Source organism: Corvus hawaiiensis, chromosome 4 (assembly GCF_020740725.1).
Source record: "Corvus hawaiiensis isolate bCorHaw1 chromosome 4, bCorHaw1.pri.cur, whole genome shotgun sequence".
Lineage (NCBI taxonomy): Eukaryota > Metazoa > Chordata > Aves > Passeriformes > Corvidae > Corvus > Corvus hawaiiensis.
The window spans coordinates 3667392-3955749 of record NC_063216.1 but is presented as its reverse complement, the minus strand read 5'-3'; the positions used below and the strand labels follow the sequence as shown (position 1 = coordinate 3955749).

Below are 288358 nucleotides of genomic sequence, written 5' to 3'. Positions count from 1 at the left end.
AGAACAGTGTGTGCATGCAGTTTGAAACAGGTGCACATGTGGAAGTCATGGAGAATGTACACGTTATTTTGACTATTAAAAGCTATTAAAAGCTGGGAAAAGATGAGAACAAATATCTACCATAACAGAACAAATCTATGGCAGCAGAGCTCCCTGTTCAGTCAAACATTGTGGCAGCTTTCTTTTTTTTTAAGGAAAACTACAGAGGGAAATTTTTGAAGAAATATTTGAGACTTTCCTGGGTTTTGCATTTTCCTTTTAAACAACCAGCTTTTTTCCCCAGATGAGGTGTTTTTACTTCTTGCTTCTCAAGTATTATTATTTTTCTTTTTAAAAAAAACCAGAATTGATGAAAATACTGCCTCCTGGCTTTTCTAGACAATGTAGAATTTCTTCTGACACTTTTGGAGCATTTGATGTTGGCAGAAGGTACATAATGAACATTGTACTTGAGAATACATGCCAGAAAACCATGTGGGGGTGGTGGGACTTTCAGGATGTAAACACCTATGTAGGTGAGGTATAGACAGATCTGTTCTTTAATGTAGACTGCCATCATCTGGTAGCATGCTTGAGTTCCACTTAAATCCCACTTCAGGGTTCCAGGAAGATTATTTGTGAAGCAATACCTAAGCCATCCTTTTTCTTTTCCTCCCCAAAGACTTCTCTCTAAAAGTGGTTTAATCCTTCCCTGGGGTCATAAATGAAAGGAAATTCTTGCCTCTAAGAGACAAACTAGTGCTGAGGACATACAGTTAATAACTGTACCTGGTGGCTTGTTGAGAGCTGGAAATGGTTTAACTTGTTTATTGTAGTGTTTATTGTAGGGTTTTTCTGCCTCCCATCCAGCTGAAGTTTCACCTACAGCTTCATTCCCCTTACTTTCAGGTGAATTGATTCAAAATTTTTATATTTGAGCTAGCACCGGGTCCTAGCTTTGAGTCCTGGCACTGCCAAGCCCACCACTAAACCATGTCCCCAGGTGCCACATCTACGTGTCCTCTAAATCCCTTCAGGGCAGGTGATGCAAACACTTTCCTGGGGAGCCTGTTTGCCTGCTTTTCATGAAGAAATTTTTCCTAATGTCCAACTAAATCTTCTCTGGCTGAACTTGAGGCCATTTTCTCTTACCCTGTCACCTGTTATCTCAGAGAAGAAACAGACTCCCACCTTGCTCCCCCAGTAAGTAAATGGAGCTACCCCAATTTGCAGTCACCTCATGTTAGAGTCTAACTCATGTTAGAGTATAAGCTTTTGTTATAGTTTGCCATAAGCTACATGCTTAGCTTGTGTATGACTTCCTAAAGAAATCACCACCTTTCTGCTTTTGGAGATGCTGGGCCTCTTTAAGGACTCTGAAACGTGGTGGGTTGTTTTGTTTTTTTTTTCTTTTTCCTTCCTCAAATTGTTCTGAAGCTTAACAGCAGTACCACATTTCTAATTAAATGGACAGGTAGGATGTCGATAACATCTGCTTTCTGTAATAAAAACTATTGATATTGTTGACCTGACAGATTATCTGCAATAGACAGAGCACAATGGCCAAATCTAAAAAGCAAGGGAGGAAGAGCAGCTTAGCACAAGAACACTTATATTATTATCTGTTCTTCTGCCTTTCGGAATTATTAAGAATGATTATAGAAATTATCAGTCATCTCTGCTTCTTGTTCTGGCATATGAAACAGAAACAGTGATTGAATGTCACGAAGAACTGACTTTGATCTTTTTTTTCCTTGACGAAATGACTTTGTAAGGTGAGCTTCTTATTTTTTTATGGTAGCATCTCTTACAGAAATACCCAAGATTTATAACAGCAGCTGCCATTTTTCAAAATTTTTCTCCATGTTTTATAGAGCAACACTTCAAACAGTAAAAAAATATCCTAATAGTAATTGACATCTACAAAGCCTTTTATTGAAAAACCTTAGCACTCCTGTCATAGCCCAAACCTGATTTCTACTTACAGTTACTGGTTCTTCTGGGGTTTGCAGTAAAAATCTGGTCCTCTGTAAATTAAGATCGTACAATTGCCTAGTAAATACCTACTCAACAGTATTACTACTTCACTTAAAATCCCAACATTCAAAAGTGCCACATACTTTTCTTAATTAAAGCATTTTCGTTATGGCATAAAACCCTTGTGTCTCAAGAAAAAAAGATAGTTAAAATATCAACTTGACCCTTCATGCAAGGACTTAAAAAAGCCTAGGAGCTAAATCCTTCCATGTGGCTTTAGATTTGCAAGGGGAGAGAAATGTCTGGACTCCACTGATTTTAGGGCAACTTGGCTCATTTACACCATGGAGGTGGCTTTAGTTCAACCTGTGCATTCCTCTCCAGGGCTGAAACACCAGTGATTTACCTTTTTCAAGAGGAAGCACCAGAAAACGCCTGTGCCACTCAGTTTTGCACATGTCTGGATGTTTCAAGGTCATGGTAAAGGCAACAGCCATCTATTTCTTCCTAGCTCCTGAATTTCCAGCGGTAAACAAACAAGCAAACAAAATGCTACTGTAGTAGATTTAATCTCCTCCTTTTGTTCCCAATGCCAAACAGCAGCACCTTATTTTCAGAAGCTGACCTACATCATTTGCCAAGTATTCAGTATTCAGGAGTTAGTTAAATACTTCAGCCTGACTGGTATCCAGGTTTTTTTATAAGAAAGGCTTAATGGAGGGTTTATCTGCATTTGCCAGTAATCACAGGAGTCAAGGAGCATGGGCTTTAAGAAAGAAACAAAACAACCAAATATCTTGATGGCTGGCTATGAACTCTTATCTTTGGATTACAGTTTGATTTTCTTTGTGCAGATTTTCTATGCAAAAAAAAAAAAAAAATACTGCAGTGGAGCAATCAAAATAAAAAATTAATCAAGCCTAGAAACTCACCACATATACTTAAATTACCGTGCCTTAAGAAAAAAACCCCAAACAACAGAGGGCAGAAATGTAATGAAAATATATTTAACTTTTACAAATTTTTCATTAACTCTTCCTGAAAAAATGTTCTCTTTTCACAATATGAACAAAACCCATTCATTTAAAATCAGATGGGAGTTTCCAACAGCCATTTCACCTTAATTGTCTGTAATCTCGCTCATATTCCATATTAAGTGCTCCTGCCACCTAATATGTGTTAATTTTAAATTAAGCAGGACACTGATAAGATAATATGCTTGGTCATGGTCTTCAGTGAGCAAGGTTTTTATCGCTGCTATTTTTAGTTTATATGACGCCACTTCTAAGTGTCATCCTAAAGAGAATTTTCAGGCAATTTTTGGGCTAGAAAGATGTCTACCCAGGCTCTTCTCATTTCAGCAAGCTAAAACTCCAGTAACCTACCTTATGATTTGCTCAGCTTCCAGAATTTTGCATCACTGTTTTCTGCCTCCATTCTGGCGGGCTGTTCCAAGGTGAAAGTTTGCTGCCCACTCACAGTAGTCTCCTGATAAACCACCATTTTTTTGTCTCTGGTGATGCAAAACTACTCATGTGCTTATAAAAATTTATTAAATTTTCCTTTTTTTATTGAAAAGTTCTCTGTTACTTAGGTGAAAGCATCTATCAATGGTGCAACTGCTTGATCTGTGTTATTATTAGACACTGTTCTTAGCTTATGCTCATGTCCACAAATATGAGGCCTCATATCCAACATCCCCTGTAATTCACACCTAAATTTGTAGGTTGATGCCCTTTTGATAGCTGAAATGTCAAATTTTATTCTCCTCCCTGTTATCAGCCATGTAAAACGGATTCTAAAGTGAAACTTGGGGCAATAGTTGAAAAAAGGCATTTGGTTAAAGAGAGGAGCTCAACAGACCACTTAAAGGTCAAATTGTGGAAGCAAAGAGCTCTGGGTAACTTCTGAGGGAAATGAGGGGACTTTTCTGATACTCTGCAGCAGCTGAGAAGACATCAGATTTTACAGTTCTAGCACTGTGAACACAGTGACTAATTATCATTTTTCAAAATATTGTTCTCTCATTAATACTGATTGCAAATTTCTTCCACATCATTGAAGCACTGAATTGAGACAATTTTGAATACTCAAATAAACTTATTTTTCGTGACATACCTATGTAAAAATACTGCAAAATCAACAAAATTATGCACAGCTATTTGATGAATTCCTGGAGTCTGATGACCTTGAATCACTCTTTATCAGTGAAAGACACAAAGCAGAGCAGAAACAAACAACCTGATTCTGAGGGGTGAGGTCACTCTCCAAATGAAGACATGGTAGAAAAAGTGTTTGGTTGATATATTGATGTATAGACTGAAATAGGAAGAAAAAGATCATAATTGTACACACCAAGTAATGTGTACATATAAATTATCTGTTTGTAGATAAGCTAAAGGAAATAGCTCCTCCCTCCTGTAAGGGGTAAGTTTAATCCTTCATTCTTTTAAATTTTAAATATATTATTGCAATTCTGAGCATTACCAACAAATTTCAAAATTGAAATTCTTTCTGTGTGGTTTAGTTTAGATATTAGGGAAAAAGTCTTTGCTGTGTGGGTTGTGAGGCGCTGGAACACTTTGCACAGAGAAGGTGTGGATACCCTATCCCTGGGATTGTTCAGAGTTAGGTTGGATGGGGCTCTGAGAAACCTGGGATAGTGGAAGCTGTCCCTGCCCATGGCAGGAGGTTGGAACTGGATGATCTTTAGGGTCCCTTCTAACTCAAACCATTCTCTGATAAAGAAAAAAAAAAAAAAAAAAAAAACCAAACCCAAACCAAAACCAAACAAAACCACAAATCCCTCCAAAAAAAACCACCCCAAAACAAACAGTAAAAATAACCAGCACACAGGTTGGTAATAAAAATATGGTACATACCACATTTTTATGTGTCCTTGCAGAATTATACTCAGCAACTACGATTTTATAGATGGACATATTGGTTTTGATAAGAAACATATATTATGTAAAATAGCCTTGAAAGAGTGCTTTTGTGACTTCTAAAGACATATAAACTGACTCTCAAAAGACATGAATCAATCTAATCGCAAAAACGTAATCATGATGAAATTTAATGAAAAAGAGATCCAAAGCAAATCTTCCTCACTTGGCGACATCCTCACTGTTTGTTACTTAGGAAAGCTATGGTAACAATGAGAAAAACAAACACCTCTGCAAAGACCATGCAAAAATTGTATGTTAGGATATTCAAGTATTGGTGTTCTGCCAGTTTTTAGCAAAAAAACCCAGCAGTGTGCTTCTCCAACGCATCAACAGACTGATCTTTTATGAGCACAGGAGCCATCCTACTGACTCCACTGTGGGTGAGGCACCAGCTCTCATTTGGCCTCTAAAAACCCTCTCCATCCCAGAGCTTCAGAGCAGCAGCCGACAGTCCTGCCACCAGCGTGGGTGCTCTGCTGCCACCTGCAACACGGTGTCTGCGGGTGATCCCAGCTCAGCTGGGAGAGGACAGACCCCTTGCTCTTTTATATCTGCTCGGCTCTCTGAAAACACTACTGCATTCCTCATTTTGTTTGCAATAATAAAGACACTTGTTTTAGCTGAGAAATTCTGTAGCTGCATTGTTTCACAGAGTGTATAGAATTCCTCTCTTCTTGACCAAATCTTGAAAATTTGGCCTTCCTATGAATAGTGGCAGTACAGGAATACAGTATTTCAGAGACTTTGCATGCCTAACACTGTCTGAACCTGACCTTTCTTAATTCCAGGGAAAAGCAGAAGTCTGTCAACCCTCTCTGTGGGACCAGGCAATTTTTTCTGAGGACTATTCACAGCTCTTAAATCTTATTTTTCTTAATACAGAGAATTTTATTAGCAGCACCTTCATCTCTGACAACATTCTTATTACAGCTTTTGCTTTCTACTCCAAAGCCCTGGAATACGCCTAATAACTAAACTCATGCTATACCTTTCCATCTAAATAGCAATGACTGCCATTAAAGGAGCTCTGACAAGCTTCAAAATCCTTCTAACTGAATTTTTAGCCACCTAATTTTTTTAAATTTGTTTATGCAACCAGCTTTTCCTATAAATAATGTTCTCCCTTATTTTTGTATGCTACAAAGTAAATTGGCACCACGTATACACCCCAATGCCCAAATGAATGTAAGGCTACCATGACAATAACAAATGCAGGGGAGGTTTAATAACACTTTGGATAAACCGAGATTAGTTTCCTGCTCTTGAATGCATACGCCATCAAACCTTGTTTTGGCTTTTAAGTGTATTTAAAAAAGGAAGATAATCCAATACTCTTAGTGACCTAGAAGAGAAAATAAAGGTAACAAATCTGAAGTGAAGCAGGAAGGCAAAGGTACTACTTTCTTCCCGCTGTATGTTCTGTCTTGGGTCAAGAAGCTGCCTCATGGGGGCTACAGTATGGATAAAGTCATGGAAGGAACTTGAAGATTATTATCTTCATAATTTAGAATATGAAAGGGTAGATTTAGGTGACGTATATAAGTTGCCTACAGAATAGCTGCAATTTTTGTGGTACCACTGAAAAAAAAAACAGGTGGAAATCTGCTCGGCATTGCATGGGGAGACATTCCTGAAATCTTTTGTAGGTAAAGGTGTCCTTTTTGAAAGGCACACTAGTTGAAAAACTGCCTTTTGAATCCTTAATCCTTTAATTTATTTGGGTTTTTTTTTAATTTCTCAGGCTTGAAAAACATTTTCCTGATACAAAAATGGTCCTTAGGAGTTCTACATGGATTTTTTTATGGGTTTAACTTTAAGACCCAGGACTACAACAGTTTTGCAGTTCTCTGGACCACATATGACTAATAGTCAGGGAATTGGAAGCTTTTCTGACACCCACATCATCTGCTCATTCTGCCATTACATCATCTGCAAAAAACCCTCAAAGGTGATTTCAACCAAAAGGCTCTCTGTGAAAGAGAACATTCTCACACTCTGTTCTGACTTTTGGTGCGTGGGGAATCCCAAATGGTTTGATAGAGTCACATTAAGTCTGCTCTTTCTGATCTAGTCAGACCAGAAGCAAAATTGAAAACAAGTCTTTCTATCTCTCACACGTATATGCACCCACTCACACAGTCATGTGAGGGTTTTTTAATGTGACAAAAAATGAAGCTAAAAGATATTTTAGCTGTGATATCACCTTGGATATTGTTTGTCAAAGTTTCGAGTACAGCAGGTTACCCACCATCCACAGCTCCAGCAGAAACTGTGGTTTGGCAGCCAGTGCTGTTCCACTGAGAAAGTTAACAAGTCAACTCTCTTGCTTCCAGCAGAATCTGAAAGAAATTCTGATGCTGCCACATCAGCAGCAACTTCAGCAGCACTGGTAGCCAAGAAGCCCAAATGGGCAGTGGCCAGTGTTTTGTGTGCTGTCTCACACCTCGCCCCAGGCTCCCTTCTCACTATTACTGTACACTTTGTGGACTTGATAGGACTCATGGGGCTCCAGTTAGTATTTTCCTCAGTTTTTCCTCTGGCAGAAGCACACACTGTAGCAGGGATAAGCTCTGTTTTGGCCCCCTTGGCTTTCAAAACTCAGCTCTCCACTGTCTGTGCCTGTGGCACTCTCAGCCACACAGGATTGCATTAGGAGACAAACCAAAGCTGGGTATGGATCATTGAAAGGTGGGTTTGCTGCAATCCCCAAAGAAAGCAGAAGATGTCAATACCATCCATCTTAATGGCTTATGTGTTTCTCACAGCGCAGTTGCCAACCAGAGCTAGCTTAGGGGAAGATAATTTTAATGGGACATAAAAGATCTCATGAAACAGACAGGCAGTGCAGTGCTCCCCAAGATCTTCTCAGCATGGGACAGAAAGGGCAGTCCTTGATGTGGCATAAGACTGGAGAAAACATTGAAGGTGAAAAGGAAAAACATTTATTTGTGTAAGGAGAGGTGAAAAATCTATTTTCCGGCAGCCAAAAGAAAGGGAAAAGAAGAAGAGGAGAAAAGAAAACCTGAAGGACAACTGAAAATTACTTCTCTATTTGGAAACCTGTTAATCATAAAAATAATGGAATTGTAAAATATATTACCTTATTATTGTCATTATGACTGTTAAATAAGGAAAAGAGCTGTTTGTTTGATCCCACAAATTAATTTTCATTAAGTGCAAACCAAGTCATTAAAATAACTGAACCCTCAGAAGCAGTTAAACAAACAGAACCCTGCAGCATTCAGATGAAGGATCATACCAGAAATCTGTGGGGGTACACAGAAAAGGAACGGATAACTTTGTGGACATAATGATGTTTACAAGTTACTGATATTAAGTGGAACAACTGCAACCCTGCAACACTACGTTTGATGAATTAAAATTGAAAAAGAAACCAGGAAGGAATGTAGTCAATCCATATTCATGGTGGTTGCACTTTGATAGTATAAGTAAGCTGTCATTAATATCAATGTGTAGATATCCAGGCCCAAATTAAGCCACAGTAAACTTGGGCCTACCCTTCCTGAAGAGCTGCAAATCTCAACATCACTATATAATATTTTTATATATCTATACCCACATACTCTGAGCATTTCTAGCCTGTGAAGAGGGCTTCCAAAACAGAAAATCACAGAGGTCTTAAAATTTGCCCACTTGAGTCAATGACACTAAGGATCAGTTTTTCATCTGATCTCCCCACCAATACCATGTGAACAGCAGAATCCAGTATGACAAGACTGGAACAATTCAGATGGCACAGCTTATCTGCAGGAGGTTTGGATCAGCTATCAGCAGCCCTTATTTACCATCACCACATGAATGCTTTGAAGAACAGGACTGTTCTCTTTCTCCCATTTCTGCACAGGAGAGAAGCACCATACTGCAGGAATAGAGACTGACAATATTTAGATGAGGCTTTTAGCACTTCTAGGGTGCAATCCATGATGCTGTTTTAGCCTGGAGTACCTTATTCCCATCTGTAATGTGTCACAGTTGAGGGCTCTTAACCCACTCTGCAGAGTGCTGCGCTCCTGAGAGGGACTCTCCTGCTTCTCAGCTGTGCAGAACTTTTTTACAGGCCTTAGAGCAGTACACTTTTACACCAAAAGCCTCAGATACCATGGCCCTTCAGGGAGCCACACACCTCAGAACCTGCACTGGCCAGCCAGCAAAGAGTGAATGAGGGAAAGAGGATGTTCAGGCTGATTCCAACATCTCCCCCCTGCTGAGAGCAGTGACACTATGATACCTGTGACAGTATTTTGTATGTGCATCAAAACCTCCCAGTTTCACTAAGCTAAATTTGAGGATCCTTTCTGCATCATATGTCTCTCACATTGTGGAACAGTCAGAAGCAAGATCCCATTTTATCCAGGAGGCTGAAGCTGGACATCTGGGCCATCAGCAGCACCTGGTGCACATGGATGCATGGCTGGACTGGAAAAAACAATGTGCAAAGCAAGGTATAGTGAGCTCTCTAAATCCATGTCTGTGTGGGAGAAAATTGCTTGGAAATGTTTCTGGAATCATTGGAACATTTACGGGTGTGACAAGTTGTCTTGGGGTGACTTTGTGATGTGTATCCCATATCGCTGCCCTATGCCCAGAAATTAATTCTTGTGCCTTTCTATGCCTCTAAACTGAGCCTGCGAGGGGGAAGGAAAAAACTGAGCAAAACTTTCTCAAAGCAGTTTGCAGCTTGTTCAAGGTCACACAGAGATAGGGAGTTTTTTTTCATCTGCGGCAGCGGAGGGAGGAGGCACCCGGCTTGCTGCTTCCCAGTCAGTTTTTGGCCAGTTGTTCAGCTTCTTTTTCTCCAGAGAGAGACTGAGAGTTGAATTTTTTTCCCTTCCCTGGAATTTTGAATTTTCTCCCTTTTCCACTGGACTGCTTCAATATCAGAGCACATCGGGAGGACTCTCCACCAGGCACAGAGGGCCTGGCCCTGGGCCAAGCCCCAGCTCCGAGGAGACCAAAGGGACTCTAGCACTTTCCCAGGTTTTTTTCCACAGAAAGAGATTTTCTTATTTAGCATTATTTTCCTTTCCCTGTGTGTTTGTTAAATAAATAGCTTTTATCTCTTTCACTTTCCTTTGAGGAAAACTTATTTTCCCTGAACGTGGTGGGGGAGGGGTGGTTGAGCCTTCTCTCAGAGGATATATTTCTAAATTTGGCCAAACCGGTACACAAGCACAGCACTGGTGGCAGAGACACACAGTACAAATTAGAAATGAGAGGAGATCATTCACATGGGTCTAATATCAGGTGAACCAGCTCTTTGCTCCACAGTGGAAGCTTTCCCTGATCTTTGAACATAAGGGCCTCAGGAAAGTGACCTCTTCTGTTTAGGCCTTTCTTAAGGTGTGGATTTTCACATCCTAAGTGAGAGTGTTACTGTTGCTAAGAGGAATGTTACAGGGAGCTTGAAACAGGGATTACTCTTTCACTCAGAGACCTGATTTTGTTCCAAGCTGTAACGAAAATTAAAAGGAATGAAAATGTTCATAAAACATTTTCAAAAATAGGCTGAAAAAGGAGGGGGTTCAGCCTGGAGGAGACCTCATAGTATCATTCCAGTATCTGAAGGAGGCCTACGGGGAAGCTGGAGAGGGGCTCTTCACCAGGAACTGTAGCAACAGGGAAAGGAGTAATGGGTACAAACTGAAAGAGGGGAAATCTAGGTTAGATACACGGAAGAAATTCTTTACTGTGAAGGTGGTAAAACACTGGAACAGTTGCCTAGAGGGGCTGTGGATGCTCCATCCCTGGAAGTGTTCAAGGCCAGGTTGGACAGGCCCTGGAGCAACCTGGTCCAGTGGAAGGTGTCCCTGTGATGAAAATTAGATGACTTTTAAGGTCCCTTCCAACCCAAGTCAGCACATGATTCTATGATTTATCTCAGTAACACTATTTCCCTCCAGCTGTGGTCATCCCACCTCAAATTACAATTTTTGAAGAAAATAAGGTTTGGAAATAGAAAGGAATCTCAAAACAAAGAAGACTGAGGTTTTGTTTAATTTAACTGAATATATCTGAATTTCCTAAACACTCTCCTATTCCCACAAAACATTTCAGTCTCACCAGAGGATGAGACAGCATTTTCCACCTAACTGTTTTGATGAAATTTTTCTAACCCCCTCTAATTATTAACTCCACAGTCTTTTTATCTTTGAGGAGTTTTCTTTTTTCTTATCCTTAATCCCATTTAACCCCAAATCTGAAGAATAACTTTCCATTCATAATCTGATTGATGTATATAAGATTTTCAGATCATGCTTCCCACCAAGCAAGGTAAAACAGACAATGCTTAAATATTGTAATAAAGAGATTTTGTACTGAATGACAGTTTTTCTCTTTATGATCTCAGCACTGGAGAAAAAGCACTGAACTGATTATATTTCTTGTTTTAAATATTCATGTGACAACGTTGAAGAGAGAAATGAATATCAGAATGAAAAAATGACAAGAAAAAACGGCTACAAGAAATCTCTAGACATTTATCACAGGCCTAGAGGATACAAACCAATCAACTTCTAAAATCTGCTCTTTGATCGAGATGCCCAGTTAAAGCCTACATTATTAATATATGATTCTGTTTAAAAAGTCTATTAATCAAGCAAGGATGAATGATTAAGTGGATAAAGCACTAGCCTTTGACCTAACAGGAAACTTTCACAAATCTCCTGTGAATTCAATTCATAAAAAAAGAAAAAGAATGCTTCAATAGCTGTATAAATTATCTGGAAACAATGGCTCTCATTGTTTTTCTCTGTGTCATTAAATGATTCTCATTTGCATGCAAGACCATCTCCATTATCTGATTGCTGGGCTGATAGCTCGCTACAGGATGGGGGGGGGTGATCAATAAAGACTGTGTCTGGTTGTGTTTTATCTAATAATATCAGTAACAACAGCAAAAAATTCTTCTTTCAGCACTCCACCCTTGTCTTACAAGTATTCTCCAGACCTTTGGAAAGATTAACGGGAAAAGCCTCGATCCTGAAGACAGCTCTGCACTCAGGAATTCTTGCTTTGGTGTTTCAGTGGGATCCTGGTTGAGGAAACACAGAATAGTCTGGACACATTCACGCTTTAAAGCCCGAGGATCCTAAAGAGTTCAAAACTAAACTCTGTCATGCACTGGCACTCTCCAGGAGCACTGGAAAGCCAAGGATTCCAGTGAAGTGTGTATTGAAGCAAGTATTAAAATAAGTAAGGAGCTGAATAGATGTCTTTTTTAATAACTGACAGATTCAGGGTATTTCACACTCTACTAATGCTGTTTTTTTAGGTTTTTTAAACATCAGATTTCCCAGTGATAATCACTGTTTCCAGTACCTTTTTGCAGTGGCAGTAGGGATAAATTTACTAATGCTGGTCAAGGGCAAGAAGGGGCCTGTCTCATTTAGCATCACAAGTGAAATCCTGTTGACTTTGGGCACCCAGGAGACTGCATTCTGTTCTTGTTCTTGTTGAGAAGAAAAAAGTGGGTTTTTTTAGGGCTTTGAACACTAAACTGCTCAGTAACACAAGCCCTATCTGCTGTCACTGAGCACTTGATTTGTCACCATGCAATATTCATTGAACCGTACTGTAAAATATTTCTCAAACTTTTTGTATTTCACTGCAGTGTTCCCCCCAAATGTGAGAAATATTGACTTTCTGTTGACACCCAGCAATTATGGGTTTGATGCAGGAATTCCTGATGGAGGCTTGGTACCTGTGCTGTGCTGGTGGTTAGGTTGGATCATACAATGACCCTCCTGTTTTGAAATGGGGCACGTTATAAATACTGTCTATAAAAAACATCACTGGAAATAGAGTTTGCCAAATCACAACTGAGGTCAGTGTAGAATAACTTTGTGTTTAGCATGTACACTTGTCCTTTAAAGAAGCAGTTTGTCTGGAGTACATAAAAGGTCCTACTTAATATATAAATTCTTAAATATTAGGGCTCACTATTCCTAAATATTAATAGCCACAACTAGCAACACAAATAGTAAAATTTCTGCTGACAAAATAATATTTTGTGTATCAATTTTTAAAATATAATACCATAACCAGACCAGTTTTCCAGGTGACAATTGATTGAAAATTAATAATCAATTTTCTGTTGACAAAGAGGAAAAAGAAACAATGCTACCTCATGCTCTCTCCCTAGGTAAATAGATTCTGATGGGAAAATAGCATTAAACATTTTTTAATGTCATTAAAATAAGCAAGAGTGTCCCCAGACACACAGAGGAAGAGCTGTGTTTTATGTTTGTGGTTTCTTTACAAAGCTGAAATATAGATCAGCTTTGTAGAGTGGGGTTTTTTGTTGCTTAGAATTGTATGGGCAACTTTCAGGCTTTTTTAAAAGAGTTGGAAAGAAAAGGGTCTTTTGGAAGTGATTCAATTTTGCTCACAATAGAACCAAATGGCTCTTTACTCACTTTAGGATCAGACTGTTATATTGTCCCAATCCACATAAAACCTCAGGTTGTTTTTTTTTCTCATCTGTGAGGTCTAAAATGGAAGCTATTGATTTCTGATCCTATTGGTGCAATTCTGATGTATTCCAGGACACATTCAAATATCCCAGAAACTCTAGTGGGGATGACTAGAAAATTTGCAGTGTTAGATTACAAATTCAAGTATAATTGCTTCACTGACCCTTCAAGGCACTTCACTGAAGTACTCTGAAGTGTCCCTTTCCCTAGAAATGGGGTGAGGTGGATGGCCAAACAGACACATGCTCCCAACTCTCTTCCTTTTGAGCAAAAAAAAGAAGGAAAAAGTCCATCTTACAGCAGAAACTGGGCTCAGACATTGGAAGAATTTAAAAATAATAGTAATTCCTGTTCTTAACAGCTTGAGCAGAGATGTGGTGCCTGCCTTTGTCACACAATTAAGCCACATTGTTAACGTGGGAAGTTTCACAAGTTACTCCTGCAGACGCTGCACAGACATCACGCCTTTCTTAGCAAATATCCCGCAGGACTGACTGACTGGAATTAGGTGGGCACAGAAAATGCCAGAATATTCAGGCTTTGATATGAAGCATCTGCCACAAGGTATCTGGCTCATGCTGCATCACTGCTGAATTCTGTAATGTCACGTACAATAACCCGCTTCAAAAAATATCTGGTACTGTGAGGTGCTATTGTTGGAAGGCTCAAAGTGAAAGCTGCACCTACCGTTCAGGTGGGGGATTTTAATGACACCAGAGGAAATATGAGGACAGCAGCCATCCCCAGAGGGTTGTTTCCTCCTTCCAAAGACCTCAGTTAAGGGGCTGGAATGGAGAAGACAACCTGGTGAGAAGGGTTACAGTCTTTGCATACACTGGGACTTGTGGAAAGGTTTTGGCCCAGATAGGTGGAAAAAGTGGAGTTCCCATAACCTTCACCTAACGAGGTTGGTCACAGAGAACCAGCTTCACATGAAGGGGAAGCAGAGCATGCACATTGGCCATGAAGATTCCAGATTAGCTGAGGCCAAACCGATTTTCCTTGCATTCTTCATAAGATGAGCTAGAACTGAATTGCTTTTTCAGGAGATAACATCGCTGAGCTGTCACAGGCTAGGTTTTCCAAAGATCTAAAAACTGGGGAGCAGAGGAGGTCCAGTGTTATCAGATGAGCAGATGCAGGAGAAAATGAAACAATTCTGACCTACTTTTGCTGAGACCCTTCACTGAAGTTCAGCACTGAACCCCAGTGCCCTGTGTGTTGTTTTGAGCAAGAGCTCACTGACCATGTTACACACATAGGGACAGATTTTTTAAAAAAAATTTTTAAAGATAAAAGTCCACAAGGAGGGGTTTTGGGAGGCAATTATGTCTGGAAGAAAAGGACTGAAACTTTAGCCAATTCTCAACATGATCAGTTATTGATCAGTTATTTTTCATTGTTCACAATATAATGCCTGTTGAAACAAGAGATTTTTGCCAGTCCCTAACTAGCTAAGGAGTTCTCTCTAATTTGTTGGGGAAGAAGTGGGCAGTACCTCCTCACTGGAAACAGACTATGCACCTATGCCAGATAAAATCCTTTCTTATTGTCCATCACAAAACCTGGACGTTTTATGCCCTTATAAACAGAAAACTTTCTGACTGGATGTTATCTCTGCTAAAATCCAACCTAAATTCTTGCTTATATATCCTACACGCTCCAGAAAATTTCATATTTGAATTAATTTTTGACCTTTATATGTTAAGCCTACACTTGATCTACATCCAGATGCATTTCTGCATCAAATTGTTTGACAATACCAACATTGTCACAATGATTAGGAACATTTGTAGTATCTGTGAAATCTATCTGTCATTGAGAGGTGTACTGACAGAGCTAGGAGAGGGCTGGTAACTCCCACTGGAGAGAGCACTCCAGTTAAAGACTGGGTGTATATTATGAACCATCCTTCAAATTTGTTATAGCCAGGGAAAAAAGTCCTCCTTTTCCCTTGGAGAACAAAAAATGACATTTAGAAACAAATATAAAAATACCTTTGATGACTTAGAAGGATGAACTAGGAGACTATTTTTTTTTTTGGAAAAACACTGGTCTTAAGGGACATAAGGCCTGGAATTCATTCATGCTATGGCTATTTACTGAGCATATGTAAAATTATACATGCTCCTTTACCAGGTTAAGAGTGGCCATCCACCTAGGTAGAGACTGTCCATTAATGCCTTTTGGCAGGGCAGAAGACACCCCATGACTCCAATCCCCTTGTTGTCCCTACATATTCTTAAGAATTTATTTGCTCCCTCTCTTGATTTATGGGAGACATTTCTAGTTAAATGTGTAAGTAGGTAAGCATTTTGTAAAAGAGTACATTCAATATTCAGAATTCACAAATGCCAGGAGATGCTAAAAGACAAAATCCTATATTCTTTAACCATCAAAAGTCCTGAGTATATTCCTAAGCCTCTATGTAATCTTGAAAGGTCAACAGACTCGGATTTTTTTCTGCCTGAAGGGAATATAAGTTCCAGGGAGTAGGTTTGTCTTCTTCTTGCCCGCTGCCTGCAGTTTGAAAATGCTGAAACTACAAACATGAATATCAAATTAGGAATATTATTCCTGTTAAGTAAGAGTTTAAGTTCTTTATATCCACAATGTGAGCGGTACTTACAAACTTTGGATGGTTACAGGAAAGACTCAAGCCAAAACACTTTGGCTTGGGATCCAAACTCTAAGTAACTCAAGAGAGAAAGTAATTCCAAAATGCTTTTTGAGGATAGTGTTTAACAAATTTACTAAGCTGTTTTATAGTCTTTGCACAGGACTTATAATTTCAGTGGCAAGTGTAATACTGAGGGTACTTTAGCACACACAGAAACAGTTCCCAACAACTTAGAACAGGACAGAAATTGTGATGTCAGATCTAACTTAGAGCAGAGTGGTGATTAAACAGAATTACATAGCATTGCTTTGGAAATGCTAAAATCCTTATTCTGAAAATATTAAGGAAAATTTGTAAAGCAGAAGCAAAAGGAGAGACATCAGGTTTTTGTTTAATATACTAAAAGGGAACACTTTGAGTTGTTTTTGTACCAGTTTGAGTTTTAAGTAAAAAAATCGTTTGACCAGCTTTTATACATTTGATGTTTCTATACTTTTTGCTGATCATTGCTTTTCTGTCATTCAGCAAACTTCAAACTGCATTTCTTATTTTAAACCTACTTAAATGTATGTGTATTGCTCTTAAATTCTGGTTCCACTTAGCTCTGTTAGCCTTTTATCTGTTCAGGATTGAATATCCCCCTTGTCTATGCAGTGTTTATGTATACCTGGTTGTTTCAGATACATTGCAGCAACGAATTATTCATGTTATAAAAAAAACCTTAAAATAGATACTACTATAAATATTATTGGGTGTTGTTTATAGTTACATGCCTGGTTTCTATCTAGTTCTGTTGAAAAGAAAGAGTAGAAATCATATTTAACACTTGCCCATGACATAAGCCTGAAGCCTACATGGTAAAAAATATCTGTCATTTGCAGAAGAGTGTTTGTCCTCAGTGTGAGCGCGGCTCTGATAAGGCAGGCTTAAATAATCACTTCCCCTTGCCTGGTTTTAGTTAAAGTGACAGTAAGCAAACACTGACTAGAAATTGATCAGAATCAATGGCCTTATGGCTAACTAATGGCAGATTAAAATCCAGGCTCGATCTAGATCAGCCCAAAGAGTGAGGCCTGGGTCCGCAAGGGAGCAATTTGGGTCCTGTAACACTCAAAAAAAGGGGAAAAGGCCCTGATTCAGCATGGCAATGAGCCAAACTGATAACAGAGAAAAAGGCAATTATAACACTCCACCCTCCTGTTTCTCTCTTAGAAGCCTTTCAAAAGAAGAACAAGTAACAAAATATTTTGCTATCAACTGTCCGATTTGCAGCTGTAGAGCCACTGGAGCAAGCTTGTAGGATTTGGGGTTTTCCAGTATGATCAGCTAAACAGAGCAGATATGTGGCAGCACATAGTCAATTGTTTTGCTGCCTGGTCATTTAACAAATATATATTTTTCTTGTATCTGTCTCCACAGTCATGCCCTACCTCTGCACTTATACATTCCTTTTCTCTAATGAGTCTTTGACAACCACCATGTAATTAATAAGAAATAACAGAACAGATGTTATGCCCCTCTCACATTTCTGTTAGACTGACAAAAGCCTGGCCTCAGAAATGTTGACGTGATTTTATCAGGGAGATCCAAAGTTCTGCCATTTGGATCTCTTTCTTTGCTTCAGCCCCAGGAATTTCCTCCCCCTACAGAACTACTTAAACATTTCTTCCCATCTCTTTCTCTGCGCAGGCAGGAGGCAGCCTACCTATTCCTGAGGTAGAATATCATGTTTTTCTTAAAGATAAATGAAGGTGTATTTAAAGTCTAATGATTGGATTTTACTCCTTATCAAGGTACTTTTATTTTTCCTAAAAAAAAAGTTGGATTTTAATTTTCTTTTTAATGCCTTAAATGTTAAGGAAATTACACTTCCAAGTAACTAGTTTGTAATTTGTGATCATGCATGATTCTGATACTGAAGGAATTTCATTACAGGTACGGTAAAAAGAGGAGAATGCATGTACATTTGCATGTCCATGTGCAGGTAAATAAATAGTAAACCACATTGATAACAGAGGCCATTATAATTTGAATAAGATTATATTCTCTCTAGGAGAGATAAAGGGTAATGAAAGACAATTCAAAGCTAGTTTGTTATTACTTCATCAAATACCTCAGCCTCAAGCTGATAAAATTCCCTTGTATAGCTCCCATGAGACATTAACTGCAATGATGCTGCCAACCATTTGTAGTGATCTCTAAAAACATTAATATTACTATTTAAATGAGTTTGTGATGTAGTATAACAGAGGGTAAAGCTAGAGGTGAAACTGCTACACAAGCTTTCATAAAACGACTACCAGTGGGCTACTGGGCATGACAAAATGAATTATTTTCACAACAGACAGGTGCTCCAAAGAGACTTGAAAAGACTTGTGCAGAAGACAAGTTGGAAAGTGCTCTGTGAAGTAACTTTCATTGTCCTCATCACCTTCAATGAAAGACAGAACTTTTGTTTTCCTTTCTTTTCGACCAAGTAAGGAATATCAGACCAAGCTTCTAGGGAGTTTAACTCAAACCTTTTTCTTTTCTTTCTCTAGCATTCTGCTTTTCTTCCCTCATCCTTAATTTTTTAAGGAATCTTTCCTTTCGTGGCCCAATTTTTGTGCAGGTTTGGGCAAATGGTTGCCATAACTCTGTACATGGTGCAAGATTAAGCACATGTTGGTCGATTGCCATGTGGCTTTCTATTCAAAGATGGAGAATTATTGCAAGGGTCTGGTGTCATTCAGAGAGGGAAAATCAGAAGTTGGCCATGGTTTTGCATTAAGGGCTTCAGAGGAAAGAGTTTAAACCCATTATATTACAGATCTGCACACTTTTACTGTGTTAATCCCTCCCTAGAACCAGAAACAGCCACTCTTCTGTAGAATTAGGCAGTTGCTAGGCCTGTTGTCGTGCAAAACAATTTGTAAATCTGAAAAGCAATTACTTTACATTTTCTGAACGAAGGAAGTGATGGGGAAAATGAGACAAGTAAGGCAGTTGTTTGTCTTATTTTAGATCAAAATGTTTGTACACTTAAAAAAATTCATGCTTGACTACAGACTTATGTTAAAATCTTCTCATTGTGAGCCTGTTAACTAAGACTTTCTCAGGGGGAGTATTTCATTAACACTTGGAAAGAAGAGGCACAGAAGCAAAAAGTACTGTTGTCACACTGTGTGTCACTTGACAGGCTGTGAGGGAATTTAACAGTCCTCGATAGCATTTCAGTCCCTTCCAGGAATGCTCTGGAAAACCAAGGTAATTTTGCTAAAAGGTAAAATAGGCTGGGCTGAGAGGTTGCCCAAGGCATGCGTTACGCATAATGTTTGGGTTGGTATTTTTCTTAAAAGACAAAACAAAAGAAAAAAAACAACCAAAAAACCCCACCCCAAACAGGGGTCAGAAAGTTCTTTTAGAAGCTGAGCCCATCAGTTACACACTTGTACAGCACAAGGACTACCCTGCTGCAGCATAAATAATCAGTTAATACATTAACCTCTTATCTACAAAGACTAATATTGTGGCTGCTGATCAGGATTTAGCCACTGGCCATGAACTTTGGCTGGGAAGCCACTGGATATCTAAGTAAAAACCAGAATATTTTGACTTGAAATTTTATGTAGTAGATCAGATTTGCTTAAAAATAATAACAATTAATAACAAAAACCCCATGGGAGAACAAAAAAGGAAAGAAGAGGAATTATTTAGGCCTTTGTTAATTTAAAAAGAAATGAAGAAATTATTTACAAATCTTATTGTGGAATTTAAAGATTAAGTTTTAAAGAACTTGTACTGTCTGGTTCAAATGTCTTTATTTCACTGTCTGAAATAAATTGCACACAATGCATGAGTGCTAGAAAACATTATTGAGTTTCATTCACACCCAGACACAAGGCAATTTTTTCTCTCTTTTTCTGCCTATCTGTGATACCTATGAAATGATAATATAAAATAGTTGATTGTGCTTAAATTGCTTTTCAAATAAAATTTTTTATTGTAATCAAGAGGCTTTTGCCAGAATAAGGGGAATAAGAATGTGAATTAATATGGATGTTAACCTGATTATTAATTGGTAGTATTCACACAATAGGTTATTTTCCCCACAAAAAAGGACACTAGAAATGTTCAAGATTATTTTGTGGATTTGATTTTCCGCGGCCATTTTAAAGATTCTCTTTTGGAACAACACACAATGTTGCATTTTCTTTTTTTTTTTTTTTTTTAATTTGAGATTTTTGTTTTCTTAGAGGAAAGAAAAGAGATTCTTATTTTTCACCTGTATAATATCTTTTATATCCAGAATGAATGCAGTCACTAAAGGTTCCTGGTAGTAGTGAAATGGGATTTTCTACTTCCAATCTGTTCTTTGTCCTCTGACAATTACCAAGTGATGGAGAATATCTCAAGATATCTAGCAAGTGTGTTATGATTTTGCATTCAAAACTGCCCCTTGTTCTGAGCTTACAAAATAATGAGGATAAGAGTGAAGCTGCAGGTAATGGCTTTCAGTAATAAAGAGGGTTTTTTTTCACAGTAGAGGTTTCTTGAAGATACATAATCTTCATGGTATTTTGTGGGGGTTTTTTTGGTGGATTTTGTTTGGTTGGGTTTTTTTATACCTTCTCCTCAGCTAAAAGCAATTTTAACATGCACCAATGAGCAGTGGGCCAGTGAAATATGTGCCCATCTCTTTGAGAACTGATATTTCAATCCCTGTCATACATCCAGGCAGACTTAAGAGCTTGTTTGTCAAGATTGTTGCTGTCAGCGGCTGAATCTCCCCCTTCTGTTGGAGACATCTTGCATCGGCACTCAGGACTGTTCTTTTTCAGCAGAGAAGTGACACTCACTCTGCTTTTGCTTTGCTTCCAGGCTGTTCAGATGAGGAGTGGCTGCTAAGTGACAGTGATTTTCAGTGCAATATGTTTAAAGATATGGGCCTGACCCACCTAAGGGACCTCTCTGCTGCACAAACCAAGAGGAGAAGTAGAAGCAAGAGCCCTGTGGAACACAACCCAAATTGCTGTGAAACCAAACCTAATTTCAACCTGCATGACTGCTTCAAGGTGTATTTATTATATAGACAAGAAGTATCTCTTCTACAGGTAGTTTATCATTTTACTAATATTCACACTAGACAGAATTGTGCCCAACAGGACATAAGAGGAAGCCAGATCCCCCCACAGGTCTGTCCTCACCGAGACCATCCGTAAAATATTTCCATCAACCTTAGTGAAAGCAGAACTGGGCACATAGCCAGTACCAAATTCCAGGAGGGAAGAATTGACAGAAATATTTACCACAGAATTGCCTTTGTAAAGATTAGACTGGAAACCACAGATTAAAAGATTGTAATTTCAGCCACAGAGACACAAATGGAAAATAATCAGGTTTGCGAGAGTTTCTAATGGTCTATGACTCAGTAAAAACATTTTTTAATGCATTTTCTTTGGATTATGCAGAAATACTCTCCTTTGGCATCAGAGACGATGTGCAGAGTAAATCACCTACCCATGACCAAAGTCTCACAGAGCTAGGGTGAAACATGTAAAGCCACACTTAGGTCATCAAGAGTTTGTCTCAGTTTTGCTCTTCAGAAAAATATGTTATGATGCTTATGGAGAAATAAGACTTTCATTTTTGAACAGAGGACCTTCTCCTAGCACCTTTGGGCTGGGCAAAAAGAAACCTGCTTTGGTGCCTCAGCGACAGGATTAAGGAGCAGGATTGAGATCAGCCTCAATTCCTGCCCAAACTGTAAAACTTCTGAGTGTCTGAGGACAGTCCCTATGCATCCCTCACCCTTTGCACATGCCTCCAAAAGAAAAGTTCCTCCAGAACCATTCCTTCTACTTGCCTACCTTTACTTCAGTCTCCTTGTCAGTGGCACAGCTCCAGAGAGAGGAGGAGAGGTGCCCAAGGCCGGTTAATCAGGGCACTTTGTGGGATAAGGGCAGTGGTCCCTGTGTCAGTGATGGGCACCTATGCCAGCTATACTTTAAAAGAATTAAAAATGAATGTGATATCCACACATGAAGAGGCTGTTTTCACATCTAATTTCAGAACTGGCTCTGAGAATCCCAGCCCCACAGCTGCTAACCGTGGGTTCTACAGAGGCATCCAAGTTTCAGGAGAATAAATTAGGATTTCAGTGTTTCCTTTCACCAGCCTTTCCCCTGGGGCAACTGAGCAGTCATGTCAATCCAGGTGCAACCAAAAACCTTCCACTACAAGATAAGAATCCACCTAAGAGAGGTCTGTGCATCCCATTCCTAAAGGTGGGACCCAACAAGCAGCTTCTGTTACACATATGGATCTTGACTGATGCTGCACCACAAGTCTGTCACAGATGGTTTTAACAGGACTATAAATGGAAACTTCAAGAAATGTTTATGAATCTTATCCCCAGCTGGTGGTGGTGGGGCTTTCACAATAGGAAATGGATCTGCAAAATCAGCACAGATCCACATTTTCATTAAACAATTCAGATGTTCTTCACGTTCAGCTTTTTCTTTCACATTAATCTGCAAAGCTTGATTGCAGACCCAACTCTCCAGACTTAATGGAGATTCAGCAGCAGCACCTTGCTTGCACCCTTGGTGTCTTCACAGGGGTGATATTATGTATTTTCCACAAGGTGGAAAAAATGATTAAAGTATGTTTTAATGCCCCAAATAAGTAGCATTGCATTATTCTTTTGAGGAGTTTGTTCCCTGGGGAGTATTTTGGGTGAAGATTTTCCAGCCATATCCCAGACCTTCTTAAAATCACAGCAGATATAATCAGTTTTTGAAATGCCCTTTATACCTGTCAAGCTAAATAAGATTACAGATTTGTCTGCTCACAAAAGTGTGATGTCATATAGTCCCATTTGCTGCAGTTCAAGTCATTATCTGTCTTGTCTGAAAGTGCAGCGTGCATGATCTGCAAGATCAATGTTGGTTTTTTTAGAGGGGGAAAACCAAAGGTGACGGCTGCCAAATTCTCAAATGGAAAAGCAGAAGTCGGGATGCCATAAAACAGGGCTGTCCCTGGATATGTCAAAGAGAGACAGGGAATTTTCAAATCAGCACGAGGCAACTACTTCAAGGCAAATATCAGGGAGCACAACAGGAGAGAGGAGCATTGGAGGAGCTTAGTGTGCTTCGTTTGCAGGCCAATAAGCAAGATCAAAGCTGCAAGTGTGAGAGATAAGAGTACACCATTTTTGCACAGATAATCACAGCAGCTCTTAACCCACCTCTCTCAACATCCCTGGGGGCACCAGGCTTCAGAGATCCATTTCCCTCTGTGCTACTGCCACACTGCATACACCTACCTGCAGGAGACAGCTGACTGCTCTATAGCATCCTTTCCAGCAGAAAGGCCAGAGCTTGGCCTGTGGAAGACAATTGGAAAGACTGGATTCAAAGGTTAAGAGATTGAGATGCTTTTATGCCAAAGTTCTAAGTAGCAAAGGAGTTTTTCTATGCACAGAAGAAATGAGGGGACCTGTATTGCTTTCAGATGAGCACTTCTCCATAGATGTGTCTGAACTGAAACTCTCAGCCTGAATTTCATGAAGCTGTGATGAAATTCATATGTGAACCTCTCTGCCAAATCTGTTCAGCGCACAAGGCCTGTTCATCCTCTAAAATTTACCATTTTCAATTGTTGCCAATTATGGGCTATCATATTCCCATACCAAAAGACCTCTTTTTCAGTATTTTTGTAGTTTTTTTCCCAGATATATCAACAATGCTTTACAAGCTGACCTGGTCTCAGGTGGCTATATCTAAGTGTCAACTATCAAAAATTATTTTGGAGAAATAAGTTGTAAACTCAAGATAGGCACAGATTTACAAGGGGAAAAGAGAAATGGTAAACCTTGGAGACACTAGTACAGACATATGCTCCCTGGATAAATTCCTAAACTGAAATCCCATGTTTCTTTCTCTCTTCTCTCTCTGTTCTGTCAAATATGGAAAGAAGAAAGCTCTTCTTTCCGTATTTGACACACGCATCTTCAAGAATTGCAATATTTTGTTAATTTATTGGCATATATGTAAAACTCATGAGCAAAGGCATGCAGTTTGGCTCAAAAACCCAGAAGAAAACACTGGAAAAATCCTGGGGTTTAATGTAGAGAGCACCGTATCTTCTTCAGGGCAGAATTCTGCCTGCGTGGTTGATTAGCAGAGCTGTAAGTGAAGATGCCCTGCTTTGAACTGGGATGCACTTCAGCTGTTTTCTTAGAGACCAGAGTGTTCCTAAACCAACTTGGCTCATCTGCTTCTACAAATAACACTTCATGAGTGCTCAGACACCTTTGACTAGGTAGAAGGGAATCTCTTCATTCCTGGTGTTCAGTATGGGCTCAGCTTTTTTACAGCGCATTAACCATACAAAATGTTTTATTTATTTTTTCTGTTAAAAAAAAAATGCCCTGCCAACTTTATTTCAACTTGACTTTAAACTTGCTTCACCCTTGCATGTGACTTTCTGACAGTATTAACCTCACAGGCTGTATGTACTGTAATACCCATATTTCTGGTTGTTCGACTCCTGAATGCAATTCCAATTTTCTTCCTATACACCTGTGATGATTTTCACTTTGGATGAACCATGAGCTATAAGCTTATCTTATATTGAAATCTTATACTGGGTCATATTGTTTACCTAAATCTCCATCTTTTGTTCCACTAAATAATTAAGTATTTGTATGTAGTTACTTCGTATCATAGAATATTATATATTTTATAAGTATATCCAGTCTTTAACTATCACTGACACTTAATTTAATGAAAGCCAAAGCTCATTTATATCTCCCTGCCTGTTTCACCTTTGGAGGCAGAACTGGAAGAGGGAAGGAGTGCTTTCACTGGTGAATTTCAGCATTTTTCTTTGTGCTACAATATTTAGCAGTTAGCTTCAGGGACTGATGATCTCAGTACTACAGTCCTGTAAGTGGGACAATATGAGGAATCTCAATGTAGAGTGAGACAATTTATCCAAACCTCCCATTTCTGGCTGAAATAACATGTGCAAAGTTTCTGAGCAAAGATGTCCCTGATGCAAACTTGATACTGAAGCTTTTAACAATTCCCTGCCAAAAAAAAGATGATGACAGCAGAAATTTCAAACATATAACAGGATCTTTTTTCCTTGTTTCAGTTGCCATTGTTAGCTTAAGGGTAAATTTTTTGAGAGTGCCCAAAGGGGAGGAAGGGAAACCTCAGTTTTTCCGTCACTTAACTGCACATGCTGATGCTTTGTTATATTTTCAGGGATGTTTAAGCAGGCAAAGGGACACAACATTGACTTTTGGTGACATTACGGGCCCTGTGATCAAGCTTCACTGGCAACAACGGGGCTGAAGTGTATGTAACAACCAAATTGATTTCAAAGCTATACTCCTGTTGAGATTAATGCATCACTTCTCCCTAAATCTGGAATCTACTGCTTTCTAGTGATTACCTCTCCCAACAGAGACAGAAGCACAAACCCCACAACTGCTCCTCTTCTGTGCAAAGTGATTTGCTTTAGCTACGATTCATCTTTCGCAGATGTTCTTACATGTCCTTGTGCACCTCACCTTCCTCGATGTATCAGAGGTGAGATGACCAACTCAACTGCACACCAGCCACAAACAGGGCAAGGAAACAAGGAGATGGAAGAGGCATAATGTTAAGAGGGATCATGATGTTATTGAAGGAACATCCTGCTTCTACATCTGTTTTTATCTTCATGCCAATACACACTGTGTTATTTCTAACTTTGAAAGACAAAACCCCAGGAATTTAGCCTGCAAGGTAAAAGCATCCTAATATTTTAAAAAAGAACAAATCCTTCCCTGGAATGACTCAAAAATGTACTCAGTGTTGGGGGTGCTGGCGAGCTGTTCATTAAGAATTTTGTCAGGTGCACGTATTTCAGAATAGGTGTGTTCTACTGATGTAAACACTTAAGTCAATGAAATTTCGTGTTCATGAAATAAAGCTATAATTAATGAAAGTTCATATTCAAATGTGCAATTGCAAGAGATAGCTTAAAAAAAAAAAAGTCTGGCAAAATGCAAGCCAGCCCTAACTGTATGATCAACAGGATTGCGTTAAGTCACTCAGTCATGCTAATTCATCCAGTTTTATTACTAGCTCTTCATTAACACTCACACTCTGTGTAATTATGCAAATATCTCTGAAGAAAAAATAAAAAGGTTCTTTTCAAATCTGTTTTTTAGTTCTGGGGGAAGTGTAACAGCATATGTTTTTCAGATGCTGAGAGGTGGTTCCACCACTAACAACATGTCATTAGCTTAAACTGAACAGCTTCCTCGCAGCAGCGCGGCCCCATCTTTTTTTGTACCTGAATATGACTTTGGCCTAATGCAGGAGCTCACTCTCTCCCAGGGTGGGGTTGAATTTGCTGAAATTCCTTCTATCCATGGTTGTTCTGTGATAGCTCATGGCTTAGGAGATACTCTGCTGTGTTTGAATCTTCAGTTTGGGGAGCAGTATTGGCTTTCTGCTTATAAATGTCTTTACATTGACATGTCTTTACGTGTCGTTACCTGTCTTTCTTCAGGTGCCAGGCATGTTAGAGATGTGAAGTCAAATAAAAAAGAGAAGCAGAGGTTCTTTTGGAGAAAGAGGAAGGTCTGATGTACCAGACTCCTCCTGCTCTGTGCACAGATGTGGTTCTGAGTCATGTGCAAGAGAAGAAAGCACTGGAGGGTTCTGGGCATGGCACACATGAGACCAAGAGGTATTGCATGATTTAAAGACAAATATTTTGTCTCCACACACTTGGTTTGAGAGCTAGTCAAGTCAGAAGCATTTCAGTTCCAACTCTGAAAACCTTGAATCTGCAAAGATTTTCTGTCTCTGCGTTGTGATGCTCAGGTCAGCAGTCACTACACAATGCAAGAGATGCAAGTGAGAGGGACAACATCAAGCCTTTGTGAGCCCAGGTTGGATCCATCCAAATTCTGGAGCTCAGAGGTCAGGGTCTATCTCGTTAGCGAGGAGAAGCAAAAGGAGGCCTTAAGATTCTTTACTTCCAACTTGTTTTCACTAAAGCAATCATACTAATTTGCCCTCTGGGAACCCCCCGTTCTGCAACCCCCTTAGATCCCACATCATATCACAAATCATAAGGGCCAGTGAACAAATCATGCACCTATGGTTCCATTTCAACACACCTTGGCATCCAAAGGTGTTCCTGGAGTTATGTTAAAGCATTGATCCTTAAAATAAAATTTCTGTTCTGTTTGTCACTTGAGACTGGCTGTGTTCATTGCTCAGCACATTCAAAATTGAACCTCAGGAGCAGCCCAAGCAATTCTGATTAGTGCAAATATGAAAAAAAGTCAACGTTACATTTCATTTCTGTGCTTTTCCTTTTCTATACAAAAAGGCAAGAGAACTTAATATAATTAACTATTCTGCTCACTGAAGAGCTATAGGATCAGGTTAAAGTTTGACTTAATTTTTAAGGGTGGCTTGGTTGTGGGGGATTTTCTTTTTCTCAGTAATAAAGAAGACAAGAACTGAAGTCTTGGCCACAGTGAAAGGGGAAAAAAATTAAAAAAAATATTTCTATCATGTTGTAAGTGTGTCAGGTGGGGGGAAACTTCAAGACAGGACACCTGAATAATAAGTGTTAAGCAGGCCATACCACTGAATCTAAGATCTAAGACACTACTTGGACAAAACCACCACTTTATGAATCTGAGGAATCTCCTCCCAGCTCTGCAGCCAGCCCTGTGTATATGCATACCTGAATGCCCAGCTGCCAAATATGACAAATGTGACAGAAATTTAAAGTTATTTTCCTCTTGAATTTGACTGATAACATTATTTAGTGAATATATTTTTCACCTTATAAGTCACTAAGCTGAAGAACTGGTTCTACTTTGGTCATGCTATTTCAGCTTCTTAGGACACCCTCATGCATAAAATACACACTGACTCCTCCCCTCCCCCAGAAGGGCCAGTGCACAGCAGTAAATTCCAAAATAAATGAACACATTACAATAAAGACAAGATTAACAAGCTATTCTATATCTCTGGGCACGTGCACACATATACTTCATTGCTCCACGATCTCACACCTCACAAAAAACAAACTGTTTAATTCTGATTTTTAAAGAGCAAAATCATTTGCTATATTGAAACAGCCCATTCATCACATAAAGCATTTGATTCTGTCACCTCAAGTACTTGTTAAATCACTTCCAGCTGCTACAATCAAGGGCTAGGTACTTCCAAGGTCTGACACTTTCTGAGCTCTATTACACCATTAAGTATGATTCTTCAATCCAATCCTAGCCTTCATAATAATCAAGTGCCCACTCCACTTAACTTCAAGGCAACTAGGGAACCTGGAATTCTCCATATATGCCTGTGTCTGATTTTCAATCAGATCTCTTCAACCCAAGACTGAAAGCTCCTGAATACCAGCTAAGTACTAAAATGGCATCATTTGCAACTTGCAGCAGTGTCATCAGTAGCACTTCCATTGTTAAGCTCCTGTTTTTCCCAGGTCCAAAGCAGTGTGTTTAGACTGAGGCTAAAATTAAATCTACAAGGCAGAATGTAGCTGCAAGCATGCACAGTGTTTGCCAGATAAACAAACTGTGTCTGCTCACACCATTTTGTTAGGTGGGTCTTAACTAAGCTGCTGCAGGTTGCTAAATTGTGCTTTGTGTGCTACAAATGGGGGTGTCACACACAGAAAACACTGGAATGAAGAGGTTGGTAAGAAAGTGTGACTCTGGCTGCTCGTAGGTTGTAATATCAACTCAACCTCAAAGTTGAAACATTAATCTGAGTCATTCCCAAGGAAGCATCATTATACTTAGGAATTTTTCCCACTTCTCTTTCCTTCTTTTTAGGAAGATCATCTATTGGTTTTCGCTTTTCTTCCTCTCAAAGCATCAGCTGCTGTCCATCTCGTGAGAGAGGCACTCAGAGATTATTTCACAGCAATTCCCAAGACCCTGAAACTGTTGCTGTGACGGGAGATACACACAGATTTCTGAATATCCCTGCACCCTGCATCCCTGATCAGCATCACCTGTATTTGCCTGCTTGTGCAAACCTGCAATTCAACAGCCCTCACTGTGCCTTCTTTTTTTTTCCCCAAGAAAAACAGGAGATTCCTGTTATGATACCTTGTAAGGGACACCAAGAAAAGTGGGACAGCATCACAGTTTTCCACAGACACAGACTAAGGAATCTTGCATCCCACAGAACTTCAATTTTCTCTTCTTCTGACAGAAAAGAGAAAAATCCCTCACTAGAGAACACATGACATTTGACCTTGCTTTCTCTAGCGCCAGCTAGCAAATTGCTGATATATATTCCCCAAATCCTAAAACACCCCTCACAAATGCAGCAGCACAAGGCAGACCTTGCATAGCTCCATCTTCTGTGGTTTTGTGTGCTATGTTTGGGTTTGCTCCTCCAGTAAGGCACAAAGAAGTTTTAGTCTTTCTCCTGTGGTTGGCTCATTCCTCCAACACTTTCAGGTATTAATTCTCTAGAGACTAATAAACCTCAAGTCCCCACTGTGGGCTTCTCATGGGAGGGACACTTGTGGGGCTCTGTCTACTTTCTTGAAATTTGTAGGATAAAAAGTGCTCATAAAACTGTTCCTTTGCAACATGGTTAAAATTAGGCAATGTATTCAATTGTTGTTAACAGGGTCAGACAGACAAATGGGAATTCAAAAGCTCAAGTTTTTCAGAAGGTCAACTTAAACAGGGTCAAGATATATCAACTTTCAGAAGCATCTGTATTTGGGTTTTTTGTTTAGTTTGCCTGTTATGCTGCTTAGAACACCTCAGAAAGTTTTCTGGAGTTTTCCCTGAAAGCATTTTTTTTAACTCTATTTTTCAAAATATATATTTATTTCCTCGTGGCAAGATCTTCCAATCTTTCCAATGCAATTATCTTAGGAATTTAGTGGCCTAAAAACTCTTGGACAAATTTAATTAAACATCAGAAGTGATTACATGAAATATTTTTAAGAAAGAGGACCTTTTCCTTTATTTAAAAAGAAGCATTCTATACTCTTAATGAGTGAATATTCTACATGAGAAGCTGAATATACAAGGTAAGTGCACACCAGCTAAAATACAAGGTGTGAAAGAACACTACCAATATTTTTTGAACTAAAAGCTCTCTGTGTTCTGTGAGAAATGCACCCAAAATACTCTTAAAAGGAAGTCACTTAAAATGAGTTGGGCATTTTTTTCCAGACAGTTCTCAGTTAGCACTCAGACCAATACTGCTGCTGCTGGAAGAGGCTGCTGACTTCGGGAGCAGCAGGGGTACACTCGGTGTCGCTTTAATCCTTTCAGGCTGGAGTCAGGAATTCCAGATGCAGCACTCCTCGCTGTTAATGGGCACTCAAAAGCTGTTCAGTGACAGCAAAGAGAAAGAGAAGCCAGGGATATGGACACCATGGAGCATAGATGAGAAGAGCTAAGGTTTGACACAGATGCATTGACTGCTGCCTTGAAAGGAAGGGGAAAAACAAAGCAATATAGCTTTGTCTAGTCTAGTGAATGAATAAATAGAAGGTGACAGAAAGTCTTTTGGATGCTTATGAATGTCAAATACTTTTAAGTGGCTGCCTTTCCTTGTCACTTAACATTAAAGAGCCATCTAAAAATACACTTATGCTCAGTCATTTGGTTAGGGACATAAGGCTTAGCTGACTTATAACTTCAATATCGATTAGATAGAAATGGTAAGGTTGGCTTTTCTTTTAAAACAGCCCCCCTTGATAGTTTATCTTTGTACAGTTTTCCCACCATCTGTGTGTATTACTTAAATAGTTTAAGAAATAGAATTGTAAATCAGTCCCACAAGAAACCCTTTCAAACCCAAGATCTGCTGCTTGCCTTTATTATTATTTTTTTTCCTTCCTCAAAAGAACTGCCTGCACTGGATATATTCAGAAATACATTTCTCCATAAGGTTTTGCAAACCAAACACTACAGCATTTTGCTGGTGCATGAAAACAAAACAACTTAGCAAGGAAAGAAAGAACTAATCCTTCCTAACTAGAGATGTGTATTTTGCTTTCTAAGCACAAGTAGTAACTGATCAGAAAAATTAAATCTTTATTGTTTCCCACTCGCCTATTAGAAATGTCCATCCTTTCATTTGTGCTAAAATGTAAGTTAACTCTCTTATGACTATTCAGAGTGAGTGAGCAGGAATAGGTGTTCCCAATGAAAACAGGAACCAGCAAAGGCCAGAAAGTCTGTGATTGTATCCAACAGCTGGGCCACATTTCTGTGAAAGTTGTTTCGTGGTTCAAATTCTAGCTCAGTGGGTAGGAAAACTCAGAAGGAACCCAAAGTGCACAGTTTGTTCCTCTAAGGAGTTAAAGTTTTCCTCCTTGTAACAGCGAACTGTGCTATTGCTAATCAGGGAAAGGAATTATTTTCAACTCCTTCCCCTGTGCCAAGAAGGCATAATTCAGGTGTGCCATTCAAATCTTTCTGTCACAGATTTTTTAATTTATTTTTCCCTCTTACAAATTGCTCATCTGCATGACCAGATTATTTTCCTTTTTCCACTCAGGCTCATCTCTGCACTGCATCAACAGCTTTATACTAAAATTAAGTCCCAATGAAGAGTTAGGTTTTCAGGCAGCTGAAGTAATTTTGAACTCCCTTCAAAAAAACCAAACTCCAAAAAGAAAACAACCAATGAACCCACTAGCCAACAACAAAAATAACCATCCACCCCCAAACACCACCACTCCAGGAAAACTCCTATTACTGAAAGTTTCAGACTAAGGATAGAGGTTCAAAAGGTCTTTAAGGGAATAGAGACAAAGCAAAAGCCCTGCTGTGGTTCTGCACAGGTATATTGTTTCAGAACATTCTAGTATGACAAAAGATTAATTGCACAGCACGATGGTGGAACGAGCTCCTCATGGCCAGGTTATTCTTCTCCCTTTTCAATCAGTTCCATTGAAACACAGCGGCATAAACTCATTTGTTTCAAATTTCTGTGATTCAGAGTTCAACTGAATTGTATTTTTAGGATTTTTCACCCTGTGCCACAGTTTCAGTTCAGCTGCAGACAGACAGGATGAGTAGGGGGCTCACCACAGACGATGCAGGTCTGGCTGTTTGCCATGTGCATGAGAGAATTGAATGTGGGGGTAAACTGGGATGGCAAAGAGTGTTCGGTACTGCCAGCAAGTCATGTTTTTGATGAATAAGGAGGTAGCAAAACCAAAATTAATTGTAAACATTTGTGGAAGAATTTCATAATAGTAACATATAAATATAATAAAATAAATTAAGTTCAGTGCACACAGTGAAAATAAGCCCTCCCCTCAGCTGACAGTGTGATTATATACTAGTTATTATCATTAAGGAACAGGATCTTGGAGCTATTTTAGCTAGTTCTGTAAATATGCCAAAGTGATCAAACAAGCAGACAATGTTAAGGAATGAGTAGTAGAGGAACAGTAAGCAAACCAGAAAATATTGTCATGATACTGTATAACAGAATTTAAAAAAAGTCAGGGCAGGAAGGCAATAAGGCATAGCTAAAGTTGCATAGCTTCAATTCAAGGGGATTCTTCATAAAGGAAGAGTGGCAGAGAGAAGGCAAAGACTTTGGGTTGTGGTTTGTTTGGCTCTTTTCCCCTCTTCACCTTACCTTGATTTATGTAACCTTTCTAATTTTTTTTTTTTTTTGGTCACTGTCACTTGGGGTCATTAAATGAAAGCTGCACAATCTCAGGCTCCCAAAGACTGAAATGAGCTGGGAGGGCAAAATGGGGGACACAACAGCAAGGGCCAGAGGGAGCCTCCATTTTTCACTAATAATGAGATTCCCAAACACTCATGTACAGTTCCTGGTGTCACATATGTGGATTGTAAGAAAACAGGCACAAGTTAGCAAGTTTGTGTCCAGCTCCCAGATGCTATGAAGTCATACTGCTTGTGGCTGGGGGGAAGTGGAAAGTGAGAAAGCATCTTCAAGAGCCAGGTTTGTTTAATAACAAAGAGACTCTTTAATGGACTCCCTCACTCCCAAACAGAGGGACATCAAGTTTTTCAGACCTTCCTCAGCACAAAGTTGTGGCAAATGCCATGTGAAAACCCCACAAAAGCCTCTCGTCCCATTTTTTGAAAGATGTACTTATTAGGTAATTAAAACAGTAGAAAGTGCAATACAATAAAGAGAATCAGACATTTGAGTTCAGAAATATTAATCAAAGACTAGAACAGTGCTACAAAGGCTGACCCTCTTTGAAGGAGGAAGAATCCAATATTAAGAAAATAAAAATGTGTTTGATTTTTGGATCACTGGGCAATGGACACTGTGCATTCATTACAGTAATTCTTTGCTGTGCTCAGTACATACTTTTGGTTCTTTAAGTTAAATCCTATGAACTCTATAGCCTATGAAGAGAACTAACCCCACCAAGAAACAATGGCTTTAGCAATACTCTGGGTAGAACAGGAGGGATGCAGACCTACCTGTGTCACTACAGAGATGCAGGACCATGCACAAGCAGCCCTTCTGGGATGTTGCTTTCTGCCTCAGATCCTGCTCTGCAAAATCCAGTTAATTATACTGCTCTCTCCTCTGTTTTCACAGAGCCCTTTGAACTGTACTGCTGAAAAGCCACTGACAAGCCAAGGTATTAGAGATCAAAACGAGACTGGAGCTGCAAACACAGACCCATCATCCATGAAAGTTTTGATTGGGACCTCAACTTCAAGTTTTGCTCCTTTCTATTTGTTGCATTGGTTGAGGGTATAAATAGCCCCACAACAAGGTTCAGATACTAACCTGAAGTTGACCTTTCTGGATTCTCTCCTTATTTTGACTTTAAAGTGCATCTCAGTGGCAGCCTCTTGTATATGGCACATTCTCTTTGAAGTGCTTATTTTTTGTGTAATACCAAGCACTTCAAAGCACACTCCCCTGTTTCTCTACTGCTCATTGGCTTCAGCAGTGAAGAGCAGCTAGGTTGGGAGTATTATATCTGACTTCTAATTCCATACAACATCAAAGGGACATATGTATATTTTAAAGAATTACAGCTGGAGCTGTGCAAAACTTGCCTTACAAGCCCCAAACCTTAGTAGTGTGTTTGTATCTTCACCTTTCTTTATATTATCCTTTTCATGCTCTGTGTTAGGATCACAGAAAATCTGTTGATAGAACAACTCCAATTATCCCAAATAAAACCAAGATACTTTAAAGGTTCAGATAATAAATGATGTCCTTGGTGTGTCACAGGCGCAGGGGAGACTAACTTCTTTCAGCTAAGAAGGAATGCCAAATAATTGCACAAATAATACATGCTTGAAGTTTGTCACATGCTTGGTCTCCTTCCTTTTTACTCTGTCTGATCTGTATTCCCCCAAGTTTTCTAATTCTCTCCAAATCATTTGCATGACTACTCTGCCTCCCTGAAATAATGACACAAAAGGACTCCCCACCCTAAAAGAAACAACATCATGCCAACCACTTGAGAAGTTTTTAAACGTGCACTTGACATTTTTGAGTTTAGCAATGCAACTGGATGTTTGTGCTGAAGTTGTTTACCCAAAGGCACTTTAGGTGCCCCCATTACTGGGTCACCATGTAGTAGCTACAGCTTTCTCAATCTTTCATGTACTCATCTTCCTAATACCCCACGGGAAGACAAGAAGTGCTATTATCTCTGGTTTATAATTAGGAAAATGAAGACAAGAGAAGCAAAAAGCATGGTTTCCAAAAGTACTTCAGATCCTAAGTCACTTAACCCTCATTACGAGCAATATTGTGCTGTGCTCCGGGAGGAGTGTGGCTAAGCCAGCAGCCTTTTCTGTGCTGCTCCCTGGAGCATGGCACAGTGCCCCTCTGGGAGCAGCCTACATGCTGCTTTTGGAGAAGGAATCATTAGACATGTTTACTTGTCACTACACCTAAACCAGAGAGACCTTTTTGAGAACAGCAGACTGTTTTCAGGACTCGATTTGAAATGTTTGCACAGTGTCACAGCTTTCCTGGTAGCTCATGATCCTTGCACCTCTCTGGCTTTCTGCTTCAGGTAAGCCCTGTTAAGTGATGCTCTTAGTTTGTAAATGTCATTTAGGCTCCAGCAATGGGAGTATTGCTGAAAATTTTACCTTTGTACAAGTTTTTTTGCAATGAAGGGTACCTGAATCTCCAGTAACCTGAAACCCTGTCCTAACTGAAGGACCATCCTCAGATAGACCATGTTCATACCTAAGTGTGCACATGTGGAGCTTTGCACAGGTATTTAATGTCACTGGCTACTTCTGCCCCTGCTCATAGCTCAAAAATTCAGAAGGAAGTTAGAGACAAAAAGGAATGGCTTGTTTGGTGCATTTTAAAGTACTGACCATTATTAAATACCAAAATTAAAATAATAAGCTTGCAGTGAGTTTTAGAATCATAGAATGGTTTGGGTTGGAAGGGACCTTAAAGCTCACCTTATTCCAGCTCTCTGCCATGGGTAGGGACGCCTTCCACTACACCAGATTGCTCAGAGCCTGGCCTTGAACACTGCCAGGGATGGGGCATCCGCAGCTTCTCTGGGCATCCTGTACCTCACTACCCTCCCTCCATCTACTTATTTACACCCATGAAATCCATGAAGTTGATTAAACCAGTGAGACTTGAAGCTTTTTTTTTCTTTCTTTGCAACAAACAGGAAGACACTATGATATAAAAAAAAAAAACAACCCTGAAGAAAAGCAATATAACATAAAACATTTCCCTCCTGCTGGTATTTTATAGATGACAAGGCATGAAATGATTGATCATACACTGTAATGACGGATAAGGACAATTGGCTGAAAGGTCAAAACTATTAAGTAAATAGTAAAAAAAAAAAAAAAGACAAGACAGTATATTTCTCTCTGAGGCATAGTAAGTTTAAATGGCAGGAAACCTTCATGTCATAGTCACACTGCTTCCATTTAAGCTTAAAGAGTATTGAACTGAAATATCAGCACTTAGTTAAGTATTTTTGCATGTTCTTTGACAAGGAAAATTTGAGCAGGGTTAAGCTTGTTTGGATTTCCTTGAATGCATATTTACATGGACAGATAGTGATAAGACAAGGAGGAACATTGTTAAACTGAAAGAGGAGAGATTTAGATTGGATGTTTCAATTAAATTATTTACTGAGGGTGATGAGGCACTTGCACAGGCTGCCCAGAGAAGCTGTGGCTGCCCCATCCCTGGAAGCGGTCAAAGCCAGGTTGCATGAGGCTCTGAGCAACCTGGGATAGTGGAAGGTGTCCCTGCCCATGACAGGGGGTTGGAATGGGATGACCTTTAAGGTCTCTTTCAACCCAAGCCTCTCTATGATAATATTCATGATCATAGTATGATAGTCTTATTAATTTCTTTCCCTTAATTCGTGTCTGCTTCTACGTAGAAAAGAACAAATTACCAAAAAAAAAAAAAAAAAAAAAAAAAAAAGAGTACAAACCAAATGTATTCTTATTTCAGGGTTGTGGACCCCTCTAGATTTTAATAGAGTTTTTTTTAGTCTGGCTTTAACTCGGCCCAGAGGAAAGTCCTGTGGTGATACTGGCTACCCTCAGCAACTGTGACCCAATTCTGCTGGGTGTGATGCTATAGATGAAAAGGTTCTGTAGGAATTCTCTGTACCCCTAACACAGCAAGACTGTGAAAGCAGTTTCTCACCCTACCAACTGTCAAACTGATTAATTTCAACTTTCTAAAAGCAAAAGCATTTTTCATTGTTTATATATAGTATTTTTGTTGTTTCTTTTTCTTTTCTTTCTTCTCTTCCTAAAGAAGCCTCTGCAAACATCTCTCTCTTACACCCACAAATCACTGAATCTACTTAGCATTTCCTGAAGAGGTGCAATTTTTAATTTTTTTCAAATGTGACTTTTTTTGTGTTAGTGCATTTGTCAACATTAGAGTAATTAGCTCAAGTTTCATCAACTAGCTGGTGCAATCTGTTCAGAAAGTAACTTGGAATGTTAAAAATCCTAATAAGCTTCTCCAGCTTCACAGTTAAAGCCTGAGGGATTTGATTTCAGTTGTTTCTAAAATCAGAGGAAGTCTTTTAGCAGATAAATCAATAGCACTAAAAAACACAAACAACAAAAAAAAAGAGACTAATTAAGAATGATGCTATTAGGCAGAATCATTTTTTATGATATATTAGTTTGCAGCATACTTTAAAAAATTAAGTAGTATTCTACACAGGAAAAACTGAATTAAAGCAGATCTAGAGATCCAAACCCACAAAAGCTTCCATCACATTTGTGAGTAACCCAGTTGAAATAAAAATATTTGAACCACAAATAAGAGGTTATCCAATACCTTCTCCTAATGAAATATAGATGCAGTAATAAATAGTTTCTGTACTGGTCTTGGTTCTTGCTTTTCTTGGGGCTGTCTGTGTCCCAACATGCATGCATTTGTATGTTTTAAGTGCAGATAGAATCACTCAAGGGAGAAACAAGGAAAAACATGCTTTCCAAAGCATAAAAAGCACTTATTGATAGGGGTTTGTCTCCACCAAAAGGCAGCACTAAAAATGGAGCCTCTGGAAAACATCTTTAACAGCTGCCTGATCAAAAACATCATTTCTAAAACACCAAAGAAATCTCTCTCCCTTAGAACCCTTTTACTTACACAATTCGGGATAAAAGAGGCTTGCAAAACTTTGAGGTAGAGAAGTCTCTCAGTGAGACCACATTAACAGCACTGGATTGTGCAGCATGAATTTTGTGGGGCTATAAATTAAGATACACAAGTGTATGACTTGTGTGGAGAGTGACTTCCCTGAGGCAGCTGTAGGGGAAAACCAGTATGGGAAGAAGACAAGTACCAACACCAACTTGGTCACCATTCAGCAAAGTCCTACAAACCATGTGGGAAAATTAATGGCTGGTACTGTGCAATAAAACTGGGAATATGCACTTCCACCGTGGCTCAGAGTTCCTTCTCTCCCTGGTGTAGCGTCCATTGCACTCTCTGATAGATAGCATGTGCTATTTTCACAGTGGTAGGACCAGCAGATGAAGAGCAGAGAACTTTTCCTGAAAGAGTACAGAAACTGGAAAGGTCTAAGGAAAAGGGAAGTAACAGATGTAAAATATGAGTATTGCTCTTCAGCAGCAAAAAGAAGAAAAAAACCCCAACCTGACAATGGCATCCTCCCTAACTGATCACTTCATAGAAATATCATCTTCCTAAAAAGTGCCTTCTCTGAGAGATCAAATTAGGCCGTAATACATTGACTAATTAGCAGTAATGTACTAGAAATTACAACTCACAGGGTTTTAGCTAGTACCGATTATTTCTCTAGCAAACAAAATTAAACATGCTTTTACAATCTGTTCCCTGACAATTTTCCTGCCTTTCCTTCTGTTTTGCCTCACACTAACAAAAATATGGGGCCATGTTTTGTTCTTTAGGCAATACACCTGTGCACCCATCTTATGAGCACCACTGGGCTCCAGAGCTGGGAAGGCAGGGAGGAGATGCTTCCTTGTTGTAACACTGGCTGAATTCAGGTGTAAATTCTGCAGCACACTTTGGTCCATGCCATGTTTGTGTGGAGTACAGATCCCATAAATCCAGTCCTCAGTGGTTACCTCATAAAGCCGAACCCGCGGCAGCCGCTTCCCAAGCCCGGCGCAGGGATGCCAGAACCATGCTGTTCTGCAGGCTGCACAGTGGTAGCATCTCACAGGCAGCCAAACTACTCTGGAGCAGCTTTAAGGCTGTTCTGGGCTAGACTGGGGACTTGGGGAACTGCCAGGGACTCTCAAACTCAGAGAGCAGGAGAAAAAACTTAAACTCTGTGTCTCCCTGTGCTGTAGGTAAGGAGTTGATCCAATGTTCCCAACATCGTCCTTATAAAGCCGTGCACAACAGATGTAGTTTTATCACTCCTTTGGCTGCTGTCACACCCACTAGCAGACCCCACGAATGGATGGGGACACAGCTGAAGTCCTGTTGCTACAGCAGGAGGAGGGATTACAGGGGACATCCAAGTCCCTTGAGGGAGTTCTCAGGTGCCTGGCTCGTAAGTACCATTCCTATATCACATTGCACTAATTGAAGACTGGAGAGGGAATTTTACTTCTCAGATCATAATAGTAGGTGCTGTAGAAAGGTTGTTCTGGTGTTTTTCATTGTTTATTATTATTATTACTATTAGGTTTTGTTTGCATTTTTTAGCCTGAGACAGAGCCTACTGTTATCCATTAAAATATTGATAATGACCTTGATCTTTCCTGCTTCGGTAACCAAATGGTGGCCTTCACCACAATTTTTTTTTTTTTTTTTAGTATTTTTGGCTGTTTTTCTGGCTAGTGCTTGCTTCTTGCTCATTCCTTTGGAAAGCATAAACCATCATCTATGTGTCTCTCTGCTCTCTCTCCTTTCCACATAGTTTATAGTGAGTTCAACAACTTCTTACCCATTTTGTGGAAACCAAGTGAGCTTTGACCACGAGTCCCAGGACTGACACTTGTTATCCAGTCTGCTGTGACACCAAGAAAAACAGTGGGAGCAAGCATATACAAGTTGAGAGGGAGCAACACTTGCTAAGGTCTGCTTGGGTTTTGTTGCTCTTTGTTTTTGCAGATCTCCCTCCATGAGTGTCTATAACGAGTTAAACATACATTCCTTATTACACACAGCGCATCAATAAATAAATGTCAATTTTCTAAACAATGTCTGTTGCATGAGCTTGTTTAACGTTCACTTTTCAATCTATTGTTGTGTTTTAATAAAAATTGTGGTGTATACATTACTACTTGTACTGCTCTGGCTATCTGTGTTTCCTTGCATATATGGCAGTTACACAAATAACCTATTTTTCCTCCAAGCTGGTAAGCACAAAATGTTATTACAACCTCTTCAGTGTAGAGCTCTGCAAGACTGAATGCATTAAATACTCTCAAGGCTCAATTTGAAATTTCCTTTTTTATTTCAGCCCTTCATTGTTGTATCCTGTCTATTACGGAGTACCTTGAGAGAAGTTTTACAGGATCGATAGTGAACAGCAGTTTAAAGATGGCCACAATCTGAGAAAAGAGCAATATCTAACAAAGAAAAGGAATTAAATATTAAGGTTGGTGTTCAACAAGGTGATCCAGTCTCAGGAGTTTGGTTATACCATCCCTTCTTGCCAGGCTGTGGCAAGCAGGCAATACTCAGTTGGTTCCATCTCAGGTTAGGATATTGATCAGACTTCAAGGTTGCTTCCAGGCCTATTTTCTCTGTTAGCAAAAAGCTACCTTAGATGGACCTTTAGAGCATCTCCTCATGCAGTGAAAGTGTAATGTGATGAAAAGACACTCTGGTATATCATCTTAGTGGTGGTACAGGACAGGCAGAAATGCCAAATGGGGTAGGGAAGGAAGGCCTGCATGGTCAGCACCCCCTGATTACAGGGACAGCGTGCAGACAGCAGCAGTCATCAGAAAAAGTTGCTCTGATTTTTGCTTTTTTCAACAACCAAACCAACTCCCTTGAAAAGAGGGCATAGACTGAGGGGACTTAAAATCGTTGTTCAGTTCAGCAGGTCTGAGGATCTTAGGTAAAGAGTTGCAGATACACATATTCTACAGCAACAAAAGAAAGTTGAATGACAGTCTTAATATTCCTTTCTAATGTGATATATTGTGACAGTAACAATCCATTTGTAGTCTTTTGAAGTGATACAGTGTGCTATATTTCAAACAAGATGAAGTTGTTGACAAAACAAATCTTCCAATAGTTAAAGTGCTATGGCTTTTAAGATACCATAAAGTATTGGGGAATTTTACCCTTGTAAGCAGAAATTTTCTTGCTTTTTGAATACCTCCTCATCTATCAGAAGATAGCCAAAAAGATTGGACATCCATCTACTGTTAATTTTTAATTACCACTGTAATAAGCTTGTTATTATAACAATAAAACTACTATACAGTAATTTAGCAGCGGTCACAAAGACCAATGGATTTTCAGCTGTTAGTGTAGGCAGAAGCTAAATCTGATATGCAGGTAAGCAGCATAACCAGACAAACAGCACACACATTTCTGAGCTTCTGTTTGATTTTAAAAAAATAATAATTAAAAAAAAATCAGAAACCCTTCGTAGACTCCTTCAAATTTGATTCTGCCAGCTAAGGCTACCCTTGATATACAAATGGATCTCACTGGGGTGAAAAGAACTAATTCAACAAAGAAGAAAGCGGTGTGTTGTCAGATATATCTAGTGATTTTCTAGTCAAAGTGACTCGTAAAACAGAGAACAGCTGGCTTTTACATGGGTTTTTTGTTTGCCTGCCCAGAAACAATAGCAAACAGAGTATTTTACTTGAAGTACTGTTTGGTATCCTCACTCCAAGATCAGAACTCTCCAAATTCCCCGAATGTTACCCCTTATCTATATTACTGCGCTGCGTGCTATCTATGGGCCTCCCAGATTCTAAGTGCTGCCAGGGTCTACCTTGCTCCCAGTGTAAATCAGAGCAGCCTCAGAGAGCAGTTGCTTTCCAGGCTGCTGTAAGAGGGGAAAGAAATCAATTCTTAGCTGTGCCATTGGCTCTGTGCCAGTGGTGGACACCCCATAGACATTTTCAATCAAAAAACTTGCATCCCCATAGCAGCACTAAATGTCTAGGGTAAAAAACAAATTGGGCCCTCTGGTTCCTCCCCTTTAGAGATACAGATATGAATCCAAGCCTGTTTATCAGCTCCAAATATACCGAAACTTTGAAGAAAGTTCAGATCTATAGCTGTATTTTATAACATGAGCCCATTCCTACTCCTGACATATCTCGCTGTGCCTGTGATTAGGAAAGGTTATGGCTGTGAATCATGGCTTGAGGAAATGTGTAGTACACCTGTGTACAAGAGTAAACTAAATTCAGTTTGCTATTTATCTACTGTATTTATCTCAGTTAAGTAAACTTCGAGTTTGTCAAGATTTCCTGCTGGAAATTCTCATGATAATACGAGTATAATTGCCTTTTTATTGCCACAGACATCTGCTACAGTTTTCAAACAAAGAAAATACTGTGGTGGTTTTTTTTTTTCCCCTCCCTGGGCTTTCTCTATAACAAGATCCTCTCTTATTTCGTGTGTGATAGATTACAAAGCCAGCTGAGGGGCAGTAGAAACCAACCAGCCAAGCCTTTCTCCTTCAGACCCTCTTACCCTCCACAATGAGGACAAGAAATAAAAAGCTGTAGTCCACTAAATGAGAAGTCTGCACTCTGGGATGCAGAAGAGATCAAATAGTTCCCTCCATTCTCCTAATTTTCCTTCTAAGGGTCCTAAACACTTTCAGAAAGCCTGTGTCAAAGGCAATGTGGCCAACAAGAATTTATGTTAAGCCTCTGGCCCTTCTTCATTCTGCCAAGGAGTCCCTAAGATTTCCTCCTGCCATTTGAGCAGATCAATGTGAAAGTACATGAACACTTCAGGCAAGGCTGAAGGGGACATATACCCCCTGTCACCTAGTCCCACAAGATAACTTGTGCTCTCCTCCTCATTGAGGGAGAATTTTGGGATCATGGCTTTGCACTTATTGGTTTTGGTAGATTTTGGTATGAGAACTAAAGAAATTGAAATAAATAAAGTAATTGAAATAAATCTGGTGCAGTACCAAGGAAGGCAAATACTGTCCTTCAGGTAAAAGGCACTCCAGAAATGTTTTGGGAAAATGTGCATGATGCCCATTAGAATCTGTCCTTACTTGATAGATTTCAGTACCTTGAAGGATGAAGAGGAAAGAGGTTCCTCAACTTACATTCACAGAGATATTTCAAGAGAGACCTGCAGTGAAGATATTCAGAACAGCCTGTCTCTTACTGCAGGCCACCATCTGCCTTAGCTCTTCATCCCAGGACCATAAGTCAACTTGTCAAACCCCCTGCCCTTGAACTGACTGAGAAATATCAGAGCAATCACCTTCCATCTGGGGATGGGCAGGAGCTGGGTGCTGGTGAAAGATACAGCCTGGAAAGAGAAAACCAGATAAGCAGTGAGAAGGCAAACTATAGAGTAGACCATGGCATAGAAACTGAACCAGAAACCAAAGAGATGCATAATTTAATCAGTTTTTGGTCCCAGTCTCACACGATCACCTGGACCTCTGAAGAAGTGCTGCCACTGAACGTTGGCCTCCCATGTGCAGATATCAGGTCACATAAATAGCTGCATGCACCCTGAAGCGTGGTATGGCCTGACAACTGCATGTTAATGGGAACTGCCTCACCCCATGGTTTGCTCAGTCACTTCAGGAAGCAACAATATCAAGGTACTGCTGCAGTTTGGCAGGAGTTCTATCCCCCCTGTTTCAACAGGGTAGGCTGCAAAGGGCTAACTCAGAAATTTTAGGTCCTCCAGCTGTAGTGGAGAATTTACAGCCATGCCCAGAGGGAGGAGGAACACATAGCAGCAGTTCCACACTGAGTGTAATTGTCTATAGGCTCAGCATAACAGGGGGACTTATTTTTTTAGCACGAAAAACCCCCAAACCAGAAATCAGATCTTCAAACTAGGAGACAAAAACTGGATTTTAAACTTCTGATGTCCACACGGATGCTGCCAAAGTTAATAGCCTCACCGTCAGCTGAAAGGAATTTAGAAAGACATTTCCTCACACATAGTGCATAAAAGCAAAGTGGTCAGCTTTCAATTACCTGAGGTCACACAGCAAGGAGGCCAGGAGCAAGGAGTGGGCCTTGTTTGTATCCAAAAGTTTTCAGAAGCTGACAAAGAATTGGAGACCAAGCTGCCCTGTCCTAGCCAGCTTGACATCTGCTGTTACAGCAATGGAAGGATCTGCATTCATAGCAAATGAGAAAGGAGAGTGGCACAAGACAAGTAAGGAGGTGTTTGGGTTGTTTCAGACATTATTCTCTCTCAAATTCCAGATTCACAGTGCTTGCCAGAAAGTTGGGTCTTCCAACAATGTACAGGCAACATTTTCATTTGTGAGCCAGGCTTGCTTCGTTGAATATTTGTTGAGTGATGAATACACCACAGGACAGAAAGGCTTGGATTGTGAGATGTCCAGTGTTCTCACACAGAACAGCTACATTGTCAACCATGGTTATCCTGATATCCACCCCATTTTTTGATGGATATTGAGGTAATCTTGAGTGACAACACACCTTGAGATACTCAGATGTATGCCTAAAATACACTCAAAGCCTTGCTCAGCTTCTTCAGGGACTGTGCTTGCTGATGCAGGGCTACAAAGACCATGGCACAAGAGGATCAGATTTGACATTTTCACAGCAATGTTGTGTGTGATGAGAGCAAGGAGATTGACATCCACCTGCTAGAAAAGGCCTGAGTTTCAGAACATGCCACTGAGATGCACATCTGTGGAAATGAAGTCAGCACAGGCCCTAGAAAATGATGGACTACACACTTGTAGTCCAGTGCAGCCCTTGCTTAACAGAAGGCCAATTGGTTATCCTTGTGAAGAATTTCAAACTACTGGATCACAAAAAAATGTCTAGAAATCTTTGTAAAACATCACATGGAGTTTTGCTCTAAGTATTTCAGTGTGTAGTTAGAAACATGTTATGGACAAGTATAATTCTACCTCTCCCCCAACCCCAGCATCTTCCACTTCAACTTCACAAGAAACTTCCCTGACAATGAGATCCAGCTGGACTGTGATGTGTGGGAAGGTAAAGGTCTGATCCTGTAGTCAGACAGAGAAAATTCAGACACATAAGTAAAAAAAAAGTAATAACTTGTATTCTTTTCCATTTTCATGTCTTACTATTTATTCTGTTCTTCATGTGGTGAAGTGTCAGTGATTAAAGAAACTTTTTATAGATGATTCAATTTATTTGCCTTAACATGTAGCATATTTAAAATGAGATTGTCAGAAAGACAGCAGAAGGACAAACTCTTCAGAGGCACTCAACTCTCAAAACCCTCAAACTCATCACTGTGTTCTAAAGGTAAAGCTCAGGATACAGATACATAGGCACAGAAGATGATCACCTTTTGCTGTGATAGAGATCATGGGTAAAGTCTGTTTAGGTGAATTACATCACTGTTACATTCATATTATATGTATTAATTATGTTAAAATATGTACAAAGACCAAAGTTCAGCACTTAACTTTCATAAGGTAAGATTTTTCCTCCAACTTTTCATTAAAAAGAACGTTTAAATAAACACATTGGAATATCTAGTGACTCAAAAAGGTGTAATGTTCAGATGAATAATCATTAAAAATCTGGAAGCACACTGCTTCTATTAACACTGCACAGAGGAAGAAAACTTAAGTGAAGTTTTCATATATTCTGGGTTTAAATCAAATATATTCCCAATGATAAGAATCATTCTTATAGTCACCTAGCAGGGACAGCAAGATAAGTTAGACAGCTAGCTGGTAGCATAATTATGCTCCAATATAAAAATATAACCATTCTCTTTGCTTTGTTAATAGCTCTGGAAATTTGAACCAACTCAGTAAAAAGCAAAAAATGTATTTGGCTGTCTGAAAGTCATCACACAGCACTCTTGTGTAATGCTTACTTTGAATAAAGGGTTGACACTGCGTTATAACATGACACACCAGTCACAGTTCTTCAAAGGACAGACGTGGTTTTTAAATCAGAAGTGAATGTGTGTTTAAATCACTTTTCAAGACATTCCTTACTGCTGTCCTTATGAGTGGCATGACTGTTTCAAAGTCACTGCAGCCTCATTAGAGGTGTGACCTTTGGGCAATTTCACCAAATTAAGAACTGAAATCCAGGGGCTGGCCAAGGGTCTCTGATACAGCTGCAAAATTTTCCATTCAAACAAATAAAAAAAATTAAAGATGCTTTAAAAAATAATGAATCACAACGGCTATGAGCAAACCCTGCTGTGCCTTTCCACTTGGATTTTTCCATTTGCTTGATGAAGAGAACCCATATCCCCACAACCATGAACACTTCAGAAACAGGGACCTTGGTTGTTCAGAGCCTGTGGGGATACAGTGCTAGGAAGGAAGTAAATCCATCAGCATGGAGAACCTAGATCTTGTATGTTGTGCTGTACTGCCATGGGTGTCTTCACCTTGAAGTGAAGAATTACTTCTTCTCTTCAGATTTAGGAAATTCTTTGTAAAATGGGGGAAAAGCTGCAAAACAAAACAAAACAAAAAGTATACCCCTCTCAAGTTTTCCTTTTCTTTGAGATTACAAGAAATGATTATTACCCCATTTCCCTGTGCACTTTTCCAGAAAAAAAGCTGTGGTGGTACACTGCTAAGTAAGCCTGAACACTTAAATCAGTACAAGTTTGACTTTACATGCTGGGGAAAAAAAATGTACAAATTGAAGGGTTTCATAAGAGATAGTCTCACTTCTGGACTGACCACAGCAAGCCCTATCTGCTCATTTCCCACCCACTCAGCTCTGTCAGTGCAAATCTCAAGAGCTACAATTTAACCTTCTCCATGGAAAAACAAAACCCCCCAAACCACATGTCCCTTGAATGTTGCTTTTACTTTAATAGCAAATGTAGCGAAGAGTACCTTCCTTTTCTTGCCTATCACTGCAGTCCTACTCAGAGCAAAAAGCAAAACCAAGACAGTCTCCTGACCCTTTCCCTCAAAACATAACAATAATAATAAAATCACACAGTAAGGTAGTTAAAAATCACAGATTTGAACACATACCTGGCTGCTTAGCTATCCTTTTTGACAGTGATCATTTTAATCAATCCCTTATAAACAACCTTAACAATCATTTTTTTCCCTCTGCTATCCCCCTGCTCCCCCAGTAGCAAAATTCAACATCATTTTCTTTATACAGACTCAAGCTCTTTTAAGTAACATGAATATTAGAGGACTGGATTGAGGGTGGTTGCATAATTTCTAGCACAGTGAAGTCCTGAACTAGGACTGGAATTACTAATATCACTGAAATTCTCCTATTCCTAATAATAATAAATTGAAAATGACTGCTTGGCTTATCTCTGTAAGTAATGGGATCACATTAAGACAAGTGCACTGAAGATAAATATTGGATATAAACTCCTGACAGGAAGACATCTTAGAATGAGAGATGGGAAGAAGTTCTTTTCCTTGAATTATATTGATTTAGAACAAGCGAAGAAAGAGCAGAAGTTGTAACACTAGAGAAAGCACTGGACTGGCCAAAAGCACAAGGGGAATGGTGAAGAGGGAAAGAGTACCATAACCTAGATAACTTACACTGTAAGCCTGCAGCAACTGAAAATAAGTATTGGCCTAAAATCTTGTGTGATCCTAACTAGAACAGTGTTACTGAAATTTGTGGCTGGAAAAAAAAATCAGGAAAGAAAAAGCATTAGGCCAAGTATTTGTTAGCAATTGATCCAGACTGCCTTAACGGTTGAATTTAGACCATCATGAACAGGATCTGCCTCTGATATAAACTTTAACTATTCTTGTAGGGTGCATTTATAGTTCCTGGTACAGGAGTTCTCTGAATTAAAGGAAAAAGAGCATAGGTTAGTTTATTTGTTTCAACACAGAGCCCAACATTGGCAAGACAAAGTCCCTTGCTTGCATGAAGACGGAGGTTAAATTTTTTTAACTTCCACCTTAGAGGTGGGGGATGAAGCACACAGTACTGTGATGAGCAGGTCAGGACTCCTCTGCATGCTGGCATTACCCCACAAGGTAAGGAATGTTAAAAATGACATTGTTTACTGATCAGCTGGCTACTGCCAGCCCCTCTGTAGTAAGCAAAGAGAGGAAAAAAAGGGAAGTCTTGTGGCAGGAGCTTAACTGCACCCTCCAAATTACCTCAGAAATCCCCTTCATCTTTTGCAGTGGTGACCTTGACCAGGACCTGCTCCTACAAACAAATACACGTTTTCCAACCCAAAGAGACACAGCAAATCTCTGCGCCCAATTAGATGCCACGTAGCAAAGCCAATATGGATATCTAGGAATTAATATGTGGGTATCTCCCTACCTCTGCCAGGGCTCTGCTGCAGGGGTGGCTTCCTGAAGCAGAAGAGCACCAAGACAAATTTGTTGAAGCTGCATGGCTGCAGCAGTGTGAGGGAATTTCACTGTTGGGCTGCCTTTCTCTGTTAATGACTAATGACAGCTCCCAGTGACTGTGGCCAGTCCACAGTGTCTCTCTTCCCCATCTTTTTAAAAAGGCAATTAATTGTCTTAATGTCTTACTGTGCTTTGCATAGCTACCTGCTCTTGATAAATAAAACTTTACAGGGACTTTGTGTTTTTCTAGTGCTTGAGCAGTCATCTGACAACGAGGGAGTGGGAGCCGGCTCCTGTTGGGGCCAGGATTCTCACAGCAGCACTGGGGGGGATTGGAAAATTCAAAAGCAGTAATGATCCAAGGTTCCTGCTCTCCAGGCTGAGCAGGGCTAAGCCTAGCCTTCCAAGTATATTTACATTGCATATAGGCACCTCACTGTGCTGACCCTGCAGGGCACAGCGATTTTCAGAACATCTCAGAGCAAAGGAGCTCTCAAATCTGGTTTTAACAAAGTCAATAGTCAAGCAAGTTCAGGCCTCAAACCCAGTAATGTCTCGGCTTCACCTTCAGTGTAAACATGCCCTCCCTTGGCCAGAGAGGAGTCTGGAGAACACAGCTGCCTAACCTTTGGGTGGGTGAGGCAAGCAACCCTTAAACCATGCCTGCTTTTTATCCTTGAACTTCTGCAGTGCTGAGCTCATTTTGGCTTCTCCTTGGGCCAGAAAGTCCCTCCGAGGATGCCCTTCCTGGAGGGCACTGTGGCTGCCCAGGTGTGAAAGGAAAGATATTGAGGGGATGTTTGTAGCTACCCGTTTTTCACACCCTTCAAATCATCTGCTCCCACACCCCAAGGACTTGTCCTGCTGGTACTCTGCCAGTGAAAACTTTCAGTGCGTGATACCTTTTATCAGAGACTATCAGGAGAGCAGTTGATAAAAGCCTGTTCTAATTATCCCTTTATTCCTTTTCCCTAGGAACAAATTCAGGATCACGGAGTATTAGTTTATTCCAGACTCACAAATAAATGCCTGCCACTCTTTAGCTACTACTGTGTTGCTATCACCAATCAGCTGGGTCACAGATAAATAGAGAGCATAAGTGTGTGTATATATTCCATTTCTGTCGTCCTGCATCGTAAATAAGATCATTGCCAATATTACCTGTGAGAGCAAACCTGTATCAAGGCTTATTCACACAGTAATCACTGTAAAACCATGGAACAAATCTAGATTTCTAACTTGAGCCTGGCCAGAACAGAATAATGCCACTGAAAGAATATCCAGACAATATGGCTCTGCCCATTACCTCTAGATAAAAAACCTCTTTGGCAGGGGAGATGTTTACAACTGCCCTAATCAGAAGCTTCTCACACATTTTTATTCCACCCTGCACCTTCTGTTGTAAATCAGGCTTTAAAAAGCAGATAGCACCACTGTGATCTTATGTCAAGAGTGAGAGATGTTTGTTTAATGGGCCTTTAAATTGTTTGTTTTAGAAAATACACATACCACTGCCAATGCAATAACTCCCCACCATATTTTTAACTTGCTCTGTCTTTATGCAATAAAAAAAAAGGAAAAAGGAGATAGAAAAAAAATCAGTATAAATAACTGTAACCTTTGCTTGTTTGCATTTTTCCAAACCACTCCTTTCTGGTTTCTTTGTAGACAACTCGTGGCTGAAATCAGATTTTGAAATACATCCTCTTAAACAATTCAAGAAAAATAAAAAACCTCTGATTGTATGACTCTGAGCTGAATGGTCACTCTCTTAGACAGAGGAGTGTTAGTGCATCTTTGAGGTGCAAATGAAAATCAGAGGCCAGGGAGCACATATATCTGTTAAAGCTGATTCTAGAACACAGCTAGGAGGCTTAGGCGCTTGGGGTTTGCATTTCACTTATTTCTGTGCTTCTTTGAGAAACTTAGCTGTTTTGGTTTTAATAATTACTTGACATATGCTGTTTAAAGCACAAAAAATTATCTTGCTCAACAAGTGTATCTCTTGAACCCCTTATAGACCTGATGAAATACAGTTTATTATGTACATGTATAATTTTTCAGAGGTCTTTTTTTCCATCTTATTGTGTAGACTGCTGCAAATATGAAAGAGTTCAACTAGCTTTTGTTTTCCTTATCAGGTGACAACTGAACTGAAAATAGGTTTTCAGCATTTCAACAAGTTTACATATTTTTCCCCTGTTAGGTCCACTTCGCAGGTCTCAAACACATGAAAGTTTTAAACATAATTTGTTCCTAATGGCAGAACAACTTGAGTTCTATTTTTATTTCCTGCGGATGTATCTATGCAAATTTGCTCCAGTAACAACAAATTATTTCAGGTCACAAAAACACTGAGCAGGGGGATAGAAAAAACAGTTGGTTCTGAGGGTCTGCTGCTCCTCCTAGTTTTCCTTAAAAGATACAAAATTATAGTGCTGATTAACTTAATAAGTTGGGCTAATTACAGAAAATTCCAGAAGACCTTGGATAGCCAGAAATTCCCTAAAACTAACAGCAGGTGATGCTATTTATACTTTGTTTTTATAAATTACAAAAAGATTTAGAAAATAAGTGTGTCTTGAGTGATAATAAACTGATTAAATATAAATTGAATGGAAGAAGCAAAAGCCCCTCCCTCCCTGATCCATAATTAAGATTTCTGGTTTCAAAAGATTGAGAAGGTTGAACTAGTAAACAAAATTTGGAGTGAAAAGGTAAGAAATTACAGAGAGCCCAAGGTTTCTGTTCTAGTAGCCCCAGAAGCACACAAATAGGGTAGAATTTGTATTTTGCACAAGGGAAGAATTACAGAGAAGGGCTCCAAGCACAACAGGATTAGTAGCAGTGTTTTAAGAGCACCAGAAAGAAGCAGAAAGCTTTCACAGAGAGGAAGAAGGTGTTTATTGGAAAGAAAGCTATGTTCATAGCTGACAATAGGGATTAAGTGAGAACTACCGGAGTCCAACAGACTGCAAAGTAATGAAAATAAATAGTAAATGATTCTTCACTCTCATGAAACCAAAAGGAAAAGCTGCTGCTATGTAAAGAAGGAGGAGCAGAAACTGAAAAAAATACCTGTAGTGACTTTGCATAAGGTAAACTTCGTTTTTCAATAAGAGGCATGTTGGCAAACCTGGTGTCAAAGGTGGGATAGCTAATAATGGAAAAAAGTGGTAAACTTATACAGAGCTGCAGCAGGAGAAAAACAAAGGAGCTAGATGCACTCATGTTAAAACACCAGCTAATGTCTGCCCAAGTGCTATATAAAAAAAACCAGGACAGGAAGTCACAAATTATTTCTTGATGCTTCAAAGGAAGCATGATACACCGTTTGCAACTCTAGAGTCATACCTGCATTTAAAGACTGGGGAAGAAGAGAGCAACTCTTTTCCCTCAGTGCATCACCTGACCTGACTAGTGCAGAAAGCTTCAGGAAAGAAATCCGCAATGGAAAGTGTTGACAAGAGAATTGCAAAATAAGGAAATAGTGACATAAGTAGAGAGTCAGATAAAATGCAACACAGGTTTGCTAAAGGTAGGAGTTGACAAACTTGACATCCTACTTTGATACAATTTTCTAGACAAGGGCAACACAGCAGATCTATTTGGTATTGAGAAAAGCACTGGATTTTGTGTTACATTACACATGGCATTTCTAGTTAAAAGGGAGGGCATGAGGATTAGAATTGCATAGTTAGTAGCTATACAGCTAGTCCTACACAGGTACAAGAGTTAGCAGGACTGGCAGGTCTAAGTGCCAAGCCAGAGGGATGTCTGAAAACACTTTCTCAATGGCTGACCCTGCAACAAACTTTATTTTCATTTAGTACCCTGACACATAGTAAAGAGGCCTGGTGAAATTTCCCAAGAATCACGTGTTTCAGAAAATATTGTCAATATACAGGAGGATCCAAACACTGCAGGGCTACATCTGCATTAGTGTTTTCATTTGGAGCAGTTACTCTCCCTGTAAGCAAACATTTGAAAGAGTCAGTCCTGGTTTTGGTGGGGTCTTTGCTACTCAGGACCAGGCTAGGGCTAGAATGAGTTCCTCTCTGCTTTCATTGTCCAAAAGCTTGGAATACAGGGGCCCTCAGCACAGTGAGACAGGAGCAGATTTGCTGGGTGGAACTGCTTGTGCTATTTGATGATGCAGGTATAGCACTGGTATCCTCGAGGACTTCAGTCACAGAAAAGATATGTAATGTACACAGTTCCAGGTCATACATCTAAGATTAAGAAAAAGCCCTTCATATTTGGAAATGCCAGAGGGGAAAAGAGGTTACTGCTTCATCAGAAGATGATTTTGAAACAGAAATGTAATACATTAAGTGTGTCTGTGAGGAGAGGGAACACTAGAGCAGACCAGCCCAGAGTAACTCACACCTGCACTTAGGCTTGCCTGAATTTATCTCCTATGTTTGGGCTGCCACATCCTCTGTTTCAGAGCCTCTCTGTCCCACTGCAAATCTGAGCTGCCTCTTCCAAGCAGGACGGAATGAAATGTGAATAGCAGCTCAGTTCCTGGCAGGATGCACCCAGCAGCCCTGGCCCAACAGGGACCAGTACTTGCCCTCTTAGAAGAGGGAGGAGAGGGGCACTGCCACTGCTCTGGTGCAGTGCTGGCTGCTCCAGCCTCCTGGGCCAGATGCCAGAGGTGCAGGAGGCTCAGCTTTTCCCATTGACTGCCCATGTGCAGAGCTTGGCAGCTCTACTTCACACACAGGGGAAATCACCCAGGGCTGCTCAGGAGCATGGCACGTGAGTGGGCTGCCCCTCACTTCACTCCACAGCTGGTCATCCTCCTGGTGTCTGCTTCAAGTGCTGCTGAGGAGGGCAAACACTCTGTTTTCAGATTATTTTCCTTAAGAAGAGGGGTCCAGGACTGCCTCTACCCCTCAGTAGGTAGATGCTTGCGAAATTTCCTGGTTTGGAGAGGCTGATGCCTGCTGCCTTCTACCTGAGACCCAGTCTGGGCATCTGGGAGTAGCCAACAGCCCACACTAAAGCTCAGGAATAGAGTCTGGGTTAAAACACACACTCATCCTCCCAACATAAAAAATGCAACATAGATGTAGTGACAAAGTGAAAAAATGCTGCTGTGGCCTTACCCCATCAAAGGCCTGAGCAGACAAGAAGTGGAAGGCAGCTAAATGTGGTGCAGAATTAAAAGGGGTCGGCATAGGCAGCCTCCCCAACCCCACTCCCCTGCCTTTGTCTCTGAGCTCCATTGGCAGGAGGAGCTTGTGTTTATCTGGGGTCCCTGGAGTCAGTCTGCAAAAGGAGATCCATCCAGAGCCAGTATTATGAATACTCAAATTTACCTGCTAAATTTTTTGGTTTTTCAGGTATGCTTGAAAGCTATTTAAGAAGGAAACATTTTGATTCTTCAGTGAAGAATTTGTCAGGGTGGAAACCTCCCTGAAATCCTCTCTGATTCATGGAATATTAACCTACTTAAGCTACATTATGCTCAAAAGCTATGGTGCTGGATGACACGGAAAATCCAGAGGGAGCTAGATCAATCAGAAATTAAGACTTCCAGATGCCATTTTATAAATTCATGATTTGTTTCCCATTTGTACAAGTGCTGATGTAAACAACAATTCTCAGAAACCTCCTAGTATAGAAAAAACCAAAGGGCCTGGCAGCATATTTTAGTGTTATAGTAGTTCAATAAGTGCATTTATTGTAGTTCCTTGGGGGGTTGTGCAATATGTAACATAAAAAAAAAAATATGTTTTATGGGCCAAATCCTGCTCTCAAACTTCATTAGAGGCTTTAAACTGGCATAATGGAAAATGAACATGCTTCCTCTGAGATCTCCAAATCTCTTTTGAAATAAGGGCAAAAATAGGAACTAAAAATATTTGCCATCTGGAAGGCACATATAGTCTACAAAAGAAAAAAAAAAACCATGCAAGGTAGTCACCTACTCATTAGAATTGATTACCTCTTCTAGATATAAAAAGCTATCCACTCAAGCTTTCTTCTTTTGGCACACTCTCCCACAAGTTAAAACTGTGTTTGACAATGATCAAATGAGTATTGACCCTTATATTTTTGCCAAAATCTCACCTAGCTGATTTATCTTTATTAAAATGAAAGAGCTGTTTGTTCTACTTGTACTTGAAATAAATAATTTGGTTGTTTGGGAGTTCATTGTAAGGAAAGGCACAGACACCACCCCATCTGAAATTTTGGTTGTCCAGTGCTGTCAGTCCTTACGTGCTCAGGTGTGTACATACAGGTATTTGAATTGGCCCTGCTATATTGCTGTGGAGGGATCGAGCCTTAAAAAAAGAAAAGCCCTTAAAAATAAAATAAAAATAAATCATTAAGAGAAAAAAAAAATCAGAAGGATAAAGGCGTTCCCAGCTCTTGTGTCAGCACGGCAGGATCAGCCCATTGAAGGGTCAAAATAAGTTCACTGATAAAGCATTGCGTTATGTCCGTGTGCGCTCAACATCTAAATAAAAAATTTGGACTGAAGTTCTACAAACAATCTCTTTCTCTTAAATTTCTTCCCACTTTAGTGCCACCTGAGAACTAAAGGCCTTTGTAGCAAGCTCCAGCTTCCAAAGGTAGAGCAAGGTACGCTAAAGAAGCTTTTTTTGCTTTTCTGATAAAATGCCTTTGTAACAATATTGTGGGAGCATTCAGTTACTCCCTATGCTTATAATAAGTCTAACCAACAGTTTAGAAATCACAGAGCTCTTAGAAAGAAATATGGTTGTTTCCGTTACTTATCACAATCATTCAAACAGCTTTAAAAATACATGCTTCATGTTGCTTAATATGTTTAAGACCACAGTGAAGGGGAAAAAAAATATATCCCAGTTTCCCAGGAAAAATAATTGCCAAAGCTGAAGGGTCAGTTTCCTCCCCTCCAGGCTTGCAACAAATCAAAGGCATTGCTTGAGAAATGGCTATGGATAACTAGGGAAATAACTAGGAAATGACTAAGAAGCTATTTTATTATGTCTGCAAGAATCCAGTAGTAAACCAATTACCAAAAGAAATAATCTGTCCCTGCACCCTAAAACTGAGCTGTCTGTTCTCTATTTTTGAAAAAATTAGGGCAATCCCAGAGTGAAGGAACAATGTGTTGCCATTTGTACAACAGGGGCTCGAACATGGCTGTAGTGAATTCTGGTAAAAGTGAGCCAATCCTCCTGTCTTGTCCAAGGGTAGAGATTTAGAGGAATGAAAACGCTGCTTTTTTTTCTTCACTGCTTGAGACAAAGTATCTGGGAGAAAGGGATTTTCGTGCTCTCTCTGAGGAATGAGAGGAAATGGGAGATTGTGTTTGGGAAGGTTAGAAACAGCACAAGTCTACAGAATTGCCATCTTATGTTTAGGATAACTATTCCCATTGCAGGTTAAACTACTGCTACTTGCAGGTCCTCTGAAGAGGAATGGTTGCTCCAGTAGGCTCACTTCCACAGACACTGCTTACAGAGCATTACACAGACACTGATATTAAATAAATCATAAGCAATCTGGAGGAAAGAAATTCAGTAAAACAGACACCATACTGACCAGAAGATCTGCAGGGCTTGTTATGGCCTGCACACATTTCTACTTGGGGGCACCAGTTGGAGTCAAGCAAGAATCAACAGCATGACATTTACTCAGTGAAAAAAATAAATGCAATAATCTCAGAAAGTGCATCCACACAAACACATGAGCACATCAATCCTGTATTGGCAAGCACTGGAACACCAGGCAGGGAGAGGGCTTCTGCAGAGATAGAGATGAAAAGAGGCAGAGCAGTAAATACTGCTGTCAGTTCCTAAGGCAGATCATGTGTGGAAAGAGTTTTGAGGAACCAAGCTATCAGCTAAGGGTAGACCCCAACTCCTAGTAATGTTCGACTGATAGACAGCTACGCCATGGTGTCCAGGTTCCAGTGGATAATTTCACAGATGAACCTGAAAAGAACAACAGGGTTGGGTCAGTAATGAGTTTCTTACTGTTGCTTGCTCAAATATGATAATGCAGCACCCCCACTTCCCAAGAAGGTGGGAACAACTAATCAAGAAGTTCAGAGATTCCACCTCTTTTGTGTCTTACTGAGTGGAAGGCAGTACTGGTTTATGGTCTGGGTATAGTCTGGAATCTACCCCTAAAAATGCTCCAAGGGTAGGTAACTTGTTTTGTTCCAATGGAATTTTGCTGGATTAGAAGACCATTTTTGTTTATTCTGTAGACAGACAGTCTTCAATTTATACCATCTTCTGAAAGCTAGTTTAACACTGTAAACTGTTTTCATATTATCCTTTGCATTAAAGAACTAAGAACATAATCCAAAGATGAAAGAAATCTCTTTTCCTGACCCACCGCTCTTCAAGAATTTATAATTTTAGTTTCATGTAAGCTTTGCTATGATAATTCCCAAGGTCAGACCTTCAGGACTCAGTGAGATTTAGACTGGAACACAGCTTTTTCCCCCCGCATCCAAATTCTCATGCTCACAAGATAGCCAAAGCACTTTGGCTAGAACTTTTCAGCTCCACATGAAGGCACCAAATGAATTACAGTACACACTGTATTCAATAACAGTGAATACTTCAAAGCTTCCTAATAACTAGGGCATGAATGTAAAATGTGTTGCTCTGCACATCTAAGAGTTTTCCCCTTTCTCATCATGTTCTTTGAAAAGGTGGCTTTATTCAGATTTTTGTGACTGTTCTTGTTCTACAAAAGCACTTTTAGGGTTTTATTGAGGTTTACATACACCAGTGTTCAAGACGAAAGGCTTTCATGTCAATTATTAATAACAAAATCTTTCATCTGTCTATTTAAAAAAATAAAAACATGATCCTTTTTTTCCTCATTTTGATGTTTAATTTAGAATGAAAATCAAACTCTTTAAAAAAGTTTTCCTCACTATCACAAGGGAAACTATGATGTTTTTAAGAATTCTCTCTATGAAGATAATGCCTACTAAAAATAAAATAGAAAATAATAAAATAAAGGGCTTAATCCTTTTTAAGGAAATGTTGAACATATTTAATGATTTCAACAGGAGTGGAAATAAAGTCAGGATCTCATGGAATCAGAACACAAAATGCTGTTTCTACTAATGTATTTGGGGATAATCAGTTCATTGGCTTAGAAAGCAACTCAACGGGGACTTCAAGAGCTGTAAAAAATGGAAATATCCCTGATTCAAAGAAAACCCTCTTTGGTTTGACATCTGTTCCTTCAAAACATCGCAGCAAGACCACAGACTATCCCTGTATTACCACAGAGCATGAGGGCTTGTCCTGTGATGACCTAGAGTCCTGGTGCCTTGCCATGTTGCAGTGTAATTGTTCATTGACAGACACCTAAGCCTGCAGTACAAGCAATTAAAGTCGCTGGTGCTCTGCAAGAGTCATTTCATAGCCCTTGGTGGAGCATTGCTGCCCAGGCCCTGTTCAGGACCTGTGTCTCTCACATTTCATGGCATTTTAAAACTAGAACTGGAAGTGGATTCTATTTAGCTCATTTTTATTTCTGGAGCACTAACTATCACATAAAAATCCTGCTTCCCTGAAACAGTCATCAGGTGTCACTTTATACGGAGCTCCCTTCAAAATTTTGGACGGATCTACTAAATTTCATAGTTAGGGTTTGAAATTATTTTGTTTGAGACAGCAGTGCTTGCAGTTCTTGAATTTAATTTTAAAAAGTTCTTGCCCTTCTAATTACATTTATATTTCAATTAAGATTCAATATTTCTAGCCTGATTTCATGTTTCTAACACATTTCATCCCTGAATTTTGAGCTATGGGTGGATGTACCTCTAAGTACTTTCCTACAGCCCCAATACAGTGCAAGTGCTACAAAAGTCAGGTGGTTATGCACCTTGTCTTGATGTGGTCTCTCCCATCAGCTCTCGGAATCACATTTATTAAGGTGTCCTGATTGCAATAAAAACAGAAAAGGATATCAGCAAGCATCTTGGAAGTCATATTTATAAAATGTCACTAGATTTATTCTTTTAAAGGAAACAGCAGATAGAATAACCCAAATATATTTTTCTGTAACTTTTTCTCCCTGTGCGCAATGCAGCTGCACTTCAGAGCAGTTGCACACTCCTCTCTCAGTATAAAATCGATAATACTTCCATTGTCTTCTCTAGCAGCTCCTATGACAATTAAAGCTGAATTTATTTCATGGCGTTCACAAAAAAAATAAACCCTAACAAACTCAAGCCTCTAAAAAGTTTGGAATCCATTCCAAAATACTCTTTAAAAACCCACAGGAGCAAGTTCATATTATGCATCTGACAATATAGAGAGAGCAAAGATAAAAGGAGCGTGAGTTGGTGCTTAGATCTAATGACAGGGATTCAAATATTTGAACTGCCATTTCAGCTTCAGTACTGATTAATCATATAATCTCTGACACATTATAGCCACACCATGCCTTAGTTTGACCCTCTATATATTGAGGACAACAATATTCACCCCCATTTCTGAAGAGGTTTAGAAGTTTCGTGCAAAGAACACCAGATAAGTATAAAAAGTTACAATCATCACTTTTGGTTATCAGAGAAGTTAAGGGGCTCCCTTCACACATGACTGATGGGTGCTTTGGGAGGAAAATGAAGTGTTTGGGCATAATTCTACCTTTTGTTACCTTTTCTGCCTTAAATTACTACTTTTCATCTTCTGATTAGGCTAGTGCTGATTTGGAAATCTTAGCCATACTCTTAAGTGAAATAAACCACTCAGCTTTTTATCTGACAGCATTGAAACTCTTTCATTGTACATGGAGGTGTGTTAATTACCTGTTCTTACTTCACTTCCTTCCCTCCTGCCACACAAATGAAGAGGCTAATCCTGTTTTACTCATCATGAATGATAGCAAAGGTGTGATTCATTTGCTCTAATTTAGTCACCATCTGCCCAGGGTTTGAGGCAGGTACCCTCAGTCCCCTTTATTATCAGTAGAGAGAAACAGGTATCTCCAGAGAGCAATTTATCTTATCCTGTGATGGGGGTGTCTAAAATAGGTCAGAAAATCACACTCTGGAGGTATCTATTATATTTCTGGGAGCATTAAGGGAGCCTGAGGTGAGTGGCTCAAACTTGGGTGCATAACTTTTAGACATGCCACGCAGAATATCCACAACAGCTGCTAAAATGATCCCATGCTGGTATAATAATTCTCACTGCAGGCTGATACAACCTAAATGGGACCGACATCTCAGAGAACAGATAAAGTCTGGTATGAACAGTCATACTTAGCAACTGTGAATTTGATGCCTGACATTAATCAGGAGATAATAGTGAGATTGTAGCTTTGAGAGCCATCAGATGAACTCGACCCAGTCATCATTAATCAAACACGCTTTGCTTTCACATCCCATACTTTGGGGCCTCCATGCATGAGGCAGAGATGTTAAAACGTGCAGCTGAGCATCTCTTTTTCTGGAACAGCAAGTTCCTTATTGCTAATAATAGTAAATTAGTTACTATTGATTCTCAAACACCGTGGTTATCCCAGTCTAATCATTAACCTTCCTGCAAGGTAGGAAGGTTCCCTATTAAAGGGAATCAATTTTAAATCTGGGGCCTTGCTAAAACAACAACTGTAGATGTTAAAAGGCTGGCAGAGAAAATTTTCTCTGCCAGCCTTTTAGCATCTACAAACAACAAAAAAATTTAAAAATAGGATACTTAAAGGTTTGTCATGAGTGTTCAGAGGTACTTTTGACAAAGTATTAAAGATGTAGGAAGATTTATTTTTCCACAAAAATCTAAACACAAGACCCAGATCTCCCAGGTATGTGGATAATCATCACTGCAGCCATCACTGCAATGCAATTGTCTCTCAGGGGACTGTGGTACATGTTATAGGGCACTCTGCAACAGCACATAACAGCTTAGGACAAGAATTAGCTAAACTTATTGAGCTGCTGACACTCCTTCCCAAAAAACTTTGGTTTCTATGCCATTAGCACAGAGGCCTCAAGTGAGAAGATAAATTAACAAAGAAACTGCCAACAAAATCAAAAAGGAAAGAAAAAAGTTGGTGCTTCTCTATGTAAAAGCCTATTGGTACCTCCAGAAAGCTGTTTGTATCTGTCCCTCCCTTGAGTTTTTCTCTCCTCCAATCCTGTGCCATCCTAACCACTTTTGAATATCACAGTGGCTTCCTTTACTGTTTTACTAAATCACAGCTCTTCAGACCTGAGGTGTTGGAGCTACTGAGCATAAATTATGTTCTACCCTGGGAAGGGACTCTACTCTCAGCAGCACAGATTTTCTTCCCTTAGAAACCTGGCTTGAGTTAATTCAATGTGACACCAACACCCTCCTCCCCAGCAAACAAACAACTGTCCTGTTTTGAACTCATGCCACTTTTTGCTCATTATTTCCTCATTATTAGTTTCAACTGACTCTCAGTCTTAGCAGCTGTCCCATGTAACCTCATCCATAATTTTTCATTCCAACATGAACATCACAAAAGGAAACTTTTTTCCTCTCCCAGAAATGCCTTTCAAGGGGCCTTGCACTTCAAAATCACTACAGTTCTTGAAAATTTGACTTCATATCTTTTCCCTTATGAGAGAAAATATTCCCCATTAGATATAAAAAAGCTGAAATAACAAGAAAATATGGAGAACTCACAAGAGTGAAAAGAGCACAGGAACCAACAGCCCATCTGCTAAGGAACTATTTAAGCTACAGTTGCCCCCCTGGTCCAAATTTAAGGCTTAGCCTGAAAGTGGGGTGGAGTTGAGGAAATATTCAGGCTTAAAAAACGCGTTTTTAAGAAGCTGTTACTTCTCTGCGTGAAATGACAGAAACTGTTGAGCTCTTCTATTGGCAGTGTTGCTCTTTGTTTTATATAATTTCCCAGTCAACATTTTGTGTTTTGTGGTAACTTGCACAACAGGGATCCTGTGTAGAAATACCCACATCCAAACCCTCTATATTTTCAAGAGAAACCAATATTGATGTTTTTCAAGCCAGCATTTTATTCAAAGGATCCCCAATATGCAGAAAACTTTACCCAAACAACAGCAACAGCCCACTATTCTTCTTGTTTACAAGAAACAAAATGACTTACAGTAAAATATGTATCTGTCAATTAGGCTCAGAATTCCCAAATTCAAATGGGCATCTGTGTATAGATATTTGGTAGGCAGTTGTACAAGTGCTTCACTTGCACACCCACATCTTAATTTACTGTTACTGTGTTTATTAGGTTTAGCTCCACAGGCACATCCTTGTCTTAGAGTCAGCAATAATCTTCAATTTACATTTTAAACTAGTAAAATTTGACTAGGAAGAGGGTACCAAGGAATAAAATAACTTCTACAGATTTCTTTCTTGGGCCAATGTTGGAACTGGGAATAACATCAAATTCTGATCCTTGGTATGGCATTATTAATACAGACCCAGCTTTATTTTAAATCAAAGTTGCTGGAAAACAGAGCAGCACCGAGTTGAAAATGTATGTGTCTCATCTGAATGCAAATCTGTAGTCAGATTTTTGGCTTTTTGTAGCCATCACATAGCACCATGCAGATTATTCTGTGTTTGTTGTATACAAATGATAATTTTGATAACTGGAAAATGCCAATCTCTTGCCTGAGTCTTAGGGAATCAAACTGAACTGACTACAGAAGCACAAAGGCTACAACCTGCATCAAAGGTATAATCATCCTGACTAGTGGAATAAAAACGATTTAGGTCACACCACAGAAGTACTCAAAAATCAACACTGCCCTGAATGCAAAATGAGACTGAAACCAACAGTTAGCCTGAACTTTGTTCACAAATTCAAATTGCCAACAGCAGCAATGCCAGCTCTCACTGTTTTCTTTGGGACTGTTGTGATATTTGTTGTTCTTCTTAAAGTCCTGGCACCTGTGGTCAAGGGATTAGGTGTTGATCTCTGCTTTCTTCTAAAATAAAAGTAACTTTTTCAAGTTTGAGGAAATGCTTCAAAATATTGCCTGTGCATGGCAGGCTATGGACTAGTTCTTCCTGTGCTCCAGAGCAGCCAGACCCAAAGCAGCTCTGAAGCAGAAAGCACACAGTGACAGTGCTGTTAGTAACTCCTGAGGAGCTGTATGGGCTCGAGCTGCCTACTATTAAGATTTTTGGAAAGCTGTTTGCTTGTGCTCTGCTGGTGTAAAGAATAGGCAGAGCAAATTCATGTTTGCCTCTTCAGACAAAAGGTAAACTGAATGAAAATGCCTCAACCCCATGTTCTCCCCAAGATTTGCTCCAATATCATGATTTTCTTGCCAGGTGAAATGTATGTGGGATTGCAGGATGTTTCTGTAGCCTAAGAGGTTGTGAAAACATACTTGCATGTGAGAAAGCTTCCCAGTGCTGTCCTGCTCTGAGAGGACTGGACAAACAGTGTACAGGATATGGTTCAGTTTTTGGTCTTGCAATTTCAATCCACTCACAAATCTAGTGGGACTGAAATAGTCACTTTTCTAAACCTAAGCAGTTGCTGGGAAGAGGAAGAAGAAGATTTTGGGCTGTCATTTGATAGGCACTCTGATCAGGTGCTCTTTATAAGCAATATGATTTATGAACAAGAAAAGAATATTCTTTGTGAGCAATCACATGTGCCAAACTTGCTATTATTGTTAATTTTGCAAGGATTGGCTAGTAAAAAAAAAACAAAAAAACCCCAGAAATCAAAGACTGGAGATGACCAGTGGGAAGAAGAATGAAAACACCTTCATATATTTTTTGTTTATATGGAGTTTTCCTGGAATGGCCCATCTGAATCAGAATAGTATTGACTGTTAAGCATCTAGAGTGAAGAAGTGTGAATTTTCCTATTCAGTTTGTAAGAACAGGGCTTCCCCTTACCCAGCCAACACTTCTTGTTTCTGTTGTTTGAATCCCTCTCTAAAACAAAAGGTTTAAAATATGAGAACAGAAGTCAAGGATACAAATTTTAAATATTTGTTTGATTTTGCTATTTGTGACCTTCACTTATTCTCACAAAATCATGACACCAGTGAAATTGTGCTGGGTTTCCATCTTTGTAAGTTCAGCACCAATTCCTGCACAAAAGAATAAAGTGTGTTAAACTCTGTAAAGCTTTTCTCCAAAATATTCCTGTTCAAGGGACTACTGTCAGTGCAGTCCTAGCTCCCAAAGTTCAAATTCCAAATTTTCCAGTGTTTGGAAGAACCATAATATTTACCAATACCTTTAAATTTCTAATTTTCATATACATCTACATCCTGGCACATAAGGAAATATTCCAAATACCTTATGCGTTTTATAGCTGTTTATTCCAAATGAAATAATGAAATAAACCAGGCAATGTACAGAGTAGATTACAGAGGAGATTTTACCTGCTGCTCTGAGGTTAGATGTGAATATAACCAACACTGGAAAGCACACTTCTAATTTTGCTGAACCACAAGACTAGAAATTAAATGAGAATTTCCATTCAGAGAGAGCAGCCTTCCTTTAAGTGCATGAAGGGAAGATGTATGAGGTAAGAAAAGTATATTTAGGTATTGTCTGCCTTGATTATACCATCTCTCTTAGTTTTTCAAAGGACTAGGAAAATATCTGGCTTGAATTCTCAGCAATTTGGGCTTAGAAATGTTACTGAAGTGTAATAGCTCCCCCTGCCAGGTTTAGATTACAAGCTACATTTCATATGTGTGTACATACCCTCACACACACTCCAGAAATAAATTAGCACCTATGTTAGTATTTGCTGTCGTTGCTTTAGTCTTCAATGATTATTAGATCAAAAGAAAAGAAATATAGGCACTTGATACCTAATGTGTATTAAAGTAATTTTGTAAAACTTTCAAAGAAGTAGATATTAATATTAATTTGAATTCAGTATGGGCAGGAGAAATGTAAAATTATTCCAAGTGGTAAGGTAGAAATAAACTTAATTACAAAATTTTAATTTCACTTTAATTTACTGTTAACTTTTCAGTCTTCTATCAAATTAACCGATTTTTTAATCTCAGACAATTTCATGAAAGGTAATTTTGGTCTAAAACTGTTGCCTGCTGGCAAGCTAGGACCAAACTCTTTTTGTTGCACAATGTTCAGTCCATTTTTGGCTTCAGTAAAGCTGATGACAAGAGTTCAGAGCTAACCACCTTAACCTTCAGAAACCTACACTTACAACTGACGCCAAGAAATCCTACAGGATGATTCTGAAAGTCAAGCTATTCAATTAAAATTATATCTGAACAGGTAGAACTCAAATCTTTCATGAAGGCCCCAGTTCTAAAAACACTTAACAACTCTATGGACACATGAAAATGTCTACATAGGTGTCTATATCTACAGAAGAGATATAATGGTAGTGACTAGGCTGAAGTCTTGAAAATCTCAGTGTGAAAGTATGTAGTAGTAGTAATAATAATAATAATAATAATAATAACAATAATAATAGGTAATTATTCAAGGAAAAAAAAAATTGCCATCCTCTGTTTCCTCTTCCATCTCATCCCCACCCTGGTTTATGCATTAATTTAGACCCAGCAAATTTTTTGATACTCTTGCAGTTAATTTACAATGAGTCAGTGAGGCATCCTTCACCTTTAATGCAAATTACCAGTGTATGTGATTAATGAATTTTTTATTGCTGGCTGTTTACTACAGTCAGTTCAAAATATTGAGGAACTATAAATTAGGTCCCATGGAAATCGTGGAATTGTTTAGGAAAACGTAGTCATAATGTAGTAAAAAATTGTTCTTCAGCTTTTCTTTTTCAGCTGCTGCTATTTGAGACCCCCCATTTTCAAAACTGGGACAAAAGTTTTCCAGTGAGGTCACCAAGTTCTTAAATTGAATGTCATGTTCTGGAAGGAGTTGGACCATGTGGTAAGAATGAAAGGAGAAGTGTGACATGGTAGCTGTGGGAATCAAAAAGGTGCTTGCTGAAAAAAATTCCTCCAGGAAACACCAGTTAGGACTTTGAGAGGGAAGGCCCTGGCAGAGCCAAGTAAGGCTGGTGGTGGAGTCTCTTTTCTCTCTCTGTAAAATATGTTAGAACAGTAAGTGTTTATATGGAACTAAAAGACCGCTTTGATCTCACCGTAGTGATGGAGTTGACAACAGCAGCAAACAGTTGCGGAGTCTATCTGTCATGATTTGAGATGCTGAGCTTTAGGGATACACAAGAGGAGATAAAGTTGAGATGAAGATAAATGTGCTTATTTCCTTATGGCTATTCCATTTCACTGTCATTAGCACGGGAATTCTCAGGCACAAAAAGCACCGTATTCAGAAAAAGTCGTTCAACAGACACCTATTTTTCAAGACTGTCCAGTGCTAAGCAAGTAAGACAAGGGTGTGCTTTAATTATTTTTTGCCAATTGTTTCGCCATTATTCCTCTCATCACTTTTAAGGAGAAAAATAAGGAACAAATTCCTATCATTTAATGCTTTGATATTAAACCATTGGACACTTCTGGGGCTGTGATCAACTCCAAGCTCATATCCTGTGCTGCTGACAGCTGTAATAGTATCAGTATGGATCCCAGGAAAAGCTGCAGTAAATTGGAGTGAGGAATTTTTGCAGCTTGAAGTCTTGTGTCCTTTATAAGTGAAATGGTTTTTTTTATGCCTGCTTGTATGAAATCAAAGGCAAGGCTCCTGTTCAACACTGATCTACAAATAGGGATATATTTTGCCCATTTGACCAAAAACTTGAGACGTGAATACTTGGTTTGAGAGACATCAAATAAATACAGGAACTTTGCAAAATAAAGTTTGACAGGTAATATTACAGACTCCCTAGATCATTAGTCACTTTTGAATATCTTATGTTTCCCTTCTAGGAGCTGGATTCAGGAATCTGTCTAGTAGGAGGCAAAGTCCATAAAAAGAAAATGAAACCACAAAATTAATCACACATCTATTACTTGTCTATTAGGTGTTTTGTCTTTTATAAAAGCATTACAAAGACATAAAATAAAACAATACATGTTGATTTTTGGGAGAGTATGAGTCAAGAATAGAGAAAACCGTCTAAGCTTTCATGGGAGGTGGAGAAAATGCATGATAATTTTCATATTGTAAGGGTCTGCCTTCACTATGAGAAGACTTTAAGTCTCTTTTGTATGATTAAGGTACACAGGTCTTAAAATAGAGAAAATTGAAGTGGTCAAGAGGTGACCAGGAAGAATAAGCACACAGGTAAAGCACAAAGCATTTCGGTCCATGTCTCAAAGATTGCAGTATGGTTTGACTTGAGTTTATATCTGTTACTGAGCACAGAAAATTTTGTAAATGCATAATTAGCATGTCCATTTGACAGCCTACATGATCCTCCAGTACATCTGAGGGAAAAGATCAAAGCTAAAGAATTCACAGACTTGTGTGTGCAACTGTGAAGTTATTGTATGACGTTTTTCAGTTTAACTACAAATTCTACTTGTATGTAAAAATGTCATTTACATTTTTGCAGAAGTTCTTCTAAATTAACTTTCATTATTTATTAATTTAACCTGATGATGTCTTATAATTAGAACTGCTGAGAGATTGACTACAGTATGGCATTTCCCTATAATTGGAACTGCATTGTTCATGATTGTAGAGGTTTTTAATATACTCACTCACACCTCTGGTTGCTTGAGGAATGAAGAGGGTGCAAAGAGCTAAAGACCCTGAAAATATGGGCACGTGTAAATACATATAACTATAATGTTACAAATCTAGGCTAAGAGTAGTTTATTTTAAGTGATTTAGATGGCAAATAGTTATTCTGATATGGAAAGAAGCAGTAGGAAAGTGAATGGTAGCCCAGAAGTTGTTAAATTATACATAGGGGTTCCTTGGAGGTCTGGTTATATAGCTATATATATGCATTTCAATATAGGAATTGAAATTCCTATATTGAATGGCAAATGATAGTTGCATACCATAATAATAATAATTACTTTTTATTTACAGTGGTAGGAATTACCTCAATTTTATACTGGAATAACAAAGACATAGATCTGGTCACTGTCTTTGTCTAACAGTTCTTTCAGCCAAAGGGTGACAGAACCAGAAATTACTCCATTCTCTTTTAAGAGGAAGAGAAATCATGGAGTAAGGACATCATCAAACTGTAGGTTTAATTGATTCCCTTTATTTCATATCAGAAATATTGCATTGTGCATCTGAGTCTTTAATGAGCCCAGCCAAGACAAAAGAAAGATGCTCTATTCTCACTGACCTCTCTGGCTGCGGCAAATCCCTGAGGTGCAAGGCAGGGAGAGCAACTGAAGTTTTTCAAGAGAGCTAAAACACTGGGATGGCAAAGCAGCAAAAGCTTCTGCATTCCAGATGGAACATTGTTAATATTCTGGTTTTGTGGCTGCGCTATTTCGAAACAAATAGAACAAAGTAATAAAAAACGAAGTTCATTTGCCATATGGCTGTTTATCTCTCTGTGCTACAGCTCAGAGATAAGTAATGTATGGTCTCTCAATATGGCACATCCACACGCTCCTCCCAGGTGCATACGATATAGCACACCTAGATTAGCACAAGCCAAACTCCTTTTGATTGCATTGAACATGTGGCATCGTGGCTTAAGGGATTTTCTCCTTCAGTTGAAGTATAAGATATGTTTGACAGCCAGGAGAGGAAAAGATGCATTTAGGACTGAAAGGAAGAGTAAAGGGGGAAGAAGCAGGTGGATGGAAAGGCACAAAAGATAACGTGGTTGGTTGTTCAACGTATTCTATGTGAAATTAGTGCTCAGGAATGATAGGATTCTGACAGCCCAAACAAACCAAGATTTGCCTCAAGAGAGAGTGAAACATGAGCAGCAGCATCCCTGGCTCACCACCATCAGGAGATTTGAGTGGATAGAAATTTGAGTGGATACAAATTTCTGGGACCCAGCAGAGAATGACCAGAAATGGCAAGACACCAGTACACCTCGGACACTCATAGGTGTGTTCAGGGAGGGAGTGTTGCCTGCATTACAGGCATTTAATGGCATTTGACAGCAAATAAAAATAGCAAATATAAACAGCAAATATAAACATATATATAACATCATGTTGTTATATATTATAACACATAATATAACATCATGTGTTAGTTAATTTTCCTGAATTTGTCAAAAGCAACCATATCAGAGGAATGCCAGCCCTGCCACAACCACAAGCACTTCACAAGTTTAGAGCATCTGGGTCTGTGTGCTGTAGGAGAGCGTGGGTGTGCATTCTTTACACTGCTGCAAGGAGGATAAAAGCATGGCTGACGATGCCAGTATAGGTAATACTATCCTTGCAATAGGACAGTTCAAATCTGGAGCAGGTAACTTAGAGAAGTTACTCCATTCCTTTTACCTTCTTTAGTCTTGATTTGATGTTTTGTCTCTTATTTCTAGGACGTGGCTGAAGTTTGGAGTAGAAACACTACACCACTGCATGTAGACACAGAATTTTACTGGGAGACAGTACCACTCCCAGTCTCACAGCTCAGTGATGACCATACAATGTTCATGAAAAAAAATAAAAAAAGTAATGAGAAGCTCACTCTCAAAGCAATTATTCCCACAGCTTCCCATGACTGCTCATTTAGGACAGTCATTTAAGAAAATCAGTGACAACATACAGTATCATTTACATGACTTTGCGACCAGTGACATTCCAACCAAAGGCCTAAAACAAGTTAATAAAGATGTGGTGTCCATAGAAAACCAAACATATCTTTTTGTTTGTTTGTTTTGCTTTGTTTTAATTGAGATGAGACCTCAGAGTTCCTGCAGGTTTTGATGTGCAAAAAAAGTTCTGAGTAGGCATCAAGAGTAACTTGAGGGGAAAAATTATTGTAGCTCATCCATTTTAATTCTGGATAACAAGGCAAAACTTATCTCCTGATAGCTCTCTAGCTATTCTGATGATAGGAACCTCAGTACAAAGCACTTACGCATGCACTTAATTTTAAACCCAGCAGTAATCCTGATTGAATCAAGACGTCTACCTTTGTGCTTAAAGTAAAGCATGTGCTTAAGTACCTTTTTGTATAGGGGCCTTAATTACATTATGTGTGTGAGAGGATATGATAATTTTAGTTGGCTTTCCCAAGAGGGCCTTTAGTTAATAAAATAACTAGGTTTAATACTCTACAGAGTCATATGGGAACAGAACTGTGCTCCTCCTCCTGAAGCTCAGCAAAGGGTAGACTGTAATTTAATTGTTGGAAGCACAGAAAGTGCTGAAATGCTGTATGTCTTAATATTGTACTCAAGAGCATGTTTGTTTCTACTATGGAATACCTTGGGAAACCACCACTGTGCAATGCTACCACCAGTTATTCATAACTATGTTTGGATTTCCTGATGTTCAGTTCCAGACTTTAGCTGTTTTACCAGATTAGATAAGGGGGAAAAAAGTCCGATTAACAGGAACTTTTTTAAAGAGAAGGAATGAAAACAAAAGCAAAAATAAAACTCATGTTCTTTTCCAACAGAACCACCTGCTCCAGTGAGGAAAATTCAGCACAATAAAGAGAAGACCGAAAGAAAAGGAGGATAGTTCTGTCTGCAAATAGATTATGCTTATGCATGCCTTATTATGATTCTTCTTTGATACTATTCTGTGTGAAAAGGAATGTGTAAGCTGAGCCTGTGAAGTGCATGGCTATGAGAGACAGTGGTGAGCAGAGGAAGGACTGGTACACTCACTGTAGATCCTCAGACATCATACTGAGGTGTTCCTTTCAACCTTTCATCCTCCACAACACTTCACCAAAATGTTTCCCGCAGAACCAGAGCCAAAGGTGGTTGCAGGTAACACCTCAGGGCAGTAGTTTGGGCTGGGCAACTGCAGGCAGGTGGAACCCAAGAGCCAGGTTTTCACCTGAGCCTTACACTGCACAACTTGCTCTGACAGCTACAGAGTCTGGGAGAGATTTTTTTTTCCCTATTTGTTGGGTATATTTCAGGTGGTTTTATGTATATAACATGAGTCTTTGTATAACATTACATTGAGCAGCGCAGACTTCTTAAAAGTAGCTTCCCATAGTTGTTACTGACAATGTGCTACTGACTTCCGAAGGTGAAAACTGCAGTAACTCTTTTGAAATAACTGAAGCAAAGCTGAGTCAGATCAAATCAGGATTCATCACCATATTTGTTTGCATCAGCAAAGTTGATTTTGCTTAAATGGCAAAGAGCAACAATTTCTACTAGTTGATTAATACATACTGTGCTTTTATATCATGGACAGGTTTCATGTTTTGTTGGTTTGACAGCATCACAGTGTGCTTGTGCTTAAAAAACAGTCCTCAGCTGGGAAAAGAACAAAAATATTTTGAATTATCATTAGAAAGACACTTAAATAAAAATTAAATAAAAAAAAATAAATAAGAAGGCAATATTATGGTTTTTTTACAGATTTTTATTTTAAATGGAGGAATGATCTTTTACCTTAACGTAGAGAATGAGATTTTAGCCCAGTGTTGGAATTTAGGATATGTAGTCATTTACCATTAAGTTTTACAAAGCTAAAGATTAAAAAATTATCCATTAGAAGTGTTAACTATAAGGGGCTTCCAAGAAATTTCTACTCAGTTCTATTTGGGATTGATTAGCAAAAGGGATTTATGGGGCTAACTACAACTTCATGCACCAAACTCACACAGTTCAGCTCCTCATGGTCCATGGTCGGACGCCACCTTTTGGCCATCAGCCTGTCTCTGGTTCTATAGGACCAGATATTCCACACATTTCCTAATGCTTGGAATGCAGAGATCCTTTTACACCACCTTCTCATTGATGGAGGATTGAATTAACAACAGTGGGGTTTTAGATCAACACCCTTTCTGTTGATTGAATTAACAACTGCGGGGTTTTTCACAGAAAACCCAGTCGCTGTGACAACCCGTGGGTGTGCAGTGCAAGTGAAGGTCTGCAGTCCCTCCCTGAACTGCAGAGTAATAGAGAAATTACTATTTTAATAGCTACATGTTCAGGAGTGTCCTCCCCAAATGTGGGCAAGCAAAGCTCGCTGCTTTTCCAATCCCGTGTTAATAGTTGTGCAGGTGTACAAGCCCTCACGCAGGATTTTAGGGGAGAGGTTGGATAAAACGAGGCTGGGTGTTAGGAAATTGCAGTTAAAAAAGTGATTTTCAATAATGTTACTATTTACAGGCTTAACCTTGTTTCCATCTGAGTCAGCAGCAGACATCCAATGATTTCGATACTGGAGGCTAAAGCACTCAATATCTTTCAAACTATAAGGTCAGAACACAAATTCTTGATGTATAGACCCCCAGCCAGCAAGGGAAAGAGGGGAAGAAACGAAGGTCTATAATGTATATGTTCAGGAATTTGAGCCCTGGGTTCATCAGCACCAAATTTCCATTTGAATTTGAATAAATTTCTAAGTAATAGAGGAACTAAGTTGGCAAAGTACACATATATTAGTCTAAATTCAGATTAATTTCAGATCTGTGGAACAAACAGCATCCAGCTTCAATCACTTGCATAGTTAAAGTATTTGAATGGCTTAAACTTAGCCATATGCTTAAATCTCTAATGAACAGAGACCAGACTGCCTTTTTTTTAAAAAAAAGCCTTACATTTAACATTTGCCTAAATACCGATTTAAGCTCCAGGACTTAAATCTATGGAATAATTTTAATTTAGAAAGACAGAGGTAGAAAGGCAGAGGAAATTCTTTCCTTCTTCTGAGATGGAAAATCAGACAGAAAGGGACTCTCCTATTTCATATAACACCCCACAGCAACCTCCCCCTTCTATTTTCACTGTAAATAGAAGTTCACTTACTGCCATTCACTTCACAGGAATCAACTAATTTGAAAACTGCTATTACATCTCCCCTCAGTTTTCTGATCTTCAGACTAAACAAGCCCAGTCCTCTCAAATTTGCTTGTAAGACATTTTTCTATAGGACTTTGATCATATTTGTCATTTTCCTGTGGACTGCTCCTGCTTTCTTCATATCTCTCTTAAAATGTAGTAACTTGAAGAGGAGATCAGAGCTGAGGGCTTTACCAGAAAATTGAAAATATTACTTGCTGTGATTTATATGTGACGCTTCTTTTTGCACAGGGTGGCACAAGTGGTTAAAATGATTAATTTATGTACAGATTATTTTCCTTTATAATCCCAAAATAATTTCTGGCAAATCTGCTGTGCCCTCCCTCATCTTATATTTGTGCAGAAGTCACGTGTTTGGTAAGAAAGAATACAGTTAGGCATAGCTGCTTGGCCTGTGCATCATTTAACCACCTCTTATTTTTCCAGACTATGATTCTGATTTGCTAAGACTGTTTTGAATTCTAATCTTCAGGGTGCTTGAGACTTGTCCCGATTGGATATAATCCACAAAAATTGATAAACATGCTCAATTCCACCCTTCATTACTAAAAATGGGGAATAATACCAAACCCAGGAGAGGTCAAAGTGTGACTCCTCCTTTTCTGCATTGCCCCAGTGTAACAGAAACCCATTTAGAACTAGTTTTTTCTTTTTCTTTTAGTTCTGTTTTCTAACTTGGTGTGCTTACATTTGCCCATTTTGCATTTTCTCGGTTTATTTATGGTAACATCTTCCAAATCATGTCAGAATCAGATGGTGACTCACAACCACTTCATTCCATGAATCCTGTTACCCTGCCATTGAAGGAAAAGTGATTGGTTTGACAGCTTAGTCTGATGTATCTGTCACTTATCACTTTTACATCCTTTGCTTACAGGTGAGTTGAGTATTGCTTCTTATCTATTTGGCCTAGAATTTCTTTATCTGCAATTCTCCCCTGTTTAAAAATCAGATACTACATTCCCCCATTTCCTGCATTCTAGATTTCCAATCATTCTCTCATTTTCCTATTCAGCCACTCTAGATTATTTCAGCACATCCAGAAATAACAGAAAAAGTCCATATTTTTCAAATTAATCTCTAATTTATTCTTTGCTTATATGAATCTCATTTCTTTGTGGTGGAGAACTGGACTGTTTTTTCTTTTTAGTGAAGAATAGAGAAAAAACACCTTGGGAATTCAACATCATCTTTATCATCGTTTATGTAATCCAGGAGCTAATAAGGGAACTAATAGGGGATTTTACTGGGCAGAATCAGATCCAAAACATATTCCAACAATGTAACCAAAGACATGAGGTTTAGTTTAATATTTTTCCTACAATGTATGGGCACACACCTATATAAATATATATATATATACATATTAAATTGCATAATGAGCAATTGAAAAATCAAATTAGCAGGAAGATGAAATAGCTTGAAAGCTATTTCAAAAACACCTTTCAACACCTGTAAAATTATTAAAATCTTGGGAAAAAACTACCTTAAACTTTTTCATTGAACTGAAAAAACAGTAATTATAGTTCTGTGCCATGTGGTTCCCAACCTATTACAATAAATATTTTACATTTGTTTTTTCACTTTCTCATTTATTGATCCCTATGCAAAAGTGAATTTAACCTGATACAGAAACATCAAATAGGCAAGGTTCCCCTCTCTATTTGGTGGGAGCAATTTATACACACTTCATTGATCATTTCTGTACACTCGTGTGTATATTGCAATTTTTAGTATAATTTATGAACAAAGGAAGAAGGCATGTAAAATTGTTGGGGTAAACCTGGTGACATGGTAGGGCTTTTGCTTTTTCAGCCTGATGAGCAGAGAAGAAGAGAGGTTAAGGAACAGGAGGGAAAGGATCCATAATAGTCATCTGACACCCGGAAAGTTTAAAATTGCCCAAGGAAAAAACCAAATAACCACAACTGTAACTTTGCATTATCACCCTAACTTTCCTGGCCCACTTAAGAGTGCACCCGGGAAACGAGGAGTTCATAAATGTTAAATTAGACAGACTTTGCTCTGTGATGCAAGCCATGGCTGTGACCTAAAGCAAGAATATAGAATGCCTTTCAGTTAGAGAGTCTGTCGCTCTCGTTCCCTTTGATGCTCTTCCTTCACTTTCAGGAAGAGAGCACAGGGAGTTAAGGTTTGTGGCCTGCTCCCCTGTTGTCCCTCATTTTGCAGGCACTAGAAATCCAGATGAAACCTCGAGCAGCACAAGAAGCACACACACAAAATCCCCTTCACTTTCATCAGTAACTTTTTCCCTTATGAAAGTTTCCATCAGAGAGCCAGCGAGCCTTATTATACAGTCACCCAGCTCTGGTTACCACACAGTCATTCAAAATGAAGCATTATATAAACTGCCATAAAAGGTTCCTTCATCTGAACGCTCTCTCGCCGAGGTCCTTTCTTCCTCCCACTTTGAGGTGAGGTAGAAGTGAATGAGTCTCTGCGGGTTCTCTGGCTCCTGCAGATCACAGGGGCTCTGTGGCCCCTTGTAACCTTCCTGGTTATCTTTACTCTGGCAACAGCATCCCTACACAGACAGGGAAGGCTGAGTCAGCAGCCCAGGCCTACCATCCCTTTGTTAGAAACTTGTCCATAAACATTAGCTGTAGGCCTATGTTCTAGCAAACTTCTCTCTGTGTCAAAATTACACAAATTTATCAAATGCCTGGAGCTTCTGAATGTGGGACAAAGTTTGCAGCCTCTCCTCTAACTAAAAATAGTTAAAGTCAAAACAGGAGACTGGACTTGGATCTGGTCAGAACTGCCTGAAACATGTGCAGCCCCAAGGAGAGAGAGAGAAGTGGTTCACACCCTTCTGCTCCTCACTGGGGGCTGGGCCATAACACAGCTGGGCCATAGTTAACATACCAAGGACATATCAAGGTTGATTTCTTCTCAAACAGCATAAGATTGTAGACTTGTTCTGTTTCGTGCTTGCATCTTGATTAGACTGCTAGGGTGTCTGTTCTTGGGAAAGGGTTCCAAGAGCGACAGCATTGTTTTTTGGGACTGATGGGAATCTCCTCAACAGGGTGAGAGCACATGGCAAAATATCTGCAGTTCAGTCTGTGCTAATGTCCCTGCTGCTGCTTCTGCTTCGAGGAAGCAACTGGAGACGAATTACTGGTCCTAACTTCCTAATTAAGGAAGAGCTGGAGGGAATACATCATGGGCAGTAGGAAAAAAAAACTGAAGAAAAGGAATTTTTTTCTGGTTTATGCTTCAAATGATTCATGACTTGCGATACATCATATGGAGTCCTGGCTCAACAAGAGTCTTAGGCAAGTGTATTGCTTTAACTTGTAACCTTTTCTGAAAACTATTGGAAAATTGAGTAGCGCTTCATTCCAAAAATGAAAGACTAAGTAAGGACAGAAGTTAGACCCGAGAGGAACTATGCTTGTTCTACTGTTTTCAACACTTGCTAGAGATACTATTTTCATGTTAGTCTTTTGTAGCTGATCCCTTTTAGTGGGACTAAAGATTGATGTGTTACCAGTTCAGAAACATGTCTTGTTTCACTATGATTTTAACAAGCCTGTGAGATCTAATAAAGTTTGTAGGGATGTGGAACTCACAAACAAAACTGAAGTAACCTACCCTTAGCTTTGGCCAACTCCATGTCCACCTGAATAAATGACATGATCTAAGGGTCCATCATACATAAGTAACATCCATATAGCGTTGTTCATAGAACAACACCCCTAAAACTAAAATAGATTAATGTTTTCCTTCTCTTCTGTTGTCATAATTTCTACAAAACAGATAGTTTCCTGAAGAAGGCTTCCATTCAGCACCCCTACCATCCTACTTCCTCCCTGAAAAAGTATCAAGAAATATTTATGACATGCAAAAAGGCTTCCATTTCTAAGAGTATGAAATATGTTCTTGTCAGAAATAGAGCATTACACTTGGGTTTTCATTTAAATATGATTTCTGAAAACTAATAAAAAAATTAGAAATGTTGGTGCACAGAAAAATGAAAAGTGAGAAAAAAATGCATAAAAAAATATCCACAGGATAGCATGGGGAACTAAGTGGGGGAAAATTACTTTTGCTTTGGAGAAAGCATTATGTAGGCAAGGCAATTTTATTAACACGGTTGGATAAAATATAAAGGGTTTTCCTAATCTCAGAGACTTCAAAAGAGACTTTTTTTGAGACAATATTAATATCAAAGCCAGTTGTCACTATTATTAAAATGTTCTTTGCTCTTCATTAGTCACAAATGATCCCCTCGACTCACAAAAAGGTACTCGGTAAATTAAAAGCTTTTATGTAACACTCCAACAAAAGTTGAATGACTCCGGAGTTAAAAGGCAACTCTTGTGTCTGTCAATATTCAAAGTGGTACCCAATTTTTTCCTTTTTTAAAGTAGCAATTTCCTTGGGGTATTTATTCATTTATAGATCTATTAAGAGCCTGATGAGGAATGGACGATTAATGAAAAGCTTTGTCGTTCTGACTTCTCACAAGCAATCATTAAAGGCCTGATTTTGCATTGTGGGCAGCCTGCTAGTGCCATGTAAAATCCCTCTGGAGGATAAACAGGTCTATCCATCTCCAGGGCTAAGCGAAGCCTGGATTTATGTCTTTGTGAGGGCAGAGTGGTAATTCCTCGTGCTGGGTACTTTTCCTAACGCACTATGTCTAAGCACTTCAAAAGAGTTTGTTTGCTGATCGCGTTAGCCAGAACACAGCTCATCCCTCCAGTGGGCTGCATTGTGTGACTCTTAATCGCTGTTTAATTGCAGTCTCACACTGCTGAACTTAATGGGAGCTCCTCACCCACTTGCATGGTGAAAGACTGGAGGATAGGATTATGGGATTTTCTTAATGTAGACTCAGAAATACCACACATGATGCGGGGGAGTCACTGGAATTTGCCCACCACTGGATTTGTGTGGTTGCTTAGAGTTGTCTTTCCACTGAGCCGTGTATGTCTCTCTGAGGCTGAGATGTGGGGACTGAGGATCCACTGTTGATTTTCACTTCACATAACCCTGTTGGTGGTACCATTTGTCTATTGTGTTCTTGCCTCGTGGGAAGGTTGGTGCTGGAATGGTGGAGGCAGAACTGAGAACCAGATTTCCAGGATTTTATGCCTGCCTTGACACTGATTTGCCTTAACTGAAGAGTTATATCACTTTTCCCCTTTGTGCCTCAATTTTTCTATTTATAAAATGGGAAAAGAAACCATGGGCTAAGGCTGAATTAATACCTTTAGACTGCAAAAGAAAGGTAATATAGTAGTACAAAGTATTAATTATTATATTATCTCTCTCTCTTTAATGGATTTATATTTAATTCAGTTACAGAGAGATGCTTTGTTCGCATAATAACATTTTCTACTGCCTTTGAGGCTCATAGGAGAAAGCTTGTGGGAAGGAAACTGGTAGGTGTTTGAATTTAGAAATGCTGCTGGTTTCAGTGTATTTAAAATGCTGTTGAAGTCGGGACGATTTAAATGTGTGAGATTTCAAATGTCTCATTGACACACATCGCAAATTCCTTCATTGCCTGAGGGAGCTACAGCAAAAGGAAAAGTTGGAGTCTTTTAGTTTCACAGTTAAGGCAGCTTTTTTTTAAAGTGAGTTAATGATGGAGCATTTGCCTGTGCAGTTGTAACAGAGCAATCTGTCACTGTGAGAAGACTCCTGGGGTGACTACCAAGACATGTTAACTAGCAATGGTACCTCCATTGTACATGACCCATTGCTCGCCCCGGTGTTGCAATATATTCCAGCCAGATTCCGGAGTGAGAAATGGGAATGGATTCATGTTTTGAACAGAGGCACAGGCCCAACTCAGCTTGTAAAAACTGAGGGTGAGGGAAGTCTGCTGAGGGAAGCAAGCTGAGGGTCTGACCAATGTTCTTTTTCTGTTCTTGCCCTCAGCATTCAGCGGCGCATCTGTTGTGTTTGTCACGGAGCTGGCTCCTCTCGCTGGCTCCCCTCCTTGCACACCCCGCCACGCGCTGCACGCGGGACATATTGTAAGCACACACTCATTGATCTTTACTCCCTCTGATGACAGATACAAATCTGCTGCCACTGCACCTTATGCTAATGTTCAAATGAAAATGAATAGTATGCACTGAGGCACACCAGGTTGCACTTTACCTGCCTGTATACATTTATTTGGGGATACGATGCTGAAACCAGCCTTCTGGGCCCATCTCCATATCTCAGCTCCAGAACAGCATGAGATTTTCAGGTGTGTGAATTCCCCCTACATTAGAACTTGTTTTCTTGGCAAAGGAGCCGAGGTCTCTGGGCTGGAAAAAGCAACTGAATGGTCTGACAAAATTCTTCCCCTGGGCATAGGACAGTCAGGACCATTGTTTACTCCTGTGATTTGTTTCAAGGTCACATTGTGTGTTAAGTGAGACTGAAGCAGTCTTTCACTTATGCTGGATAGAACACGACTGGCTTGGACTCTCCCATTCATGTCATCCATGATGATGGAGTATCAAACTGGATGCACTGGACATCTGTATCAGAAAAAAAAGTCAAAGTGAAACAAGAGAACTGTTTTCCTACCTCTCTCCACCTTCATTCTGTGTGTGATGCAACTGTTAATGGAATATGGCTGGAAGAAACGTCTCAAAAATATGCAGTGATATTCCGTGTGAAAGTTTCTATAACAGTCAACAACCAAATCCTCCATTTCATTCTCCAAAGCCATAATTTCAGCTGATGTCTATGTCCAAATAAAAAAGTGAAAATATGAGTAAACCAAATCCAATATATCTCATATACTCCTCCAGTTCCCAGAGGATAACATATTCCAAACATCTAATACTTTTTTTTCCTGTTTTCTGACCTGAAACGCTGGAATTACAGCTGCTGATCGTGAATGTTTGAAAAGAGTTGCGAATGCCTGGCAACTCTTTCAGTGAAGAAATTCTTCCTGATGTCCAACTGACCCTTTCCTGGCACAGCCTGAGGCCATTACTTGTCCTGTTGGAAATGTTAGGGTGTACTCTTGTCCCTGTAAACTGAAACCTCAGTCTCAGGAGATTCCTTGTGGGATCACTTGTACTTTTTTTCTGTCAAGATCCTCTTCAGGACTGTAAAGTGATTTTCTTTTCATGTCACAATGCTCTACACCCAAAGAAATTATTTGTTCCATTTTTTGCACAGAAATCAACAAAATCTCATATTATCTGGAATTTTGCCACATATCCTCTACAGATACCAACCTCAACATATTCTTTTTCTTTCTACCCCTCTTATGAGTCTGTCCTAAACTTATTTGCCTGTGTCATCCATCTTCCCCAGCTCTTCCCCATGAAATGATGATGTTTCCCCATCCTGCCCTCAGATAAGCTCTTCTTCACGCGTTTTACCACAAGTTTGCCATCCACTCTGTGCCCCCTACCTGAGTTTCTTTGTGGCTCATCAAGAGACAGCACATGCCATGGCTGATCTGGTACACTGGGCACCCTGACTGATTGATTTGCCAGCCAGCTGAGATGAAAGAGCTGGAATGACTGCTGTGTTCCCTGCTTTTCCCTCAAGGGAATAATTAAAAATCGTTCTCTTCTACCAGCAGTTGTGGAAGATACCAACTGCCAGAAGACCTGAAGGAACTAAAACCGCTGTTCAGTCTAAGATTTGATGGAAGTTGCCTCACAGGTGTGACTGACAGGCAGATAAAGCTATTTTTATTTTTAACTAGGTTCCTAAGAAAAAATATCAAGTTGTAGTATGTTTTAATCAAACAGACTCTGAAGAGATCAAGAACCTTTATGATTTTGCCTCAATTTTTTTAGACCATCCTTAATCTGACATATCTAATTACACTTCTATGTATTCTGATACAGAGCTGGTAGAGGGCATTTCTTTTTGTAAGGCTGGGTATTAATGGGCCCATTACACTACAAAACTGCTGGGACTTCCAGATGTCACTGTAGTAAAACTAAGTAAAGGTAACCTTATGAACAGTTTCTCTGAGCTGTAGCACATTCCCACACCTGCAGGGAATAAAGATACTAAAGGTACATTACAAAACTACCCTGAATGTAGAATTATAGAATCTCCTGAGCTGGAAGGGACTCACAAGGATCATCAAAGCCTAACTCCTGGCCTTGCATAGAACACCTCAAGAACCACACCATATTCTTGCACTCTGTCAGGCCTGGTGCTGTGACCGCTTCCCTGGGGAGCCTCTTCCAGCACCCAACCACCCTCTGGGTGAAGAATTTTTTCCTGATATCCAGCCTAAATCTCCCCTGACTCAGCTCCATGCTGTTTCCTCAAGTCCTGTCGCTGGTCACAAGTGAAGAGCTCAGTGCCTGCCCCTCTTTTCCCCTCACAAGAAAGCTGTAGACAGAAATGAGGTCTCCCCTCAGTCTCTTCTGGAAGGAAAGAAGAATCTGGAAGAAAGGGAAAACAATATTGCAGGGAAATCTGGGCTGCCTCGATCTTCAGTTTTCCCTGTTCTTTTACCACTCTGGTTCTGCACATTACCTGGGTGCTAGGCTTTGCTTAACTAGCGAAATCATCCCTGCTTTTGCCAGAGCAGAGACACTCAGTGCCTGTTCACACACTGCTTGGTTCAGGCTATCTTGTGTTCTAATGAACATATCACAGCAATAGCTCAGAGCTCCCCATATTTCCAAAAAGCATATGTTAAACAATGTAAGCAAAGAGAAACCGTTACAGGCTTCACTTGTCCTAACAGTCCATCTGTTTCCTACTCCCTGCTGAGCGCATCTCTTTTCCTGGTTCCCTTTCAGGTGCACTCTTACCTTATGTAACGTGCTTTTTATTGGAGATTCATGCTGTGACCCTGTCAGAATTGCTACAGCAGGGGTGACCTCGGTAATGACTGTCCACAGCCTGCCAAGGTAAGTTGGTCAGTGTTAGCTGATTAAACTTTTAACAACATCCCCTGTGCGATAAAGGGCAAAATGACAACTTTGCCCATCGTCAAGGTGTCTGTATAATAAACTAATTAGTAAACCACACAGTCTGTGGAGCTTTTAATGAGTGCTATCGTCTGGCCTCTGTAATAAAAACCCAGTCTGCCCCCTTTTGGGATTCAATTAAGGCACAGACTGTCATATGCTTGGCCTGGCTGATCAATGAATCCATTCCGACCTTTGTCGGAGCTGTTTGCAAGGTCACTGGCAGTAGTGAGGGAAGCCAGCCTAGTGGTGGGGAGACAAACCCAACAGCACCCGACAGGCACCAGTATCAGCTGCTAATGTCCTCCAGGTCCTTTGACATCAGCAGAAGTTTCTCTCACACAAAGGTTAGCTGAAAGAGAATGTGGCAATATGCATATCTATAAAATTTAAATATATGGATACCCGTTCTTCTGAACAGAAAGGTTTCCCTGTTATTTAAAAGTTCATTAATTCCTTCACATCTGCATGTACCTAGGCACCTGTGGGGTTTTTGAGCACCAAAATACGCTATCAAATGTTTGCTCTCTAAACTGAGTTTATTGCTATGATCCAGATACACAAACAAAACAAACACAACAGAGTAGCCTTAGATCATACAAAACAGCCCCCTTTTCAGGTCCTTGTGTACAAATAATACTTACCACCATATGATTCCAGAAGGGGTTTATAACCGTTGAAATAATTTTTATGGTGCTCCGTTGCAATCAGTAACAACATTTTAATTTTACAGACAGGAAAATTTCTGTAAAAAAAAAAGTAAATGGTCAGACAGGCAATGACCCAATGAGATACCCAGGCACTGCAGTGAAGGCATCTTTAAAAGTAAAGGTTTCAGGTTTCAGTCCTTTCACCTTCCATCCTCAGGAGAATAAACAGGAATCAGGGGACTGTAGAGTGAAGACAAGACCTTTAGCATCATTATCATCTGCCCTGACCAGTGGGTAAGCACCTGAGCTCCAGGCAAGCTCTGTCCACAGCCACACTGCCACCACAGTAGAGTCAATGATGCACTTGGGTTTATTACAGCTGTAGTAGCAGTGTGGAACCTCCAGACCTCCCAAACATCACTTCCTACAGCCAACAAGAAAGCACTGCATTAGGTGATATGGCAGGGCCATTAGAGACTGTGTCCCCCTGTGAAATGTGGATGCAATCAGAAGAGCAAAAACTGGATGGAGTTTATGAATTCATTCTGCTCAGGTGAGAACACTAACCTCCAAACAGTGGGCCTTCTCTTCTGTCCTCTTCTTTGTTCATTTGAATTAAATAATCTCTCCTCTGCCACCTCATAGTATTTTATAGCCTGGGGAATAAGGAGGTGTCTGAAAGGTGATTTTTAACTGCTGTGATTCAAAGAAAGGAAAAAAAAATCTGGTTGTAATTGTCCTGCTGATTCAGAAACTGAGCAATCTCTGTAGGCATAACCCACGTGAATTCATAGCAAGAAACCAAGTTCTGTTGGTCTTTAAATACCAAAAAAGCAGAGACACAAGGTAATTAGAGTGATACAATAGTGGTGCCTAGTATTTGCATTCCTGCTATTTGCATTCCATTAGAGGTGGAAAACAACAGAAATGCAGAACTTTGCCTTTTCCAATGCAGGCAAAATAGCACTTATCTGATCACCCTTGACTATTCAGTTACAGCAACCAGACAGTTTACTTAGTTATCAAACAAAAAGTCTATTAAGTTTATATATTTTTTAATTATTCATTATCACTACTCCAGTGACTCCATCCTATGCCTCTCTGAGTCTCTCCCTGTTTTTCTCTGGCACTTCTGCATGTAACCAGTCTTGCATTACTTACTGTGATTCCTACCTATACCTCAGTTAGCACTCTGTTCCTCTCTTACCAGAACTGTTACAAGTCACAAAGCCCTGCTGACATTTAAGACACAATTTTCTGTACACCAACACCTTTCAGCAGCAAGCTGCTAATCCCAGCTCTCTGCTAGGGCCCCCCACTTTGCTACAGCTCGGGAGTTCCCTGCATTATTCCTTCAGCTGTTGCCTCAAAACCACAAAGGAAAAGGTGCTCACAGCCCAGGATGGCTCATGAAGCAGACAGCAGGTGAAGCAATCACTAAAGGAACATAATTCTGCGTTTCTCAGGAAAGTTCAAACAGTTATTTTTGCTGGGGCCAGCCTTGCTCTTCCACACCAGCCTATAAGGCACCAGCAGGAGGTTTTTGTATCTGGTCACTCTGCTTTCCTCCTTCCAAATGCAGCTACAGCAATTAGTTTCAGAATTTAGCCTGTTAAGATGATTGAGAGGTGAGGAGTCGCTCGAAGGGGAGATTTATAAAAGAAAAGAAGAAAAAGCAAACATCAACTTACTAAAAATAAAACTGAGACTTTTTTTTTTTTAAATTTTGGAATTCAAGTAGGAAAAATGAACACTTAATTAAATGTTGTGATTTTTTTTGCCCCTCTCTGGGTAATTCAACATTTAAACCAGGAATATTGTATTAAGGTATAGTTTATTAAAACTAACAGAGTCAAATCTGAATTTAGATTTCAATGCCTCAGATTGAAGACGGACCAACCTATATATGTCTCTGTGAATTTTTCACAGAAAATGTGCATTTTGGTACTGTCTTCTGCTGTTTCTGAGATGGCTACAGGGCACTGGAATATGTTTCTTTCTGTTGTATAAATTTTTCAAGCAATAATCTGTGATGAAATGTAACATTTTGATACTTCTAATTATGTTGCTCTGTGCTGTTGAATTAATCCTCAGATCTTTAAGACAGGTTATAAATTGTGCCTATATGGTCTTGCCAACCTCAAGACTCTGTAGACACATATATAGGTGCAGTAGTATGTTATATGCTCACAGAGAAAAACTTCAAAATTTTGCAAAGAAAAAACTGTGGAAAAGATACACATAGATGTAAAACAAATTTAAGATTTAAAAATCTTTTCATTGAAAAATAGCTTAAAACACTGTGTGTTTTTTCCCTCTTTCATTCTGCACCAAGAATTTAAAACTTTGAGAAAGTAAACTATATGAAAGAATTAGTGTTTCATTGCATCATTTCTGAGTTTCCCAGCTGTTCCTTTACATCAGCTGCTCATTTACAGCCCCAAACTTAGAAACAACAAACATCATACACTTAGATGTTATCAACCTAATTCTTACCAAATGAACAAAGCTGTTCTGAAAATGTACTGGCCCAGGCCCCACATGCAAATCTCATAGCTTTACTAAGGATGTTACTGTGTGTAATCTAATTAGCTCTTGGCTATGGTGAAATTTACTTTTCCTTGGGTTTGCTGATGGCTGGAACAGTACTCGGATTAACATCCAAGAAGACAACATGGAGTTCAATGACTTGTGCCTCCCCTAAAAGTCACGCACAAACTTTGAGCAGTTTGACTTTTTGGCTGACAGAATTACCGGGAATACTCCTCTGCAGCCTGGCTGCGCCCACTGCTGTGATTGCAGGTTTCCACTGTATTCAATCATTATTCACTGTGGATCTTTCCTCCCCAGCCCCATGAAATCCAGCTCTTCCTCCCAGCTGTATTAAGTGGCAGATGACCAAATAACATAAAATTTCTAGCTACCCTTTTCACTCACGCTGCAGAATAATGGAAAATATTTTAGGAAAACTCTCTGAAGGTGCGTACTAAATATCAAGACAGTAAAAATAAATATCCCGTAAGATAAATCTTTCTTTTTTATGCTTTGCAGAGGCATTTTGCATCAGCCCTTAAGCAGCTGTGGCTGTGCAAGACGTGGTTTATCCACAAGGGTGCTCTCTGCACGGAATACAGCTGGGGCAGGCAAAGCAGGTCCAGTTACATTTGATCACTAGCACGGGAGATGTGATGTAGGAAGGAAGCATGGCAGAGCATCCTCACTCAAGAGCAGGCAAAACATCTTAGCTAAATATAGATTAGATGAAGCTGCTCCAACTTTTGAGAAGGTCTGGAAAGGCCTGGCTGGCGCCAAGACTGCTCAGAGACTGCCTGGTCCTGGTGTGCCATGCAGGTCCTGGGGACAAGCAGCACCTGACTGTCATTGCAGTGACTGGAAGCTCATCTGGTGATGCACAATGTACAAATCTTCCTTTTTCAGTGCTCTATTCTGGGACAGACATGCACTTTAAAGAGTTAACATTTGATAATGGTCTCTTTAGGTAGAAACCGATCCAGATATTCCTGTGAATATTCATAACTATTACTAATTTCACCTGAGTTTGTTAATTTGGCACCTGAGTGGCTCTCTAGTTCAGAAGCCCATGAATTTTATCTGTCAGATGGTCGGTGAATTGAATAAATTATGAGTGTGTCAACACAAAGATTTGGCTGCATTTCTTTTCCTTCAAATGAATACTGTGTAGTATTTGGTATGAAAGGCTCATTGGGAAACTGCAGCTAAGTAAAAGGCCAAAAAAAAAAAAAAAAGAGGCAGAAAAGTATAAAAGAATCAGAACTTTAACAAACTCTTCACTCCAGTATTTTAAAAAAGCTCTGAAAGAAGGCTGCTCACATGGATTTACTGATAAAATCAGGAAGTTGAACTTTTTCTCAAGTCAGCTACTGCTGCTTTACAAGAAAGCTTCAGATTTTGCTACTTGGGTTTCAATATGAAGGGAACGCTTATAGGAGATTAATTTCTTAATCAAGGTTTTATATACAATTCTGATTTAGCATTCTTGAAATTTCACCAATCATAGTTAAATTATGTTCATCAGTCTGCTTTTTAGCTCCTTCAAAATAACTCTAAGTACAAGAGGCTGTGAATTTCTAAGTCTTCAAGAATAAAGGACTGCTGCAAAAGATTTGAGCTCTGATTTTCAGTGGTTTTATCAGCTGGAGTACTAGCAGTTGCCTTTCTGTTGTAAAGGGAAATGCCTTATAAAAATTGACCATTTTAACTTCATACCACCTCAACAGATCATATCGCTGTCATCCTTTTAAAATGGAGATACTAAGACCAGATTTTTCATGCATTTGACAACATTTTTTTCTACTTCCGTGCTAAGGCGTTGGAGGCTTGATTTTAAAAAAGTACAGAACATCAGCTCCAGCACAAATCTGCAGCTCAAGAAGCTGCTCAGTGACCATGGAAAAATCATGACCTGCAGCTGCCCTTCAAACACGGCCTTAGTGACTTGCCCAAAGCCAGCTAGTGAGATATAATTACTGCTGAAACAAGAGTTTGTGACATTGAAGGGTTTTTTAATGCTATTATGTATTTGTATTGTGATAAAATTGAAAAACACTGTAAAGAGTAGGTCACCTCCTAAAGACATTTTCTTACTGTTGTCCTAGTTTTCCCTTACATTTTTCCTCCTGCATTTAGGGCATTATGGCACTCGTGGTGGTGTGAGATCCACAGCTCACAGGAAGATGTTTGCCCAGGAATCTAAGTTTTGCAGGAGGATTGATATCCCTTTTGAACCCTTTTCAGGTTCCAAAGTGATCCATCAGGGCACTGTGATCTAAGACAGCATTTTAGGACACATTTAACTTACAGGGAGCTTAAAATTGTATTTAAAATCAAATACATTGCACTCAAATACATTTTTAAGTGCTTACTCCAGAATTCAGGTCCTGGTATGTAAATGTTCTTAATGCATTATCTATAAACATCACAAATATACATCTATGTACCCTTCTAGATAAAGGAAGAAAGGCATTGCAGAATATCCATATCATAGAAAACAAGTGTGTTTCTAAGACAAAATCACATCGATTTTTTTTGTCATGAGCAGAAGGGTAAGAACATTTTCTTCAGTGAGCCTCAGCAATCCCACTTGCATCGCAGGGCAAAAGGTGCAGATCCAAGCTGCATCCCAGGAAAGCATGCAGAGTGTGCTGCATTCCATGAAACTCATTCCTGAAGGTTTTCCTGAGCTGGGGTCTCAAGGAGGACATTTCCTTTTCCTGCCTCTCAAATGACCGGCAGACTTTTCGAGGATTCTCTCCCATCTAGTGTTTAACCACTCTCACTTTCTTCTGAGCTTGCTCACAAAGCCTTTATCTTATTTGTCAATGTTTGATATTAAAATAAAAAAAGGTATTAATCTCTGCAGTGACCTTTCTGCTTTATTTCTCCTGGAAGGGGATGCTGCATCTTTTGTAAGTAACTTCAAGGCAAGATATTATGCGGCATTCAAACATATGGCTTTTATCCAGTTAATCATTGTGCATTACCTACTTTCATCAATGTTCAGAAACTTAATTCCAGGATTACTCATTCCCCCTAAAATCCAAATAAGAAAATCAGAAGAATAGACCCAAACAATAGAACTTTTATACCAGGATAATTAGAAAAGGAACCTATTACCCAGGATTATAATTACTGACTAACATATTAAATGACCTTTAACATTTACCTTAAGCCCCAGATTTCTAGAAAACCAGAAAGGTTATGAATGCCATATTAGTAATCTTTAATCTTTATTACTGCTGTGGACAGAATTTTAATGATTTTTAAATAGGCAGCGGTCACTAACATATCCCTATTAAAATAAAAAAATCTCATAAAAAATTAAATGGATTAAGACTTCAAATGTACCATCATCAAAAGTATTATCTAATTATGGAGTTCAGTGAACAGGCCAAGTGAAATGGTTGGTAATATTAGTTACTTACCACATGGGAACGCCCGGGATTTATGCACAAATAGATTCTGCTTCTGTTGCAACATAGTAATTAAGAATTTGTCAGGGAAATTTGACCCTCTAGGGTAGATATTACTTTGTAAAATAAGAATGGCAGAGCACTAGTCTCCTTGCTGCACATAATTTAACTTGATTATTTATACATCAAAGGGAGTCTGCAGTGACTGCAGTATAATATTTAAGTAGAGGGATATTAGAGAAAGAAGCATCTAGTGAAATCTTTTTCCCAAATCTCCGTGAGAAAATAGAGGAAATTTTCATAAAGCATTTCATTTTGCATATAAATTGGTGCCTAGATTGTGCCTGTGAATTTACTGCTGTCAAATTTAATTTTTCTTTAATTCTTCAGGCCCAGATGTGAAAAGCTCTGTGTGCAGGCTGCAATTTTCAATGCTTACAGGTAGCACCCGGATCGATAATGTGTCTTTATGAGAAATTACCATTAATGTTATTGAGTATGCATTTTGCTTTATAGGATAATAAGGTAATATGAAATGCCAATTCATTCATTAGGAGAAAGCTAAGTGCTTAAACGAAATGGGTGACAGGTCTGAAAAAAGATGTAGTTGTGGGAAGGAAGTCAAGAATGGATTTTTAATGACCTAATACCAAAAGGTTTTTACCACTTATTTGCATTTGCTTCCTATAAACAATATTAACTTTAGAATAAAAGTGCTCGAATATTTAAATTGCAGTAAGTGATTCCACTTGAAGAGGCTATTTGGAAATGCTGGGTTTCTGGGAAAATCTCTGCCTGGCCTTTTCAAAGACCACAACGTGAACTCATCTGGTGCAAAAATTAAAACAAAACTCATTTAAATTGACAGGCATAAAGCAAGCATATTTTGAGCATGGCCAAAAAGCCAGAGGTTAGTATGTGAAAAACAAACAAACAAAAAAGTGCTTTAGCTCTTTGTTCAAAGTACAGTGTTCTCCCAGCTCAGTGCAGTAAAAAGAGCAGGTATTGAAAAGAAGAGTTTGTCAAGGGAAAAAAATCCGAACTAAACCCAGATCCCATTGCTATTGTTCAAAAGAGTACTGCAGCTCCTCAGAATACAATACTAACAAAAAACCCCAAAAAAACCCCAAAAAAACCCCAAAAAGTGGTGTTGTTTGAAAGTCTGTTCATAAAGTAAGAAATTAATTAATTTCTAGATACATTCAGTGTCTGAAACTGTGACCACAAGAAAGAAAGTTAAGAGACCTTTTACAAAACCTCACTAGGTTCTTTTTTCCCCCAAGTCCTAACTCACTTTTCTGAGTGAGTTTCTGAGTTTCTTTTTTTACAGTTTTCAGTGAGTTGTTTGCCCTCTTTTTTTCTGCACTGGAACCCCCACACATGATCCCTGGAGCATGAGCTGTGCCAGGGGACGCTGCCATCCTGATCCTGCACAGGTTGGAGCCTGGGGGAGGTTTATCCCTCTCCATGGGGAGGGAGAGGATCAGACCCTGCAGGAGATAACTTGCATGCCTGGAAGCAGAGCTGGCTTTTCTTGGAGCAGTACTCTGTTAGAGACACGGTCCCATTCCCTGCTCCTGCCCCCCTCGAAAAGCCTCCACCAGCCAAAGCCCCCTTCAAACTTCTGACATAGAAATGCCAAGTTTTGCCTTACTAATGTAATTTATTAGGATGTAACACAAGGCATGGCAAGGAGGCAATTCACAAGCCTACCCAGGGAAAAACACATCCAGGTTCTTCAGTGTTCCTCACTCCCATTGCAAAGTGTTACTTCAGTTACAGGAATAACTTAATGTTATTAGCATTACAGGAGTAGCTCAGTGCTAAAGTTTCCAAAGCTGGTCTTTTTTCCACAGGAATACGGGGACCTGACTTCCATTTAAAATGATGGCATTCTCTTCAATTAGATCAGAATTCAGAATTCCTCAACAAAGATTTTCCTAAAGTTTTCATTTGGTCTTTTATGACCTTCACATTTTTGCTCTTCAGCAGCAAATAAGACATTTTATTTACTATCAACACCTTAATACAGCAGTTTCAAAGCAGACAGCTTAATCATTTTTCCTATTGAATAGCTAACATTGTAAAAACAAAGGACAGACACCAGAAAAAGCTTTAAAGTTTTATTTTTATTTTTTTTTCTACTTTAACTTGGCAATGGCTGCTTTGCCTAAAGTTTTTTTTTTGTTTGGTTTTTTTTTTTTTTACTTTTATGTGGGGCTCTTTTTATTTTTTTTTCCCTTGACCTTCAACATCTCAAACTACAAAGAGAGGACTTTCTCTAATGCTGTTTGAATATACTGCATTTTTCTTTTAAGGAGCCTTCCACTGATTTTTATCCTTCAGGGATCAATGGTTTCCTCAATTCCATAATCTGACAAGCTATAGTAAAAGCAAAAGGCCCCCACTTCTAGAGCCTTAAGTGTTAACGTGAGATGGCAACGGATGTACTTTCACACTGAACTCACAACAGCCTAAGGAGAGCTTTAAAGTATCTTAGCCTAAGTCTCTCTCTTTGGGAGGACTGAGATATGGGAGGAACTTTAGTATTATTGTTAATCTGTATTACAAAAGCACCTAACAGCCTCTGCTGAGTTCAGGGCCCCATTAAAAGCAAGGATGGATAAAGCTGGTTCAAATGTGTGTTCATTCCAGCATAACCTATGAATGCCTTTGCTTTCTGGTAGAGTCTGACTCTTTTCCACAAAACTCTTGTTAAGTTTGGAAAGTGGGAAAAAGAAGGAGAATGGAAATGCTGATTCACTACTAAATTAAGCACTGCTCATTTTGCTGCTACAGTAACTTGGAAGAAACAAAATTTATTGCTGTAATGCAGCATAGTAAGTTGATTTCTAAGGGACTTTTTGATCAAAATAATCTACATATCATCACATAGCTCTCGGAATGACTCCTTCTCCAATGTCTCCCTGTGGCTCTTTGCACAGAGCACCAATACTCCCTTCTGCTCAATCACATACTATACAGAGAGCTAACTTTTTAATTTTCTTCAGTACTTCAGCACTGTTTGCTTTGTCTCACTGGCATCCAAACACCTTGACATGCTGCCAAACATTCCTACAGATTGAGAAACCAGTCAGGTGGTGAACCTGGAGCAGCATCCCACACAGGGACCATGTAAAGGGAGGATGGATCGGTGAGCTGACATGTGGCGGAGGAGGAAGCTGTTCTCTAACACGGATCCTCCTACAAAAGAGGCTCAGAAACCTGGCTGGTGAGTCTCTGGGTGCTGTTCTCTGAGGGAGAGCAGCCATCAGCTGCCATAATTCACTTTATGCTGCCAAGTGTGCAAGTCAGGGAAGTGGAGATGGGCCCCTGTCACATCTTGCTCTGCCACTATTGTACTGCCCCTAGAATGTGCTGACTTTGAAAATCAGAGTGGCATCAGAGGGACATTGATAATTTAACAGTCCTTTGATATATGCCAATGTTCACACTGGGATGGTACAACTGAGGCAGTGCTGTCACCATCTCTGATTTGTTGGAATTGATGATGGAGTAAAACAAGTACTACCTAGGGTTTAATGTAAAACAGTTAATGGGATTCAGAGGGAAGATAATGGAATATATTCACAATGAGTCATATATTTATGTCCACATTATGTAGAATATGACAACATATTGCAACCAGATTGCAACAGGTTTAATTTACATATATGTTTGTAACTCCTGTCTTCAGTAGTCAAACTGCATGGGACTCTAGGCACTCAAATTTCTAGTTCTAGCATCAAAATATGTGCAAGCCCTTGGCTGGGAGTGGCAATCCTGGCAAAAATGAAAATCCATATGACCAGCAGACCCTCTGTATTTTCTTACTTTAAGAAAGAATTTCACTACCTCCCCACCTATCTCCTGTGGACATGCAGGCACTGCTCTTGATGTCTTTGACCTTGCTTACTCTGTTATCACTGTTTCAAGAGCATCATCCTCTGCTGCAGCCAGGGCTCTGACATTCCAGCTCACTTCAGGCTGTTGAGGAGACCTTGTGCATTCTCCTTCCCATGGTAATTTTGAATCAAACTATTCCTGAGCCATGGTTTATATGTCACATCCAAAGAGCACTGCTCTGAAAAACACAGTTATCTTCTAGCAATCAAGTAGTCCCACAGAAGTCCCAAGTAAGTTGAGTAGTCCCAAGGAAGTTGAGAGACTGAGTCAAAGCCTATAAAACTCCCTTGGTGTTTACTCCAAGGAGTTTTGGATCAGGCTTTGGACATGCTTCATCTTCTATACATTGTCTATAGCTCAAACATATTTACAGCCAATTACCAACAGCAACGATTGTAGAGGTTACTGATGATCTATAGAGTGCAGTGGGATAATGACTGAGACAAGACATTCCTCTCATCACAGACATCTGGGTAGTATTGCTACATTGCTACTGTTAAAGTGGTTGTGCAAGTGATTTCTCTTAATAATCTAGTAAGTGCTTTGGGATCTTTCTGAATGAATGGATTTCTAGAGCACATGCATTCCTCTTATTGTTACTTATCTGTCTGAGTACTGTCACACAGAAATAGGGATTCTCTGTGTTTATTTGGTTTTGAAATAATATATAGTCAGTACAGCTATAGATCTCAATCCTGTCACGGGAAGCAAAGCACTATCTGTTAAAATGTATTAGCCAAACATATGCAGACAAATGGACCCAACAGCACCTCACCACAGACAACAAATTCCTCTTGTCCTTTAAGAATGTAGGGGTTGTTTTTTTGATGTTGTTGTTGTTGCTTTTATAAATAAGCACCTAATCTCATCTACAATATGTCATGAAAGTTCTCTCTCTCATTTGCACAGGCAGTTACTCAGTTTTTTACATATTCACCTGTTTGGAAATTGGATGCAGTTTTACACATTCCTTCCCTAAAATGAGGCCTACATTAAACGTATTTTCCCTAAATTATTATTACCTCTTATGCATAGTTAACAGAAAGCAGTGCAGCTAGTTTAAGTATAATTATCCATAACTTGTCGTGCACTGATGGCATCCATCATTCTTCTGGCAGAAGCAAACTTGATTCCCACACCAAAAAGCTTATCAACAACATCAAGAAAATTTATAACTGATACTAAAATTATGAGCACTACATAACTCCCCAATAATATCTGCGGTGAGTTTTGACTGATATTTGGCCTAATTTCCTAATTTAGGGCAAACAAGCCTCATATGCTAGACAAATCCAAATTTAGATCCTGACTTTTGTTTATAATAGCATTTAAAATACATTAAGCCTGGGAGTTTCAGTGAGGGGGAAGAAGTCTGTCGAGATAACTACATGTTCAGTGTACGCTGAAAATTTTGAGATAGCAGTACTTTTTTTTCCTTGTTTGTAAAACCAGAGGCAAGGATTATACAAATATGCAGTCTCACTCTTTTCTGCACTTGTGTGTCTATATCTATACAGCCACTCAACATTTTATATTCATGTTGCAAGTCACATAGGGATTTTTTTCGGTGGGGTATTGTGTAGTTCTGGCCCCAGAGAAGTCCTCACCAATGACTTCCAAGCACTGTCACAATGCAAATAAAAACACAGCAAGAAAAGAAAGTTGCAAGGGTAAAAGGCAACATATAAAGTTAGGTAAAAGAAAAAGAGACTCTTCAAATTTAGTCTAAATTTTCAGTATATTCCAAGATTTCTCCTTTCTGGGTTGGTACTTTAGTGGCTTCAGGAATCTCAAAGGGTACAAAATGTTACTTAATGCCTGTATATAACAAGGAATATGATACATTATAAAAGACCCATAGATGTGACATTTAGGATCCTGGTTTGGTGGCGGTCTTGGCAGTGCTTGGTCAATGGTTGGACACGATGATCTTAGAGGTCTTTTCCAACCTGAATGATTCTATGATCCTATGCACAGCTGTGGGTTTCTCACACCCGGTTTTTGTGCGTGCATATTTGCTAGGTTAGTGCTTTTCTAATGATCCATCAACGGCAAAATGAATCTGTTTGCATAAGACCATAAAGACAAAGATTATCAGCACCTAACCTACCATAGAATAGAAAAGATCAAGAAATACAGAGTTAATCTAAAAACCCAGGAAGGTCTCTTCCACTTCAGGGAGGAAATAAACAGAAAGTTCTCATCACATTCATACCCTCTTAAGGACACTGAAATCTCTTTCACAAAAGAATAGCTCACTTTTGGTGTCTAAATATTTTCGCTTTTACTCTTGCACTTAAAAAGCTGAGATTTCATCCTTTCAAACAAGCACCTCATGGAATGAGACAATGGAAATTAACAGACAAGAAAGAGGTGAAGAGAAGGCAATGCTTCCACTAAGACAAAAAGTTCACATTGGCTCAACTATTTTTTAAACCAGCTTCTCATCTGCATGAACTAACAGAATTTATTAGTGTCAGTAAACAAGGGCCATTGCCTTAATAATTGGTGAACCAGCAAGTCTGTAAGGCATCCAAGTCCTCTCCCAGTCTCCATCTTAACAAAATCTTAGTTAGATTAATAATAATGCCTGTGGATTCTGAGCTAAGCTTCATTCAGTCTTACAAAATTTAAATTCAATATGCAATTCAGTGGGAAATAAGTTTTCAAGATGTCACACAGTTTTCAGTTCATGTTTCAAGAAACAAGGAGCAAAAGGTAGAAGGTGAAAAAATGCATAATATAGTGACTGTCTCTTTTGCACAACAAAAATGTGAGAATTGAGACAGCTGTTAGTAGTCTCAAACAATTTTGTGAGTAGGACTTGTGGGCTCTGACTCTTCAACAACCAAGAAAGCACACGGACCATTTTTAGTGTCATTTTCTCAGTTACTTTGGCTAGAAGGAATGGTTTCTTGATGCTGAGAGGTTTTCTATGTATTACTCTGGAGTATCTACTTTTGAAACTAGACAAGGTTCAGAAACATCAATAAAATGCGAAATAGATGTTTTTCTCTACCTCCTTAATTCTACATTCCCCAAAGCATCATTCAGGTTTTAGGTGAAGGGCTGAGTCGTGTCCCCTGCATCAACATTTTTGTAGATTTGTTTTCATGCTTCTGCAAACCGTTTCTCTTTCCATCGCACCAGAAATCAATCACAGCGTTGGGAGAGCTGAAAATATGCTGCTCCTCAAAAGAAAGAACTGTGTGGCTGGAAATTAATTATACTGAGAAAGCTGTTCCGGGTGGACAAAGCCAACCAGATCGCTTAAGAGTGTGACAAAATGCTAAATTGATCTGAGCTGTCTAGAGACAGTTCAGAATTTCTTCTTGGGATGTTCTGTTTCAAAACCTTATTACCGTAACTTCTCAGTGACTGTATGTCACGATCATGAGTTACTCCATTTCGATGTGTATTTATTTTCTGTTAATGTTATAACTTAGGAAATTCAAAAGGATGGAAAGGGTACTTGGTTCTATCCCTAAATGTCAACCATGTAAGTGCTTTGACTTTTATTTTCTATTTGCTTTGGTCAGTGTAAATTTCTATGGGTTTTGCTGGTTGGGGGAAGGGGATTTGGAGATGTGCAGTTCTTGGTTATTAATATTTGACTTTGTTAGTGCTATCTGTTTACCGTATGGCTTCTGGAAAAAGATAGGAAATATTAGCTGGTGAGTCCTTAAAATGCACGATGTGTGGGCACACGCCTTGTGCCTGCACATTCTTTGCACTGCTGCTGCATTTAGCCTGTGATTGACCATGGAGGGGGTTTGATATTGTTTTTTGATACTTCTTTGCTTTTACTTCACTCTTTTTACATTTAATACATTTGGATGATCAAGTTTGAGTGAATCCCATATGCTTCATACAGGCTGGTTTTTTTCCTTATTTCTGGAATAGAAAAGATGAAGGCTGTTTTTAGCCGCTGTTTACATTCACAAAGCTGGATCCTGCACATAAATGAGTTTTTATACAAATGCCTGGGATTTTATACAAATCCCATTCCTCTTTCGCTTAGAACGAGTAACAAGACAGCTGTCTCCAAAGCAGAAAAGCCTGTTGTTAAGAAAGCAATAATAGGCCAGGCTTAAGATCCTTAGCTGGGCTCTTTTATTTTGGGACTTTTACCAAAGGCTGAGGGGTACCCAAAGAAAATATCAAATATCCACTAATATTGAGGGCCTAGTACTCATAGTTGGCAGGGTATGAAATTTGTTTCTATAGGAAATCACCTTATTGTACAGAAAATTTAAACTGTGTGAAGGCTTTTTTCTTTTCTTTTCCCCAAACTGAACATGAAAACTTTTGGGGGTTGGAGGTGATGGCATATTGTACTGTGAAAAATTGGTTTATGCTCAAATGCCTTTTGCGGTCACAACACGATTCCTCACCTCTTCTTGCATGAAAAGGCAAGAGTCAGAGGGCGCTTCTCCTCTGGGGTTTTTCCTGAGATCATTTATGCTTTCCAAAGCCGGATCCAGGTCCCAACCGATAGAGCGGGACTGTCACAGCCCGGGTGCTGTCCTGCAGCGTATTTCCAAACAAGCCATTCCCCTTGTTTTCTTTATTTTTCCCTCTAAAAAGTGATTAAAAGGAGGAGGCCGTCGATGTCCGTGAGATTCACTGAAATTCCTTGAAATGCCGCCGTGACTTTCATTATTCCGCCGCTACCGAGGAGGCTGTGCAATTGTGCCGGGAAGCCACTGGGTGTCAGCAGGAATGTGAAAGCAAGGCAGGGACACCCAGCTTTCCCTCTCCATAAAACACAGCAATTCACACTACATCCGTGAGAATTCCGGAAAGGAGATGCCTGGCAGAACTTTTGCACCCAGGAACACGAGTGGGCAAGCAGCCCCGATGTCAGTCAGCTCAGCCTGAAGAGCAAGACTCGCTTAGTGCTTCTCCTTCATCCTCTAACAGAAAGCTGATTGTTAAGAGAATGTTTGAGGGCCAGTTTTTAAAAACCAGACAATGAGCTCAACCCAGTACCTCAGCCAGCTAGCAGGCTTGCTCAGGATCAGAGGAAAATCATCATTGACAACACACAAAATCCTTTTAGCACATCTGCTTGTCAGAGATTAATACAGAGTTTGTTTATACTTATCATTAAACCAAAGTTTTGCACAGATTTCACTGATTTTTTTATATGCATCTCAACAGCACCCACAGATCTTGCTCTGCTCTGTGTCAAAGCTGCTCTGTTCAACTAGCTGTTATACCACTGCAGAGTAATCCTCTGTTAATTTGGACCTCAACCCCCCTAAAAATCGAGGGTTTGGGATCCCAAAAAATAAAAGCAAAGTAGTTAAGGTCTAAAAGTGTTCTTGCCTGTTTGCTGTTATTGATAAAATGGTCCGCCTGGTCGTGAGAGACAAAAACTGAGACAGACAACACACTCCAAATAGTAAACTCAAAATAAACTCATCTGGTTTTGAAAGATGAACATTAATAACAATTTGTAGACACATTGTTATGGGTCCCAGTGTATGTCTTCTGTAAATCAGTAATGGAAACAGTAGGATGAAACAAAGAATTATCAGCCACAGACACTTTTGCTTCTTTTGAAGGAGAACATGTAAACATCAGGAAAATTTTGAATATTTTTCCCTATAGACTTCTAGACTCACTACTGCTAAGTAACACCCGTGGATCAGAACCCTGTGAATTGCAGAGTGTCTTGAAACTGTGCAATCTTCAGTGAGAATGGAGAGCGCCCCTCTTCTTGCACGATTAGGCGTTTACCCTCATAGATGTTCTCCGTGTATTTCTCTGTAAATAACACAGGGATGCTGCCAGAGTGGATAGCTGCTGAAAAAAGGCTCTTCCCCTTGAGAAGCAGGGCTTTCAAACTGGTGGAAATGAAGTATTAGCTCATGTGACATTCCGTGGAGTGGCCTGATTTAAATAACTATACTTTATTCATAATGAGCGGAATGCACCAATTTGCTCTCCCTTTTCCCTCTCCTCCCTTTTCATTGCCCTTTTAAGGTGCAGAAGGTTGTTTTAATTCCACTCAGAATTACTTCTCTAAAAATGTTGGTAATTCTGACAAAAGCATCACACTTTACTGTAAAGGCACTCGGTGAGCAACACTACGAAGGTTACAGGAGAGCACCAGCTATAGCTCTGTTGTTTTCATTTGCATACAAATTGTGAGCCAGAAGCAAGCATTTTCATACACTGAGTTATATAAAATCTGCTTTTTTGGACTGAATTTTAATTTTATTTTTATCCACAAGAATTTCTAAAGAAGTAACGGTTTTGTTTTAGGTTTTTTTAAAGATGGAGATCTAAACTCAGGGTAATTTTTCCAAATGATGCATATTTTGAGATCGTTTTATAAGTTCTTTATAATGTAGAATTTGAGGTCTGGCAATCAGATATTTAGACTCCGTTATGAATTAGGTGGTTTAGAAATGAAGACATGCTTGCGGTCACAATTACAAAAACATATTTATGATGAGAGAAGAACCAGACAGACACGAAGACAGCAGGTGGGAAAGTGAGGAAAAAGCATAAGAAGTGGGGTGTTTTTTTGCATAACAGACTCTTTATCACCCGTGCTGAAGCTGTCAAATGATAAAGTATCCAGTGGAGATTTTAGAAATACTGGAGGAGGCTAAGGTTTTGCCTGGGACCTTAACAGATCTGTGAAGCTGCTTCTGTCCCTTCCAGACTGCAGAGGAGAAACTACAAGCTGAGTTACTTCCAGTCCTACCTGTGAGCTTCACTTGCATATCCCTAGCAGTAAGAAGCAGACATCAATAGCAATTGAGATGAAATAGCAGAGGACACAGAACAAACTGAGTTAAAACTTACCCACTCCATCCCTCCCCAATGTGGTACTATACTTGTAAGAACTTCTCACAAAAGCTCTCTTGTGTTCCTGTGAGATAACAGGAAATGGGATGTGCCTGGTTCCTAAGCCACCTGACACCCATTGTGGTGATGGACTTCCAACTCACCTGGGGCAGCTGACACTTTTAGGGAATTGGTAACACCCGGTTACTGTGTAAAGTGGCAGACTGAGGCTCCTGCCAAAGCTGGAAACCAAGAGCTTGGACCTGGGGATGCTGGCATTAGACATAAGGGTCTTGTGGTAGGAGGCTGTTATAAGGTTGTATGTTGACTATGCATTTTTCAAGGTAATGGCATTTTGCTACTGCTATTTTTCCCCTATAGAAGTTAAAGGAACAAAACCCAAACTGTAGTATTATAAAAATTACTTTCCAAATATTTATTGGCATTTAGCCTGTGATAAATGGTCAGCAAAGTTTAAATGTTGTATTGCCTTCTTTTTGCTGGAATTCTAATAAAAATATCAGTGAAACACTAATTCAAGTGATTTTAAAAGCTTGCATCATTTTGACATTGTACATTTTCTTTGTTCTTGGACTGTGAAAGATTAGGCACATCTGCATTAAACAGATAAAAGTTTGCTTGGAGAGATTTTATTGTGGTTCTTTTTTCTATTTGTTCTTCCTGGGGATGACATTCTCATCTGGTATAAGTTGGCAGAGCTCTCTGCTTATGGAGCAGAGCTGTCCTGGTCTACAAAGATTCAAAATAAGGCCTAGAAATCTGATAGCTGCCAAAAACCTGGATCTGTTGGATCTTTCTCAGCAAGATATGTGTATATGCACGCTCATTTTCTCCTTTTCTCACTCTTTGAGGTTACCAGGTTATTTCAACTTGACTGTTGCTGCTATCCAACTCACCTAATTAACTGATTTCTTTTATGATGTTTGTAAAGTTTGTCCCACTTGCTCACAATGCTCCCAAAGACTTTCCTTTTAGCGTGGCATGCTGACTTCAGTGTCTATCTAAACAGGCCAGGATGACTTGATTTAAATAATAAACTTTTTAAATATTTGATGGGCTATGGAGCTCAGCTGTTGCAGGGAACTGTCTCAAATGAGTGTGTCTGTGGGCATGTAAAACCCAGGATCTTATTTACTGCAACACGTAACTTGAACATGCTCATGGGCTGACCATGACAGCATTTGGAAGCTGGGAGAAACCAGTCATTAAGATGGACTTGTTACAGATTGCTCTGAAAACCTTCTTTAACCCAAACATTGTCAGCTCTGAGCTAAGCCCCAGCAGAAATGCCGTTTTTAGGATCACATAATTGGCTGATCAAGTTTTTTAAAAGGGTACCACGTAGATTTCACTTTGTGGAAGATGCTTCCCTGCAGCTTTGAGTGGGATCCATTTAACCAGTAAATGTATCAGTTGCTGACATCTAGATCTGATATAACCACTTAGACGCCTTTTATATTCACTGGAGTGATTTGAGGATGCAAAGTTTGGAAATGTCTAAAATAGGTCAGATGAGTTATGAGCTAAATTTGCCTATTCCTCTTTATCCAGTAGAAAGGGCACTGAGGATGCCCAGCTGAGGTAAAAATTTATGCTGTGGCCATCTAAGTCTACATGAGGTGAATCTCACACTCACTGTCTTAAATAAACTCATCAAAATAACGTTGCAGGAGTGTCCTTAACACTGAGCATGAGCAAATGCGTGGCTCTGAACAGCATCTGTGTTTGCTCAACTTTTCATTTCAATTTGAGCACATCAGTACATCATCAGTTGAATAAAATAAAAGACTGGCTCTGCAAAGAAGTATATTTCATGGAAACATACTAGGATTCTTGAAAAACAGAAATCTCAACTGATGAAATGAAAAAATTCATTACATTTAGGTTACTATTCTTAAAGCATCTTATGAAAGGAAGAGGCCTTTTTTTGGCAGATACTAGAGGGACTGGAAGGAAACACATCCAGTGTATCCACATGATGTGACAATGAACTGTGTGGACTACCTTTTCAATCTCATTTTAAAAGCCTCGGAGAGACGTCCTGTGGAGCTATGAACAGGCTCATGAGTGAAGTACCAAATTGCAAGGAAAAAGTATCTCTGAGTGGCACGGTCCCCATTCCCTGCCCTGGCCACTTCTACATACGTGAACTGGAAATTGCTACAAAATCAGAAAGGCCACAGTTCTGCCAGTTGTTGTGCAAGGAATGATTGAAATTCCAATCTTTTGACTGGGACACAGCTCTCCAAGAGCACTCTTGGTACGTAAACACCAGCACGTGAAAGGCGTGACACAAATACCTATCTCACAGAGTAAAAAGGCATGTTATCTGACTCTGAAGTGAATTCCTAGCTATGGAGATGTGAAGGGAGAGGGGAGAAGAAGGTCACTATGTGGTAAAAGACAAACATATCTGATGCATGCAATCAAGCAGGGCCCGTAAATTAATTTTCAGCTCTAAAAATTGACTATCTCCTGGGGAAATTCTATTATCGAAAAACAAGATATATTCCAATTAGGAGAGAGGTCATATAGAGGGCAGGATAGAAAAGAGAAAAGGAAGAAGACAAAAAAAAACTTTACACATTAGAGCTCTAAAGGTATGACCGTCACTAAATGGGACAAAGGGGAGGAGGCTGTTAGGAACCTTAATTTGAAATGCCCTTGATTTCTGTCATTTTAAGTTAAAGCCTGCATATTTTAACACAGTGGTGCCTTACAGTACTCTGGCACATTGTGTGTACTGCTACCTGCTGTGGATCTGGACCTTGGATCACTGCTCTGTCTCTCAGCATGACATGAAACACTAAGGGGTACATTTTCAAAGCAATAAGTGGGGATTTCACTGCATGATTCCCACTGAAGCCAGTGTAAGATATGTAGCTGAAGCCCTGTGCAATGATTTGAATACTTCCCATATCACTTCTTAGAATTGCCGAAAAAATATTTCTGGCAGTAGAATTTTCCAGGGACTGCTATTTGACTTCAAACTTCTACTTCATAAATTTTGGGCTTTGATAGGTTTTTTGGAAGTAACTAAATGTTGTTACCGTCTGTTTTCTGTAGGTGTTGTCAGCTGATCAACTCATTATGAAATCTGCTAATTGTTAGTGGAGAGCATAGGTACCCACAGAACACTTCACTCCTTTGCTTAACAAAATCTATACAAACAGTGCACATTTTGCCTGTCAAGTTTGTTTTGCAAGACTTTATAGTATTTTGGGTCACAGAATAGTACTAAAAAATTCTAATTTAATTCTAATTCTAAAATGTGCTGATCTGAGACTTGCTAAACTTTTGCAAAGAGGAATTATTATCTATCATGCAGCCCCTACTTCCACCCCAGAATGCATATTTTTAGTTTTTCAGAACTGATTTTTTTCCCCGCAGAAAATCAGATATTCTGAAATAAATAAATTTTATATTTCAGCAAAAATAAATTAAAATTCAGTCTATCAACTAAGTGAGAAGCTGTCATCAGCTCTGAGTAATGGTAAAAATATTGAGCAGGCAAGGGCAAAGCAGGAGGCTGAAGGTTTGCACAGGCAGGAAAAATAATTTTTATGTATCTCACTGATGCAAAATTAAAGATGTTAATATGTTCAGATAAAGAGAACTACAGGATCACTGGAGCGGGCTCCACAGAGAGCTGGTACATGGAGTGAACATTAATGTAAACCTTAATTTTTACACAGAAAATAATAAAATTACTCTCTGTATTGGATACAGGTAACATGCTGAGTGAGCTGAGAAACTTCCTTCCCTTTAGACTGGAACACAAGAGCATCGTGGCTTTTAGACAGAAGTGGAAGCCTTTCCTACCAGTGCAGCGCTGTAGACAAGGTTGTGGCTGAAGGCAGGACTTCTGTGGCTTGCTCTGCTTGTTCTGCCTTAAGCTGGTTTAATTTCCTGCTTTCACTGCTGAACCCAGCTTAATAACAAGAGCAAAACACTGGAGAATGTTGATGATAATTTTGGGAGACATGAGCAGTATGGAACAACATTAGAACCACATCTAGAACAACAACAAAAAAAAGAGCAAGTGGAAGTACGAGGCTTTTAGAAGCCAAAAAAACCCCAGTTGTTCTGTATGCTCTGCACTGAACATGAAAAAGAGAAGGAAGAATGACTTTGAACCACAGATGTGAGGCAGCAACAAGACAGGGAAATACAGGCATTTGAGCTGGAAAGGTGATTAATGATACCGTGCAAGCATACAACACCTGGCGAGACCTGAAATGCTGTGTATAATTCAGGTCATCCTGGTACAAGAAATATGAATGCAAATTGGAACTGATATAACAAAGCACCAGTAGGTTGGTCAGGAGACGGGAGACCCTACCTCATAAGAGAAAATTTAAAATGCTCTAAGAAGCTGTGTGTCTGTGCTCCAAGCTGCTCTGCAGCACAGCAGCCACAACTTAGGACAGTGCTGGAAGCAAGCTAACATGTCCTAAGGGCATGAGGGTGGGTATGATAGGCTGAGCCTATTATAGTAGCTGGATACTTTTCAATTAGCTTGACATGTGAAAACAGAAGTTCCCCAAAATCTTGAACTTTGATTGTCTAACACTGTGGGTAAAGGATTTGAATATTTTTATAGATATAATGAAAGGATGAATATCAAAGAGCTGGAGGAGCTAAAGTTTTTAAGATTCAGAGTATTCTGGTGAGAGGTAAAAAAAAAAAAAAAAAGGTTACTAACTGCCCCTGGAAAACCTTCAGCTGAAAACTTACAAGAATATTTCTGAACACTTGTAGGAGTTGTTTAAACAGTTTCCAGTAAAAGTAGTGCAACTAACTTGACAAGCTTAAGAAATTGAGTATCTAATCCCAAATGACTTTGTGATGCATCTGAAAAAGATTCTATAAACACATACCTGGAGAACAGGGCTGTCATACGGCGTCCTACATAGGTGTGAAAAGCCAAAAATATTTTTCTCCAATTTAAATAAATTTTACTTTATATAAACCTTACATTTTGTTAAAATCCATCAAACAAACAAGCAACCTATGAAAAGTGGAAGTCCTTTTTAGTTTTATCTCTTAGGTGAAAGTGACTGATGGGCAGTTTGTTTTCAGCAAATCAGCATTTGAACAATAGAAGGCATTCCACCAGAGAGTGTTGACAAACTCTGGTTTCCTGGCAGTAGATGTAATGCTAATTCCTACAGCTATTTTGAAACAAATATGCTGAAGGGAGTAATGGGAAAAAGCAGCAGTGTGCAGCAGATGCTAGGTCTACCCTTACAGTCTCTGCAGCAAAGAAAAATCTTGTAAGGAGGGTCAATTCTTACACGTCGCAATTGCAAAACAGTCTGTTACCCTTATTCAGGGAAGGAAGGAATGATCCCTGATCAAAGCATGGAATAAGGGTCAGATTCAATAGCAGCAGAAGGCAGACACCTTAGTCACTCTTCTATGTATCTGGCTGGCAGGACCTGTCCCATTACTCATTTTCTGAGCACTCCTGCTAGATTGGCTCCATTCTTCTGTTAAATGGGTTCACTGATTAGAGCATTCATATGGGAAACGTGGGTTCAATTCTTTTCTCTCGCCGAGCATAAACAAGCCTGCATCTTCCAGGGCAAAACTCCAACCATTATGCTAACAGGTATTCCGGAATTATGATCTTGCTCAGTCCTTCTTGTTGAAGCTTTGTATGGAATAATAAACATACATTAGACCAAGGAGGAAAACGATCCGTGAGTAAGACTTTGTAGCCAATGGGGAGCAGACTTGCACCAGTCTGTGCGCGACTACACACGTGTGTAGGTCTGTAGTCACACTGTGATAAGTATTTCCTGGGGCAGGGAGTAGCCCCTGGATTTCTCCACTTCCCAACAGGACCCATTGCCAGTAGAGAACAGAGTGGTGCCAATGCTTGTGTTCTCCATCCCCCCCACCTTTCTGTTATCTTTAGTTCTTATTCATGACAGGCTGAGTGGGATGGATGGGCCAGTGGGAGATTCAGACAGGTTCATGGAGAGTCACAGGTTCACACACTTTTTTACAAAGCAGGAATGAAAACCCAGATCTTTCACTGCCCAGGCTAAGTCCTCTGGGCATGTGATGGAACGAAAGAGGCAGAAGTGACTTTTTGCTCCACCATATGTTGTGAGGTGGGATGGATGTGGGTATCAAAGTCAGCAAGACTCAGGGTTGGTCAAGGCATGGCAGAGGATCGGGGTTTGACACTTCCATATCCACTGCTGTTTGAAGAGGTTACTTTGGATGACTCAGCTTTCTTTATGCTTATATAGACTTTTCTGGACCTAAGTTTTAGGACCCAATTGCCCTCATCTTAAGCAGCCTGCAGTCCATTTGGGGTTGTACATTCCGGCAGAAGGCGTTGGAGGCTGAAGGTGCTGGAAACAGCGAGCCTTGTGATCTGTTGTGAATTTAGCTCTTAATGAGGGCTGTAGATCTAGTCCTAGGCACATATCCCATTTCGAAAATGTTCTAAGAGATTGAATAATAAGTCAGTAGTTATCAGTTAATTACCAAATTGTGAAAAATGACAGAGCAGATGAAGAAATACTCGCACAAAACCAATGTATTCATCTCAACAGCTACATTTGCCTGATAATACGGTTCAAAATTATTTATTTACGCTCATATTTGCACTGCAGAGCAATAATAAATGTTGTGAAGCATTTTTTTATAAAGAATCAATCTCATTACATTTTGCAAAAAGTCAAGAAGTTGCAATAATGTGAGACCTTCCAAAATACTGTAGCTGCTATTAAATATTTGCTGAGAAATGGTAAAGAAACCATTGTTTTTTATGTCAGTTTTATGGGATATGTGGATAGGTAAGAAGCAACTTAGTGAGCTTTTACTGTGTTGCTTACTGATTCCAGGCATATAATTCACAGGATCCAAGGATGGATTTGCATATGTTTGTCTTATTACATAAACTGAACAGAGACTTCTTGTAGATATCAAACAAAACCTGCTTGAAATATATTCCTACGGCTGCCAAAAGGGGGTTTGTAAAGTGCTGCTAGATTAAACTTGTCAGTGGTAAACAAAATTCAAGAAAACCCCAACAAATAAGCAGAAAAGAGATTTGAAGGTGCACTCTCTCAGTTACAATTACATTTTACCATTTTGTGGACTTGCTGATGGATATTTTCTTAGCAGCTGGTTCAGGGAGACATGCCCTGATGATCCTCTCTGTCTTGCAGTGTGACCAAACACTTTATCACATCAGGACAGATGGCCTGAGATGTGAACTTGTCAACAGGAAGAAAATGCAGGAGGACAGTGTATCTCTGCTGTGGCAATACTGCAGCAAGAATATTTGACAATGGGCAGAGAATCTTTTCCCACCTCAGCTTTGTAAGGCATAGCTGTAAGCCATCTCTCCATGACGTGTTATGTTCTGGCACAGAGACAACAACAGGTAAGGTTTCAAAGAGGTGCTGTGATTTCATTCACTGAATTTAAAGAAGCGAGGAGAGAAAGCCCTCAGATTGGAAAGAGGAAAAATGAGCAGGAGTTAGCTGTGATGTTAGGATTTTTTATGCAGTGAGGTAAGAGGCTGGAGTTACCCACAAATCACACCACCTTGAGAAACATGGGATTTGTCATCACTGATCAGACAAGTACTCTAACTCTGCCTCCGGCTGTGACCAATACCTGATGCTGGGATAAAAAAGTCCCACAATGCATTTAACTCAACTGAGTAGAGGGAAACAATTGAACCTGGCTCTTACAGCCCAGAGTGTGAAGCCAGAATCCCCTTATTCATCTACACTGCCAGAGTTACATTGGCTGAGTGCAATATGACATTTTTTCATATCCAACACTTCCAGTCGAGGTTGGTGGGAATGTTGAGTGCACATGAACTGCAATGATCATAAAATTAGTCAGACTTATTAAAAATCCACTCACAACATTTAAAACTCCATGACCATCTGTTGAAATACATTCCACACGCCAGCTAGGGAAAACTGAATTAAAAAACCCCAAACTAAAATCAAAACTAAAAATCCAGTCCTTAGTAATTCCAGCTGGAGAACTGAAATTTTAAGCTTAGCCACAGCTGAAGGAGGTATGGATGGAAAGTGGGGTGAAAGAGTAGAGAGCAGGAGACACAAGAAAATCTAATGCCTAAGTATAATTTCAAAGAACATTTCTTTCAGCAACAACTCAGCATAAATAGCCTCTGAACCATCCTTCACCCCACCATTACTACACACTGTCCCTCCTAAATGTGCATGCAACTTTTGGGTGTGGTTTTGGGTTGTTTATAGGCTGAAGAATCCTCTGACCCCATCCAGAAGTAGCCCCAGAAACATCGTGTAGAAGGGAAAACATGAGGGAGAGACTAAACAGCCTGAGGGTCTGTGAGGTTTTTGTGACCTTGATCTCTCTGATTTGTTTAAGAATTCAGACCCTCATCATGCTTAGGAACGGTCAAACTGTAGCTGAGAGTGTGCATTTATTTTTGGTTGCTTAGCAAACAACTGTGTGGACAAACAGGAGCCTCTGCTGTGCTCCCACACTGGTCATTACAAAGCTGTGCTGTGCTTCCTCTGTAGTGAAGGGTCAGCTTCAGTTTGGGGTGTCAGAGGCTGTTGCACCTCTTTCCTCAATGCAGGTGCCAATCAGCTTTTCTATTAGCTGTTTATATCTCTATATTACTAGTTTATGTTACTGTATTAGCTTTTTTTTCTCTTTGCTATGTGTAATTATTTGATTAAATCTCTTTAGCAAATAATTCTTTTTAATAAAATATGGAACAAAAAGAGCTTACCTATGTGGCTGTGAGAGGCCAGCTCTATGAATGTGCTACCAGGTGTGTTAGCATCTGGGATACTTTTGTTTCCCGAGGAGGTTCCTGCAAAAAGAAATGTGCTTATCTCCTGAAGGCTTCTAAATAAACCAATACAAGGAATCACATATACCAGCAAGGTGAATTGATTATCTTCATCCATAAGAGTAAATTTTTTGTTCTCCTTACCATAACCGCTAAGCTCCACAGACACAGAGTACAGGAATTTCCTTTAGGACAATCTACAGGTGTTGTTATACGTTAAAACATGGTAGATTGAACCTTAGATACTTGTGTGCTCCAAAGCTCTGTTCCCTGAGGTATGCCAAAATCTCTAATTAATATATTTATCCTTATAACACCTACAGAAGCCAGGAAAGGCACAGTTATGGGTGCATACAGTTGGGAAATTGAGATACGTAAGGCTAGCTCCAAGGAAAATGTTTGTTCTTCTGAGATAGAGAGTAAATGCAGGAGTTCACAAATCCTCTGTAGATCCCAGTTTGGTGTGTGAGAAACTCTACGAAGCTGTGGTTTGACTAATGTCTTTATTAACTGGACTAGTTTCTACTTAGACAACTGAGGTTTTGTTATTGACTAAAACAAAGCTGTCTCCTCTTTGCTGCATGGAATGTGTCAGTTCAGGGGAACATCCCCTTATCAAGGAATTCCACCAAGGATCACTGGTAAGAAGTCCCAAGGAGCACCTTCCAAACTGTATGTGCCAAAAATCCCTGACCCATGTGGAAAATATTGAGTGTACAAGACATGACCTGATCATCTATGACTAAAAAATCTGGTCAGAAATGTTGGGAGGGTTGTCACCATCACTTTTTTTTTAGTGTCTCAGCGACTGGATAAGGAGGTGTGAAAACTGGAGTTGTCTTCATGAGCTCAAGAAAATTCGAACCCACACACATCACCCACGTCCCATTACAAAACGTAATGTAAATATCTCATGTTCATGCCTGTGGAACGGGAGTTCTCTTACCTTGTGTTCCTGGGCTATTCCAAGGTGAGTCCATGGGAGGTCTCTGGTACTGCCAGGAACCCTGTTCCTGGGGAGGGTCATACCCTAGAGATAGGATGGGAGGTAAGTCAGGTTTGTTCTTCACTCCCAGCAAACTTCTCTCATTTGTTAAGTGACTGTTTTGTGCAAAATGCATAAACACTCACTGGATTGGATCAAGGGTTTCTCAGTCTGTTAAATAATATTGGAAAGAAACCCCTGTAAAAGTTAAATTGTCAATTTGTTAATGAAAAAAACCCTAAAGATACATGGTACTGCTTCATGCCACAGATACTTTCACTGTGAAATGAGATTCATGCCAGCATAAACTAGTGTCAACAATACACTTGTATTCAGCTAGGATGGTGAGAAGCTTACTTATCCATTTTTCAAAAAGATTTTTTTGTAATTGTTTGTACTTTTATGATAGTCTTAAATATTTGTGGAAACTTACCCTATTTGTAGAAAATTCTGTTCTAGGAACGTAAGTGTTACTGCGCCTATGGCTGAAAGGAGTAAATTTCAAAGACCAGAGTAGGATATAATGAAAAATCAAAGTTCTAGATGTTCTTGCCAGGAATAGAGAGTTAAAGCCCAGGATAGATATCTGCTGTGGAGTGGAACACCTCGTGACAGAATTAATATTTGTTGCACTTTAAAAGGAGGTTAAAGAATGTTCATAAGATTCTCACTGCAGTAATTTAAAATAAGGCTAATTCCACTTTTAAATGAATGAAATTTCCCAATTGTATATTTTTTTTCCCTGTGGGAAAGTTATGTTTTCAACCAGATGAATCTTTCAGCACTATTTTTTGCCAATATCAAAAATGCAGTTTTTCTTACCAAGTAAAAATACTGATCTTTACTATCACAGACCTTCAAGGGAACTATAGTCCATGTCATGTTTTCTGTCACCCCAAAGACTGGGGGTCTTTGTCTTTTCCCATCACATGTAACAATATGGAATTCTTATTAAGATGCATTACCTAAGAAGGGAATGTGGACATTACAGCAAATATTGCCTGAAAGGAAAGTTGAACTCCCAATTAATCTCCCAAGGAATTCTACTGTGAGGGACTGCAGTGGCATTTCTAAATAAAAATATTCTGACTTTAGTCAGTATGTTTTATTTTCATTAGTTAAAAGCAAAGCAAACCAACCCTTTTGGGGAAGTGTCAACAATCTGTATGTTTTTATTTTCATGAGTTAAAAACAAAGCAAACCACCAAAACCTTTTTTGGACAAGTGTTAAAAATCTGTATGCACATATTTATTTTTACTGAGATTTTCTATGAAGTTATAATTTGACCAAGTCTTCATACTTGAAACCCAATAGAAAAATCAGTGTTTGGGTTCCTTCTAGATATATACATACTAATAAATTCAATTCAAAGTTCCTCTGGCTGAAAAAGGTGATAAGAAATAGGTGAGTGAATATAGTAAAGTGGTGGAAACAGATACTTCATCTGAAGTAAAATTTAAGCATTGTGTGGGATTGTTATGTAACAAGATAGAAAGGACGAGGCACTTTTGCAACAGAAGAAAATGAGCTTTGCAGGTTTTCCAAGGTCAAATTAGCTGTTGGATGAAAGGTTCTTTATTGAAGTGGGAAGAAGCAGATTAACAGAACACCGATGTTTCTGCAAACGAGGCACTTTGATGCCACCACCACTGCGAGGGAACGTTGTGATGTCATCTAAGTCCTTACTTAACCCGACCAGCCCTCTTTTTGAAGACACCGTGCTGCAGCCAAAGTGCTGAAATACCACAGGGAGGGCTCCACAAGCTACATATCCAATACAAAATAAGAAGAGCTTCTTAGGGATGGTCCTACGGAACTTCAGCACACAGCTTAAAAAATGCTGAAAATAAGGCAACAGCTCCCACGAGGGAAATGGCAAAGAACACACATTCAAGAACTCTTCCACAGCTTTCATTTACATATTTTGCTTTCGTGGGTTGACAAAGAGAGATGCCCTGCACTCGACGGCTCTTTCTGGAATCCTCAAGAAGATACTCCTGTGTTCTCATGCAATTATTGACATTCACAGGGGGCGTGAGGAGAACTTTTATCAAAATGCAGCAGGGATGCAGCTCAGGGACTCTTTAAAGAGAGAGAGTAAGGCTACATAAGCAATTAAAGGTTTTTAGGAGGGCTGGACAGATTGCAGTCTGGTGGCACCACTGTTACTTTCTCAGTTACAAGCTGGCTCGATCTGGTTAACAACAAAGAAACTGGAATAGCACAAAACCAACACTGAAATATGTCTCAGAAATCATGGAGCTTTATGAGGTCTCTTTGTTTTTCCAGGGGCAAAAAAAAAAAAGGAAGAAAAAAGCTTTACAGAATTATGTGAAGCACAAAGTCATAGTTCACTCACCCCTGTAGGGTGCGGTAGCTGGGATCAGTAGCCTGGACTCTACTCCAAAGTAAGAAATATCACCAGAATGGGTTCCATTAAAGTAAGGTTTATCTACACAAAATGCTGCAAGATGTCATGGCATCAATGGTATATCCCATATAAGGAACCTTGAAGAACCACTGTCATGGGAGGCAGCCTAATGGGGCACATAGAACCTTTCTACTAACAGGGGATAGGTTGTGCAATGGCAAGAGAAGTTTTTGTGTCAGACTAGCAATTAAAATTAAAAAAAATAATTTATTTGTAGACCGAATTTTTTTTTTTACAGGGAATAACTAAAAAATATTAAGCCTGCTGTTGTTTTAATGGAATCCAATTTTAAGATAGAACACTTATTCCAAGTTCTATGCATTATGAAAGAAGTCAAATAAAAATACATGGCACTCCCAGTTATGTAAAACAAGAAAAATCACAAGACAATTTGCATATGCATCTTTGTCATCTGCAAAGTCAAGTCTGAACCTGCTCCCAGCACTAGAAACTGAAGTTCTGTCGTTAAATTCAATGAGCATGGATGTAACCCCTTTAGATCTCACAGTCAACATGTCTATTTTAATAGATATAAATTCACACCATCTACTGGTTAGAAATCACCTTTTCTCTGTATGGATTTACTGTCTGGTGCTGATCAACTTTATACAGATGAAAACCAATGACCTAGAAGCAGAAGAGCTTTACCAGTTTAATATTTCCTCGGGCTACTTGCAATAACTACTAAAGTAGAAAAAAAATAGATAACAAGAAATACAAGATCAAGAAACTGATTAAATAGGGCAATATGTTTGTGTTTAAGCAGGCTCAACAACCTCCTAGGAATAACTAAGCAGATTCTCCCTTTGGGAAAAGTGGAGAACACCACATCCAATTCGTGACAAGAGCCACAGGAGAGGAAGAGATTTGAAATATCAAACATAAGGGCATTAATCAAGTTTTAAAGGGCCATAGAAACATCAAGATATTAAGGTGCTAACAGCATTATTAGTAATCCCCAGGTTAAAATTTAATGGTTAAGATAATCATCAAAACAAAGTTCCGTGCAATGTATAGAAAGTGGCTTCAAAGCAAGTCTTCAGGTATATGAATGGAACATTTCTAAATAAGAGCGAGGTTTGGGCACAGTGATGATATTATCTTTAAAAAAGCCTTTACAAGCCTGTACTGGAAGGCCTTAAACCTGCAGCACAGAGCCTCTGCCTTATATACATATTTGCCTTTGAAAAAATACTGCATTTATCCACTGAGAGAAGATTGTTGCCTCTGATCTGCATAGAGCAGAACAGAATGTGAGGTAAGTCAGAATGAACAACATGCACAGACACTCACAGAGCAAGTCCAGATGGTGCTGCTGGCCATGCATTCCTCAAAAAAAGGAAAGAAAGGTCAGTGGAGATAATATCCTAATCAGTTTCCCAATCTTCAAATGAAATTCAGAGAAGAGAATTTCTTACCCAAAGAGATCGTAACAGTTAAAACAATAAAATAACTAAACAAGCCTTGACATAATGGAGGATTTTCTGTTGCTCTTTATTGCAACCCTGGTCAATCAAATACAGAGGGAAGTCAGATAGAAAACCACACAGAAAACAAGGAAAAATTCATTCTGAAATGGATCTCAAAAATGAAAAAGCAATTTTGAAGAAGATGCTGATCTTTGCATAAAGTTTAAGATGATTTTCAGGGGGTTTTAACTAGAATTTTAGATAAAATTCTTGCTTATCTTCTTTTTTTTTTTTTTTTGTGTAATTAAAACTTTATTTTCAGTATAAACCTCAGCATCTATTTCAATAAAAATGTTGACAAAAAATATCATGGCTGATTCCACAACAACGGTTTTGGAAAAGATGGGAATTCTGCATGCAAATATATTCAGTTTTGAAAAAGGTTCAGGCTGATTGTTTTGCAATAAGCACATGCAGTTTTTACTGCTTTTACTTTATTGGAAGAACTTCAGACTATTTCAAAATTTGGATCTATATTTGCATTTTTGAAATTCAAGACAGCTGTCAGTTTTCATATAAAAAGCCCACCCTCCTCTACTGAGAATTTAACAGACTTTAAAGTGAAATAATAAAAACATGAGAAATGTTTGCTTAGGCACACCGTACTTTCTCCTTGTATCTGCCATGATGTTATAAATTTAAATTTACCAAATTGTGATGATTTTGTGCTTGTTGGGTTCGGTTAAAACCTTAACATAGTTGAAACAGCCAAAAATTCTGGTGAAGTCAATGAAAACTTTGCTTCCATGACCTGAAGACACAAATTCTTACAATGTTACTGAAAGAAAAAAATAAACCCAAACCACTTCATCATGGAGATGAAAAGAAAAATTAACTTTTGATTCCTAAATCTCTGTAGTACTTAGGAAAACGCAAATCAATTGAAAACGATATAAAGTTTAAAATTTCAATTAATGAAATTAAAAAGGAATAACATCCTGCACAGATGGTTATTTAAGAAAGGAGTCATGTCTAACATGTATTCAAGCCTGTGTTAGAGTGGTTACTGGAGAAAATAATCCTTAGTAGTAGTGATGACTGTCTGTTTAATCTGTCACATTGCATAACCATTTCCAGACTGCCAAATTGCTATAACATACCCCAACTCAGGTTTGCTACAGTTGTACACCGATCAAACAAAAATATTAATGCTAAGTAATACAGCAATAAACCCACTTTTATCCCATACAGCTTTATTAATGACAAACTGAATTTCCAGCAAGCTTATGCAAGGTACATGGTGAGGAAAACCGAGCTGGGCTTTCATTCCTTTTTTAAAAAATGTTATTCTTTTTAATTTCCAAAAGCCTATACATAGTCTTGTGTTTCTTGTAAGAATTTTGTCCTTTTTAATTGTGGTTAAAAAAACCCCAACATTTTCCAAAATTTTCCAAACCCTCAACATGTTCTTCAAGTGAGAGGGATCCCCCTGACCAACTTTCACCTCCAACTGGGTGTGACAGGTCTCCACAGACAGTTCTCTGGTGCCCAGGCCAACCACAAAGAGAATTTATGGTGACTTGCCCTCTTTCTCTCTTCCAAGCGTTGCCCCTATCACCTGGCTTTGGTTGGTGTCACAGAGAAAGGGCAACACACGCTCAACATCTCACCACAGCGGGGACACGCCCTCCCTTCACAGCCGCCTCTGCCACCTTCCAGAATTGTGCATTATGGAATTGGGCAACAACTTCTGAAGGGCTTTCTCTGAAGATGATTTGCAGAGCAGTGAGGGCTCTCCAGTGAAGATCGAAGAGTCTTAAATAGTGGAGGCACGTTGTGTGCAGATAATTTGCCAAAGGGAAAATGGGGGGGGAGAGTGAGGCAAGAGGTAGATGAGCCATCCCAACTGATTTGCGAGCATGTAAGACCATCCTTTACACATAAATGTGATATTTAAGTTAACCTCACAAAATGAAGTCCCTGATCTGGTAGAGATTTAAGCACATATGTAGCTTGACACATGTGAGTAGTCCTTTAGGACACAAGCCTGTTAATGTTCAACAAACGAAGCTCTTGCAGAGCAATTCACCCACAATATCTTCAAGCCAAATTGAGAAATCTGAAAAAGAAAACAGCTGAGATATGAATATTTAAAACTTTGCTGCAGCAGTGGACATGTGTAATAACTTTTCAAAGAGATATTCAGAGGATTTTTTTTTTAATACTGTACACACAGCACTTGTCCTAAATACATATTTACATTATGGACTGGAGAATCTCTTTTAGAAACTGTTCTGGTCTTCTGGGTAAATAATATTCCTTTTAAAAAATTATGAATACATATTTAACTGATAAACTAGAATGGCTCTATTAGGCACATAATAAACAATTTTTTTAACTGTCTAGTGAATATGTTTACTGCAGCAAAGAAATGAATCCAGATTATTTAAGCTCTGTAATTTATTTTCCAACTGCAGCTCTTTTGCAATTTTAAGCCCTCTCCCCGAACAAAAATAAAAAATTCTCCCTCCCTTCCTCTCAGTACTGTCCAGTATGAAGCTTTGTAGAGGTAACTGTGAAGGAAAACAAGTATTTTTCTGTGAACAGTATCATTGAAGCACCGTGTTCCAAACCGTACATCAATCACTGTTGGCTCCTAGACATATGATTTTAAAAAACTTGTGATCCAAACTGTTCTGTCAAAGATATGGGTGCTCTGCAGAATTAGAAAAAGGGATTTGAATCGTTTTTCTTTCTTTTCCCAAACAGAAAATATAAAATCCTAACTGATCCCAAAGAACCTAGTTAAGAACTGAACTCGTCTGTAGGAAGCTCTAAAACTTACTGCCAGACAGTGTTGGTTAATCCATGAATATTCAACAGAATAGAGACAGTTTTGCTTTTTCCTACTGAGAAAATATCTAAATACACAGATTTATAAAAATTATGACTGTTCATAGGAAAAAAAAACCTTGAACCTACTCTTCAGCCTGATTTATTTACTCAGTTTTGCTCAATGTCTGCACTGTTTGTGAAGTGTAAAAACCCTTGCAAGCTTGTCCAGATATCCACCTTACCTGTAAGCATCTTTGGGTGCCATTCTTCCATGACTATTAATTCCTTTTAAAGTAATTTGTAATGCTTTACAAATTAACTGTTCAGGTAGATTTTAAAACTTCACTTTGCTTACTTAAAGTTACATGGAGGTTTATAGCCTAACATGCCCCTGATCTTATTACTGTGAAATAGAAGCTACTGAGAAGGACCAAAAGTTTCCCATCTACAGGACAGATTTCTTAAAGGTACTGGAGGCAGATATTCATTTGCTCAAGATTTTTAACAGCACCACATTTTTAACAGAGTCCCAGCTTCATTTAGACATGGCAGAAAAGGCTTCCAAACATTCCTTAACCAGAAGTTCCCATAATGATATTTTATAGCCATAGTTTCAAAAGCTCTCAACACTCAAAGTGCTTTTGGAAATCTGGCCCCAGCTGTGAGCAGTGACCTCTCCCGAAAATCTGTAGGGATCTGGCATGAAGGCATATGGAACATTGCATTTAGTTGCAGGAATTTTAATTACCAAAAACATATTGACAAATTAGAGAGAGTTCAGAGAAGAGAAACAAAAATGGTCAGGGGACCAGAGGAATTTACATATGAGGGAAGATAAAAAGAGCTATCTATGTGTGGCTCAGCTATGATATAATTGAGAGAGGATATATGTTAAGACTCTACAAGTGTTCCTAATCTTGTGTGGAGAATGGGGAGGAACAAATTAAATGGGATATGAGGTTATAACTACAGTTTCAAGTAAAGAAGGAAAAAGATAATCTTCTGGGTCTTCAAAAGAGCACCCTGACAGTGAGGTCAGGCTCTGAAATGTGGTCTGAAAGGAACAAGTTCAATGCTAGGGTTGTATGAAAATTTACCTGTGGGACGCAGCTCTGAATGCTCCAGAGAAGCCTGTTCAGATTCCGCTTTCAAACTAGATGCTGGTTTGGAGTGGTTAAGCTGAGCAGAGTTCTTCTTTGGAACAGCTCAAATAAACCCATTTGAGAAAAACAAAAACATTGACAATACCTTTTTTGAAGTAAAATATAGGTATTAAACTATCCCATTTTTTAAGATAATACCATTACTTAAAGAGTTATAATGTATAGTTGTTGTGGCCCTGATCTCTAAGGAAATAAACACCAGTCCTTGACCATAACTAGTATTTCAGAACTACAGGATTAGGAAGAACAGCAAACTGTGACCCATGAGGTCAGGTATGTCACGAGTACCCTGGCTCAGATGAAGTGGTTACTATGTGATTTGGATACCTGTGTGTAGACATACCCTTGTAGAGGCAGCAATTAATTAGTCAATATCTAAATTAATTAGTCAATATATCAGTTAGTCAATATATCTACGTTTATAATGTAGACAGTCACTACTAAGCTTGATTGAGGGCTGGAGGAAGTCGGGTGGGCAGGTGAAACAAAATGATCTGGGCTGCAGAGGGACCTGTGCTGGTTCTCTTGCCCCACTCCATCTCACACCTTCTTGTGCTTCCTGAGCACAGTGCACAATCACAGCACACCATCACAGTACCTCTGGATGTGCAGAAAGCCACAGGATCTGTCACCAAAAAATTGCAACCAGCTTTTTGAAAAGCCTGAAGGGTTTTGTACCCTTGAGACCCCAAAGACATCCTTGAGCCACAGAAATGAGGGAACCTTTCTCCCTGACAGTCTTTTTTCCCTCACTGCCTCAAACCTCACTGTACAAAGAGAAGGGCTAAAACTACACATCTAGAAAAGGGAAAGAATCTATTTTCTGCTTCTAATTCTTGAAACAGAAATGTTTCCAGAGGAGGCCTCCAAAAGGGCACCTCCCAAGGAGATCTGATTTTTTATCAGCCTCTCAGGCACTAATCCTGCCACAAGGAGCGACCCTCAGCAGAGGGGTGCCTGTGGGCGTTAGTGGGGTTCTGCAAGAAAGCTGGAGCTGTGTGCACAATGCTCACAGCAGTGTAGTGGCACCAGCTTTACTGGGATTCACTGAAAATTCCTGTCACAATCAGGTCAGATTAATATCTGCATTATGCCTGCTCCACATGGGAAAGGAGAACAGTCCATCTGAAATAATTCAAATTCAGGGTCATTCTTTTTAAAAAAGTGACTTTGGGCTGGATGATTCCAACTTCAGCCACTTTTACCTTCTTTGCATCTAGCTCCAAAAATGGGCTGTGCTGGCCAGAACTATGACACGAGAAACTGGAGAGGTCAGACAAAATAGACTGATAAGGAAAATCTGGGGCAATTTGACAATGAGTTTTTAGTTAGCTCTTCCTCTCCTACCTTGGCTAATTTTATAATCAATACAAATTAATTTTCCTCACCAAAACGTAGTCCAAACCCATGGAACCAACTGCTGCAGGAGGTCATCGAGTCAGATACTGCAGTTAGATTTTAAAAAGGACTGAATACATTTTATGGCCAAACAACATCTGTACAGTCATCCAAGCTAAGGTAATGGTGATGAAATTTCATGCTTGAGTGTGTAAAATGATTGCTACATCACTCAGAAAGGATTTTTTTTTCTTCCCAGGTAGAGGATTACACAATTGAGAAGATGCATTATAAAGAGCTTTCTGAGCTTGAGTTTTTTTAACCTTTCTCCAAAGAGTGAAAGATCAGCTCCTGAACCACACCGAATAATAACTTACCCTTCTACTTCTTCTCTTCTTAAACATAATGAAGCTCTTAAATGAGATGTTTCATTTCAGGACCTCCAAGTTTCTTTCATTTTTTTCCCCATTAACTGATCTCATGTGCAGGTAAAATAACTGAAGCAAATCTTAGCAGCTGCCAAGGTTATTAATTCACCCTCTTGACCCCAACAGGTGAGAGATGGGAGTTTGCACATGAGCACAGAGAGGCCTGAGCCTGATATTCGATGCAACAGCTGGCTGCATTTCTCATGCAACTTGCACTTACTGTACATCTGGCTTAGTTTAATTATAAAGCAAAACAAACAAAAAAATTGATCTTCCTTCATAGTCAGCAACTTAACGATAATTTTGACCATTTTTTCCTGTTTTCATCAGCTCAATTCTGTTTCCAGGACTTAATCATGGAATGAATTAAGCAAGGACAGAATATACATCTAGCTGAAGATTTTTGTGATAACTTGCAGCAAATTTAATTCACTGGGAGTACATAGGGGAGGAAACTGTGGGGTGGAATGACTGCTGAAACACTTAAAACCTCATTACCACATATCCCCACTTCACCCTGAGAGCTCCCAGCCTGTCCATTATTGTCCTGTCTCTACTTTCTGTGGGACTTTGAAAAGAAAAGGTTCAAAGAGCAAGACTTTCATGCTCCCCTTTCCATGTCAAACACTTTCAACTCCTGATTTCAAAGTGCCACTAGCTCGCTGTTCAAAGCCTGTGGACACACAGGGGGTGAGATAGGAGGAAAGGTTGCGCTACAAAGCCTGCTGCATTCAGAGCAATACGCAGCTCGGAGATACAAATGATAATATAAACCCAAGTACCTACCAATAAAACCGGCAATATACAAAAGGAGGGTTAGAAAAATTCTAAATAGCCTCTTTTTGCCCCCTCTCCCACACTGGCATTGTGTCATTATTGGTTTGGATAAAAGCCTAATTTATATTTTGAAGTGCAGCTTTTCCCTCTTTTGCAGCTATGACCAAGGGACTGCAGAATCAGGAGAGAAAACCAAACCCCAAATAAGTTAGCTAAGAATACCTAAAGAAGTTCCTACCAACATCTGAAAAACCTGCCTTGCTCTCTTTGAGTATTCATCTACCTCCCCTTCCCTATCTGTATCCTTTTCATCTGCCTGCCCACAAGATTTGGAACACCATTAATTGGTCCTCAGGGAGGCTGACAGGCCTGCGCTTTTATGACTCGGTTCTTTGTATTGTACACATGTGGGCATCTCTCAGGAGATAAACAAAGGGAAAACGTGCTGAAAAGGGGGGCAGAATTTGTATAAGACTAAATGCAGAACAAAACACCCTCCCAATTTGCTGCTAATATCTTAAATTGCATGAATAAATCCACCCCCCTCCCTGTCTTCCCTCTTCCCCACATCTGCTTCTCTTAATCTGCTTTTCCTGATCACTACAGGCTCATCTTCTGAGGAATTTCACCTCCCATTTGAAATCAAACAGTCTAGATCTTCTTTTACCCCCCTGCTCCCATTCTCCCTCCCCCTTGCCAACAAAAGAGTGAGGTGGTCTTATGGGAAGATAAAAAGAATAGTTGATCATAAGAACTAACCTGGAGCCAACACCTTGGTCTTTCGTCCCTTCAGCAGTTTCTAAACCCTAAGCACCTGCAGCTAATTCTCATGGCTTCCAGCCCTGGTCTTGGATTTGCTGAGAGTGAGAGACTTTCTGGCACAGCTTTCACTGCTCAGGAAAAATAAGCTTAAAAACTCAGAGAGTCACCAACACACAAGCACAAAATTTAGAGCCCGTGTGTGCTTGTGCATGTACATGCCTGAGGAGAAAGCAGTCTGTGTCACACAAAGGAGCCAATAATTTTCAAAAATGGGTACTAGCAACCTTGGCTGCTGACCAACAACATGCCAGAATTACTACAGAGATTTGGTATTTACCAACACAACAGGCATGTGATATGTTTTTCTCTGAGCTGGACATTTGCAAAGGAGTTCTGGATCGAGTCTTCCTGGCCTTACTTACAGCAGTTTTGATAGAAAGACAAGGATTTATCCTGCTTTCAGACCTGAAAACCACTGTGAATTTGTGAGCCAGATTCACATCTGGAAGGCAGGTGTGTGAGTGCTTTTATGTCCACCTCAGCACATCCTAAAAATCTGGTCGTTAGTGTCTGTGCCTAGAAGCTGAAACAACACAGGCAGAGCAGGACTTGGGTATCAAAATCCACCATTTTCATTCTATCTTTTTCCTCCCCTTTCTCTCTTAACCTGCCTATATTCCAGTGGTTAAGTAGGTCTACCAGACATAGATGTGTACTTGAAATCTTCAGTAGAGGAGGGGACACGGATCTATATATTCCATGGCTGGAATATGTACTCCTAAAAATCTGTGTAAAATGTGGCTCCTTCTTATCCACCATATTTTTCAAAGATAGAAGTGGTTGGTCTGGAGGAAAGGGCCTAGGTAACCAGAGTACTGAGTATTGTCAAGGAAGGTACCTGAGAGAAAAGTGGAATTTATCATGATCTTGTCCTGAACTTTTTAATTCTTCACAATAAGGAGCTCCTAGCTCAACATGTCAATTTTTTGTGAATAATGATTCGAGACAACTGACTTTTCCTTTCATGCAGGGACAATGCATATGGTGAATGTATTTGGGAGGTTAGACCCTTAACTTGAAGTTGATGGAGCCAGAGTCTGTCGGAATGATATAAATCAGTTTTTTGGTCTTCAGGGCCCAGAGCCTGTAGGACTATCGGAAGATTTTAGCTATATGAAGAGCTTAGCTATACCTCTGACTCAGTTTACACATCTGAAGAAAAATCTCATTTGCAGCTTGATTTCTTTTTTTTAGTCCACAAAATGTTGTTTTCATTCTTAACCTTTGAATATATACTCATCATTGGTGTATTGTTTATATTTTTTCAAGGAGAATCATGTACACATGGCACAGGCTAATTTTTTTAAATTTATTTCATTTTTTTTCCCAGAGGCTAGCCTGTGAAGGCAAATTTCCTCAGGGAAACTAAAGGAAAGGCCACAGTGAACACTTTACATATGTCAGTTCTTGTTCTTCCAAACTTTTACTGAGGCATGGCAATTTCCACCTGGTTTTCATACCATACTCAACAGCAGGAATTTCAGTGTGGGTTGTAAAACCTGCTTAAGAGCCTGTGTAATTTACCTCATGTTGATTACTCTGTGTGGAACAGCTAATGGTACATGAGTTAATTAATCTATAGCTGCCTTGCCTGTCTGTGCTAAATAGTTGCAATGGCTATATCTTTGAAAATCTTGAGATACCATTTTTTTAATTGTTACAAGTGACTTTGTGCACCTGGCAGAAATAGGCATTTAAATTACAGACTAGGTCTGATTTGAGCCCAGGGTCTAAAGACATCTATAAAGGGAAAATGTCCCTGGAGAGAAATATATTCCTGCAAGAGAAACACTGCTCTCAGCTTGGGAAGAGACAGCAGCCAGGCAGAGCAGCTTTTGGTAAAGGTGAAGGGGATCTAAGAAAGGCATCAAGCTGCAAGCTTTTGGTCTTGTGTTGTTCCCACTATGCTGGCCTGAAAACTAAAGGGCAGTGTGAAAGGCCCATGTGTTAATACAGTCATATGAAACACTGTCACTATTAATTTCCTCTAGCTTCCCTGAAAATGAGCTGAGCAAGGTTTCTATAAAACAAAAGACACAATTTAAATCTACTTAGCCCAGAGAACATCCCTGCTTTGTATAACAATGCACACACACACACGGTGTGACCATGAACAGCCACTGAGGGGCAAAGCACTGCCATTCCTGCAAACTGCTGGGATTATTTGCCTGCCCAGATCTCCAGGTATTACCCATCAGAGCCGTGCACTGAAGTGGCAGTGGGAAGGAGAGGGGAGAATAACTCAGCCCAACTCTGCGCGATACGTGAGACCTTCCTCATTTTCTTCGTGATGCTAGAACGGGGCTGGGAATGCAGATTCATTTTTCAGGACACAGTAGGATTGGTGGCCCTTCATTTCTCTGCAGTTCAAGACTCCATTTTTTTCTGTTTCGAAGACTGCAGTTCAAGGCAGAGCAAAAGTGGCAGCGTTTAGGTTTGCACGCTCACTGCACTGCTCGGCTGTGTGTCTGTGGGCACCAGAAAGCCACAGTAATGCACCTTTAAACATGACAAAGAGATCATTTAAATATAGTTGTTTGTCACTGGCTTATAGCCTATCTGGCAGCCAGTCCTAAAATCAGTGTCTGGAGCCTGACTTTCGGAGATTTTGTGCCATTTTACATGAATAAAGGACTTTTCCTTTTAATGCTTAGGAATACATTGTTGCACTAAAATAGTCACTTTTCAACCCCAGCTGAAAATGCCCCTTTGGGGATTCTCAGCATATGGATAGTTACATTGAAAATCAATTCTTCTGACATTCAGAGCTTTCTTTTGGAGAGGTTTATTTGCTCTACTAACCATTTTAAGCCTCTGTGGCACCTTCTTACTCACCATAACTGCTGTGCTTAGTATCTGGCTCATAAGCATTATTTGATTTCAGTACCCTGTACATTGTGTCACTTTTTAAATTAATATAAAAATTGCTTCAGCAGTCTCCTCGTCTGTGTTGGTGTTAAACCTCTCTTGTAGAAATGTGAGGGGTGATAGGGAGTGTAGGGCATTAGGGATTTGGGGTGCACAATCCCCATCTCCCCTGGCGTTCTCCCTTGCTCCCACAGTGCAGCTGTTCTCCCCAAGCCACCAGGTACACACCAAAGGCACTTTCTTAGCACTGGTGACAGAAGAGGTCCATGGCTCAGCTCACAGGTCCAATTCTGCTGCAGTGTGCAGGAAACCTTACCTGAAGAGAAAATAAAGAAGTCGAGTGCTAATATTGAGAACATTGAATAAGAGCAGTTGTGGAGTGTCACACACAAGACAAATGACAGGCCATGGGTTTGTTTGAAACATGCAATTTTATACTAACAAGCCATAGAAAATATAATGGATTACTTTCATTGTAGGTCTTCTAGAAATGGCATCTTTTGGGGGCAAGTTTCTCCATTGCTCCAATTCTGCTAGAGGCCAAAGAAGTCTGTTCTTTTAGTTTTCAGTTAAATATTTTCTACCAAATTTATTTTCTATTTACTATTTTTATTGGTGGTGGTTTTCTTTTAAGGAGAAGGTCATCTGAAAAACAAAGAAGTTTGGTTGGGGGTTTTTTAATATATGCTGAGTCTTGAAAATTCTCTTGGAATAAATGATATTTCAATTTACTTCTCTGCAGAAGAAGCTGTTATTCCGTGGAACTACATCCCCATTTCAAACTCTAATGTTCACTTCATCTGTAGATTTTCAGGGCTTCTTGCCTGTTAGAGTAAAAATATGGTTAGTTTTTCTGGAGCTAGTGCTAAATTGCTACAATGCTCTGAGATTAGTCAGTCTAAGATGCTAAGAAATAATGCCTCATACAGCATACCCTGGACAGACTATTTTTGTTTTCATTTGGATGGATCACCACCAGCAAGAGAAAAATTCAAGCACCTCTTTTGGAACATATGTTTTATACATCAACTGTTATAACTTTTTTTTTTCTTGCCAAACCAGTCTAATAATTACAAAGAGCAGTATCCATAGAACAACAAACTATTTTTCTAGTTCATGTTTAAATGTCTTACTGTGACCTTCTTCCCTATTGCCATCACTACCCTACTTTTGGCTGAAGTCTCTTTAAGATGGGGAAGTTACATCAGCAATTTCACCTACTCTGAAATCACCTCATTCTGCCCTGATTTATACCCCATGAAATCCTACTGCCCTCAGGGGGGTTCTCCAGAGTGTAAGGCTGGGCAGAGTTTGATCCAGAATGTTAAATACTGGAGCATCAAAGTTATAGGTTTATTGCAATTATTATTGGTCCCCATTGGTTATTTACTTATGCTATATCTCAGCTACAGTTAAATTCTATGCTACAAGGTATGTGGGGAGAAATAAAAGCACAAATAGCAAGTGAGTGCATTGATTTGGAATGGGCTTGAACCTGTTTTTATGCCTCAGGACACTGCAGAAGTGGAGGGATTTTCAAGGCTCCCCACAAAGTGACCTGAGAGCTGGGATTCTGGGTTGTCTGAAAAAGCTGTGCTGTAAAGTGAGGCAGCTCTGGCACTGATACACCAGAAGCTCAACTTTCTCAATCTCAGAGGCTGGGGTGGGTTTTGGGACCCCCATCTCCCTCCCTGCCATGCCTCTCTCACTGATGAGCCTCTTCAGAGGCCTCAGTCCCTTGAAAATCTTCACCAAAGCAATACCAACACTTCTGATTCCTTCAGCACCCCAGGCAATGTTTTCCTGAAGATTAAGGGGCAAATCTTGGTCACTTCTCTGTGAATTGTGTCTGGAGAAGGACACCATCCTAAATTACCAAGCTTTTGACTCAAGATTTTCCACAGTCTAACCATAATTTTAATAATCTGGTATTGTATATATACATCAGGCCTTTTACTACAGATTCCTTCAATCATGCTCCAGAGGTTAAGGCAGAATTGAGAAACTAAAATCATACCTAATTATGTACTATTTCCACCCTCAGAAATGTTGTTCTCATTTACGTATCCAAGATCACAATATCACTGCAACTACTACAGGAATTCTCCATCAAATGACTCAAAAATGTTCATAATGGACACATACATCACTTCTGAACTCAGGTGCCTCAGTGAACACTTAAAATCAAATATTTACATGTCAAAGGGATATTTTGCAAAGATGAGCTAAAATAAAGTCAATCCAAGCCCCTCAGGCAACAGGATAAATACCAAGTCCAGAGGATTTTACATTTCAGATCTTTTCCTCAGCAGTTTTTGGGCTGACTGAGATGGTCTAACCTTTGCATGAGCACCACAGACACAGAGTGTACTTGGGAGAGATCAAGAAAATAGGATAACACAGATCCCACTTTCCACTAAACTACCTTAGAACTTATCACCATTATAGGAAATCTATCGACATGCCATGAAATTTAAAATTTAAACCATACTGATAGAGGGACCAGAACAATAGACACCAGAAAGAATGACTCTTTTAAATTTACGTGCTTACCTTCCTCATACTATACATGAAAAAGCAGTGCAGAATCCTCTGTAGGTAACCATACATCAAGTGACTACCTAATGTTTTCCCTTCTAGAATTTCTGCTCTGGCCTTCAACACAACAAAAAATGTGTATCCCATGTATTTTCCTTCATATAAAATCTTCAGTTTTTTAAATCAAATAGCTGGAGTTAAGAAATACTCCAAATTAAATCTCATTCTTTCACTGTGAAAAGTCAGTAGTTGAAAAAAGAAATGCATTTTACAATCAGGTCCATAGCAGTGAATTTTAGGTGGAAGAAATTTCTAATTGAGTGTGAGAAGTTCCCTGATATATTGTTTTATGCCTGTCTTCTCTGTTTGGCCCACACTATCTTGAATTCATACTTACCAAAAAAATGAACTTTCAAATTTAGCAGTCAGATTTGCTTGTCATAATAAATAGCAAACAGAATAACATGGGAAATGTTTGTCCTAACAGTTATTACCAACCAGCTTCTCAAGACTTTTACTGGTTGAGAAAACATTTTTCCTTCCTTTTTCTGTTGCACTCACTAATCAGGATCCAGTGTGCCTCACAACAGTCAGCTGCCATTGTAACAAGTTACAGGAAAATTATAATGCTTCCTAAGCATTTCCACAGAAACAAATTTCATGTGTGTGGGTGGACAGTAGGAGGAGAATAACCTTGGGAAAAACACAATTATAAACAGCTGCAGCATGCATTAAATGTAATTATGATTGATTCCTATAAATAATTCTTTGTGTAAATTTCCACTTAAGCTGGATTTGCTGTTCGGGTGCAGTGGACATTTCTGCATTAAGTGATTATGCTTTTTTATTATTATTAAAAACACAGATTTTTTTTTTTTTCCCCACTTGGGAGAGAAGATGGAGAAAGAAGACTTACTGTACCAGCATGAACTGCTGAAAATCTGGACTATCACAATTAATAGTTAAACAGCCTGGACATGATGAAATTGTTTGTGCCTGAACAACAAAGAAGGATTAAAATGAAAAAGAGTGCATCATCCAAAGTTATTGTCAGCAAAACCTCATAGCACTATTTCAACAAGATAATAAATGTATAATGATAGATAGCACCTGATCAACCACTATGGAACAGCTGACTATATTAATAGGACTTGACGTTTGTTCTGTTTAATGGAGAAGGTGCTGAGCACCTAGGTTTCTGCTATGCTAATTGCTTGGTCATTTAAGAAAGAAATCAATACAATACAGCCCTCACAGGAGAAAATCTTGACTGATTCTTTACAGTTCCTACAGCGAAAATACACTAAATCATGGTCATTAATTCATTTGACTAATTCAACACTTAAAATTTCATTCATTCTCATATAAGATTTTACAACTGTCTATTACATGAACATTCAGCAGTGGTAATGGCAGGAAAGATCATATAAAATGACTGGGAGAAGGAAGGATGGTTCTTCTGGAAGCTTTATGTAGCACAAGCCTGATCCCACCGATATTAATTACAGCTGACCCTTTACTTCAGTGAGTGAAGACAAGGGCTGTGCAAGGGCCTTGGCACATCTGTGTGCTCAGTTCTCATTGCATGTGGGGGAAGTACCAAGAGCTGCTCAGTGCTTTGAAAAAAACCCCAAAAACCATCTTACTACCTCTGCAACACTGACGTGCTCCAGCTGACCCTCCTCAGAAGGCTCCAGCCCCATATTCAGTAGTATATTCACAGAAAAAGGTTGGAAGGGCCCTCTGGAGATCATCCCGTCCAACCCCCGTGCCAAGGCAGGGTTACCCAGAGTAGGTGACACAGGAACACCTCCAGGTGGGTTTGGAATGTCTCCAGAGAGGGGGACTCCACACCTTCCCTGGGCAGCTGCTCCAGTGCTCTGCCTCAATGTGACAAAGTTATTCCTCATCTTGAGGTGGAACTCCTGTCTTTTAGTTTATGGCTATTGCTCCTTGTCCTGTCACTGGGCACCACTGAAAAGAGCCTGGCATCGTCATCTTGGCACCACTTTTAAGACACTTGTATGCATTAATGAGATCCTCTCTCAATCTTCTCAGGCCCAGCTCCTGGAGTCTCACCTCACCGGTGAGATGTTCCAGACCCCTCACCATCTTTGTGGCCTCTTCTGGACCCTCTGCAGTAGGTCCTTGTCTTTCTTGAACTGTGGAAACCAGAATAGAACCCAGCACTCCAGATGTGGCCTAAATAAAGCTGGGTAGAGAGGTGAGGATCACTTTCCTTGACCTGCTGGCCACACTCTTCCCAAAGCACCCCAGGACAGTCAAGCTCTTAATGACATTTCTAACCACCTCTCTTCCACAGGAGCCAATGACACATGCTCAAAGTTAAGCTGCTTGACCAATATGATGATCCCAGGGTATCTTTCTACTCTGTGTACCTACTCAACAATTTAGGTTTTAATTTAGAGGTTCTTTCCAGCTGGGATATATCCTTAATTTTGGGTATAGAACGTATGGACATTGCAAAGTATATCAACATTTGTAAGACAAAATCAGAAATATAGGGTGTAGATACAAAAATGCTGCTAGCAAGGATTTTCTTGCTATTTTCTAAGTCCATGAGAGACTTTTCTCTCTCACAGAAGAGGTAGCAGAGTTATGTAAACAACCAAACACCAGCAGCCTTGAAAAGTCTTGTTTATGGTATAGTAGAAAAATATTTTGACAATGGATGTTTTAGGATTTTAGCCAATCACCCCAAGGGGTGGCTGATCCTTTGTCCAATTAGACTATGAAGAAAAAAGTCTATAAAGAGTTTGTAAAATAATTAAATAAATCAATCTTGCTGCACAGTTCCTGCCTGCTGGATCTTCTCTCCTCCTCCTCCCTATGGCTGCAGGACACAGTGATATACCCTAGGGCCCAGGCCTGCGGTAATAATAGGGACCTGTTTTTCTCATTGATATCTCTAAAGGTGTTCATGTTTTAGTCTTTTTCCCACCCTTGACATCTTTCATCATGTCTTTTTTTATTTTCTGTACATCTGCTGAGAACTTTATTAGCTAACCAAGCTCTCTGCATGCAGTAGGGATGGGGTAACCATGCTAGGGGTTGATATCTTCCAGCTTAAAAATGTCACCTGAGGGGTTTGTCCAAATTAACATAGTGTCAAAGGCAAAACTGGATTCAAAGCTGAGCTCTGCCAGTGCCTCAACATGGAGCAAGGTTTCCTTAAAAAATGGCTGCCTAGAGAGCCTTCAAATCAGAGATAAAATACTGTGCAGCTTCTTTGCTATTAGATCCATGGATTTTTTTTTTTTTTACCATTTCTTCTTCCTCTGCATGGCTGTGTGATTAGCTTGATTTAAAATAAAACCTTGCTTTCTTTATAATAATGATTTGGTGGCACTACGAATGAGACAGCTTTCACCTGACATGAGTTAGGTTATTTTTACTGACTTTTGTTGGAATTGCTGGTAGTTCAGGAGATTTAATCTCTGCATGGAAGAAAAAAGCATTATTTGCTCCAAAGTTACAGTAAATTAATATGAACAACCCTGCTGATGTTCAGGTTTCATTTAGTATGTAACATATAGAAATGCTGTTAAGACTCCACAGAATACTGAAGATTTGTCTGCATGCTTTTCAAACAACAACAAAAAAATAAAGCTAGTACATGCTTAACACCCTCAGGCTAATTTTTTAAGGCATGCCTCTAAAACTGCATCAAAATATTTTGTGAATACAGTTTTTCACACTTGACCTCTGTTTAGGTATAGGAACCAGATGCAATACAACACAGAGAGACTCAGAAGCTATATTTATCCTTTTGACCATAAAGACATTCCTTTATTTTTATTTTTCCTTATGACTGGATTTAAAGAGCTTTTTTTTAAAGACACCATTACCCTTTTTAAAATAACCCAGCAAAACAAAAAAAAACAAACCAAAAAAAACCCCCACAAAAGCACAGAAAAAACCTAAACCCCTGAACCAACAAGGGCTGTACATATTTTGTAAAAAGCATTCTTACATCAATCAAGCAAATATACATTAGCAAGAAGGAAACACATTAAGACTCATTTTCCTTTTTCCTGTGCCAGATTGTTTCTTTTGTACTATATATCAGAATGAAAGTAATTCACCTCTCAAAACAAAATTTTAAAGAACAAAATATGACTGTGATGCACTTCTGCCGAATACAGTCAAATTTCCATAAAATGTCTGCAGGGTTTTGCACATTAAAATTTCTCTTACTAAAAATGTTTATGGAAATAGGTCATTATGCACATTACTAATAGAGTGCAATTTGTTGCTTTTAAAGGAGCTTTTATACTAATAGTTGTGAATAAACACATTTATCAGACATCCTAAATAAAAACAACATATACACTGGCAAGCACAGTGATCCTCACACACACAGCAGGCATGGATTAAAGGAGTTGCTCATTTGGGGCCCAGTTCCACTGCCATGGAGCTCGGGGGAATTTCTGACAGTTTTTGTTGGGTAGATAGGAGATGGATGGTGTCTCAGCTGTGGAAATGGGATAACAGAAGGTACCACAGGATCCAATAATTCGAGTCCTACCTGCTTCCACACAACTTGGCCAGACCCATTAAGGCTCTTCCTGTGTTTATTTGAAAAGGGGAGCAAGGGCTGGGATGTCCAAGCAAAACCTATCCTTTGCAGCCAGAGCTGCAGAGCCCAGGCCAACAAGCCCAGGCCCACAAAAGCATCATGAACCTATGGAAAACGAAGTAGATTTTCACATCAATAGTAGCAACTGTGCTCATATGACATCAGAATTCTCTTTGATATGATACATATCCCATTAGCAGCACTCGGAAACAATAAAAGAATGATAACAGCTATTGTAATTTTTCTTGACTTCTGAGGAACAAAGAAGATACAGCCAGGCAATTACACTGTGCAGCTTATCAGAGCATGAGAAGCAACAGGATACCAGTTTAAAACTGCAGGACTCACTGAGGAACATCTTACAATATATTTACACAGTAGCCAGCATCCATTCTCTTAAAAATCCCACTTAAACCGCAGATTAGATCACGTAGAAAGTGCAAATGAAATGAGCTGGTTTAGGAAGATATGTTGATTCCTGTGGTCCCTTGCTTGGTTGTCAGTAAAAGTGAAGAAAATGTAAAACATCTATCCAATTATTTCAGTTAATATACAAGCATTAGGCATTCAAATTCCTAATTAAGAGACAACATGCCCTGTCAGGCATCTGCATGGGCTATTGAACATTGCCTAGATTGTTCCATAATTATCCTGGCTTAATAGCTCTACAAATGTAAGCAATATGCATCCATTGAGGAAATGCACTGCTTATCACATGAGGAGGAACAGCACACAGAACATGCTCTGCCACGGTGTATTTGTGCTGCAGGTTTTCAGTGGAACATGGTTTAATTAACAGCAGGCAGCCTCGGCTTAGGAGCTGGCTGCTGTTGGCAAGGAGGAAATGTAACTCACACATCAAAATGTATTTCCATGACCAGATTTAAACATGCAATCTCAACTGTTGGAAGTGCTCCGTTTCAGATTCCAGTCTCAGGCACCAAAAAGAAGAGATACCATGTGCAAAAAGATATATTTGTAGCGATTTCAGCGCGACCCTTTTCAAGCCTCATTTGTTAAAATCTTCCGTCTCTCAGACCCATTCGCCAAAAAAACCAGAAAAAAACCAAACAAACAAACCAAAAAATCCAGCATCCTCTGGGGCAGTCATGTTGTCAAGGAAACAGATTTTCATCTTCTATGATTTGCATAGTCGGTAATTTGCTACAATTTCCTTCTTTTTAAGCCTGATGCCTATGTTCAAGACTTGACCAAAGTTGCCTTAAATGGTGCAGCCATAGCATCAAGATGTCTATTCTTTCATACTTTCTGGAAAAACTGGGCAAATCATGGATATATCCTCCCATGGAAAGTCTGCAAGGAGCACAAAAATGAAATATTGCTCTTTGGTATGGATTTCTTCTGCCTTTTAACTGATAGGCTTTGTTTTTGGAAAATAATATGTTTTAGGGACTTTCTGTACCTTTCTCTTTCTCTATTCCTTTTGCTTTGAATAAGATAGAAAGAGAAAAAGGAAAAACAAAGAAAAGGCCATTTTCAAAAAGGTAGTGGAAATGTGAAGAAATTTTAGAACAGCTGAAAACATGCAAACAAAACCTATTTTTTCAGCACTGTTTTTGTTTTAGTTAAACTCTAAGTTAAGAACTCATCAGCCTCTGGTCAAGTTTACTGTTAAAACCCCTGTACATGGATATTGCATGGGATGCAGCTTCTTCAAATCCACCAGCTGCAAAACTAAAATGCATGAACTTGGCAGCCTCAGGATGTTTCATGCAACAAAGTGAAGGAGATACCCCTCAGCATTTCTCTTGAGACTTCCAGGAAGAACTGAAGCAATCCTCAGGTTCCCTGTAGACTGCCATCCCATAAATAAATAACATGAATAAATATATCTTCTTACCTGGGACAGATCCAGCAGGGTTGAGTTGACTAGAGCTCGTCTTATGTGGATTTTCTTCTCCTTTTTTATATCATTGTAGGCATTATTGCCATAGCATCTGATGGTGAACTTCCATCTCATTAAAATAAAGGTTTTTGCCATAGCATCTCACACCTATTTTGCCAGTTCTGGTGTGAGAAAACTTTACTTTGTTCTTCTAAACAGGGATTACTGATTTTGAAAAAAATTATGTATTTACCTCTTCTTTCCTGTCCCTGCCCCTAAATAACTAGAATTCTACATATCAGAATACTGTAGGCCTCTGTTGTGTATTTTTTAGTCTGGAATCTGACACCACAATGGGTATTAAAGAGGCATGCTTTTTTCTTCACTGGATATGTAAACCTTTCATTAATTAGATAGGAAATTAATCATCTATCAGCAGGAATTAGAGGAATGTCAATCCAAATGATAGAATTGTTAACATATATTTTGGCTGAACTGTTCTTGTCAAAAAGATAATTACAATTTTAAAAAATATCTATATATAATACTATCTAATGTTTTAATGAAATTTAATGATGAACTTTAGACAAATTGAAACTATATATTTAAAGACTATTTTTAGGTCTCAAATAATTTTTCTTTCCGTTCTTCTTCTGGTACAAAATTTTAAACTACAATTCTTTTTTTGGTCTCAAATAAAAAAACTTCTTCAACAGAAGAAAATTTATTGCTCCCTATGAGATCATGGGATAATTAAGGCACTTAACAGTACAGGTCACTTAACAGTATAGGTCACTTACCAATATTAGATTATTTCTTCTGCGGACAGAGGTCTCCTTGCAGACTAAACTCCATGGTTGAAAAGGACATTGTAATAAATTTATGGTTTTGTTTTTATTTTTTTTTTTTTTAGTTATTATTTTTCTACTCTGCAAGGTGGCAATAATGTGAACAGTTCACTTTGGATCCCTCTAACTTCTGCACCATAAGGACACAGGAGGTCTTCTGCAGAGGGATGAGGCAGCATTCTTCCTGACACAACATTCCTGGGACACAGACCTGACTTTGCCTCAGGGGTGTCTCAGAACCTTCGCCTTTTGAGCTCAAGACAAGTGGACTGCACTCTAATTGCTCATAAATTTTGAGGACAGTGTTAAGTATTCCCATGGTAAAAATTTCAGGGTACTTTGAAGCTTTCCCTTTGCCATTTTTTTTCTTTTCAGACTCGAGATGGAGAGAACCCACGGAACCACTAGAGCAATCCAGAGATACCTGGTTGGAAGTTTTGCACAGTTTTCCTCCACAGGCTTATATGAGGGAGGAGGGGAGGTAAGACTCAATATTTGGATGTATAACTTTGGCTGCAGAAATGAATAAATCTAAACTCAAAGGCCAAGGGCAGCCAAGATGCTCTTTGCTGTTGTGTGGAAGATGGCTCTACACACTTAGTCCCTGTTCTAAACACAACACATTGGGTTGCTTTTTGCAAGCTACTGCATTATTTGCCTTCTCAGGCTGCAGCCTCTGAAAAACCCCTTTCATCTGGATTGCTAAGGCACAGATTCTCATAATCACTCAGAGGAGACAGCTCCCAACAGACAGCTCCAAACAGCTTCCTCCTGCAGCTGGAAAGTTTTTCAGAGCCAGTCTAGACCTTCATGTAGTAAAGCTCTAATGTTCATGAATAGTCAGTTGATTTCCACAGGAAAGTTTGGGTGCCTCACTGCCTTGGGTCCTACAGTAAATATTGCAATAACAGTGTCCTTTTGTAGGTAGGAGATATTACAGCCTTGTGTCATTCCAAGGCTTATACATGCCAGAAATACAACTCACGTGCGGTTCACAGTGTCAAGGTTGTTGGCTGTCCCTGTAATATGAGATTCATCAAATTTGGGTAAGCAATTTGGGGTGTGTTTTGTTTTGTTGGGTGTTTTTTTCTCTAGGGTAGACAATTTGAAACTAAATAGGCAAAAAATACATATGGTGTATGGGTAACTTTGAAATGACAGTGAAGAACACTATTTAAAATGAGAGTCCACTCAGAGCAGCTAAATTTTTCTTTAAAATGAAGAATTATGGGGACTATGGTAAGTACTAGGTTTCACCCCATTTTTTCCTTCAGAAAAAAATATGCACTGCCAGGCACAAACAAAGTTCTTGGGGTTTTGCTTGTTTGCTTATTTTGGTTTGGTTTATTAATTCATTTTTCTTTGTTTGTTTGTTTATTTTGATTAGATCATTCAAAGTCTTATTTGCTCTGTAAACTTCAGCTACGTATAGATCCCTTTGGAAGCTCAAAACTTTTCCAAAATCAAGAAAAAGGGAACAGCAAAACAGTTATTAACAGGCAAGAGAACTCATTATATTTCGTATCAAAGAAATTTGTTAACTAGGTATCTTTTAAAAGAGTGTTTATCATGACTCCTCTTTGGAAGTGCAGAGTCTGCCTTGTTAAGTATTCACATTTACTGACTCATTGTTTATAAAATCAGGTGTTCCAAAGACAGGAGGTATTTTTTACAATAAGCAATTGTATAATGAAACAGAGGAATATAAATCAATTTATTAGATATCATCTGCATATGGAGCTATGAAAAAGACCTCAGGGAAAAAAAGCACAAGATTGCTGTAATTTGTACTTTGGAGAAGCATATATAAATATCTTCAGGCACCATAAATTTAGATGGTTTACCAGAAAACATTAATAACTTCTCCAGCACAAAGGGTGAAACGCCCCACCCACTGTCTCCATTCTTCTCAAAACACCTCTACTTCCAGTAAGCATAAATTCTATGTTTAGATTTGTTAAAAATAATGAAAAAGTGTAGGAAGCAGTCTACTTTTTTAAGGGATGCAGGTGGGGGCCAATAAGATGTCAGGGGCACTTTCATATCTTCTTCACATCTTCATACTTTCACCTTTCCCTACACTAAAAAAAAAAAGCAAATTGCTTAAATTTTTTGCTAAGCCCTACTCACCTCTTGGGTGTTTCAATGAATTTAGTTGATATGGCTCCTTCACAATCAAATGTATTTTCATACGCCTATAGTTTGTTGATTACAACCCATTTCTCACACTCGACTCCCCTGAAAAAAACAGTTCTGTGTCAGTGTGCCTCTCACAAATCAGGCAACAGTACAATTGAGCTGCTTTCCTGATGAGCCCTATCAAGCCCATTTTTGGAAATGACGTAAAATAATACATTTGTCTCTTTTTTCAGGCAAAGATATTTTGTATCCTGCCTTGTATTATGTTGCATATAGTCTTTTCAGAGTGTCCCATTCTCCTTTTCCAAAGTATGCTGTAGTAGATGAGTGCATCCGGACTCTGAATCTCATTTGGGGAAGAATCAGCAGTTTAGTGGTGGCCATCTTTGTATTCATGACGGTATCATGGGAGTGAGGCACCAAAACTGTGTTATTGTGCTATTGTTTTCTTGGTAATGGTATTTCTAGCTAGTTTGAAATAACCCAGTGTTTCTAGACACAGGGAAACCTTTTGAACGAAACAGATTCATTGGCTGGTACTGGAACTATTTAGTAGAGGAGAACCTGGTACAGCTATTCCCTTCTCTGATGCTCCTCACATACTTCTCCCTTGCTGATGAACAAAGTCATATTGACCAGGTATGTCCTGCCCTCAGATATAAAAGATCAAGACCAAAAGAAGAGATGGGGACGTATAAAAAAAACCTGATGGTTTCTCTCTCCCCTCCAGCTCTGGCCTCAGGTCCATGATGGCCTCTAACAGTGAGAATTGCACCACAAAGTAATTCATCTCTTCTGTAATGTTGCAATGGTTTTGCTTCACAGCTCAGATAATAAATTATTGTGTTTCCATTGTATTCTCCTTCATTTGTCTTACCACATACTGGAGAGAAGTGCTGAAGCACTCTCCAAGTTCTGTGGCCTCACCATACCTCCATGTGCTCATGCCAAGTGACCCAAGCCAACTTCATTGTAGCTCTGAAGCCTGTTAGCAATTTTTCCCTATTGAATTTCCAAATTCAACAAACTTTAAATTAGGGACTTTCTGTGTAAAAAATTAAGTGAAGTGGCTACAAAATTTTAAACAACCCTTTCACTCATTTCTGTCTGGCATCTGGTGTTTTTGTTCGTTGTACACAACTGATAGCCAGCACATCATACTTATCCTAAATAAAAGTGTTTAAAGTGTATTGCTGTTCTGCCTTGTGTGTGAAGAAGGGTGATGGAAAGCAGGGTGAGAATCAGAAAAAAAAGTATAATTCCCTGTACACTGGAATACTTCCTTGTACAAGTCTTTCTTCCTTTGTACCTTACCTGAAAAACATGGTTGGCAGTATTATTTTCTCCCTTCTGCATTCAGTCTATCTAATATAAATACTAAATTCTACTGTCAGGAATATTAATTCTTACACATTAGAACAAGGGGCCTGGGCCAAAGCTGGTTTTTCTCTGCTACAGAAAAAAAAAAAAAATTAGTGGATAGTTATTTCAATATGGTCGGTCTCATGCTAATCTCCTCAGGTACAGGATAAATCTAACTCAGCTGGATATTTATTATATCTTTAAGATACGACCTGCCTTCCCCAAACAGACAGTTTAATATCTTCCTCGGATACTCATTATCCCTTGTTTGGATTGCTGTGTTTTTGTTGCCTTAGCAAAGCTGTTCATATCCACGCAGAGCGCTGCAAAGAGCACTCTGGCAGTCTCCTGCTCTGGCCACAAGGTGCACATCTGCATCTCCACTGCCAGGTGTTTCACAGCCAACCTCCTCTTACCTGGAGCCCTTTGCTAAACGCACAAACACAAACTCCCCGGTCTTTACTGTTCAACAAGCAGGTTTTACAAAGGATCCTCTGACTTTCCGCTCAAAGGTGCTCCTTGTCCTCAGGAGAAGTAACCTGAAAACTTTTGCAGTCATCTCAGTGCTTTCTTTCAGATATCTCAATAAAACTCCAAATTGCCAGAATCCCCATGAAAAACTCCATAATACACTGCTGATATCCTGAGGATGGCACCCAGTCACAGCCAGTACAGTGGCCTGCTGTAATCCAATTTTTCCTGTTAAGCAATTCATTTCTGTTATTTCCCATATTCTACAACTTAGAGACGAAGATATTTTTGTATTTAATATGGCAGTGGGCTGGTCATGATTACAGTACACAGTGTTGTTATAGCAGTAATAATAGTAATTGAAAGAAGTCCCCAAACCCCGAATTTAAAATAAATCTGTAGGTATATGTAATATAACAATAGAATAATATATTTTTATAAAACATCATATATTTATATATATTTATATTTTTTTTTATATATTTATATATTTATATGTGTGAATTTAAATACAGGTGTACATATGTTTTATATTAAAATATACAGAAATTCAATAATTATAAACATTGAAATGCTGCAAAAACAGCCCAAGTCACCAGTTCCTATCAAACTCATCTCAAATCTAATAAACTTAAAAACAAGGGCATGCCATTAACAGACCTCTAACTATGCAAATAACATGTCAGATCCTGGACAAGAAACAATGAGATTTTATCTCCATAAATCTTTTTTTACTGTACTACCATCTTATGCAGCTTATTTTATTCAACTGATAAATAGAGTTGGTATATCACTGATTATTTTCTGTAATTATTTGAAGACACAGAGGTCAGACTTGTGTGTTTAAGCATGCATGTATCTGTTCACTTAACTTTTGTAATATTGTTGAAATTTTCTTAGCTGAACAGGCTGAGACCTAGAATTTTTTTTTCCTCTGTCTAAAAAAGAACACAAACGAATCATACTCTTAGTGTCAGTAATTTGTAAACATCAGAAAAAAAAATGTATATGGGGAGCACCTGTGTTGGTGTAAGTCACTCTAGTGACAGAGAAACTTCTGTTAAACTTCTCTGTCTAATTTGAGATCATACATAAAGACAGGTGGACAAAAGTACCAGAGTGCCAGTGCCTGCCCAATAAAGCTTAATCTCTGATTGAAACATATCTGGCAGCAGAACATAACTATTTATAAAATTTTCCTTTTTTGACAAATGACACATCTCAAGGCACCTTGATTTTTTTTTTTTTTCTTTTTTGCAAAAAAAGCAGAAGACTTTAGGCTCCTCAAGTACCCTCTGAGACCCTGGATGCAACTTGGCCTCATCCTTCTCCAGAGTCATAATTCACTTTACACCCTGGGCAAAGATTGGTCTGAGAGAAGTTCACATTGCATTATGGAAAATCCTCTAACCTGGCCTTTGGGGAAAAGTGGAAGGCCAGCTGAACCCCTATTCCCATGAGTATTCACAGAAAAGTGCTGCTTAATCATTTAGTGAACAATTTAAAATAAACCCATTTATCTTCTTTCAGCGAAACAAAAGCACTCTTGCCCTTGTTATGCCAGATGTACACAGTCTAGTAGATTTTTCCTGGGTGGAGATATTGAGGGACTGAGATGTAACCCCCCACAAGTAAGACTGATAGATATAGGACTGTCTGGGCCTCTGATACAGCCTCCATACTCTGTATTTATCCATGGTCTGGACCTGTCCTTAATGACAGCACCTATGAATGAGGCAGAGGAAAGATGTGCTTATCTCAAGTTCCTCTCGATGAAAGGCACCTGTAGATAATACTTAGAGTGAAGAAGTAGGACGGGTCCGGAATGGTGTTTTTCCTTCCAGATTAGCAAAAAATGCAGTGCAACTGTAGTTCAAAGCCAGAGAATGTTCTTCTGACTCTGTAATAGTTTCAGTTGAACTTTCCTTTCATCAGTTTCCCAGAATTTATTTTGAAGCCATTTATTTTTCTGAATGCTTCAATGTCATGGGGCAAAAAATAATCAAAGTATGGCTATAATTTGCGTGGAAAATTACTTTCTTCAGTGTTATATCTCTTTTGTTGGTCCACTGGAAACAAAGATCTTTTATGCCACGTAGGTGTGAAAAGCCTCTTTTGCAAAGCATGAATAGAGGAGGGAAAAATGCTTGCTGGATTTCTAATGGAAAAGTGAGATCCGTGGGATCCCCATAACACATTTGCCTAAAAAAGTTCTTTTCTGTTCTTAAGAAAGGCTCCAGATGGAGACTTATGTTTGCATAAGCAAACAGAAGCATTCAAAGCAGTCAGTTATGGGAATGACAGAGAAAGACACTTTCCAGCACTCTAACAAAGGAAGGTGCCATCATGCAGCCTGGGAGGCAAGTTTGCAAAAAAATGCTTCAGCTCTCAGCCTTTAAAACATCCGTAGCATGTCTGCAGAAATGTCAGTAGCACAAATGACAAGCATTCTGTGTCTTCTAACAAAGAGCAGAATACCAAAGCCTGTAATTTTTGAAGGAAACATCCCTTAAATGGTGCCCTTTCATAGCTGGCTGCGTGCTTGCATGGGACAGGTGGAGGGCAGACCACACAATGGAGACAACATGTGGAAGGTGTGTGAGGTAAATCCAGGATGCCTGTGGGTTTTAGGAAAACACCTGTGTCTTACTGAGCATCCTGGTCTAGCACAAGGTGTCCCTGCTTGTGGCAGGGGGTTGGAATGAGATGATTTTTAGAAGTCCCCTCCAACCCAAACCATTCTGTGATTCTGTGATTCGTGGGACTTCTGAAACCGTAACAGTGGTGTGCAGCCTGCAAGTTGCCCTGGCTCTGGAAACTCCATAATGCAGAGGATGATCACTGCCTCTCCCCCACCCTGCTGTTGACCCCAGCAGTCCTGCAGGGATCTGCCAGCCCAGCCGTGTTCACCAGAGCTGGAGGCAGGCTCCCAGCTCTGCACGGCTGCTGTGGCCTGTCAGTGCCCAGACGTGGCACTGGGCCAGCCCCAAATAAAACATGAACCTGGGGTGGGTGAAAAGCCCTCCTAATTCCAAATCTGAGATGCTCCAGGGGAGTTTGAAATTAAGCAAAACACATCTGCCCGTTCCTCATTATTGTTGTTGTTGTTATAACCTTTCCTTACACTAACCCACATTTCTGTTCCACATTGTTAGTATGCGAGAGGTTGGGAATAGTCATTAAAATGAGATAATGCTTAAAATTCTAGCACATTAACACTGACATTTTGCCTTCTAAACAATCTCAGGTAATGAAGGTCAATACAAGCAAACAGTCTGCCTATGGCCCTTCGTTAGAGGCTTTCTGTGCTTGGACTTCACAGCAGGGGACCGTCAGGCAGTGTTTTCCTCTGTGCAGCTTCTCTCCAAGTGCTTGCTGCAGCTGGCTTCAGCATATGGTAGAATATGAAGATATTTTCTGGGGTCCACTGCCTCAATCACTGTTTAATGATTAATTACTGCAGGCTGGTGTCAGGGTGAGACATTCAAGGCTTCAGGCAAAAGTCTTAACTATAGAAAATGACAGCAGGCGGGATTTTGCCAAAACGAGCAACTTTGTACTGCTAGTTCTAATGATTTGCACTGCCTTTTGATCCATTTGTAAACAGCAAGATGGTAAAAGACTGAAACTATCAGGCAATAAATGCCAACAATAACAAGAAATTGTTCCCAGAGAGAGTCTTAGGATGTTTGGTCTTGTTGAGAAAATGTTATAAGTAGATCTCTTGAAACAAAGTGCGGACTTCTGCTCTCTCTTCACTCACACCATCTCCAAGCTGGAATGTACTCAGCATCCAAGCACCAGGACAAAGAAGATAAGTAAGAGGCAGAGAACTGAAGCCCACAGTAGCTGTGAGGGTGAGGAACTGAACTTGGAAGTCCCAGCTCCACCATGGCTGATAGTATGGAAGCCACGGTGTTTTCTGCACCAGATCTGGAGCTAGGACTGACCCTGTGGACAGCACACAGCCCCTCACCAGGCACCAGAGTGCTGCATCCCCACCAGCACTGCCTTCTGGGGCATTGCTGGGGAAACTGGGATGTATTCCCATGGTCTACAAGGTTATTAGGGGAGATGGAAAGCTGTCTTCACCTCACCCAGTGGTTCCACACCTTGCACAGCGCCATTGAAGGACAGACCCCTTGAGCCTTAACCTCGTGATCAGCAACCCTCCCCTCCAGTTACTTGAGCCTCCAACTGATGTAATGAGGACATAAGAGATCAAAGCTGTTTAAAGGCTTTTGTTCAGTTCATTTAGAAATTAATCTTAAACCCCATTAGTTTGCTTGCACGGCTCTGTGTGTGTATCAAAACTACCCATAAAGATACAATTATCTCCCACCTACAAAGATAAGAATTGCATGTGTGCTTTAATAAAGCCCAGGTTAATTTTCTTCAGATTGCCCTTCATCAGAAATGCAAAATGAGTGCAAAACATATGATTCACATTTAGTATCATGTTGCAACTGCTTTGTGCTTGCGCCAGTGAGTCTACGGAGCAACAGAGAATAAGATCTTTCATCTCAATTGACTTTATCTTTGAAAAATATATGAAAAACCCTTACTTTGAAGAAGGAGTGTTTCACAGTGGATAGCTTGTGATTCCTTGTGCAGTGCCACTACAGAAGCCAAAATCGCACCATCTTCTTCCCAGTGAAGGTAGAATTGATTGGCACTGGAAATGCTTTTGGTGATTCGATGAAAATATTTTTCATTTCCAGGGAAAAAAACATAATCCAATATTGTTGGCTGTTGAAAGCCGAAAAAAGTTTATGCTTTTGGAAAAGAGAAGCAAAATAAATCACTTTCCTTCTTCTTTTATATCAAATAATTTCTACTGAACTAAAAAAGAAAATCCTGTAGAGTGTATTTGTTGCAGGAAAGGTTGTTTTTTGAGAAAACAAAATTGACTCACTTTAAATGAATTTACTGCCTTATAAAGGTATGTTACTTTCATGAATTAAATAAATTTTTCATAGACCATAATCAAAATGCTTTTCTATTCCTGCAGGTTACAAAGTATGAAGAAGACTCAGTTGTCTACTAATAAAAAACTAATTTTACCTGCATCCAATCTTTAGTCATTTTATTATTATGGGAAGAGAATGATGGTAAGTGAGAAGCAGGGGAAAATTAATGGGCAGGTTACCTAGCTTGTACAAGTCACAATGAAATGCAACATTATTTGTCAGTTTTTAATGTGATATTACCTGGTGATGGGTGAAACACAAAAGGTTGAGAGACTGTTTGAATGATCACCAGAACCGTAGATACTTATTTAAAATTTATCTGAATGTCTAAATACTGTAGAGTTGGGATTAACTCAGTGCAGGTCTCAAGGTAAAAAAAGGTGATGACATAAAAGGCCACTCTTCAGAAATGAGACTCTTGGTACTCCCATGAGGACTGGAAATACTGTGAAAACAGCACTTCTTTCTTGTTTCTTCTAATAGAAAGCACTACAGAAGACACATGAATAAAGATACTCAGCTTCTTAAAATCTCTAGAAAAGCCATGAACTTTTAGCTGATATTAAAATATTAATCTGCGTTAGTCTGCATATGTCTAATTTTAAAAGTAATATGAATTCTTGATAAATTAATGAAGCTTATTGAAAGCAGATGCTTTTCTTTCTAAGCAGCACGAAAAGAAAACTTGCTATGGAGATAGAAAATTTTAATCCAAAAAATATTTTTTGTGATCTTAAAAACAATTTTAGAGAACAAAACCTAGATGGAACTTCAAGGCCCATCAGACACAAAGGCACAACCTGTATAAATGTAGACAAATTCCAAGATGACTCTCTCATTGTTAATGCAGACAGTTCCAAAGGCAAAAGCCAACAGTATTTGGCAGCAGGAACTTTAAATTAGAATGTCATTAAGGAATTCAATTTACAGACCACAAAGTGATGCACAGCAGACCCAGCTGACATCCCTGCATCTCATACCTTTAGCTTCCATTAAACATAAAGAAGATATTTTGGGTGAACTAAGTGTGTGTCCCCAAGTGAGGAGCCCTTCTTGCACAAAATCACAGATTTGCCAGAAGGTTGCTATCAGCTTCTGGCAAATTGTCCCCATGGGTGAATGATTTCTTGGATACCTTCTCTACTCATCTTTTGTGAAACTGCAGAAAAATACAGAGAGGACCCATATGGAGTCAACATCCACCATCAAGAGGATGGGAGGAGTTTGACTACAAAGTACAGCCCAGATGGGGTTTTGGTGCAGGACTGAAAGGCATTCAGGCTTAGAGAGCCTGTTTTCACATTGCAAAGAATATAGGTTATCAGTCTAGCCAGGAGCAAAATCTGTGTCCTTGCTGTCTAACATTTGTAACTCCGCCTGCTACCACCTGGAAGCTCCTGATATATCAGAGGAAGGACGCAAATCAAAACAGAGATGAACAATGAGCACACAAACGGATCCTAAACTCAAGTTGCTGTTATTTTGGGTTGGCAGAGCTCATGATTAGCATCATCAGACACTATTCAGGTTTATGTCAGGTCAGCCTTAAATCTTCAAGTAAAAATTAAAGGGAATCTCAAACATTAATCATCTTCCTTTAAAAAGAAAAGAAAAGTGATTAATGTGCTGCTGCAATTGTATTATTGTCATTACCTCGTACTTTAGCTCTTCCACTCCAGAAATCATCTAATATCATTTTAGATTACCTAGGAATGCTTCCTGTTACTTATCTGCTGTTTCGTAAGTGCACAGGACTCTCAGAGGTCATGTCACATCTACCAGCACTGAGGTGATGCCCAAAATATGCCAGGTTGTCTCTTAAGTGACCGGATATGTTGAGAAACAAAAAGGCAAGAGTGTGATTTTTCTGAGATTGAGACTCCCCAGCAGCCCAAAAAGGGTAGAAATTCTTAAAAGATTTAGGTGAACGGTAGATTTTTGGATGCCACCCTATGAAAGAATATATGCAAGATCTCTGATCTCGTTTAGTTGAGCTGGCATATTTATATCCCAAATTTTATGAGGCTTGAGCTTTCAGACTAAGGGTGTTATGATGAGTTAACACCACTGCTTAGATTGTTCACCAGCCAAATAGCAAAATTTCTTAATGTCATTTTATGGGACTTATAAGACATTAAACTAAATATGATTGCTGCTCCATAAAACAGAACAGTTCTCCATATACTGTATGTATGCAAATACAACATCCTATCTCAGCCTCCAGTGCCCATTGTAAGTTATCCTTAGAGTTTAGACTGAATAGCTATTATTGGTTTACATGCTCCTATATCTTTGCATTTCATATAACTAATAAAGGGAGAAGCTTTTGAAAAAATAAGAGCCATGCCTTATGTGCCTGAACATGCAGCTGAGAAGCTTTTCTCTTTCAGCAAAAGAGGTACATTTGTCCAATTGAAACATGTTTTCAAAATGCAGAAGAGGTGAATTTTCATACCCAGGCAGGTGGGATATTTAATGAATGGCAAAAGTTTCTTTTAAAATCCATTGTCATCTGAGGCCAAACATTCACATGGATCCATGGAAAAGGTAAGCAAGATATCTAGAACCAATAGATCATGCTAATAAAAAGAATACCAGGTGAAAGTTTAAACATGGTTTAAAAAACATTCTGTCTACCAAGAATGAGAAAAATGGCTTTAATCATAATTACCTACTCTACCAATTTAACTTCAAATTATATTGTACACTCTTGCAAAGAAAATTCTTGTCAATGTGGACCCCAGTTCTGTTTCTGAAAATAACTTCATCCTGGGAAGAGCAACCTTAACAGAGGGCCATTACTATACTCCTATATTTGATGTTCGATACTGAACATAAAATAATTGTTATTGTTTTCCAATAAATTCTGATTTGGGACCCATTGAATCTGGAATATTCACCAAATAAGGCCTGAGCTGAATGTTATGATTCTGAGGGCAGAAAAATGCATGAAGTTTTTAAAAGCTGGGATTCTGAATGAAAGAGGAAATGAATCATCAATTTAGGAAATCACCAGCATATGAAAGTCACCAATTAAAGAATGCATAAGTTAGAGAAAATCTGGAAAAACTCATGTGTGGTAGTCAAAGTAATAATTCATACAGCTACTGATCTTGGCAGCATTACAGAGGTAACATTTTTACAAGGTTAAGCTGTCTTTGAACTTTTCTATAATATATTAGATGCAAACAGACATTTTTTCTGTATAGAGCATATGTGTCTTTTTGTTCCTTTACTTAAAAATTATCTCAAATTTTGACAACTGTAAGAGAAAAAAGTCCTTTTCATTGCAGTTTACTGCTCCACATCATATAACAATATAGATATTAAGCCAACTAAGTATGGTTCCACATTCCCAGCCTTTGAAATGATTGGCAAGGCAACTTTGTGGATAACCCCCTGAGAAAGAAGCCTATTTGCTATATATGTGTCATCTCTTTTATATTCCTTCACTGCAACTATTTAGCTGTTCTTTCAGAGAAACTCCAATTTGGGGGCTTTTTTTCATTAGCCTGAGAACAGACTCACACATGCTGGAGAGCTGTGCATGGAAAACTGTAGAGATGCATAAGTAAAACTGCCATTAAACTTAGAGAAAGACTGTCCCTATATATAAAATTTAGGAAAATCTGAGCACAGGGGTCATAAAATTCATTCCATACCTTCTTTATGCATTAGTATAAAAGTTCAAGACTTTGATTCAGTTCTTTTCAGCATTAGTGGCAGCTATTGCTGCAAGGAAATTAATAGGGCTATCTCGCTGACTTCAGTAGGAACGTGCTCAGTCCCTAAACTCAGTCCCTAAAGCTCTGCCGAAACATAAATGTCACTGTTTTGAGGGAATACTCAATATATTTTGTTCTCTGAGGTACATCAGTCTCTGAAGCTGCTTCAATGAAAGCTGATGGAAACTCAGGAAAAGTTAGCTGATACTTCCTGAATATCTTCAATGAGAAAAAAAACCCCAAAAGGCAATTTACCTTCCCCCACTTCTGTCATGTTTTCTTTTGGCTGGTTTCTGTGAAATAATCTGTCTGAAATCAATGGTTTAACTGAGTGTAAGAGATCTGGATCATGAGCTTCTCAAGCAACTGTCCCTGGATGCGAGGTTCCAGTGCGCTGGGTTGATAATTTGGGGTCCACGCAGTTCCTTTCAGCAAGATTCCCAAAGGACTGCAGCATCGCAGCTCAGATTTTAGCAGATACAAGAACCCAGATTTCCATTATTTCTTAATCTTACCAAAATAATTAGGCTTACTTACTTCAGAAGTCCTAAAAAACAGGCAAAACTAAGGATTTTTCAGTGTTAATCACATAAGAGATGTCGAGCCCTCAAAGAAGTGTTCTACTATATCTTTTCTCTATATTTGATACACGACCAAATGATAAGCAATCTATGTTAAGGACAATATACGTGAATATTAATTTTTTGCTTCAAATATGTGGTTTCAGATAAACTGGATTCAAGAGTCTTGTGTTCTGAGAGCCTGACTGATCTGCTTTACAAAACCTTTTCATTTTTCTCCCTTTTTAATAAACTATTTGTTATGCCCCTTTGTTCTAAAATGAGAGTAAATGTTTTGCTTTATAATCTTACTTTTTTAACTAAATAAAAGTTGCTGCATAAAGTTTTAATATAATTCTAAAATATGTCCTTGTAGAAGTTGCCATAAATGTCGACATTTTCAGCAGCATGAATTTATGATGACACTGAATTTTTACAGCACTATAAAAGTCCATAGTCATGATGACATCTACAGCTGCCTTTTCACTAAAATATAAGAAACTATATTAAGACACATAGTTCAACATTTCCACAGACTTTAAGGAAGAAATTGTATACACCAACGAGTGCTCACAGCAGTCTCAAGACAGAATAGACGTAACACCCTATGATTATTTAGCTGCCAAATGTTTTTATATCAAAACGGAAATCAGCAGACGGTTCCTTTGTTCCTCTTTAGTTTTTATTTTCTTCTATTGATCAAAGCAAAAACTGTACTTAAAGAGCTCAAAATAAGCTTGACTTGAAGTAGTATTCTGCCAGGTAAAGGTTACCTGATCAGCTGAAATGCCTCAATGCACACAGGATGGGGAATAAGCTGGAGGAGTGAGACAGGAGTGCACTTGCCTGCAGGGCTGTGATCTCATTGGCATAGCAGAGGCGTGGTGGGATGGCTCCTGTGACCGGAGCGTTGGAAAGCAAAGATACAGGGTTCTCTGGAAAGAAAAGGTCAGGAAGATGAGGAGGGGTTGTCAGCCTCTAAGCCAATGACCCTCTGGAGTGCAGGACATTCCACCTGGGGAGGGATGAGGGGCCAGCCAAGAGGTTCTGGGTCAGGATTAAAAGGAGAATATGCTCTCATGAGACTCCATCCAGAGTACTGCTCTGGAGCTCCCAACATAAGGACATGGACCTGTTGGAATGAGTCCAGAGGATGATCAGAGGGGAGGAGCACCTCTCCTATGAAGACAGGTTTCTATTAAAGAGTTGAGGTTCCAGCTGGAGAAGAGAAGGCTCTGGGGAGACTTTACAGCACCTTTCAGGACCTAAAGGGGGCTTACAAGAGAGCTGGAGAGGCAATTTTTACAAGGGCATATAGTGACAGGGTAAGAGGGAATGGCTTTAAACTGAAAAAGGGTGGATTTATAGACTGAGAAAAGACTCTTTACCATGAGGGTGATGGGGGTGGTGAGGCACTGGCACAGGTTGTCCAGAGAAGCTATGGATTCCCCATCCATGGAAGTGTTCAAGGACAGGCTGGATGGGACTCTGAGCAACCTGGTCGAGAGGAAAATTGTCCATGGCAGTGAGGTTGGAACAAGATGACCTTTAAGATCCCTTTCAACACAAACCATTCCATGATTCTATGATTGTTATGTTGTGAATTCACCCTTACGTAGCCAGAGCACCTGGTTTTCATTTTGCAAACCAATAAAAAGTACCTCAAAGACACCAGAAACCTTCACATTTTCTGTAACTAAAAGGAAGCACTTCTACATGGGATTCCAGTAAATACACACTTAAATATGAAATTAAATCAATGAAATATTAGGAGCCATAAAGTCCTATACCTTGGGCAAATGAATAAGACTCATATTGCATGCCAGAAACAAAAACTGCAAAAAAAGAATTACTGTACTGGAGGTGGTGCTCTTAAATATGGTCAAGGCCTAAACTATGGAAAGTTTGGATTAAGGGAAGTCTTAAGTCTTCTCTCATTGATACGAATACTTAATTTAAAAGAAATATTTCAAAGACTTGAATATTTCCATATTCAGGCTCTGGGTAAATTAAATATACTACTGGATAAGATATTTCCTGATTATCACAATAGGACAAGTATGGACCCAACTCTTCCACCAACACACACTCAACGATTCCATTGAATTAAATATGAGTTACATGTACAGAGGGACTGAGGCAGCCTGGTTTAATTAGTGTGAAAATGTCAAGTCCTTGTGTACAGTGCAAACCTAAAAACACCCAGACAGTTAACCCTTTCATTGCTATTGAACAATGCATACAAGTCAAGTTAGAAAACCTCAGAGGAATCAAATGAGTGTAAAATGACCCAACATTTCTACAGGAAATTACTAGGAAAATAGGTGTCCAAAAAATCCTAATAAACGCTCGAGCAAACAAAGCAATGCCTTTTAAAACTGCTCTGAATTTAGCCCATCAAGTCCATTGTTAAGCAAGTGGTCAGATATTCAATATCAGTGAGAACTTGTTAGTTTTCATTGATCTGGAAAAAACAAACCACTTAGAGCTGTCCATTTCCATGGGAAGTTGCAATAAAATAAAAGAAACTCTTAGGTTTGTCCAAGAATGCCATTGGCTTCAATGTCCAAATATTTGATTGAAAACTGAAGCTGTGTATCATAAAGAAATATTTTGCTGAATCTAAGAGCGGGGTTTTTTGCTCAGATACTTAAAAAATAAAATTTAAGGTCTCAGTTTTTGAAAAATGAAGATGTATGGAGAATTGTCTCCATTTTATAGTGTAACTGCTCTACAGTGTTTTTAGATGCCTGGTCTAAAAACACTTGTTATGTTTTTTTCCTAGAGGATCAAACTCATACTTTGCCAACACTGTGGCTACAGCAATAGGAAACCCTATGGAAGTTGTCTGCTGGGTGGGTCTCCTTTTTCTGGAGACACTCACTGTCCTAAAGCTGCACCTTTCCACAGCTGTCAGTAGTCTTAGCACAAGTTCCTTTTGACTGAAGCTTCTCAGCTTAAGATACGTTTGAAAGTGTCAAGGAAAACTCAGAGTAGGGCTCCAGTCCAGCTACAAAAGGAGCTTATGCTCAATTTTGATATAATTCTTCAGCATCAGGAGATTTTAGGCCGGGTTTCATACTACTGATGCCAACATGCAACCAGATATAGTGTGGAAGGAAAATTATTTAATATCCCTTGGCTTAATTTGAGGTTTTCAGAATTAGTTCCAAAGTATGTGAGCACAGACAGGTGTTTTCAAAAAACTTCTCTAGGATGCAGGAACACTCTCCCCTGGTAATTAAAGCTTAGCACATCACCTGGGCCAAAGCAGCAATGACAGGACATGAGCTGCAAGAATGATACAGAAAATGGGCAGGATACAGCAATATCTGGAACACAATCACAGCACTAACAACCCAGCCTTCCCCCCTGCCTGTTAATCTTTACATGAATCCCCTGCCTACATGCAGAGAAATTCTAGAAGAACAGCTCCAATGTATTTAGGGCCTTGTGCCACTCAGCAACCAGAAGAAATGATCATTAGTAAAAGAATAATTGGGGCACTGCATGGTCTCTGAGGAATTACGTATCTTACATAGCACTAGTGGTAAATCTGTACATCTGGAGCTAGCATTTATATATAAACAATTTTAAATTAAGACACTCCATTGGCAAAAATAAGAGTGCATGATGCAGAATTCCTCCACACTGTTGCTTTTGGTTTGAATCAAACAATTGGAGTCAGATAGCATAATTACTATTACAAACCTTTTAATCACAGCACAAGTTAGTAAGATATGGACAGACATAATTACATAGCAAAAATTGTCTAGGCTCTGCTGACTCCAGTATTAAGATATTTCCTGGGAAATGGCAAAAAACAATGTCACATTATTCCTCCAATTCATTAATAAGCATGTTTTTTGCACACTGTTCTTCATGGTGTATTAACTTATGACAGGGGTCAGGCCTACATTAAATTATAGGATAAATTATTATAGTTAACAGTGCTATTTGACAGCTTCTTAGGTATCTGCTACTCTTAAGCTTGTTCTGCATAGAATTATGTTTTTAACAGCACAATAAGGAAAACCTTGAATAAAAATGCATTTTACCTTGATTCCCAAGTTTTTCTTACTCTTTGCCACAGAGCTAGCAAAAGCCAGAGAGATCTCTAAGAAAAGAATCAGTGATAATAGATCAGATCAAATTTAACATTTATAGACTCAGAAGGTTTGTAATACAAAGCACTAGTTTGTCCTTCCTTCCTCTGCTTTCAGGTAGCATCTGTCCTCAGTTTCTCTAAATTCAGTTTGAACAGAGTAAAAATTTGGTCCATGGTCTTGAACTTCAAAGTCTTATATGAAAACTTAAAAATAGACCAAATATTTTCTTGCAAGAGAATCTGCCACAATATTCAAGGAAAGACGAGATCCACAAGCAGGTAGCAGGTATGTTTGTGTGTTCTTAAGAACATTTTCCTGTTCCATATTTGTGTTTCCATCATTATCTATAGCTTTACACACATAATGTCCTTTTTTTCATCCCTGTCCCTGTGAGCTGTACTCCCTCTCCTCCTTTTCTTCATTGCATTTTGTTTATTGCAGTCACAGAGGTGCTTGCACAGAGATGGACAGAGAGTCCTTTGTCACACACTTCACATGTAACCACCTCTCTGAAATTCTTTCCTTCCCTTCTTACCCGTGCTCTTTGAGTCGTAGTGTTGCTGGTTCCCATGATATCTCTGTCTCTAGGATTCCATTTGACTGCTGAAACTGATTTCTGTGCCCCCTTTCATGCCTCTGTGTTTGGATGCTCTCTGAATAAACTCTCTACCAACTCATGTCCCTCAATTAGCCAAACCCCGGTGTTATTGTAGCCATTATGGCTATATTAAGGGCCCATCTATGGTCTCTTTCTTTTTTATTTTTTTAATGTTTTATTTGTTGCTGATTGCCACAACTCATGGTTTTCTTTTTTTACTCCTTTCTTTCTTTCTTTATGGTAGCTGAACTTGTATGTCTCCAATGTGCACAGGTAACCATCAGTCTCAAAAGTGGTGCCTTTGGTAGCTGCTGCTGTTCACAACTTAAGAATTATTAAAAGTCATAAAAAAGACAAGCATAACTGTGGAATCTGTGAGTGTCTGTAAAAAACAAAGTTTGACACAGTTAGGGAAGAGTTACGCCACAACTTTCTAGGTAAAAATAAACTTTGGAAAAATGGCTTCTCAAAAAGAGATGAACCTATTCCAAAAGACCCTGAAGTCAAGAAGAAGAAAATTAAAATCCTCAGACTTATCATGAGACTTGCTTAGGTGCAGTACAGCAGCCACAGAAGACAAAAATGCCTGTAGACAATAACAAAAAATAAACAAAAGTGTGAACAAGAGAGTACAGTTAACTAATGAAGCTCAAGAGGTCACTGAAGCCATGTAGGCACTCTTCAGGCAGTGGAAACTGAGCCAATGACTCCTCCAGTAAGTTTACCTTTCTTTCCTAAGTCCTTTTCTTACATTTCAGTAATCTTAAGACTTCAGCAGAGTTTTTTTCACTGTTAAAATACAGTTCAGTGTTAGAAATACGTTTGAAAAAACACAGGTGTGACAGGAATAAATATTTTGCAAATATTCTATTCCATTGCACAAATGTGCCTCAAACTAAATTAGACAATGAAGCAGTTTAACCTCAATGACCCATCCCACTTGACCTTTCTATGATCCCTCTAACATTCACATGACCAAGATGAGATTAAATATAGAGAATTACAAACTTTAGCTCTTAGGAAAGAGAAAGCAAATGCACAGCTACAAAACGAGGGATGACTCCTAAAACATTGATATAGAAATGCATTACAAATAGAACATGTCAATTACTTGCAGCTACAGAAGGGTAAATCTCATCCTAAACAGTGTTAGTAGGAATGCTTTACCTAGAAGACAAGAACCCACTGTCCTGCTCTTTCCAAAGTACTGTTGCCAGCTGGCTTCCAGACTTTGGCAAAGATATAGCTTAGTTGGAGATAGTGCCAAGCAGAATAATACAAACAACAAAAAGTGGAAAGGTTTAAGAAAATACTTTTTGTATGTGTGTAGGTAAAAAAAAGGTTAAGGTAGGACATTACAGTGACTATGCAGATGAAGGTTTTCCATTGTCTAGCTTCCTGCTTGTGGGAGACACAGAAAGAAATGGGTGCTGGCCAAGCTCAGCTACTTATTTAGATGATAGCAGATAGATGACAACTCTTCCATGGAAAATACAGCTGGTTGATTCAGCAATGCCAAAGTCACTTTGCCAGACCTACAATTAGCGAAGGTCTCCTGGTTTATAAGTGAACTGAACTTCAGGAATCCAGGGCATCATATTCCCTGCAGAACAATCAAAGGGAAGAAGTGACCACTGAAACAAAGCAACTGCAAAGGGCAATCTCTGAATGTGAAGTAGAGCAGCCCTCCAGCCCCATCCAACACCAGCTATGATTACAGTCCCATGAGCAGTTTTGTCTCTGGAAACGTAGTTTTGTAGTTTTCTGTTCCTGGGAGATCAGGGAGTTGGGTATGGGAGTGATCTCTACGTGCCAATCTGTAATGCAGATTCCCTCAAACTGTACTTTGCATCAAGCAAGAGTTCAGCAAACAACGCACATTCTGAGATAGAGGTTTCTGCATAATCTCGGATTTTGATTGCCAATTCCAGACAGCATCCTGAAGGTCACAGCCTGTTTTCCAAATCATTATTCCAGGTTACTTTGCAAGGCCACTGGTGTCTAGACCCTCTTTGCTGGACCAATAGATTTGGGGAAAAATTGGTAATTGTGTATTGAAGTGCACACAGAAATTCAACAATTAGCAGTACAATGAAAACTGACTGCTTTACATTAGCAAGACAGAATTAGTTATGAAGCCAGCAAATGTCCTATTGTGCTTCAACACGAAATTAATCTCCAGTATGCAAGTGGTGCTTGCCTGTTTCAAAATCAATGCCTGTGTGGTGTGAAGGAAGTTGTCCTGGAGATACTTTTGCTTTAAGGCAGCAGAGAGCTGAAAAGCTAAAATCTGTGTGCAGATTTTGAAGTTTTTAAGTTCAGAAATCAGATTTTGTTTCACACTAATCTTTCATCTTAATGGAAACAATACTGATGAATGGAAAAAACAGAAAATTGTTGGAGTGAGAAGAGGTATATTTGCTCTGTGTGGGGAGATTTATACACTTGCAAAGTTACTGTAAACTGTTTCAAGTATCAATGCAGAAACCTTGTAATACCTTCAATTGGACCTAAAGCCCTTTCAGGACATGACAGAGCCCATTATTTCTGCAAGCCAAATATTTCTCTCTGTGGTGTTAGGCCTGGCCTACACAAAGTTACATCACTTCAATTAAAAGTGCATTTTTAAATCAATTTAGCAAGCCCATGCAAACCTTATGTGGGCACTTTTTATTTCAGACTTGCATTAATTTATCTTAAGTGAATTCCTTCCTGACTTAAGCTAAATCAATATAAGCCAGGACAAAATCAATTTAGGAGTGTCCAAACAAGTGTTCACATCGGTTTAACAAAATCGATTTATAAAGCAATTCAAATTACTTTAGTGTGACTTTTGTGTGAAGACAAGCTTGGCTTAGCTAATTTCCTCAAAATAGACATTTTACAAAACCAACTGTCTCGGTTTTGGAGACAAAACTTTAGGAGGAAACACTCCAGAGTGAGTGTCTCCTCTGAAGGGACAAGGGCCTCCCCTTTTCCTTCACCAATAAGACAAGTGGGTCACAGCAAGTGAAAGTGGAAAAAAACCAAACTGTTTATTAACACCAAACAAAACAGGGTAGAACAGAGAAAAAAATAAAAACCTCAAAATACAACAAGCTCCCAGAGAGGGAACAGACACACGGGCTCAGACCAGCCAAAGCCACCCCACAGGCCCGCCGGGGCCACCCGCAGGCTCCCTGGACCGGCGAGGAGGGAAGGGAGGCAGTGAGGCAAGGGAAGGGAAGAAGAACAAGAAAAGAAACCAACAGAACCTTTTCTCAGCTAGCTGAAACACAAAAGAAACCCCAAAAAAGCAGCACAGCGCTCCCGGCGCACTCCCTCCCGAGCCCTGTTGAGCCCCAGAGCCCTGAGCTGTTGGGCTCAGCTGTTAAACTGCCCCGCATTCAGTCCCGTGGCCCCGGGTCCATCTTGAAGGCACAGCATCCTTGGGCATGGAGTGGATGGTTAAGGAATAAAGCAGCTTCCTAACATCACCCCAGGACACCAACTAAAATGAAAAACATGGAATTTCTTTTGGATCCACAGTTATTCGCATTGACGAATTCATCATCTTCAAAAAGTTTATGGCATTTGAGTAAAAATTCTGAAATGAGTTAGAAGAACAATTGCCAGTTTGGTTATCAGAAATCTGTCTTAATCATTTATTCCTGCACATTGATCTTGATGGAAGGCAAACAGAACTAGGAAAATACCCAGGAAATAAGATGCCTTCTGGATACTCCTCGCTAAATTTACTGTTTCATGGGTTAGACTGTAGAGCAAAAATTTTCCCTTGAACTCTCTGACATTTTTGAGGTGCAGTGGGAGAGATTTGGTCTATATGCCTTTGGAAATACTAGCCTAGACTCTGAATAAAAAAAAAAGGCAAAAAACCCAGCAATCCACAAAAAGCAGAGTTCTAACAAAGGCATTTTGCAGAAGGAATTCTCAAAGTGCTAGAGGAGTGCAACCAGATCAGTATTTGAAACATTTCCAAAGAGTGAAAACCTTTCTCTCCTTATTCAAAATAGTTGATCAAACTAACATGAAACTTTCTCAGTTGTGTCAGGATGCATATTAAACACTTGCAAATGACAAGATTTTACATTCATCAGCTAGATATAAATTTTAAATATACAGTTTAGGAGGAGTTCACTATCTCATTTCACTTTCTGAAAACTGCACATTTCTCTTAGTTAGTTGTGCATTCTACTAGCTAATCCTAAAGTTTTTAATGTTCACAGACCTACAATTAACTCCTAAAACCTGAGTTCATATCTAACACATTCAAAATTTTACAATCAATCTTTCAGTATTTCTTTTTGAAAAGTTGAGTCTGATTTGAAGCTTTTACAAGAGGAAATGGAAGGCTATCAGGAAATGGGAACAGTTTTTCAAGATCCCAGTACTCCAAACAGTGGTACAAATGAGCTGTCCTCACAATGCTCTCATTTGATTTAAGAACAGGCAGGAATGTTTTCAAAAAGACAAAAGAGAAGATTGTTAATAGAATCAGTGGCAGAAGAGTCAAGTTGTAGCATCTAATTGTAAGTGTAAGAGATGTTAATTGTGGGCTCAGCATTACAGCTGCACACAAAGCCATCACAGTCCTTGTTCAGTGTCAGTGAGACAGAGCTGAGAGACGTTTCTGATGCATACTACAGTCATCTTTGCAAAAGCTCAAGACAGTGGGATAATCTCACCAAAAAATCCATTCAAAATTAAAAAAAAAAAAAAAATCTGTCTTTACATCCATAATATTAGGAATATTTTTAACAGCATGAGTTTTATATTAACAATACTACTTTATTTCAAAGTGGGGTCAGTAAAATAAATTTGAACATAGGGTATTGTACACTGCAGATCCATAAATCTCCTCTGGGATGGATGTGCTATGAATTGTCATCACGTATAGCCTACAGCCATATTTCTACTTGTTCACACACTAATCCTGTGGCCTATGGGAAATGGCCTTATCTAAGATACAAATACTTTCCTGAAGTTTTGGGCTGCGCTTTGCTCTCTGCTGAAGTAATTGCAGGTTGTCAGTAGAAATTCAATTGGTGCTATTACTTCAAACACAGACAAAACACTGTGAAATACATTGCTCTGGTGTTTTTAACCCGCTGTATAAATGGGAGGGAGAGAGAACCTCTGCTATTTCACAGTTAGAGGGTGCTCAGGCCAGGCACCATTTTAGGTCAAGTCTGTGCTCTGACTGTGTGTCTTCTCCCTGCTTTCCCTGGGTTTCCCAAGCTACCTCTGTCTCCACTGATAATGCCAGAGGGCAGGAAGGTGCGCCTCAGGACTACCAAGGAATACAGAAAATGACATCATAGCTTATACTTCCACCTTGCACGTGTCAAGGATGGCTGAGCCTGTCCCCGTGTCCCTGTTCACTGCTTTGCAGAAGGGACACAACAATGCCCTGCTACCCTGTCATGCCTCAGGGTCAAAAGTCTCTGCAAAGATCAGGCAGCACCTGAATTTGTGCCTTAAATGACAAGCAAGAACCATGTTTTCTTGAGAATGGACCCACCATCTCAACTTGCCTCCCCAGAGAAGATGTCAAGATTAACTGACCCAGGGAGAGAGGGTTTCCCAAGGGAAAGGGTTATAACCTACAAAGATGTGAGACTAGGGAAGTAGAAAAAAAACAAACAAACAAACAAACAAACAAAAAAAAAAAAAAAACCCCCCCCCCCCCCAAAAAAAAAAAAAAAAAAGAGAAAGAAAAGCATGACACTAAAATTAGGCTGTTGTATTTGAGTAACTATATTGTATGAGAAACAGCGCATCAGGAGAGGTTAAGAAGCTCTGGCTGTGCACAAACTGGAAATATTTCTGTAGAATATAAATATTTTTAAGTCTCCTGGTGAAAAGAAATGGTAACTTTGGAGGAAGTAGTTTTGTGAAATCTGTGTTATTTTAACCTGGAAGTAGTCTTTCTGAATGAACTCCACACCACCTTTCTCCTGGCCACAGGTTTCTATAAGACCTATCCCTGCAGCAACTGGAGCAACACTGAACTTCTATATTTCTGTGAGAGCTACTCTTTTGCTTATAGAAAAAAAAAACGTTTTTATTTTTTACTGCAAAGTGTGTAATCTCTCATGTCAGAAATCAAGGCTCTGCTGTTAGAGTGAGATACTGAATCCTGGTATGTCTTGTGTGCTGGATGTAGCAGTGCATTTGTTCTTTGTTACCTTTTTCACACTGCTAAGCACCCTTTCTTCTTTCAAAGGTACAGTAATTTTGTCTTCAGTGCTGTCTGCTTGCTACCAGAGGATACAGGCAAACTGTGTTTTTTCAAAGATGTTATCCTTTGTTCATTCTGCTTTTACATAAATTAAGTCAATTTGAGTAAAGGTATACAAGTGGCAAATTGCTTTTCTTTTTTTTACTTCTTCGCTGAGTTTCTTTCTTGCCTTCTTGCTATTTTAATCATATTGTGTACTTATTATTTTTAGAATCTAATTTTGTCTCATTTATATTTCTCAGTTTTATCACTGAAATTTCTTGAACCTTGCTTGTTAATCAGGTATAAAAAGCACTTGTATAACATCTATTCACAGCATCTGCCAAAGAGATACAGAGAAAAATAATTTTCTGCCCCAAAAGATTTTCAGACATTATAGAATATTGGCAAAATATGAAGACAAAAAAAAAAAAAAAAACCAAACGAAAAAACACTGAAAGACAGAAAAATCCTGATGAGTAACCAACACAGCAGAGGTGGTTGGTCATAAAAAATGAAAACCCTGGAGATTAAAACTAGCTTCTGCCAACTCTTCATCTTGCACAGTAATTGAGAGTAAATTTGGTGGAATACACAAGAACCTTACACAAACCCCTGGTGGCTGGTCGGAGCTTTAGGTCTGGGCCAAACAAAAAGCAGCAGAGAAAAGCCGTGGGAAAGCCACCTTTGCAACGTCGTGTTGTGCAGGGCACGTTTCCTCTCTTACCTTTTAACCTGCCTCCGGAAGGGGCTGGCCCTGGAGTACCCTTTTCCCGAGTTTTGCAGCTTACATGGATCAAAACTGTGTAACAAGACCTGAGTTGGATAGGGCCCTCAGACTTACCTATGTCAATACAGTCATTTGGATGATTATTTACATTTTCCTTTCTCTCTGTGAAAGCACAGTTGTGGCACACAGGAATCAACAATAATCTTCCTTCCATAATTCTGTAAGCTATTTTGATCAGTCTGCTTGCCAAAATACTCACTCATGAATATGCAATGAGGTGGAAGAAATATTTCTTTAAGTTTTAAGCCCCTTGGGCCTTTAATCTTGAAGCCTTTTAAATCCAGGATATGATTTTTTGTGCGTATGCATGTATATGTGCTGAAGTGTGTGTATTGGTGTCACTTCTCTTAACTTGTGTGCATACTTGATTGCTGGAGGGCTTTCATTCTCATTTAGATATATCATGTACTCATGCACATGTATTACAAGGACAGGTTTTGCCTATTTTTGATAGTATGGAAGAGACTGATTATCCAAAGTGTTTCCTACTGCAGATATGGGAAATAAATATTGATGCATTTTGTAGTAGGGAAAAAAAGGGAAATGAAACTTTTCAAGGGCACCTGCCATACAATGACCACAACATTATCTGAGGTGTCAAGCCTGACAGTAAGTTTTGGTATAGGAACATGTGACAACTTAGGCAGTGATCAACTGGAAAGCACATGTCAACAAAAACATTCTCAGGACAAGCAGGACACATTTTTAACTGTTTTTTACATCCATCCTTTGGAGTGCTGCTTGACTCGTTGGGCTCTGGGCTGATGAAGAGGAAAAAACTTCTGCATTTGCTGTGTGCAGTACGGTGAAAGGAAGAATGCAGTGTCTGCAACACCACAGCTGGCGGAGAGCGGGACCTGGGCTCCACTCCCTGAGCTTCTTGAAGAGGAGCAATGATGCTAAAGTGAGCTCCTGTCCTGGGATACTCTATCCTTCCCATTGCATTTGGATGCTAAACTGAAGTTTTGGGCCTGACAGCCCTAACCTCCATGGAGCCATTCCTTGTCGAGCCTACCTGGTGGAGTTTCCTGCCTAAGAGCTAGTGCACTCATCCAAGGGTTGGGTTATCCAAAACCTGCAAGAGTGAGTCCCTCAATCCACATGGATCTCCTGTATCAAGCTACATTATTCATTCCACCAAGGTTTCAAGTATATCTTCATCTTCCAGTTTTAAGTAGCATCAAAATGGAACTCAAAGCAGTTTGGGAGTGTCAAAATTCCCAGTTTTGTGCTTACTGAAAATAGACATGAAAACATTGAAGGAGAAGGGAAGCCAGTGGTTGAGCTCTTTGACTCAGACTTCCAAGTAAGTTATGGTGCTACAAAATCACAGTTTTTGAGCAAATAAACAACCCTACAAAACTAAGTTATTACTTCTTACCAAGAATTACTCACCAGTCATATAAACACTTTGCCAAGAGACAGTTCTTGCCCAAAAGACTTAACAACCTAATGCCCCATGGAGTTCTGCTCTGTCTGGAGAATATACCATAAAAAATAATTATGAACTGGTAGGACAAGTTCTATACACTGAAAGTGGTCCACATATTTATTGCAGCAATTAAAACTTCAGCTTTTGTGCTGCTTTCTTCCACTTCCTTCCTTAAATTTCTGGCTCTCCAGATTCTGTTTGCTGACTTGCATGAAAAGTAAGGTGTGCACTAAAGCCTTGTGAATTCCTCACAAAAAGGAATTTCAGATATGTGCAATTAAGCATACACTGGTTTTAGGGGAACATGGAGATGAGAGACAGAGAGTTGGACGGCTAATTTTAAAAAAAGACATGATATTTGTCCACATTTGGGGAAAAATGTAATTTTTCCACCAGAGGAAGGGCTGATAAAGTTTCTGGGTAGATTAAGAATACATCTAGTGTGCCCCACAGGAATCTGAACTGGGGAAAGAAGAAAACAAATTTTCCGTAATCATGAATTAGCTCTGTCAGTTCTTGCTCAAAATCATGCATTTTACAAATTGGGTAGAGCAAGGAAGGCTGTTTCTCCCATTTGTTTTTTCATTTATGGGTGTATGAGTGCTCCTAAAAACTGAAAAAAAAAAAAGGGTAGGGGAGAAAAATCTAGAAACAAAGAAAGGAAAAGAAAGAGATGTACCTGTCTGATGCTGTTAGATTAAATTAGACTATAATGATTACTGTGTGCCTTCACAAAAGACATTTTGTAACATTTAAGATTTCTGCTAATTGAACGAGGTACATTACCATGCAAAAGAATGTTAGTGAAGGTTGAAAAGGACAAACCAACTATTCTCGTACATCACCATAATTATGCAGCCCCATGTTCGAACAATTACATTTATGTAGACCCACTGTTAAAATCAATGTTACTTGTACAGCTAGTCCTTAATCAATGGAATCAGTCAATTTACCATGGTCACATCCTTCTTCTTAATTAAGACAGTGATATCTCTGGAGCGCAGGGTCTCAAAGAGATAAATAAGTACAGAGGTTGGGAAATGTCAAAGAGGTGACTCCCCGATTTTACTCTCAACGAACTTGGGAGGAAATAAGACAGTTCCCTCAGTTCAGGGAAGCAGCACAATCTTCTAAAGAGATGGCTTAGCATTCATTAAGAAAAGAGCAGGTAGCAGTGTCTGACAGAAATAGCACTAATGAGCAAAGAGTGCTTTCAACATGCATATCCTTCATAGCCATAGTCTGAATTATGAAGGTTGTGCCACCTAAGCCAATTTTAATTAGAGTGAGCATGGACCTCTTTGGACAGTTAGCCTTTCTTTCCAAAATCCATTTCAATATGGTGTCATTTTGTTGTCATAATCAAAATGGCAAAGTGATGGAATAACCTACTTAAAATGTCTGCAGTGTTAAAGCAGATATGGCAAACGTCCTCTAATGACACATGTAATAAGGGTATTACCTAGAGGACTTTGTGACAGTGTGTTCCGTGTTGTCAGCGTAGCTGGAATAATGATAGAGGTCTCCTCTGGAATAGGACATAGGTCTTTAAAGACCAGGTCTAAACTTCCTGTTCTACAGGTAAGCTATTAAACTCCCATGTGCTGAAAGAAAATAGGAAAATACAGATCTACTGAGCTGCCAAGCGCTGACGTGGTCATAACTCTGGAGGTTTTTTCCCTCTGCAAAATATACTCGTACTGTCAAACTAAGATTATTCAGCCCTGCTATAGAAAAACACACATAAAAGACTACTCCATAAAGGGAAACTAAGCTTGAAGTAATTTGCACTTCTCTGTTTATAAAAGAACAACCTTTACAATTATTTCTGATAGCACATTAATTTGGTATTTACAGTACAGTAATAATAACAATAATAAAAAGAATATAATTCTGTTCACAGGGACCTGCAATGACCATGTAGTCCAGCTGCCTGATCACTTCAGGCATGACCAAGAGCTAAGGCATGCTAATAAAGGCATTGTCCAAATGCCTCTTAACCACTGAGAAGCATTAAACAGCGAAAGGACTTCTCCTCCTGAAGTACTTTAGGTGTTCTTGATCCAAAAGTGAAGGTATTAAAGGTATTTAGTGGCAAAAAAAGCCACTTAACTGGAGCTTCTTCCTCTTCAACATCAGTTACAAACCATGACAGATTTCTTTAAACATACATGAAGTCAATCAGTCTCAGCGAGTTCCTATCTGTTTTACCAGGTATTTTGGGGAAAGTTGAAAAACCTGGCCACAAACATTTAAACAACTTTTAAAAAAATGTGATCCAGGAGTCTATATCCATGTCCAAGTGCTGGACAAAGCACGTGTAGCATGCTCAAATCAATGAGAGCACTTCTGGCATAAAAAAGGTTGAGTTTGGAGCAAAATTTTTAGTTTTGCTCCTTTTCAAAAGGCAGTAAAACAAAATAATATTAAAACCCAACTCAGTCGAGAACATCCCCATCTAAACTTGAAAACAAAAGCAGAAGTTTGGCATTTCTCTCATCAATTTGGTTGAAGGACTCAAAAACCCCCAATTGTAGAGGAAAATCCTGAAAAACTTATTGTTCTTTAAAATGTCATCTGAAAGAAATTCATTTATTGAAAACCTGAAAAGAAAATCAATTTCTGAAACATGACCTTTTTCCCAGAAAAAACATTAGAATTTTTGTTTGACTTACACTTCCCACAGCTAATAAGAATCAAAATAAAAGTGAGAATATTAGAAGAAAAATAGGGCACTTTCGTAGAGATAGACAATTTAGTTGTAAATATTTCCTATAAAAACTGAACTATATTAAAGTTTTAATGGATTAAGACTATCATGGACAGGAGCCACTCCCCTATATTCAATCTCTATTTTGTCCTACACTCCCTGTATTCTATTGTATGAGCATTGTAGCAATCACTGTATTTCATGGCTGAAAATTGGAATATTTTCTCTCCCTTTAGGTGTATTGTTAAATTTACTAGGTTAATGTCTTAAATGTGCTTTGAGAAATTCAAGGCAGAGTAGAGAATGTTAGTGTTGTTAAAAACTATTATCCTAAGACTGAGGCAAGAAAAATTCCCTTATTTGGACTATGTGAAAAATCATGCATATGTTTGAAGTTTGCTGCAGCAAAAGCAGTAAGGAAAAAAAAATCATACCACTATACAAGAATAAATAATTTTACTTAACTACAGAACAATTCTTCTTCTCCGCCACTCTCTCTCCATTTTATGACTTGAAACTCTGTTTAGCTCCTCTAGAATTATTTACTTCTGCATTTGGGGTATTCTGGTGAAAGCCAAAACTATAAACTTGAAATGAAAGAGATTTAATATTTGGGGAAAATTACAATAAAAACCAGAATGATTTTCACAGTGTTTTCTGTAAAGGAACAGCATTAGGAGGAAAAAGCCAAGAAAGCTGCAGGGATTAAAGAAGATATTTTATAAATTTGAAAGCAGCTGTTCAGCCATATGTGCTTACCTTTTCATTTTTTCTCAGCTAGCACTCTTTACCCTGGATCTCTACCAACCTGGCTTGTTTTTAATCCAGCACTATCACTGCCTGAGTAACCAACACCCTCCTGATCTTCACCGTAGAATCAGCAGTAAGGAGGCTTTGCTCTGGTATGATAAAACACACAGATTCTTCTTTTCCTTTAATTTATTTTAAATCCTGCAGATTCCAGTATGTTGCAGTATTTCAAGACCATGAATTCCTTGAGTAACTTGGCCATGAACTTCACAGCCTATGGCCATATAACAATGCAGCCATACATCTGTTTGAGAACCCAGATTACTTTGCCCCCCATTCAGTAAAGAATATAAACACGTGATTAACTTTTATCATATGTTTATAACTTTGCCTAAGAGAGGCAATATAAAGTAAATGTTTATCTACTTTTTTCATCTGAGACTGGCAACAGAACCTGTTCGGGTTTAAATATGATGTCCCTATAAATATAGGCACATGCCTCATCACAGGCAGAACTATGAATAAAATAACCTGAAATGAGAGCCAGATATTCCCAAATGCTCATGAAATTTCCATTCAGCTCTCAATATCACCTTTTGGAAAAGCTTTCCATGTGCTATCATTTTGCAGCTACCATCTCAGAAGCTGCTAATTTACGTGGTTTGCTGTCAGGTGTGTGTTCTCCTATGTCAAGAAGATATTTCTTAGATATTAATTTATTTCATACTGAACTTCGGAAAGCCTGCTCATGCTTTTGTCCTTCTGGGTACTTATTAATAGAAAAATGTGACAAATGGTAGAACTACAGCCAAGATAGCATATTTAGAAAAGGAAAATGAATCACTGCACACTTGACAATGGATCATATCAAAACTGTTCCTAGCCTTGCATACTTTACATTCAATGGTCAATCTTAGAACAAACTACTGCCTGAGCTATAGGCTCCCCAACTCATTCATCACAGCATAGCTCTACCTTCTGCTTTTCAAGAAAATTACAGAAAATGGAAGTGCAATAAACCCAAAAAACTGGAAACACAGATGACACCCATGACAACATTAAAAACAGAATACTGAAGGTGTGCAGCCATCCATTCAACTTACAATTAATGTACCTCAAGATAGATGTCTGCTTTTTTCTAATGCTAAATCCATCAGATAATCCATAAGAAGAGCACAAGGCTTGTAAGAGTCATAGGACACAAATAATAGAGACCAGGGATGGAAGAACTAGACAGAGAAAAATCAGAAATATATTAAATATTTGTATATGAAGCCAAATGTGGAGCCACATTATAGTGCAACTCTTGATTCAAATACAGTCACGGCACATAACACAAAGTCCAAAATCATGTGCATGGCTCTTGTCCCCATAATGAAGCAACAAAAACTTGTGTTTCAGACACTGAAGTGACTGGAACCCCATCATGTTCTGACTTTGCAACTTAATGTCACCTGTAGTCAACTCCACACAAATTAAGCTTCTTGAAAAAGTTACTTTTCTTCTAATTTTTTTAAACTTTCCTGCATTCTACATAGCCCTGCCAAAAACACTACTGCCAAAATATTATGCCAGATCTTGAGAGCTTTCCAGCCAAGCTGCATCCTCAGGATGATTATGTTATTTACTGAAGTTCACTTAATTATCCATATTTTGAAATGCTGAAGCAGCCCTCTAGTTGAATTTAGTCCCTCTTAATTTTATTTTATCCGTGTATATAAAAAAACTGCTCGGAAATCAACTTACATGCAAAAATTTTATCTCCTTTATGGTCATATATTCTTTTATGGAGTATGAGACATCTCTTGCTCTTCTGGTCTTGTATGCAACAGAGGGATGTTAATCAGAAAGGCTTGTAGAACATCTGTCCCATGTCTACAATCCAACACCCACAAAACACCTTTAAAGAGCCTGTAACACGTTTAAGACTCATAGAAAATGAACATAATTACAGTTTAATATGCCCCAAAAAGGTGATTGGAGAAATCAAGAGGACTGAGAGAATAGTGCAACTGCTTCCAGGCCTCAGCAGTATTCGGGAAGAGTAAAAGGAGCTGCTCAGTATCACCAATGAAAAGTTCTGGTAGTACAGTAAATACGACATGCATGACACCAAAATTTAAAATATGGCTTTTAGCTCTAGAAGCCAGAAACTGCTGTTTTGATAGCAGTCCTGTAAGACTTGTTACTTATAAGGAGTTCTTTGCCATGTTTAATTACAGAGTTATAACTCTACTGAAACAATTTTGAGAGTGAATGTCAAACATCCAAAAATGTAGTGAAGAAAGAAAGGCTAGTGTAATACAGTTAAGAATGGTGTTTTTCCTCTTCCCCCTTCCATTGTCTTCCCATCACCCAGAACACTGAATATGGATCGGCACAGCTTGGGCACCCTACAGAATAAAACAGAATTTATAGAGATATATGGCCTTTCATATTCAAGGTATCTCAAAGCACTTTATGGAGCAATGACTTAGATAATGGAGTGACTGTGTTGGCAAACTTGACTCTCATTATACCCTCAGCAATAGATCACACATAGTCAAAATATCAGTATAGTGAGAAGTAGTAGAAATGTTGGCCAAAATATGGGGCATACAATAAAAAAAGAAAAACAGAACCACAAAGGAGTCAAAAAAGATACCTACCTCTCACCAAAAAGGAGGGCAACATACAGCATCATTTCATTGCTCAAAGTGATCTAATTGCTTCTATAATGGAGACCTCCCATGCTGTTTAAAAACAACATTCCAGAGAATGTTGTTTAGTGTCATATACCATTCTTTTTCAAAAAAGTTTTCATGGTTTAGAAATCTGTTTGCATGATCACGACTAATCAGATATCAGGCAATTGTTTTCAAACATCATATAAAATGCAACTGCACCGTTGGAGACCTTTTAATCAGCAAAGCAGCACCGGAAGAGGCACATAAAGCAACGCTGATAGGGCAGCACTATGGGAACTTTTCTGTGAAGTCAGCAGGACTGGCAGCATCTCTAAGGTAACTGTAAATAACACATGAGTCTCAGGATGCAAACAGCAGGAATTAGAGATCTGCATGCACATGTAGAGCCGTGGTCCCATCGGGAGCACAGAAATGTCTGGGATGATGAGTCATTTGGAGCTATGAGATGGTGGAGTTCAGGCTCATGAGAGAAGAGGGACAAGGCCAAAGAGGAACCCTGCAATTCAGAAGGGCAAATTGCCCTGTTCAGGGACCTGATTGGAAGAATCCCTTGTGATACGGTCATGGAGCAGCATTCCAGGAGAACTGGTGAATTATGGAGGATCGTCTTCTGCAAGTTCAGGAACAGTGCATCCTAGTGCACAGGAAAACAAACAGATGCATAAAAATACTGAAAGGAGACTCAGTCCTTTCTTTAGTACCTAGTGACTGGCCAAGAGCCAATGTGTACAAGGTGAACTACAGTAACATCTACTTGAAAATAAGAAAAAAAAGTGGGGGTGACTGGGAAGAGGTAGTCAAAAGAGGCTGGACATCCTTTATCTCTGGAGGTGTTCAAAACTCAACTGAAAACAGTCCAGAGCAAACTACTCCAGCTGACTGTATTTTGATCAGGGGAGTTGAATGAGATCCCCAGAGCTCTGCCATTTTGTGGCACTGTAGCTCATTGAAAGCCAGAATCTCACATTTATGAGATGATACCTATGAACACCTGAGTGACAATGAGACACATTGAGTCACTGAGACACACACAGAGTGGTTTAACAGGTATGTCCACACACACATTATGTCCAGAATAAAAATAAAGCCCAAAGCTGTACATTAAAATACTGGCCAAGGGCTCTGTCAGTCTGTTGCTCTTAAACCCATGGAAGGTGACTAAGAAGAGAATGTCTTGGTTCCTCTCTTGGTCATGAGCAGATAATTGTTTTGTTTCTTCCTGAAAATGTAGGATCTACATTACAGTTTCACAAATTTCATGTGTTTTACAGCTCTGTTTACCTCCTGTCTAATCCTGTATACCTGGGGAATGACAGTGCATTGATGATTCACAGAAGAGGACCCCAGCTCAAGTCAGAGATCTACCTTTAAAGATTCTCCCTGGGGTCTGTGATGAATTTCTATAGGATGAGAGGGGGCTTAATGTATATCTGACTTATTGCTCGCTTTGCTGCCCTAAGCTTTTAAGTCCCCACTCCAATGAGGTTGTGTCAAACAAAGTGCACCCTCCAAAGTCTCAGGTAGAGAAGCACCCAATCCCTATTTCTAGTTTTCCACAGAGAAAACACTGAAAACCTATGTGGACCCTCCACACACAGATCTGTGGGGCACTGCTACCCTGCCCACAAATGAGAAAAGATCAAATGAAGAGTAATTCATATTTATAAGGAATCAATTCTAGCAAGAAATTGAACCAAGAAGCTTTGGGCTCAAAGTAGTGTGGCTTCCTGCGGAGATAAGAAGAAATGACTTTGTCTCTAACCAACTAACTAGGTGTCACGGGTGATGTTCTTGCTTTAATGCCTGCCTTACACAGGGTGCCTGATAACTGCGGGGTTAAGGGGATAGAAATGCATGTCACAAAACACTACCAGCATGTGAGTGGGATATGCATAAATGAATGGATGTGAATGACTCTTTTCTAAGCCAACGGGCTATCTGTCGTTTCTTCATTATGTCTGAGAGTAATCTTCAAACATGCAAGTCTTCCCTTGAAGAATACATTAGCAAAAGAACGGTGTAAAAGGTTCTGTGTCATTAAGAGGACTTTAAGAGCAGCTTATGCTGCTTGTGAAAGAGTAAATAAATAAATAAAAGTGCTGATTTTAAAGTTAGTGTTCTACTATACAGACCAGAGGTGGATAGTGCAAAATGCAAGGACTTGTGCAGCGGTAAGAACATCAGTTTGTCTACAGGATAGTAAAATGGAAAAACATTATTAACTTAATGTCCATTTTGTATGTAACTCCCTCAGTAAAAGCCTAAACTTCAGGGAAGGCTGATTTTTGGAAGAGCTGGGACATCTTTGATCACAGAGCATCAACCTGGATCTGGTTTGATCTGGTTTTAATTGGTTGGATCCACTTTAAGGTGGTTGGATCCAATTTGAGATCTAAAACAAGCAGGCTGACAAACCTTTGAGTTTCTCTCGGTCGCTGTGATGGACAAATGACCAGTGCACAATCAGTGCTGAAATGTGCTGAGCATCTGTCAAATCCACCTGAACTGAGAAAACTGCGACTCAGCTGAGACAATATCAGATTCCTCACCCCAATTTTTTTTCCTCTTAAGAATTTCCACACGTTTTCAGCAAAAAATTCAATATTTGGCTTCCAAAGAATGCTGTAATTTGGATTTTTCTTTCTTTCCATAATTCTGTACGTTCACTTTCATATATTTGTAGATAATTGTGGGTTGCTAAAGCCATCCTATTCAGGATGCGAGGAAAAACCCCACCTCTCCTATCAGAATATTTATAGCTGCCATATTACTTATGGTTATCACTGTGCTATGCCAGTTATTACAATATTAACATATTTATATGCCATTTAATACTCAAATGCTAATAAAACAAAAACAGAAAATTAAAGAATGGTAAAATATCACATTTTAATTTTTTAAATCTTTGATATAGATTTTTTTTTAAATACAGCAAATGCTTCTAATTATATTTTAACAAGCAGTTAGGAAGAGGTATGCCTCCTATTGGATCCTAAGTGACTAAAAATGACCTACTTTAATTTTATTCATTATCTCTAACTGTTATTAGAACCTGTATTTGACATATGTGAATATTATTTGATCTTTTCAAACCACATTCATTCTCATTAAGAAAGCCCCAAGACATTTTCTTTCAGAATATTTTTCAAATATTCTGAGATTTTGCTTGTTATGTGAAATGTGACAGCACTTTCAAGTTCTTTATTATAGTTTTTTTTTCTACTGCAAGAACCAATTATCCCTTCATAGTACTAGTGTCTAGTTTTGAACTCAATATTTAAGCAATTAGTATCTGTATCTGTAAATTAATACATCTATATTGCTAATGTAGTTTTAATCATACAAAATGAGTAAGAACAGCCTTTTCCAATGTTGCTAAATGTAAAGAAATGTTTATTTAAGTTAGAATGAAATTAAACTAGGAGAGGACAAGCAATGGATATAATTTTTATGGCACTTCAGCTTTTCTTTTTCTGAAGAAGACTACTTAAAGGAACACTACCTTTTTTCCAAGAGAGTTGCTTGTTTTGCAGAAATCAAACTTATTTTCATACTTTTACATACAGTAATTGCTGACTATATAGACAACTTCATGACAGACTCAAATCCATTAAAGAATTTGAACTTTTAATACAAAAAACTGCATTTTAAGTTAGGAATATGCTGAGTGCTATGCTGAAAATGTTTCAAGTCAGAAATTATATTTAGCTGTAATTAAGTATCAGGGCTATGAGTTATTATGAATACACAGTGATTGATATAGATTTTACTGTTTGTTATAAAGCTCCCTTTTTGGGAAGTATCTGTGATATTTCACTAGATCAGAGAAATGAATCTTGATATGTACAGATGCATCAGATTTCAAAATACATTTCATCAGTAATCTACACAAAATAGCTCTTCTGGCAAATGAAAACTAATTTGTTCATTTTGTTTTCTTATCTTGCCTGCAGAAAATGAGTAGTAACAAAACTGCACTACACAGATTTGAGTTCATTATTACCTTCTTATGTTAATCACCAATTAACGTTTTCTTTCTCTCATGAATAAGAGTTCTATAAATATTTTAGGTCCACTTGCTGATATGCTGATGGATGGGTTTATCTGACCTGCAGATGGCTGTTGTTACATCCTATTCATATTGATAGTCTTGGAATGTCTATCCAGAAATGCTAGAGAGGAAAATAGAAAAGTTGAGAATGAAGAGAAAAACTACTAAAATTGCATTGAGTCTGCTATTCAGTTCAAATTTTGTGTAATACCCACGTCATTATATTTCTTTTCCTGATGTGCAGAGATTATTCTAATGCTACACTTACAGCCAAGTGAACAAGCTGACGAGAAAAAAATCGAGAGTTGGCTTAATATTTGACTATTGCAGCTAGAATTGCTTTAACTCATCTTTGTTAGATTGCTGGGAAAAGATAAATGCAAAAATTAGTTCAGGTACAGAGTTTCCTAGGAGTTTTGAATACCTAAGCATGGGAACATTGAGAAAGGACAGTAGGTCTGAATGCTTGGCAGACTGAATTCAGACTGAATGAAGCAAGGCATGGAGAGAACGGAGCAACATCTGTGCTTTGAATTTCTAACTTTTCTTGTTGACTCAGAGATCTCACTGCCCAGCTCCTGCTGTCATTAAAACACAGACATTAGCAAGGTTTTATCTTAAACCCGTTCAAATAATGGTTTTTAACATGAGAAAACAAGGTTTATTTTTCTTAATCTTGTTCTTAGAAACAGTTGAACTCTTTTATCCTATTCAGCCTGAGGCAGATATTCAACCCAGAAAATTTCAGCCAAACGTTTCTGGAGTCTGAAAAAGTTACAAACAGCAGAACAGGTGTCTTATACTACAAAGCAATTGTTAAGCAATTAGCATAGATGCTCCATCTAAGATGTTCCACTTAGGTCATTCATGCATGGACAAAAATATAAACATTTTGTAGCCTTCACTGCAAAGGGAGCTGTATAAAACTGAATGAACCAGGTCAAGCCAAAATTAGTCTTGGATACCAGCACTTAACACAATGAAGAAACAGAGAAAATATGCTTAGATTCAAGCTATCATACAGCTTTTAGGTGCACATGAACCATGAATCAAGGCATGTAAAGATTAACTTCCAATTTAAATTATCCCCTGTGACAATTTAGAACTCAGTTCAGGCCACAGAGAAAAGGGATAAATCCTTCAGTTGGTCTATAACAAGTTCCATTCTATCGTGAATTACATATCAGCTATAACTGATACAAGATGTGAAAATACTGCAGCATCGTCACCTCCTGAACTTGTTCTAATGCTAAATACTCTTATTTGATCTTAGTTTTTTCCACTCAAAGGATATTTTCACAATCCTTGTTGATGACAAAGTAGGTTTGCTTGCACTGATAAGTGTAAGAATTTTAATATTTCTATATTCTGTTACTTACCCCATCTCAGAGAGTGTAAAGATGTTTTCCAGGGTGTAGTGTGAAATCTGTTACTTCTACTTACATGATTAAAATGCAAAACTGTGCTGAGGAAGCAGATGCAAGAGTGAACAAAGAAAAAGAACATTTTAAACTTATTGTATACAAAAGTTACTACACTTAAAAAAAAGGTATTATGTGCAAAAGTTTTACAAAAGTTCTTGGACTGGATTTTTTTTTTTTTTTTTTTTTTTTTTTTTTTTGTAAATTGGAAGCATTTCACTCTTCCTTTAAATGTAGATTTTGGCTATGGGGATTCTGGTTTTTTCATCCCTTATGTACAAATCTAATAACTTTAGCTACCCTAAGAAAGCACCTTCAAAGGCAGAAAGCCTATGGTTTATTTAAGGAGCTTACTCTTCGCTGAAAATTCTTTTCTCAGCCTGATGCTTTTTACCCAGATCATATTTGTTTCACGTGGGCTTCGTAACCTTTACTGCTCTTTCAGAAAATGCATCTATGATCAATAGAAAGATGATTCTTCAGGTAGTTCTCCGTTTGCTCCACGGGTTAGTGATGCCACTGGATAGGTGAGCTGACGTATTTCACACAGAATTAATGAGGCTGGAAAAGACCTCTGAGATCACTGAGTCCGGCCTATGAGCCAACACCACCATGTCAACCAGACCATATCCTGGAGCCTTAACGTTGCTTCTGTTTTAAATCACATACATAGTTATCACAGTATAATTTGGCAGTAAGGAAGACATTGATCACTTTGACAAATCCAGGAAGAGGGAAAGCTTGCTTATGTTTTTTATTGCTACCATTACTGACAGGATATGATTCTGTGATATAGGTACAAATTAACTAAATGAGGTTGTGAGGCTACCTGCTGTTTCCACATCTCAGGTACCTGCTCATCCTTTGTCTTGGGGTGACCTTATGATGTGTATCCCATATCGCTGCCTATGCCCAGAAATTAATTTTTGTGCCTTTCCATACCTCTAAACTGAGCCTGAAAGGGGGAAGGAAAAAACTGAGCAAAACTTTCTCAAAGCAGTTTGCAGCTCGTTCAAGGTTACAAAAAGATAGCAGGTTTTTTTTTTCCCTAGCTGGGGCAGGGGAGGGAGGAAGCACCCGGCTTGTTTTTTTCCCAGTCAGTTTTTGGCCAGTTTTTCTTCTTCTTGTTCTCCGGAGAGAGACTGAGAGTTGGACTTTGGATTTCCTTCTCTGGAATTCCGGATTTTTTCCCCTTTTCTACTGGACTGCTTGATTGCTGTAACATCAGAGCACATCGGGAGGACTTTCCACTGGGCACAGAGGGCCTGGCCCCGGCCCAAGCCCCAGCTCCGAGGAGACCAAAGGGAGGACTCGAACACTTTCCCAGGTTTTTTCCTCTACCGCGAAAGATTTTACCATCTAACATTATTTTCCTTCCCATGTGTTTGTTAAATAAATAGTTTTATCTTCTTCACTTTCCTTCGAGGAAAATTTATTTTTTCCCGAACCTGGTGGGGGAGGGGTGGTTGTGCCTTCTCTCAGAGGATATATATATTTCTAAATTTGCCCAAACTGGAACACATTTACTTCTCTTCAGATCAGAACATGAACTCTTCCGCCAGAATCTCATACCTTGGTGGTTACTCTTCCAGAAGATAAGCTTTGTTTCTATAAATTGCTAAGAAATAGCTGACTGTCCACTGAGACTCAAGACGTCATTCAACAGCTTGAGAAAAGCATGACCTAGCCTCCCAGAACTGCAGAGTAGTGGAAGCAAAGGAAGCAGAGGGGCAAAGAAGAAGATGCTGTGGTTGAGACTGTGACTAATGCTCCGGGAAGGCTGGGAAAAATGGCCACTGGAGCCATCTCATGGTTCTACAGGACTCGGTCTCTGCACTGAAGTTGGCTACAAAAGTTCAGGAGTCTCCTTTAGCAGGTCTCCTTTTAGCAGAAAGGTGAGGCACCATTTTCTTAATGACTCTCTCTAGCTTCTAATGAGGAACTGCCTGCATATGTGCAGAAGAGCCTGGAGAGCTAATCTGTGTTGAAAGGTCTGGGGCTGATATGAGTGAGCATGAGAGTAAAATATATGTTTCTTAAGGAATGCAGCCACTCTGAATAACATTGAGAGTTCTTTATCTCCTATTCAAATCATGATGATCATATTTTTTAAAATTACATCAACTTTTAAGCATCATTCATCTCTACCTTATGTTAATTAAAATGTTCTCTGCCTAGTCCATATACATGCAAAACTGCAGTTTGCAGTTTGACAAGATATTATTGAACAGTATGTGAATTGGTTTAAAAGTAACCAGATTTGAAGCATCCATCAGTCAGTAACAGTGCACTCATAGGTCACTGAAGCTGTCAATTTCAATCAACTCTGTAATTAAATACATCACCAATATAGATTTTGTGTAAGAATGTCACTTGTTCTTCAGATGTCTGCTACTAGGACAAATCGCACTTCAGTGTCTTTGAATGTGCCTTCTAAATACAGTTTTTTAAAACAGCATAACATATCCATCCATCTCAATCCAATTTGCGGAATAGAAATTTGTTTAACTAATACATAGTCTAAACACTGAATTAAAAAACAATATGTGTGTTTCCTTTTCTGGTTAAATGAATGCTGTAATGCTACAGTAGATATTTTATTGCTTCTCTGAAAACTCTTCTGCTGGTATTTGTTACGTAGAATAAAAAGAAAGAGCAGTATGTCACAAAAAGAGAAAAATTGTTCACATCATCTGTAATTAAAATTGCTTAGCTTCATGTTCAAAAATAAAAGAACAGAATCCTCAGACGTGAGGAAATAAATCATTAATTCTAATTTTTCTAGGGACAGAAATACCAGACATTTTCAAATTTAAAAAAAATAAAAAAGAAAAGAAAAAAAAGAAAAACCCATTTAGTGCTTCTGAGTGTCAGATTCTTCTATGATACTTGCCACTAGATTGGAAAAGTCTGAAACAAAGCTGAATTACCAAATATATATTGCCTGCCATTTGATTTAATCTTCAAATAAGCTCCAGGAAGCAGGTCCCTGGACAGTTAATCTTTAGTTTTGTAGCCCATGCACATTTTCAATAAGGTTACCAGGGAATTAGGCCCGGTAGGGAGGGGAAAGGCATATTGTCTTATTCTAAAGACAACTGTTGAGATCCTGCTAGCAAATTATAACTCCCTTAATATAAAAACTTTATTAGCTAAGTCCCTGCTGCAGTGAAAGAGTAGGCACTCCTGAGGGGAAAGTTCTTCATGTTTTCTCCCTGGAACCAGATACTTGTCCAGTTTAAATTATATAAACTGTAAATATTATAGGTATAACACACTTTAAGGTGCAGTTCTGCAGCCTAGACAATGCTAAGGAGGCTAAAATTGAGGATTCCAAGGGGAATGCTGATGGATTGGGAGGGGTCAGAGATTTACCACATGCAATAGTGAGGTTACAGAGGGCTGGTTTACTTCCCTCTTTAAGGAGCAGTACACAGGTTTGTGGGAAACTAGCTCCCTTAACGACTGCACCTTGAGCCAAGATGAAGCCCTAGAAAAACTGGAATACATAAATAAACCCAGGGCTTTATTTCCTGTGTTGTGCCATCCCCGGGGTATGAATGAAAACCTGCAACAATGGAAACCCTTTAGAACTCTTTAGAATGTTTAGGTCTACATTCCCAACTCAAAAGCATATGATACAGGCAAATTTTAAAATAAAGGCATTTTACAAAGACATGCAACACAAGACATCACAGTAAAAACCCAGCTAACATATTCCAATGTATGTATCCTATGAGGGAAATGTATATGTCTAACAGAATAGTGGAAAAATAGTAATAAACAAAGGATGAGGAAATGGAATAAATATGCTTTGAACAATGGTGGTTTCAGGGAAATCTAGAGAAAGACTGATAAGACAATTTTTTAATAAGGCTCGGAGGAGTATAGAAAATACTAGACAGCAATTGCATCAGAGTGGAATCTTGCTGATTTGCAAGAGTAATTTTGGCATTGGTTCTTCAAACAACTGAAAAAACTTTACTATCAAATTAAGGTTCAGGTAAACATGTGTCTCATTTAAATGCCACAGTAGCTTATAGTCTATTTGCATTTTCTAAATTGGCAAGGTAAACAAACAAATAACAAAAAAATACACAGACCTACACTAAGAAATATAAGTACTTTGAATTCAGAGAAAATTCAGGGAAATACAGTAAATAGAAGTTAATAGGTGAAAGAAAACTTCATCTAACTCATAAATCAACAAAAACCATTGTGTTTCACTAAATATTCTCACTGTTGCACCATTGGCAATGCTAAGGCTGTGGTTTCTGTCTGCAGTCTCCTTTTATCTGTGAACTTGATGATTACACTTTTTACAATCCCATCAAAAATACCATCATGCTTCTTACAGAGCAATGAAATTATTTGTCGCAGTTTCAAATGACTTTTCTCTTACAAGAGGACAGCTAGGGCAATGTCTCCTTCTCATCCTCACTGCCCTCTTACCTGCCTTTGAAGCCCTGTATCGCACTGCTTCTGAAACTATTCTCTTTTGGCCTCAGTGACCCTCTTCTTTTGCACTTTTCTTCCTACTTTTCTAATAATTCCTACAGTATACTCCTTGGCAAACCCTCCTTATCCTCTTCCAGCATCCTACTGGGGGGCCTTTTACTTCTGCCCACTTTTCATCTCTGGGTAATCTCATATGCAAACAGAAGCTCAGTGAAATGTAACACTGACCCCTAATCAATACCTGAGACAAGTCTCCATCTTCTTATGGACTGAAAACTGCACCTCTCCCTCTTTCTTCTCTGCTCAGGCTATAAAGGGTACACAAGAGAGGAGGAAGATGTGCATTTCAAAATGTAGAAAGGACGAAGATGGGCCTCAAAGGAGTACCTTATTATCATCTGTAAAGCCACCTCTTTATTTATCTTCCTGGTCTTAAAACTCACTTGTGTGATGCCCATGGAACCTGATAAATGCAAGGTCTCAGCTGCCCTGAAACTGCTAGTATCTCTCTTTGTCTCCTGTTCCTGAATTCAACCATTATCTAATTTTTTTTTTTTTTAAATTTTTAATGCTTTTATTGTAAAATCCTTACAGCAGGAACCATTTTTGTGTTTGTACAGAGATAAGCAAAGTGAAATACCAGATTTTGACTCCATCATACAGGGACTATGGTGCCAGAAAATGTTGACAATGCACACAACTCCAGCATCTGTACCACAAAGAATTTGTGCTTCCTGTGAAAAGATGTGTGGAACTGGAAGAAAAAGCAGCCTTGACTTTGGGAATGTGCCAGTGCCTCTGAAATGCACTTTTCCTTAAAAAAGACGTATGTGCCTTCAAGATCTGACACTTGGTAGAAAGGGCCATTGCAAGAATGAAGGCAATATTACAATATTAAGAACTGAGTTCCTCCTCCAAGCAGTAGATTAGCATGGTCCATGTGGACACATTACCCAAGCCTACCTTCACATGGCCCCAAAGACTTAATTTTCTTCTATCCTCAGACGTGTTAAAGGATATTATTCTGCCTCAGTGCCCCAGAGCAAAATGTGCAGGATTCAGACCATAGTAAATAGATTACTGGAGAGAGGAATTTAAAAATCCGTGTGACCAAATCATGAGAACCTAATCACTCTACAACCCAACCAGAGAAATTTGAATAGTGTTTCAGGCACATTAACCTCAAATAGCTGATCTGAGCAATTTTTTTTTTTTTTTTTTTGGCCATAAGTAAAAGGTGATAACTCAATTGCAATTTCTTGTGAATTACATTACACAGTTCAACATATTTGAAGGAATCCTTCCGTCAAAATTATAACTCAACATCTAAATATGGGGTAAAAAATCATAGCAGAGGACAAGACATTCAAATTTTTCCTGGTACTTTGTTTACTTGTATGAACTGGATAGATTTTACAGGGATTGATTAAGGGTCACTGGTAGATAAGAGACATAGTACAGCGGGCCTGCTACATGTGAGGTTATGTTTAACAACCAGCATAGGATCTATATGGGAAATGATGGGAAACATGCAAGAAACCCTGCTATTATAGAAGTACTGTACAGAAAACCTGCCACTGCTGTCAGTGAAAGAAGCCCTGCTGCACTTTTAATTTTAATTCTACACATAATTCTTATTCCCATGATGCCATACAAGTAACATAACAATGGTACCCTGGGAGCACCTCCACGGACACAGGCAATTCTTCATGATTATAAAGACACAAATACAAATTTTACCATGATACGTACCAAAGAGTGGGATATTCCTTGGATGGCTGGCTGAATACAAGAAAAGAAATTTGGAGAAAAGCAGAATCAGGAGATTCTTTAAAGTTTGTTCTAAAGCTTGGAATTTCCGTTTTGGAGCATATATCATATTTTCTTAGATCAGTTTTGATTCTGAATCGATAACAACATACTGGTGAGTCAGATACTGATGAATCTCATACAGTCACCAACTTTTTGCAAGGGTGTCGAGGTACTTTTGTCTCAGGAAGCACCAAGAATGAGATTTCTAAAGGCAAAATTTCAACATCTTCTGGATGAGACCCTGTATGTTCCAACTCTAGTTCACATTCCTCTTCGTATTATGTCTTCTATGCAGTCAGAACAAGAGGTCTCATTTATTTAATCCCACTTAAGTAAAAATTTATGAGGGAAATTAATTTTGTGTTAGGGTTATGTTCTGCTTCTATAAAACTAAAATCCTTTAGTCTAATCTTGACTTTTTAAATCATAGATGATGGTTAACAGTCCAAAGTCTAATACATCTTGACACAAAACATTGCTTCAAATTCAAAAGTTCCAGTGGTCCAGTCTGAAACTAAAATGCTTTTTTCCCCACAATATCTCTACAGATTTTCTATATTCCCACAGAACATTTCAATGTTGACAACATAACATTTTTGATCAGACCTACTCCATGTTACAGGATTATTTTATATTCCCCCACTAAGAAAGTGGTAGTTTACACCTTGGAGAGACAATGACTTGCCCTGAACATGTACAACTTCTGAGTATTGCAAAAAGCCTTCTTAATGAAATGTTCTAGACAATTTATCCCTTGTAAGGTAACAAGTTTTCCCGGAGAATGTCATCTTGAGCATTATAGCGCTTAGCCATTCTCTTCCAATATTACACTGTGATAAATAAGACGTGCAATGAAACTTCCTATGACTCTCAAAGGTGAAATTCAGCCTCAGATTGGCAACCATAATAAATATCCATGATCCTTAGATCTGGTTAACTGACCAGCCACACAAGAAAGTGCAGGGGTGTCAAGCCTCCATAGTGAGGGTGACTAGAGCAGATGTAGTGCTGGAAGACCATACACTACAGATTATTAATGCATGATTCCAGCACAATAAGCACTATTCACTTTGCAATAAGATGGATGTGGCTTTAAATAAAATCTTCATGGAAAAAAAAAATCAGGGATTCCATCTAAAAAAAATTCTCACCTGACTGTGATGGCAGATGGCTTATAGTATATACCACAGCAGCAATATTTAACTCTCTCTCTCTCTACCAGACATTTCAAGAGCCAAGGATGCCAAATGACACAAAGAATACTTTGTGTTCTTTGTGATCCAAGGAGTGATGTCTCCTCTGTGAACATTTCATTTCAGGAAAGTTTGACTTCCCTGACACATTCCATGATTCTGTGATTCTGAAAGGGAAATATTTTATTTCAGTAATACCCAAATGCAAATGACTCAGGCCAAATTTGAACTTTGTGGAAAGAAAAAAATACTTGTCTTGCAAATTGCCTTGCCTCCGTGAAAGATGGAGAGAGACTATTTACAAGGGCATGTGGTAATGGGACAAGGGGGAATGGCTTCAAAATGAAAGAGGGCAGGTTTAGATCAGATATTAGAAAAAAATTCCTCATTGTGAGGGTCGTGAGGCTGGAAAAAGTTGCCCAGAGAAGTTGTGGATGCCCTATTCCTGGAAGTGTTCAAGGCCAGGTTGGATAGAGCTCTGAGCAACCCAAGCTAGCGAAAGGCGGGTTGGAACTGGATGATCTTTAAGGTCTCTTCCAACCCACCCATTCTATAATTCTATGATTCTATGAAATGTACTTGGAAGCAACTTAACAAATCAGAATTGATCTGCTGAAGACAAGTGCTACTACCCTTCTGTTCATCCATTCAGAGTGGCCACAAAAGGAAGGCATCGAGCTGCACAGTTTATCATATGTTTCACCAAAACACAGACAGGAAGAGAAGCAGAAAACAGGGTGGTGAACAGGGAAGGTTTAGAAAGAGTATGTGAACAGTTCCTCCTACCTCAGGTGTTCCTCACAAAGTCGTGCTTGGGAGGTGCTCAGCCTCCTGGAGATTCTCTGCCAAAATGCAGCGCTGGGAGACAGGACATGCTATGAATAGAGCTGGCATGGATCTGGTTCCTAGCAGCTCTCCTGAGGGCTTGCAGTTTTACTGCTATTTGACTTTCCCAAAGGAAAACCTGCCTCCCTTAAGTAATAGGACAGAAGGAAAATGAGGTAAAGTCCAAGAACTTAAAGAAAATGAGTTCAACCCTCAAATCTTTTATGGAAAAAGAAAAGACAAAAAACAATACAGAAGAACCATTTAGCAAGGAATCTGCTGTAAAGTTCCATTTTTTTAATATTCATTGGCCATATTAAGAAAAAAAATTAAGAATTTAAAAAAAAAAATCAAAGTATGACATACTTTGACATTGTCAAAAGACCCAATTTGATTTAGGCATTAAAATCCCATTTTTTAATAGAAACTCAGAAATGGCCTCAGCTAGACCCTTTCAAAGAAATCTTTGCTTCATTTTTTAAAAGCATGAGGATAAATGAGAAGCTTATGAGAAGCAAGACTAATGTGAAATAAACAGATTTTTTTAGTCATGGCAGGAATCAGAGGACTGAAAAATTCAAAAAACGATTTCTTTTCTCAAAATGGATATATATTTTTTTGTGCCATGGGGGTCTCATTTTGACTTCTCAACCAAGGCTGCTCGTAAAAATACTGAATGTATCATTAATAAAACTACAAAAAACCCCAACAAGGTGATAGGTTTCTTTAAGTGCTCAGGACTTGCTATGGACATAGATACTGTCATGTTCAAGCAGCCAAGTACCATTTGTGTGGTTGTGTCCTGGATTGTCACATGATCTGGAACAGAGGCCTTTATTTACCTTCTGAACACAGAGTCCCACCAGAATCAAAAAGCAGGAACTTCATCCACGAACAGAACTTAAACAAGGAACCAGTTGAGGTAAGGGATGGTTTTCATTTGGTGCAGAGTCATAATAGACGGAGAGAATTTACACAAAATATAACTCAGGGTATCACCACATGCTTACTTCTGCTCTGAGCAGGAGTGAGCTTGTTTTGTACATGGCTCAAGCTGACTTGAAGCCATTTACTGGCTGTATTCACTCTCTCAGCAACGCTTATTAGTTTGACTCCATGCTATACTCATATGTCTACACACCTCTTGGCTTGTGTTCAGCCTCCTCAGAGCACAGGGATCCAAAACTCACACCTGACTGAAAAGTGTTAGGAACACGTATATCATATTAGGTATAACAGAAATATAATAACAGAGGCATAAACAACATTACACCGAGAACAGCATCTTCTGTTTTTGTCACCCCTTTGGTACAGGACAAGAAATACACTAAAAAACCCATTAAAGATGATTTTGCTTATAATTTGAAGCATATACAGTTCACAGATTATTAGATTAATGACAATTTGACCTTGAAAACACCTCTATCTGCTGAAAGAGCAACACTCCATCACCTGTTTTGATTCATTAATGTTTCATTTAACTTGGTATGACACATGTTCAGCAGTTATAATTACATTATGGCCTCCCTATTACATCAGCTCTGCTCCAAGTTTCTGTCACCACAAGTCCAATTTTCAACACAGAGCAATCCAGTGCACTCTTTCCTTATTAGTGTCATCTTTAATGTAGCACAGAGTCTGAACCATTACTTGGCACTGAGAGTTTAACAGCAATTAACCCCTGCTCTATCCCCAGGGAGAAGTACATCAGCAACTTGCCAAAACACTGTAAACAAGCTGGCCAAGATCAATGCAAAACCATGCTGGCTGCAGAGCACCTACTGTATTAATTTAGGATTGATATAGAAAAAGAGAAAATAGTCTGCATGAGATTGACCTAAAAGGATGGCCCACACAGGTTACACGATTTTCTGTAAGCTGAAAAGGGAAAATTCTAAATCCCTTGTCAGCTACCTCATAAACACACACTGTTTTCTAGCTTGGCTTTTATACTAAGCTCATCACCATAGGACTGGCAATGACTGCAGAGAATAAACATTTATTACCAGATAATATGTTAACAAGAGAAAACAAATTTTTTTTTTTTTTTGGTGGTGAATTAAATTCATTTCAAACTTTATCAGTAAAGAAAGCAAAAAGGGTGAAAATGCCAAAATGCCAATTTCTCTCTGTTTCTGGTTATCAAACAGGGCAATACACACCAAAGCCTAAATCAAAGGTGAAGCTTCTTCCCCCACAGGATCAAAACAGAGCAAACCAAGGACTGTGGAATTCCCTGGAGGTCCTCACACCAACTTCCCCTGGGATGGGATTGCACCCTCAGCCATGCTCTAGCAGGGCCATGCAAAGCAACTGGGACTGTGAGTGCAGAACAGGGATGTTGCTGGGTAAGATGGGACCTCTGAGGACTCCAACCTCTCATGGATTTCTGTGCCCCTGTGTCTGCTCTCTGCTGTTCACAAATGGGTAGGCAGAGGCAAAAGCAACTTTGTACTATGTGACTAAGCAAACTAAAAGGCAAATCCTTGAGTTAGGACAGACAGGGGAATAAAACCCCACTGAGATATAGCTTATAGTGGTTTAGCTGACCCATGATGAAATATTCTGTCTTTGTTCCAAGCGATGTTTTCTGGTTTTGTGACATCACAATTTTCCCCTGTAAAGTTTTGATTTATCCTCAAGCCAACATCATCAAGTTAGAAAAACCAAAAAAACCAACCGAACAACAACCCCAACCATGTTTCCAAGTAGAAATTCACCCACAAAATCTTCCTCTTTACAAAAAGGGAGACACATGAGAAAAACTCATTTAAATGAAGGTTTCCAAAGTCAGATGCATTAAATAAAGACAATAAAAATAAGAAGAAAAATTCTTCCTTCATTAATCTCAGTTCAGAGTGCCAACTCTAAATAGAATCAAAGAGTCTGTTTCTGAGGATGTGGATTGCACTGCAGGACACTTCTGCTTGTCATCAGTTGAGGGTGGGTCTTAAAGGCTTTTTATATTTGGCTGGTTGAAAATTTTCCTGGAGAGAGAAGATGAAGAGAGGAGGAGAAGCATGGTAATCCCAAGTGAGATAATTTCTATACCTCTGTCTTTAAATCAAAAAGAATCTGTGGTTGCAGTTATTTGTAACATAAGACTCAAGAAACAGCCTTGTTCCATCAGTAAAAGGCAAAAACTAAACAGGAGGAAATACAGACCTGAAAACTTTCTTCAGTATTTTTGACTTACTGATCTGCTGTACTAGAAGTAACAAAAAACCTGAAGTTTAAGCATGAACATTTTAAAGTCAGTTTTGTCAAAAAGACAAATTTTACACTTAGGAAAAAAAAAAGCACTTGTAGTGCATAAGACCTAGAATATAAATTATTTGAAAAAAAGGGAAGGAACTCTTATCTCTGAATTTTTCCAATCACTGGCTATTTGTCCATTTCCCTAAACTCTTAAGTGGCAGGTTTTAAAATGGGTACTCCTGACCTAATTATAGAGACACCTGTGGAGGATTTACATGTAAAATACCTAATATTGATCTATTAAGTCTTATGAACACCAAAGAGTGCCAGTTTAATACTGCTTTGGCATTGGACTGTTAAATGCTCATCGATGGCATAGGATCTTTCTTTTTAGTCTTTGCAGATTTGGACTGAAAATTTAAAATATATAAACCTAAAATATGTTCTTAAATCTACTACAATAATTACTTAAATCTACTTGAATCTACTGGGAGCCGTCATTGCTTTCACTTTAGAAAAATCAGGCTGCAATTTAACCCTTCAGTTCTGAACTTCCTGAACAGTGACTCTTAAGACAGTTGCTTAACAATTTTAGCATATGATAATTTTAAAACTCATATACACTATTACCTCCCGAGTATCCATTTTCCTTGGTGCTCTGCTATGTTAATATTCCAAGCAGAAGTGTAGCTACCACTTTTATTTAATTATGATCCAAAAAAAAAGTTAAAAAGAGGAAAAAATTATGGTACTACTTGGTAAGAGGCAGGAATTTGAATGCAAAAGCTGGAATGGACTTCATCTTCCACGTGCTGATCCAGATATAAAAATTCAAAATTGTCAGGCCTAAAGCATGGGGCTTTTTTCAGTTCATTTTCCAAAAGGAGAACATCTGAAATTCAGAATCTAAAACCAAATTCAGTTTGTGTCTGAGTATGACTGCTAACCATGGTAGCTCCAGCTCAGTGCAAAAAATTCTCAGCCGTTATAAAGTAATTACAGTATTTGCTTTTTGAGTTAAGTTGGAAAATTGTGATAATAGGAAGAAAATTGAATAGAAAAGAGTGAGTGGAAATAAAATAAAAATTATGAAAAACAAACAAAAAACTAGAGGCAGTTTATAATGCAGAAAAGTTCTTCCATGTTAAAAGGCTTGGACACAGTTTCTTGTCTTAATTACTGAAAATAAAATCAAGACCTGAAAGACCACGAAGAAGAAAAGAAGATGAGGAAAGTAAGTTAAATACCAATACAACATTACACTAGGAATGGCAAATTAGGTGCAGATGCAGTTGAATACAGTGACTCAGTCTGCCTGCCGTTCTTCACATGTAGACCATGGGGTTACTTTATGCCCTTTATTGCTCACCTTACCTCTTCCTTGGCAACAAAAGTGTTTTCATCCCAGTATCACTATTCTGTAAAAACATGCTTGGTTGGTAGCTTTTATCCCCGGGGTACTTTGTTTTACTCTGATGTAAACACAGGTGAATTTCCTGCTGAACCGGCTCTAGGAGGGTAAAGAAGAGCACAGCTGTTCTGCAGCAAATATTCCTAGAACCTTACATCCACTTCAAACTTCACAGCAAGAGCTTTACCAGCACCAGTCTAAAAATGAAACAAAATATCTTTATACCAGCAAAGGCATTTTTTTTCTGGAAGTACGAGGATATTCTATTTTGGCCTCTTTGAAAGATGTACAAAACATGCTATATCCCTCATGTTGTTTTCATACCCAGAATAAGTTTAATATAATGAGGGGATAAATCAAACTGTTAAGTCCTAGTTTAAAAAAAACAAAAAGTCAGTAATTTATTGGTAATATATGAAAGCTCTGTCTAGCTCCTTTAGTCAACTATCTCCAAGTCAAGAGTCACAGATGTTAAGAGCTGTTACAATGCCAAGTTAATTTCCTGAAAATGAGTGCCTGAGGTTGAATGAAGAAGAATCTTACCAGTGTTCAACAAGACTGATAAAAAAGAAAAACAGAGCTTAGAGGAGATAAGGGTAAAGGTGATAATCATGGAAAGAAGGAAAATTGGGTATTTTTCTTTTCCTCAATAATAGCTCAGCTGATCATAAACACCATAATGCAGATATTCCTGAGAAATGATTCCTTGGCATGCTCGTTCTTTTTTCCTGTGCTCTCTACAGGGATGACGCTTCCACAAGACATCACAGAACTCCCACACTGCGCCATAGTTCTTGCTTCCAGAGGAAATCTGGCTGTTTTATATACAAATAATCCATCAGCCCCACAAGTTGGAATGGGAATTAATTAGAATAACAGAGAATCCCTAAGGATACTACCACAACAAAGCAAACAATAATACTGAACCGGTTCATTACTGTTTCTGGCCAGTTGAACATTTTTTCAGATACAAAATGCCCAAAAATAAATAATTTGGGCTTGGATTTCCTGATATACACTCAGAAAACTATCTGCAGAATAAGGAGGTTTTTTTCTACAAAAAACTTTTCTTTGAAGAGAGATCTTTTTATGAAAGAAACTTTCTGACCACTTCCATCACTGGTGGTCTTCAAACTTCCTTCAGGTATTTCCAGATATAAGGAGTACTCCAAAACCTCACATCAAGGCTGGAGGCAGGACAAAGCCAGGGTTGTCAAGCAGCCAATACCAAGACCCAAAACCACCAGAGAACCACCTGGTGTGACCTCTTGTACTAATTGACCCAGACACCCTTAAAGTGGGACTAATTTCTGCTTGGCTGAAAGTTATAATGAACAACCACATGCAGACTTGACTCCAACTCTCTAGTCCATTCTTTTCCTTGCTATTCTAATTCCCAAGATGTAGGGGTTGTTTATATTTCTAATATGAATACATGTGGATTTATCTTCCTGCTCCTGGTGTTGTAGTGCTTGTTGTTTTTATTTAAGGTACCACTTATATCAGTATCTCTTCAAGATCGAGTTTACACACTGTAATCAAATAATCTTTAATATGTTTAAAGAGCTAGTATTTTATTTTTGCCATGCTGCTGCCAGGCAGTATTCCCAGTCCTTGCATAGTTACAGCAGCTCTTCTCCATACTCTGGGACTTGTTTAGTCATTCACAACTCTGAAAAAGGGCTATAAAAGAGAATCAGTAATGTGTTAAGCCAGACAGACAGCAGAGTGAGTGCCAAGAGCTGAAGAGCTGGGCATATCACTCCAGAGATCAGCAAAAAAGTTTCAGTTTGCCTCCTTTCTTCTCCAAAGACACAGGATGTTCAGGTCACATTTCCGACCCATAGTTTTGCCATCATGCACCTTGAAGTTTAGTACTTTTGCTTTGACTTTCATCAAATGTTAGAGTCAGCAGGTATGTCTTCTCACAAAGTCGAATTACGTTTTTGAAGAAATTCCTGGGAATTGAAACCATGCAGTTCTGCACAGCTTTATCCTTAACTGTGACTGTGTAAATCTTTCCTTCTTGCAATTCTTCTTTCCTCATTACATTTGAGTCTTGAGTCACTGAGCAATTGTTTCAGACTCAGAATCTCAAGTATTTCTCATCTTTTCTTCACTCTGATTGGTGTCATCTGTAATAAAATAAAGTATATTTCCAAGAACTAAAATATGAAGTGAAACACAATGAGCTAAAAACAAAAGTTAAAGAGCGTGTACACTTTTTCTGTTCTTCCTCAGTCATTCTCAGGCTGAACCAAGGGAAAACAATTGGCACAACTTAAAAAGGACTCTAATAATGGCCGGTAGCAGTATGTATCTGGAACCTTTCACCTTCAGAATGGATTTGGTCCAGATTGAGAGCAATTTAAAAGAAATATTGACTTCTGGATGCTTAGTGACCTGTGTAAAAATGAATTAATAATCCCAGCTGTTTCCTACAGGACATCACTAAAAGTGTCAGTGCTGTTGCCAGACCAAACAGCCCCTTCATTGAAAGGTGTAAAAGATTTTTCACTTCATTTATCAATACAGCACGCATAAATAGGTCACAGACTAGCCAAAGAAATTGAAATCTTTCCAAGTCCCTGGCAGATTTTGCTATATCCTGCAATCCATCACTTAGTCTACACATGTAGGGACAAGCAGCCTGTGTGTTCATGTGTGGGATATTGAGTTGGATGGCAAGTGACCAACATCCTCAGGCTACTGAGAGTGAAAGATTATTGGACAGTCCCAAACTGAGAGCGCTGGACCTCTCTGGAATGAATGGACAGGTACAGCACAAAGAAAAAAGTGAGGAGTAGACAAAATATTGACTTTCTTTCCTGCAACACAGCTGGACAATGCAGCGGAACTCATAATTTGTTGTTGGCAAAGGCCAGTAACCAATTGCTATTCAGTAGAACACAGGCTATAAATGGAGGGAAGTGATATATTTCCTGAAGGTAGCTCTTGGAGGTGTCAGGGATAGGTCAGAGAAAGAAGAAACATCAGCATTTACACAGGTGTATGTGAAAATTCTGGTTTTACTGAAAGAGCTGTTCAGTTATAAAAAGAATGTTTTGGCAGTACAGTACAGTTTTCTTAAGCTATTTGCAGACGGTTAAAAATACATTATGATCTAAGACTTTAAAAGTCCAGTGAAAAACGAGTAATAGTTCAAATCAACATCTGCATTTTTTAATTAGCTAAATGATTTTAAAAAGCTTTCACGAAGAAATGGGTTTTACATGTCTTTTTCTCCCTTTTAAATTTTTTTAACAATTAACTTAAGCTCTTGAGGAGTTTGTCCTCTTCAACTGAGGTTAAAATGAGAAGCTGGAATGGGGTGGCAGAAGAGCTTATATACCACTTGCTTTCCTATGCTCTAAACTTCAGAATAGCACAAGAAATAGCATTTGTCAGCAACACCTAAAAGAGTCATAAAAGCAGGAATAGAAATGAGAATTTCCAGGTTTCCAATTAGCTTTTAGCACATTTCCAATGTGACTGTGGGGACATCACTTTTTTCCATGTGCAAAATGAAGAGGGCAGCTACTCAAAAATACCATGCAAAAAGAAATTAATTTTTATTGGTGAAACTATTTCACACCCTTTGCAAGCCACAAATGAAGGGCACTACTGACTACATACATATTTTACCAAGAGGATGTGCATTGTATTGCCATCATTATCAATATCTAGTAACTAACAGAGTATTTCAAAGGATCTTCAATTTATGTATGATATTAAGCTGCATGAGAAGAGGAAACCCAGCACTTTATATCATGGTTCAAATGATATGATAGCACTGAACCTCCACTGGAACCCTGAAAAAAATCCTTTTCTCACTCTGGGTAGGGTCTTAACCATGAATAAAGACAATATGGGTCAGAACACCTCTTGTAACTTCAGGCATCTTCAGACAGTAGATAGAAAACCTCTGTCTGACTGCTGTTAAAAGCTCCTGTAACCATGTGAGGAAGACCAAAAGACTCTTCCAGGCTTCATTCTTCTTAACCCAAAATAACTGTCTCAATTAGGCAGATTAGTCATCAAGCCTAGATGAAGGTAACTGAAGTTTGGTGAAATAAATCCTGCAATAAAAAGCTGGGAAACTGGGAAAAAGGCTGTTTTCAGGAAGATGATTCTTGTGTTGTTTTGACACTGAGCTGAGTACCTCTAAAAGCCTATGAATATCAACCCCTCACAATACTAATTCTAGCCTGAGACTTTGACATCTAAGGAAGTGAATCAAAATAATGAGGCCCCCACTTGCTACATGCATATGATGAGTAAGTAAATGAAACCATGATAATTAGAAACCCAAATGCAGGCAAAAAGTTGCACATAGGCTGTGCATCTCTCTTTTTATTTTTTCCCCTCAGGCACTAGCTTATCTTGGCCAAACCTTCCTCTCTACAAGTTCAGAGATATTTTAATTTTGAACTTCAAATGGAGTGCAAATAAAACACCAAACAAACTTAGGATGTTGCACAATTGTCAGTGGGGCCCATTTTAATATTTAATGACCTGGACACCTGTGACTATTGCTAAAAATAAAAAGAATTAATTTAAAAGGAATTATTGACATAATATAACACATGATAGTCTGTTAATAAAAATGCATACTTCTAATTGAATGCTGGCACCTAGCCACCAACTAAGCATAACTTCAAAAGCAACAGCTGGGAAAGCATCTTTTAGATTTTAATTACAGTAGCTCGTAAGCCACTTATCTTTTCAACTTTTTTCTTCAGAAAGCATTTCTGTTTCATAAGAGTGAGTTCAAAGGTATTTACAACATGTAGGGTAAGAGAACTAACTCTGACATAGTCAAACTTCACTTGTAAATTTGAATTCTGGACTAAGAAAACTATTCTCAGCTTTGAAGTGTGAGTCTCATTTGAGCCCAAAAGAACACAGGATTTGGGCTCGCTGCTCAGGATTTTTTGTTCCTTTTTTATCTGTAGATGCAGGATAAGAATTTTCATCATATTTGTTCTATTATTTGTATTTTAGCATTATGTCAGGGCTGCCACTAAAACTGAGGCTGAATTATGCAAGTATTTTACTATTCAGATACATAGTGAGCACACATAATCTCAGATGATTCAGTCATGAAAGAGAGAAGGAACTATTGAAGAGTTTGGGAAATGGGCATGAAGACAGACCTGAGTCCTGAAAAGTGATAAATTCTGTAGCTGCATCCAGAAAACTGTTTTGCTTGTGTTTAGGAAAATTATGGAGGACTATATATTATTAAAACTCTAAGTTAAAATTATTTGCTAGACTGGCTACATGCCTTGGCATTTTTGCAGAACAGGCCCAGAGGAAGTTATGACTCATTTGATCTAATATCTGAAGTCTTATAGTCTATGATGCTACTCTAGATTTCCTCCACCACCAAAGAGACACAGAGAAAGTGAGACAGAAAGAAACAGCCACTGAATGGCTCTTCCGAAACTAAAAGAGGTTTCTGCAGCCCACCTCTGTCCACTGACTCAAGAAATCCAGATAATTTCTTTAGATTAAGCACCAGCATTTTAACCAGCTAAAATTAAACTAACTCAATCCTGCCTCCAATGTCTTTGGGTCTGTGGAAAAACGCTCTGCCAAAACCTGGGAAATTAATTGTCCATCTGTGATTTGAAACAAGAAGTTCACCCCCAAGACTCTCATCCCTCTCTTCCCCTGATATGCAAAGACATTTATGCAAGCTGAAGTGTTTTTGTTGTTAGAAATGATACAAACCAAAATAATGTTTATTTTTTCACTTACACAGTTAATAGAAAGAAGCTGTGACTATAGAGGCCTTATAAAAAGCAAAGTCATCTCCTTTAAAAACACACACAGAGACATCCATGAATTGTAACATATTAGCAGATAACCACCAGGAAAAGATTATTGGAGCCAGTTAATAACTACATCTGCCTTAATCAGGAGGACCTTTGAAGAAGAGTTCCTACAATGTTGCAGACCCAGTGAGGACATGTAGCACAAGCAACAGGCCAAAATAAGTCTATTTCCTTAAAGAGAGATTAATTCATGAAATGGAATAGATGAATTGGCAAGTGTTGTGGAAGGGGACTAAACTCTACATTTACACCAAAGGATACAAAAAAGAAAAGTTAATAAAGAACTTGTGATCCAGTGTAAACAGGATGACTGGAGTTTATTAATCATAAATGAAGGTGATGAGCAGTTCAGGAGGCATATAAATGAACAGCAATGTTGTTGAAAGGTCGGAACCTTTCAATAGTGAGCTGTCTCTGCTCCTTTCAAAATACCTTTCTAAGTTTAGGGTCAGAAAACATCACAAATGCAACTACTAAATCTGAAGGATGCTTTACAACATTTTAGTTTTGTCCTGTCCCTCTTGTTTAATAGCTTTGGGTTTAGAAGCTCAAATAACTTGGTAGTTAGGTTTTCAGGGGATTCAACAGAAGCGTTTTAACACAGGTAACAGCTGCAAAAGCAATAAGATTCCCTTTCCAAGAGTTTGACCTTCTGCTTCATTGTAACTACAGTCACTAGGCTAATCCTGTGGTAAAGGATTGGAATCATAAAATTTATTCTTTGTGTTATGGATGCCGGTATCCTCCACCCTGTGCTGAGGTTACTGTAGAATAGGGATCCAGTTTTAAAGGCTCCTATTTCCACTCTGAGATAAATTTTTTCTCAATTTACTAACATCTCCATCTTTGGAATGTGGGCTCAGTCCTTCTAAAGGCAACCTTTACTGTACTATGCAAATTGTGCTTTTAAAATTAAAATAAACAATTACATTTGTATACATGTCTTCCTTTGCACAAATATTGAGGGAAGGGGGAGAGATTTCTAATGGCAAACATCCATTTAGATGTCAAAGAGAGTTTTGTATGTCCACTAAATTAAAACATCATTTGCTGTCAAGCCTTAAAGATTTCGGCATTTCTTCTGATTTCTATTTATGATAGCTCCCAGGGGACATGCTGTGAAGTACTTTTGCCCGCTTTAGGCCCAATTGCATGTGACAAATGCATTAGCTTTTAATACCAGAAGTGGACATATAATTTGATGAAGTACGTCTTTAAGCCATCAGCTGTTGTCTGCCACCAGCTTTTTACAAAGGCACTTTAAACAAGACCACCCCCAGCTGCCTTGACAATCAAATCTCTTTTCCCCCTGTAACCAGACCAAAGCCAGCTCGAAATCAGCAGAAAGGCTTCAAATGGGGTTTGGATCAAGACTGTAAAGCGAAAAATTCCTAGAACTCATTCTGTTATCTCCTTTTCATGGGAAAGCGGATTGTTCCCTGGTGCACAAGGGCTGTGTTCATGGCTCTGGTTCTGCACAGGTAAGGACCTGCACAACATTTCCAGGCTGATATAGGCAGCCACATCACTCCCATGGAAACAAGTTCCCTGCTGGGCTGTCCAGTGCCAAATTCCCCTGCAGTGTGTCTCTGCACATCACTGAGCACCCTCCCTAACCCATCATACCCCTGCAGCTGCTGCCATGAGCTCTTCGTGATTCCTCTGAGTTCACTTGTGTTTTTCCAAAGGTCATGGTACAGCTTGCACCACGTGTGAGGAACCAGCATCAATGTATATTCATGGATTTGACCACCTCAGTAAAAGTACAGCTACTTCAGAGATCTGCCAATTTTTTCATTACAGCACACGACAACAGCATATAGTCTTTGTTTTTAGCCCCACTAAATATATAAACACATCTTAAAGTATATGTTAATTATTAAGGTATCTGTTTGACTCACTGAACAGCTGAAAACCACCTCATTAAATCTTTCTTTTCTTGTCTTTTGATTTTTCATTTTTCAGTAGCCAGCTGTACATCTTCCGAATTACCACGGTGACATGCTAAACAACAAACTTTCTTTACTGTTCCAATTAAACAATTAATTAATGCCTATGGTACAAAAATAAATAAGAAACTAAGGAGAAACAGAACATCAGCAATGAGCAGTGGGTTTGATTTATTTTATTTCCACTCTGGTTTATGAAACCTTTTTTGGGAAGCTGCTATAGTCTTATCACTGTATTTTCATAGCTTCCATTCTGCTGATATGTTTTTATCTAAGCCAGTCAAATACCAAAAGTATCCAATACTGCAGATTACATTACTTGATGACTGTTTCGGTTATTTGCTAAATAATTTATCTAACAAAGCTGCAGAATCTAGTCAAATGTAGCAAAACACTGCTCATCACATAAATTGTTTGATAAAAAAATGAAATAATTATTGAAGGGCATATTGTGACATACAGAATTTGGATTATGTTGTTGCATACCTGAAATATATGACAGTTTAAAGACTAAAAAAGCTTTTGGATTATTTGGGTCTAAAAGCAGATCCCACTTGCAGAGATTAGTGCAGACAAATTAAGAACTGGAGCTTCAGTTTGGAAAAATCACCCCTCGTTGCCATTTGCAGATGCCTGAATAACAACAGTTGAGTTCTGTTTGATGGTACTGAAATTCAATTCCTGCTATTAACATATGTATCTTTCTTAGTATTCCAGTGGAAACAGCAGCAATAGTTTTTCTTCACTGAAAAATTAAAGGACATACCTAACTACAGCAGCTATGTCATCAATACTCCACATGAACAGTTTTAAAATTTTAGGAGAGTCTAAAATATGATTTTATCTACTGACTTACTGCAGCAGCAGGGGAAATCAAATCACCCCTGAATGTCTTATTAGAGCAATCTCTCTTTGACACTTTTCTACATCTTACTTTTACATCTTCAGTGCATTTTTTAAAATTAAAAGAGGGATTTACAACTAAAAATATTTTAAGAAATAATCACATTAGTGCTTTCTGTAAAAAGAAATTAGATGTGAAGTACGGAAAAAAAAGAGAACTCTGGGACTGCAAGGCGAACTACATCTCTATTTTGCTTAAAACCTAGAGAGTTGTTTCCTCTGTAGATTGCAGGCAAGTAGGTCTTTAGTCACAATTTCTTCTCTTTCAATTCCTTTTTCAGACTGGTTATTTTTAAGAAGTTCCATCTTGTGCCTTATTTCCCTTCACAGCACAAAATGCTTGGTGTATGTTCTTTTTCCCCCAAACAACATATTCTAAATCAGGTCAAGTGCCTACCTTGGTTTTTCCCCTATCCCATTGGGGCGAGGCGGCTTCCTGGAGAAGCTCCGTGCTGCTGCAATGCTTTAGCACGTTATTTAGGTACATCTTCCAATGATGTGTGATGCCAGAGCCCTTCCCTTACAGACTCTATGAATTGGCACCTCTAGTTACTGCCATTGCTTGTGTTATTCCCTTCTCCCCTCCACTCCCACTGCCAGGGCAACCGGGCAGTCCTTTCTTCTAAGCTGCAAGGTTTTATTCACGTGGATGGGTGTCCATGCTCTGCATCCTTAAGGAATACAGTGACTGAGCATTCCTGTTGACCAAGATTGCTACATGGAGGTCCAGCCCAAGGCAGAGCTTTGTGCAAGATCTCTGAGAGGAAACAACAGTGGAATGCAGGGGATTTGTGAGGTCCTTGGATTCACTAAATCCCCAGAAGCTCATAATGGCCTTCTGAAAGAAATTTTACAGGCTAAATTATCTCCTAAAGTCATTTGTAATAACAGTTTAATACCTGATTAATAGGACTAACTTGAATTGTCAGGAGCATGGACTTGGTCATGTAATATGTCATATCTATCTACTATGATCCCCAAATTCTCTTTCATTTTTTCCTTAAAAAGGAATTGAAAGCTTTCTCACAGGGAAGAAGAGACCAACCTGATAAAGGGGACACCACTCTTGTTCTTTTTATGAGATGATCGCAGAATGGCTGAGAAATTTTGAAGGAATACTGCAAAATATTACAAGTTCTTTTAGTCTCACTTTTAAAGTGATAAATTAAAGGCTGCTGGAAAATCATGATGCATTTTCACCTAGCCCTAAGTGGAGTACCAGTGATGAATCAGTTTGCAGAACATAACCTCATACCTGTACCATATTGACTGCTAAAACTGAGGTGTATAGCTTATTTACATACCAGCAAATTATATTTATTTATTTTATTTTTAATAGAAATGGAAACACATATTAAAAAAAAAATAAATAAAATCTTGCGAAGCAAAAGCAAGACTATGCAGGAATGATTCCAGAAGCTGACTGCTCCCTGTGATTTGACAGAATCACATGCCAAAGTCACTTACTGATTAGGAGCAGAGATTTACAACATTTATAGGATCAGGGATTACTTTTATTATGGGAAGAATTCAATTTAGTTTTACAGTTCATTGGGGTACATTTTTAATGATGATGTTATTATAACAACATATTTCTTTGGAACATATCAATTCAATTTAAAAATTATGTAGGATTTTACTGAGATATTTTGTTACAAATACATAATTTTATCACTGGCTAACATGGTGAAGAAGTGAAAAATTAATGTTTTGAGAAAGCTAGAATACATGTTTAGGCAAAAAAAAATTTAAATGCAAATTTTTCATCTTGATATCAGATCAAATCAAACTGATTTGAAATCAAATCAAAGCAAAGAATTTTCTTAGGGAATGGAAATTCATTCACTTCTAATTAGACTGGTACATCAAAAGGAATAAAGGTCTACTTGACAAAGATTTTGTTGTTTTTCCTTGTGATTGTGATTACCTTAGGATCAAAGCTCTACACAGAAATCACTTTAAAGCATGCTTTTAGGTTAAGTATAAAACAGCATGTTGATGAAGAAGCAATGCTCTTTCCTTTTAATACTATTGCTGTTTTAATCTTTTCTCTAAGAAAAAACCCACAACCAAACAAACTGAAAAATTGTAAATCTTGCTGCATTTTTCTCTGGATCCATACATTCCTTTCTTACTCTTACAGGCATGTGATAGTCTATACATCCCAGAACTTTCAAAAATCTCTTTGTATAGCAAATTCTCAGTATTTTGAAAAGTCTAACTCACCATTTCTTAGAGAGCAGTTCCAAACTTTTAGCTATCACATGGAGATTTGTACTCATTTGATACAGAAAACCAAACAACCACATTAATCACAAAAGTGTATTTCCCTTTAGCCTTTTGCTTGAGGCAAGTCACTTCTCACTGATCAACCGCACCTCTATGCTTAGGAATGCATCCTCTATACTTCATTTAAATCCACTGATGCTAAAAGTTTTTTCAAAGGCACAAAGAATACGATTTCCCCCATATCATCTCCTCATAAGAAGCAAAGCACGGGTCTTGCGTAGAATTTCCAGTCTCGTTTTCCTGATTGCTTTTCTCCTCTCAACATTGTCTTCAGAACTGCATGGCAACAAGGGCAGCCACAGACTGCAGCAGGCTGTCAGAGAGGTGCTCAAGATCCAACCTCAGCAACATGATCTGCCAACACATGCTCTGAGCAGTGACACAGACTAGAGCCACCAGAGCTCTCTTCAAACTAAAATAGGCCATGAATTTAGCTAAATATTAGTTTCTAAGGACTGTTTTCCTGACCAACCTCACTGCTCAGGAAGAAGAAGCTTAGGTTTTTTGTTTATTTGTCTGTTTGGGGCCTTTGTTTGTGGTTTTGTCTTTGCTTTGATTTGTAGCTTCATTTTTTGTTTTTCTCTCAGGTTTTGCTCTCCTTCTGCTATTTCCTGTACTTTTCGAGCCTCCCAATACCTTGACATATTTATCTCAGAGGAATTCTTCACCATTGGTGCAGGGTTAATTTTTAAAGGAGAAAAAGGAGTGCTTTTAAGTTTTTATTGATATTCTGCCTCCTGGATAGCTGATGATCATTAGCATTGGCCTAAAGGTTCTTCTGTCTTTCATCTGGCTTAGGGCTCATTGACTATCTCTTGCTAGTTATGCTCCAGCTGTCATATCTACTGCTCTGCCACAGTTCTGGAGCTGGCAAAACAAAAGCTTTGCCTCTGCCTAAGCTACAGCAACTCAGAGTATTAGATTATTCCACAGATGAAGGTGGATTCACACTTACGTTTCAGATGGTGAAGTGGAGGGTCTGAGTTGCAAGTAAATATCACCTATTTCTGCTGCTCCTGCCACAGAGGCAAGAATTGTCAGTAATAGAGCTGTGACAAACAGCTGGGTGGTACTTTAAAGCACTGCAAATGTTTATTCAAAGACAGCAGATCAGAACCCTACAGTGTAGTTAGCTGCACATTTCTTCTTCTGCTGACTTAACTAAGATAATGTGAATTATAACGCTATTTCCAGCCATGGTCATAAATATGTTAGAGATATTATTATAAAATAATAATGAAAAAAGGAGCCATCTTCAAAGCTCTCTTGTTGACTTCCCCTCAAACCTGATATTTATGGATTTTGCTAAAATTTCACAAAACCCAATTGCACGACATAATCCACTTATTACTCTTCAAATGCATCCATTTTGTTCTACAAATTGCAGAAGCCTCATTTAGAGACTAAGGAAAGCTCTTTCCTGATTAATTTCTGGCAAAATTTTCAGTGCTTTTTTCTAGCCCTCTGCTATTCTGAGCCCCTAGATTAGAAACATATTATTCTGATAGCTTCAGTGTGATTCAACTGTTGTGAATAGGCCTGCATTTTTACATCTGAAGCAAAAGCAATCTTTGCTCAACTAACACTTTATGAAACTCAACTAATACAGAAGAAAAGCTGATTTTTATACTTGGGGAATTTGAGGAACCCCAAGCATTGTCCCCATGCCTACTCCCAAACAAGGGTCTTTTAGCCTTTTTAACATAAAAAATAGCTTCATGCTTGGCTCATTACAGAGAAACCACCGCAGATTAAACCTCTCTATCAATTACAAGCAGCTGAACATCCTTTAGCATCAAACAGAATGACAAAAAGCTACACTATAATGAGTAATGGCTAAGGCCAATTGCGATTTAATTATGTAGATGACATAACATCCTTTCATTGATGTTATCTGTGTGTTTCAGAATGAAAGCTATCATGCACTGCTCTGCTTCAGCTCTTACAGTAGATGATAGCAGAAGCAAAAAGGAAGCCTTTCCAGAGAGAAATAGCAAAAACTAGAAAAATATACTGGCCCAGCAATACAAGTCACACTTCACCATGCACCCATAACAGACAGGAGCTTCAACATTTTGTGGAAAAAGAAATTCAAGCATGACAGTTTACAGCGGGGAGGGAGCTTGAAAGAGAGAGTGACAACTGCAGCAGCAAGAGCCTATGGCATGAGCAGTTCCCATGAAGATGCCTGGTCCCTGCATTTTGTAAGTGGGAGATAAGAAGGACAGTGAAGTTAGTCATAACATGAGAGATATTTTAGATGGGAAGGACCTGGTAGGTCATCTGTCCATCCCCCTGCCTAGGCAGGATTATACTTTGCAGTATCTTCTCAAAAAGATTGTACAGAACAATTTCACATGAGCAGAGGAATGGAGTAAAGGACATAATAGATCTCTTCCATCTCTAACTTCTACAAGTCAAGAGGTCCAGTCTGTAGCTGGTGTGAGGTGGCCGTGGGCACAAATACTGCAAGTGTTGTAAGAGAGGAAATTTGGAGGAAAATTCTACCCTCGGATCAAATAATGCAAGTGTATGCAAAACGTGGTGTTTGATGTTAGTGAGCACACAAATTACCCCATAAAGGACATTTTCAATTCAGTCATAAAGAGTGACCCCAGTTCTAGGGGCACGGTGCAGCATTTTTGTCAACTTGTATACGTGCCTCACATCTTTTAGACTGATAGATCTATAGTATTCAAAAGGATATATATGAGTTAAATTATTTCCATTAATATTATTGATGAAATCCTGCACTCACAATCATTTAACCTTCCAGTTTGAGACTGTAAAAACAAATATTACTCTAGGATGATGTTTACTTGTATTTTTACAGTAGGGCAATAACAAAGTTTGTTTAGCAACTATTATTTTTCCTGAATTTAATGAAAACAGCAGCACCTAAGAGTGTATCAGGTCAATATCAGAGGAGGGAGTGTAAGACATGCTTTTTTACACAAATCCTAGGTGAAATATTTCAGAATATGAAGAAAGCAGTAAATTATGTTTCCTTACAATTCTTATGAGAAGCATAAAGGAGGAGGTAAAACTTTGGAAAATGCAATTAAAAGAATATTTAAAATCCTTCCTCCAGGAAATCCTTACATGTGTCCAAAGCTAAGAATGAAGGGAGTCCTGCTGATTACACCTAACTCTAAATATAGTCATTTGCTGAATTTGAACACACAACCAATTAGAGAACAGAAAAAAAAAAATAAAACAGACAAGCTGTTGGCTGGACAGAAAATAAATTGGTTTGTCAAGACAGGGCTTTGCAGAACTGAGAAATTTAAATCTGCCTCCATTTTGCATTCTCCCTCAACATTAGGTAATTTTTGGGGTCACTATAAAGTAATATATATATTGGTGTTTCAAAATAGCATGAAGGCACACACATATTTTCTGCACAGAGAGCAGTATTAGCAAAAGGCTAAATCTGAAATGAGAAATGAAAATAGAAACCATCAGAACATCAGTGTTTTGTATTTAGCTGCCAATAGCATGAAGGAAAATAGCTGCCAAATTACGACCATCCAGTTGTAATCTGTGGATAAAATGTTACGATTGAGAATGGCATTCAAATGCGTAGATTACTGGTAGATTAAATTCACAAAATTAGAAATTGTAACTTACCAAAATGGCTTACATATCCAACATATGGGCTTACAGAAACATCTATATGGTCTAAATATGGGTACATGCCCTTGATGGAGCTCTGAAAGTTTCCCTGATTTCTCTCTTTGTTGTCATTTAAGTCTTTGTTAAATTTATATGTTGTAGATTAGAGTACTTTACAGTTGCTAGATTCAGCAGGTTTTCTTTTTCAATAACACTTTTTGATTTTGCACCTAATCCTACGGTAGCCTTTGAGTCTTGATTACAAATGCACAATCGATGTCATTGCAGTAGCTCAGCACTGATCTGTCGGAGGGAGCAGAGTCCTTTCTTAATTAGCACTTACCAAAGAGCAGCCAAGATTCTCTCTTCTACTTTGATGGTGGGGAACTGATCGTGTTGAAACAAAGCTTCACTTCTCATGGAGATAAATCCTCTAAAGAGAACGTTTCTGATATGTCCTCCAGAAACTTCATAGCTCCCTACCTTCATAGTGCAGAGCACACATGAGAAATGTGTGCTTTTCCAAGCAATATATAGCAAAAAAAAAATGGACACTTAACCAGATTCCAAAACATTATCAGATTATGTGTGTGATGAAATACCAGTCAAGTAGGTTGATTCACCCTATCAGTTCGCATAGATTAACAGGTACAGAAATCACTTTCCAAAACAGTAGTTCCTAGAGAAACACCCTTGTTATTTCTGTCCTCATGTAGATATTTCTGTTATTAATGGCTAAAGAGATGCTTGCTTTGATGACCACTGCAGTTACCTGGAGTCTCAAAGTCAGCTCAGCCTTTTAGAAAGATGGCTGAGCACACATATCCACTACTAATTTTTGAGTCAAACCTGAATATCCACATATGCTTCAAGAGTCAGTTAACATTTACACAAGTACCACTGGGGTAGGCAATGTAATTCAATGACATGGGATCTGTTTTCAGCCACTGATTTTGTTTGTGACACTAGGCAGGATATTTTACACCTCCATGTCTATCTGTCTATCTCCTCTTTCCCACCTGGTCAGCTTTGTTTATTTAAATTCTATGCCCTTCCAAGTCAGGACTATTTCTCACCAGGTATTTGTATCACACTCACACTTTTCACTTGGGCTTTCATTCACAGATATTGCTGTATTATCAATAGAATTTGCTTTTTTATTTACATTGGTGTCATAGAAAGAGAAGTGCAGATTCTACTAGGACAAGCATTGTGCCTACACAGAAGAAAAAGAAAGTCTGTTCTTATTAACTTTACTCTTCAAATAAATGTGATATCAAATAAATTATTTTCATACTACATGTTTTGGGGATTGGTTTTTGTGTGGCATCAAATACTCTTTAGAAAAGCCTGTGAATGTGAACACAAACATGTTTAATAGTTCAATATAAAAACACAGTTTCTTTCTATTATCACAAAGTCATGCAAAATTTTCTGTTCTTTCAGATACTCTTCTTTGTAAACAGCAGCAGCAACAAAATGAGAGAGAAGAGATTTAAGGGAGTATAGGCATTCACAGAGATTTAGCTCAGGTAATTTCCCAGAGCATTTTACAAAAGTCAGTCACACAAACTTCAGGAGCAAGGTCTAAGGTCTGTGAAGCAGAAGGTAGAAGTGGAATAGAGCAGGAATACTTTTTACATTCTTCTGATAGGGTATTCATAATTTCATCAAGTATGTAGTGAGAAAGGAAAGGCATGTAAATAGTTCCTAATAAATATACCAAACAATTTAGATTTCTTACCTTTCTGGAAAAAACATCTGGATTTTCAGACCAAATGCTTTGGTGACCTTACATCCTTTAGTCCACCCTGAGTCTATAACTGGGACCCCTAATTTTTCTCTTATGGAAATTTTCTCAGCAATTCTCTATCAGCACCAGCAAATCTTCTACATTCAAATATCACTGTGGTAACACTGAGGCATCCATACAGCAAAAAGATCTCTTCCAAAAACGGTAAGTCACATGTTTTCTTTTTTTTATATACGTTGTTGAATCTAAAGCAGAGCCACCAGTATCCCTGCATGAAATCTAAAGAAAGCAGTGATATATTTCTCAGTGGAATCCTGCATATGCATAGTTTCATTTTAAAATCAGATATTTTGGTAGAAAAAGAATAGAAAGTCCTGATAGCGTCACCACATTGTTTGTTCTTATGTATCACCTTTGCCCTCAAAACCAGAGGGCAGCAGAAGATTGGAGGGCTCCACACCATTCAGCCTAATGTGCTTAATAAAGTGCTTCTGATCCAACAAGCAGAAAAAAAGAGAAAGGAGGAAGGTGAAGATGCTGAAAAACAGGAGTCATTTGTACACTTTGGGATAGGTGATGTCAGAGCACTGTGTCTCATTGTGCAGTTCAAAAATGCGCTGGCAGATTAAGCCAGGCTTGGTTTGTCAGGATAAGTCAGGTAAGGATTTCTGTGTTCCTCTCTCGTCCCACTCCCCACACAGTTAAGTGAAGCCCTGATCCACTAGAGGCAATGTCCTGCCTATGCAAACTGCTGCAATATATCATTTTCAGTTCATTCTTTTTAATTACTTTTTTTCCTGCAGAAGATTTCTACAACTACAGACAATCTTAATCCTAATAAAGTGAACATTTAATAAATATTACTCGTGCAATTCTTAGAGGAGCCGTTGAGTTCTAAGATATAATTGCTTTATTTTAAGCTTTGGGATGTAGATGATAAAGTGAGCAGAGGTGATTCAGAGTAAGGGCAACACATTGCCACCTTTCTTGCTATGGAAAGACACTCTTCTGCAGTGCTTAAAATGTAGAGGAAAGTCTAGTGATTGATTAGGTAGTTAAGTGATAAGGAGGTATATCAGGCAGGGATGCAGAAAAGTACAGATGATAAGGACAATCAAGTATCCTCGATCTGAAAAAAATTACAGTGCTTTCTAATCATTTAAATTATATTTTTAAGTGAGAAAAATTTACTGCACTGAGTCTCTAATTCTCTACATACTGACTTTTTTCCTTTTTTTTTTTTTTTAAATAAAGACAAAAGCTATGGGAATTGTGTCCATTTTTTTCCAGTGGTGCAATGTTTCCTTGAAAAGAAAATTAGTGCATCATCAGACTTTCATTTGTCCATATAACATTCATATTCTTTGATCTCTTACTGGCATATTTTAATACTGATAATTATCTTCTTCTCCTGTTTTTTATAATACCATGTGGCATTCTATTATGTTATACATTATTAACAATATTATACATATAATACAATTCTGCCAAATCAGGTTGTGGAAGCTGTACAGTATCAGGTAGGCTATTAGGCTTCAAATTAATGATCTCTATAGGTCACAGGCACACTAAGGATACTCATAAAATATTTTCATTGTGATTTTCAGGACCTTGTACAATTATATTAATATTTCAGATATTTTATGCATTTTATGTTCAAAGGGGAGGGATCTTCATGATTAGATGACAACTCTCCATTTTCTCATTATTCAGCCTCCATTACCATAAAACCCTGTGCTGTGGCAATTCAGCTTTTACTTAAAGAGTATTTGCAACAAATTTCATTACTGCGTCAGAAGCTCTACTACTGATCTGGTTAGAGAGGTTGCTGCCAACCCATGAGCTTCTATTACTGGGATGTCTTCAGATGAAGTTTCAAAACCTTTTTCTTGCTTCACTTTTGTTATGTTAAGACCCAAAAGACTCACCAATCCTTTTTAGCGTTTCTTTTTTTTGCCAGTTGTATAAGAAGTATTTCTTTCCTCACCCGTGAATACATGTTTAGCCTTTTGCTAATGGGCACTGTCATGAGGAGCCTTTTTGTACATGTTGGAACAGCTTCTACTGTTTTGTCTGGTAGGCAGCAGTGATTTTCTGGAGGACTATTTTGAAAGAGTGTAGCTATCCTTATTTATATATTATCTCTATCAAGAATAATTTTCTGGTTTTTACAGGAAATTTTACTTTTCGTAACAAAACTGTGTTAACTTTGCACCTTCACCACTTTCTTCTATTTGTCTTTTTATTTTTCTCTGTAAGGAGAAACTACTAATTTCTAGTGATTTTCCTTTTTAGAAAATTTGGGCTGCTATTGGAAGCCTTCTCAGGTGTTTTATATGACCTATGTGGTTTCCAGAAGATGATCCATCACCAAAGAGTGAACTATATCTGAGCACAAAGTCGTGGTCTAATATAATCTAATCACCAACTGTGGTTACCAACCATGGTTATCCTATCAAAACAGACACATCTCTTAGGTTATATTTTTCCCAGGGCTATCAATATTTTAATATAATTCCCAGATAACAGTGAAAGTGATAGGAAGTTAGGAACAGAAATAAAAGGGTGTTTTGAAATTTTCTTGGAAATGAAAATAAATAGTAGTAATTCCTTTTTATTTGCTCATGTAGTTGTGAACCAGGGCAGGAGTCACACACACTGTTCCACAGCACAACTATTTTCTCTGCAAGTCTTAGATCTGCTACAGCCTCCACCAGTTTTACTCATCACTCCAGCCAGTGCTCTTGGTATCCAGATCTAACCAGATGCCTCCAACTGAGACATAACTGCTGCTGCCCAGACCAGACGTGGGACATCATCTTTGCTTTTGCTGGCCTGCTGGATGCTAAGGCCAATCCTGCTTTGCTTTACTGCTCAAGGAGCAAACCCAGCCAGGTTTTGCTGTGAAGTCTCCCCTCAAGCAATAGATTAGCTCCACCCAGAGACCAAACGCTTATCAAATGCAAAGTCAGAGGAAATTAATGCTCCTTTTAGCAAAATTTCCAGTCATCCAAAAGGAGTTGTCATCCTCTTCTGCCAACCTTTAACTTTGGCCGGACACTGAAACCAACTCTTTAGGAACAAAGACAAGTTTTCAAGCTAACTGTACTTCTGTAGACTTTTATGAGTACAGAAATATATCAGTATCATCCAAAAAGAATCAAAACTCAGTTAATGCAACAAAATAAATATAGCAAAACAACCATGGGTAATCAGTATTAAGCAGTGTGGGTTTTTTCATTCTGAGTTGTTTTTTCCCTCTCCTTCCCCTTGGCAGGCACAAAGAATTCCAGTCTAGCAGCGGGTCCAGATATGCAGATACCTGCCTCACCAAACGCTTGCTTCAGAGGATTGAAATACTTTTTATATAGGAAAAAGGAGTGGCATTCAGTTGGATTTAAGAGAGTACCAAAGGTTGAAAGAGGAAGCAAGGAACTAGTGAGATCAGAAATTTGTACCTTGCTTCACCTTCAGCATCATTTTCCCCACTGCCTGATTCAGCACAGAACTGAGCTCTGTGGGATTTAAACAAGTTAGGCAAATATTTATGTGCCTTGCTGAAAAAGGACAGTTTGCTGAATGATGTTTTATTGAATCAATGTTTTGCTGCCTCCAATGAAAATCTAACCACAGTCAACTACAACTGACAATCCCATGCTTTATTTATTTATTTATTTATTTCCAAAGGTCATGCATTTGTATCCTGAACATCTCTTGTCTCCCATTTATTATACTATTTCAGGGTTGGTTAATCTTTACAATATTGAATTATGTAAGTTTCTAAAGCACAATTTCCCTGTTTCATTTTTTTTAGTAGAAAATTACTACATGTTTAAAAGGTTATGGAAATTAATTATACCAATATTTACTCACATCTGTGGCATTAGAAACTGTTCAGAGAAAAAAGGGATATCCAGATGTCTTCTATTTGTGTTGAAGGAATTTAACAACCAGTTTTAGGGATTTAGAATCTGACTTTTTTTTCCCCTGTAGTTAAAAAAAATACATATAGATCCATACATGTAGACATACGTTCACTCCACACACTCTCTTGCATTACTACATGGACTGAAGGCAGCACAGCCAAATCTGAATTATTGTTTTCCTGCATTTTGTGCAATCCCTTGTGATCAATCAGGATGAAAAACTTTATGTAACTGTATTTAATTCCTTCCAATAGTAAAGGTTGGTTACTAGTCATGACTTGAGTCAAATTCGAGAAGAGAAAGAAGTATTTGTAATCTCAAAATTTGTGAAAACAACTCTGAATGCATACAGAAGACTAACTGCTACATTTTCCTGTGAAATAAGCAACCAATTTTCACTATAACAGTACTAACCTTCAAAAGACACTTTCTTTTTTTAATCTAGGAATCGATTTCCTTAAAGTTTTTTATTTCATTCTTACTGGAATAAATTAAAATTTAATACCAAATAGTATTAAGTACCATATAGCATTAAACCTCTTTTTTTTCCCCTCCTGAATTTTAGGTCTTTTCTATAATCAGACAATCCTTTTGTTCTTATGGACCATAGATATGCTTTATTTTTGTAAGGTATTTTATAATCTTTTGTCACTGAGCAATAAAGTGTTTTACTTTATTTATCCTTAACAACAAACATGATTTTTCGGGTTTGTCTTCATATTCACATCGAGATTGATACAGGCTTTGCTAATTTATTGTGCATAGCATTATGGAACATAAAATTTGCAATTTAATATAAGTATTTGGTATAGGTGCCATTACATTAGAAGAGAGTTGTAAATGTCTCCAGCATTTGTTAAGTTTTATGACTAATCCTCATTCTAAGTGGTCCCATTGGACAGAGGTGGTGGTTTTCTTCCGTACTTATCCTCTTTTTAGGCCTAAACGCTCCCTTTCTGATAAAAGCCATTAAAGAATAATAAAATTTGCAGGAGCGGTTCATTGCCTTGGGCAATGCTTACTTTGCAGTGACTGCAATCTGCTGTAGGCAAACCCAAACCAGCCCTGTAAGCAACTGGTTCGTGCCCTGGTAGCTGCACAGCCCAAGGGCCATGGCTTCAGTGCCAGGCTGTGTCTCCTGTCACCCTACGGTGCCCAAGCCATGCAAGTCCCAAGACTCGTGCTGAAGGAGTCAGCTCAAGCACATAACCTCTACAAAACCCATGCCCTAAGCTTGTGTGTCAGTCTTATCCTAGGACAGGGATATTCCAAGTTTCACATTCAGATGGGCAATGTGTGAGCAGCTTGAGACATATGCCTAGGTATTCACACTCCCCTTATGACCTCACTAAAATGCAGGAACTCCAAAATTCTTGCTTAGTATTTGTCTAGTCCCATAACCATATATTTAGAGAAAGGTCTGTCATCTCAGTGCAGGGATGGTTGGACTGTCCAGTGTCACACCTTCATTCCAGCCATTGCTCTTTTTGGCTGAAATGAAGCTAAGCCCGACAAGGGCACGAAAGCAGGACTTTGGAGAACAGGTGTAGAACCTGCCCTGGTGACAAGTTCACAGCTACTGTCACCTCACGTGCTACCACTTGGCTTCCAAGGGAAAAGCTGCATGTGCCACAGCTACTCGTGCACTGCTTTTCACCACCTTGATCCACGAAATACCGGCTTTGTCACTTGTTTGACAAAGCCACTTGGGCTTAAGTGCTCTCATGTTCCAGGCATACCAAGGAACTATGGTCTCTGTTTCCATACTTTGAAAATACCACCTTCCAAAACGAAAATTTCTATGACTCCTGTTAAAAAATTAGCAGACCTGGACAGTCTTTCTACCTGTTGGAAAAAGGCTTTGGATTATACTCTGTTGATTATATTCCTTGTTTAGGGCAGCATACAATTTTAGATAGATAGACACCATCACTGATTGCTGTCTTTAGATGGAGGCACCATCATTGCTGTCACTCTCATCAGATTTTGAGGCAGGTCTCCAGTATCACAATTTCCAGGTAAACTGGCACCAGCAATTTGTGGTTCATCATACAGAAAATTCTACTGTTGCACTCAAGAAAGGAAAAGAAATAGATTAACGAGAAAGAAATCAGGGAACCCTGAATCGACACTATATTCAGATTTGTTTCACTCATGTTGTTCTCATGCCTTAGTGCTACCTATCTTTAACACTCACCAATTTTAATGGAAAGAACAAGAGAGTGACCTCCACTTATGAACACGAGTCTGACCAAATTGTATTTCTTTCCTTAGTATTACTCAAAACCTGCCTAGACACACTCTGGGGCAACCTCCTGTAGGCTGAGCAAGAGGGTTGGACAGGAGGATCTCCAGAGTCCTTTCCAACCTCGATGATTCTGTGATTCTCAGAAGTTCAGGGCTAATGCTGGATTTCATGAGGAGTATCTAAAATACAGCCTGAGAAGACCTTATATATTTATCCTGTCATTTATGTGACCGATAATGTTCACAGGAATATATTTTTCCTTATTAGAGTTTAGAAAAATTGACAATACATGTCACTGTTTCACTACAGAATTCATATTCTTGTTTTCATCCCAACAACTTTACTTAGTCTTGGGAAATTTTCTTCTTGGCAGAAGAGAAACAAGGATGTGTAAGCATTTCCTGTTGAAGTGTGTGTTCTGTAGGATAACCACAGAGGGAATTTAATCTCTTGAAGTTTAACTTTCTAAAGCCTATTGTGACTACAACATGGATAAGAGACTTGTCATTTTATTAATGAAGAGTGACCAGTTGTCACCCCCACATGGGAAAAAAAAAGATTGTGACACATTAGCAATGAAGGACCATGAGACAAACCAAATGTAAATACCGATGGTTTAAAGAGATAATTAAAGCTCTTGAGACAGCAATTATGACAAGGCAGCATGACAAGGCACATGTATGTCGACAGAATATATTTATATTGACAGAATCTGTCCGAGAAATCCTTTTTGTACAATATATGTGTCTGTCACATCTTTGGACTGCACATGCATTTATTGACTTTGTGTTAGCGTAGATCTTGAAATTTGTCCCTTTGCCTTATTACTCAATGACACTTGGTTAAATATATTGTGTTTTCAAACACCAGGCTTCCTGAAGCTATTTTTGTGGAAGCTGGAATTCAGTGTGTACATTACTAAGTGATATTTCCATTCCATTCCCTGTATTAAACGCATTATATTACTGTCACTCAAAAATCCCTAGTTTATATCCGTGGATATGTGTGCACAGTATGGGTATTTTGACACTGTGTGTCCTAAGAATTTAGGGGGCTATCAAAGTCAGACCTGATCTTTAGACATGTGATTAATTTTCTAAGGAACTTAAAAAACCTCAAAATTTAAGTAATTCTAGCTCAGAAACTTTTGTTTGAGGACATCTGTTAGAGACAGACAGACCTGAAAAACAAAACCACTTTCATCAAGTTCTTCTCTTTTGCTTTTGGTAGCCAAATAGATTCTGACTGTATTTTGTTATGGGGGAAAAAAAGAAAAAACATGCCAATGCATACTGACACATAAAAAGAACTACATAAAAATAATCTGTACATACATAAAATGAAAGGTGATATTCAGCATTTGGATACAGAGAGTTATTCATTTACATTTTGCATATTGAAGAAATAAGGACAACGCACTGCCAAAGTGCAATGCTCAAGAAATAAATGCTTCAAGCTGGTCAATAATATTCTTTAGGTAATAAACATAGAAATAGATTACAAATAGTTTCAACAGTATCTTTATCTGGAATACTCCTTTTTGATTAATTAAAGTTAATTTTTATTAACTTTACTACTTTTAACGTTTGATTCTATTATACCAGCAAGAAACACACACCCTGTTTTGTTCACCAAAACAAAATAAGAAATAACTTACCTTCCATTAGCTGTAGCTTTCTAATCTTTTTAAAAAAATCTAGTTAGATCTGCAATTGATTTCACACTGAGTTTGACTCAACTTTGTAACTCAGTTGCCAGGAAGAACAAAGAATGTCTCCTTAAAAATATATTTCAGTATTTCTTTCTACACAACTCATAAACTCCAGAAATCAGATGACGAATTAAGAAGAAAATCATCTTCCATTAGTGAGTAATGTATTTTGAACACTTGGGGTTTGAAAAAGGGGAGCTACAAATGTGACTTACTGTTTCAGAAAAAAACTAGCAGACAGAAGGTCCAAACAAGATCCATTTTCTTCCTTTTATGGGAAACTTCCTTGTTTCAGGCGGCCTGGTTTATTGATTTTGAAAGGTCAGTGGTAGAATCAGAGAGATTTAATGATAAATGTGAAGGTCTGCTACAAATGACTAATTTCCTACCATTCATGATTGTATTAGCTCCTGGTTTACTGACATTTGGGTGGACATTCTGGGAAGAATCTTCTACTGCTTCTCATTGAATTACAGTGTAGAAACCCTCTGCTTATCATCACTGTTGACTGCTCTCACAAAATTCTGAGAAAGGGTTAATGCAGGGATTTTTTTCTTTTTTTAATTTTTCTAGAAGTTGTAGATTTAATCCTGCTCGTAACTCTGCAACGAATCAGCCCTTCTGAGTGTGAAATGTACTTGGAGGAGAGGACAGCCTCTCTCGGCTGTTGAAAATTCATGGCCAAACAAACTCACAGTTCCTAAAAAAAATTTTCTTAAAGAATAATCACAGAGTAGGAAGAGGATAACATGAGAAGAACAAGACAGAGAAACCTGGCAAATGGGTCAGTGCAAGGAAACAATGGGAAATTGTGCTGGATGTAGACAGAGAAATGGAAGGGAGGTCCAATCAACAACTTGAACCTGAAGGCCAGAAGGTAAAAGGAAAACTAAGGCACAGTACTCAGCTGCTTGCACTGCTCTGGCAAAGCGAATCATCTGTAAACCCAGCCTAAGAGGGCAATTCATTCTGGCTCCCTCACAGTGCTCCAGACTGGCACAAGGCTTCTAAGGTGCATGTTCAAATAAGTCCATAAATACATAAATGGTTAAGATGAAGAAAACCCAATTTTGATGTTTCTTTTTCAACTCACTGTGAGACAGCACAGAGCAAAATTTTCTTAAAGTTTCCTGTGGAGACATCATCAATCAGAAAAGAAAAAAATAAAGCAAAAAATCTGAACTCTCTGCTGCAGTTATACAAATAGAGAACAACCAGTATTTTAAAGAAATCATTGGATTGTGATGACAAGCATATACTCTGAAGCCCAGAAGTGCAGGTGAAGGGCTGGGTTAGGGGTTTCCTAGGACACAGCACTAGAGAGAAGAAAAAAACAACAAAAAAAACCTCTCACTTTAATCCCCATTTCTTCTACCATCCACTCCAGAAACTTCTCCTGATGTCTGAGAGGCATGGTTCTTACTAAATTCTGAAGCTTTGCTTAAAGTCTAAACACTGTTGAAAACAATGGCCTCCTTCCTTATTAAAACACAAATAGCAATTTCCTCATTGAAAAGTGCTCCGAGGTACCCACTACTAAAATTTAATACTTCTGGAGACACTACATAATCACAGAATCATAGAATGTTAAGGGGTTGGACTGAACCTTGAAGATCATCTAGTCCCCAACTCCCCTGCCATGGGCAGGCACACCTCCCACTAGACAAGGCTGCTCAGAGTCCCATCCAGCCTGTCCCTAAACACTTCCAGAGATGCAGCATCCACAGCTTCTCTGGGCAACATGTTCCAGTATCTCACTACCCCCACAGTAAAAAATTTCTTCCTAAAATGTACTAAATTGATTTGTATCAAAGAAGCCTTTCTGGAGTCACTTTTCCAAGGAAAGCTGCACAGTTTTAAATCTTTCTGTTCTGATACCATTTGCTACAGCAGTGTCCTGCTGTCAGACTGGGCAGGTCTAAGTCACAAGTGAAAGCCTTTAATAACAAACTGCAGTGGACTTGAATGGCCCCCATAGACAAACTGCACAACTGTTGGCCACATTGATTTGCCTTACCCTTCTTCCCCAAGCCAGTGCTCCATGAGTCCACAGATCTTCTCCTTCATGGAACCAACAGGAAAATCGCAGTTTAGGGGGAAAAGTAGGAAATGAAACCAAAAGATTAAAAATTATATATGTCTACATAACGTGTTTAAGTTTCCATCTTTAGGCATGGAAGTCAGCAGCAAGCATTCCTGATAGCAAGGCATGATGCCCATTATCTCAGCTCCAAGAAACAGAAATTCCTGCACCTTTCCAGAGACAGCTCTCCATCCACAGCAGAGCTATCAACAGCACAGAGACTCTCTCGTTAAAATAATTGTAATCACTAACTCAGCTTGGTAACATGTTAAACATCTCACCAGCAATCAAATACAGGATGTTGAAGCCTTCCAAGTGAACTATTAAAATGCTTTTCAAGATTCATTGCTTCCTCTTCATTCAGGAGCATGGGCCTAAACCCAGATAACTTGAACATTAAAACACAGGCTTCAGCTATCAGGTTGTACCTTTAACTCTTGGAATGGGGACATGACTATAATTTCTTTTGTGAATTCTTTTTAATATTCTTTGGATTACCATAGGCTCCAAATGGAATATTATCTGATATTATTAATGGGAAAAAAACTTGAAGCTTTTTAGAGTATTGTAATGTAGGCAACCAGGTAGAGGCCATTTGAGAATGAACTTTAAAAAACCTCTCCTGTATTAATGGTTTCACCTCCAATATAGACATAATTTTCCTTAAAAAAATTTATGACCACAATTTGCATTTCTTTGGGAGATCTGACACAATCTTGTGACAGACAACACATTTGAGAAGTCTGTTCTGCAATTCTCTTTAAAATATTTTTCTAATCATCAATATTTTTATTTTAAAATTACACTTTTTTAAAGAAGTATTACATTTAGAAATATTTTACTTCTTGACAAAAGAAAGAATTCTGAAACCTTTTTATAGATGAAGAAGGCTTCAAAAACCTTTGTTTATTTTTAATGCCATTTCTTATAAAGGTAAATCCACATGGATAGTTCTCAAGTCTTCCTGCAATCTCAAAAATTAAAGTGATCAGTTGGAATGAATGATACCCACCTGAGATGATAAATGATATGAATGAAAGCCACCTAATCAGATCTGAAATTCCAGTCTAAGTCAGAAGCCGCCTTTTACTTCCAATCTGGTTAAAGTCTAAAAATGGGTAAATAAACCTTAAAAGTTTGCATTTGGTATTCTACAGTGGCATGTTTCTTCCTTCTCCCTCACTTCTATTGCAACTATTTAAAAATCTTAAAAGTCACCAACGTTTTTGCAAACTCAGACAGCAATAAAAATATCTAGGACTATTTTTTCTGCTGTATGCCTCTGCACCCTGGTTGTAGTATTATCTTATAATTGTTTATTTGTAAAGAAGGAGATTTCTGAAGCATGGGTCAGTACATTATGTAAATATAATATGAACCAAAACAAATATATGTGATAAACTCTGTTCGGAAAAGTATCACTGGAAATGATTGGAAGTAGCATCAGATGTTTTCGGAGCTCTCTCATAACATCTGTCCCTGGAAACATTTACACTACAGCCTGGAAAGTACAAACCACAGATTGGGTCAACAGCAGACAATCTGGATGAACAACATGTTTGTTTTTATTGTTTGACTGGCCTTGTGCAAAGGTGCTTTTGTGATATGTTCGTGCCTTCAAATAAACTGGAAATACAGCAAAACTGTACATAGCCAGATCACTAGATCCAGCTCCAAGGAAAGCATTTAGAAGGTTCAACAAGCCGTGTAAGACAGGAACAAATTTCAGTATTTACCAGTTGCCTCTACCCAGTGTGAAGAAGGGCTTCTCAGAGGTGCTAATGTTTTAACTATAAATATGCTCTAAACCAAAACAATGCTTTCTTATGTGTGAAGTTACTCTCAGTCCTCGCATGCAGGAGCTAGATTTGAGGGGAATCTGAATCCTGAATGTCATGGATTTTCTGCTGTTCTTTTAAGAGAATCGTATTATCTTTACAGCCAATAAGGTATAAGGAGGGTTGATATGCCACAACATATTGTGGCCAAGATGAAAATTAGCATTTCAAATGGCTAGAGCTATTGTACTCTTAAGTAGGCCTGTTTAACCCATCATTCAAGCAAGGGAAATAAAACAGATGAAGGGCTTTGGCAATTTTTTCATCGAAGTCGATTCCAAAGATGGTGTCTGCTGTGACTAAGAACTGGATGTCCCTTTAGCCAGTGTAGCAACCGTGCTTTGGGAAGCCACAATGCCATCCTCGGCTGTGGCTCTGAGATAAGGATGCTGCCTAATAAGAACAGTCCTAGGACAAGCACAAATGAGATTACTTGAAGAAGACCTTAGGTGTGCCAAAACCTAGGTTGACTTTTTTGTCTTAGGCTGTCACAGCTGGGAAGGCTTAAGCATGTGTATCACATAGTTTAAAAAGGAGGTTGCAGAACAAGGTTTTCAAGGACAGTGTCAGTGAAATGACACAAGGGTTGGACTTGCAGAAAGAGCCCAAAGAACTAAACCTATTAAAAAACTGGCACATTACATATTTGCACTCTGTTCAGCAATTTGGCAGAATCCATTTATGACAGATTTCATGTTGGGGATTGAGTCCAAAAACGACTCCTCCCCTAATTATGAACTGAATCCCCCTCCCATTTCTCTGTTTCTTTTCTTCTTTTTTTTTTTTTTAATAATAAAACAAAACAAAACAAAGTGAAATAAAATAAAACCACTTTGTTTTGACTTGCAACGAAACGTGAAGGATAACAAAGGGCAAGGAGGTGAGCCTCCCCATCAGGTTATGTTACCAACTGGAAAATTTGGAGAGGAGCAGGAACATGGGATTTGAGGCACCAAGCTGGTGGAATCTGAGTATGTCATAAAGGTTAAGCACAGTCTCCGAAGGGGAGCCAGGCATCCCATGCAAGAGTAGCCCCGCTGGTTGGTGGCCAGCTCACGTTGGCATTGGTGCTGTGGCAGATGCTCATTTAAACTTCCACCCTAAAACTTGCTGGAAGAAAACTTACAGCAGTAGGTAGGGGAAGATGGGAGGAATAAAATGGGAAAAAATAGTACACGGACTGGAGACTGAAACAAACTGGCTACGGTACAAATGCATTTGAATTGTCAATGTGTAGCTAATGGTTCTTGGTCCCAACTGTCCCTTTGGCTGCCGTCATTTTTATCTTTGGGTCATTATAACATAATGCATCTGACAGTTACCAACTTTCCCTTTGTTCTTTCATAGCAAATTGATTTTTGGTTTTGCATCTATGGCAGTACTTTAACCAAATTGTTTTTCGATTACATATGAAAGCAGAAAAAATTAATATTTGACAGTGTGAACTCCCCACCACTTCATCTTGGAAATAGTTTACTTAGAAAAGTTCTTTCCAAAGTCTAGTCTAATACTGGCTTTGTATTTCAGGAGATTTTTCATTGCTATGACAAAAGTGAATTTGATTTACATATACCTGTGTCATTATAGTTTGATGAGAGACTTGAAACTAAGAGCACTGACTTTGGAGGGTTCCTTAATATAGATAAATTGTAGAACCAGCTTAGAGTCAACAGCAAAAATATAACCCAAAGTATCAGCACGATTTTCAAGAGAGTCTATGAAAAGTGGAACTCTAGTCCAGGATTTTTCATGTATTTTCCATTGAAATTTCCTGCCTGAAGTTTCCCACATGAAATTATATTTTAATTTACATGGTACTTTTTCCTCCAAAATTATTTTCTTTATATTTATTTCACTTTGTCATTTAATTTCATTCAGAATGCGAGATACAGAGCCTAAAATCTTGCAAGAGGAGTGAATATGAGGCATTTTAACTATGAATCTGTGGGGTACCAACATAGCAATTACATACTGAAAGATAAATTGGAATATATGCAATTATGCAGAATATTGAACCATACTGCTATAATATAGTGATATTTGTTCATGGACATTAGTTGCAAAACATTACAGATAAATAATTGGGTGTATTGGTAAGTATATATAACCAAAATAAAAACGTACCCCAAAAGAATCTTTCTGCACTTACATGTTCAAATGGGACTCCAATGGCTGCATTTTCAAAAGGTATAATTTGTGGTGGCCTTTTCCAAGATATAATGTACAACATGGCGAAGTATTTTTTATATTGAACTGCTAACTAATGCTACATATGGTAGTTTACTGCTAACCTCTCCAAATTTTTTGCTGGTTTTGACACAGGAGTGGCTTACAGAGTTCCTATCTTCCCGTTCATTTTCATGGGATAGCAAGAGAAATACCAGAGGCATGAATTACAGGTTTGAACAACTGCATGTACAAATTTTCTGTTTATCCAGAGTGTTTCAGTAATCCTGGGAGCTATTGCAAATATTTGTCCCGGGAAAACTAAGAGGGAAGTGAAAATCTAAGAGGAGATGTGGGAGAGCTGTAGGAAGAAGATCTGCTCTTGTCAGCAGTGGTTAATGCTGAGGAAAAACCAGATGGAGATTGTCTTGGTTTCAGCTGGGAGAAAAACACTGATAGGTCTCAGCTGCTTTAGGAAGGGTGCAATTGCTCCTTGGTGAGTTAATCAAAATTACCTCCAGCCCTGTCAGGGCAATGCCAGTTCCCTGGCATTGTGATGCCAATTAACAATGGACGTTGTCCCCTATTGATCATTTTGGTATGAAAATCCCAGCTACTTGGGAGCTCACAGGGCTGTGTTTAGGTAAGGTATTCACCATCATTCCCACTGCCCCATGTGATCTTGGATTAACTAATCTAGTTAGTTTACAGGGTCAAACATCTTAATGCAATGAAACCTTTGTGGTAGTTTCATAATGCAAATGAAAAAGCTGTTGATTTCTGAAGCCAAGAGCTAACAAGTGCTGCTGGTGACTGAGTCAGGTTTGCTGTAATCTTTACTTTGAAGATATGCTGGAGTTCTTCAAGGTTAATGAACCACCTTTGGGAGAGCTTTTCTTCAGACTTTAGCTCTGTTTTATTCTTGATAGAACCATTAACTTCTACGCTAACCTTTCTACTAGTTACTATTACACACATTCTGCCCACTAAAGCTTTATATTGATTTTTGCCAGGGAGCGCTTATAAACTGTACGTTTAAATAGATGGGGTTTTTGGTTCTGTTAGCATTGGGTGGGATACAGACAGACAATGATTAATTTGTAGATTTTAATTTATTTAAGATATATGTTAGTCACTTTGACAGCACCATTGTCATTAGGTTTTGTTTCTTGAAACTCTTGCTCTAATTATTGCAGATATCTTTTTAATTGCTATAGTTTCCAGTTAAGAAAGTGAAATTTACAAGATATGATGAATAGTGTTAGCAAAATACATTGAGATACTGGAAATTCTTCTGATCCTTCCAAGTTTAGGACCTCATCTATGAAAAATGGTGCCAATGGGGCAGAGAACCAACAGCTCTTGCCCTCTGGAATCTAGCCATGCATTAGAAAATCCTGTATTCTCCTTTTAACATTTTAATTTCCTACCTCTTTTGTTTATGAAGTTTTCATATTAAGATTCCAAAGAAACATATTTTTTCCCCTTTGTTAATAAAGCTATGGTAAATGAATTACAAAAAAATAACTTTAGGATGAATCCTAAATTTTAGGGGTTCAAAAATTATTATTCTAGTTTACTTCCACCTTTTTATTTTCAAGTTTTTTATATATCATTGTGTTGATTTTGCATGGCCTGTTTTTTGCTAGTGGGGGGGCCACAGAGCTGACTTCTGTGAGAAGCTGCTGGAAGCTTCCACCATGTCTGGCAGAGCCAATCCCTGATGGCTCTGAAGATGGACATGCTGCTGGCCAGAGATGGGCCAGTTAGAGATGGTGGTAACGCCTCTGTGATAAGATATTTAAGAAGAAAATCAAAACAAAGGGGCACGTTTCTTTCCTAGCTAGAGAGGAGGAGGAGGTGAGAACATGTGAGGGAAACAATGTGGAGACACCAAAGTCGGTGCAGAAGGAGGGGCAGGAGGTGCTCCAGGCACCAGAGCTGAGGTTCCTCTTCAGGCTGTGGTGATGACCATGGTGAAGCAGCTGTGCCCCTGCAGCCCATGGGGATCCACGGGGGATGCAGAGATCCACTTGCAGCCCTTGGGGGAGGTGCCCATGCCAGAGCTGGTGGATGCCTGGAGGAGGCTGTGATGCAGTGGGAGACCCGGTGGAGAGAGGGGGCCCTGCTCCCAGGCTGGAGCAGCCTGTCCTTGGAGGACAGCACCCCATGGAAGAGTGACCCACGCTGCAGTAGTTTTGGGAGGACTGTGTGCCTGTGGGAGGGACTCACATTGCAGCAGTTTTGGAGGACTGCTGCTCGTCCTGGATTGGAACCACTCTGGAGAAGTTCACAGAGAACTGTCTCCCATGGAAGGGACCCCGTGGTCTCACACAGGAAGGACTCCTCTCCCCGAGCAGCAGCAGAAGATCTCAGGTGATGAACTGACCAAAACGCCCATGCCCTGTCTCCCTGCCCTGCTGGTGAGAAAGAGGGAGGGGTTGGGGAAAAAGGTGTTAAGGTCTTACTTTACTTCTCATTATCCTCCTCTGACTTTGTTAGTAATAAACTCACTTTGTACTTCTAAGCTGAGCCTGTTTTGCCCTTGGAGTGTTTTCTCCCAGTCCTTATCTCAACTTATGAACCCTTCATTTAACTTTTTTTTTCCCTCCTCTGCCCAGCTGTGGCAGGAGAGAGTGAGTGAGCGGCTGTCGTGGGTGCCTGGCATTTGGCCAGTGCCACGACCTATATAGTTGCTTATCCTTCTTGATTTCCTTCAGTCAATGGCTTATTTCTATTTCATCTCTACTCGAAACACTGAAGCACTACAGCTATAAATATTTGGTGAGTGAAATGTTGGTTTTATCTGACATTTTGAGTCAAAGATGACTTTTCTGGTTTTGCTGTTTTTCTGGTTGTATTTTCCAAACAGAAAATAATGCTCTAATCAGTGTCAATTTGTTGTTGGCAAACACAAAAATAAATCAGGGAATAGAGTTTTTCTGGGATTTTTTGATGACTGTTTTTTTAACCTCAGTGTAGGCAGTCAGTGAAAGCAGACTGCGGGTAAAGTATATTAGGCTGGTTGGAACACTTGTGCTTTGCAAAATTACTTGTAGTTTTCCTCCATGGAGATTTTACATCAAGGCAGTTATTTCAACACCATTGTTTTTACAATGGATGGTAATAAAAGCTTGGATATTTCCCTCTTTGATTAGGAAAGAAACACATATACCCAGTCCTGGGACCTGAGCATGTTACTACAATGAAGACGCTTGGAAATTACTTTCCATTTTAGGAATTACTAATAAAAGAATTCTTTGCATTATGGGTCAAATTTCTATCTGTGTATTCAGGCTTGACTCCCTTGATTTGATTGCTCTATACATTTCAGAAATCACTGCAGCTTTGAACAAGATTTGCTTTCAATAAGATATTATTCACGTCTGCCCAAGAATTAGGCTTTGAGAGATTTGTACTAATATTTTCTATTATGTTGGTCAACAGGGTGGCATTCTCTAAGTTTCACTTTGATATTCAGATTCAAATATTCACAACAAAAATATGAATGTCTCATGATTGCAGCTGTGCAAATAGCGAGGGATTACACCAACTTTGAAGTTGGATTCTGTTCTCATTCTTTTTATTATTCATTTCCCTGTGAACAGTAATGGCAGAAATGTGGGGAACTTGCTAAAATTGCAGACAATAATGCATATTCACATCTGAAGTATTTACCATGGCAAATAGCTACTATGCAACAGGGTATGTACAAAATCAGCCCTGCCCTAGAGTCTCAGGACAACTGCCTGCCACTAATATGCATTTAATAAATTGAAATGGAGAAATGGGTACCACTACAGCAATGCTCTTTTGACTGCTTAAAGCAGCCAGAGCTCCATTCAACACAGAAACAGTACCTGTACTGGGATCTCACTGAATCCTTTCGAAGCAGTATTCCATGCATTATTCTGTGGTATCAATGTAATGGAAGAAAATTAAATGTAAACATTTGCTGTAAGCAGCAAAAAAAAGTTTAGCATTCAGCAGTTTAGGTCATGATCCCTCAGTCAGAAGGAAATAAGTTTTTTGTTTTTTTTTTTTAAATCTGGTGTTTGTGAGCATTGCCAGACTATAAGAGTGGTTGGATAATTGAGGGGGAAAGAAAGGTTAATGTATCCTAATTAAATTACCTGAGGATCTACTTATCTTTTTCTGAGAAGAAAAAAAAAAAAAAGTCTGAGTATTTTCTTCATTCAGTCAGAAAATAGTAAATGCATCAAGAATAGGATTAAATATATGGGAAGAAAATGACCCCATCAGCTTGAAAAATACATTCAGAAATAATACTTTAGGTGTGTAATGGCAGTCCACAGGCAAGAATTTGTCAATATATAATATTTACTGGGCAATTTGGAGTAGGAAACACAGTCTTAAAATCTATGTCATTTACAAGCAAGCTATGAACAAAGAAGTAAATCCATTCAATTAATATATTAATAACAAAAATATTTCTGCTTTCCTCAAACCAGCCAGAATTAGATCAAAAACAAGACCACATTTACTTAAAGGATTATGAACCACAGAGTAACTTTTCAGCAAACTGGAACAGAAGCAAGAATAAAAAACCATGAGACCTTAATATAGTGTAATACTTCACAGTGAACATTTCAGCAGCTGTATAAATAAAGCCACCATCATAGAGAAGAGAGTGATGGAGGATTCAGTGAAGGATGTTTCCAAGAATGAAGAAAATTCCATATTGCTAAAATGGAAACCAATTTAGCATGAACTAGTGAGGAAGGAAGTTTGCTTAATAGAACCCTACCCCGCAAACTTCTTCGTAAACACTGAAACAATATGAAATATAATGTCACAAGTAAAAGTCTCAAAGCACAGACCTCAACTCTCTTCAGGAACAGACAAGGCCAAAATATGATTCCAAGCTAGGCAATTTTCTCTATGCAGAAAGCCATATTTTTTAATAATTTATGCTAAATAATTGGGTTTAAATTAGAAAATATAAGCACTGCATATATATATATATACACATACATACATAAGCATCCATAAAGTTATATTTTAATATGATGCAACTCGTTATTCATTATACACTGGACAACATTTGAGCCTCTCTCCAAGCTGTTCTCTGTATATATTTTACCTCCATAGCTCTTCATTGTTAATACTCCTCTTCCCAAGAAGATGCATCATAACACACCATATAAAATGTAGTCCTGTGAACACGAATAGCAGAAGGGAATGCTTAAAAATTGGGGTATAATGAATCAGAGCTACAATTCTTCTAGAGACTGTGTGGAACTAATTACTCTTTTTTGGCGGAAATTGCCAAATTTTGCCCCGAAATAAACAGGGAATTTTTGATTCTAGATAAATTTGTCAGGTGTTTTTAGATCTCTTTTTATATGTAGCTATTTAAACACAGGATCATTACAAAGTCAGAGGTGAAAGCAAGTTTGACTACTGCTACTCCAGATCCTTATTAGCAATTTTATACGGGCTGTGAAGTTGTATGAAAAATGCCTTTTTGCAGGAATACTGAGTAAAGGCCATACTTGCTTTCAGAAATGCATGGTGTAAATTGTGAATATAAATAGAGGTAACAAATTGTTCAGGAGGAATGGTAATGTGGATAAAAATGTTTCCTTTGAGCCTCTTTTGAACTACATTGGAGAATTTTTAATACAGTTCATTCTTCTTGAGTCCTGCAAACCCAAACACAACCATGAGGTTCTAATACATAATAATGTCTAAAAGGAGAAAAACCAAAATGTGAAACCACCGTATAACAAAAGATGAACAATTTGGAAAACCTTAATAGAATGAGAGTTGAAATGGATAGGCAAATTATTTCTGTGTTATTACCCTAAACAAAACACTACAGCAAAAACATTATTTTAAATGTATCAGTTAAAGCAATTTGTAACTCATCTACAATTTACATAGTCTAACCTAGAATTTCAGTGTCACTTAAGATGTTACATACCTCATCATTTTTAGGCTTTTCATTTAGATTCCTAAATGACTAAAAAAAGAATGTAAGTGTGTAGTTTCCAATGCATTCAGTCCAATAGAATGCCAGGCTCAACACACAGTCCCAAACACATCAGTCAGAAAAATTTATATCTGCCACTCACGTGCCAGGCTCCATGCTACACAGGGCTGCTCTTGCTACATGAGCTTTAACATCACTGTTTCTTTAACTTGCCTTTTGCCAAAAGATTTCATTTTCATGCAAAAAGCCTGAACTGCCCGTCTCAAGCATGCACACCACCCGCACTGCAGCAGCATGAACTTTCACTAATCTGAATGGTAAGACAGTCCCCTTGTGCAGGGATTAGAAAGACTCTGCCCTGTGGTGGATTGGATAAAACGGGCACGAGGGCCGCAGCGCAATCCCCGAAAGACAAGTGTTGATATCATAAAAATCGCCACGCTCAGTAACTGGCACCAGTGCTGACAGACTTGGCAGAGAGGCCAAAGATTCAATTGACCTAAAGACTAAACAATGTTTTTTTTTTCCAGTGGAAATGCTCCCTTTAGATCAGGGGTGAGATACATTTAGCGTGGCAACGGTTCTCCACAACTCAAAGCTGTTCCATATAAAAATAGCCTTAAAAAAAGGAAGAGCAGCAAAAGCTGGCTTAAGAGATGAATGTGACTAAGCCAGATTCTTTATTCATCTCATTCATTATTCACGGACACACGCACACAGACATACATGTACATGTTTACATACAAACTGGCTGAAAACTAACATAGCTAATTTTGGCCCAAATTATAACTGCATATCTGATTTCTGTCTAAACACAAACAAAGCACCTGAGCATACTGACAGCATGCTGGTGTATGCAAGAACAATTCTGTTCTCAGCCATGCCACCTTAACTCTGCAGAAACCCCACAGATTTCTGCAATGAAATTGTATTGGATTTGCAATGGAGTGAGAACAGAATATTGCCCAGCATATCTTTTTTTTTTTTTTTTCTGTATATTTTATTTTAAGCAAAACATTCAGAAGAAATCTTCCTTTGCTCTCCTGGTATCAATCAATGACCATTGCTCTGTTAATGTATTACAATAAAATATCTCAACGGTGCATTGAGCTGGTTGACTGTAATATATCAGCAGATCAATGGCTTGCAAAAAGAGAATGGTCAAATGTGAGACAACTTCTCCAATTAGATAATTTTCAAAGATTTCACACACTGAATTCATAATGACTTAGGAGAAATGAGTCAACAATGTTAACTGACTAACTGGAGATCTCACAGGGTTTTTCCAACTGTTATCCTCTTTCTTGTTCCCCCATTGTTAAAACCAAAGATAATATATATTTAAAAAAATTAAGGATGCTTTTATCCAGATCTGGATACTGCAGCTTGGGCTCCTCCTTGCTGTTAAGAAACTTTCACACACTGAAAAAAACCCGAAAAAACCAAAAACCAAAACCAAAGAAACCAATAGAGAAAGTAGCAACACAGAGAAATGGAGGTCTGCAGCCCACATCCTCAGTGAAGGAAGTTTCCAGCCCTTTTGTAAGTCCTGGGCTACCTTCGGGATTCATTCATTTCCAGAATAGTCCTGTGTCAGCTTAATGGGAGCAAGGTCACTGCAGCACCAATTCTTTCTAACTACATTCTCCTTTGTCTAAAATATCTTTCAGGTCTGTAATCAAACTTACACATGGACCTCATGGTATTTACAGAGGAGACATGCACATATTTCTTTTTATGGAAGTGGACATCTGAACACACAAAACAAGATGCTCTCCTCCTAACATGTGTGATTTCTTCCTCCTCCTAAAAATTTAAACCCTTCTTGTGGGTGAAATTCTTTATATGAAAAAAAAAATCTGTTCAGTTTTAAAAGCCAGAGCTAAAAGCTTTGCTCTGCATGCAGTTGTTCTGCTGCAAAGAATTTTTTATTCATACATCCCTCTTTTTCATTGACATCATATATTTCTGTAATGGTGCATAATTAAGCATTGACAAATCTAAACCAATAAACATCTTCACTGGTTGGGGTGGCATCAGCACTTAGAAGTCCTGCCTATAGAGAAGCCCTGAGGTCTCAAAGATCAGATTACATATTTCAAAATATTGACATTTCTGATTTGCTCCAATCTGGGAATATAACAATGATAACGTCTCTGTTTTGTTTTGGGTTTGTGTTAGGTTTTTTTATCTCATTGAGAAAGAAGAACAAACAAAAACCAAAACCAACCAAAAAAAAACACTTAAGCTAAACAGTTAGACCAGTTCAGTGCAATCTTCCCAAGTAGCAGACGTTTTTAGAATAAGATCTCCATGTTACAGAAGTGTGAGGTGATGACTTGTCAAAACACTAACAACAGTAAGTGGAGAGTTGGGCTTTCCCGTGTGCTGTGACTCACCAGGTGGAGCTATTCCAGACAGCTGTATTTACCTGACAGTGAATGGAGAGTGCTACAAGAAGTTCTCCACGATCTTAAAGTTTGTTTTCCAACCTAAATTATTTAATGATTCTATGAATCTGTATTGTGCCTTCTTTTAAGCAAATTGAATCTATCTCCAGTAAAGTTCATTTTCTTTATCCAAACTTGTGCTTGAAGCACACAAGCAAACAATAATCCCTAGTGCCAAAGTATTAAAGACTTCATCTAATTACTCAAAAGCTCAGAGATATCTTAATTGAGGTTTGATTTTTTCCTTTAACAGTTACATATGCCACAACAACAAAACGCAAGCAATGCATGTTAGAAAATTATTCTTCAGCATGGTATTTCTGCTAAAAACACGAAATCTCAACACATGCATAAAAAACTAAGCATAGCAAACAAAAATATTTTCCCATTACTCAAAACAGGTAACACACCAGAAAACATCAAAGACCTGAGATGATATAATTGAGCACAGGTGTACTATAAGGTCAGAAAAATTGAAAGTTAAAATTGTCCATGCATTTTTAATCAGTTTCTCCCATTTGTTTGCTTTAGGATATGCTCTGTTATTATCACCAACTATAATAGCAGAATTTAATAATGGAATATTAATAATTTGCATTTTCAATGCTAAGTAATCTCAAAGGACTTTCCAAATAATTAATTCATCTTTACATCATACTTGTAAATAGAAACGAAACAGTGTCTTGTCATTCTACATGGAAGAAAGAAACAGAGTACATATAGAAAGTTAACGCTGAGACTAGTTCCTATTTCTCAAGTTGTGCTTACTGAAAGTCAAACTACAAGTAATACTGAATTAATGCAATATAAAATATGGTGACAGTCTTAGAATTGCATGTGTCGGGTCTGGTACGATGCAGAAGTGCATGAAAGGAATTTATAATATGCTGCTTGTCATACAACACAGCCTATCTCACAGAAGTGCTAAGAAAACTTGTATGTTATTACCATTCAGTATCTGGCAAATAGTATATGATTCCTTAATGACGCCTGAAAGCTTCAGATCTTTAGTCACAACAAAGAGAGAATTAAGGATGTCATCAAAGTCATAGATAGTCTTAAGTATCTTGTGGACTATCAGCAGATTATGGGGTTGCCTCAAGCAAGCAAGTTTAGTTTGCTAACATATGTTAACAAAACGTAACATCCTGAGTGATTGTTTCTCATGGACAGCAAATGAAACATTAATCACAACAACTTTAGGCTTCCAAAAGTTTGAACTTCTAACACCAATTCTCTCCTAATATTTAAAAAAATATTTTGGATATATAATTTGGTTTTAAAGGCACATACCTACAAAAGAATATTTTAGTTATACAGTGTAAGAGTCCCACAGCTCTCTATTATTTGAGGGGTATGAGGGATGAGAGAACTTACCTAAAGCAGCAGTTGTGCAAAACATACAATGAATACTTCAAGACATGGAAGGCATGAGTCAGAATCCATCTCCCGTGCTCACAGGGGCACTGTGCACTTGCACAGGGATCCACAACATCTCAGCACAAGGGGGAACACTACTGTGCCACCAGGACACTCATCAATGCCACAGAGGCACAATGTGTTTGCTGTAACGTGATGCTGCGCCAAAAACATTAACACCTTTCCCTGTGATGTTTCCACTCTGGCGGTGACTTGTTCGTGTCAGAGTGTGCTGCACTGGACATGCCACAAGAACTGGCAGATCTGAACAACGTGTCAGCTTCACCTCACAGTCACCTCTACCTGTAGGATTAAAACCAAATCCAAACCAACAAAATAAAGAAAACCCCCAAACAATTATATGTTTTTGCAGCATTACAAGATGGCTAGGCCAAACTCTATTCTATTTAAGCAATGTGCTCTACCATTTCTGACAGTTACTCCAGCATGACTGAGAGTAGAAATCAGGTTATTATTGTAGCCTTTGACAGAAAATGTTGTTAAAACGATGTTGTCTTCAGAATCTTTCATGAAATCTGTAAACACATTTAATATTTCTTTGAATGGAAAATATGGCTTGTCAATCTATATTGACTCAGTGAAAAGAAAAGCCCAATACATTAAGCTTAGATCCTTCAGGCATTTATTTTCTCTAATGATTAACTTTACAATATAATTTCATCCTTTCACAAATCAATCACATTAATCATAAGAACTCAAAATGAATGCTTACACTGTCTTCTGGTTTAATTCTTTTGGACATTGCTTAACTGAGTAGAATTCAGTATGGAGAAAAACACAGCACAGGTACTGCTGCTAAATTAAGACTACAAATTTACTAATCAGAAGGAGTTACTGAGTCTTTAATTCAAGTCCTCCAGGGACTTGAATTTCTTTTCTGAAATAGGGAGATTAGTAAAAAGCATGCCATGATTATGTTTCACGGAGATAAACCCATGGCCTATAATCTACAGCGTTTATAGCCCACACAAGGATGTTATTAGTCTTTCAGAGCACCTCCTTATGGACCATGTGTAAAATGGACCAGGATAAAACAAGATCATCTCTATTTATGGGGAATTCAGGGCTCAGAAAGAAGTCAAAACTGTTTCTGTATGGCAGTGCTTTTTCTGTGCTAAGTCCTCCTTTCTAGAGGTCAATCTGTATGTGGGCAGAGAAGGTGGTCACTCCAAATCTGAACGTCATTGTGGCTTTGACCTTAATCCCTAAACTAAAGGATGAAAGCACATTGATTGCAACACTATTCTGGCTTCACAGTTTATTACTATAAAGTACATATTAGCATACTATAGCCATTAGTCGATAATTTTTTTAAGTAAATGAGAAAAAAATAGGCAGGAAAGCAGAAACAATACCCTATGATACATGTTGATTTTCATATGAAAAAGAAGAGAATCATGAATGAGAAACAGGAATACCAAGATGAATAGTTCATAAAATCCAATAGTTCACAAAAGACTCAAAAATCCAGTAAGATACACATTACTCCATTACTGTGAATATGGCAGTCAGGTTTTGATGCTAACTACTTGGTCTGATACCCATTAACCTCAATATAGAGATAAGCAAATGTTTAAAAAAGTTTTACTTGTTGACATAAACATTCTTGTGTGACAATGCCAAGCTTTAATAAGCTACTGCTAAAAGTCAGTCAGAGCTGCAGGATCATAACAGGACTTAGGTTTTGAAGTCTTCCTCCTATCAAATGGTTTCTAACTGGGCACCCCTTGGTTTACTGCCAGAAATCTTCTCTGACTCCTCAGAAACCTAGCCAGCTCCTAAACTCAAAGGTCCCAGGCTCTCAGTACCCATCCCAGCCACACTGAACAAAGAATATTTATTTTGTACAGTGTAAATGTAAAAAAAATATCAGGAGTGTAAATTCTAAGAAGAACAGAATTGCTATTTTCCGCTCAGCTTTAGAGGTAGGAACAATGACATTTAGGAAGCCTTAGAAACAGTCACATTTGATGTGAGATTTTCAGCTGCATGAATTGATCAAGGTACTGAGGGGGACAAGCACGTTGCCTCTGTGCCTTCTGTCCTGTGTGGGGTGGTGCTCGACCCTGCTTGATCACTGGATTTTTCATGGAAACCCCTACTAAGCCTTTAACCCTGAAAAGGAGCTTGCAAGTACCTTGCTCAGAATATTTAAAGTTTATTCTCTGGAGAAATTAATGCTACTGATCACAAAATCACTGGCTGTAATTTAAATGCACGCATTATTTGTCCAACACTTGAGCAGTGCCAATAATTTTGTAAAAAACACAACAGATTTGAAAGGATGAAGGGCTACTTTTGCTAAGTAGCTGTTTGTCAATTTGGTCTGAGTTGGTCCTTGTTGAAAAAGGTCCAAAAATTAATGAAGCTGCTCTACATGACGTTCCTTAAGTTCTCTCATATGGGACATGCTAACACCTCACACAGTTTTCCTGCTGCTTCACTGATACAGGGCCAGACTCCAGGCTAGGTATGTCTCTGGATGTCTTCTCAATGATGGCAGTGATTTAAGTGAAGACTATAACTGAAAACCAATTTGCACTCAATTTTACAAAAACAAGACAGTAGTTGGAAAAAAACAAAACAAAACAAAAAAAAACAAAAAAAAAAAAAACAAAAAAAAACAAAAAAACCCACCAAAAACAACAATCAAAGCCAAACTTCAACAAATGACCCAACCAAAAAAAAAAACCCAAAAAATCCCCAACCAAAACCAACCTACACACATCCAGAGTTCAGAGGGTTCAGAGCCAGTCCAATGCAGTCACACAGCTGGGGAAGGACTGTCCAGATAGAGTACTTTTGTTCCCAGAATGGCTGGACTGTTCCTCCAACACAGTGAATTAACCTTCAAAGGAGCATCTAGTCATGTCAGTCCTCATGTACAGAACTTGATACTGCCAGCATTCCCCTACTTCAGCAAATAACAGGAATCTATATCTTTCAAATAGATAGTGAGATAAGACATGCCTTTTTAATCCCCACTGTAGGAAGACTTTAATCAATAAAACTCCAGTTTTGATCTACAGCCCGCCAGCCCATACATCAGGGTACACATTGCTTGCAAAAAAGCCATGTTAAGCCTCTATTTGAGGGTCAGTCTTACTGTTTACCTTACCTAAATTTTAAGACTACTTTCATTACATATTTAATACCCTGTAACAACCTGTACTCGAGGCTCAATGGCAACTTTCCAAAGATTTCTGAACAAACAAAAATAAAGGTGGGATGTTTGCTTGTTTTATCATATAATGAAATTTTAATTTAGGTTTTCTTAGCAGCTAAATTACATGGATAGTAATGGGAAGTGTGCTAGCATCCAGTCAGCTGTCAGTAAACTCTCGTTTCAGTAACAATACACAAAAACATTTCCACCCCTATTTTCTAGTTCTTTAACACAAAGCACATGTCACTGTACCCCAGATTCAGTGCAGATGAAGGGTAAAAAAAAGGAATTAGCCACATTTTAAATCTGAAAAGATATTCCTGGTGCTAGATGTTCTTGATAGGCACCAAGACCTTGGTGTGATAAGGCACAATTGCTAAATATGGAGGTACACCAATTTGGCTCAGAAATAAAGTGCATATGTGCGGCAATAAGGTACAGTAGGACTGTAGTCAATTCCCCCATCACCTTTATATCAGGACTTGCAGTAAAGGTCTCTAGCTCATAGTGACACTGCAGTGATGGCAGAATGTCAAGGCTTGATGGCTCCTGATGTGAAACACAGCTCAGATGTTCATCAAATTGTGTCATATGAGTTTTCAAAATGTTGGTGAAACTTAACATGTAGGCATCCAAAATAATTAGCCACGTTGCCATAAACCAGCCTTCTGCCACACAGCAATGATAACCTTGAGAAAGTTGAAAATAAATGATACTTTATGTTCTATGTATCCAAGAAAGTGGTCCCGGAGAACTTGCACATTTTAATTGTTCATAGCTTTATTAAAGCCATTTTCTTAAATTTGTCTTCTCTGCAGGTCTCAGCCTGCCTTGAAAAACAAAGAGAATTTGAAGAAATTGTTCTCCGTAGTTAAGGCTGCATATTGAAATTCAGCATACAACTAGAGGAAGGCAAACTCAGAACAGGCAGCCAAAATGGCCAAAAAACTCCCAAGAATTTATGAGGGTCTGCAAACAGTAAACAATAATAGATGCAGATTTTTTGGCTTTAATTATATTGGATGCTAACAGACTGAATATATAGAGATAATTTATATTGTAAATAGCACTTGAGATTAGAGAAATTTAATTGGATTTTGCAAAAACAGTAGTAAAGAATTCTCACTTGATTTATTGTGTGCAAAGGTTTCCTCCTTCCCTCCGTAGCCACACGAACAAAGGAATGGCCATCTGCACATGGACAGGACTTACCTGGAAAAGGTCCCTGGGACACCCTGAAGTAAATTCAGATCCTTTAACCCTGGACCTTTGTCACTCCAGCTGAAAAGAACCATTCTAAGAGCTATCAGTAGAATTAAAGTTTACATCCTCTTTCTTAAAGTTTCCAGCTAGTGTAGCAGAGTGTGGTTACTGAAGCTTGAGTAGCAAGAGTTTTATTTGAATGAGGGCAGTATTCAGGCTTTGTAGATGGTGCATCCTAGAAGATGGCTGTGGGACACATCACCAGCCGCTTTCTTCTGAAAGTTGCCCAGTGCATACGTATTTATCTACTGAAATGCAGCAATTTCCAGTATTGACCAAAGTAACCTGTCTCATACAGCAACGTTATAGATCATGTTAGGACAGGAAGTGAAGAATAGCTCTTCCAATTAATGCCAGACAGGGAAATTCATTACATAAGATGTAATTACTTAAGCTGGAATTTGTCCAGAAGCTGGAGTTCAGCCAGAACACTAGTTTAACATTAAAATGCTAAATAAAATAAAAAAAATATTAACAAAAAAAGGAACAAACCCTAATGGTATCCAAACCACAGAAGAATTTCTTTCTTCCTGATTATAAATTATGCAGTCAATACATAGCACCTGTGATACCAAAAATGAGTTTTCTCTGGGACCCCAAGGTAGAAAAAGGGGAAGAAAGAAAATTATTAACTTTTTTCTGAGGTGCATTTATTCATGGTAATCTAATTAAACATATGACACTTGTGATTTTTATTACAGATTTGGAAAAATTGTCTATCTTTGACAAATTTTCAGGTGGTTTTATAAATGATTAAATGAACTCCGAATAAAAGTAGAGAACTGATAATTTAAATGCGCACAATTGTGCGTGTTTAAATGTGCACAGATGTGCACCAATTTGTATGACCTGCTTGTACATTGCATGCAAATGAATCTACCATCACTAGTTGTGAACATCATCATCACCACTTCCAGAATTTCCCAAGGATTTTCTCAGTTCTCTTTAGGAAGACTCCCATTAAAATCCTCGTGAATATCTGCACTCCCAAGTACACTAAAAAATAAATCTAGTTAGTTAATCTGAGAGCAGCAGAACTAATGAAGACTGTTTCCCAAATCCCCACTCAATATATCCAAGTCTTCCTCTATGCTACTTCCAACCTCCCTCCACTCCTTCGTTCTTGTTCAAAATGAGAACGCAGCACAGAACCTCCCTCCTGGATTCCCTAATTACTGAATAGGGAAGAGGCAGCACAAGAGCTATATTTATGCTGCTTGGCCAGCCAGCACAGGTCTGCTCCCAGAAAGAAAATAACACAAGCTCACCACACACTCTTCCTTGCAGCAGGAGCCTTAATTTTCATCACCTTCTCCTCTTGCTGGTAGCCAGTTTCCACAAAACTGGTAGAACTCCCACAGAAAACTTTGGTTGAAATTAATTAAAAGACTCCAAAGTTATTTGGAGCAGGCCGCCAGACAAACAGCATGACAGCATAACTTGTGTTTCTTTAGGAAAGCAAGCTAAAAAAGGAAACTATTAATAATTATTATTTCCATATACCATGAGGCCCAAGTCCTTGACTAAGGCCTACAAACACTACTGTGATACTTATAATAAACAGAAAATTTGCCTAACAGAAGGAACTACAGTAGATGAAATGATAACACAGCTTGCATTAATTAACAACAGAGCTCACTCTTCACAGAGGAAGTTGCCATAAGTGTACAGACCAGGAGCCAAATTTTTGCTAGAGCTGAGCTCCCATTTGCTGAGGATGCTAAGACAAGACAGACATTTTCAGAAATACCAAAAAGTCAGCAATCTCTATTTAGGTATCAGCAGAAGTGCTGGGAGCTTTGAAAAAAAAAAAAGAGAGAATAGTCTCCTACTGTTCACTGCAGCTGGGAGCAAGGATGTCCCAGCAAGAGCTCTGGGCTTTTCAACTTTTTCCGGGCTTTCCACAGGGTGGGGGGCGGGGGGGGGGGGGGCAATGGCCTCAGATTGCCTCTTCCAAGCCTGTCTGAAAGGTAAATAATAGCTGTGGTAATATACCCAACATCACTGAATCATTTATTCAGAGTAGAAACAAACAAGCAAACAAACAATGCTGGGGCTCTGCACTAGCATGGGAAAGTTGTCTTTTAAAGATTCTTAAGATACCAACTCCTTCACCTCTTTCTTAGAAGACACTGAAACATGATTAGAAATCAGTAAGATTTAATGGAAAATGTAGAAGGGACCTAAACTGTGGAATGGAAACTCCTTAAAAGACCAGCCAGAGGCAGAGTGGAAGAAGACTTAAAAAGTCATGTGTACTTTATAACAATACCTATACTGGTAAATTTTACTGAAGCTAAACTTTTCCTCAGCAGAACACAGAAATCCCTTGAGAAAATACTTCCATAATTTTAGGAGGGGTGGGGGGGGGGAGTAAGTCCAAAATCAAAACAAACAAAAGCCACTATACAACCCAAAAATGTGTACTCAGACTTCTGATGTAATACTGTTTTCCTCAGATAGCAAGATGTCCTCTTTGTGGGCCTCAAACCTCCAGAACACAGGCCTGAAAAGCAACCTTTAGAATGAAATAAGAGTTTCCTTTGCAGCTGTCCAGGTGTTCTGCACAGCAGCCTGTGAGCTGATATCACCAGATCCATCCAGAAGGCCTTCGTTTTACTGCACGCTTAAAATTACACAGGTCAGCAATACTCCCAGGAACAAACTGCAAAATGTTCCCCTCAAGTGCTGCTTAGTGCACATTTGTGTGGTAAACAGTCATGCTTCACCTCATTATTTGTGGTTCTGCACTTGTTTTTCTTTTAAATAGGAAAATAAATTAACAGATTTTCCAGTCTCTCAAACCACCTTGCTCTAGAAGTAGTCTACTTTGCAGAGATAATCAGCAGCTCCACAATTTATTTTGAATGTACAGAGAGGCTTTTATATAATTTGCTGTGCATCTCCACAACCTCATTATACCAGAGACATAGGTGTACATAAGGCCCTGGTCAATAGACCTAAAACACCCCAAAACAATGTCACAAAATAGCAAAAAGATATATTTTATGAGCTTGTGATGGAGTAAGTATAACTAGATAGAGTTCTTCTACAAAACAGGCTTCTCACCCATTGATCTTGGCTTCAAGAAGGGTTGAAAATATTCATCACAACATAAAAAGCTGGGAGAAACCAAGCTAAATAGTGGTTCTGGCATGGATCACAGTTAGGTCCTTTGCTAAGGATCCATCTTACAATGAGTTATTTCTTTGGGTCTGCAAGTGTTTTCCAAAAGCACCGGGCATTCTGCCATTAATTAAATATACATCCAGTTATATTGAATGCAGGCAGCCCTTTCTTCCCCAAAAGATCCAGATTTTTCCAGCAAATCACATTGTCTGATCTCTCCCATCCCTTGCTGCCTTCATTTTACTATCCCTCTCAAAACAGGGAACTTCAAAGCGCTGAAATCTGCACTGAAAACCTGCCTCTGTCAGAGCCCTCCTGTGCCAGACTGACTGAAATACTCCTGGTTGTAACATCACAAGGATATAACCCTAAACACTGCCCTGCTCCTTAAGTTAGATTTGCTTTAGGTAATTTAGCCTTTTACAGGAAAGCATCCATCTCTGAAATTTGATGCAGAAGTTGAGTCGTAACTGATGCAAGTTATAGTAAGTCCCAAACTGAGCTAGGTCAGAGATCTCAGTAAGAGGGAGTAAAGTTGCTACCAGCTAAAATAACAAATTTTTGATCTACTTCTTTCTTTATGCTCCTCTGCCACATCTTCACCGCATGTAAATGGAGCCACAGCTATATGAATTGACCATTATTAGGAAGAGATCAACAGCCAGAGTCACAAATACCAGCCTTGCATTATATTCAAGAAAAAAGGCTGTAACAAAGTCAAAAATCCAGGACACGTGAAGGAAACAGAGCCTTGGAGATGACTTGGCAAAACCATCTCTATTAGTTTAATCAAAAAGGGAAGATTAAACACTACCTGTGGCAAGACAGATCGTTAAAGCCAAACGATGATCTCTCAAGAAAAGGAGAGCTGTAAAGCTGAAGGCTGTAAAGATGAAGGCTTGCCAACCTCCTTAATGATAGCCTTGTCCAATAATAGATTTGATTTCTTTTTCACAACTTTTGACAATCAAGAGAGAATTAGGTTTAGAACAGAGGTGTTAGGTCATCACTTTCTACCACCACTCGTGCCTTAACGAGCCACACAGGCCAGAAGTAGTGCAGTAACATCAAATGTTTTATAATGAAAATCTATTTTATTGTGGGCTAAAGTAAATGGAGGGTTTCATTGTACAATTTGAAGAGAATATGGCTTAGCAGTTCAAAGGAGAGAGGGAAGAAAAAAGTGGGGGGAGAACCCCATGCACATAGGCAGCACAAGAGGAGGGGACTTGGTCTTTCTGAGGGGACTCAGAAAAGTCACAAAGAAGAAACTAGAAAGGACAAGAACACTGAATGCCTCTTCTTGTCAGGATAAGAAGGAAATAGCACTGCAAGTTTCATTTTGAACCTTGTAATGACATTCTACCAGAGGTGCTCAAAACCCAACACTTTTTGATGTTTTTATGAACATTTCGAAGAATGGGATGAAGACGAGCCTCATCAGACTGACCAGAACAGTGGTAAAGTATTCTGTTTTGTCTGAGAGTCTGTCCCAAGTTTCCTAGTGGCATATAGAGCAAACCTGGAAACATTGCACCATATATTTAAATGAGATTTCCCTTTAATAAGAATATTAATGTTACCTTAATTACTTTAAAGCACAGTCATCCTCGGCTAGGGCATGCTATGACTGTCTGACACAAAACACGTGGAACTTTAAAAAATAAAAGGGCTTTATAGAACATTTCCAACAGAGTTTATGGTTTAGGCCAATCTTGTATAAATTAATATCTTGAGTGGATGAAATCACTCATGTGACGAGCGATAAAAAATTTAACTTTATGTAAAATACCTCCTCTCCAGAAAGGGCAGGGACCCTTCTCATCAGGCTGGGTTATGAAGGCTTGAGGGCTGGCAAAAGAGAGTCAGGGAGCATGGAAATTTGGGCCAGCAAGAGCTCCTGGCCATGCAGCACTAGGGTTTGCCACAGAGCTCTCTCTGCTCCACATCAAAGATGTCATCAGTCTCTGAACTAGCAACTGTTTGTCCTGTCTGGCCTCTGAGCTTTTGCTTTCCTACCCTGAAGTGATTTCAAGAGGGCATGGCTGTGTGAGAGATACCATCCTTTAGATGAGCTCCAAACATATGGCACTGACCACATGTGGTCATTAGGAAGTCCCGCGCCAATTTTTGCAAGGCTAACAATATTAGCCCCAGTATCCTGGCCAAATTCCAATATAGGTAATTATATTCTGGATAATGACATACAGGCTAGTTTTATAAGGTTTAATATACATTGTGGAAAGTGGCTTGCACCTAAGGGCTCTGAGTTAAACTCATTGCACAGTCAGCTGGGATAAAATTAGAGAAGAAACTACCCAAGCATGTCAAATGTTTAAGCTTTAAAACCCTGTGTAGACTGAAACAAAAGAGGAAGGGATCCAGGGGTGCTTTAGCATAATCAAGCTGGCTCATGCCGCTGAAGACACAGCTGGGATCCAGAGCTCACTGCTGGAAGGAAATTTGTAACAGTATCCCCACCCCACCTTCAGCAGTGGGTGTGCGTGCATGTTAAATTACCAGGTTAGGAAAGAAGAGGGAGCAGTAGGATGCAAAATGTTGTTTGCTAGGGTTTTTTTCTTGATTCCCCCCAAGTAAAATAGAATCAAATCAGTCTTATAAAAGAGCCCCACTGTTCAAATACTCACACCTGTTGCACAGCAACAGTCCTGTGACCCCTGCTGAAAATTCCAGGAGTAGTGCTACTCTCCTTCTAACTCCTATTTGTCTCATCTTGTCCTGCTTGTAGACACCAACACCAGCACAAGACCCATCTGTAACCACACCCTTGCAGGTCATCCACTAGGTTCTGCTGATGAAAAGCTCTGAGGCTGATGCCCAGCCCCAGAATACTTTGGGTGGCAGGACATGTCCCTCCAGCATGGCATTAAAACCCAAAAAGAGCATTGGGAGTGTGCCTCCCACACCTCAGCTGGCTCAGGAGGTGCTCACTTGCAAAGGCTTACTGGCCTCAGTCAAATGTGTTGACGTGACCTACAATTTTGGATGGCACAGAGCCAGAGATGGAACACAAGCAGACAGGCCAGACCTAAGGGCTGAGAGCACGATGGGTAATAACATTTTTTTGGTCTTTGTATCCCCTAAAGCTTTCTGCAGTCAGTGCATACCATTTTACACATCGTACAAGCATGGAAACCACCTCACACTTCATATATTTTATACCACGCAGAACAGAAGAAAAACAGTTTCTCACTCAAAATCACAGCTAAACAAAAGCTAAGGAAGAAGTTTCTTACTGTAAGGGTGGTGAGGCACTGGAACAGGTTGCCCAACGAAGCTGCAGATGGCACGTGCCTGGAAGTGGTCAAGACCAGGTTGGATATGGATTTGAGCAACCTGGTCTAGTGGAAGGTGTCCCTGCCCATGATGAGGGGGTTGGTACTAGGTGGTTTTTACAGTCCTTTCCAACTGAAAACATTCTGTGATTGTATGATTCTTCAAAACCAGCTTAAGATTTGAAGCTTCACCTTTGGCTAGCAATGGCACTCTAATAGAAGCAGCCATCTTTTAGTCTTGAAATAAAGTTCAAGTTAAGCTCTGATTTGTTTTTCCCAATGTTATGAACAGGTGTGATCTTATTCTGGTGTTGTCATCAGGATTCCAAACTTCAATCCACGCATTTCATGTGCTGGTGCAAGCCTCACATACTTGTAGGCGCACTACCTCATTTCAAGATGCTCTGCACCTTTCCTGGGCTTGAATTCCAAGCTGTCAAAGATAGGAGACACAGGCTCTCACCCCCACTCTCCGCATGCAGAGAACACAGTTTCATCTCCTCAGTTCCTTTCTCCATTAAAACACATTCAAACATAATTAGTGTAACATTAAAAATAGAGGAAATTTTGTAATTGCCAGTTGTTCTGTAGCCATGGTTACATCAGAGATTTATACCAAGCGACGCTGGCCTGAGCACGCACAGGCAGTTAGCAGGAACAGCAGTAGGATAATGTTTGTGTGCATGTGCAGGTGTGCTGAGATGCCTGTTTGCCAAAAAAAAAAAAAAAAAAAAAAAAAAAAGATGGGGGAGGGATGAGGAGGGCCGGGGAGAGAGAGGCCAAGGGAGAGAAAGGAGGGAGAGTGGGGAGGGGAGAGACGGAGAATATTCGGTGACATTTAAGGTGCTAATATCTGGAAGTCAACCTTTAATTTGACAGCTTTTAGTGCTAGTTAATTTCACTCATCCAGACGAGGTGTAGGAAATTTGCAGCACCTTTAAATTATCACGTTTTTCCACACTGCCTGAGGCCTATGTGGAATACCTGAGCCATACTTTCTGCCCCCCTCCCCGGCTCCCCCTCCATCCCCCTCTCTCCTCCCTCCCCCCCCACCATTTTCAGGTCAGTTGAAGTAAAACTTTCATTCCCTTTCTCAGACAATTAATCTTTAGCTAATTGAAGCAGGAATGCTGCAGGATGGGTTTCACTGGGGCCTGTAAATCTCATTTAGCAAAGTGAATTCCAGGCACATGCTGCACCTAATGATGTGACAGGTGGGCTGCACCACAAGACAGCAGCCGCCGAAAAGTTGATTCTCATTAGACCCTCGGAGTCCTGCAGTCAGTTTTCTGATGGCTGAAGAACACTAATCGCATCTGTTTGCTGCTGGGTGGGGCGGGCACGGGGGGGGAGAGGCAGCAATGAGAGGTGGGGGGGCCCTTCCTCTCTTTCATGAGTTAATATCCTTGACTCCTGCCCAAAAAACCAGCAGGCCTGCCTCCCACCATGCGCTCAGCCTCCATTCTGCTGACTCCTACAGGGTGCACCCTTTTTCTAATTAACTGGAATGGCTATGGAAAGCAAAGGAGGCCTTGTGTTGGGTGAACCAATTATTTTGAAGGGTATTAAGTCATCAGATTTACTTTTATCTTGATTGCATTGTGGAAATCGTGCATAATTAATGGTGGGAGCTTATTAGGAAAATGATTAGGCAAATTACACAGGTGTCGGATGCATTTTTTATGATAAATTTGCTAGAACAATCCTGCAATTCCATCTGTTCAGCTCATATCAGAATGTCACTCTGGAAGAAATTAATGGTGCAGAGTCGCACAAAGTTACTGGAGGCCTTGGATGCAGATTTATGTTTTAAAAAACGATACAGTTAAAATTACCCAGCAATTTCCTAATAAATACTTGATGTTACAGTTCAATAAATTACTTATTTAATCTTAAAAGAAAATGATAGTCAGCTGGAAACTAAAAAGTGAAGAAAGCATAAACCTCATTTTGTCAGGTTGATGTGTATGTAAATAAAAAATAAACGTAAGATGTAATAATTCCTTGCTGTGGGATGCTGACTAGAAACAAGCTGTCAGTGTCCAAGTACTTTTGCTAGGTATTTTTTCCACAGATACTAAAGCTTGTCTTACAAATCTTGTGCTGGTTTCAAAGTGGCAGAGCCAGTTCCCTTTTCTGTAATTTCGGCGTTGTTCAGCAGTAGATTCTGGAGGTCACATCCTGGGAGTGACAGAGGACACCAAATGCTCTGCCCATGTCCACGCTTCTTTCACCCTGCATTTCCTGCCAACACCAGAAGATGAAAACCGTGAAACCAAAACCATTGAATACACTGTCTCTCAGAGTGAGTCAGTAAACCAGTGCAAAGTGGTTTTTTGTGTGTGTGCATGAAAGAGTGTCTGTATGTGCATTTGTAGGTCTAAAGTAGCAAAGGCCAGATATTCTACCCCTGGAAGGGCTTAGAAACTGCAGCTATGGATTAGCTATTATGCAGCAAATAAATAAGCTCATGTCTCATAGAAGCAGCACAATTTTTTACTAGCTAATATAATATCATTTCTCAAAAAATTACAGGTAAGGAGGCAGAAGTCATTGGGTGAATGAGGAAAGCAGGAAAAAGGAAAACATGACAAAGTTTAATCAATGCTGGGCAGTTTTACAGTCAAATATGATTTTTAGGGGTATATTTTTCATAACCTGATTGTTTCACTGTCATTGGTACTACTTTTTAAAGAGATTGACTAGGAAAACACAAAGCGGCTTCTCCTGAAACAGCTCTGAGGAAGGCACAGCCCCAGACATCAAGTGTCTTGGGGTCTGCATCACCTTAGATAAGACCTTGCAAGGCACCCTCCAGGCCCCTGGATACAGTCCGCAAGATGGGTGGGCTAAGGCTAGGAGAGAATACGGTGTCCTGTCCCAAAAACGGGATGGGGTTGCTCTCAGGGCTGGAGTTACCCTGTCAGGGTTACCCAAACAACACAACAGGCCTCATTTCCAAGGCTATTGGCATGACTTTGAAGCTACATTGAACATCTTGAACATCTTCAAAATCACAAAGCAGGCTTGTCCCTTTTCATAGATCTCTCCCTGTGGTGCGCCAAGGATTATCATCCTGTCCAAACTCTACAGCACTGTGGCTCTACAATTTCATTCCTCTCTCCTGTTCCTCAGCGTCCCAAGAGCTTACTCATTGCCACAGGGTCCTTTAAAAGAAGACTTATTGGCAAGGCAGCATATTTTGTTCATTTGGGGATTTCTGCTCTTTTCAGGATGTTTAGGTTGTGATAAGGCTATCAGAATGAAGGTAAGCCTCTCTCTTTCGGTGCTCTGAAAAGCTGGTAACAACCACCAACTTTTTAAAAAATGCTGGGAATTTTAAAGCTAAAGAGAAACCCATGAGAAAAGTGCATTTTTCTCCCCAATATTCAAGTCTTGTTAAATACCAACGATACCAATCTCTGTGACTCTTGCGTCTGATTAATCCTTTCCTGCAGAATGAAGCTGCTGGTACTACACACCTCCATCTGCACTTGTGGTGAAGGCAAAGAGACTGAATTCCAAACAGCCTCTGCCTGCAAGAGGGGCCACGGCAGCAAGATTTCATGGGAGTTTTATGTCCAATATAAATAGTCCTTGGCTCATCTGAAAACCTTGCTTCTCCTTCAGACCCTTTGCTGAGCGCATTCTTTGAAATCTGCTTTCATATATCTCAATTGTAATAATTGTTTTCAGAAAAATTACAGGGGCATAGAAGAAAATATGGTGAACTGCTGTGTCCCCGAGTCAGTTTATTACTGCTTGCTAATTAAGATTATAGATAAATCTTGTGTTTATTCCATGCAGGCTATTGGAACAATACTGAATAATGCTATTAAACACAGCAGGTAACCCTAATCCAGTTACTGAAGAATTAGAGAAAATTTAAGATAAATTTGAAGAAGTTATGGTGACTATCCTCCTACATTTTAAGGGATGTCTTGTATCTGGTGGCTAATGGCCCATAACCCTCATCCAATACAGAGTTGCTAAGCATTTGATCAGATAAAAAGCATGTTTTCAAGCAATCATTATTCAAAGGATCAGACAGAGTGATACTAATGTATGATTTTGTACCATGAATAAAACATTTCAGATGATATCCCTCAAAAAATCTATATTGGAATTTATATAGGTGAGCAAGGAAGGGTCAAGTGAATTTCGCAGAAAGAGATAGAGACCCATCTGGATTAAATTAAATGGGTTAATATAAACCTTAGCAAGACCAAGAGTCATGAGTTCAGAATATATGGCCCTAGATGTAAGTGTGACATGCAGGTTACTTCCCCGTTTCCCTCGGGTCTGTCCCTATCCTGTTAAAGAAACTGGTACTATTTCTTCTGAGGAGAGCTTAGCTAGTCAATATTATTGGCAAGATAGGCCATAATAGGAGGAATCAAGCAACCAGATGTCCTTTTTAATCTCTGTAGTTAATGTGAGAACACAGACAGATCATTGTTGTCTGGCCAACCACTCACCTGTGCAACTCTCTGAAGTACAATGCCTCACCCAGTTATCCTTCAGGTGCCAGAATATCTCCAGGTGCTTTTACACAGGTGTGTTCAGACAAGCCAAATGTCTTTGCCTCACCCTTCAAACCCACCAGCCTGGATGAGTTCTAGGAAGCTGTAGCAGGAAAACCCTATTAGAGATGTACTCTGAAAGCTAATCCACCCCAAGTCAGCACACGTGCATGGATGTGCTCCTGGAGGCGTCACTGCAAGTGGAAGACCTTGCCAAAGCCGAGAATTTCTAGTGAGAGCCTCATAAAGCAAGCACAGACAATCCCTGTTTCCAGGATCATGGTGCTCAGGCAGAAGGCAAAATACAGCACAGGGAAATTCTCAGGGAGAAGCAGGAACTTAGTGGCAGTATAAACCAGAAACAAAATCTAACTCTCACTAGTCTCCGTCCCAGTCTCATGCACCAGCCACAATGTTCCTTTGATTTTGAGTGCTGGCATCATATTTCTCGTGTACAATATCCCTCTAATACTATAAGCAATATTTGTTTTTAAATTAAACTTTACTTTTCCTTTCCAGAGCATCACTCAGTTTTCTTGAAGCCCAACCAAAATAACTAATTCCTAATCCTTGGTACAGATAACCAGCTCAAAACAAACAGGCCCTTTTGTAGCATTGACAGTATTACATTTTTAGCATATGATAAGCTTGCAACTAACACCTCGACTTTTCTTAGCACTCTGAAATGTAGGTGGTAAAAAACACAAAGCTATTTGCTTATCCAATTTTCTGAGTACATCTGCCACATAATGATTTCAACTGCAGAACATTCAAGATTTTGCACTGGTTTTGCCCAGAACAGGTTTTTGTTAGACAACAGAGCAATTCATACAAGCTTCTGAAATTATTTTAAGTGATTATTTATTTTCTATCTTGGCAAGTGGAGAAAAGCATTACTTCACATCAAACGTAAGTGGAAGGGCCCAAACGCAGATCGTATAACTAAATGCCACAGAAATAGAGAACATTTTGTATAAACACCTCTTCTTTTTCCAGGTTATCATGTCTTGTCCACTAGCACAGAAACAAGAAGCTGATTGAAGCCTTTCACCAAAACAGTTTGGTATTTTGTTCCAGAGGGGTGGCCTTGGATTGATGAGGAATGCCATTGGGAGGCTGCTTTGCAGATGGTGAGCGGCGAAGCAGGCAGTGCTTCCCTCTGATGGGGAGGAGGCAAAGCCTTCATTAAAACATCAGCTTCCCCCAGAAGCTCATACTGTCTGACACGCCTAACCTGTGTGCATATGTCAACACAGAACGCTTGCTAATGTTGCTGAGGCTGTAAATAAGGGTTCAGACTATACTCTGAAGGAGATTAATGAGTAGAGTGCTTCCTTCTCTGCTGGAGGCTGAAGTAGGTTCCCTATTAAGATGCAGTATCTGTCACTGTCAATAGAGACATGCTGTGTGGGTGTGAGGGGAGGTTAAGAGGTGTCTCTGAATCTGGTAATTCCATGCTTTTAAGGGTCTAGCGCAGGGGACTGACACACTTGAGCAACACCAACTTCCTGAAGCATGTTTTCCATTAATAGAGTAAGTCCAGTAATGTCTGTGCCCAAAGAGGGACAAACACAGAGGAACTGGAGGTACTCCCTTTTGAAGAAAGTACAGAGCTTTCTTCTTAAATTTAGAAAAGGAGAAAGAAATAAACTACTATCCTGTGCTACTAGTCCATGCAAATTTCAGGGAAGAGAGTAGTTGTTCCCTTCATACACGTTGAGAACTGTGTTCCTATGATACATTGCATGCCTGCCTTCCTTACCCATGCCCTCTTATCTCCTTCCCTCTTTAGTTCAGGTAAACAACTATTCTTGTCAAACATCTATTTCTCTAGTATCAGAATGTCTTACAGAACAGTTTCTTCTTCACAAAGCATTTGATACCATTCTCTGAAAGCAGGGTTATCCATTTTTACACTGGGAAAGCACAAGGAGGTTCAGTGTCATGCCCAAGTTTGAACTGTAAATGTGTCCATGAAGAGGGGTCTTAACTCTGAACTCACAAGCCCTTAAAGATGTCTCTGCTCTTGGAGCTGGATTCAGAAAACAAGGTTCCCCATATACCCAATGCCCACGTTGTAGTGAGGACTGCTGGCAAAAAAGGCCAGCTCACTCAGCCTGGGACAGGGAAGATCTTCTTCGAGGAAGTTCAGGACTTTTTTCTATGTATTTGAACCATAATGACTTTCTAGAGCAGAAACTTGCACCAGACAGTTGAATAACACACCCAAGCTAAAAATGCCTGTGCATTTAAACACAGATATGTAGCCCACTGGCTCCCCTTAAAACCTCTAAGGAACATAAAGTTTTGTACAAATCAGCCTTTCTGCATTAATTAGAAGATTTGCCCTTTTTCCAGTACTTAGAAGAGAGAATAAAATGAATTTAACATACAGCAATATTACCCATTTTTCCCTGAATCTCGTGTCTCCTTTATGGAAGCTGAAGGAACCTGAGGAACTAATCTAATATAATCATTAATTTCAAAAGAAAAAAAAAAAAAGTTTAACAAAATACTATGTTAAGATTTTAACACCTGGTTAAGTTTAGCAAAAGCCATCAACTAAAAAAGAAAGTGAAAAATTGAAAAGGGAGAAATCTCAGGGACAAAATGAGATCCTATCCCAAAAAAATCACTTCTACCTTTGCATGTTAAAAATTTATCTCACTTAAGTACCTGGGTATGTAGCCCAAAGTCAATGGGAATTACAAAGGGCAACACCTCTGAATAATAGATCAATCCTTTACCTCCAGTCTCAGTTATAGGCAGGAGGCAAATGCTATTTACTCTTCCTTTACATCACCAACCTTACCGAACACCTAATAGCTCATGCTTTTGTTTAGTATTTTTACTTAGAGAATAAGTCTATTTGTAATAAAGTCTCACCATAAAAATACAATAAAATTAGAAAAGCTGGCTCAAGTAACATAATTAAGTAGCCTTCGGACACTCCAGAATGTTATGTCATGCTGCTTGCAAGAGGAAAATCAAGGGAAAAAATGCGTCCTAACTTATCAAGAACAGGTTAGTTTTATGTATAACATGGTAGTAAGACGCATGTGTTACTCTACACTACGCAGTGATGTCTTCCCCATCTCGATGACTTCTCTGGAACTGCTCAAAGAGCATCTGGCTCTGGCTACTTGCAGTGGCTGAGAGAACACTGCCTTGCCTGGCACACAACTTCACTGCAGCCTGAGTGCACTGTGTGAGGAGCCAGGTAACCATGGGCAAGCGTCATAGGATTGTTGCAGTTAGAAAAGACCTCCTAAAGATTTTTATGAGCTGCTTCACCCTAATGTTGCAGTATTTTCAGAATCTAGATGCTGGAGAATGGCATCCCTTTTGCCTTCAGCTTATAAGAGGTACAAAATGACCCCTAAACTGGGGAAAGTGACAGTGGCTGTAGATTTTAAAAAATTCATTATTGAGCATATATTGTTTGAGTGGAAGGAAGAGCTAAGTCAAAGAAACAAAACGTAAATTAAATCTTGGTGTTGAGTTCATTTTTAGAGATAGAAGTAATGCAGACCAACCCAGCCCTTCAAAAAACCCCAGACTTGCACTGTGCTAAAGTTTCTCAGAGAAAAGTTGATATCTGATCCTCAATTATGTGAAAAAGCAAAAAATTGTTTTTGTTGGCAAAACTGAACAAAAGAATTCCTCCTTACTTTTAGCTGCCTGGCTTTCACCCCACGTGTACAGCCAAAGGACTTTCAATGGTTGGTATTTGTTCTTCTTCTAGAGGCATGGTGTCCTAAATCTCACACTAACCCTACTTACTGATCTCAGTTAACAGCTCCGAATGGGGGAGTATCCGGATGTAGAAGGAGTACTACTTTACCTGAATCAAATGTAGGACAATATTGTGGAAAAACAATCAAAATAAATGATTAAAAAAATAATCAAATGATGCTTGGACTACAAGTGGGCTCCTTTTTATTTTCACTACAAATAATTCTCTCTACAACGGTTTTTTTTTATAACAGTTCTTTATGTTTTTGCTGTGGAAATAGATGCCAACAACATATGGAGTCACCAACTTTGAAGGACACCAGAGGTAATTTTTGTACTGCAATGAGTGATGTCCATTAAAATGAGAGGTAGAGAGAAAAATACATTTATATGGGGGTGATCTCTAAAGTAGCTAAAAAGCTAAGGGAAGTCCTGTGGGAAATGGAAGTTATTGGGGCAGGCAACTCAAGCTGGATTTCAATAGGATGTTACTGTGGAAAGAGGAGATGAGTCCCAGGCATTCCATCAAGGATGAGCCTGCTGTACAAGCAGTCAACACCAGATGTGTGTTGACTTGTGTCACTAGATTGAAAAACTGCTTCATATCAGAATAAGCCTTTTTGGGGAGAAAAGAGAGAGAGAGACAGAAGTAAAACCCCTGTTTAAATCTCCAGATAGAAGATACCAGAAGGTATAGATATAAACCATGTCTTACAGAAGCAGATGTGATTGGTAAGATACACACAAATAATCTCTTTTGAGGAAAAAAATGCATCTCTTTGATGATCTGATATGACTAAAAAACTCAATGACCTCAACACCTATTGACCCATGTGAAAAACAGGGGCAGATGGTATCAATTGTGATGTTTGTAAAAAAAAAGAGAAAAATTCTCCAAAACTGTCTTCCATACAGTTTCTTTGGTTTTTTACAAAGAACAGACAGCTACAATAATGTAACTAGATTTCCTGTGGGAAGGTGACATTTTATATGCTTTGGGAAAAAAGAAAAAAAAAGAGCTGAGAGAGATTCCCACGGTGCCAAGCACAAAAATCATGGAAAAATACTCCAAATACATAAGGTAAACTCAACATAATAGCAGGTCAAAAACAGAGCTAAAAGAGTGAAATAAAAAAATGCAAGGTTTTTGGAAGGAAACAAATCATTTTTATGGTTTTAAAACCATTTCTAAGCCCAAAGTTCATAGTCAGATTTCTTATAATAGCAACATGGTGACAGAACTCAAACTGAGTGACATGACCCATTCATTTTACTTCAAAATAAATGTGTATTTTTCGCTTAATGAAAGAACTGGAATAAAAGGGCAACAAAAGAGTTCTTTCAAATATTTTTATCTCGAAGTTATAATCATAATTTTTCCATCTTAAAACAGGGTCCTCTGTCATCTTTCTAGGTTTTGAGCAGACCGAGAGGAAAAAAAAATATAAATTTAAAAAAATTTTATTACCAACCTTTCAATTCTATGCAGTTCAGTCCTGAATCCCCATTTCATAAACTACTCAGGCCTTCCTGGCAGGGAAAGGAAACAGCAGTCAGTTCCTTATATGAAGGACTGACAACTGTCAAAGATTAATGGCATTCGTGGTTACTGATGTGGCCAACAGCCAGGCACCAATTTTTTACTTTTCATCTGAACAAAATTTTACTTAAAACAGGTGCAAATACCTATGGCTGTGCATTAACTTTTGTTTATCTTCTGAGACAACCCCAGGAAACTGAATCCCATCAACCTCTGACTGGTGAGGGGGTCTCAGCCTCTTGACAGTCAAGCCTTGGAAGAGCCTTTTTAGCTCTCATTTCCAGAACTAAATTATATAAAAGATTGTGAAAATGATGTGTGGATATATTAACACAGGTGGAAGCAGTCATTCACACAAGTGGAATTACACAATGCTCTCTGGAGTGCTTCCAAAAGGTGATGCCAAATAATATGGAAAACATTTGCATCCCTAGCGACAAAACCTAAATTATAGCTGGAGTTAGGTCTTTGCAACCAAATACTGACACCCTTCCCTAGACAATGATGCCATTCTTTCAACTGGCATTTAGATTTGTCCCTAGGTGTACAGCTCCTCTTTTCTAAAACTACAAAAAATTGAAAACCCAAAAAATACAGGCAATACACTTTCATATTTCAGATGTTTTGAACAATTATAGAGCCACTTCAATTAGCCACTCTTGGCACTACACCTCCTGGAAAAAGAATTACTAGATTGCATCCTTTGGGCATAGCATCAAAATGACCCACCCAGCAAAGACAGGTCAGACCTCGCAGTCAATTTAAACTGAAAGTAACAAATCTACAGTAGCAGCATTCAGGTTCTAGAAAGTGGTTCAGATGATTAATTCCATACAAAAAGACACTGGGGATTTCAATTACTCCAAATCAGGAAAATAACAGTTTGTAATGAATGACAGAAAAACGATGAGAACACCATGGACATGACCAGATTTTTGCAAAGTCATTACAAACATTCTTGCTCTTTGAAGGTAAACTTCTACAGCAAAATATTTCTACCCAAAACCACATTTTTAAGAATCTGCATCAAGCCAGTTGCGCATCTGTTCAGAGTGTTAACATAAGCATTGCCACAATAGAGCAAGCCATTTCAACTGGTCTTTTCCAAATAGGTCCTTGATGATCAATTTTGAAAGTTTCCAAGGTTGGCAGAAATCCTTTCCAGTCCAGTGCCTATCCTGTATTGATGAGGGAGCAAAGAGTTGTTACTCATGCCAACTAGTCATGAAAGAAAGTCTTCTGAAAATCTGTGCTGGTCCCTAAAATACTAATAAATATTTATTGATGAGGGAAAGCAGGGAAAGGAAGATGTATGAGGGATCTGCCACACAAGAGAAAGTAAGTAAAAAACTCTCCACAGCCTCAGATTTTTTTTTCCTCTAGCTTACCAATGCCATCAGGACAAGTAAACTAATAAGGCAGTCTGAACAAACGGAAATAACAATTTTTTTTCTGCAACCTTAGCATTACCTACATGATTATTCTTCAGTACACACACACACACACACACACACACACAGAGTGCAACAATTTATTTTAATGTAATGCTGCCCCCTTGTGCTTTTGTATACAAGGAAGTTTTTGTCAATAGCCAAGGTTTGTAGCGACTAAAGAAAAGCAAGAAATCGGCCTTTTCCTCAGCTCTGAGCTTTCTCACAGTTTTTTTCACTTGAGCAGTAATGTGATCTTGTGCAACACTCAGCAGTCTCAGAGCCTAAGGAAGTATGAAACATGTATTATCATAAAAATTAAAGGTAGGCTAAAAAGAAAGTGCACCACATGTAAGCCAAAGATGAGAAAGGAAGACAAAGGTCAAATCAAGGGAAGTTACAATAAGCTGCTGAAAATGAGTGCAGAACAAATGATTCAATTTCATACATTAAGTTGTAGTCTGTCAACACAAAGAAACAGGTTTTACAGGGGAGGGCAAAGAAAAAGTGATAGGGCAAAATGGGAAGAGAACTCTACAGCTCGGGAATCAGTCTCCTTCACACTAGGAATGTAGCACCAGTCAGCCTTTGCTTACCAACTTTTGGAACTCCCTGACATACAAACTTGTCGAGTGTCCCATGTTAGAGGCACTATGAACTTCTGAGAAGCTCATAAGAGAAGAGTATATCTCTTTGGGAGCATTTGGTTTAGAATCAATTATCTGTCAACTGCCCTTATAAATCCCATAACCAGTGACTGACTGGTAAATTTGTATTCCTTAGAGATGGTCCCTCATAACATGGTTTGAGTCATGAGGACTTGGAACCATTCCATATGGTACAGCTTATGGCTGAAGACAAGGAAATTTGTTCTAGTGTTTTTCAAGAATATTAGAATCTCAAAAATTTGGAAAAAAAATCAAAGCATATAGACATGATACAGAGCTATGGGTACAAAACATCAGTACTCACAGGCATTCCTTTTGAACTTTATACAAGTCCTACCTCCTGAAGAAACTATTTTATTTGATAACTACTTCTGGAAATTCCATATGAAGAATAGTAAAGGTTGTGTGTGTTCATTCAGGTATTTTATTAGGCAGAGATTTCCTTTACAAACGTATCTTTCGTTCTCAAGCTTTATGAAAGCTTAATGATAATCAATAGGTCCTTACAATCATGGAATAAATGCCTATCCGTAAACATCTATATAGTTATTCTGTGTGTTTTGTATTCAGGCTACTGAATACATACATGACCTTTTACTGGCCATTTTCCTTCTAAATTTCACAGCTGAAAAATTTATTCGTAAAGAAAACAAAATAAAATGCTTATTTGGGTCAAGTAGAGTGTGAAAATTCCAGGTAACTTTTAGTGAAAAATTATGAAAAGCAAGTTGGAAGTAATTTTTTTCTAGTAGCTATTAAATGAAAGACATTCCCATTTTCATCTAGATATTGTTTAACTTACAGATGTACAAGATTTGTATTTTAAATATGTCTACGCTTTAACAAAGTCAATGGAAGTCAAGAAGCTAAACAAAACCTTTTGTTTCAATCTGAATGACATATTCAATTTGAACTGAAATAATTTGGTTTAGCTTTTCAGAATGTTAAAGGAAAATTGATCATTTTTAATTTAAGTTGACCCAAGATAATTTTTTATTGTGTATCTGAGCTTGGTCATTGACCTGACTAAAACCTAACACAGTTATTCAAGGAGGTCTAATATAAATAAGATTTATCTTTAGAACTTCTATTCTTTACCTTGTTTATTTAAATCTTATATTTCTTATTAATTTTTTATATGGAAAGTCAGCAGATGCTTTCTGCAACACTAAGAGTCTATGGTGTATTATTAGAATGTGCGAAACAGTATGCAAAGTGCCATCCTCTGTTTTTCTCCTCTCTCTCATGAATGTAGACCTAAAAGGTAGGCAATTTAAGGATGTTGGCACTCTGTCTGAAGCAATGTTAGTCATTTCTAAATTCCGTGTTCTCACTTCTCAATGTATACATCTTCCATAAATTAAATAAACTTGGCCAGTATCACAAGCCGAGCGCCATCCTGTGACACAGAGGTGACAAAAACAAAGGGCTGTAAAACAACTGTAAAACCTGCTGGGGAGTTGTGTGGTTCCAAAAAGAGATGCTGTGTCTCTCTGCCTGTGCCTTCCTGCTGCAGGGAAAGGAGGAGGTGCAGTGACAGGTCCTGGGGCAGGAGGGGTCATGGTGGGGAAGAGCGGCAGGCACTTGTTTTCCTGTCATTCCTGGTATCAAACCTGGGGTCTGGGGAGATGTAGATAACAGCTCTATGGCCAGTCATACCTGAGCAAAACTCAGTGCAGACAACAATCAGTCTGGCTGCCTGTTATTTTGCCCAACAGCCACTGCAATAGTGGTTCCAAAACTGTAATTCTTCAATTAATTCAGTTTAAAAAAAAAAAAAAAAGTTCTATTACTTTCAGTGACAATGTGGCTTCTGGCTAGTGACAGTCCTGCAGAAAGAGCTCATGAATCAAGGAAAACTTACTGTGTGCTTTCTAAGCAACACATAACTAGTAATATTAATATACTTTCATTTCTGATTTTGTGGGCCTTGAAAAATTAACTTTAATATTAATATAATGTTAACTTTAATATTCCAGTGCTTCTAAGTTCTTTCAGTTACCCTAATTGATTTCACTTGGATCCTTTTCAGATACTGTTCTATTTTTCTGCCTACCCTCTATTTTCCTCACTTTTCTCCATTCTTTCTGTTTTTCAGTCATTTCAGATCTGTATTTTTAGATAGACATGTATATTTTTAAAAAGCTTTCCTATAGTTACTGCTACCATTATTATTAAAGGACTTACTACATGTATCTCAGCACCTTCTTCCACCATTTCAAAAAGGCATGTAAGCAAGGAAATTATTCAAGGTATCTCTTTTAGGGGCCCTGAGACTCTTCTGGCAAAAGCAGAATCCTCTGGGGGCAAACCATAGCAAAAGAAAACTTAGATTAGTTTAAAATCGGTTTCTGAAGTTGTCTTTGACATTACATTGCCTGTACTAGGATTTTTGGGAAATTAGGCTCCTCATCTAAACCAAATAATTAGGAATCAAAGTTAGATTGTATGAGTGCCCCTCCCCCCCTCCCCAAAATTATGAATAATTGACATTAGCAGGCACTGTACTACCTGATCAAACACTTAACCAGCTACAATATAAATGCTAAAATAGAAGACCCCAAAGTTAATTATCTGTTGTGTTACACTGTGCTGTGGGAAAAGCCAGGTAGTCCAAAGCAAATTTTTGAAGTCTGTCTCAGGCAAAAGGTACTGTGGCAGCACGAGACACAACTGAGCCAATCAATTTCTAAACAACTCCTGAATCTGTTGGGCACACACTGGATCAAAGCCTCCCTCTCCTATTAAAAGCAAGGGGATTTGCTCCATTTAGAGAGTGGAGACTACTTGAACCACAATGTAGAGCCTTGTTTTCACTGAAAGGTCAAACTCAGGACAAAGGTATTTGTGTGCTGACCCAGTGGCACTGGAGGAAAGCTCTCACTGCTGTCATGGCACTGCTCAGACACCAAGTTTTGCTGCCCGAGACGCTGGCTGACACCACTCCTGTACATGACAGCTTGAATGTCTGTGTTAGCTCTGTAGCCAGGAGCACACAACAGTGGAGACACATCTGGAAATTGGGTTTTATCTCATCTGAGCCAGGAATCTCCAGTACTACTTCAAGTTATCTGGGATGAAAGTAAAACCTTTCCTAATTGCTTGTGTATTTCTACTTCCAATCTTTCTCTCAAAAAGCCCATAACCAACCAACCAAAAAACAACAGAAACAACAGAAATAATATCAGTTCTTTTTCATGTCTTTTTCATCTGTGAGGACAAAAATATTTTTTTTTAATTCTTATTTGACCAAGGCAATTTAGCATAATAATAGTAATAAATCTCCTGTATTCTATTTCTGAGTGAATCCAAGGTAAGTGATAATTGAAAATATGTGAGATCTATCTTGTGAAAAGGCAATAGAAAAAAAAATCAAAATACTATTGCTTACAGTGAATCAGAAAGCTTGTGACAAGGGTATTGAGTCTTAACACTTGAGAATTAAAAAAAAATAAATTGAGCTGGATGTTGAAAAAAACATTTTTTAGTGGCGATATCTGATGGACTACAGAGTCGTCTCCCAAGACATAAGTCTTATTGCATGAGTTTCTTAAAACAATCCAAAGCACTCAAGAGTAGAGTGTAGGGAACACTCTAAATTGGTCCCCCGGGTAAGGACTAGCTGACCTAATTGGTATTTCCCATCTTTAATTTATGTGATCATACAGTATGCTGTTATCTTTTCATTACATTAACCCATAGGGTCAAACATTCCTCTGGTGGAGTTCCATTGGAACAAGCAGGTTTGCACCAGGGCTCAGTTTGGCCCACACCATTTAAATCTGAAATGAATTTCAAACAGAGCTGTAATCAGCCTTATGGAGTAATATTATTCTCAAGCAAGGAGAATGTGTGGTTCCCCTGTATGAAAGGCAGATACTTTTATCAATGCAAACTTTATAAAACATAATGCCCATCAAATATTACATGCCAGAACAGCACTAAACTACTTAGAGTGGTAAATAAAACATTAGGTTTGGAAAAGTATTTGGATTCATCTTCACATTATTGCAATGTTTTATTCATATCCCGCTTACATATTCTCTTCATTCTGTTAATCTGAGTGACCAGCATGTGATGAAACCATTCAGTTCTCCACAGCTGTGCTTCCTTTGAGATTGCACAACTCCTCTGTCACCTTCAGGGCAAGAGGAATGCCACCATGGCAATCTCAGTATACAAAGGTGTGCCTTTTAATTCATCTATCACTGTCTTTATACTGGGCCACATCACTGATGTCCAGTAAAACACATCAAGGTTCTGGAGCAACTTCAAAGGATAGTTTCTGCAAAATGGCAATTATAATTTTTTGGAAAGTAAGTGAAGGTGGTAGTCCTAAATAGTTCTCTTGGGAGATTTTCCAATGAGGCAGAGATGTCTTTAATAAGCAGTAACCTGGACAACAATTTTTTTTTTTTTTTTTTTTTTTTTTTTTAAATTCTTGTTCTGTCAATTAAGGAATTCAAAGTATCTTGACCTACCATTCTGATTCTTCCTGAAAAATGCCAAGTAGGTGTAAGTAAACGTTGACCCTTTGTTTATTCATCTGTCGAATTACTTTGGAATCTTTCTGAAATATTGCAAGGCACCTCATGGTAGTTGTGACACTAAGTTAAACTTGCATCACAAAAACCTAGGTATTGAATGAGTTGCTAAAAAATATTCCATCTAAACTGGATGTGTGATGGATAGACAGACAAATGGTTTCCTATGCAATCAATCAAGCAACAGTCCAATTCTCTCTAAGAAAGCCAAAATCCTACTGAACCTGAACAGCTCGAATTCTGAAATGCAACTGTCCCTCACATGCTGCTGCCTTTTGTGTCGAGCCTTTGGGACCAAAATCCAAAGCCATATTAAATGATTAGGAATGATGACAGAGGAACGCCGTCCAAGATGTAGATTATGTCTACACTACAGGAACCTCAGGGGACCTTCTTGTTTCTCAGCCTGCACCCATGGTCTGGCCACTTCCAACTTCCATGCAGGATCTCACCTTGTGCCTAGAAGAATTGGAGCAGGAAGAGCTTTCCAGAGGCAGCTGCAGGAACTGTCCTTTTTTTGCCCATTTACATCTTCAAAAGGAGGTGCTCAGAAACTGAAATTCTGGTCATGATTGGTTAAGATTGTCTTTAACCCTGCTCATGTACTTTAAATATGTTCATGAGGACAGACACCAATGACCCATCAATAAAATCCATAAGAAACACAAGAGGGGAAGTTAGAGCTTTATACAAATGGGGCTGCAAAATGTGCTTATTATTCTCAGGCACAGGAAGTTACAACAGCTATTGCATTAATTTATCCTAAAAGTTGGTTTCTTTCTGTTTCAAATTTTGTTTTCTTTTTGTCAAGAGCAAATATTAATATTTTTCTTTGAAAATGAAAATAAATGTGTGAGTTTGTGTTCTTTTCTTGTCATTTTATTTCCATAGCTTGAGAAATATGCTACTTTTAATCTTGTCTCAGGAAAAGGAAAAAAAAACAAAAAGAGCAAAGATTCTGATATGAAGAATGAAATTTCAGTGATAATTACTGTGCATCAAATGGGTGTATGAAGCCCAGTATGTAAAATTCTTTCATCATTTGGGGGGAAAAAAAAAAAAAAAAGCCCCTGAAAAATCTATGAACTGTCAGAAACAGGGTGGGAATTGCAAAGCTGTCCTATCTGCCTTACCAAAGGGTTACTGCATCAAGTAACTTATAAGTTACAGGCACACATCACTGCTGAGGGAAAAGTAATTTGTTGTAATCATTTTTAATTATAGTTATTCTTAATTATCTTTGCTGTATGTTTAAACATTAAAATACAAACAGTACTGCCATAGCACAGATGGCTGGTGCCTGCTATGCAGACTGTCAAGCTTCATTTAAGCACCGCTGTCATTTTTCCCTACAACTGTAACTTATAGTAATAATGCACTTTCTATGAACCATAATGTTCATGTTTTAAGAAGAATACCTATCATGAGGTACCTAAACAGAGACATTCTGAAGATAAACCCCATCCTACAAGTTCCTCTAAAACAAAGACATCTGAAGCCTGAACCCAAAATCTCGTTGTTCTGATGAAATCCTATTCAGAAGAGAAAGACTATTAGATAATTCTAGTTGTAAGCAGCTGGACTCAGAGTGGTACAGGCAGGGCAGCACCCTCTGCAAAAGGAACAGAAAGAAATGGCTGTATTTGATAATCAGTCCCTTTCAACTGTATTTTCTTTTGTCTTTGAAGACATTTCACATAAAAACTAGATGGGAGTTTTGCTCCCTCTGTGCTTCCTCATGTGTCAATGCAAACATACTGTTCCTTGTTGTGTTTAGTTCAGATGTTAAAAACCATTTTCCACAAAATAAATATTTTTAAAATGAGGTATCACTTTAGTGCGAGAGAGTCTTTTTTCCCCCATGAAACCTCATTAACCATTTCACATGAATCATCAACCCAAGAATGTAAAAGTAAGTTCAAACTTCTGAGAGAGAAAAGACTTGGTTCTGAGAGACAAATATTCCTTCAAAACTGAACTCAGGGAGATACAGAATGAAGGAAAAAAAATTAAAGAGTTGCAAATTTAAGTGCTCAAGAAGAGATTGTGCCTGGTCAAGAAAGTTTTTCAAGGAAATTTGAAATGTGTGACTGACTAAAGATACTTTCTGGTCACTGATTTGACACACTCCATGGAAGAATAAAGAATACACCATAAAAGATGGATCAGTGGGGTGCAAGAACAACAGGAAAGCTGAAATGGTTCATGCTATAGGTATTTTTTAAATGGTAGAGGAAATTATAATAAAACACAGTGCAATAAAATGATGTAGCATGTTCAGGTTTGCAGTAGTCTGTTATTTATTTTTTTACTGTCACTATAACTTTATCATCTTTCTATCACGAAAGTGATACCTTTTTCTTCCTAGAAGCCCTGCTTCCAGCTATTCTGCAAACCACACATGCAATACATCTTAACGATTCCTTCACTTTTATGGACAGTTATTTTTACTCTTTCATTCCCTCTTTCTGTAGGTTCTCAACAACACAGTTGAGATTTCCAGGACAGAACCCTTTTTGGGATGATTTAGAGAGGTACCATCCCCATCTTTCAAATAAAAATGTTACATGAATGTTTTTCCATGGCAGTACTACTTCCAGCAAAGGAGAAAACATTAGCCAAATGAACAATTAATTTGAGCAGAGTCCATTTGAAACCCAGGTAGAAACAAAAAACCCACCCCATCACCCTGAGGAGCTGGTATTTTCACTGCAGTCAGACTCGATGCCAGAGTTGAAAACTCACTATGGATAAAGTTCCATTTACACTTTGAATAGAGAGCTGAAGAAGGCACATGGCTTTTACAACAGGTCTTTATTTAACAACACATCTAGCATAAGGAGACAAACTTGCTGATAGCATTCAGGCCCTACTACAATGTGAACATGAACAGTCGAAGCATCAATTAAATGAGCAGCAGTTAGTAACAGTGGAACATGTCCTGTTTGGGATTTGTACATTTCCATCCACATCACATTTGCTGGAGCCCTGAATGCTCATTATGCTCCGCTGTCAGCATGTTTTAGTTAATGCTTGTTCCAGAAGAAAGCCAAGATCTCTCTGCAAAGTCACTTACTCCATCCTTGGCCTCAGTACAGCAGGCATCCTTCAGTATTTTATGCTTTTATTTGATGGCAAATTTCTACAAATGGGCTCATTTTTTCCTAGGAAATGGGCATGTTTAAGGTCTCATCTCTCATATGTCATCAAAAAGATATCATGTAGTAGTTTCTGACCTGGTTTGAAAGTCTCCCCGTTCCATTATCAATTTGCTGAGCCTCCTACTGCCACATTGTATAGTTTTAGTGTTAATTTTTAATATTATTTTCATGCATTTTTAAGGTAAGAGTGTTTTTTCTTAAGTAGAGTGCAATAATAGCTTCTCAATATTAAATAAATAATGTTACAGTGCTGAGACAATTATGACTTTTTGACAGTGTTGATATATTAATGTTGCAGCTACAGAAATTCATCTGTTTCATGTATTTTATGGCTACTTTTTTGGTTTTTACCCTTCTTTTTTGATTTTTGAGAAATTAAAATTGTCCAATTGCCAAGACGTTTCCCTCAGGCCAATACTTACACTTCCATGGCTGGATTTCTCTCTTTTTTTTTTCCTTTCTTTTTTTTTTTCTTTTTTTTTCCTTTTTTTTTTCCCTAAGAATCAATTCAACACACAATATCTACTTCCATTTCCAAAATATCTATAGCGAGATTCCAAGGAAAAAAAAAAGATAGAAGTAATGTTTTATGAATCAGGCTCCTTTTGATGTTAGGGAGTGGGATTAAAACCTTTGTGGAAATTCAACATGGTGTTATCATAAAATCCAAGTCAGTATGAGACCCCAGGAGGTTTTACAGGTCTTGTGTCCTTCAGAAGACTTCTATCTGAATGAAAATAGTTTGTATGAGTGAAACCACCAGGTGCACATCCACTTCCTAATAAATCTCAAAACAAACACAGGTGTAGGGAATCGGGCACGTGGGTTTTGCCAAGCCTAAACCTTCAGAATAAAACTTAAGAAACTTGCACTGAAGAAGTACATAAAATGTTACTTGACATAAAAATTGAATTTTTAGTTCAGTAGAAAATCCTAACGTCCTGTCCTGTCCTCCTCCCTCCCACCACTGCTTCCATGTCCCTCCTCCAATTTTTGCAAGTGAATTTATACTTTTATTAAAAAAAAAAATCTACAAATTAATTGTGAACTTGATTGGTAAAGATGATAGCATAGTAGATGTTATCAGAGACATGAGAGATTTATGGATAAATATTTTTTAAATGAAAATTATATTGAAAATAATAATTTCAATATATATCTGAGGATGAAAATTCCAGACAACAGAGGGGTTTCTAAGTTTAATACAGGTCATGGGGATTCAGTGCTCTCTTACAATACTTTCAAGAGATTTTTGGACATGACTGAGCAATAAATATATGCAATCCTTACCTAGAGGAGTTTACTCAGAAACAATGAGACCACCTCAGTGAAAAGGTTCCTACACATTACTCTGGTGCATCAACATGCACTTTCCTTTTCTCATGTTCTCCTCTGTATCCCTTATTCTCAGCCAAGCTGACTTTTAACTTGCACTGTTAGTAAAAAAGCTGAATTGGGAGCATTAGAATCTCCCAACTGATCTTTTTTTAAAATATACAGTAAAGTTAAAAACCACTTCAACAAAGGGTAAAGCACTCTCAGAAGCCACAGACCCCGGCAAAGGTCAGCTTTAAATTAGAAGCCGCCGCCATTTGGGGCGGAGGGAGGAGAGCAGTGGGGTAAGTCCAAGAAAACTAAAAAGGAACAAAAAAATGGTAAGAAGAAAAAATTAAGAGAGTAGTTTAACATTTTCTCTAAAATACACAGACCCACATTACGTAGAAGATGATGCTTTTCTACTCAAGGAGAACACCATCTACACATACAATGTTCTCTGACTGTGGAAAGGTCACAAAGCATCCAAGGTAGCACCTTCAAATGATGGCAGTGGCAAAGCCATCTCCTTCCCATTAAAATCAGGGAGGTTTAGCATCCTTGCATCCTTCCCTCACACTGACTGCCCAGTGCTGAGGATCAAAGGCATCAGCTTCAAATATTACAGGAAAGACTTTACCTGAGGAAAAAAAAAATTAATTGTTCTTACAAATGCCCTTAGATATATTTAGCATGTAGTCCATACAAATCCATTAAATATCTCTACCTTCAGACACAGCAGAGGGAGGGAGTTGGGAATTAAACAGCTTTGGTTTAACACTCATTAAGAAAAGGGAGGAAAAGCAAGTCTTTAAAATCATAATTTTCCATGGTCTGGAGAGTTATGTCTAGAGAAATGATTGAAAATTACAGTTTAGATCCATATTTAGATATCTGATCAGTGAGCTGGGTTCCAGAAGTGGCAAGTTTTCCACCAACTCAAACTGGATTCAAATTTCAATTCTCAGCACTTCTGAAAAATCTTTTCACTTCTTTGAGTGTCTGAATATAGATTTAGAACCTAAGTTCAAGTAATGTTTTAAAATTCAGTCCATATTTATGTACCTTAGGATCTTCCCTGAAAACCAACCACAGTGGATTTTTTTCCTGAAGCCATATAAAAGGCTTAGTAAAGGTTGTGAAGTTACAGATATTGCACCACAAGAGGAAGTTCTAATTGGCCTGTCCCTCCCTGAGGACATATTTACATAGCAATTTCTCAGAATTAACCCTTACTAATTAACCTCTTACAGGAGCCACAGTAACCAGATGAAAGATTATGACCACACACATAAGTGAATACGAAAGCCATAAATGGCAGAGGCTAATTCCTAATAAAAAGTTATAGACTTTTTAGCTTCTCTAACATCTTCTGCCGCAGTGTGCTGACCCTTTTTTTATAGATATGGACAACCTCAGCACAATGGTATGATACCATAATTCTGCTTTTACAGGTTGGCATGTAATAGTATCTGCTATGGAGAGATAAACTTACTTCTTCAAGGTCAGAGATAGATGTTACACCTAGATCATATTCCTTCCAGGTCTGGATTTTAGTCTGAAAGCTACTTTGGTGCCTGCAAAGGCACTGGAGCAGACATAAGTGTCCCAGCACACAAATCCTGCTTCATTTCTGCTGTTCTTTTCTTGTGCTTACAAAGGAGGCTTGACACTGGCAGAGAAAGTTAAATGTTTCCAGTACACAAATGCCCAAACTAAGGGCCAGAACATTTGGGCTCAACAAATCTATGCCAATTTACATGAGCTGTGGATTTGGCATCTACTGTCTACCAGCACAAAAGGTGCATAGATATTCCATGGCACCTCTGATCACTGGACTGATTGCTTAATTGTCATGTTCCTCCCTCTGGTTGGGCCCCTGTGCCAATTAAGGAGATTCAACTGTGTTTTTCAGAAATTATTTTAAAAAAATAAAACAAAACAAAAAACTTAGGCAAAACATCTGTTTGCCTCCTATGTGTTTATTTATTCATTACATGAATCTCTTTGTTAGATACAGTATTTGCTAATGGAAGCAGATAAACCTTTTCATTCCATTTTTATACGTTCAGCTTGATTTGCAGTCAATAGGGGAATGGCATATTTGGATTGAGAGGGGATATCGGAAGCCAAGGAAACAACTTGCACACAGTTCATTTTATTCCATTGCTTAAAGCAACTCTGTTTGATAAAAGGGCCATTAAATATGGAAAACTGCACACAACATGCTCAGTGCGTTGTGCTGAATAAAAGAGGCAACACAGTACCTCTCACAAAGATCCACACTGTGTTTTTCTCTGGCTCTGTTAAAAGAGCAAAAGATCAGCACATTTCAGGATCAATCCAGACAGGAGAGTCAAGCCCAATCATAATTCTATAACTCTGAACTGCCTATACAGTTGCTGATCAGAATTCCTCTCAAATCTGTAGATGTTCAGTCTGGGATTAACCCCAGCTTCATACCAAAACCTACAGATAGGTTGACTTAAGATCAAACACTTACGCAAGTAGTGATATTTTCACTGCTGTAGTAATATACTGAGGGAGTTCATGCTGGGAAGACTAATTAGTATCCAGTGCCATAAACCTCCAACGAGCACTGAAAACACAAGAGAGTTCAGCAGAAGATGCTCACAAAGAACAGAGGAGCAGAGAGTACAGGGGTTGAGGGAAGGGTGTGGTGTGACTGTTTAGAAGAAGTGCACACAGCAAAAATCTACAAGACAAATGCTGTAGGAGAGGGAGCACAAGGCCACAACACCCTATTATGGGCCATAACACCAGGTCACACTCACTGAGCACCAGATTTATGCTCTCCAGGCCTCTGGATCTGTAACTCTTCCCTGAACACCTGGATTATATGAATTAATGCATTGTTTGCCAGAACTTTGTTCCATAGTGTTACTAAGCTCACATTTAAGATGTAACTTGAAAGGCAATGACTGGATCATAGAACGTACCACGACAAGATAACTCATGCATACTTAATTTGCCCAGCCAGAGCAGTCTGCATTCTTTCATTCTTTCCCATTTTTTACTCCACCTCTGCTCACCCTCCTCCTTTAAAGGACCTCTCATCATCTGGGTCACCAGAAAAAATCATATTCACTGTTCACTTTCTTCTTCAAGGCTTGAATCAAACAGCTGATACTGTACTTCCTAAGGAAACTTAGGTTCCTTGCCACCAAGAGCCTAGCCTAGAGTTGTTTCACGTTACAGTTAACACACAAAAAAGTTAACCCTTGAGTAAAATGAACAAGCTGTAGGCTTGCAGTCCCAGCTATGGGCAATAGAATTGCTGAGGATTTTTCCAACCAGAGAAATTATTTCTGACTTTGTTTTTCTTCAACGACTTTTATGCCAATAGTCATTCTACTTTGTTCATCAAATGGGGGGAAAAATTAAGTTCTCTTAATGTTTCATAGACTCTACACTAAAGGAATTGAGTCACTTTACATCACATTTTGAAGATGCTTTTGAAAACTGCTGTCTTCCTTAGGTAATGTTATTTTCACACAAACCCAGCCATATGAGAAGATCTGCAAGTTTTTTACTTTCTGGCTACGATCATTTAATTGTAAATATAAGTTATACAGAAGTTACTCTGTATCATTGGAGTAATTGAGGTAAATCTGTTAATTCACATAATCTTAACACAGAAATTGTACAGTATTTTTTAAATCCTTATGAAGACTGATGAGGCTGTAAGACCTTTTTGGAACAGATGGTTGGTTCTTGTGTGTACTGCTTTACTTTCCCTTTCTTTTTTAAAATTTACAGCACATATTGTTAACACTTGACCTGACATATTCCTTTGAATAATTATTCTGGTATCCTTTAAGCAAAGGGAAAAAAAATCTGAGATTTTTATCCCTTTTACTTTCTTAAATTATATTTAGGTTGTTAAGAAATGTCGAATTTGCTTGTAAATAACACTGAGCACGATAGGCTTGGGTGTTTTCCTCCAAAGGCTCTAGTTCTGCCTTCTGTATGTGTTACCCCTTTAGGTGGGTGACTTTATTAAATGAAGAACTGAACTCATGTGGCACAGAGTAATCTCAGGAACCCTAAGCAATTAAATTCCTTCATGGAGTTTCTCAGTGCATCACAAGACTGGACGCTCAGTTCCTCTTTCAGCTGGTACCCAAGTGAGTAATTGATGGCACCCCTTGACTGAGGAACAACTACTTAAGCAGGGAAGTATTAAAGGTAGAAAATACAATAAGCTTTGTTAAACAATGTTTATATGAGGTGTTTATAACTGCTCTTCCAGCGCTGGAGTATTTCAGGACTTGGTGTTACCAGAAAAGAGTCCAATAGGGAAAAAAAAGCAAAGGACAACAGCACACACATCTACAGCATTTAACAAAGCTCTTCACATAATCCCAGGCAACTGCAAGTATTTCTGTCAGTTACTTTTTCTGCAGACCCTGTGCTCAGATTTTAGAGAGGTATCATTCTCTTCCCTTCCTTTTGGCTGTGAAGACCATAAAACTCTGATTTTAGAGTGTGCTAAACTGCTCCTCTAACTCATGGCCAAGCAGAACTGTAGGAACTCACTTGACATGAGCATACGTTCCCTTGAGGGAAGGCTCAAAAAAAGGTCCATGAAATTTCTTTGGCCCTTCTAGACTTGAAGAGAATACACATTACTGAACATCATCTTACCTATCTCTCCAAGTGCAGCTTTCAGGGGTGTGGCAAGAGGTGATTTACTGACATGCAATATAAAAAATTAGAAGCTAATGGAAAAAAAAGATCATGAAATGAATAGATAATGACAAAATGGGTCTATGTATGTGAAATGTATCTTCACCTTTTGAGGTTCACCCAGACTTGAGATCATTCTGAGATTTCATCCTTGTAGTTACATAGCAATATATCAAAAGATAGTGAACACAGCTCCTATCCAAGGAGTTCTGACATCAGTCTCTTAGCCCTGAAGAAGAAAAAACAAAACAGGCTCCAAATTGTCAACTTTTCCTAAACTTACATTCTCAGCTAAGATAAGAGTTTCCAAAAACAAGCTTGAAAATCTAAGCATCCTCTCTTTTGAGATTACCAATTTAAATATTGTGTGGATGCCACAGGCAATTGTTTTTTTCTATGAGGATCTACAGTACTTGTCATTACTTACAGTGCAGAGTTAATACTTGTTATTTTCTGTCACTTTAGCACAATCATCTTAACTGAAATTGTAAATATTTTGAGTCAATGTAAAATTAATGCATCTTTGCTATATTTTTACTTGTATTTCTGTGAGTATATGTGCATAAAAATATATTCCCATACGCACAAAAACATTAACAGAGAATTAAGGTTTCCTATATTCATTTCATAAGTCTAACCCACATAAAAAGTGCAGTGCTAGGCAATGTCATGCTAACTGGAAATCCGGCTCTGCAGCCTTCAGGGATTATTAATAATAAAGTCGATATGAGCAACCAGAGTCATCTCAGAACATGTCTTTTAGCATGTAAACATCTAGACTCATTCTCGTCCATGAAAAAAAAATAAAAAGTATTTTGTAGTTTTCATCAACATACTGTCTTGAATAGATTTCCAAGGGGGCTAGAGGAAGACCATCCCTTCACTGGGAAGTGCAGGCTGTGGTGTGCATCCAGTTCAACCTGCACTATTCCAACAAACTCTCCTCATCTACCCACAAGACCCCACCCTCAGTGATTCAGTCAACTCCTTGCAATAATATTCAGACACACCATCTTAATTTTTGCCTCGGCTACATTAATATCTGTTACCAACCCAGACTTTAGAAAAATACAGAGCTGATTTATACTTTAGTAGAGAAATTAAAGATCAAAAAGATTTATTAGGGTTACTCTACCCTCCCCCCTACCAGTGCATAATCATTCCCCACCGTATATTTTTTATGGTAATAAGACACTCAGGGCTCTGTCCTACAGAATGTTAAGTGTTCTGGCCCAGTCCAGCAGGGAGATTAGGTGTGTAAATGCCTGAGCAATCCCTCAAAAGTTAGCTGTGAGCAGGTGAACCATCCTCTTTATTTAAACACACGCTGAATTATTTTCCAGAGGTTCAGCATCCCGTGGAATAGACCTAAAGCTTTGTTTATGCCACCCCTGTTTCTCTAAAGTGTCCCACTGGTACCATTATAGCAATGACACTAGGAGCAAGCCAAGGTGCTGGCCCCCTGCTTTTAGGAGCAACTGATGCTGATTTTCACTAAACAAGTTTTGGTTAACATTGTGGTACTGCTTAAAGAGTGAACACCTTTGAGCCGAGTCAGTTCAAGCAGAACTCCAAGACACTTCATCACACACTTGAAATAAGAATCACGTGTCCAAAGCACAACTCGTACTTAATCCAGTGATATGCTCTGGGTGAATTACACTGGCAGTGTTGCAAAATGGTTAAAGGATCAGGGACATGGATCATTGATAGAATTATGGGATCAATAAAAGAACTGTACAAGCAAAAGGCCTGCAAGCAAAAGTTAGTGTGAGAAACTGTCTGCATGAGAAAATCCCTGTGTGAGAACCAAGCCTGAGAACAAAAAGGGAGTTTGAGGATGTGCAGCTGTGCAGATAAGACCCGGAGAAGGGAGGGTGAACTCTGAATTTTTTAATGATAACATAACTAGTAGAAGCTTGCAAATGTAGTCTAATTAGGTAGAAGCAGAAATGCGCTTTGACAGGTTTGAGTCAATTAAGAGTTAACAAGCTGGTATACTGTATAAGTGCATCTGGATTGCGAATAAACAGAGCTTGCTTTTATCAACCATATTGGCTGGTCTGCAATTTCTCCCCCCGCCGCAGTCGCCGGACTTTTCCAACGTGGCAGCACAGCACAGTGCTGCAAAAGGGGTCTGCCCTTCCAACCCCCGCTTCCAGCCAGGAAATGAGAGCAGCAGATGCAAGAGTTGCCCAGTTCCAGGAGGGAACATGACCATCTCTTCACTGAACGCTGCAGGTACACACACGCTTGTCCTTCTTTATCTTCCTTCTTTCCCCTTTCTTCCTTGTTCTCCTCCATGGCTTGATACAATAAGAACCTACCCAAAGCCCTGTATTGTACAAACAGTTTTATAAAGTTTTACACTCTCTAGTCTTGGGTGTGTGTTGGTAGAACAGGACTGAATCAATATGTTAAAAGTGATTTAAACATATGCTTAAATGTCAAAATGTATTTAAATGCCTTTAGATTATTTATATTATAGACACAGAGGAAACATATTCTATCCCAACAAGAACCTTGTAATATTTTAAATAAACACATGAAACATATGGCTGACTCTCTGCAGATGTGCATGAAGTTTATAATCTTTAATTTTTATTCCAAACACATTAATGTTTTTTACTTCAAAATGACCTGGGTAAACTGTGAAATTTGCTTAAGCTATTAAGAGTAAATCTGTCACACTGACAATTTCAAGCAGTGTCCTTATTGCTAAAAGGGCATATACTGTAAGTTACAGGCTTAATGGCTATTGCTTTTAGCCCTGATGTGCACAAGTCCTTTACCTTCCCATTTATTTGTTTCCTGATAAGCAATCAATGTAGAAAAATAGAAAAGCCAAATGGATTAAGAGACTGGTTCTATCCTAATCTCAGTTTAACAAAAAGGGGTTGTTGTCATGACTTGAATCAAATCTACTCTGAGAGGATTTTATCACAGAAGATTGAGCAGATCAGTATGAAACAGTACCAGAACAAGTATGGCTCATCTTATTTCTGAAGGTAAGAGGTCCCACATTCTGCTTAAGTCATTGACATGGACATATGCAGGGCACTGGAAATTTATGTGCATCTTCTGTGCTACACAAACATTTGACTGCCTAGCCCTCTAGCTGTGGCCTAAATCCCCGCCCTTTTGACATTCACGTGTCAGCTTTCCTTTATCTGTGAAAACAACGTAACTACTCATGAACATTAAGGCAGGTGCATGTCTGAATGTTTGCAGGAGAGCTTTACCCACGTGGACTTGCCTATAATTGACTGTAACAGGCCACCAAATAAATATGACACTTTCCTCCTCCAGCTATTACATGAAATCACATTAGCAAAAATAGAAAATATAATCCTGTAAACCAGAAGACACAGTGAATTGTGAGGTTTCAGAATTCTCTCTTCATCTAACAAAACAGACTCATTTCTCCCCTTATATTCTAATTGTAACATGAGAGGAATTTCACAACCCTTGTCACCAACCTTGCATCAAGGGAACAAACAAAAGTCCTGTACCTCCAAAAGCAGTTCATTCTTAAAGACTGCTCTACAGTAGAACCCACAGGAATTACAGAGAAGTATTCAAAAAGAGCACTGAAAGTGGGAACTTTCTTAGAGAGAGCGAGTGATTAGGAGTCCATCAAGTATAAACCAGGCAAATTTAGACAAAAACCAGAAAAAGATTCCTAACAATGAAGTGTACTGGACTGTCAGGAGAGGAAGGCGTGGATGAGCTAATCAGCTGTGTCACTTAAAGCTGCACAAAACAAAGTACTTGTGGTGCACTGGCTAGAATAATTCTGCATTATCACAGGGAGGGTTAAACAACTGTTGACCCAACAACTCTCCACGCTATTTCTCTGATTCTAAGCATCACATGTTCTGTAGGTGGAGAGGGAAGGGTCACTGCTGCAGCAAAAAATTAACATGTGCCATGAAGTGTCAGATGTTACTGTACATCCTATACACAACTGAAAATCCTGTGAGGAAAATAAGTGCAGGGCAAATCTGTGGGTGACCTTCTAGTTTTACATGTCACACCAAACATGATGGGGTTTTACTCAAATAAGTGTTTTGTTTGAAATTAGTGGCTAGCAGCCTGATTTAGTTCTCTATGAAGGCGCAAATAAAGTCACATTCTCAAAAGGCAGACTTTGTAAGTCATTCCTCATCAGGCCTCATAAAGATGCCTTTTATAAAATGGAAGGGTTTCAAAAGATAATGCAGAGGAGGTGAAATCATTAATAAATTACAAGGAAGAGAGAGAACCAAAACATGAGACTAAAGAAGAGTTATAAAGGAAACCTGATCACGATGAGTGTAAAGCCTGTCAGAGACAGGCAGCTGATAGGGGGAACTGCAGCCAGACTGGAGCATTGCACAGGCACTATTCCCTGCCCACTGCACTGCCTTGCAGAGACAGACATCCTCTGTTACTGGTTTGGCTGGCTGCTGGGGCCATTGATAACCATATGAAACCTGGGAAGTTCAGGCGAGTTGAGTGCTTTCGGGACGGCTCACAGTGGGATGGAGTCAGGCTGTCTGTCCATTACAATCCACGGCGTGAGCACTCAGGGTTTAATCTAAACAAGGGACTTATGACTGCAAGTATATCACTGTATTGGCGTATCATATTGACTTTCTGATAATGTTCTAAGCCAGTCGGGTAAGAAAGAGAAAGTGCCACCGGGTACAAATTGTGGCATCAATTCTCTGCCAGACTGATCAATTGAATTTATATATTACCTCCAGCTACGTACTTAAAATCTATAGTTTCACTCCCTCCAGTGCACAGCTCACGGTTTAAGTAATTGCAAATACAAATGAATTTTAAAAGGATTTAGCAGGCTTTAAATTAAAAATGTGTGAACATTGTTATTTTAAGCACTCTAAATTATTTACTAATACAACTCAGCTGATTCACTTTTCTCTTCTTTTTGTTTTAGCTTGATTTTTTTGATCCTTGAAGCCTCAGTGGAGCTTAACATACCTCCAATAAACTGCAAACAGCAAAATAATGCTCTCTTTTACCCAACTGAAAGAAGTCTTCAAATTCAGCCTACAGAATGACAGGCTGCAAAATGTCAGCAGTACAAGGACTTGTTAAATCCTGCAACAGAAACAGGCAAGTAGTCAAGAGACATAAACATGCAGTTGACAAAAAGTATGAATCCAAGCTCAAAAAGCTAAGAAAATGTTTAAGGGATCCGTTTTACACAGGCACCGTGACAATGCAATAAGGTGACAGGGCTACAAAAAATACTTAGCACAGTACCTGGAAGGAGTCTGGTTATAAGACATACTTGCTGAGTCTCATTTACCCTAATCAAACAGTGCAGCTGTTTTCTGTTTTAATCACATCTTTTGGGTTAATCTATAAAATACTTCAGTTGCAAGATAAGCGTCAAATCAAAATAATAAATTAGGTCACTTGAACTTGTACTAAAACAGTGAGCATCCTCTTGCATTTTGCCATATTTTCTGACTTCAGTCTATTAATTGTAAAAAAGATTCATAAGCTTCTTCAGAGACAGCAAGAGAGATTTGATGCAGTAAAAAGTATCTGCATGCAGAAATAATGACATGTGACTTCAGTTTGCCTACTTAGAGAACCAGGTCCAGTGCTGCATCATGGTTTATGCCTCCCTTACATGCCACTACTGATATATGAACTGCAGAATTTGGTAAGAATAATCTGTAAAAAAACCAGATAATTCATCTGCAATATTAGGTTCCCAGTTTACAACGGTATTGTCTACTTCCTGAACAGAAAAATATGATAAAATTCTGTTTTTCATCTTGCTGGGAAAAGGTATAAGTAACTCTATATGTATGTCATTGCTATTTTTTTTTATTCAATTTGTTGAGTGAGAGAAAGAGACAGAAGGTAATGTGTGTAAGGATTACAGCACAGTACATAAAAATATAATGTTAGGAATTTGAAAATAATTGAAGAAAGGCTATTATTGTTTTGAAGGAAATAAAGTTATAGTCTCATTATTGGGATAAATATACAATCACAAAACAAATGTTTGTCCTCATTACTATTGCTTTTTTATTGTTAAAGTTATGATATGAGGTAATTTGAGATTACTTTCTTCCCAAATTATGCTGCAGTCTTTATTCAGGTATATCATCAGAGTCAACAGTAGGGTAACCAGAACCTGTCAAAATTACTTTTGCAGTCAGCATCAGTCCTGTTTTAAGACTTCTCTAATTGTGGTTTGTTTATTTTTAAGTTTGAAGTAGGGGAGATTTGCTTTTCCTACTAATGTATATTCTGAGGAAGACGAAATCTTCCCACAAGTCCAGATTGAATTTAATACAGAAAATAATTCTTCCCAACACTGACTTCCGAAATTCATTTAAATCACTACAGAGAGGACTTTCTTAGACTTCAGTAGCAGTTAGCACTTTCAGAGATCCCATAAAATATGGGATGGTCATAATTACAGCTTGAGGAATTGAGGCCTTATTAAAAACATATGCAATATGTACAATACACAGTATTACATTTTCCCCCAAAATTCCCACTTACTTTGAATGTGGACAATGGATCTGGTGCTGAAAGACAGGGAAATCCTATTGCCTCACCAATGTTTCTGTACTCTACCATATATCACTATCACAAAGTTTAGAGGGGCTGCTTTTTCAGCTTGGTGTCATCAGCTTTCTGTCTTTGTTCCGCTCTCCAGGTCTCTCTTGGACTAAGCCATAAGGAGCAGTAAAGGGAATAGAAATAATCAGAATCTGCAAGACTGGCAGGAGGAGTTAAGTGCATTCTTTTTAGGGCTTGAAGCCTCAAGTTTAGGGTTTGCTCTTGCTTTCCTGAGTGATTCCACCACGTGTGAGGAATACCTTTAAGGTTAATGGGATTCTGAAATCAATAAAAATGACTAACTAATGGTTCATGGAAGTTTTTGTACTACAGGGTGTGAATTTACAAGGTTGTTAGCTATTCTGCAACAGCTCTCCCTTTCTGCAGTGAGGCACCACTTTCAAAATGGACTGAGGTACCCACATGAAGACTGAGAACAGGAAGATGTTGTGGGGTGCCTGCATGCTCTGGATTTACACCCTGGCCTAACTACTACTCACAAGGTTCCCATTGGGCACGAGTTAAAGTATGTGAGATCAGTGCTGCAAATCATAGGACAATTTCTCATGATTTGTAATAATACGTCACATACAGAAACATGCCTGTCAATTTAAGTAAATATTGATTCAAATAATTGAGACAGATAATTTAAAGGATTTTATGGAAAGAATGAGCTTCAGGACATTGGTTCAGTGTTTTTTTTTCCCCAATACTCTGAGTTGGAATAACATGTCATATTTTTTCCTATTAATGCTCCTTGATATTAAGGAGACTTCAACTCGACCATGGTTCTTAAAATAAGGAGTACAGTAGCTCCCTGTTTCTAAATGAAGCTGCAATTGCACAATGGCTCCATCCCACAGACCAAACCAAAGCAAAAATTCAAAAGCCAAGTGTTGTCCTGAAGAAGCAATAACCAACAGAATGGGGTATTGCTGCCATGTCACACGGTGCTCTGTGGCACAACCAGTTTGCACCAGAAAAAACACTGCTCTCCTTAGGTATCTTGTTCCCCCTGACTGAATTCCACCTTTATCTATGTAAAACATGGTATAGGTTAAAAGTGATGACTTCATATAGTTAACCTGCTGATAGGGAAACAATTCACCACGCTTCAGAGACTTTAAAATTCTCCTCCTTCTTTACCACAAGAATAGTATCAGTATTACTCCTTCAGAAATAAAATAATTCATCTGTGTTTTCCTTACAACAAAGAATTTGTTCAGAGAAAATCTTAAGGAAGCAGCCTGATCTGTCTGGTATTAAAGACTTGTTTGACAAAACAAATTTGCAATAAACACTCAGAAAACAGGAGCCATGCCAGTTAGAATGATAGAAAATCATGTCCAAGAGATAAATGGATCATTAAAGAGAAGGTACTTGAATTTTCATTACAGATCGCTTCACAATCACTAAAGGTTTCTGAACTTGCCTGGCTTGTTGATCTTGTGTGCTCCTCCTACCTCTGACTATTATGCCTAATATCCATATTTTCGCATACCTTTTGTAACCTATATATTTCATCTTCTGAAGGTATCATTAAAAACTCTTTGTAACTATCAGAACTCATGAATTTTGATATGCATTGGCCTGAACAGTATAAAAAACTGTTTAGTGAGTAATAATGTGAACATCATACCTAATGATTCAGAACCTGGATGACACAAGTGATGGTATTTTGGTGAACATATGGACTTTAACTAGGCCTTGGCAGCACAGGACTCTTGTTTAGCTCAGCATGCTGGGATGCTGAGGGAACTAAATCAGAGGGATGACTGAATTATTAGTTAGGATTTTTCCCTTTCTGTAGGATTACAAGTGGAACCATATGGGAAGCCAAGAAACCCAGCTATAAACAGGAGGTATCTTTCCATTTCTCAGTTCTTTTAGTGCTGTAAAATTGGAAGAACAATTTTTGTTGTGCACCTAATTCCTTCAGTGCAACACAGGTTTAAACGCTCAGGACTCAGCTGCCATTAACTACCAGGCACCATAAACACTGTCCAAACAAGTGCAATTAACACTAATTCTCTGGTGTTTCAGATTCAAGATAAAACAGAGATTCATTCTTAAGTGCAGAACTGGCACTACCTCGTCTTGCACAAAAGGACAAGACAGACCTCCACCAAGGTGTGTATCAAGAAAGGCTTTGTCTTTCTAGTGAGTTTGTATCTCTAGTGAGTGGGTTTAAGCTGCAGCAACATTTATATCAGCAGATATGGCTCACTTTAATTAAGATGAAATTTTCATGCAAATCAGTATCTTTTGACATCAGTATGAAAGCAATAGTGATATTCTGAAGTTGTTACTAGAAATTTTCCTGCCCAGAAGGGACCCTGTCTCCCTGTTAACACCAAGCTCATGGCTCAACTTAGGAAACAGAACAAATTATCAGAAGGTAAGAGGGAACAAATTGATTCCCTAGACTAAAGCAAGCTGTAGTCTCCAGACACTCTCTTCTTACTACTTCCAGCTTTTATAATGGGTAGTCCAACTTTTATCCAGTCAGTTCTTTTCTTTTTACCTCTTTGTATCAGCCTGTGACAGAGATAACACAGAGAAAGAACAGCAGAAAAAATTATTTATCAGTATATCTGGGAGGTGCAATTTTGCTTTTGAACCTTCTATGTAAAAACCTAAATGAATTGCAAAATCAGAAAGAGAAACATTACATGTATCATCAAAATCACATTAGATCAAAACACATTCAATTTTCCTCTCCTTTCTGGGAAAGAGAAGATTTTTTTTTTTTTTTCTGAGTACAGCTACCTTAAATTGTGTGAGAAACTACAGCAAATCAACAACACTCTCAGTAGAACCAAAAATATCCTATTTGATAGCAGTTGATCTTCAGATAAAATATTGACATTATAACAAATAACAACATACAACCAACAAGGGACAGGAGAGCTGGGAACATAAAAGCATTAGACTTTGATTGACACATTAACTTGCTTTTCTCACTAGCACTGGGTTTTAGACCTTTGACTGGGAGAAACACAGGTGACAACGACTGAAGGATGTGTGGGAGTCAGAGCTGGGCAGCAAATGTCCTTGCATAGCAGTGCTTCTACTGTCAGATCCAGGAGTTTATTATCATGCCCAAACCTCTGTCTGGGAGACGGGGAAGTGCCAAGAAGGGGTGGGAGGCAGAGGAGAACCCTTAACTACTGTCAACTTCTAGAATATAATGATATAATGATACTATACATGGTAGAGTGTATGTTGTATTGGAAACAAAATAGGTATTATCATTAAGGTCTCAGATAGATTATAACTCAGAAAATTAACTTACTGTCCCTATAATTTTCTAAGCATCTTTATAGTCCGTCAAAGTGTTGTTTAATGATTAAATTCAAAATCACTGTTTGCTGTTAATGTTTTAAAGCAGAAATGGCTGCCTTAAGATGGTGGAACATAGTTGCTATATAAACCCAAATTATAGCCAAATTTGGGACTGCTGTCAATGTCCGTGGTATGATTTCCATTGGGCTTGCTCCTCTTCCAAACAGACCTTGCACTGCAGCAGCCACTACAAGTCTGAAAGACAGGTTTGGCACCACCACTGGGATATTTACTTCTATTGAAAAGTAGAGACTTAATAAGAGCATTTAAAAATGAGACATAAAAAAGTAAAAGTCCTTAACACAAGAATAAAGATGACAAAGAAGTTAGTTTTGCTATAACTTTGCTCTAGAGCAGCTTTTTACTATTTCAGCTTCAGGTAGACCACCTGCACAATGACAAGTAGGTGAAGCTGGCCTTGTAAGGGTCTTATCTAGAAGAAAAAAACAAAAATCTGGTGCTGTTGCTTAGCACATTCATGTACTTTCCAGCTATAGATCCCAAAGTGTTTATAAGGCTCCAGAAATATAATTATCTCCTTTTCATAGCCAAGGAAATTGAAAGGCAAAATTAAGTAGTTTGCTGAGGGCCACACAGTGAATCATTTGAAGAGCCCAATTGTTACTGTAAATCTCCACACCTAGGCAATGATTATGCTGCTATGACTCAGACTAGATATTATTCTAGAACATCAATTGCTGCTGCATAACCAGTGTCGTGCACTGACTCCTACACACTCTTCATTCTGCTCAGAGGCCTGCTGGACTTTTTAACTTGTCTCCATTTTGCTCTGCAAGAAAGCAGGTGCTCTTCAGAACTCCCTCAAAATTTTCTTTTGAAGGGGCATTCAGCTTTCCAGAGCTGAAAGTTTTTTCCTGAAAGAGTTAAAAGCACTGCTTAAGAGTTACGTAACTAATTTTGCCAGCTAACTGGCATCCATGCTCTGCAAAACAATCCCACAAATGTGGTTTTGAAGGGTAACTTTCTTTAGCCACCCACAGTGGAAGGGAGATACAAGTCTGGGACACCCCACCAAACCTGCACTGACATCAATATTCTGAAGCACAGAAGAATGTTTGTGATTTCCTTATGGCTAGAGAGTAAACAATTTTGGAGAAATAAATGGAACTCATTTGAGTTGTGGGCGAGTCCATCATTTGTGACTGTGTGCTCTAAAGTGTACTGCTGCTTGTGTAGCTGTGCAGTATTTTACAGGAAGATAGGCAAATTTTTTGTCTAGAATTCAAGCCAACTAGAAACTATTATCAGTAGGACACCAAGTTAGCTACACTGTTTTCAATGTGATGAACATTTATGAACTCAGGTCTATTGCTGCCCTTTTCCTCACAGCTGCCAACGTGGCTGAAGAAGAATATGGAGGTCAGGAAAGCTTGTCTTAAAGATAAATGACTGCTTGATGATGCTGAAAAAGTGATCTGCTGTTAAACACAAAAATTGGCCTGGCACTCGTCCAACTTCGGTTTTTAATTTGTGTGACTCAGGTAGGCTTGATTAAACAGGAGGTGGACATGTCTGAAATCTGTCCATTGTCACAGGCTTTGATAACACCTGAACACTTGCTGTACACACAGACATTTTTAAAATTTTGTAGAGGGTGCTGTATTTGCTACAAGGTTTTATGAGTCTTCTGCTAACAGAAATATCTGCCTACATGAAGTACCTTCCATGCTAGGAAACTGAATTCTACCACAGGACTGCTGCATTTTAGTAGTCAAATCAGGTCTCTTTGAAAGCACTGCAAAATATTCCTCCAAGGATTTGCTGAACCGAAACCCAAATATTTTTCCACAAATATTTTTCAAAAATATTTCACTATTTCTTTTTTTTCTTTTCCCAGATTTATAAACTCCTAGACTAGGGAAAAAAGTGACTGTCATAGTCAAGCTTGACCATTGGTATGCACAGAGAATAGATTTTTTTTTTTCCATAAGGACTCTTAGAGAGATATCTGATCTCATTTTAAACCTATGGCGAGTCTACTTCCTGCAGCAAAGTGTTCTAGTATTTAATTACAGAAAGTTATATTTTCTGCAAGGTAGAATTTGTTGAATACATCTGAGAAGAGGAGAAATAAAGCCTGGTCTGTCAGGTCTCCTCTACACCTTTTCCCAAAAATGCATACACAGACATATAAGGTACATCACATTCTAAGGCTCATTTATCAGTACCCAGAGCAATGCAGTATTTATCTCCATATTCTTCCTAAAGGGCAGGCCCAAAAGGTGGGCACAGTCTTTCCAATGTGGGGAGCAGAAATGAGGCTCAGCTCCCTCCTCCTGGTTTTAAGCTTCCTTTTACCCACCAAAGGTTGCATTGCAGTGAGAGCTCATTTTGTCGTAATAATATCTGAGAACCCTTCCAAGTCCTTTTCTGAGTCACTGTTTTCAGAGATAGTCTCCCTAATTCTTCTTCCTAAATGTTCTACTTTGCTTTTGGCTGCATTTAAATATATTTTGCTGGTTCTTGGCTGTTAACCAGGCAATTCAAAGCAGTTTATAAAATTAGATCATCATTCTCATAATAAAGAGCATCAACATCACCATGTTTGTATCAGCCTAAGGAATACTCTAAGGTATAAATAACAGGTTTTATATTTGTTCAGTAACACTTGTTTTGTGTCACATGGTGGAGAGAGGTTTTCCCACTAGTCTTCCAAAGCAGGAAAATTAGGTGCCTACAAGACAACAGAGCAGGGTTGATACCTCCATTTTCTACATTTTGGTAAACTGGCTAAATTTAGCATCTTAGTTAGCTCCTTTGAGACTCTTGGGTCTAAAATAATCTAAGGCTGTTGATATGAATATGTTCAATTTCAACAGTTGCTGCCTTACCTCTTTCTTTGTTACAGATGGCAAACTTTCATTTCCATCCACAACATCATATGGGATGGATACATCCTCCTGTTTCATTCCAAGTGCAGAACAGAAATATTTATTAAACATTTCTGCCTTATCTGCGTCATTATTTATGATTTCCACCATCTGCATATTCAGTGGAACTGTATCTGACCTAAGATTCTTTTTGATGCTAAAATGTTTTCAAATTGCCTTCTTGTTGTTTTTAACCATATTGGCCATTGATGTTTAACATAGTTGTTAATTTCTTTTATCAGTTACTTATAAGTCTCAATATCTAACTTATGCCTGCTTTTTTCCATTCTTGATACATCCCTATTTTCTGTTTTTGCAGTACTTTTTTTGTGGTTTAATCAGGACATTTTTGATTACTGTACATTTTTGCCTGCGAGTTTATGTCCTTGAACAATTCCCAGTATTCATTAATACTTACTAATTAAAATTTACATTCCTGTTCAGTTATGCTAACGGATTCAAGCTTGGATAAACTGGACCCCTAAAGCATCTAAGTATAGCTACTTGGTGTTATATACAGTTCATTCTTATAAAGTAAATATAACCATGTTGTTTAACAGTTCTTCCTGTTTGATGGTCACTGGCGGGCAATATTTATCTCTTTTTCCATCAAAATTATGTTCAGTTTTGAACTTCCTTGTGCAAGATGAATCCCCACACTCTGAGATTATCTGCTACTATTTTTAGAAGCTCTAGGGAATTCTGGTGCTGGCAAAACAAAACCTTAGAAAATATTCCTCACTTTAAAAACTACTATGATAGATTTTTGTTCTCCCCATACTGAGGGGAAAATGGTGAAAGAGCAGCTCTTCCTGCTGTCCCTGTGGTTTTTCCTCCGTAATGTACAGAAATCTGTAACTATTTTTGACTCGGAAGTACCAAATTCCTGCTACTAGGTTATTTTTGACTCTTCAACATGCAATGTTTATTTGATGCAGTATTCCATCTCCAGCCCCTCTTCCTTATTAAGAGGGCTAAAAAATTTAATCAATATCCATGAGACTCTGGGACCATGACACCTTACCAAGTTTCAGAAATATTAACTGTGTGACATTTCTTCATATATGTGAATACTGCCTCTGCTCACCTATTAACAAGATGCTTGAAAGTTCATTTAGCGATTCTTTTACAATCTAGTATGTCCCTCTCACTTAGCTTTGTTGCATGTCTGGTGTGCTGGCTGTAATTCACACGCACAGAGTACCTATTTGCTAGAAATTTTTTTGTATTATTACTCAAATCCATGGTTCATTTAAGGCCCTTCTGGCAGTTTTTCATTAACTGGGATGGATTTTACTGAGAAGGTAAACAGGAACAGATTTTCCCATCTCTCAGGTAAGAAATCAGCAGCAGCCTGTCAGATGACACCTGACAAGGTAGCACAACCAGCCTACATATCCTGCTAGCTTAAATCTCACCAAGGCTTGACCTCAAATTCTTCAACTTTGATCTAGAACACCAGAAACCTGCCAGTTGTCCTTCTACGTCCTTGAAATATCTGTCAGGCTCTTTCCAGTATGTTGTCAAGAAATACTGCATTTCATTGTCCTGCAAAGTATGCTTTCATGGACTTTTTCCAGATTCTCCTGGTCTGAATTATGTTTGGTTCTCTTCATGAATGTTAAAAAACTGACTAAAGTTAGTCAAACCACATGGAGGAATAAAATCACTTCATTTACAGCAGGTCATTGTTTAGCAGGTAAAATGATCAATTATAAATAGATAATGTATGCCATAATTGCCATGTGAAACAGCTTGCAGGCATTTCATAGACTGAAATACTTTGTCTAAACTATTAATCAAATAACTTCAACTGATGAACAAAAGAACTTAACTCTGCACTTGAATAATTTGCAAATAAGGAAAAAGAAATAGATTTGTCAAATCAATTATTCATTATAAGTAGTTCAACCAGACCTATCCCGTTTTATCATTTACATTGGTTTTAAATTCTTAAAGTGGTTTGGGAACCTTAAAGAGTAAAATCTGCTATAAATGATTAATGCAATGATCATTTATGTATGGCACTGTAAACGTACAAACACACTTTACTTAGCATTGAATTAGGCAGTGGAGACCATAAGAGTGGTTACAATAGATTTCACTCTCAAAAAGAGGTAAAAGCCTGATATTCTGATATTTTTCAGGCTGACTGAAGAATGAACTGGATACCTGCAGTTTGAAGATTACTGCTGCAATTGACCCTCTCGGCAGCTTAAGGAGACACTGGCACTGTGTCTCTACCAGGGCAAGCAGCCAATGCTGGCAGGGATGCAGTGGGCACAGTCCTCAGGCTTCAGCAGGGGCCTGATTTCTAGAAATGCTCATCTGCAGATCAGTGCTGAATGTGTTTGGTGGTTTGGTTTGTTTTGTATGGTTTTAGTTTGGTTAGCTTTATGAACTTTTCGAGTCATGACCCTATCCAGTGATGCTTGGCTTGCAAGGACAAATGGGTTCACAGAGGTGGTGTGAACACATTGCTTAGCATGACTTGAGGTGGGACTTGTTTCTTCCTAAAGTATCACCACCTTCCAAGAACTGGAATCATATCATCAAGCATACTGGCATAGCTAAGATTCTGGCATCCTTGTCCACAGTATTCAGCATCAGTCCTACTGAAACCATGCAAAATCTTACACTTCAAGTATTAATACAATCAAAGCCACTTGTTAAATTTAGAAGATTAAAGGTGTTTACAGAGATCAGTAACAAATATTATTTTTAAATCCGACAATGACTTAAATGACAAAAGCAACCTAAGACCCTTTTCTTTTTCAGGTGGTTGGGAGTGTGTTGTTTTTTGCTTCATTTTTTTTTAATAGAGCTGGCATTTAACAGAGAGGCTCTGATTTTAGCTCTGAGTAAATCTGACCCGGAATCACCCAGAGGAAATAAATATAAAGTACTGTGAGGTCATGTTTACAATCACTTTTTTAAGCTCTTTCTGAATTAAGTATGCCACATCTCTGCATCAGTTGTGTTATACTAGGTAAGCAATGCACTATTCAAATGATTTTTAATGACCAAAGCCCCTATATTTTAGGGTTGAACATCTGTTATCTAGTCAGACAGTGAGCAGTATTTGGGTGAATAATTTGCAAATTCAATGCATAGAAAATTTGGTAGCAGTGCTAAGGTTAATTCATTTTTCCTGGGATGTTTTGTAGCCAAATAGAATCAAAATGTCCTCACACATTACTTCACTCCCACCTACTTCTCTGAGAAATCAAGCAGTGCTGGACAGTACTGAAGAGTCTAAAGATAACATGGGATGAAACAGGAGCCATGAATAAAGCAGGAAAAATAAAAGTGCTTTAGATGTTAGTCTACAAAAAGCAGTGTTCAGCTCAGTGCAGCAGAAACAAGGTAGTTAAAAAATCAACAAAGGAACCGTAAGAAAACCTACCACTGTTTGGATTTATTCATTATTACAACAGCAGCTCGTAATCCAGCTTCACAAACAGAATAGTTCAGTATCCTACACGTGGTGTTGGACAGGAAGATTTCAAAAGTCTTTAAAACAGGAAGAAACACCTTTCATCCTCAAACATTTTACCTGCAGCATATGGCTTCATGTGTTTGCTGTTCTTTCTTTTAAAATCAATGCATACCTGAAGCTTTCCCACTTCTAGTTACAGAACTCTCTGATGTTTGTAATGGTCTGGTACCAGAGTAACTAACCTGGTACTTTGGATTGCTAAAGGGAGGTAAGTAGACCATGAAATAACACACTAGTATCTATCTAGCAGCACTTGGTATTCAAAACCTTAATAGGGAGTCAGGGGCTGCTTGTGTGTGTGATCTCTTTGCTATTTAGTCTCATAGTTTGGCTGTAGCAAATGGGATGAGTCTGGATGACTGTGGTAGAAAAGTGTGGTTATACTCCTACATTTATGCTAGTTAAAAAAACTATTGATTAGTGTAAGCGGCAGCAGAGCCCAATGGAAGTTGTCCAGTGTCCTTTGGATGAGACCGTGAGACTTTACCATTTGCTGCTTTCAAAGTCCATTAACAGCAAAATTGAGCTGTAGGATAGTAGAAGGAACTGAGAACTAAAAGCTACCCTCTTCTCTTCCCATTATACAGGCAGGTAGCAGGAGACTCAGGAGCAAAAACTAAGCCCAAACCCCAGGGCTGGACTGGAAAACCAGAACACATCCACCCTTTGTACCTGTGCCTGTCCCTCTAACAACTCTTGACAGCAAAACTGGGGAATGAGGGAGTGGGCAGGAGAAGGGAGGAATGCTTTGTACCTCACCACCAGTTCTGCAACTTCATTAAGTTGGAAAGTCCTGTTCTTTAACAGGTTACCTAGACTTTCTCAAACACTACATTTCCCACCTTTTCATTTGGGTTCTTGTTCTAAGAAATCTCCCTAGAACAGATTTTCACATGATAGACTGTCACTGATGGTTAAAAGCTATGTCATCACTGACCTTATGTACAACATCATTATTCACATCTAACGGATCCCTGGGTATGAAAAATTCTTTTGTCCCAATAGAAAAGTGAGATTATAACATTTTATACAGAAATTAGGCCCAACCTATTGATGCCTCATGGTTAGTACAGCATTTGATTTCAACAGGTTAAAGAACTTATGAGACCCATATATGCTTCCTATTTACACTCTAAACTTATATGACTATAATGGTGTAGGGTTTTAGGTCAATTTACTAGCTTGGGATAAAAAATACAACTAATTGTTGTGACCACTGTTCTAGGTAAAACCTGCATCCCTCTAATGAGGCTGAATACATGACAAAAATTTCTGCATATTGTCTGCTGGCTCCCAAAGTGGTCAGACCCATTTTCAGCTCCTCTAAAATTATGCCTGTGTTTTTACTTAAAGTTTCATAAGGAAAAGTCACGTGGGTGTTTTGTGATTCCTTACCAAAGGACATCAAATGTTGTCCTTTGTGTTTCTCAAAGCACGCCCAAAGCTTTCAGTCCTTCTAGTGCATATTAATACATACTCCTGGCAGCTTTTCTTTACTGGCTCCATCATACAAACAGATCCAAATTTCACAAACACAAATCAGCTGCACAAGAAAGGAAAGAAATGTCCTATTTGAAACAACATCTATTTTAACACTCTCTACCCACCTTACTGCAAGAGAGAGGTAGTGGCAGAATCATGAGGCACTACTGTTACATCTGTTGGAAGTATCTTATAATACTCAAAGATTTCTTCTCAAAAGCATGAGAAACTTAAAAATAATAATAGTATTATTTCACTAAATGAACAGAACGTCTGAGAAACTTTCTTGGACAATATAATTTGGATGTTTTCAATGTTGCTTATTTTATTTCACAACAAACTTACATTTTATCACATGATTGCTTTCCCAATTATAGTGCAAAATAAAAGGCATCATCAAATAGTTTAATAGGTGCAGAGGAAAATGTAGTTTTGTACATCAAATGATGCAGAAAATAACGTGACAACAACCAAAAAAAAAAAGTCTGTGTTGGGATAGAAAATTATTGCTATGGAGTTATTTGTCCTGTATCTCCTCAATGGAGGAAAGGGACAGATAGCCCCCAGGTTTGGTTATTATTTTTCTGATAAAGTGTACACTGGGATAAAGGGAAGATTTTCTTTTCCAAGTAGGGTCTGCAGTCCTTCCGGTGAGTTTGTAATCTCAACAGTTAAAAGACAAACCGCGTTTATCCATAAAAACAGAAGTCCATGCTCAGGCTGCAGGGTAGGAGATTTAGGCAGAGACACTGACAGTTTTTCTTTAGAAAACTGTTTGTATTTTCACCGCAATCTACTCAGACACATACTAATAGAATTTTAAAAGCTCTGTACACATCCACCGGTGCTCAGATCGCATGCTGATAAGCACCTCCCGGTGATTTTCAGATCTCCAACTCCAGCGTGGACCAGTGATTACCTCTGTCTGCCTGGCAATACAGAGCACTAATCTGTCTCAAAATAGAGGCCCCTGAACAGCACAGGGTAGGGAGCAGTGGATCACCACAACCCTCTTTGGAGGGCCTGCATCCAGGCCGTGTAGCACAGGTATGTATTATTTATGGCCGTGCCTCTGTGTGATTACCTCCAGTTAACTGGAAGCCTCTCTAAAACAAAGGTTGCTCTAGTCCTGCTCACCATTGGCACCAGGCCCTCCTCGCTCCTGCTCTCCCCCACTGCTGTAAGCAGACATAACAGCCCTCAGTCTAATTAGCTGTCTTTAAGGCAGGGCTAAGTGGGCTCAGTGGGGGGAAGAGGCTTTCCTGAGCCCCTCCAAGCCTCTCCTTGGCGCTGGCAGACGGAGCGCGCGCAGCCTCCGAGAGGCACCGCAAACTCACTGACATTATGTCCACGGGTTATCATTATCATCTCTTTTTGAAAAACCTGATCGATCGCTCCCGACCACAATGATGCTTCAGGGCATCTCTCACTCTGCTGGGGAGTGATTGACCATTGGGTATCATTAAAGAGGGGAGGTGAGGGGAGGGAGGGAGGCAGGCGAGGGGAAGACCGAGGCGGCTGCAGTAGCAGCACCGGCTCCGGCTCCTCCTTGCGCACGCCTCTCCCTCCCGGACACTGCTGACCTTTCACTCAGGAGCCAGCTGGAGTCAGGAGAGATTTAATTGAATGGCTTCTTCAGATGTGTTTGGGGTTTGGGTGATGGAGGAGGAGGATACAGCAGTGAGAAGAGAGAAGGTGGGGGGAGAGGAGTGGAAAAGAAAAAGAAAAAAAAAAAAAAAAAGAAAAAAACAACAACTTTGGATGACCTTCAAAGGCTAATTGCTTGGCTCTTCCTAGGCCAGGGCTTTGGCTTGCACAGGGATCCTGGCATTGGCAGGGCCAGGGCTGTCCTTCCCTGGGCACAAGCACCTCCACTACAGCAGTCCTGCTGCCCTGGCACTCCCCATCACCCTCTCCCTGTGCAACCAACCATACATGAGCCAAATCAGCCACTTCTGCCCCCCTGGGTGATGCCACACAGGCAGAACAAGGGTCATCCTAATTTTCTAGGCCTCCTTGTTCAATGGAGAAAGGTATTGGGAGGGGTGGGGCAAGAAGCAAGCATTCCTCTGAAATAGTGCTTAAATACACAGAAATGTGCATAGATATTTTCTTGTCTACTTAATGTCACATTTTTCTTCTGTTTGAGTACAGAAACAGACAAAAAGAAAAACCACAGAGGAGGTCCCAGCCAGAGTAATCCAGCAACTCTCCTGGTGCTTGCCCTTTTCCAGTCATGTCCCATTTCCTCTGGTTTGGCTCCTTTGTTTGTGCCTGGGACACTGCACCTTGGCAGGGCTACCCATGCACCTCCTGCTCCTCCTCCTCCTCCTCCTCTCCTTTCCTCTCCCTTCCCTGCATGTCCCCCTCAATGCAAGCTCCCCCCTTTCCATTTTAACATAACTAAAAAGGAACGAATGGATCTCAGCTGAGTTAAATGGGTGACAAGGGAGATGGAAAGAAGGAAATTCATCCCTTCTTGTCTTTGAGAGCAATTTAATTAGGCCCAGGCCCCCTGTGAGTGGGTAAGGGAAAGGCTGAGGATTGGCTTGTCTGGGCTTCCTCTGAAGGCAAAAGCGGCCTTGGACACACATACAGAGAAAGGATTTTTAAAGGATCATGTAAGAAGATCAACAGATAAGCAGCTAATTTTGTGTACTTAGGGAGAAAATGAGTGCGTTCACTCCCACTGGAATAGCCAGAGTGATGGGATGAGAGGAAGGAAAACGAGGAGGAAGCAAGGAAAAAAGCTTAAGGTATTTCACCATTACTGCTGATTGCCAAAATTAAAGATTTATACTGTTTGATAGGGTACTCTGGCTACAGCTTTCACAGTGACTGTGCATGTGTACATATATCTATATACATACATATATAGATATAGATTTTTCTTTATACAGCTCAGTTATTTCAAGAATTTTCATCAGAAAACCACTTTTAAACTAATTGGAGTCTGTGGAGAGGAAACCTCATTTTTGGTTCAAATGAATTTTCTGAAAATGTCATTTGATTCGGGAAATATGACTGATCTGCCCGATTTCTTGATAAGAAATGAAATGAGCCGTTGTCCTTCAGGATATCATAGACTTGAAATGGGGGATTTTATGGTTAATGCCATCAGATAGAAGTGTCCTACTTTGAAAGGAGAAGTCCATCAGCCCCAGGGAAAGGCTGAAGACTGAATTTCGTCTCTAAATCCACAGCTGCAGCTAGAGCTGGCACAGAGCAGTGATAGATTTTTTTTATTTCCCAAGCAATAATTACAAGATAAACAGCAATAAATAACACAATGATTAATAACAACAAGTAGTTAGTACTTTTTCAGCTAGTCATTTTAATTCATAATTTTTTCCCTCAGTGATGTGGTCAGTGCTGACTATGGAGGCTAAAATTAATCCACAATATTACAACACCTTAGCTTTTAATTATCTCACATAGAATAAACCTGCATCTGGAAATGGCTGACTTCTTAGTTCAACAGAAACAGGATCTCTTGGATGTCAGTGTAACCTTGCTAACTCCATTTTTTGTAGGGAAAAACTAAGAAAGACAAGATAAGTGACTTTCCCAAGGCCACAAAAGGAATTAGTCAGAGAGACAAGAAAGTCCCTCAAAGTCCTTGCTGGAGGGCTGGCACCATTAGTTAGTTTATCTTCTTTCATAGCAGCATATATGCAAATAGAAATGGAGTCATACGGATAAAAAAATGAGATCAGGGACAAGAGAAAAGGCAAAGAGAGAAAGCCAAATAAGTGTAAGTAAATGTTCAAAAGGGTCGATTCAAGCTAATATTGAAGAAGCAGGTTTTAAACAAGATTCAGGAAGAAAAAAAAACTGAGTGAGACTTGTAAGTGATTTGGGTAGAAGGTTGTTTTACAGAAAGATTGTTTGCAGAGGTTTGAAAGGCTACAAAAAGTTTGGATGCAAACTTCCAGGCATGCCATTGTGGGCTTACAGTCCTGGCCCATCTGGCCTCCTGCCCACACCAGGAGTATACAAGCACTAGTGCTCAACGTGCTGTAACCAAAGTTTATGGCAGAAGTCCTGTTGACTTTGCTAGGAGTGTAGGGAGCTCTTTACAGAGCAACAGCTCTTTTATGCCGTGTTTGATCCAGGAAGGAAGGGCAGGTGCTACCACAAGTTTCCCCTCAACTTCAGGATGCTGCAAAGAAAAAAATCCAGCAGGAGGAAAGAGAAGCAAGAAAACCCAGGTTTTCATATTTCAGTCAAAACTGTTTAAGGAACAGGTAGACAGTATGTCTCAGCTTGAAAGGGATTTATTTTACCTGCGTGGCATCTTACTAGAGGAAAAATTACCAATTATTTTACTGACAATTCTAAACTGGTTTCTTCATATACTAGCTCACTTCTCAATTAGTGGCTGGACAGATAGTTTCTTAAATGCACAGAATGGAAGCAGCAAGATGATGTACTACTCTAACCTTTTCCCTGTTAAATGGAAAAAAAAAAAAGGGTCTTTCTGTGATGCATCACTGATTATTCTCAATGCCTAAATCTAAAATGTGGTAAATTCCACAGAAGTGGACACTTCCTGTTATGCCCCTTCTTATCAGCCCTTGCTCCCCAACAATGACTGCAGGTACAGATGAGACAGGACTCAGTAAGGGTCAATAGGAAGAAAAAATCTTGAATTTCTGCTTAAAAGAGCATCTCTGTCTACAAAGGATTACCCTGCCCATGGTCTCTGTCAGGCCTGATCTGCTTCAAGTTGTCATCCACAGGAATGATATTTGGGGTTGCTTTTCACAACCACTCTGAGATTGCAGGTACAAATTGAGTGGGGTAATTTCTTATACTTGGTTCTACTTTCTTTTTTTCCCCCTACTAGTTTCAAGGGTGTATGAAATTTTTTGGATAGTATGAAAATAATCCTACATGAAAGAAAAATGCTTCAGTCTTTCTCAGTCAGGAGGAAATCATATTGCAATACATAACTCTGAATCTCAGGCATAAGTATTACAGATGGAAAAGATTTATTAGGTCATCTAGACTCGTGCAGGATTGTTCCCTACCGTATATTCCCCAGTTCTAACTAGTCTAGTTTTAATTGACACTGGCAATGGGCTTTCCATCATGTTCCTTGGGAGGCTGTTCCACTGCCTGAACTCAGTATTAAGAAATATTTCCTGATACTTATCTAAAATTTTCGTTGCTTAATTTTGGCTTACTCCACCAATACACCCCTCTTTACACTGCATTCTGCAGCATGAGGCACAAGCTACCCCGGCTTTCCTCAACAAGGAATCTCTGCTTATGTGCACTTAACATATTCATTTCATCAGGTGGATAAATGTATATGAAATACAGCATTCTCTAAGCACAACATACATTTGTTTTGTACCGCAACTGCTGAATAAAGAGCAGGCCTGAAAGAATTACACTGGTGGAGACTTTGATGTACGAATTGTTAGAAGAGCGGAAGAGGAGAACACATAACTCAGTCCCAGATTGCACCCTTAAGAAATCATGTTGAGATTCCCAACAGGTAAACACCTTGACAAATCCTTACTAACTTGATGAAAGCAGTTCACAAAAATATCGTAAGAGCACAGAGGGGATAACACAGGAGATGGATCAATTTCCTTCCCTACACTTCTACGGTACCCCGTTTAGCTGGAGATAGAATAATGTTCTAGTACATGTAAGAAAGATTAAAATAGATCTAGGAATCTCAGGAAAAAATATGTAATTACATAGGAAATGTAATGTAGAGAACACCACTTACAATTGTAGCACATTTTTTTTATCTTTAAAGTGCTGTACAAACACTGCTAAAAGAGTTACTGGTTTACTTTTGCAGATCCCCATGGAGCAGGCAAGCATTATTCCCAGGTGGACATGGGGGCTCATCCTGAGGAGTGCTAAGCAGATTACTTCCCAAGACTACAGAGAAGACTAAAAGTATTTTAAATGCCACAGTGTGACAACATCTTGCACCCAGGTCTAGGTCTTGTCTGCACCATTTCAAAATCCCTGAGGCCACACAATGATGGTTTTGTATAATTCACACTGCCCTATCAAATAAAATGTGAATGTTTTAATGGCAAAGTGTTGTAGTAATAGGCATTACAGTAGGCTGTGCATCATCTGTTCTTATCTCTTTTACTTCACATTGGACTAGGTAACAACTGTCCTCCAACAGAAATACAACACAGACACTAAATAAAATCCTGAAGACAATATAAACTCTTGATAAGCTGCCCCATTCTGCTGATACCCACAAAAGAGACATGCATTCAATCTGTTCTGTAAGTACAATATGTTGCAGTAGATCACATTGGTCCATTAATGATTATTAATGAACACAGAACCAAAGCTTTAACATCACAGCTCATAAGAAAATGGTCAGGACAAAAAAAAATTTAAAAAAAAAAATGTGATGTGGTGCTCAGAGCATAAGCCACAGCTGTGAACCTCTGTGATCCAGCTGGCTGGTGACAGGAATTTGGTGAACAAGATAAAGCATGCAACACGTTGCTGTCCAAGTGTGGAAGCATGTCAAGGGTGGCAAAATCATCCCGGGTGCTATGAAAGAATGGCAGGTTCCCTGGAAACACTGTTCACTGCAGCAGAGTAGCTGGGGTTTGACCAGCATCCTGTCCAACAAGCTGGTTTAGCTCGAAGAGTCAGAGCACACAGCCATCACTCATCCTATGTTCCACATTCCATCCCCCATGTTCCACATCTTACAGAGCACAGCACAAGATACTTGCAGAAACAAGACATTTCTCCTCACATGCGCTCAGCAGAGGCTGAAGAAAAGGAGCAGAGGCCAGAGAAGAAGCAGGAGAGGATGCTCTTTAAGCAATATGTTAATTAGAATTGTCCATTGCATGACTGCAGGCAAGCACATAACTGCTAATTTTGTTATTCACCCAAGTTGCATTTAGTTGTTCAAGATTCTGCGATATTTTCCTGGTGAAGTAGTCACTCAATTACTTGGAGTGACACTTGAATACAAGCCTTCTGAAAAGAATACATAGTCCAGGCATAGCAGGAAAGCAGTAGCAACAGGAACCATTCTTTGCCAGTGGGAAGAACAAAACAAATTTCCCAGCCGTATCAGCCTGTAACCATCTGAGAAGTAGGCATATGTGGAATACAGGCATTTGGGACCAAATTAAAGGCATTTTCCTTTCCATTCCACTTAGACACTTCAATTACTTCTGCTGTGATCACAGGGTAAGGTATCTCCCACCCTGTACACCCAACCTGCATTGTTCCTCTCATCCCTACAGTGCTCCTAATGTTGTTCCATAACCTTCCCCCCAAACACCCTCAAAAAAAACCCAAAAAACAAACTTCACTGTAAATCCAAATGTGAGAGAATGAGTTTGCCACTTACTGAAATCTAAACTTTAGGATTTACAGCAGAATTCTGAATCAAAGGAATTAGTAAAGGGAAAAGGAAAACATCTCTGCAGTCAAAACCTAAAAATGATGCCTAGACCACCTATCTTTATCTTTTATGTGACCAACTCCCAACGTACCTTGGGAAGAAGAATTCACATAAAAATACACTTCCACTTTCTCCTGTCCCTCCTGCATGTGAGTGACAGAAAGTGCACTCTTTGGTCTCACAGGTAATTTTCCCACTTCTGAGATGCTCACTAAACCCCCTACAACCACCACCCCTGAAAGAGCTCTGCAGTACAACTGGAAATTCAAGTATTGCTCACAATGAAAATAATGAAATGTATGGAGGGGTGGATGAAAAGGAAAGGATGAAGAATGGATCCCAGGCTGAATGACAGCTTCTGGAACCTCTCCTTCTCCTTGCTGGACCTGTTAAATCCACAGTTAGTGGTGGCCTCGGGGAGGATAGGGCACCATAGCATGAGTCCCTGCCAGGATCAATAAAGCAAGGGATTGAATACCCCCATTTGGATGCCTGGAGCAACCTGTGACCAAACCAGAGGAAAAAATAAGGGAAAGAATGCATTTAACTTATCTTATAAAGAACATATTTTCGAAAATCTAATCTTCTAAGGATCTGAGTAGCTTCAGGGTTTTGTTTATATTTTTCATTTAGGAGTCTCCCTTGGGTCTTTTCTTTGCCAGGAGCACAGTGGGCAAAATCAGGATCTTTGGCTTCCCCAATGTGCTCAAGAACTCTATGGATAATTTAAGCTTTCCTACTGCAGTAAAACAGAAAGTTCATAAAAATAAATAGAGTAATACTTTGCACTCATTCCACAGGAGGCTTGTGCTTCATAAAAACTAGTCAGTGAAACATCTCTTAGAAGTAGGTAAGTGTTGTTTTCCCATTTCACAGATGTGAAAAGGAGATACACGATGTGTCAGGACCACCCAAGTCACTGAGGACCCTTGTTCAAAAAAGTAATTTTGTTTTTCTGGAAGTCATGACTAATTCATCTTTATGTGACATGCCACCTCGGCACACCTAAAACATGCCTAAACGTGTGGATAGAAGTGTGTGGTCCAATGCAATTTCTCGCTGTTAACCTCACCCTCTCACAGATGCACACCACATCCACAGCAGAAGCAAACACACACCCATCCCTCACTATTACAATGCAAGGACCAGGATACTGACTAAAATTACCAGTGAAGATGTCCCAGAACCAAGGTGGTAGACTTTGAGCTGGAGTAGCAAAGTCACTCGTACAATTTTCATTCTGCTATTACGAGACTGATGTTTTATGTCTCTGCAACAAAAGCTGCTCGCAGTTCAAATGACTTCTGAAAATGGGACAGATGTTCCTTAAAACTGAATCCAGGGTATGTTTCTGATTTCATCCTTTGAAACTTTGATTACTTATACAATCCAAGTCTTCCAAAATCCCATTTCCTCATTTAACCATAAGAAATTCTATCAAAAGAAAGCCTCTGAGATCATCCATGTAATCTCAGCAATCACTGCATCAACAGCAGAAACGGAACACGACAATGTTTCTATAACTTTTCTGAAAAGCTGGCTTGCCAAGTGGCTTTTGGTTTTCTCTGCTTCCAGACATTAAATTCCACTAATAGGCAGCTAAAATATATCTATTTTAGGCACTTTTTTTTTGATTAATTTTCCATACATGCAACCACGGTACTCAGGAGGTATCATCCAATGACAGGCAGTGGGGAAGAGGAGGGCCTGTATGAGCTCCAGGAAGGTCTAGAAAGAAGGGTATTCTTTCAAGAATAATTCAATACATAGTCAAAACATTGACAATAGCAAGACATGGAGTGTCTCCCTCCTTTCTCTTCATTCTCTTCTATTTGATAGTACCCAGTATTCTGCATTAGGCAGAAGCTTGCAAAAGAGGATAAAGGTTTAAAAGAAATTCAGAATATGTCAATAATCAGGTTGGTTTACTTTTTTTAATTGGTACATTCTTCATCATGATGGCTGCTTTATAGGGATCTCTCCCTGGAAGCTAATTTAGCCTGAATAATGGGTACCTTAGCCTATTAGACTAATTTTCATTACTGGAGACACAGTGATATGGAACTTAAATGCCATCTAACCTTGTTTGAAACAAGTTTAAAATCTAAACCAAGAGAATTTAATCTGGTAGTTTAATCAAAGTTATCACACATTCAGGAACAAAAGATGTGAGCTGCATATTTGTTACAGGCAGAAAAACATCCATCTCTAAGTAATTGAGTTGCATATGCAATGCATAACCCATAACATTTTTGAAGACAGGATTCAACTCACCTGGCTTTAGATATCTTACTTTTAGATACTTAAAATTACTTGTCTATACTTTTTCTAAAGTCAAAGGAAACGGGCAACTCGAGAACACGATTAATTGCATCATTAGTAGGATGGGGAAATTAGAATATGAGAGATTAACTTCCTTGGGAGGTGCCTCTACCCTCATTATAAACAGAACCTAGAAGACTTAAGCCAGATGTTCCCTTAGAACAAAGTCAGACTGAATCAGGTTCTCAGAGTTGTGTCGATACCTCATGCTCATGCTTTTTAGCAAGATGAAAACAGTATCAAGATGCCAGACTAAAATCTCTGTGTTTATTAAGTCCTGATCCTTTACATTCCACTTCCCTATTTTTACTCAGTACAGGAGTTGACATAGTGTAAAGTCCATTTTAATTTAAATAATTTTGTCTCTTGGTGAGGCAGTCTGGCTTTAGTGGTGCACCCTTAACCCATTTCTCTCACTGGTTCTTGATGCTTCTCTGACCAACTAAGTTTCCAGTTCTTGTCCTTCAAGGCCATTTTCTCCATCAGCACTGAATCCTTGCTTCTCCTTTCCAGCCTTCTCTGCAAGTCCTTTGTCTTTCTTCTGACTATAGCCCCACCATTTCCTTAGTGACACTGGATTTTTTTCACCATGCACTACAAAAAGCAGTTTGTGTCCTGAATGCTATCCAATTCTACATCCATACCTGAACTGATAAGGGGCTTATTTAAATGTGTTATACTATCAACAGCCTGCTGGAATCAAGAAAGTTTAATAAAAATAATCCAGAAACACAGGGGTTAGTGAAGGTAGAACTGCATACTCTTCTATGCCTTATTAAAGGGGATCCTACCTTTCAATGGGAATCATAAAGAGGAAGAAATACCAAAATATTAGGCAAAAATTCTTTTTCAAATTCAAAGATTTAGGAAGACGAATTACAGATGTGTATTGCTTTAAAATGCCTTTAGGCAACCTAAAAAATGTCTTCCTTTCCTACTTAGCAATGCAGTTTGGTATCAATCCTAAAGAGGCATCATTAAAAAAAAACCAAACAAACACAAAAAAACCAAACAAACCAACCCACCAAACCAACCAACCAACCCCCAATCCCAAAACAACAATTCAACAATTTCAGCACTACTTTACTAAGTTTTTGTTCTAGCCCATAGTGATAAAAAAAACACATAGCAGCAGGTTTCTGGCCCTTATTTCCATCTCAATGACCTTGTTGGTAAGGAAGCATGGTGGAAACCTCCAAAGGAGAAAAGCCTCAGCTCACTGCAATACTCCAGTTGTCCAGAAATCAACAGTGGCATGAGTGGGATCTGGACAGCCCAGAGATTTAGGGCAAAGTCAAGAACACAGAATGTTATTTCTCTTAAGGACTTATTACCTTCTCTTTCACTTGAAGATCATTTCCCTGCCCCTAATGCCTACTGCCATCAACAATATCTGCCTGCAGAGCTGGTCATACCCAACACTTTCCAGGGTTCCAGCTATACTTGTCTTTATAAACAATTCAGGATGTGGATTGAATAGAACAG

At 38.8% G+C, this 288358-nt stretch overlaps 1 long non-coding RNA gene across 6 annotated transcripts; it reads right to left on the bottom strand.

The window, feature by feature from the left end:
- Positions 1-70380: 70380 nt before the first annotated feature.
- Positions 70381-208995, bottom strand: LOC125325336. 6 transcript variants are annotated; one of them, XR_007203284.1, is made up of 9 exons: positions 199015-199203; positions 122683-122774; positions 122419-122595; positions 122179-122266; positions 111604-112530; positions 107840-107923; positions 106831-106914; positions 80576-82080; positions 70381-78313 (listed from the first exon to the last, which is right to left on the bottom strand). It is a non-coding gene; the product is annotated as an uncharacterized LOC125325336 (long non-coding RNA). The 6 variants fall into 6 exon arrangements; XR_007203285.1 differs by having other exon boundaries at positions 111604-111639; XR_007203287.1 differs by lacking the exon at positions 111604-112530 and having other exon boundaries at positions 80576-80666; positions 81952-82080.
- Between the last annotated feature and the right edge of the window lie 79363 nt (positions 208996-288358).